A 235,128-nucleotide genomic window follows, 5' to 3' on the forward strand; every position below is an offset into this window, starting at 1 on the left:
CAGTTCTTTGAGTTAGATGATTCTAAATGTGTGTGGGACAGCGCACACTGCCCTGTAGCAGTAGTCTAAGGTAGTGTATGGATCTTGTTGCTACCACTGTTGTCAGTTACAAAGTCATTTAGATGACTAGGTTTTCTTCTCTCCCTAGCAGGATACTTCTTTTTGATAAATCCATAACTGTTAATTAAAGCATCTGTTCTGTGTTACAGCTGCTGTTTGGATAGGAATAGTTCCACAGGCATTTTGGTAGCTGACTCTCAATTAGCGTGCACTTGCCCATTTCAAAAAGAGTACACGACCCCCTCGCGGCTGTACCGTTTTGATGGGCTGATGTCTCATGCTTAATGTCATTTTTCCTTAGCGGGGTTTGGAAATCTCTGCAGGTGAACTCTGTGCCATTGTCCGATCTGATGCATTTTTCATTGCCATATGGGGCAACATCTGCTAGAAATTTCTCTGTTGTTTGCAGTGTATCCGTTTTTGTCTTCAGGAAATACACAAACACTGAGTTTGAATAATCATCAGTGAATGACTGCACATACTTGTACCCATCAATAGATTTAGTGGCCATCAGACCTGCTAAATCTGTGTGTACCATCTGTGAAGGAACCTTTGCTCTGGGATTTCTGTTCCGGGTTTGTGATTTTACCTGGATACACACTTCACATTCCTGGTCAGGTCTATCAGTTTTTCATGTAATTTGCATACCGTTAACACTCTGAAATCTTAGTTTATCTTCATAGTTGCAATGACTTAATATCTCATGCCATGCCTGTACGTCATGACAAGCGTTACATTTATCATTACCCTCAACTTCAGTTTGCAAATAGTATAATTTGCCATACACATGAATGTTTGAATGTTTGGTCTTTGTGGGTCAACATGTCCTGCCCTTGTTTAAAGGTGACTGTTGCTAATGTAGGGGCTGACTTTACTGAGAAAATGTCTTGGGGGTATGATGGAATAAACAGCGCATCTTTCAGGCCTGTATCATCAATCAGCAACATCTCTGCATCCCCTCTCTGTTGGACAATGCCTCTGCACTGGGTACCATCTCCCAGCTCCAGTGTGTCTCAGGTTTGAACGTGTCGTCAAAGCTCTTGAACTTGGCCATGTCGTTAACGATGTGTGAGGTAGCCCCGGTGCCCACCAGCAAGCCTTTTGCCTTAATGCTGTATGCTGACTGCTGCTGCTGGACTTCAATATCTGCGCCCTTGATCCTGAAGACATAATCCGACACTTCTGCTTTGGATCCGTTGCCGCTCTCATCTGCAACCTACCTCAAGCCATCTTATTTGTATTTATGTCTACATGTGGTATCATTGTGTGTGTTGCTCTTGCAATGACATTTTTTGCAGGTGGTAGCCTTTAAGTCGTTCTTATTCATCCTTCTGTTAATGTGGAGACTTTTCCTTTCGAGTCCTGCCGGTGCCACTGAGAAGAGCAAGCAGCATCTAAGTGTACTTTCGGACCACTGAGTATTTGGACTACTTTGAAGAACTCACAGACATATTTCATATACAGCTCTATATTTATACACAATGTTTTATTTTATTTTATTTTATTTTATTGCCAGCTTCTATATTGTTATTTGAAGGACTATTTAGAGATATTCTCTTAACTTTTGCTGAAGACATTACAGTTTTGTTTTTCATGGACTGAGAGATGACTCAATAACTTAAAGGAGGGGTTCTCAAGCTTTTTGGGACCAGGGAATTTTACACTGGGTAAAATTTTCCCAAGGAGCCCCTTGTAAACTTCATGCTGATAAAACTCTAGGTGTTTTGTAATTAGATGCCACTTTGCTGGCTTCATTGCTTCATTTGCTAGCACTTGAAGACACACAACACATTTTGGTTTTCCACCGTCATTCTCGATAAACCCAAACTCCAGGTAACTGTCACTGTCATTTGGCTTTTGCATTTCTTGATCAAGTGGAACGACTTAAATATTTTTCCATTGTGCTAATTAGCTCAACCCTTGATGATGCATATGTATTTACATGTCAGTACATCCGTGGTGCCACTAAGAGTTTTTGCAGACTCCTTTATGGCTCACGGACCCATGAGGGTCCAGGGACCCTAGTTTGAGAGCCACTGACTTAAAGGACACATCCAGATGTCAAAGGATTAAGCAGATATGACTTGTAATACAACATAAGTGGAAGAATTGTGAATGATACACATATCTATTTTTTTCTTTTCGTTTCAATTCTCATTATGAGTTAAAGAGGACAGATGTTCTGATTTTACTTGTATACTTCACATAATGACTCAGTGCGAAGTTTTTGTTATTGTTAGAGTGAGTTAAGTTTCCTTTAAATCCCAAATGCACTTGAAAGGTGATGATGGTGACATTCTAAAGACACTTCTGGAATGTGGTCTGAATGTCTGTCAAAAAATCTGCACAAACACTAATGTCAGAGCAGAACACTGATCAGCTTATTTATACTGGTATTTATTTAAACTACTTAGCTAGCACCATTACACTGAGCTAAAATCATCTTTACTCCAGTTTTTGCTGCTGCTGCTGCTAATAAGTAATGAGGGACTTCTGTATATGTTGATTTCCTCACCTCTGTGGTTGTAAATCCAGCGTGGCAGAGCAGAGAATGAGGCCTCTTTCTCTTCTGCCTTCTCATTGGCTGACCTCCACTCCCGGTCCCTCCGCCCCCAACCCCGTATAACCTCGACCACCCTTCAGTTACAAGTACGAGTTTTGCAACACATTCCTCGCAAACAGTGTTGCAAAAGTATCAGTCAAGACATTTGTGAATATTTTTTTCTGTAACTACGTGTGTAGTGTGTAGAGAAAAATATTTACAGATGGAAATTTCAAAGTACACGTTCACATTTTTTCTACATATTGTTCCTTTTTATTCTACAACTTCTCATATTTTGCAACAATACTTTCATATATTCCCAGCTTCTGTAACCAGTGGGTGCAGTGTGGTCGGCACCAGCTCTGCTGCCCTCTGAAGGTTTCTCCAGCAGCTCAAAAGCACTCACCCTCCACCTGCAGAAGAGTGAACTGTATGTCTTCCTCTGCTGTAACAAACACAGCCCCCCCTCCTACGCCACTGGAAACTTCCACTGCTCCTACACTCCTCTGATGAGCCCAAAACCAGCACAAAATGTACCTCACATCCACACAATAATTCACCTATTGATTGATAAGCAGTTTACTTCAGCACACAGTCAACCAACACAGTCACCACTTGACAAACTGATAATCTCCAAATAACAGTGTCAGCGATATGGGATTTACTCATATAAAAATCATTTTTTTAAAAAAGTATTTTGGACTAAAATGAGTTGAGATATTAAAAAAATGAAATGCATGCCATTGTATGTTTGTATATCCACAATGTAAAGGTTGTTTGTCATAAATCAACACTAATCTTTTTGAGACTGACAATAAAATATCAGCACTGAACTCATTTAAAGCCTGAGTCTTCCTTCTGCAATGCAGTTGAATAACTCCTGAGTCATGGGTATGTAGCCCTTATTGTCTTCCAGGTAAAACAGAGGATCCTTGATGAGAGCAGGGTTAAAACCTTCCTCTGCCAGCTTCACCTTCATCTGCTTAAAGGTGCTAGTCACTACCAATGCATCCTGCCAGAGAATAATGAAATGGTTACTGGATTATTGCTAAAATATATGCAGATAATTCTTTATGTGATCATTCTTTGAACTTTATTTACCTGTATGCGAACGAAGCGTGGTCTCGCGTAGCTGGGCAAGTAGTTTTTGACATGCTGATAAAAAGCTTTGCCATCAAAGTCCATATTTTCTTTTAGTTTCAGTGCTGCCATTCCAATTCTTCCCTCATGTCCTATTCAGTGAAGGTCAAAGTAAAAAGAAGAAAAAACCCCTCAGATTCCTGACATTAATCCCAAAATTCAGAGTTTTTCCTCAGTATGTCAGAAATATGCGATTAATCTCAGAATTCCAAGAAAAAACTTCAGAATTCTGAATTTTTTCTTAGAATTCTGGAAAAAAATATTCATAATATTTATGAGACATACATCACAATAATCTTGGTTAATTGAAAATTATTGCTTTTAGTATCATTATTACCTGGCACCTTCACACCATAAACTTTAGCCTCTTCAATAAAGTCAACTGTGAGCAGGTGGTCAGCCACCTCTGTGGTTGCCACATTTTCTCCTTTCCACCTGTAACAGATATAATACCACAGTGTCCGTAATTCTGAAATGATATATCCCAAACTGAGGGTTTTACTGTTTTTCTACATCTTCTTCTGCTGTAGAAACCTTTCTATAGCTTTCTAGCTATAGAAACACTAGCTTCACAGACAGTGTTACATCTATGTCAGTTTTTAGAGCAGAATAAAGTGTTTCATGTCTGCTTTAAGACAAAAAACACTCTCTGGTACTCCTTGTCCTGACCTTTCACCCGGATTGTCAAATTCATTTAATGTTTCACAGACCTGAAAGTGTCTCCAATGCGGTCTTGAAAGAAGATGAATCCCTCGTCGGTAATCTTTAGAAGGTCGCCACTGTTAAAGTACATGTCGCCCTTCTCGAACACATCTCTTAGCTTCTTCTTGTCTGTCTGCTGCTTATCCTTGGCATAGCCACTGAAGGGTGTTCTTTTTCCAATCTTTGCCACAAGCAGACCAGTTTCTCCTGCGAGTAAAAGTAACAGTATACGTTTAAGTAGTAGCTTAAAAGTCAAGACGGCACCTTAGGAAACAGGCTCACCTCTTGGGACTTCAATACAAAATCCTCTAGAGTCTCTGACTGGCTCCTCTTTTTCTGTGTCAAACCTTATGAGGGCATATTTGCATGCCATCTGAAACAGTTTACAGATAAGAACATTGAAGAGAAAAAGGAGTTAGTCATATCATTTGCATATACTATATAGGCTGTATACACCAGCAAACGTTTGAAAAAAAAAAAAACAAGAAAAAAGGAAACCCACTACAGTCGTGTGAAAAAGAAAATTCACCCACTCTTCACTTCAAAGATTTTATGCATCAAGACCAAATAAAATATATGAATCTGGTTTGGAATAGGTTTTACAATCAAGTAAATACAACGTCAAACAAGTAACAACACACAACATGTTACATTGTCGTTATCTTTTTAACAAAGATTCAGCTAAAATGCAGAAGCAGTGTGTGGAAGAAGGAATTAGCAGACAAGCAGACATTTTTGCAGTTTGCTGGTCTGGAGCATTTAAGTGTTGTGTTAACAGGATGCCAAGGAGGAAAGACATCAGCAGTGATCTTATAGAAGCAATTTTGGCTGCGCATCAGTCTGGGAAGGGTTACAAGGCAACTTCCCAGAAATCTGAAATCCATCATTCTGCAGTAAGAAGATTATTCACAAGTGGCAAAAATTCAAAACAGTTCTCAATCTTCCCAGGAGTGGACGTTTAAGTAAAATCACCTCAAGCTTAGACTTAATGTTTAGAGCAAAAAAAAAAAAAAGTTGGAATGGCCAAGTCAAAATCCAGACCTGAACCTCACTGAAATGCTGTGGTTGGACCCAACAGATCGATGCATAAATGAATGCTCCCAAACCTCAACAACCTTGAATGATGTTATAAAAAAGAGTGGACTAATTATCTTTTTTTTTTCCAATTATGTAACTTTAGAATTGAAAGAGGGTGTGCTTTCTTTTTCACATGGCTGTATCTCCCCATCAACATCTTACTTTGTAGAGAAAATGTTCTCTGCCAACAGCTCCAATTTTCCCACCGTAGTTGAAAAAGCCAACATTCCCTTCAGTTGCTCCGTAGCATTCACGGATACAAATGTTCCCAAATCGCTCCAGGAATTCAACCCAGGTGTCTTCCCTTATTCCGTTTCCTATGGCCAGTCGGACCTTATGATCCTTGTCATTGTCTCTCTAAGAGAAGGCCAAAGGAGAGGTGAGAACATAAACAATGACCATAAGAAACAATGCACCTCACTGAAGCAGGTTGGTAGAACTCATTAAAACAGTTTGAGCTTCTAACACATATCCCAAGATTGTCATTACTAAATTATGACCTTAAACTTGTGTTTACCTTCAGTGTGTTGCAGAGGTAGCGCATAACCTCGCCTATGTACTGGATGACAGTCACATTGTACTTCCTACAGTCATTCCAAAAGTTGGAGGCAGAGAACTTGCTTCTCAAAACAACAGTGGTGCCTAAAAATGGAAAGATACAGAGTTCAGCAAATATGCCGCTTCATGCTAAGAGTTCAGCGTTGTAAACTCTGCAAGGTCAACTTTAGGACTTCAAAGTGCAAACAATAGAATCGGGTGTAGTTTGAGGTCATGTATATGTTGGTTTAACCTGCAATAAATCCAGGGGAAATCTTGATTTGTGGCTTTATTTTTAGGAAATGTTTCATGTATTACCTCTTTCTATAGCTCCATAAAGTCCCAGAAGAAAGCCAGCAGTGTGGTACAGAGGCAGATATATGTAGACAATATCATCTGAGCGCACACCAGCAAATGTCATGCCAAAAGCCCGTATCCAAACCTTCTCGTGGTTAATCACAGCTGCTTTTGGAAGCCCTGTAAGAGCAGATGTAGTACAGTTTTATTGTCATCCTTTTACTCAACCTCTGCATGATAATTATATGAACACAGATTAGAAGTCAAGGCCAGATAAGCCTTTGAGGTTACCTGTGGTTCCTGATGTGTAGATGTACACCGCAGGACTCTTGATGTTAATGCTGGCCCTGAGCTGACGGGACAGGGGCTCGTCTGACTCCATCTGAATTTTGTCAGAGAGGCTTTCGATGCCGTCCACATGACAGTGCTCACGGAGGATAAACACACGGATACCCTGCTGCTTCAAAGTGGGCAGCACCTCCTCTATTGCTCCTTGAAGGTCTGAGAGAGAGGGAGGTAAAAAAAAAAGAGGTGCTGATCAGTCATTACAGGGTTATATACGTAAATGTGTGTTTAATAAACAGACTATCATAAGTTTTGATGGTGAAATTAACAAGATTTACCCATGCAACTTTAGCACTGTCCAACCCTCCCAGTTAAAAAAAATAGTCAGAGATACAAACAGATACTTCTAAATTAATTAGACAATATGATCACATGATATCAAAAACTGAAAGATATTCAGCACGTTTAAAGTTAAGTTCATTAAAACCAACGCCAAAAGCTTACTGCAGTATTTACACAGCTTACCAGCGCCAGCGATCAGGACTTTGGCTTCACAGCAGGAGAAACAGTGCAGCAGGGATTTGGATCTTATGTTGACGTTGAGGAAGGACGCTGTGCATCCCAGCTTGGACAGTGCGAGCCAGATCCATACAAACCACGGCTCGTTGCCCAAGAAGAGGGCTACCGTGTCCCCCTCCTTGAGGTGGGCATGCGTTAACAGAGCCCTGGCCACTTTGTTGCTTTCTCTGTCGGCTTGGCTGTACGTGTAGGAGCTTTCCTCGTAAACTATGAACTTCTTATGCGGATGCTCCGCCACTTTGTCCAGAAAACGATCTAAAATACTGTAAAACTTTTTCTTGATTCTGCTCAAGCGTATACCGACATAAATGGAAAGAAATGTGTAACTTAAATCTTTCAAAAAATAAGGATTCCGGAAGTAAATCATTAAAGGCAAGACTGCCAACGCGGTGCACAAAATATATGCAAGCATTTTTGTTTTTAAAAAAAAAGACGAATATGTCAGACCTGCTGCTGGATCCATACAACCACCTTTCAACGGACTCCAGCTGTTGGATAATTTCTGTTTACGCCTCCTGAACTTTGAACGAGTTTCAGAGTTCGAGGGGTTAAAATGGACCGACATAACCCCCCATTGCCTGCTGAGATTTGTGAGTCTCTTTCTTACGTTTTTCCTTTTTTTTTTTTTCTTTTTTTGGCTGGGGCCATCGGCCCCTCTGGCCAACACCAGTATACGGTAGGGCAAAGTGTCTTGCCCAAGGACACAATGACCAGAACAGAAAGGCCAGGACAGAAAGGCCGGGAATCGAGCCGGCGACCTTCCGGTTACAGGTGCGCTTCCCAACCCCCCGAGCCACGGTTGCCCATATATATATATAGTCCCATAATATTATTCATAATATTATTATTCCATGTCCCTATTGCCAGTCTTGGCAGCCGGGGATCAGTCCGCCAGGGCCCAGTCCGCCAGGGCCTCCGCTCCTGGCCGCCGCCCGGCACACAATGCACCCGACCCCTATGGCGCCTCCTGCTGGTGGTGGGCCTGCGGGAGGATGGGCCCATGTCTCCTCTTCAGGCTGTGCCCGGCCGGGCCCCATGGACTAAGGCCCGGCCACCAGACACTCGCTTTCGGGCACCCTCCCCAGGCCTGGCTCCAGGCGAGGCCCGGTAACCCTATCCCGGGCAGGGTAAACTGTTCCCTCGATGTTCTCTTCATAAGGGTCTTCTGAATTGCTCTTTGTCTGGTCCCTCACCCAGGACCAATTTGCCATGGGAAACCCTACCAGGGGGCAAAAGCCCCCAGACAACATAGCCCCTGGGATCCCTGGGACACACAAACCCCTCCACCACGATAAGGTAGCGATTCACGGAGAGAATCCACCCTATCTCCCTTAGAGATAGGGTGAGAAGTTCAGGCATCCGGGAGAGGCTCAGAGTAGAGCCGCTGCTCCTCCACATCGAAAGGAGCCAGTTGAGGTGGTTCGGGCATCTGACAAGGATGCCTCCTGGGCGCCTCCTGGGTGAGGTGTTCCGGGCATGTCCCACCGGGAGGAGGCCCCGGGGCAGACCCAGGACACGCTGGAGAGATTACATCTCTCGGCTGGCCTGGGAGCGCCTTGGTGTTCCCCCGGATGGAGCTGGAGGAGGTGGCTGGGGAGAGGGAGGTCTGGGCTTCCCTGCTTAGGCTACTGCCCCCGCGATCCGGCCTCGGATAAAGCAGATGAAGATGGATGGATGGATGGATGGACGGATGGATATTATTATTATTTATGCATCTATAATGTGCATATGACTGAAGAAGTCACTTGGATGAGTGACATATAATGTGCATAGATTTTCTGAAGACATGGAAATTGAGTACATACAAACTGTATATTTATTTTTAGAATCACAATGACACTCAGTATACTGACTGAAAAACTGACCACTATTCAGGTTTTTTAATTGTTGTTGTGTGTATTCATTTAAGTGTAGATACTTAGATATCCTGTGTGACAGCAGTCCTACATGGAAACTGATCTACTATTGATGATGCCAAAATTGACTTTATTCCTGAAGTTGGGCTGCAAGCAAAAACAGTTGCATTTAATAAAATTGGATAAACAAAAGATTTAATTTTCTGTAGATTTCTTGTAAAATAAACAAATACAAAGAGCAGAAGCTTTGAAAAAAAAAAAGAAGAAAACAAACATTTTTGACTCATCCTCTTTGTTTTCATCACCCCAGCGCACACACTTTAGGAGCTGCCACTGGAGTCATTTTACATGGGCCAGCACAGCGCAGTGTCCCTGACGTTCTGACCAAAAAGCCCAAATGTAGCCACAGTGAAAATGCCACACACACACACACACACACACACAAATCACCACCGCCAACAACAAAAAAACCTTATAACTGATTTAGTTTATGTACAAAAAATACTCACTTTTCTCCATAGCACTCCATTAAGTGTAAAATAAGTATCGGGAACTTCCATCTTTCATGTATGGATATGTGCTGGTGTTCCTCAAGACTGGCAACCAAAGATATCCCCTCAGGTGTACCTCAAGGATGTTAAATAATTAAAGTTAAAACATTTTTAATGTTAATTTTAGAATAACTTACTATACTTGTGATGGCTGCAGTTACAGCCACACGGTGGTAATATCTACGGAGCATCAGTGTTACAATAGAGGCTTACACAACACTACACTTACATTTTTCTTTCTTTTAATATAGGATTTAATTTACAGGGTAATAAAGAATTGGTTTTGTTTTAGAATTAATTTTCTTATACAATCAAATAATACTGTATTCTAAAATAAGTGTGCACATTTTAGTTTACACTGTTATGTATGTGTGATTTAATCTTTGTTTGTTTGTTTTCTGAGTTACCAGAGCGGCAGCTGCTCCCAGTGCCTTGGTTGATGAGCTAAAAGGTGGAAAGGGGCGGAGCAAGCCTATGTGGAGACCTGCAAATTGGGTCATATCACAATTCTGGATCATGGGGGAAATTGAATTTGTTATGTTAGTTTTAGTTGGGTTTTGTGTGTTCTGCGCCTTTCAATGTTTTTGTTGGCTGACTAGCCACTGTTTAAATTTCCTCTTTGTCTCGTTTAGGTAGGTAGGTTATTTTTTGAGTTAGTAGTATTGTTTGTTGCCAGCTTTTCTGGCAACAAAGAGTTCTGTTACTTTGACCTCTTTTATGAAGATTTTGAATTTTCTGTATAATTTAACCAAGTTTGTTTTAGGGTCAAATAAATAAACTTTTTTTTTTGCACTTTAACCTGTGCCTGCCGTTCCTTCACTGCTCGGTCCATCACAATACTCAAAAGTTAGCAAGGATAACATTTCTCATTTTTAATTTTCATTAAAGTGAATGTACATTGACATAAGTTAAAAACAGTGATGGGAATAACGGCGTTACAAGTAACGGCGTTACTAACGGCGTTACTTTTTTCAGTAACGAGTAATCTAACTAATTACTATTCCTATCGTTACAACGGCGTTACAGTTACTAACAAGGTAACGCGGTCCGTTACTATTTTTCAACAAACAGACGTTGAAGCTGTGTTCAGTTTACCGCATCTTATATCAGTTGCACGGAAGTAGCTGTAAGTAATCTGGACACTACAGCTTTAAGCAGCTGCGCGCTCCCGCGGATGGTAATCACGATCACTGTCTAGCACAACACCTGGAGCTAAGGAGGCAAAACAATCGCATGAGTGCTGCTGTTTGACTGAGGAAGAATAAAGTAGTCGTGGTAAGTCAATCACATGACCACTTAAAGACAAAGCAACAAGGTACCAGTTTTTAAATTGTGTTGATAGGCCACGTAAAACCAGATATGATAAACAATATATACGCGGCGTTTTTTCCTCAATAGTTTCGCCACGTTAGCGCTAGCAAGCACTCTCTGCTTATGAGCAAAAAAACAAAACAAAAAAAAGTTTTAGGAGTGACGGCGAGAGAAAGAGAGAGAGAGAAAGAGAGAGGGAGAGAGAGAGGGAGAGAGAGAAAGAGAGAGAGCAGGAAAAGAGAGAGAGCGAGTTTTGAGATGTGAGATTTGTGACGTTTAGCGTGTTTGGAGTGTGTAGTTAATGTGTTGTCTTGTGTAGTTAGTGTGTAGTGTTGTGGATAGTTTTGTGTTGTGTGTCAGAACAATGAGGCGACTGCTGTCTCCAGGTAGAAACAGGAGTGATACACCTGCTGCTGTCAGACCTGCGGGTATCAGGCTGTGATGTTCTCCTTTATAGTGAACAGAAATTATGTTTTTTGGAGTGGCACAAATAATTTGTGTGGCATCTTATTGAAGAACAGCTGATTGTTCTTTAAATAGTTTGAAATGGTTATTTAAAAAAAAGGGTAAAAGGTAAATGGATGCAAATAACTTTGTTGTTTGCAAAACTTGTGCATAGGATTTTAAAATTGACAATTAATATTTGCATTTGAAGTTATGAAATATGATTCATTAAACATGTTTATGGTTGTTACAGTAAAAATATAACTTTTTCTACTGTGATTTTATGTTTTTTGTCTGATTTTAGATCAATTCTGGTTATACAGTATGTCAAAATGAAAACAGAACTGTAAATTCAGGCACGTGAGGTTGTGCTGAAAAGAATGATACCAAACAAGGCAAAGTAAATAGTTTTTAAAGGTAAAATGTGGAGAGAAAATCAAGAGTAGTAAAAAAATGGCCAATTATACCCTGGACCCCAGGGGGTTAAACGTTCTTTGTTTGTTTTTTTTAAGTAACGCAATAGTTACTTTTCCAAGTAATTAATTACTTTTAGAATATTGTAACTCAGTTACTAACTCAGTTACTTTTTTGAAGTAGTAACTAGTAACTATAATTGAATTACTATTTCAAAGTAACTTGCCCAACACTGGTTAAAAAACAAATATAAGCAAGTGTGATTGCACAGCATGTGTACCCTGGACCGATCATTCAGACAATTAAGCTGGTGACGTTCGTCTGTGAAGTGATGACAGGCTGCTTTCACCCAGCGTCATAGAGTAGCTAGCACTGCCTCCATTTAAGTGAAGAGCAGATTACCTGTATACTGAGCAGGGTCCGAGTGCAGCCAACATTCTCAGCCCCGCCAGGTTAACCCTTTAACAACTTAGCCTTCTGTGTTGACTAAGAACCAAAAGGCTTAATTCCAACGATATTTAGAAGGCAGTAAATTAGTGTTGTTGTTTTTTTTAGTTTTTTTTTTTTGATTACACGTAAACGTTGGAGTGGCGGACCTTAAAGCTCGAGGTCTCAGAATGAGGATCGAAGATGGAGGCTAAATATTGGTAGCGGCAGTATAAATCCTCACGTATGTTGCTGTTGCCATCACGATTTCATTAGTAGCAAGCGAGCTAAGCGCAGGGATGCGCGTGCCTTTTGCGCGGTATAGTGAAGAGGGAAATAAAGGGGGTCAAAGTAGCGCAATCTATCTTTAAAAAATCTAAATGGAACGAATTATCATTTCTTTTCAATTTTAAAATAAAAAGATGCTGTTGTCAACATAGAGGTCATTTAAGTTAAATAATATAATTAAATTAAATTAAATAGTTTAATTCTTCCAAAATATATTTTTAAAAAAAGCATTTTTAGGCATGTTAATAAAATTTATTACTCTCTGCTCTTTAATACCTAAAAAAATCAACTGGCATGGTGTCCAATTGTGTGCCAGAATTGGACATTTTTGTACAACGTCTGGATATTCATGTCAGGGCTCTAGACTAACTATTTGACATGGGCGCACCGGTACGCCTAACTTAAAAAATTTAAGCGTACCGGCACAAAAGTTAGGCGCACTCAAATTTTTCAACCGCTTCGCTTAACACCGCAGTTTTACATGTGCACCTTCTTTGGGGGGGAAGTCCATACAGACAATATTCATTTCTAAATTATTAACTAACAATCTTGTGCTTAAAGTGCTTTGTCAATATTGTAGAAAATGTTAAACTTAATCATCATCTTGGCCTCCTCTGACGACCTGTTTGCTGTTGCATGAAAGGCAGTGGGGAGAGGGGACACTTGGGCAGTGCATTTATTGCAGCATAAAGTGTGTTTTCTGGATACAGTGCTGCTTTATCAGCATTCAAAGATTGATGGCACCGTGTCAGAGCTGGCTATGAATTTCAGACGGATCAGTCCTTAACTTAACACAAAAGTTATCAATAGTTATTTTCATCTTTTCTTATTACCCACAGCTACATCCACTTTTCTCAGGCCTAGGCTGCTCACTAGGGCTGGGTATCATCACTGATTTCTATAATCCATTCGATTCCGGTTCTCAAAGTCCTGATTCGATTCAGTTTAGCCTCAGACAGTCAGAAATATTATAATTCTGATCATTTATCAGTACTGACACTTGTGAGACTTCATCAGAATTGTGAAGATCACAGCAGATGCCTTTGTGTCAAAGTAACTGAGAATAAAACACAGAAAAACATGAAGGAGATTTTCCTGGTCTGGCTTTTTATAGCAGATAACCTTAAAAATATTCTGCAATATTCTGCAATTTTGCATAATTGTAAGAAGTTTAAATTTCTTCAGTATTGAACAGCAGAAATTAGGCTTTCTTGTCGGACGTCATTTACATGAAAAAAGAAAAAGACAGCGCTGTAAACAACGGTAGACTGGTGGGTAATAAACGAATGAATAATCCAGAAAACAGAGATTTGAGACGGGAAACTGTTCTTGAAGTACACACAGGGAGCTGTGTAGGAAGTGTAATTTTTATTGTGGTGGAAGCAAAACAGCAAAAGTCAGAGGGAATTCATGACGACATTGATCAAATGTGAAGCGCAGTTTGCTGCTTCTTTTTGGCTCGGCGAATTTTGGTTGGACAGACAAAACCTGCAGCTCAGAATCAGCGCAAAAAGACGGAAACACAGCGCGGACCCGACGCATCAGAATCGCTAAGCTCCGACAGCGTGTCCGTCTGCGGGCCGTCCGGTGAGAAAGCCGAGAAAGACAAAGCTGATTCTGATGCGTCGGGTCGCACTGTGTTTACGTCTTTGTGTGGAATCCGTTAATGAATTGATATCGCCTTATTAAAGCTACTCACCTCCCTCTTCTACCTGCACTTTCCACTGGACCACGGCCAATCAGAGAGGTCCCGCCCCTGACTATCTCTGATTGGTTTAGTCCACGATAGGGGCATAATGTGTGTCTGTTGTTGACCACATGGAGAGTTGCAGAGATGTTTTTTTGTTACCCAAACAGTTGGTCGCACCGGTGCGACCAAATGTTTTTTTTTTAGTCGCACCACGGAAAAATTTGGTCGCACTCTAGAGCCCTGCATGTATTGACAGGGCTGTAGTTTTTCACTGTTTTACTTTAGAAACATAAATCTTTGCACAGATGATGCTTATATGTTGGTTACTGGATTTCTGGAACCAAATGTGAGCTGAGGCATATTTTTAAAAGGGTTATATGCTGTTCCAGTCACAGTAACTTTGACACAGTAATATCTGCTTTAATATTTACACCTCTGATTAAATTTCCCAAATGTTAGCTTTATTTTGATACCAAGATTGTAAGGACAGAGTTTGTAATTGCAGAGAAATAATCAATTTAATTTGGGCATTACATTTTCGAGCAGGAAGCTCAGAAACACCCTTGGGGCTTAAGAGGTTAAAGCTGTCCAACTATGACTCAACATAGGTTAGTTAGTCAAGCTGTGGAGTGAATTGAAGAACCCGGCACGTTACCAACCCAACTCCCGAGTCATGACTTTTAAACCAATATTTGGTCACAATAACCCAACTTACAAACCTACGGCTTTTACCCAGAAGTTGAGTTATGCACCTTGAATGTTTTGTGTTTGTTTAGCTTTTGAGCCGATGCTGTTCATGATCTTCAAGATGGGAGTCATGATGTGCCCAAATCCGATCACCTTTGCACATAACGCCTGCTGGTGAATGATGCAGTGGTAATGCATATATTTTGGGAACTCTGTGTCACCTTTACAGTGAGCGATGAATCCTGTATGTCAGTCGATAATAGCAGGAGCCCCGTCTGTAGTCACCGATACCAGCTTTTCCAAAAGTACTTTTTTTTCTCTGCGAAAAACGCCTTCACCACCCAGGGGTGGATCTACAGGGGTGGCATGGGGTGGCATGTGCCACCCTAAAATGATCTCTTGCTACTCCTAGTGCCACCCTAGTTTTGCATGTAACAGTGTTGTTTATTAAATCAAGATAGCATTAACACTTTAAGCCTAGTAAAAATTAAAATTGAATATAAATTCAAAAAACTGAAAATATTGCATATATTCAGTTTTTTCGCCCACCACCATTATAAAATGGTTCAGCTCATAGCGCAGACCGGTGTTGTGCCAAAAAGTGATCGCCTGCCAAAAGCTGATTTCCAATGTTTGCTGTGTTTTTTATGTGTACTATCTTTACGTATGTTTGGAAATAGACTTCGGTGAACAGGGTTTAAATTGGGTTATATATAAAATTTTAAAATTACCTGTTTTTCAAATATCTTTATAACTCTGTTTTATTGTACTTACATTATAACCAATCCAGTCCTTTTTGTTCACTTCAAATATGTTTACAGAACTATTGTTACATTTGTTGCAATATCTGCTGTCCTCTTGACCAGATTACTCTTAAAAAATAAATTTTTAATGTCAGTGAGATTTTTTTTAACTGGATAAATAAAGGATATAAAAGTCAGTGCCAAAAATTGATTGCAGCTTCTACCTTGTTACAGGAATGTTGTTTGTGGCTCAAAATGACTTGATATCATTCATGAGGGATACATTTGACATATGTTTCACATAGACCAACAAGTTATTTATGGCAGTTTAAATACAAGCAATCAGTTTTTGGAAAATACCAGAAATCTGTTTTTGGCAGACAATCATTTTTTGGCACAACACCAGCTTTATTTCGTGTTGTTTTAGTAGCAACCGATGCTTTGTCCCAGAGCACATTTTGAACAACACCATGGGCATTTCAGATTTCACACAGGTGGTTGGTTGTTACACTCAGGAAATGGAATGAAGGCGAGTGTTATCAATCCACTGGGGTCAGCGAATGTGCCGCACCTACACATCACATGACCGATTTAGGATGAAATAGCAACAAGCTGCAGCTTGTGATGAAAGTTCTGAATTCAAAATATACACCAGTTTTTACATTTAATGACAGGCCACTAAATATATAGTTATGATAAAAAAAAGTTTGGAATATATATATATATGTGAAAAGGACCATTGTTTTTACTCGCTGAAAAGTCTTCAGCTAATCCAAAATGCTGCAGCAAGAGTCCTGACAGGGACTAGAAAGAGAGAGCATATTTCTCCTGTATTGGCTTCCCTTCATTGGCTTCCTGTTAAATCCAGAATTGAATTCAAAATCCTGCTCCTCACATACAAGGTCTTAAATAATCAGGCCCCATCTTATCTTAATGACCTTGTAGTACCATATCACCCTATTAGAGCACTTCGCTCTCGCTCTGCAGGCCTACTTGCTGTTCCTAGAGTATTTAAAAGTAGAATGGGAGGGAGAGCCTTCAGTTTTCAGGCCCCTCTTCTGTGGAACCAGCTTCCAGTTTGGATTCGGGAGACAGACACTATCTCTATCTGAACTGTATGTCTTCCTCTCTGTAACAAACACAGCCCCCCCTCCTACGCCACTGGAAACTTCCACTGCTCCTAAACTCCTCTGATGAGCCCAAAATGTACCTCACATCCACACAATAATTCACCTATTGATTGATAAGCAGTTTGCTTCAGCACACAGTCAACCAACACAGTCACCTCTTGACAAACTGATAATCTCCAAATAACAGTGTCAGCGATATGGGATTTACTCATATAAAAATCATTTTTTTTTAAAAGTATTTTGGACTAAAATGAGTTGAAATATTAAAAAAATGAAATGCATGCCATTGTATGTTTGTATATCCACAATGTAAAGGTTGTTTGTCATAAATCAACACTAATCTTTTTGAGACTGACAATAAAATATCAGCACTGAACTCATTTAAAGCCTGAGTCTTCCTTGTTCAATGCAGTTGAATATCTCCTGAGTCATGGGTATGTAGCCCTTATTGTCTTCCAGGTAAAACAGAGGATCCTTGATGAGAGCAGGGTTAAAACCTTCCTCTGCCAGCTTCGCCTTCATCTGCTTAAAGGTGCTAGTCACCACCAATGCATCCTGCCAGAGAATAATGAAATGGTTACTGGATTATTGCTAAAATATATGCAGATAATTCTTTATGTGATCATTCTTTGAACTTTATTTACCTGTATGCGAACGAAGCGTGGTCTCGCGTAGCTGGGCAAGTAGTTTTTGACATGCTGATAAAAAGCTTTGCCATCAAAGTCCATATTTTCTTTTAGTTTCAGTGCTGCCATTCCAATTCTTCCCTCATGTCCTATTCAGTGAAGGTCAAAGTAAAAAGAAGAAAAAAACCCTCAGATTCCTGACATTAATCCCAAAATTCAGAGTTTTTCCTCAGTATGTCAGAAATATGCGATTAATCTCAGAATTCCAAGAAAAAAAATCCGAATTCTGAATTTTTTCTTAGAATTCTGGAAAAAAATATTCATAATATTTATGAGACATACATCACAATAATCTTGGTTAATTGAAAATTATTGCTTTTAGTATCATTATTACCTGGCACCTTCACACCATAAACATTAGCCTCTTCAATAAAGTCAACTGTGAGCAGGTGGTCAGCCACCTCTGTGGTTGCCACATTTTCTCCTTTCCACCTGTAACAGATATAATACCACAGTGTCCGTAATTCTGAAATGATATATCCCAAACTGAGGGTTTTACTGTTTTTCTACATCTTCTTCTGCTGTAGAAACCTTTCTATAGCTTTCTAGCTATAGAAACACTAGCTTCACAGACAGTGTTACATCTATGTCAGTTTTTTAGAGCAGAATAAAGTGTTTCATGTCTGCTTTAAGACAAAAAACACTCTCTGGTACTCCTTGTCCTGACCTTTCACCCGGATTGTCAAATTCATTTAATGTTTCACAGACCTGAAAGTGTCTCCAATGCGGTCTTGAAAGAAGATGAATCCCTCGTCGTCAATCTTTACAAGGTCGCCACTGTTAAAGTACATGTCGCCCTTCTCGAACACATCTCTTAGCTTCTTCTTGTCTGTCTGCTGCTTATCCTTGGCATAGCCACTGAAGGGTGTTCTTTTTCCAATCTTTGCCACAAGCAGACCAGTTTCTCCTGCGAGTAAAAGTAACAGTATACGTTTAAGTAGTAGCTTAAAAGTCAAGACGGCACCTTAAGAGACAGGCTCACCTCTTGGGACTTCAATACAAAATCCTCTAGAGCAGGGGTCCCCAATCTCAGTCCACGAGGGCCGGTGTCCCTGCAGGTTTTAGATCTCACCCTGGGCCAACACACCTGAATCACATGATTAGCTCATTACCAGGCCTCTGGAGAACTTCAAGACATGTTGAGGAGGTAATTTATCCATTTAAATCGGCTGTGATGGATCAAGGACACATCTAAAACCTGCAGGGACACCGGCCCTCGTGGACTGAGATTGGGGACCCCTGCTGTAAATAAACGCACTGCTGATACACAGAGCACCGCGCCTGGGTCCTCCTTTCCCCACACCCCCACGGTTTACCCTGCCAAACCGTGACATTTATAGAAATAAACTGTTGCATATTGATATTTATCTGTTCCCTACCTTGTTAAAACATTGTTTATAATTATTGTGACAAATCATTAACACATTTAGTGTCTCTACATACATGAATATAATTAATTATTAATGATAACAAATAGTTAAAAGTAAATTGAGCAAATTTGTTATGTCAGAAGTGTGTATCAAACTGGTCGCCCTTGAAGTAGCTCTTAGTTTCAAAAAGTTTGGTGACCCCTACGCTAACCATATAAGACAACACATTAAATATAGACTCAAAACACGCTAAATGTCACAAATCTATGTAATGACATGTAAATGTGTTAGCCATCCCTCTTTAAACGTCTTCCAACGACTATTTTCGTGTTGGCTCGAAATAGAATATCGCCCTCTGCTGGTATCGCAGCTTACTGCAACTTAATCAAGAATTTTCTTTTTTTCCATAAAAACGGCCTTAAGAGAGACAAAGGGTGACGTCCACACGGTGGAGCAGCGTGTCTATTAGGGGTGCTGGGATGAGGTTGAAAATGTATTACCCTGGGTCCCTGCATTCCTGAATATGGCCGTGTTGTTAACTACAATTAACAAGTTGAATAATATTATGGGACAATATATATATATATACATTAAAAAAAAAATATGTATTTAAAAATTCTATTCCTCTGTTGTTTTTAATACTTTATTACTGCTACATCGAGTTCATGTGACACCTCCCCAGCCAAAAAAAGAAGAAAAAAAGAAGGAAAAACGTAAGAAAGAGACTCACAAATCTCAGCAGGCAATGGGGGGTTATGTCGGTCCATTTTAACCCCTCGAACTCTGAAACTCGTTCAAAGTTCAGGAGGCGTAAACTGAAATGATCCAACAGCTGGAGTCCGTTGAAAGGTGGTTGTATGGATGCAGCAGCAGGTCTGACATATTCGTCTTTTTTTTAAAAAACAAAAATGCTTGCATATATTTTGTGCACCGCGTTGGCAGTCTTGCCTTTAATGATTTACTTCCGGAATCCTTATTTTTTGAAAGATTTAAGGTACACATTTCTTACCATTTATGTCGGTATACGCTTGAGCAGAATCAAGAAAAAGTTTTACAGTATTTTAGATCGTTTTCTGGACAAAGTGGCGGAGCATCCGCATAAGAAGTTCATAGTTTACGAGGAAAGCTCCTACACGTACAGCCAAGCCGACAGAGAAAGCAACAAAGTGGCCAGGGCTCTGTTAACGCATGCCCACCTCAAGGAGGGGGACACGGTAGCCCTCTTCTTGGGCAACGAGCCGTGGTTTGTATGGATCTGGCTCGCACTGTCCAAGCTGGGATGCACAGCGTCCTTCCTCAACGTCAACATAAGATCCAAATCCCTGCTGCACTGTTTCTCCTGCTGTGAAGCCAAAGTCCTGATCGCTGGCGCTGGTAAGCTGTGTAAATACTGCAGAAAGCTTTTGGCGTTGGTTTTAATGAACTTAACTTTAAACGTGCTGAATATCTTTCAGTTTTTGATATCACGCGATCATATTGTCTAATTAATTTAGAAGTATCTGTTTGTATCTCTGACTATTTTTTTAACTGGGAGGGTTGGACAGTGCTAAAGTTGCATGGGTAAATCTTGTTAATTTCACCATCAAAACTTATGATAGTCTGTTTATTAAACACACATTTACGTATATAACCCTGTAATGACTGATCAGCACCTCTTTTCTTTTTACCTCCCTCTCTCTCAGACCTTCAAGGAGCAATAGAGGAGGTGCTGCCCACTTTGAAGCAGCAGGGTATCCGTGTGTTTATCCTCCGTGAGCACTGTCATGTGGACGGCATCGAAAGCCTCTCTGACAAAATTCAGATGGAGTCAGACGAGCCCCTGTCCCGTCAGCTCAGGGCCAGCATTAACATCAAGAGTCCTGCGGTGTACATCTACACATCAGGAACCACAGGTAACCTCAAAGGCTTATCTGGCCTTGACTTCTAATCTGTGTTCATATAATTATCATGCAGAGGTTGAGTAAAAGGATGACAATAAAACTGTACTACATCTGCTCTTACAGGGCTTCCAAAAGCAGCTGTGATTAACCACGAGAGGGTTTGGATGCCAGCTTTTGCCCTGACATTTGCTGGTGTGCGCTCAGACGATATTGTCTACATATATCTGCCTCTGTACCACACTGCTGGCTTTCTTATGGGACTTTGTGGAGCTATAGAAAGAGGTAATACATGAAACATTTCCTAAAAATAAAGCCACAAATCAAGATTTCCCCTGGATTTATTGCAGGTTAAACCAACATACACATGACCTCAAACTACACCCAATTCTGTTGTTTGCACTTTGAAGTCCTAAAGTTGACCTTGCAGAGTTTACAACACTGAACTCTTAGCATGAAGCGGCATATTTGCTGAACTCTGTATCTTTCCATTTTTAGGCAGCACTGTTGTTTTGAGAAGCAAGTTCTCTGCCTCCAACTTTTGGAATGACTGTAGAAAGTACAATGTGACTGTCATCCAGTACATAGGCGAGGTTATGCGCTACCTCTGCAACACACCGAAGGTAAACACAAGTTTAAGGTCATAATTTAGTAATGACAATCTTGGGATATGTGTTAGAAGCTCAAACTGTTTTAATGAGTTCTACCAACCTGCTTCAGTGAGGTGCATTGTTTCTTATGGTCATGGTTTATGTTCTCACCTCTCCTTTGGCCTTCTTTTAGAGAGACAATGACAAGGATCATAAGGTCCGACTGGCCATAGGAAACGGAATAAGGGAAGACACCTGGGTTGAATTCCTGGAGCGATTTGGGAACATTTGTATCCGTGAATGCTACGGAGCAACTGAAGGGAATGTTGGCTTTATCAACTACGGTGGGAAAGTTGGAGCTATGGGCAGAGAACATTTTCTCTACAAAGTAAGATGTTGATGGGGAGATACAGCCATGTGAAAAAGAAAGCACACCCTCTTTCAATTCTAAAGTTACATAATTGGAAAAAAAAAAGATAATTAGTCCACTCTTTTTTATAACATCATTCGAGGTTGTTGAGGTTTGGGAGCATTCATTTATGCATCGATCTGTTGGGTCCAACCACAGCATTTCAGTGAGGTTCAGGTCTGGATTTTGACTTGGCCATTCCAACTTTTTTTTTTTTTTTTGCTCTAAACATTAAGTCTAAGCTTGAGGTGATTTTACTTAAACGTCCACTCCTGGGAAGATTGAGAACTGTTTTGAATTTTTGCCACTTGTGAATAATCTTCTTACTGCAGAATGATGGATTTCAGATTTTTGGGAAGTTGCCTTGTAACCCTTCCCAGACTGATGCGCAGCCAAAATTGCTTCTATAAGATCACTGCTGATGTCTTTCCTCCTTGGCATCCTGTTAACACAACACTTAAATGCTCCAGACCAGCAAACTGCAAAAATGTCTGCTTGTCTGCTAATTCCTTCTTCCACACACTGCTTCTGCATTTTAGCTGAATCTTTGTTAAAAAGATAACGACAATGTAACATGTTGTGTGTTGTTACTTGTCTGACGTTGTATTTACTTGATTGTAAAACCTATTCCAAACCAGATTCATATATTTTATTTGGTCTTGATGCATAAAATCTTTGAAGTGAAGAGTGGGTGAATTTTCTTTTTCACACGACTGTAGTGGGTTTCCTTTTTTCTTGTTTTTTTTTTTTCAAACGTTTGCTGGTGTATACAGCCTATATAGTATATGCAAATGATATGACTAACTCCTTTTTCTCTTCAATGTTCTTATCTGTAAACTGTTTCAGATGGCATGCAAATATGCCCTCATAAGGTTTGACACAGAAAAAGAGGAGCCAGTCAGAGACTCTAGAGGATTTTGTATTGAAGTCCCAAGAGGTGAGCCTGTTTCCTAAGGTGCCGTCTTGACTTTTAAGCTACTACTTAAATGTATACTGTTACTTTTACTCGCAGGAGAAACTGGTCTGCTTGTGGCAAAGATTGGAAAAAGAACACCCTTCAGTGGCTATGCCAAGGATAAGCAGCAGACAGACAAGAAGAAGCTAAGAGATGTGTTCGAGAAGGGCGACATGTACTTTAACAGTGGCGACCTTCTAAAGATTGACGACGAGGGATTCATCTTCTTTCAAGACCGCATTGGAGACACTTTCAGGTCTGTGAAACATATTAAATGAATTTGACAATCCGGGTGAAAGGTCAGGACAAGGAGTACCAGAGAGTGTTTTTTGTCTTAAAGCAGACATGAAACACTTTATTCTGCTCTAAAAACTGACATAGATGTAACACTGTCTGTGAAGCTAGTGTTTCTATAGCTAGAAAGCTATAGAAAGGTTTCTACAGCAGAAGAAGATGTAGAAAAACAGTAAAACCCTCAGTTTGGGATATATCATTTCAGAATTACGGACAATGTGGTATTATATCTGTTACAGGTGGAAAGGAGAAAATGTGGCAACCACAGAGGTGGCTGACCACCTGCTCACAGTTGACTTTATTGAAGAGGCTAATGTTTATGGTGTGAAGGTGCCAGGTAATAATGATACTAAAAGCAATAATTTTCAATTAACCAAGATTATTGTGATGTATGTCTCATAAATATTATGAATATTTTTTTCCAGAATTCTAAGAAAAAATTCAGAATTCGGATTTTTTTTCTTGGAATTCTGAGATTAATCGCATATTTCTGACATACTGAGGAAAAACTCTGAATTTTGGGATTAATGTCAGGAATCTGAGGGTTTTTTTCTTCTTTTTACTTTGACCTTCACTGAACAGGACATGAGGGAAGAATTGGAATGGCAGCACTGAAACTAAAAGAAAATATGGACTTTGATGGCAAAGCTTTTTATCAGCATGTCAAAAACTACTTGCCCAGCTACGCGAGACCACGCTTCGTTCGCATACAGGTAAATAAAGTTCAAAGAATGATCACATAAAGAATTATCTGCATATATTTTAGCAATAATCCAGTAACCATTTCATTATTCTCTGGCAGGATGCATTGGTGGTGACTAGCACCTTTAAGCAGATGAAGGCGAAGCTGGCAGAGGAAGGTTTTAACCCTGCTCTCATCAAGGATCCTCTGTTTTACCTGGAAGACAATAAGGGCTACATACCCATGACTCAGGAGATATTCAACTGCATTGAACAAGGAAGACTCAGGCTTTAAATGAGTTCAGTGCTGATATTTTATTGTCAGTCTCAAAAAGATTAGTGTTGATTTATGACAAACAACCTTTACATTGTGGATATACAAACATACAATGGCATGCATTTCATTTTTTTAATATTTCAACTCATTTTAGTCCAAAATACTTTTTTTTTTTCAAATGATTTTTATATGAGTAAATCCCATATCGCTGACACTGTTATCTGGAGATTATCAGTTTGTCAAGAGGTGACTGTGTTGGTTGACTGTGTGCTGAAGCAAACTGCTTATCAATCAATAGGTGAATTATTGTGTGGATGTGAGGTACATTTTGGGCTCATCAGAGGAGTTTAGGAGCAGTGGAAGTTTCCAGTGGCGTAGGAGGGGGGGCTGTGTTTGTTACAGAGAGGAAGACATACAGTTCAGATAGAGATAGTGTCTGTCTCCTGAATCCAAACTGGAAGCTGGTTCCACAGAAGAGGGGCCTGAAAACTGAAGGCTCTCCCTCCCATTCTACTTTTAAATACTCTAGGAACAGCAAGTAGGCCTGCAGAGCGAGAGCGAAGTGCTCTAATAGGGTGATATGGTACTACAAGGTCATTAAGATAAGATGGGGCCTGATTATTTAAGACCTTGTATGTGAGGAGCAGGATTTTGAATTCAATTCTGGATTTAACAGGAAGCCAATGAAGGGAAGCCAATACAGGAGAAATATGCTCTCTCTTTCTAGTCCCTGTCAGGACTCTTGCTGCAGCATTTTGGATTAGCTGAAGACTTTTCAGCGAGTAAAAACAATGGTCCTTTTCATATATATATATATTCCAAACTTTTTTTTATCATAACTATATATTTAGTGGCCTGTCATTAAATGTAAAAACTGGTGTATATTTTGAATTCAGAACTTTCATCACAAGCTGCAGCTTGTTGCTATTTCATCCTAAATCGGTCATGTGATGTGTAGGTGCGGCACATTCGCTGACCCCAGTGGATTGATAACACTCGCCTTCATTCCATTTCCTGAGTGTAACAACCAACCACCTGTGTGAAATCTGAAATGCCCATGGTGTTGTTCAAAATGTGCTCTGGGACAAAGCATCGGTTGCTACTAAAACAACACGAAATAAAGCTGGTGTTGTGCCAAAAAATGATTGTCTGCCAAAAACAGATTTCTGGTATTTTCCAAAAACTGATTGCTTGTATTTAAACTGCCATAAATAACTTGTTGGTCTATGTGAAACATATGTCAAATGTATCCCTCATGAATGATATCAAGTCATTTTGAGCCACAAACAACATTCCTGTAACAAGGTAGAAGCTGCAATCAATTTTTGGCACTGACTTTTATATCCTTTATTTATCCAGTTAAAAAAAATCTCACTGACATTAAAAATTTATTTTTTAAGAGTAATCTGGTCAAGAGGACAGCAGATATTGCAACAAATGCAACAATAGTTCTGTAAACATATTTGAAGTGAACAAAAAGGACTGGATTGGTTATAATGTAAGTACAATAAAACAGAGTTATAAAGATATTTGAAAAACAGGTAATTTTAAAATTTTATATATAACCCAATTTAAACCCTGTTCACCGAAGTCTATTTCCAAACATACGTAAAGATAGTACACATAAAAAACACAGCAAACATTGGAAATCAGCTTTTGGCAGGCGATCACTTTTTGGCACAACACCGGTCTGCGCTATGAGCTGAACCATTTTATAATGGTGGTGGGCGAAAAAACTGAATATATGCAATATTTTCAGTTTTTTGAATTTATATTCAATTTTAATTTTTGCTAGGCTTAAAGTGTTAATGCTATCTTGATTTAATAAACAACACTGTTACATGCAAAACTAGGGTGGCACTAGGAGTAGCAAGAGATCATTTTAGGGTGGCACATGCCACCCCATGCCACCCCTGTAGATCCGCCCCTGGGTGGTGAAGGCGTTTTTCGCAGAGAAAAAAAGTACTTTTGGAAAAGCTGGTATCGGTGACTACAGACTACAGACTACAGGGCTCCTGCTATTATTGACCGATATACAGGATTCATCGCTCACTGTAAAGGTGACACAGAGTTCCCAAAATATATGCATTACCACTGCATCATTCACCAGCAGGCGTTATGTGCAAAGGTGATCGGATTTGGGCACATCATGACTCCCATCTTGAAGATCATGAACAGCATCGGCTCAAAAGCTAAACAAACACAAAACATTCAAGGTGCATGTACATTCACTTTAATGAAAATTAAAAATGAGAAATGTTATCCTTGCTAACTTTTGAGTATTGTGATGGACCGAGCAGTGAAGGAACGGCAGGCACAGGTTAAAGTGGAAAAAAAAAGTTTTTTTTTATTTGACCCTAAAACAAACTTGGTTAAATTATACAGAAAATTCAAAATCTTCATAAAAGAGGTCAAAGTAACAGAACTCTTTGTTGCCAGAAAAGCTGGCAACAAACAATACTACTAACTCAAAAAATAACCTACCTACCTAAACGAGACAAAGAGGAAACTTAAACAGTGGCTAGTCAGCCAACAAAAACATTGAAAGGCGCAGAACACACAAAACCCAACTAAAACTAACATAACAAATTCAATTTCCCCCATGATCCAGAATTGTGATATGACCCAATTTGCAGGTCTCCACATAGGCTTGCTCCGCCCCTTTCCACCTTTTAGCTCATCAACCAAGGCACTGGGAGCAGCTGCCGCTCTGGTAACTCAGAAAACAAACAAACAAAGATTAAATCACACATACATAACAGTGTAAACTAAAATGTGCACACTTATTTTAGAATACAGTATTATTTGATTGTATAAGAAAATTAATTCTAAAACAAAACCAATTCTTTATTACCCTGTAAATTAAATCCTATATTAAAAGAAAGAAAAATGTAAGTGTAGTGTTGTGTAAGCCTCTATTGTAACACTGATGCTCCGTAGATATTACCACCGTGTGGCTGTAACTGCAGCCATCACAAGTATAGTAAGTTATTCTAAAATTAACATTAAAAATGTTTTAACTTTAATTATTTAACTTTAGAACATCCTTGAGGTACACCTGAGGGGATATCTTTGGTTGCCAGTCTTGAGGAACACCAGCACATATCCATACATGAAAGATGGAAGTTCCCGATACTTATTTTACACTTAATGGAGTGCTATGGAGAAAAGTGAGTATTTTTTGTACATAAACTAAATCAGTTATAAGGTTTTTTTGTTGTTGGCGGTGGTGATTTGTGTGTGTGTGTGTGTGTGTGTGTGTGTGTGTGTGTGTGTGTGTGGCATTTTCACTGTGGCTACATTTGGGCTTTTTGGTCAGAACGTCAGGGACACTGCGCTGTGCTGGCCCATGTAAAATGACTCCAGTGGCAGCTCCTAAAGTGTGTGCGCTGGGGTGATGAAAACAAAGAGGATGAGTCAAAAATGTTTGTTTTCTTCTTTTTTTTTTTCAAAGCTTCTGCTCTTTGTATTTGTTTATTTTACAAGAAATCTACAGAAAATTAAATCTTTTGTTTATCCAATTTTATTAAATGCAACTGTTTTTGCTTGCAGCCCAACTTCAGGAATAAAGTCAATTTTGGCATCATCAATAGTAGATCAGTTTCCATGTAGGACTGCTGTCACACAGGATATCTAAGTATCTACACTTAAATGAATACACACAACAACAATTAAAAAACCTGAATAGTGGTCAGTTTTTCAGTCAGTATACTGAGTGTCATTGTGATTCTAAAAATAAATATACAGTTTGTATGTACTCAATTTCCATGTCTTCAGAAAATCTGGGAGACAATCATTTTTTGGCACAACACCAGCTTTATTTCGTGTTGTTTTAGTAGCAACCAATGCTTTGTCCCAGAGCACATTTTGAACAGCACCATGGGCATTTCAGATTTCACACAGGTGGTTGGTTGTTACACTCAGGAAATGGAATGAAGGCGAGTGTTATCAATCCACTGGGGTCAGCGAATGTGCTGCACCTACACATCACATGACCGATTTAGGATGAAATAGCAACAAGCTGCAGCTTGTGATGAAAGTTCTGAATTCAAAATATACACCAGTTTTTACATTTAATGACAGGCCACTAAATATATAGTTATGATAAAAAAAAGTTTGGAATATATAAATATATGAAAAGGACCATTGTTTTTACAGACGTGTCTAATTTCTGATGAACAGGAGCAATGCACTTAACTTGGAGGAGAGAAAAAAAGCCTCAAAGTGTCATTCCGGTACAAATTTCAGAGCTGGTACTGATACTGTCAATATCTAGATCGATCTGCCCACCCCTATCTACCATTAGGCTGTGGTTGTGATTCTCAGTCAGATCGTACAGTCCACTATGGTGGTAGATTTGCTCCATCTGTGCCTTTGTATTTCTTCAGTATTCTCTCTTTATACTGACTCCAGTTTTTAATTTCATGTACAGAACACAGACACACACCATGTTCACTCACCCGAAGGGTTTACCATTTTAGCCTCGTGTATCTTCCAGCATCCAACCGGTGTTGTGCCTAAAACACCTCGGCCTCACAATTATCTGCAGAACTCAGTACCAACTGAAAGTTCAATGGCCTGCTCATTCTCCACCCACCCACACACACGCACACCAGCATATTCCCTCTCCGCATGTAAGATGAGTCCATTGCATCTCCATGAACAAACTAACACTGTGTTGCCTTTTCCGAGATTCTCAGTTCCTCTCAGAGTTCCTGAAAACAGTGGTTCTATTCTAATGGCGCTCCACCAAATGCAAACTTCCATCCATGATTCATATGGAATACCCAGCTGATGCATAAACAATTTTGAAACCTGGACCAGGTGTAGAAAGTGTAAACATAGTGTACATAAGCATGTTTCACTATGTTATTTAACAATATCTGTCAATTACTGGTCAACCTAATGGCTTTACAGCGAATGCTACTGTCGTAAATCAAAGAAAGGTGTCAGGAGGGCTCCTTGTCTGAACCATGTTACTTTTAGTGTGTGTGGCAGATGGTGGATAACACCTTTGTCAGTATGAAGCCTGTAAAACTCTCGATGACTCTGGCTCGGATTAAAGTAATCAGATTGTCAGATTATAAATGTGACCTTGAGCTTCAGCACAGTGTCCATGAGGACCCATTAGGTTAATGTGTGCAAGTTTGGTTAAATTCTGACCACTAGTTGTGATATTTGTGATTCTTGTGAACTACAAATGGACAGACAGATGTCTCACCACAGCTCGTTTTGCTGGATGAGCTGAAAGCTCGGGACTATCTGATCTCCATGAGTTGCACTCCAGTGCTTCCAAAAGTAACATGAACAGTGGAATAATTATGGTCTTGTTTTTCTGCAATTTTCACACTTGGCAAAGACAGGTAGGTCAAGTGGGTCTTGTCCAGTGGCTGCCAAATAATGAGCTGAAAACATTAACAGAGGATTTATATCAAAGATTTACTTCCTGTGCGGCTCTCCAGCCACCTTCCTTTAACACAGCCAACTGATCATAAAAACATAAAAGCAGATAAGGCAGAAAAAAACATTACACAACAGTTACACAGTAATAAAGCATCAGCTGCTTTTTCACCCATCCTGTCCTTGAAAATGGTACTTCACCATTTTCAGAGAAATGTGCAGAAATGCATGTATGTGTATAGACAACCTCCCTCCTTCCCTCCCCCACATTTAGTCTGGTGCTGATTTTCATGATTTGGTAAACCAATAACACCCATATTGCTTCCACATTCAAAACAGCTTGAGATTAACCAAAATTGCCACAGCAACTCAGGTTTATTGCTCAACATCAGCATTTTGTGGCCGAACGTGAGGAAAACCCAGCATCTGTGGTTCCCACACAGTCAGAAAAGGGAGTAAATTCTAGATGTTGAAGTTAATTTACTGACTGCTGATTTGCTACTCTGTGTTTCAACCACACTGAGTGAAGCTCAGGCAGTGTTTGTCTCCACCTAGTGACTGTTCCACGTCACATGTCACATCTGAAATTTTTGTGGTGAGCAAAATCAGAGCAAGCACAAGCATGAAAACTGCTTCTGGCTTAACTTTAATTCTGAAGAAAGCAATGCACATTTACAGTTACAGACACATTAATATAAAATGCATTAATATCATTCCCCTTAATATATAATTTTGTAAGTATTAAATGATCATGAGGTACTCATCACTTGAAGAAAAGCAAATAATTCTTCTGAAGTACATAAAAAATAAGTATGAAATAAAGTATGCAAACTACACCATCTATCCATAGTGTTTCTTCACCGCAATTGCCGTACCATAACACATGAACACAACACTGAAAAAAGTACATGCATAAACAGAAGTCAGCGTGCGAGTAAATACACATTTATAGCATGACAAACCCCTCCCCTTGTTTAACTCCTGACATGTGAATCGTACACAGAGCCCAACATGCTGCCTTAAAAAAAAATGTGATTTAACCAACTAGAGCATTATTGAAAAGTGTGTGTTTCTTCCCTGAGCTGGAAGTTTATTCATTAAAAATACCAATTACCCCAAAAGTTTGCACATCTGGTGAAAACTGAGAGCCCGCTCATAGTTTTGTGCTTCCTGATATGATGGCATGGTAGATCTGAGCTGTCAGTGGTACGTAGCTCTTGGCATTATCATCAAGGATGTAAAGAGGGTCCTGGATACGTCCTGGATCAAACCCCTCCTCCACTAATTTTACCTTCATCTGTTTGAAAGTCCCAGTTACTTCCACAGCGCTCTACACAGAAAGGAATCACATCAATATTGGATCAATGATAACTCTGTTTCTTTTCAAAAATTAAAACATGCCTGGTGTTTCATCCTAAACGGAAACTGAAAATTAAATTACCTGTATCCTTATAAAGCGAGGACGTGCATATGAGGGCAGGCAGCTGACCACATGGTTGTATATTTTACGTCCATCAAACTGGACTTCTTTCTTCGGAGTGACAGCCGCCATCCCTATCCGCCCCTCATGGCCTACATAGCAAAACAAAGGTGGTGATGATATTCTTATAGAAATCATGGTGAGCTGAAAAAATACAGAGAAAGTAACAATCACCTGGCACTTGGACTCCGTAAACGTTGGCTTCTTTGAGACAATCACAGATCGTCAAGATGTCAGACACCTCGGTCGTGGCAACATTCTCACCTTTCCACCTGTGGGCTCAAACAAGTTCCAACTTCATGTCTGTTGCAGGTCTCTGGTCTACCAGAGGCAAAACTAAAATGTGCAAGTTCATGCATGTAGAAAAAAAAAGTCCTGACAAGTATTGTGAACAAAACTTCTCAACAAGTAAATGTCCTATACAACAATTACTGTACCACTTGTAAATCTGCTGTCAACACAAAACTGCTGTATTACTGTTAACGGTCAGGTTGTGTAATTAAAATAAACACAAAAAAAGAAATCTAGTTTGAAAGAGTGCTGTGTAACAATCACAGGTTGTTTTCACAGCAAAAGACTTTTGATTAAAATACTGAAGAAAATGAAACACATAATCAGGATAATAAATTGTTTCGTTTCAACTTTTTTTCTTTTTAAATAAACAGGTAATTTGCAGCATTCATATTCGTACATACTGTGGGGGGAAATAATTAATCGATGCCATGCTGAATTTGTAAGTTTGCTCTATAACAAAAAACCCCATCAGTCTCTAATCTTTAATGTTAGTTTGAGCTTCATGTAGAGAGACAAAATAGTAACAAAAAAGCAACAAAACAACACATTACATAATAGTTAGAAATTGATTTGCACATCACTGAGTGAACACACTGATTCTATCAATTCCACATACGCCTGATCTCAGCTCATTATATGTGTACAGCACACTTGCCCAGAGAATCAAATTCTTCCATTTAAACCTCTCCACCACCACGAGCAAAACCAAAGAACTGTTAAATGACGTCTTGGACAAGGACATCATTCAGACCTGCACAGAGCTGGAATGGGCTACAAGACCATCGGCAAGACGCTTGGTGAGAAGGTGACAGCTGCTGGTGCGATTATTCAGAAATGGAAGAAACATTAAATGATCATCCGTCGTCCTTGATCTGCAGCACCATGCAAGATTATGCCTTGTGGGATGAGGATGATCCTGAGAAAAATGGAAGATTAACCCAAAACTGCACAGGAGGAGCTTCTTAATGATCTGAAGACATCTGGGAACACAGTCACCAAGAACACCCGTGGAAACACACTGCACCATAATAGACTGACATCCTGCAGTGCCCGCTCAAAGAAGGCACATGTACAGGACCATTGTAAGTTTTCCAGTAAACAATGACTAGATGACTAGGAGAAGGCTTGGGTCAATGTTCTGTGATCAGATAAACCCAATATTGAACTCTTTGGCATGAACTCGACCAGTCGTGTTTGACGGAAGAGAAACGCTGAATATGAGCCAAAGAACACCATCCTCACAGTCAAGCAGGGAAGGTGGATACATTATGCTTTAGGACTGTTTTTCTGCTAAGGGTACAGGATGACTTCAGCACACTGAAGGGCAAATGCACAGGGCCATGTACCATAAAATCCAGATCTCATCATCCAAGAAACATCTCACTGCTGTGGTTGGCAACTAGGGTTACTCCACCAAATGCTAAAGCCCGATTTAGACTTTTGCAGGAAAAGTACATCGTAATTTATGACGTAATCAGAAACCCTCCAAGCTGAAGACTGCAGGTGCACGCCAGGTTACATGGAAGGTTATGGCATTATGACGTAGACTACCTGCTGAAGCATAACTCGGGCATAAGGCATGCTTTGCTTGGGGATGAAATACTTATTCACTTAATGACATGCAAATCAATTTTTACCTTTTACGCAATATTTTTTTTCCTAAATAGTTGCCTGGTATTCTGGTTTCTCCATTAAAATAAAAATACCATAAAAATTAGAAGACTCTTCTTTTTCTCTTTTTTTTTTTTTTTTTTTTTTAAACGAGCCAACTTAACATATTTAGCAAAGAATCAAATAATTATTTCACTCACTGTATCTTGTAATAAAGCCCGTTAGAATTAGGCGTTTTATGCTTTTAACAGTGGAAAGTCAGCCACCTCTTTATGTTTCATCCATTTGTTGAAGTCTCATTTGTATTTGAATAATAAGGCTGATGCATGAGCCGGAAAATCAGTTCTGTAAACAAAAAGAATTTTCCAAATGAAATCACGGTGGGTTCAGTACCTGAACGTGTCACCTACACGATCCTGGAAGTAAATAAAGTTATCTTTGTCGATCCTCATCAGGTCTCCCGTGTTGAAATAAAGATCGCCCTTCTTGAGAACATTGCGAAGTCTCTTCCGCTCAGTTTGTTCTTCGTTCTGCGCGTAGCCAGCAAACGGGGCTAAGTTTGTGATCTTTGACACCAACAGTCCCGGTTCACCTTTAAAAAAGAAAAGTGAAGATGATGCACGTAACTCGCAGAGAGTTTGTGTCCGCTGGGACGGAGTCCAGGCTCCATTGCAGATGGATGGATGGATGGATGTGCCATTCGCATGAAGAACTGCAGTTATTCTTTACCTTTGCGCGACTCAATGCAGAGGCCGTTAGCATCTCGTACTGGCTCATCTCGCTCTGTGTCATACTTAACAAGGGTGTAAGGGAACAGCTTCTACAGGAGGATAATATGAGTTCAATACAATATTAAACCAACATAAAAAGTACTATCTACGCACATAATATCTCTTTTAGCAATAAAGAAAATACTTTAAATAGTTCATAAAATCAAGATAATTTATAACACGTACTAATCTGTCAGGTTTGCTTGCACACTTTTCGAAGATTAATTATTTTAATAGACAATCTGTTAAATATTTAGTAAATCTGAAAACGTTCCATACATATAAGATTAAAGAATGATTGTTGTTGGGGGTTTTTTTACCCGATGAAAAAAGTGGACTCGTCCAATGGCTCCAATTTTCCCCACGTAGTTCAAAAATCCCACATTTCCTTCGGTGGAGGCGTAAAACTCTCGAATCTGAATGTTCCCAAAGCGGTTAAGAAACTCTTTCCATATCTCTGCCCTGATGCCGTTGCCAATGGCCAGTCTTACTTTGTGGTCCTTGTCATTGTCTTTCTGTAGTTTGAAATAAAAAAATAAAGAACGTGAGGCTTTTTGCGAGTGCGGCAGAAATACATAGTGTCCTATTCAAGAAAATTTAAACTATCCATGAGCTTAGTTAATTTGTTTTTAAAGTTGCCATTTCGGGTAAGATAACAACTAGCTGAGAAATGTGTGTATCCATGGGCACTCAGCAAATCGCCATCTCTGGTGATCTTTCGCCCTTAATACAAAAAGATAAATACACCAACTGACTCTAAAACAAAAGAAACTAATCAAAAACATTTTTAAGGGATTTGAGAATAGCAATGAAGACTGCAGACTTTATGAGCACACTGATGTCTTGTATTTAAAAGACATCAGACATCTAATTAGGCCTTTAATTCCTAATCTCTGTAAGTATGTGATAATCCGACTCACAACAAAAATATTTCAGTTGGATTGAACAGTACTCGTCACTTTAAGTACTGTACATGTAATTTCTAAGAAATATCATTTGCTGAAATAAAATTGACCCTTAAATTAGATACAAGAAGATTCGGTATGCAAAGTTACTTGATATGGCCGTCTTAAGTAAAGGCCAGCATCTATTCCTAGAGGTGACCAGATAAAGACAAACCACCTCATCGGGCTCGTGCAGGGTCACGCAGTAAAATGAGACCGCGCCTCATGTGATGCAACTGAATACTCTGAATGGTATACACGACTGTTTACAGTAGTTCTAAATAAATACAAATACATATTGAAAATATCAGAAACACATGCAGTTAGTGGTGATATTTTAAAAAACAGCTTGATTCTTGTTCTGCAGCTCAGAACCCCGCAGATACTGGCGCAGAAACCTGGAACCCGATAGTTGAGATTTAACGATTTCTATTTTGGTAAGCCAGCTGTGCTGAGCTTTGGGAATGTACAGATTTGGAAAGTTATCTCTGACTGAATAGGCCTCAGCAGCAACTTGCTGCAACTAGTTCCCAGTATTCTGCCTCTGCAGCTGTCTTGAAGAGCAAGTTTTACAGTATCTGAGAGAGACAAGGCCTGGTGCTTGTAAGCGTCCCAGCCAGCGACTCCTGCGAGTTTATTTGAGCTGCAGACTCCAGAATCATTACAAATGTGACTTTCAGCAGCAGATAAAAGTTATTGGACCAAATATACATGTTAAAGTACCACATTTCAAACAGCAGCGTGCATAGTTTACTGTATACATGATAAATTCTTCACAACTTAACTACAGTTACATTTATTTATTTATTTTTCAGTTACAGTCCAGGTAAATGCTGTCCAAGAAATTATTATTTTAAAGGCCTTATCTATTCAAGTTTCAACACCCCTGAGTAAGAAGAAGTCCACCTTAAATCCCTGCAATCGGTCAATGTTTGGCCCTGGTACTGCCACTTTCAGCGATCACATTATCAAAACAGTGCTGCAGAAGCTTTTCTACAACACGGGAGAAGCTGGAATACAGTACTATGAAAAAGTCTCGAGTTATCCCCCATTTTTTTATAGTTTGTTTCCAAGAAGCCAGAATTTCTTGTTATTTTTTTAAGTGGTCTTGAGCAATAGTTCTTCAGGCTTTCTGAAGAAATTAATGAAGTTTTTGTTTTTGGACGTTGGCTGCTTTTTCCTACTTATTTTCAGGCCAGTCCTCACACCTGACCATTTTCTTTTTTTTCCCTTTTGTTTGTTTTTCTTTTGGGTTTTTTGTTGACATAGGAATCATTCAAGCATAAAAGGACACCTAACACGACGGATGAAGCAGTCTCATGTCTACACAGAGCAGACAAACAACTTTAACTTCTAACTTTAGGTACTTTGTTGCTCGCAGTCTGTCACAAAAACCACAGTTTGTTCCCATTTATTTAGTTGAACCAAAAAGTGATTCCCAAAGAGCTATTAGCTAAAATCTTGGCATATCTGAGGATGGTGTGCAGTGTGTTCTTAAAAGAAATCTGAGGAAACTTGACAAATGAAGGTCAAAAGAAGAGGTGGCAGGACAAAAACTATGAACAGTATCTGAAAATTATGCCCTTGAGAAACAAGAAAAAATTCCACCAAAAAACCTAACATGGAACCAACCAGTCAAAAGTTTGGACACACCTTCTCATTTAATGGTTTTTCTTTATTTTTACTACTTTCTACATTGTAGATACTTAATGAAGACATCAAATATATGAAGGAAGATATATGGAATTATATAGCAAAGAAATAATTCTCTATACAACTCTAAATATGTCTTATATTTTAGATTCCCTCTGCTTTGTTGACAGCACTGCAAACCTTTGGCCTTCTCTCAATGAGCTTCATGATGTAGTCACCTGAAATGGTTTTCACTTCACAGGTGAGCCTTTTCAGGGTTCATTTGTGGAATTTCTTGCCTTCTTAATGGTGTTGGGCCCATCAGTTGTGTTCTGCAGAAGTCAGGTTGGTACACAGCTGACAGCCCCATTTGACAACTGTTAGAATTCATATTATGGCAAGAACCAATCAGCTTTGTAAAGAGATACGACTGTCCATCAATACTTTGTAGAACTGAAGGTCAGTCAGTCTGGAAAATTGCTGAAACTCTGAATGTGTCCCCAAGTGCAGTTGCAAAAGCCATCAAGCGCTATGACGAAATTGGCTCACATGAGGACCGCCCCAGGAAGGAAGCCCAAGAGTCACCTCTGCTGCTGACCATAAAATCATCCGAGTCACCAGACTCAGAAATTGCAAGTTAACAGGACCTCATCTCTACATCAACTGTTCAGAGGAGACTGTGCGAATCAGGCCTTTATGGTCAAATAGCTGCTAAGAAACCATTACTAAGGAAAAGCAACAAGCAGAAGAGGTTTGTTTGGGCCAAGAAACACAAGTAATGGACATTAGACCAGTGGAAATCTGTGCTTTAGTCTGATGAGTCCAAATTTGAGATCTTTGGTTCCACCTCCCATGTCTTTGTGCAACACAGAAAAGGTGAACAGATGGTATCTACATGCATGGTTCCCCCCCCGTGGAGCATGGATGAGGTGTGATGGTGTGGGGGTGCTTTGCTGGTGACACTGTTGGGAATTCATTCAAATTGAATGAATTCACACTGAACCAGCATGGCTACCACAGCATCCTGCCGCAACATGCCATCTCATCTGGTTTGTGTTTAGTTGGACCATCATTTATTTTTCAACAGAACTATGACCCCAAACACACCTTTAGGCTCTGTAAGGGCTATTTGACCAAGAAGGAGAGAGATGGAGTGGTGCACCAGATGGCCTGGCCTCCACAGTCACCTGACCCAAACCCAGTCAAGATGGTTTGGAGTGAGATGGATTGCAGAGTGAAATGCAAAAGGGCCAACAAGAGCATCTCTGGGAACTCCTTGACTTTTCATTTCAGGTGACTACCTCATGAAGCTCATCGAGAGAATGCCAAAAGTGTGCAAAGCAGTAATCAAAGCAAAAGGTGGCTACTTTGAAGAATCTAAAATATAAAACATGTTCTGAGTTATTTCACACCTTTTTGTTTACTGCGTAATTCCAGATGCGTTCATTCATAGTTTTGATGCCTTCAGTGAGACTCTACAATGTAAATAGTCATGAAAATAAAGAAAAAACATTAAATGAAAAGGTGTGTCCAAACTTTTGACTGGTAGTGTACATCTGACCTTTCACTTGATCCATCTATTGTTCAATGAAGCCTGACCAGAAAGGACTCAGAGTAAAGGTGCCTGACAAGAAGCCATTCTTAACGAAGGTCAGAAGAAGGAAAATTACAAAAGATCTAGACTGAAAATCAGTGGTAACAAGTCTTAATGGAGTGATGAATCCAAATTTTAAATTTTTTATTCAAATCTGTGTGGAGAGGTACACCTATTCAGCAGCACCTAATCACTTTGGTGGCTTGAGACTTTTGCACAGGAAGAAAAAAAATCATCACAAGGACTCTGTCTGTGTCCTAGTTACACAATACTGTCAGTCTTCAAAATGCTTTGACTGCAAACACACTGTTCCACTTAAACAATCCTAATACATTCTAACTGTTACAAGTGGGAGCCTATTAGAATCCTTTACCTTTGGTGCACAACAGAGGTAACGCATCACCTCTCCAATGTACTGGATAACAGTCACGTTGTGTTTCCTGCAGTCATCCCAGAACTGAGAGGCAGAAAACTTCCTCTTCAGGATTATAGTTGATCCTGAAAGACAGAAAAATACATTATTACACTTGAATAAATAAATGCATGCATATGCAAATTCATCTAGAAATGAGAGGCAATTAAATCATTATGGAAATAGTGACTCCATCTAATCCAATAGGATTAAATTCAGTGCCACATAACTGCATGTGCTAAATAACTAAACAGTGACTGCTCGGGGCAGTGCTGAATCTCTCCTAATAAGCGTGCAACGTGGCTGCTTACCCAAACATATAAGAGCTTTGTGAACCTTGGCCTATTTAGAAAAAAAAGGTGTTTTATAGGATCTGCTCAGATTACAGGTTCACAGTGACAAAAGGCTCTTTCACTTGGATTCCACCAGGGTTACAAGAAAGAGAGACGGCGCAGGGTGATCACTTTTATTTTAGCAGAATTGAGTTCACTTGTACTTTTTTTTTAATATATATATTTTTGCTATGTACTCTCAGCTCCCTGAAGATCTGCATGATCTTCAGGGAGCACAGCCGGTGTCTACTTGTGGTTCAAGAGAAATCAACTGCTTGTGATGATGCATTTGTTTTAGCTAATCCATTTGGGATTTGGGTGGTTTATTTAGCTTTACAGCACAAGTAGGAGAATGTTCTTAATCACTTAATCCATGGATTACAACTATAAAATCATCAGACATGGAGACACAGATTCTACTGTGTGTCAGTACCTTATGGCAGCAATGTGAACCTGAATCTGACGAAAAACTGTCCATTAGATTTATGCACTAAATTTGTGTGAAGGCCTACTCTAATTATAAATGAATCCAATCATTTTAGTACAATAAAACCAAGTTTTGCTTCATTTTCTTGATTTTATCGTACAAAATGCCTTACCTGCAACCAGTTTGCTTGCAAACCAATGTGGATTGTTGGACTTGTTTGCATTAAAAACTACTGGCTTACATCTGGAGCCCAAATGCAGTCCACTTTGTGGACTCACAGTTGTACAGGGGTGCAGCCCTTAGTGCAGATTCAACTTCTCTTGCTGTGCTCCAGTTTGAATTTGAATGCACAACAGCTTTTTTTCACTATATTTTTCTTCCCCTGACAGCATAGGAATTTCCTGAGGTCAATTATAGAAGTGACGTTGACCTCTGTACATAGCAGATGTCTCTGTTGTTTGACAAACTCTGAAATGCATGTAACTAAACAGCGCTTGCTATCTCAGTAGAGGATGAACCCAGCTCTCACAAAGTCTTATTTTTAACTCTAAATCACAGCTACTGCTCAGTCACCTCACCTGTCTCAATCGTGCCAATGAACCCAACAGCAAATCCAGCTGTGTGATACAGAGGAAGGTTGAGATAGAAGACATCACTAGATACTACACCGTTTGATGACAACACAGCCAGAGCTGTTAAGATGCGGTTCTGGTTGACCACAGCTGCCTTAGGAAGACCTACAGAGATATAACAAGCCGCAAAGTCTGAAACTGAATGACACTTTTAATGTGATCAAAAGGACAAAGTCCTGCCACGTACCTGTGGTTCCAGAGGTATAAATATAAACTGCAGGACTTTTAAATGTGATGTGTGACCTGAAGGATCGAGGGATGGGGTCATCCGATGCCTCCTCGACTTCATCAGAGAAGCTCTGGATTCCAGGCGTGTCACTGTGTTTGGACATCAGGAGGACAGTGACACCCTGCTCTATCAGGGAGGGCAGCACGTCTTCCACGGCCTCCTTTAGCTCTGGAAAGGCACATAAAGCACATTCATAAGACAAAGCAAGACAAGCAAAGCAGTGTCGTGCAATACTGCAAACTTTGGTATCAATCTGATTCCAAGCAAATACGGGGCCAGTAATCCTGATACCAATACTGATATCAACTTTGAAAAATTTTGAACACATTTTAATGGTTCTAATTTTCACATTAATAAGTTAACACAACAAAATAGACCTTTCAGCTTTCCACGTGTTCTGAAACTGGGTTTTTTTGGAGACCCGGAATGTAAACATGCCTGTTTCTAAAGAATTTCAAGTCAGCTTCTGTTTAAAAGTGTTGTAGGTTACAAATAAAATAGCCATGAATGCCAGCACATTTGAGGTATTTTTTTTTTTTCATTTCACATAATTCAGGGCTGAAGTGGATAGAAACAAAGCATCAATCCTACTGCACTAGTATCGATCAGATACCACTATCAGTACTATTAATATATGAATTGATCTCACCTCTACTGTAAAGCCTTGTTGGAGGCAAGGAAAACCAAGCCAACTCCACAAGTTCAAAGTTACAGCTCGGTTTAATTCAAATCTGTACTGAATACCTGAATATGTGGATTAAAAGATAAAGGGGTGGTTGACACTATTTGAGCTTCTTAAAAAGCAGAAATGTAAAAATAAAATAAAATAAACAGCTTTGAAGCAAGCACATGGAGGCATACCTGCGGCTGCTATCAACACTTTAGCCTTGCTGCAATTAAAGCAGTGCAGCAAAGACTTGGTGCGGATGTTATGATTGAGGAGAGCTACAGGGGAGCCCAGTTTAGCCAAAGCCAGCCAGGTAAACAAGAAGGCAGGTTCGTTCCCCATAAAAAGCGCGACGGTGTCCCCACCTTTATACCCAGCGTGAGACTGTAGCGCGTTTGCAATTTTGTTACTCCTCTTATCCGTGCAAGCGTATGTGTAGCTTTCATTTTCAAACACTATGAACGTCTTGTCTGGATGCGCCTCGGTCTGCTCCAAAAAACGGTCCAAAACAAAGAAGAGAGGTCTCCTTCTGCGCCTCGCTACAAACTTTACCAAAATACGCACTAGATCCCCGAAATACACAATGTCCATCCAGACATAGGGGGAAAAAGTTTTGAGTGCAAACGGTATGATGAGGAGACTTGCTAAAATGATTGAAATATATATTTCCATCGTGATCTCTTTTTTTAAAGCTTGGACAGAAAAATGTGAAGCCCCTGCTGCAAAATGGGGAGTGTTGCAGATGAGGGTTTTGCTGAGTGGGGCGGAGCGTTTGTTTCAAAGAATGCGAAAATTCATAAGAAAAACAAGTACTTGGAATCACATCAGTGAGAGCGGCAGCAGCAGCTACTGTAAGAGACGCCAATGAAACGCGCAAAGTAGGACGTGCTCTCTAGATTGTAGCTGACAGAGCAACTTTTAGAGAACAACAAAGTTTTAGGGGGGGTTCTAACGAGGCATGTGAGGGGTGGCGTGGGTACGTGCTACACAACATAACATCTTGTCTGAATGGGTGTAGAAGTCAAGTTTAAGGTTTGTATCCTGACTGAAGCGTCATCATTAGTCAAAGAGTCAAATAAAATATGCCATTTGTTTATATAGCCTACAGTTTGGTGATTAAACCCGAGTTATCAATTAAGGCTTAAGCGCCATCCATGGAGTCACATGATGAATATACGCCCACCAGCAAATATCTAATCAGCCAATCACGTGGCTTCAATTCAGTGCATTTAGGCAGCTGAAGTTCAAACTCAGCATCAGCATAGAGAAGAAAAGTAATTTAAGTGACTTTGAATGTGGCATGATTGTTGGTGTCAAATAGGCTGATCTGAATATTTCAGAAGTTGCTGATTTACTGAGATTTTCCCATGCAACTGTCAATAGGTTTTACAGACAATAGTTCAAAAAAGATGAACTATCTAATGAGTTCTCTGGCCCAAAATACCTTACCTTGTCAAAGGTCAGAGGAAAATTGCCAGACTGCTTCATGCTGATCAGAAGGCAACAGGAAATCAAACAAACTCGTATTACAACCAAAGTACGCAGAATAATATCTCTGAATGCACAACACATTGAATTTTGAAGCAGATGGGTTACAGCAGCAGAAGCTCACATCGTGTGCCACTCCAGTCAGCTCAGTGACTGGAGTGATGTTCCCTAGTCCGATGAGTGCTGCTGCAGTCAGTTTGTAGGATCAGAATTTAGATTAAATGAAATGAAAATGATGATGTATCTTGCCTGTATCAACAGTTCAGGCTGGTGGTGTTATGGTTTGGGATGTGTTCTTGGCACACTTTGGGCACATTAATACACATCATGGATGTGCAGCTGACAAATCTGCAGCAACTATGTGACGCTATCATGTCAACGTGGATGAGGATATCTGAGGAATGTTTCCAGCACCTTAGTTTATGTCACGAAGAATTAAATTAGCTCTGAAGGCAAAAGGGGGTTCAACCTTTTACTATCAAAATGGACCTAATAAAGTGGCCAGTGAGTATATGAGTGAAAAAATCCTTCTTCTGCTCACAGAATATTGGGTCATTCCATCTCAAATCAACACAGGACTTCTCCTTCACCATCTCTGATTCATGGCGATGTTTGAACATGAATATCTCATGAATATCCAGCTTTTATGCTGGACTGAGCAAATGTCATAGCTGCACCAAAAAACAAAGTATTATATAGTCTAAACCAAAAACTCAAAATTCTGAAGTTTCCAGGTGGTACTCCTATTCTAACTGAAAAAAATACTGTAATTTTGTTAAATATATACGTAAATTTCCCGACAATCCTCCATACTTCAGAAACAATACCAGTATAAATTACTCCTGTATTTGGTTGAACTTCCAGTCCAGGTGACTACATCCTTTTTTATTACAGTCTGTGACAGGAACACTCATTTAATGCTCATTGCTAAAAGAAAACAAGTTTGGGGAACCACTAGTCTAGTCTTTTATAGTTGCTGTATTATTATAAAATTAGGTATATTCCTTATCTGAATCTTTATCTAATGTGTAACCTGATATTTGATACTTTGTTAATCTTTGCCTCTGGTCCTGTGGCCAACATGCTGCATGCTAATGATTGCATATTCATACACAAAAATACTCACACACACGTATATAAAGTTTAAACACGCAGCCCTATGTCGGTCTGTGTTGTAACTGTTGTTGATTTTTCTTTGTTTAGTCTGAGCATTTTGCAAACTGTTGTAAAATTCCTGCAGGTGGCGCTCTTTTCTGTTTTGGCATTCAAATGTCATTCATTGTCATCAGTCTGCTGCTGCTGAAGCCTTTCGCTTCCCAACATCTTGCTTAAGATATAAAAAAATAAAACAGGACTGGGTAGGGAATAACTCTACTTTCCCCCTAACTTCATAAACATCATAAACATTGAAATCACAACTGAATATTAAATAATGTTTACTCTTCTGCTGCTGGCTACTCTTATTTGCTCTATTGTGCAGATTTGTGAACATGTAAAAGATGAGTAAAGATTTTAAGGGAAATGTTTTCATGCCTCAGAAGATGTTAAAAAAATATATTTTTTAATAACTTTTATCACATTTATTTATTTCATTGCCATCTTTAATGATGAAAAGTACCCTACGCCCTAATAACTAATGGAATTTTTGCCTTTTGAAACTTGTTTTCCAAAGTTTTCATGGGCTCATCATCATCATCATCAATCATGGGAGATGAAAAAATGGCAACACATTAGAAACTGCTTACAGTTTGCCTGAACCTCAACCCTCCAGCCGGTTTGACCTCAGAGGATTAAAGTTTGTTTAAATAGGGTATTCAAAATATGTGCCCCAAGATGACTTTCTTGAAGAAGAACTTTGGTAAAACTCAGTCCAGTCATTGTTTGGTCAGATAGTCCGCGGTCGTCTTTTCTTCATAATCATATCAATTTATCTGCCACTAAATCTGCACAGAGAAAATGTGGATGGATATTAGAGAAGGATTGCTACATTTTTAAGGAGTCTGGTAAAGAAACATTTCTGCATACTTTTGGCAACGAAACAATTCAAAGTCCTCTTCTGAGGTTTGTTGAGGTGGGGTGTTTACTGGAGGAGTTCAAAGATATAGACAGTCTGTTTGTGCTGATGATCAAAAGGTACAGTGGAACAGTACGTGCAATAGCAATCAATGTTGGGATTATGTGTGCACGAAGGTACCAAGGTCAGACAGACATCTGACAACCACAAAGGGGTAATGAGGTCAGGGAAAAAGAAAAAGAAATACTTGATTGGTGTGCAATACGCTAGTGTGCAGGCTGGCTCTGTCCAAAGGTACAAAAGCCTACTAAAGATAACCAGCATGCTCCAAAAAGACCACCCTGAGGTTCCTGAGTTTGTACGTGCTAGACTACCTCTCCTTTAAACCATGAGGCAGACTTCAGGGACTCGCTGCACTTTGTACACCAGCTGTGCATTTATCTACTTCTTTCAATGCTTTCCCACACCTTTTTGATAATGAATGCATGAATGGAGCCTGACATACCTATGCATTTCTAATACCTCGTCACAAAATTGTCTTTTTGACTTTTTTAGACTGGTGGATGATGCTGTCGCAAAGGGATAGAGGGGATAGGGGTGGGTGTCTGAAGGCATCATCAGAGCATATCCTTTGAACTTTGGGCATCAGCCAGAGATTTCTTTTTAGAGAGCAAGGTAATATCCAGGGTCACTGAGGTCTCCAGGTTATGAAACTCTTGCGAGCACAGTCCAGGGAAGCATGTGGTGTCCCAGCCAACCTCTGTGAATATGGCCTCTCCTGTTTTCACACTTTTAGGCGCTTTGTGAATGACTGATTGATACTGATCTCAACAGGCATCTTGTACTTTTACTTTTTTTATAGAGCATGCATGACAAACTTAATCCTGTTAGTCGCTAAGAGTAGGACTGCTCTCAAGAGCTGGGAACAATGTACTGGTTTCACTTTGTTTCATTTAAAAATACTTTTCACCATCCATGCTTTTATTTTGTAATGAGAACAATAAGCGGGGTTAAGAGATCTTTAAAAGGAAAAACATTTTAACCCTCGTTTAATAGCTGAATAAAATCTTAAAACAGTGGTGGGCTGCTTGCTTTTATTTGTTTTTAATGCGTTGTGTGCCGAAGCAAAGAAGATGCATCCCTGTGCACTGAAGTACAAAAAATCGTTTTCATTTCATTTTTTAATCATAATAATAATGCTCACACGTGAGAATCTATATTTGTACCGACAACCGGGTTGCAGCAGGTTTGCATCATGCACAAACCCGCTACAAGCCTGCAGTATATTTTTGCCCAATGAAAATAGCGCTTTTCAGATGTTCACGGAAACTTTTAACGGCGCTGGTCCACCTGATAAGAATGTGCTGGCGTAAGGGATTGTGTTTCAGAAACGCGTTTTTCCTCAAGTCACGTTGCCCCACAACATAAAAGCGACCAATGGTCTAAGAGGCACGTAGTCCCACTGCTATAAAGTTGGCTTTGAGCTGAGGCGTCTTCATTCATGAGCACACTGAGAGGTGGATCCTGCGCTGCCGTTTGATTCCACTGACACACTCACTATTACGTTGGACAATGCTGCGAGTAAGATGCCTGAGAGGAGGTAGCAGGGGGGCCGAGGCTGCCCATCTGATCGGAGCAATGGTTGGTATTACGGTGGTTTAATGTCTTCTGTGTCTCTCTCTCTCGCACGCTCGCTCACTCTCTCTTTTCTTTTAAGCGGCGGTTTTGTTATAAAGCACAAAGTCAGTGAAAGTGAATAAATATGATTAAATTTGGCATTTCTCTTCACATCTGCCGCTGCACTTCATTGGTTTGTTCATTTGTTATTTGTCTAATTAACACTAGAAGCGCTGAAGCAGTCATAATGACCCCGTTTGGAGGTGACTGTGTTGCAGAAATGAAGCTGAGGGAAAATGGGAAGATTTTTTTTTTAATCCAGCGCTGTTTGAGCATAAATCGTAATTGCACCAATTATTTCCAAGAAATCTTCCTCCAGTGACTGGCGTGATTTTCTTAACTGCTGACAAAGCTTTTTTTTTTCTGGTTGCCTGAGTGACAGTGAACAGCTGTTTGGCACAGATGCGCTCTCAAACTCAGTGACACTGAAGCTGTTCCCGAGCCAGCGGAGGCCACACTGTAGCGCCTATCTGTGGAGATAAGGCTTCTTAATAAAACGTGTACTTTGGCACCAAACCAATCAACCTCACGGAAGCTTTTTCGCTTTGAAACCCAAGGAGCCTGAATGTGTTATCAGTTAACACACAGATCAGCCGCTTTCTACGTGAGCTGGGGGCATTGAAATAAAAATAAAAATAAACACACCACTAAATAGGAATTTCATGTAGACCGATCTGTTACTGCACATAGTGTAAATATCTACTAAACTGACCCAAAAGGGGAAAAAAAGATCTATTAAATCCAAAGATTTTATGCAAAAGTACATGAAATTTTTGTTCAGCAAAATATATATATAAAAAAAAATCTTATGTGTTTTCACTTCTATCAGCTTGGCCGGGCGGTGAACGGATGGGTGCAGAGGACCCTCCAAAGCACTTCAAGTGCAGCAGCTGCACAGCCACAGCATGTAGTTGAAGAGGAACATGTTACTGAGCCCGTTCAGCAGGAATGCCCAGTCTGCAGCTACAATGAATGGGACCCTCTGGAGGAGGTGATTGTGGGGCGAGCTGAAAATGCCCACGTGCCTCCCTTCACTGTGGAAGTGAAAGTAAGCAATGCTCTCAAAAGATGCTTTGACTCAAAGCATCCTCGTCATTTCTCTCAGCTGTCAGATTAACTCCATGTTGTTATGCTGCAAACCTCTCATCAGGCTAACACATATGAGAAGTACTGGCCCTTCTACCAGAAGTATGGGGGCCGGTCTTTTCCTGCGGACCACTTGAAAAAAGCTGTTGCTGAGATTGAAGAAATGTGCAATATTCTGCGTCACGAGGGCGTCGTCGTGAAGAGGCCAGAACCCCTCGACTGGTCTGTGGAATACAAAACACCAGACTTCACCTCATCAGGTAAAGAGACAGAAAAGTGCACCGGTAATGCTGAGCAGTACACTTTTCATGACTCCTCTCAGTGTATGTGTGACATAAAGGTGTTAATGCATCACACTGCAGCTTATAAATGAGTCTTTGTAAAGTAATTCTCTGCTGTTGACCCTCTTGTAGGAATGTATGCGGCCATGCCCAGAGACATCCTTTTAGTGGTGGGAAACGAGATCATCGAGGCTCCTATGGCGTGGAGGGCTCGTTTCTTTGAGTACCGAGCCTACAGACCTTTAATCAAGGAGTACTTCAGAAAAGGTGCAAAGTGGACCACTGCTCCTAAACCAACAATGGCCGACGATCTGTATGATCAGGTGAGGCCTTAGTTTGGGAGCTGTAACATAGCCAGGTGGTCATTTCTCAAGGCAAGGACTTAAGTCAAAGTTGCATTAACACCTAAACACCTTGTTTATGTTCTTTATAGCACACCTAAGCTCTCTGCATCAACTTTTTTATTACTCTGTACATGATAGCGTGACAGCAGGCTATCCCTATATCTCAAAACGAGTGTAAATTCTTTTTGTGTGTGTCCTTCAGGATTATCCCATCCGCACAGTGGAAGACAGGCACAAATTAGCTGCTCAGGGGAAGTTTGTGACCACGGAGCACGAGCCCTGCTTCGATGCTGCTGACTTTATTCGAGCTGGGACGGACCTCTTTGTTCAGAGGAGCCAGGTATGAAGGATATTTTGCTTATCTTATGACATCCTATGGGTGATATCTTATGCTGAAATGGTAGTCACATCCAAAAAAAAAAACAAAAAAACCCACACACGCATATATAGATCTGTCTTTTATCCACTGCACTTACAGTTAAAAAGAATGTTTCTCTGAATATGAATGTGAAGCTTGGATAAGCCCCTAAAACCTCTCCTTTCACACTGCTTTTTATTCAGGTTACAAACTACATGGGAATTGAGTGGATGCGGCGTCATCTGGCGCCAACCTACAAGGTCCACATAATCTCCTTCAAAGACCCTAACCCCATGCACATTGATGCCACGTTTAACATCATCGGGCCAGGACTCGTGCTGTCAAACCCAGATCGCCCATGTCGCCAGGTACTGAAAGGCAGGAGAGTGCTGTGCTGCCCTCTTCTGGGTACACTTGTACACACCACCACCACAGAGTGGCCCACACTCACCAGTGCTCTTTGTCTTTTCCATCAGGTAGACATGTTCAAGAAGGCTGGCTGGACAGTTGTAAAACCACCAATACCTGTGATTCCTGATGGTGGGTACTCAAGGCAAAAATTATTTTCTTTCACTCACAAAAAAAGATGATATTTTGATTGTTTTTTTTACTGAAAAAACCCCACTCTCTTGCTGAGCAGATCACCCACTGTGGATGTCCTCCAAATGGCTGTCCATGAACGTCCTGATGCTGGATGAGAAGCGTGTCATGGTTGACGCCAATGAAACCACCATTCAGAAAATGTTTGAGAACCTCGGTGAGCCTCTATAAGCACCTTCATCACCTTATTTATTTTTAGATAAACTCAATTTCAGTAAAAAATAAGAAAAAATGCTCCATAACTGTGTGTGTGTTTAAATGCAGGTATCAAGACCATAAAGGTGAACATTCGCCATGCCAACTCCTTGGGTGGTGGCTTCCACTGCTGGACAACCGATGTCCGCCGCCGTGGTACCCTGCAGTCCTACTTTCACTAGCCTTGCCAGAAACAGGCAGTTTTATTGAGCTTTGAATATAAAGCCTCAGTCCGGAATCACTGCAATAATCCATTTTTATTATCAGTCAGTTTTAACCCATCAGTCAACGAAGGCTGAAACTTTCCTAAACAAAAAGGCCATCTTTAAACCTATCTTTTTATAAATGCGTATTCAGGTGTCGCCTGCTGAAACTCAAAGTTTGAATTCTTTAAACTGGCAAAAACAAATGATGGAGAGGAGTAACGAAGACAGGTGGCACCGAAGCCTTTACCGGATTGTGTCTTTATATAGTAAACAAATATTTATGGATTGTTTTGATTTGACATTGCTGCACATCACAGTGCCTTTGCAGACAGCTTTGTTTGGAGACAAATAGAATATACTGGATAATCTCAACAGCAACAAATGAACATCACTTGAATCAGTGATCTCAATAATAACTGCATTTCTGGCCTGGCTGTTGTGAAGTTGAAGTGTTTATGGCCTTTACATCGAACGCCAAAGCTTTGAGGACAAGGTACAATTTGGTATGTGAATGTCATCAGATTAGGGCACAGGAGGAGGGAAGCCTCCTCATGAAACCTTAAAACCACGATCCTACCTTTTTCAAAAAGAAGAAACCAAAACATTTTTTTATTTAAATAAATGTATAAAACTTTTATGTAGGTCATTAAACAATATTGACTTCTTTTTACCGCTTATTATTTTTGTAAAGTTTTCAGTTTATTGAAAGGAGAAAAAAAAGTTCTGTTTATATTTTCCGTATTCTTTATTGGATTTTCCCAACAATTCCCAAATGCATGAAAGTATGTGGTCCATATCAGATTTTGTATACCTTTTTCCTCTGCTGTTTTCTCCTATTGCAAATCTGGGCCAGTTATATGCTAGTAGTCATTCTCACTAAAACTGCTTGGCTGCTTTTTGTGTCTTCAGGATGGAAGATGTTTTCTTGTGAAGATTTCTGTTTTTTGATTCCTTTGCCGCTGACAGGGTGGGATGTAAGGCATTAGCCTGTCTTGATATTTATTGTGAAACAATAAATTAAAGGGACGTTGTGGCTCAGCAGAGGAATGCTAGTGGTGTTTTGTAATGTGCAATGTTAATAAATTAAAGCAAGTTGTGTGACACAGCTGTGATTCTGTATTTGCGTTTCCATCCATCCATCCATCCATCCATCCATCATGAGGGTACAGTCTGTAACAGGGCTATCACAGAGAGCTGGACAACCATTCACTCTCACATTCACACCTACAGCCAGTTTAGATAATAACCAATTAAGATAACTTGAGCATATTTTTGGACTGTGGGAGAAAAAATCCGACGCAGGCACAGGGAGAGCATGCAAACTCCATTTTAATTATACATTATATTTTATTTGATATACCTCCGATTATAAACTGGTGAGTATTGCAGTACTGCATATCTTAATCTTCCGTCCACTGCACCAGTGTCAAGAGCCCATGCTGTAAAAGCTGACTGGCATTTTGGTAATACAAGTTAAAGATGCCTCATTGCAAATAAAAGCTCTGCAAAGAATCTTTTTACACTCCTTGCACTATGGGTCCCTTTTAAAATGTTCACCATGCATTAATGTGTTAGCGGCTTTAATGCCATCAGGGTCCTGAACCATGTTACAAAACACACAAGCAGTTTAAAAAGTGCTTGTGTGTTTTGGGTTGAAACTTTAACCGGTTAGATTCTCAAACATGGTTGGAGCATAAAGTGACTTAAAACTGAAAACTCCCAAAACAAACTTTTAACTCTACAGTAGTTACATGCAGCACTGGAGCACATGCGTACTTTGTTACTGCTGATATCACACATTAGCTTGAGCACAGAGGGCCACTGAGGGTAAAACAAACCCGTGAACCTGGGACCCCTTCATCTGTTTGATAAATGGCACCGCAGTTTCCAGTGCATGTGGCACCACATTTACTGTAACACCTTTATGTCTGTAAACATTAACCAGGCTGATTTGTCAGTGAGTGGAACATTGCTTCATATATTATTATGTAAACCTGACTACTGCCAATAGAAACCGTACACACTACTGTAAAGGAAAAAAACATGATAATATCTGCCTCAGTCATTTATTACTTTAGCTTAATTTAAAAGGCAGAATCTTGGGATATGCGTGAGCATGTTAAATTAACCTTCTAGTTTGTGGACACTGTCTTCTCTTAACTGCAGTTTTGTCTTTTAATATTGCATAAACTTTGTAATTAACTCAATCGTTTCTTTTATTTTTTCTCACTCGGGTTCAGATAAAATGTTTTAAAATGTGTTCACCTCTCCGTGCTCTTCTTATGGGACTGAACAATACTGTTACTGTGTAAGAAGTTTTAGATCTTAGCTAAATGGATACCACTGTATGCAAAGGAGAACAAGTCATGAATTAAATATGTAATGGCCAATTTCAGCAAATGAAATTGTTTTCCTCAGCATGCAAGATATTTAAGGCATTACTTTTACACTGAGAAGATGACATAGAGAGAAAGAACATCAGGTGCTTGGCTCTAACAGCCTGCAGCAGCAGGATCACATTTCCAGGTCGTCATCTGCTGCTCGTGATTAAAACACCCTCACTTTCAATCTAAGTACATTTATTACTCTCGAACTGTTCAGTCTTTGCTTCAGCACGGCATGTTCAGCCTTTTCCATGTCTGCGCTCCTCCCACCTCGTGCAAGATGGCAGGACCACCTCAATCTGAAGTCATTTGATGCTGACCCTTAACACCATTAAAGATCTTCAAGTAATCCGCTTTGATGTTTGGCAGTTGATGTAATTGTGCTGTTAGGAGGATAAATCCTCAATTTCCTCAATCTAGTTAACATCCGCTGTGACTACGTTTGACAACAAAGACAAGACAAAAAACAGTTTGCTTACCATCCACAGACATATCCTGACCATGTCCAGCTTTCTGACTTTACTCATTTGCCAGTCATGTTGGATTCGTAACTGATTCACCTTTGTGTCAATGTGGTTTGGATCAAACTATCGGGCTGGACCTGTGGCGAGACACACACATTTTATAACAGGAGAGGTTTACTTGAAGCCAAGTCACTTCTCTATGCAGCTGCTCAACTGTGTGTTTTTTTTTCTGATCCTATGTAGACCTGTGCAGATGGGCTGCTTGTTTGTACAGCTGCCTAATTGAGCAACAGTGCAGCTGCCACTGCAACTGTCTCCAAACAGGAGAATTGATTGGGATCTTGTAAAGATCAGGCTTCACTGTCTGCAGGAGCACAACACTCACCTCCTCAATTCCTCTTATCTGAGGAAGAGTTTAGGCTCAGAAACATCCGGCCGCTCAGTTTATACTCATCAAATACAAAAAGCAGTGAAAATGTAAGATATCTCAGGAGCATTTTGGGGTTTTTTTTATCCACAGTGGTGCGAACAGTACAAAATATCAGGAATATATGACATATTCTAATGGTTCCCTTCTTGTCCATCAGGATAGATATAAGTATTACACTATTACACCCACATGAAAAGAGACTTTAAAGTAAAATGTGAGAAAAAAAAGTAGTGTTAAATAACACAGGGAGGCAGCAAATCTCATGTCACACATTTAATACAAAAGACTTCACTTGAGTGGTGGTTTAAGTGTCTTGTCTCTGCCGACAGCAGGTTTAACAGGTTAAAGTACATTTTTTTTTGCGTAACTCTTAATGGATGAGAGCATTGCAGAGGTCAGGCTGAGTAAAAAGTAACTTTTTCAGGTGGCCGTGCACGCTAAGGAAAATGCACACACATAGATTTTATGCTTCTAAGGTGCCTGCAGAATGGAGAAAGTCTAAAAAGGTCAAAACTCCAGCAACACGTAGTAGTGGTGTATTGAACAGCCTTATTGTGAAAGCATTTAATCAGGCTCCTCACATGACACATTGCCAGATGAAGACAAGAGGAAAGAGGAAAACCAAAACAACAGCATTGCAAGGAAATCCACTTCTGTGGCAGCCAGCACAGCTTTTTTTTTTCCCAATGTGTTTCCAGCTCTGCAAGGCCCTTATTTGTCTAATGCACAAACCGAGAAGGTTGTTAACCTTGTTAAGAAGGTTGCAGACTCTCCTGTTTTCACCTTTTTACTTAACTTTACCTTCTGCTTTTAACTTTTTCTCATCATTTGATGGCCCAGACACAACCAACCACTAATGCGTGGATGAATGTCTTAATATAGAGAATTATACCTAATTTCACATGTGAATGACAAATGTGACCATGAGAAGCGGAAGCAGGAGCAGCCCTTGGTTGCACAGTCTAAATATAGGCTCAAGGTTGCGCATGAAAAGAAGTCAAAACAATGTCTTAAAGAGCTCGCACCAGTGGCTAACTGGTTGTAAGTACATAAGCATGTTGTTCAGTGAGCCTGATTATGTGTTTCGTCAGGCTGTGTCCATTTTTGGGGGACGTAAATGACGTAAATGAAGTAGGCAGCACGGTGGCACGGTGGTTAGCACTGTTGCCGCACAGGTTCTGAGTTCAATTCCACCATCAGGCCGGGGTCTTTCTGTGTGGAGTTTGCATGTTCTCCCCGTGTTTGCGTGGGTTCCCTCGGGTACTCCGGCTTCCTCCCACCATCCAAAGACATGCAGCTTGTGGGGCTAGGTTAATTGGATAATCCAAATTGCCACTAGGTGTGAATGTGCGAGTGAATGTGAGTGCGAATGGTTGTCTGTCCCTGTGTGTTAGCCCTGCGACAGACTGGCGACCTGTCCAGGGTGTACCACGCTTCTCGTCCTATGACAGCTGAGATAGGCTCCAGCGCCCCCCGCGACCCTGAAAAGGATCAGCGGAAGCGAATGGATGGATGGTAAATGAAGTCCCCCATAATGTAAATCATTAAGCCATGGTTCAGGATGCCAGTTGTGATCGCTCTGCTTTTTCTTTTATATATATATCTTTAATATTTTTTTTCTTTTATGATTCTACAAGTACAACATGTGGAGACAATAAATGATAAAGCAGTTTTCTGAGCATCTGAACATCCTGAGACGCAGCCGCCGAGCTGTCTCAGAATCACCGGAGACATGATGCAGCTGAGCGTTATTCCTCTGCCTTTTTAATTTTATTGCCTGATAATATCCATCCTTTGTTTGGAAACTTGTATGGGTCAAAATTTAATATACACAGACCTATATGTGTAAACTTATGCCAATGTAACATAATAAACATGCATAATTTTGTATTTAGCACTATAGGCATTTTTTTTTTTTTCAAATCTGTAATTGCATGAAACGTTTAATAGTTTACTGACATCAGGAAATAAAAGTCTAACCAGTTTCATTTAAATGCTTATTTTACAGGAGCTGCCAGTAGAGAGCAACAGAGCGCACTTTCCAAATCTCTAGACAACCAAAAGATCCCTAAAAATGTTTCACTTGTGGTAAAAAGTTGGCCAACTGAAATATGTTATCTAAATATTTGGGCTACACTCCCAAAGTGACATAATAACTGGTCTGGAGAGATTCTCACTTCCTATTCTGATTTAATGTCCTAAAAACTAAAATAGTTTGTTAAGAAAACATGAACAAATTAATCATTTTGGCGCCTCCTAGTGGAAGAATCATGGAATAAATCTTTAGAGTGCACCGCACAGCCCTTCAGCAGATTTCAGGCACTTACACAAAGTAATGTCGAGCATGAAATCAGTTGCAGTAAACCCATATGGCCCAAGTGGAGCAATTCTCAGTTCTTTTTTAACATCTTTTACACACTTTACAAAGCCTCCAAAAAGTAACCTCTGCGAGGCTACACTTCCCATTTGAAATGATAAATCTTATGTCATAATAATCAAATTACTGACATGACTGGACAGATATTTTTCATTTTTATTCATTGGTATTCTAGACCAACTTTAAACTTATCTTGAAAGATAAACATAAGTGTCAGACTATGTTTTTAACTTATTTTTTTTAGCTTGTTTTCTTTTGCTTTCAGGAGCCGCCTCTAATATTATGGTGTGTTGTCACTTTAGTGTCGTCACTGTGAGATAAATCATTGCTTGAGGGGCGTGTAAGTATGTAATGCCATTATGAAAACTAATGAAATGAATTATGAAATAAAATTTCACAACAATTTTGCTAGCTGGTCTATTATTCAGAAACTGGTGATTGGTTTACGTGATTATTAACTCTGTGTTATTGTTGTTGTTTTAATTTACTTAATGCATCTTAGTGTCCATCCTTGAATATAACATGGAAATATCATTTTTAAAAAGCTGCAAAATATCAATAAGGTTAGAGTAACGGAGGTTTCCTTGGTGTTACAGTCAGACTCACTGGCCACTTCATTAGGTACACTTGTTCAACTGCTTGTTAATGAAAATATGTAATCAGCCAATCTCTTGGCAGCAAATCAGTTCCCCCAGGCATGCAGAAATGGTCAAGATAACATGCTTAAGTACAAGCCCAGAATCAAAATGAGGAAGAGAGGTTATTTAAGTGACTGAATGTGGCATGGTACAGAAACTGTTGATCTGCTGGGATTTTCCCACACGGCCATCTACACGTCTACACGGTCTGAAAAAGAGAAAATATCCCACGAGCTCTGGAGAAAAATGCCTTGTTGATCCCAGAGGTCAGAGGAGAATGGTAAGACTGTTTTGTGCAGATAGGAACAAGAAAATAAGCAATCGTTACAGTCGAGGTATGCAGAAGAGCATCTCTGAACATGCAGCACCTCAAACCTTGATGGAGAGGGGCTACAGCAGCAGAAGACCACATCAGCCTCTTCTGTCAGCTGAAAACAGTAAACTGAAGCTATGAACTGGACAACTGAAGACTGGAAAAATGTTGCCTGGTCTGATGGGATTGTGGTGGTGGTGTAATGGCGTCGGGGATTGCTGCTTGCCACACCTTGGCCCTGTTAGTAACATATAAGCATTGTTTAAGCGCCATTTTTACTGTATAGCCAGTATTATAGACCACAGTGTACCCATGTTCTGATGGCTGCTTCCAGCAGGATAACACACCATGTCGCCAAGCTCAAATCATCTCAAACTTCTTTCTTAAACATGCCAAGGAGTTCTCTGCGCTCAAACGGCCTCCAAAGTCACCAGATCTCAATCAGCAGCAACCGTGAGATGCTATCATGCCAATGTGGACTAATATTTCTGAGGAATGTTTTCAGCACTTTGTTAAATCTGTGGCATGAAGAATGAAAGCACCTCTGAATCCAAACGGGAGCTGTGGTATTAGCAAGGTGTGCCTAATAAAGTGGCCAGTGAGTGTGCTACCACGCTGAATGGAATCACATGATGTCCAAGCTGAGTTAACTCGACAGATATAAAATGCAAAAAGGAATTTTGCTCCTTGAGCAACGCACAGCCACTGACAACCTCATGACTTTAGCACGTAGACAAAACACGCAGTTTAACAGTGAAGCAAACGTAAACAAATGACAGCCTCACTGTCCTACGATGTCCCGGCTAAAGAATGTGGCAGCACAAAGTACAATGGTGATAACTGAGAGCCAAACATGCATAAATAAGAGAAGTGTAAATAAGGTAAAGTAAACATGTCATCTCTTCATGAATAATGCAGCCACTGTTACTGACAGCTTATAAAGAACTGAGCATGATCTGTCAGCGGATTCATTTATGTGCTCTCATCTGTCAAATCTCTGACATAGATTTATATAACACTTACATTCTTCACATTGCTTTTTTTTCCCTTTTTTTATTGAGGCTGTAAACCATTTGAGGCTGGATTTTGTTTCCGGGCCATGCCTTAAGGAAATTGAGCAAACTCTTATAAATATGTTGCACAAAAAAGCTCCAAAAAGCAATTAATGGTTTTAATATTGAATCTGTGGTAGCGTGTAATACAGCCATGTTCTAGCATTATAGCATTTTGTGGCTCTGTGACAGCTTTTAGCCTGTTGATGCTCACTGTCATCAAAGGCAACACAGACTGAACTATGTTAAAGGGGAACGCTGCCAATTTTACACATAGAGCGCAATTTACTTGTCGTGGGGAGGACTATTATGAGTATGTGTCAGGGCCTTTCCTAAGGCTAAGAAAACACGTGTGAAGCCAAGTTTATCTGAGAGTATTTTTTAATAAAGTCTGTAGTCGGCACACTCAAAGGCACTCAGTTTAAATGATGGGTGTGTATAGGGAAATGTTTCTACTGAAAGGATGCTATTGGTGGTGTATAGGAAACGTTGTTTTCTTCTTATGATGTGCTGCGAGCCCACCAACTTAGCACAACTGCTAATACTTTTATTGTCTGCGTCTTGCTCATTTTCAGCTGAACAGTGTCAGTTCATTGGACTCTGGATACTGCCCTCCTTCTCAGTCTTCACGTGCAACAAATCTCGACTGAAACATTTGTTATTTAGAGCAGCACATCTCGTCTAAATTTAGCTATCCACTTATAAACGCTGCACATAAGTAAACAATGATTTTTTACTTCTTTTTTTTGCAGGCCCTCCGTCTGAAGCAAGAAGTTGTCAGTGGTGATTAAATGCGAAGAAACTAAATATAAAAATGTTTTAGCTTTTGAGGACAGACTAACACACTAACTGGCAGCTCTTCCTCCTCATTCTTCTTCCTCTTTTAGTTATCATTTTCATGCAGATGGCAGAGAGGTTCCTTTAACACTGCTGTAGTAGTTACTAGAAATGGCGAGTATTTGTTCAATCACAGAAGAACGTATACTTGCACTTTCTAAAAGACTTCAGCAAGAGTTTGATGTAAAAGCCGGCATTGAGATATATTATAATTCAATCATCCAGTTACCTGAAAAGTGATTTGTACATGTTCCATATTTATCCATCAGTCCATGTACCCATTTAAGAGAATTTTCGGACATATTTGTGCTGGCAAAACCAGCACAAACTGGACAGTAGGTTGCCTCCAGTTCAAAAAGAAACCAAAGTACAACAAAAGATAAATAAATAAATCTAAACAAACCACAGACTGGAAACGCTGAAAGTCGTCACCAGAAGCACAAAGACGATCAGATAGTTCAAAGGGCAAAAAACGGGACTATGAATACACAAAGGGGTTGATTAGAGAAAAGACACATGTAACAAGGAATGCTGTATGGAAAAACACAAAGGCAGGAAGTAAAACAATATGGACGAAAGATGAGGGAATTTCAAAATAAAAGAGAAAGGCTAAACCTTTAAACTGAGACAAAATGAGTTTAAACATGTGCTATGATAAAACTGAGTTAGAATATGTAAATAATAATAAAAAGGGTGTAAAAAAGTCACTGTATTTCTTAAAATCTGATTGATAATGTTGCTTGACTGTAATTTTTGCAAAATAGAGCAGTCAGCTGTTTGTTCCTTGAAACATGTGGTGAAAAATATAGTGCGGAACATGTGTTTAGAGATTTCTCAACCTATCTTGATGATATGATGAAACAATACTGCTGATCTCTCCCGAAAAAAAGCACCAGATATAGATCAGATAGTACCTCTGCAACATTTTATACTCTGGATTAACAGTAAGGCTGTGTGGATCCTATAAGAAGCCCCTAGCTGCTCATCTCTCTGATTAAGAGCACCCAGCATGCACTGAGGTCTGTTTTTCGGCCAGAACCATACATCTGGGTGACAGCTGTACGTTCAGAGCTGTCTCAAAAGCTGAAGTCAAAGCTTATGACACAAGGCAGACTGTTTACTGTATTATATCATACTCTTACAGTAGCTTCATACCCTTATTCAGTAGCTGAATAATGATTAAAAACATTAAGTATCATGGGCTTATGCTATTACTAGGATTTGTAGGAGCAACATAGGAAAAGGGCTTGTCTGCTAATTGAAAGGTCGATGGTTTGATCCCCAGCTTCTTTAGCCTATGTGTCACAGTATCCTTGGGTAAGATACTGTACCATGAGTTGCCCCCAGTGCATCTGATATCCCTGTTTTAGTGTTAGTTACCAACATTGTAACTGACCAGTGACATTGTCTTAGCACTTGATTAGCATCAGCCAAGAGGTTAGCTAATGCTCTCAAAAAATGATCACTAGCAAACCATCATGGGTAAGCTAAAATTGGCTAACTTGATAAGATAGATAGATAGATAGATAGATAGATAGATAGATAGATATTTTAATAAAGAAAACACATAAATGCTTGCCCCCCCCCCACACACACACACACACACACACACACTGCAAAGTTATGACATCACAACAACATGATTGGTCAGTTGCGATGTTGATCCCGGACCAACATTATTATGATGATGTAGGAACAAAGCCAACACGAGGGCATCAGATACACCATGTCAGCAACATAATTAGGCATAGAAAAAAGCACTTTGGTGAATGAAATGCTCAAATTGAGTAGAAAAAGTCCTACACAAGTACCAGACCATGTTATGGTCATGATATTCTTGTGTCAGGTGCCTTTAAGTACTTGAGTATTTTAAAGTTATTTAATAGAAATATTAAAGAAGGAATACACACAAAGCCTAAGAGACAGGAGAGGGAATGATTTGACAGCCATTAGAAATCTGACTCTTCAGACCAACAGGCACAGTCAATTCAATATATGACCTGTTGGAAATACACATTTCCATGCAGGGCATTGCAATTTTGCTCCTTTTCTGAATTCAGAGGAACTAGGCCACGCTCAGTGGGAGGTTGGGGGGTCACAGGCCCTTTCGCACTACCATGAGGTATTGTTCTCTTTGAGGTTTCAGGATGAAGCAGACATTTGTTTCATTTTTTTGTTTTTGTTTTTTAGTCCCTAAATATACTTTGTGAAGTGCTGCTGAGTTAGTGAAGCTTGCCAAAGAGGTGAGCGAATGAGTTTCACAAAATAAAACAGCTCATCAGGAACAAACTTTGCTGGTAAAATGTACGAATAAAAGAATAAATATAAAAACATATTTGGATTTATTTTTTTAAGCAACACAATAATTTCTTTTAAGTTGTGATTGTTGATCTTACTTACTAATTATTATAAATTACGTGGCACATTGTGTATCATATTAACCAATATTGTAAAAAAAAATCTCCTCATGGTCGTTTAACATTTCATTATCAGCAACAACGTCAGTGTGATAATCTCTCATTACAGACCCTTTAAATGGATTTAGATATGCATTAGTGTGTTTTGCATGTGTTTTCAGACAGATTTGCATAGACTACAACTTTATTATGTGCATTCAAGCGTTTTAATAAAAGTTTTCCTGTGTATTAAAAACTGTAAATGTGTTTTCCCAGATTCAGCAGGGCGAGAGACTCATCCACAGTCACAGTATCTGCGGTTTGCATGTGCTACGTGCTTTGAATAAAGAAATGAAATAAATAAATAAATAAAGGTAAGGCTACCTGCAGCCAGCTCAGCGTTGGTTGGCCAGGGCTCTTTTTTCCTCTTTTCAAAGTTCCCACGGAAAGCAGAGGACCGCCCAGCGGCGGCGAGCGCGCCTCTGATTGGCTGCGCGCAGCTCATTTGCATTAACGTCAGTAAAGGCTGTAGGTCAATCCTTGCGGGTGCTTTTATTGGATGTGCCGCTGTCAAGCAGTGCTGAAGAATTGGAAGGGCAAACGCCAGAAAAGGCAGAGAAAAGACAAACATTAAATCAGCATTATGTAGCTCGATCTTGCCTTACTTCCGCTCTCGACAACCTCAAATAATCCTGCCGTGCCCGATTTCGGATCTGAAACTTGTGGACACGGAGCGGTCTTTTTTTTTTTTTTTTTTTTGGGAAAGATTTTTTTCTCTCTCTCTGTGTGTGTCTCTCTCTCAGAGCGATCGCATTCTCCAGAGGTGGTACCTCACAACATTACTCTCTGACAGCCTTTACATCCTTTTTTTTTCTCTCCCTCCTCCTCCAGAATGACAGAAAATCGCGGAGCCTGCTAACACTCTTTACTGCACCCGGGTTTGGAGCTCTTATATCAGGCGGATCATCCTCAGCCGGCCAGCGGATGCCTGAATGGAGATTGCGAGCCATCCACCAAGATTTCTCCGCGTCCTAAAATTGGTGATTTGGGGCTGATAAATGGAGTGTTGTGTCGGGCAGTATGCTTCACGAAGCTTGTTTGACACCGGAGCCACTGGCCAGAATAACGCTCTGCAGTGTGAATATTTCAGCCTGTTGATGATGAACCGCTCAGGACTGGAGCAAAGTGTCGTGAGAACCGGTTTATGGGCCCGTGTCTTGAGCTGAAGTGGGCAACCGGATTGTTGAAGAGAAGGAGAGGAGAGGAGAGGACAGGGGGAGAGAGAGAGAGAGAGAGAGAGAGAGAGACAAGGCATCATTTTTGATGGCTCCGAGGTGGTGGAGGACGACTACACATGAAACCTTGGCCGCAAAAAATGGATAAAACTATTGCATGAAAGCTGGCCGGGGAGGGGGGAACTGCATGGTGTGTCTTAGGCCTACTTGATAACACTGAAGTTGAAGGGGGGGAGAAAAAAATGAGAAAATGGTGATGTGGTACGAGGAAGGCGAGAAGAGGAGCCGGAGTGAGGGATAATAATAATAAAAAATAAAATAAATCGTCCATGGGGATCTGAGCAGCGGAAGAATAACGGAATCCAAGTTTTCGAGGACAAGACAGCTGCTTTGATTGAAGCTCTCCAATTAACTTCATGTGAAAAACAGAGGGAGGAAATCAGCTTCCTGGTCGGGGGTGGGGGTTAGAAAAATATATTATTCATGCCTTGTGTTAGAGCAATTGCAGAACCGGCTTTGCTGTGGCCTAGATGATATTTACATATATATTTATATATATGTAGCCTATATTTAAACAACAAAAAAAAGTATGAACCTTAGGAGGAAGAGTGGACTTTAAGATTACAAAAAGAGGGCGAATGACACTCTTGTAGCCTCAAAGTAAAGCACTTGCGCAAAAAGGAAAAAAAAAAAAGGCTGAAGTGGGTTGAAGCATGGGCTGTGCTTCAAGTATTCATATCTCTGATAGGGTGGTCTACCACAGTGGAAAAGAGTCCGAGGATTCCCACTCACCCCAGCAGACTAATACCACTCAGCATCAAGGAAATCCTGCCTCTGGACTACCCCTAAAACCCCCTAGCTGCAAGGTGAGGGACTCTACATTCATTTACATTTACACAGACACAGATCCACTATGTGTGTATGTATGTGTGAGAGAGAGTCAGTTGCTTGTGTATATGCATGTCTAAAGCTGTTCAACAAAAAACCTCTGCTCTATAAACTACGGTCTATTTACTTAAAAAAGTTATTGAATAGAAATATTAAAGAAGGAATACACACAAATCCATGGAGACGGGAGAGGAGATGACTCTAAAGCCATTAGAAACCTGACTCTTCAGACCAACAGGCACAGTCACTACAATATATGACCTGTTGGAAAGACATTGCTCATCGCAACTCCCTTCAAACTCTAAATTTCCGTGCTGGACATTGCAATTTTGCTGCCTTTTTTTTTAAATTCAGAGGAAATAGGCCACCCTCAGTGGAAGGTCGTAGGGTCAAAAGCCCTTCGCGCTACCCTGAGGTATTGTTCTCTTTGAGGTTTCAGGATGACGCAAACATTTGTTGCACTCTTTTTGTGTGTGTGTGTGTGTGTGTGTGTGTGTGTGTGTGTGTGTGTGTGTGTGTTTTAGTCCTTAAATATCTACTGTGAAGTGCTGGACTCGACAGATCTAAAAAATCTAAGCGCAAGGCAGCAACATGTGTTGTCAAACGTGTTTCTTTCAGCTGTTTTCAGCTGACTTAGCTCTGGCCTCTGTTTCACCTTTCCACCAGTTATGCTTTTCAGTAGGATGTCCTCTCTTGCGAAATCTTATTGTTGTCTAAACTTCATGCACAAAAACCTACACAAACAGCTATCGGTACCCACTTTGACCGTGCAGAGGGATCTTTGCGCTAGAAGTGGGAAAGTGGGTAATGAGAAGGATGGCGGTAGGATTACACCAGAAAGTCTCTCATCGAAAGTGTTTCATCACTGGCAAAAAAAAAAGTAACAGTCCCATTTGTGTATTGGACCAATAATAATTACACTAAATATAACAAAACAGGCCGTGCCTGCTTCCACTCAGGGACTAAATAGGTGTTTCTAATCAGGATGATTGTTTTTGGCCTTTTTTGTTGTGTAAGAGATTACACATGCACATAACAATTTCTGTTATTCAGATTAAGATGTGTGTTTTGGGGTCAGATAGGTGTAACTATTTGCAGCAAACTGAAACATAAAGATCCATGTTTTTATGTTTTTGTCCTGGTTAAAAGCGTAACCTCGTCAGCATAAAAACCTGAGCAATATAGAATTGGGAGCTGTCATCGTGTCTCTGAAGAGTCCATTGGTGGCACATTTATGATGCAGTCAAAGCTGGGCTGTACTGTATTGTTTTGGTGTAGATCTGCAGGCGTCTGTAAGCACAAAGCATTGGTTTAAAGAAGAAGAAGGTGGGATGTTGTGAATTTAGTAGTGCAGCAGTGTATCTGTGTGTTTATGGGAAAGTGTGCGCTTGTCCGACAGGCCGCGGGCTATCTGAGGGCCTCTGTCAAGCTGAATTTTGTGGCCAAATGTCACCCCAGGATGCAGTGAGAAGTCTGTGTGACAGATGCCCCCACGTCAAAACGCCCACTGTGACTCTGATTGAATTAGTTCCCTGATTGAGTTAGACTAATGGTATACAAATCTTCTTGTGCTGGAAATGGTTAATTCCTGCTCTGTAAGGTGTCATTGCCGAGATCCGCCGCGCATTTTCTGAGCAAGCGGCCGGATTTATTTTTACCGCAATGGACAGAAAAAGTATTTTTATGGTTGCTATTCATTAAGAACCACACGTGCGTTAGCTCGCCATGATGCATCCAAGCCTGGGGAATCCACACCACTTCTGCTTGTTGTAGCTTTTTTTTTTCTTTTTTTTTTAAGGGGGAGGGGGATCTCTTAAAAAAAAAAAAAGACCAATAACAGACACCTGCAGCATTTTGATTTAATAAAGCAGTTTTTCAGGCAATATCATTGAAAAGCACTCATTTCTTGCATTTCATTCAGAAAATATTTGGAAAAATAGACCTAATGAGCGAGAAAACATTTACACTGTAAAGTATATCCCTGTGATGATGAGTGTTTCATATCGTTTCATATGATACAGCCTTGTTTTATTTATTTATTTTTTATAAGTACATTGGATTGACATATAAATCACTACAATTTAATGTCAAATACTTCTTCTGTTTTATTATTATATGTTCTGGGCTTCAGCTTTGAATCACTGTGATTCTGAACAGAACACACACATTCGTGCCCTGAAGGATAATAATATTCTTCCAAATATACACACAACTGGCAGTAAGTACAGCAGTGTACGCATTTAGCTCATTGCAAAACTGTGTTAGGCAAATGTGAAATCTGTGCTGTAACTCTGCTTACTTTTTATACCTACATATGAGTGAGGGAGGCAGGATCAGAACATGTGCAGGCATCTACAGCGTGAGAAGGACCCAATAGAAGTTTGGGAGTGTGATGCGAGTTATTGTCAAGGGTACGTTACCATCTGGGCTGCTCTAGTGATGATAAGGCTCAAGTACAAGGTCCTGTGATAGTAGGCTTTGTGTGTGTGTGTGTGCATGTGTTGGCCTAAACAGAGAGAAAGAGAGACCTTAGCCAAACACAACATCATTTATCTGGCCTTGACTTTTCCAGTCTGATTGCCCCCCACGCAAGGAAATCAAGTAGCCCCCCCCCCCCCCAGAACAGCAAATGTAAAATCAGCTTTACGGTTACCTCTTAGTATGAATGAAAAAGGGCAGTAAAGGGTGCTAAGCTTACAAGTGTGTGGAAAGCAATGCCATCTTGCTTACGGCCTGATTCCAGCCTCTGCGTGCATTAGCATAAGTGGTATCACTCAGGCCATACCTCAGACCCCCCCCCCCCGCCATTTAACCCTCCCATCCCCACGGGCGACGGGGCACACGGGGTTTTCTTTCCTGTCGGCTGAGAAACATTTAACTGCTGCTTATCTGAAACGCCAACCTGATCCGCCGCCGACCTGAGCACACTGTCTGCATTTGTCAGTATTCTCTCCCGCCGTTTCCATGCGAGCTCTCTATGGCCAAGTTTGTGTGTGTTTAGTCTAAGTTGAGAGTCATTGGGTAATTTATTCCAGAGGAGGGCAAAGGCTTCGCATGGTGATGAATTAATCCACTGTGCTTTTTCTGCTGCCTGAGAGGAAAGAGACTGATATGGGCTCCTTCTCTCTGTCTTTCATTTTGGCTATCAGACATGGACCTTTCCTTCTTTTTTTTTTATTATATACCTTTTACTTCTTAGGTGATACTCTTCAAATTCTCTCTAACTGCCTTCATTGCCACAATCGCACACGACTGAACGCACAATAGTTGCTGATCTCCCTCTGAGCAGCCTCAGAAGCGCCTATGTTCAGTTGACTTTAGTATTCACGCTGTTTTCTTTGTCTTTACAGCTGCTGTATGGATCAAATGATGGATTGTGTTTATCCGGGTCTATCAAAGATGTCATGCGTATATGTACAGTGGTCTTTTATAGCCCAGAGCATGGCACTCCCCCCCTGGCGTGCTGCCACAGCTGGCCGTTTGAATCCCACTGGGGCAAAGTTCCTGTGCTATAAAGCATTATTTAAACAAACAAAAACAAAACAAACTCGGTGATCAGTTAGATTTAGAGGTGCTGGTAAATGGGTTTGGTTACATCTGGACAGAGTCGGATGAGCAGTTTCTCTCTGTTTCCAGTCCCTGTGTCAAGATAAGCCAACCAGCCTGTGACCGTAGTTTCACATTTAACTGACAGATATGAAACTGAGCTCTTGGCAGGCGAGGGCGCATACGTATTTCCCCCACATGTCAAGCTAACGTTTCTTTTTCTGCAGTAATTTTTCTTTTAAACTTTGGCATGAAAAAGGAAGATTGCAAGCTTCTTTAATAAGTTTATGTTATCTTTTATTCAAACAAAATGTCAGCTGCAGCGTCCCTGTGTTTCCCTTCCTGTCTGGAGTGCCTGCAAGGGCAGTAAGGGGGCAGCAAGGGGGGGGATTTTTTTTTTTTTTTTTTTTTTGCTATGTCATTTATCTCCACTAGCACATGAGCAGAAGGAGCTCAGAGGAGGCAAGAAGGGGCACATGGCACAACCACAGTCCTCTGGTTGATATATAGGGAGCTCTAGCGCTTATCAACCATGTTTGCATAGCATTAGATATCCAAGAGTTCAGGGCCAAATGTACTACAGTATTCATACATTTTAATTCCCACAACCACTCTGTTCTTGAACATTAAGCAGCTCACAACACTTCATATAGTGTCACCCTGAGTGTTCGCTCCATGAAGAAATTAAATTAAGATAACATGATAAATCTCTTTGTCACCTTAGGTGTAGCTACAGTGGGTCTCTTCATCTCACAGGACTTGCTCACTTGTGGGGTGTATACTGGGTTACGTGTACTCGTGAAACAGACCCTCCCATTGTTTTTTTTTTGTTTGTTTTGTTGTTTTTTTTAAAACTGGTCTTAACAAGCAAGGCCACATTCAAAGCTTGTTCTTCTCCCCCTCCAGGTTTAGAATTTAGTATCATAAGGTCGGCATGTGATAGTTTCATGAGATTACTGAAATGGTATTCTTCCAAAACGAGGAGCTACAAGTGTTTATGTTGCTGCAGCGCTCTCTGTTCGCTTTCAGGAGCTCACAGGAATGTAGATGTGAGTGGGCCTTGGTCCGCTGGTGGCCTTTCATGCTCCTCCTTGATTGCGCCTCGCCCAGCTTCTGGGCTTTCTAAGGTCTGAGCATCTGCACGGGCTATGCAGTCATTCCACTTGTCTCCAAGCATCCAGACTTTTAGGCCTGGCTGGGCTGGAAACAGATTATTTTAGGATAGCTTTGGTCTGTTGACTGTTTAAGTGTCAACTATCACTGCTGTCACTTGTCCTGATGGGTCGATTATATTTATTCGTGGGGATGGAGCAGAATGAGGCGTCATCATTTCTTTTTCACTTCACACTTAACCTTCCAATATTCGTAGTGTAGCGTACCAGAATCCAAGTTATTTGACAATCATTGCGCAGTCAGACATGGGTGTGGGGAAACAAATCGATACAGTATATTTTGTGTGGTAATATCACATTGATACACGTAAATCAAATATAGATATTTATAAAAGAAATTAAAGTACTCTGGGAATACTATGAACAACAGGGCTTATCTTATGTGTCACCATTCTGAGATGTTGTTAGCCGAGCAAATTTTGATCAAATCGGCTCTGTAGAAAAACTATCCAACACTGGAAACACTTAGCTTGACAAAACTACTTCCTAACTCAGAGAAAGTTAACGGTTCGGTCACATGAGTAGAAATGGGACGGCAGCCTGTTTGCATTTACAAAAAAAAATCGGTGACTGTCCGTTTATTGCGTTGAATTGTTTCACATTCCGCAACCGATTGCAACTTTCGGTGGCTAAGTGGTTGTCCGCAGATTGAGGGTGTTGTGCACTCATGACTGCTTTTGAGCCCAAGGCGATTGCTCATCTGCCCTGGTATGAGGCAACCTTTCTGCAAAACAGTTGCAGTCTGACTTGGACTGACTGCAGTCACTCTCAGAGAGATTGTTGAAGGTTTGCAAATAATTGTTGTTTAATTTTTAAATGCAGGCAGGTTTCCAACATGTTGCCATCAGAATGAGTCTTTATCAGTGAGCACAACTAGAAAGGACTTGAGTCAACCGGCTGCTAGCTGGTTGTCTTCTGGATATATTTTTATTGAACAGGAAGGTTGCTGAGCACAAATATGATAGTTCAATGTGAATTTCTGCTAAATTTCTCTATGTAAAGTTTTGTCTATGTAGATGGGCAATAAATGGAAGACTTCTGACCATTTACACTGCAAATCGCCAATTTGACTCCATTCAGTTGCAGACTAATATCCGACTGCTAGCAGACTGACTTTGTCTTATGGCAAAAGTTCCATCAGGATTTAGCGACAATGTTAATATCCTTGGCAATTTCATTTTGCAGCAAAGACAAAAAAAAGCTGAAGTGAAATAATGTTATCTTATTGGATAAAACGGTATGATATTGTCAGTGAAGTATACTCCCACCTATAAATAAAATAGCTGTATACTGAATGCACAAAGTATCTATGCGCTTCCTCACTGAGGCATGGCAGGGCAGGTGAAATAGTTTCTGCAGGTTGCATCGAACGTGAGCCTAATGATTGGAGTGCTGCATTTTAACGTGCAACAGATTTTCAAACAGAAAACCGCTTACAAGGATTTAAAGGACAAGTTTGACACTTTACAAACCTCTAGCAGCACCCTCAAAGGTCACAAATTAACACATTATACGCTGTTTGCTTATTTTATTTGAAACCAGAGGGTCAAACCTGTGAGCTGTGGTTCTGTGGACTGTGTGATGGAGTATTTCTTGGCTCTGATCATTGACACAACTTTACCATTTATTTGAAATGCAACATTTTAACTGTTGAGCTTTAGAGAGGCGGCCAGAAGACAGGCTACTTCTGGCTAGAGCTTGTCTTTATGTTATGTTAGACTAAATAGCTGTTTATGAGGGGACTGATTACAGCCATCAACAGCTAGTCCATAAAGATTCCTTAAAGAATCGCAGAATTAGAAATACTCTTCTATATATTTAAGGTTCTGTGCCGTCTCTCTTCTTGAACCTTAGCTTGTTCTAGTTTATTTGTTGGCTTGGTAGTATTATCACCATTTTCTGCTTTGACCACCTTTTTTTTTTTCTTCATGTGAATGAATATTTAGGATACTACACTACTGTCATGTGTGACCCTCTATATTACACATTAATCTCTTGAAGTCCCACTCCCACACCTATGAGCGATTATGAAAAGCACACAGTGTAAAAACACAGCATCATTGTTCTTCCAAAGGAAAAGTTCACCCGAGTGTCATCAGTCTTGGACAGCGTCCGTGTCCACAGGAGTGAATCTGCTCTGGAATGGAGCCTTTCGTAGTGATTGTGGCCTGATGTAACCACACACAGCACATCATCTTAACAAAGCTAACAGCCATGTTAATAGCAACTGGTTACTGGAGTACTTTGGACATTTTCACGCTTCATCACACCCCTGTCTTCGCTGCCAGAATATACTGAAGAAAGGTTGATTGCAGTACTGCCTGTTGCAAGGTTTCCTTCTGGGGCAGGATATACAAAGCACCAAAAATCGGTAGATTTAGTAATGAATTGTAAACCTGATGGGTATTTTATTGCAAAACCTGGCAACTGATATAAAAATAATTTTACAGAGGCACTGATTTCTTTCTGCTGCCTTTTTTTCACTAAATAATTGTTGAGCTGACTAGATTTAAGGCAAAAAGGCCTTCAGCTTATGGTAAACACACAAGACACTCATTCACCTGCTGTGCACCCCATTAAACTAGCGCTGCTCTCCTCCTCCTTTGTTTAAAGGGACATTAACTATGATGCAGAGCTCTGTGGAGTCTATTCTGTCTTTTGCTCTTGAGATGCACTGTACCCTCAGTTGATATAGCCCTGACAGTGTCGGTGGGGCGGAGTGCAGATGGTGCACGTTGTTTTTGCAGTGTCCATTGCGTGCTTGTAACAACACATGTAGGCTGGTGCAGAAATTCACTCCAACGCCCGACTAACTTTTTGGTTTTTATAGGCAAGTTCAAATCAGCACCCTCTTTTGACTAACTGATCCCGTCAAAGTCTTATTTGATTGTAACAGAGCTGTTGTAATCCAAACCATTCGACCGTGACATGCAAATAAAATTTGTAGCTAAGTTTCAAAAACATGGAGTGAGCCAGTCAGTATTGGTTAGCTCTACCGTAACACCCCCACCCCAGAGAAATTCAAGTCTAGGTTGTGGAAACTTTGATATGTCAAAACTGCCTTTTCTTCCTAAAGGTCAAGATGAATATACCCAAATATTAAAGTAATTTTTCCATTCTGATTCTCCTATCGAGTTGATCTACTTTTGCATGTCAGAGAAAGACACTTTGGCGCAACCTTTGCTGGAACACTTGACAGTGGTTTTAGGCTTCATATTATTTGGCTTTGAGGTGATAAGGTTGATTCAAGATAGACGGTATTACTCCAGGTGCTTACCAGTTTTGGTTTCAGAAAGCGTTTTCCAAAAACAGCGTTTGAAAACAGTCACTGAAACTACCTCTAACACTGCCTGTTGGACGCTTTAGGAGAGTAGAAAATGATTCAGTGGAAACTATGAAAGGACACGCCCTAATAAAAAAGTCATTGATGACAGGGGAGCATGTTTACATGTTTCTAATAGAAGTGACAAAAGTGAAACATTCCTGCGTGACGTTCACGAGAACCCGTGCCATTTATCATACCTGTTGCACCTGCCTGATGACATTCTTTCACAGACTGCCTGTATTACTGTGTGCACTGTAACAAGAACAGCTGCTTATAGTTGTGAAATATTGTTCTTAAATATTCAACAAAGTCAGGAAGGTTGAAGAGCTGCAAGGCTGCCTTTCTACCTTAAGTGGCAACAAGTTGTGTACAAGAAACCAATTTTTGCTTAATGTGTAGGGAAGAATAATCAGTAACATAAAGATAAGAGAGATTTTGTGTTACCTTTTTGAGTGGTTACCTAACAATATTGCGTCACATCACTCGTTACCTACTATCAGTCATCTTGGGTGCGTAGGAAAATGGCAAGCCCTAGAAATACCTGCTAATCGCTAGAAAGAATTTTCTCTGTACACTTGTGTTGTCTTAAACAGCTTCTGTTTAATGATACGATGCATTTACAAATACGTTTTTTTTATTTATTTACCAATAATATTGGATGAGGTGAAATGGGTTTTGTGCAGAGTGCACTTTCAAGATGGAAAAGGGTGCATTAGATGTACTAAATCCTCTCTAAATGTAAATGACATCAAAATAAAATAAACAGCACATATGTTGGAGATTAAATTGCAATCTCCAGTTCTCCATTTAAATCAGCATTGAGTGTATGTGAGTATGAACATTTTAAAATCTTTCCTTTTATAATGTGCTCCTAAAGAAAGCAGTTGAAAAACCTGCTCAGGTTTCAATGATACAAGCAACTGAAAAGTTATGGTTACATGTAGTTATGGTTTTAATTTAAATACCACCAGTGAAATATCTGACATCCACGTGACTTGATTATTCTGAATTTCGAGAAGTAACTAGTTGAAAGTGTTTCCAGTGATGTGGTCATAAAACCATCGGCGTAACTTTGTACTGAACATTGGGGGGGTCAAGATCTCTGCCTAAATAAATAAATAAATAAATAAATAAATAAATAAATCAATCAATCAATCAATCAATCAATCAATCAATCAATCTGGGTAAATTCCCAGATGATTAAACATGCAACTATTTTGCTGGTAATACCTGAAATGAGTAAAGAAAATCAACAGCCTATGTATGCAAGATAATTCATAATTTCATTGGGGGGGTTATATTGGTTGGGTCTGATTATTGGGGGGGTCATAACCCCTCTAACCCCCCTGGAAATTACGCCCCTGCGTAAAACCCAAATAATTTAGACTTTTATTAGGAGTAGAGCTTCTTTTAATGGTCCTTACAGTGGTAATTAAAATGTGCACAAAGGGAAACGTGACTTCTAAAATAATTCAATAACAATATTAGTTTTCTTCAGACAGGAAGTTGCTGTCGGTCTATTTAAACTTTTTTTTCCCCTCTTTGTATTTGCATATTTTCTAAGAGTACACTGGGCCGCATGTCTTTGTGTTTCTTACAAACTCCCTTTAATGTTTCTGTTGGCATGCAGGCATCCTTATTCAGCGTTTCGTGTCTCTGTGTGTATGTTTGTCTGTGATTCCAGTATAGTTTGTGTGCCAAGCCCCAGCTCGTGTCGCTCACTAATCCCTCATGCAACAGTGACATCAGTGGTCCTGTTTTAGCAGGCGAAGAAGACGGAGGGGGGTCCGGTGATTATCTAATGCTCTTCCAGCCATCTGAGGAGCCCAGGAGAACCACTTCTGATATTTTTACTAACATATAAGCTGTTTTGGAGGGCTGGAGTCAGGCAGAGTTACAGATGGAGCAGGAGTGCATGTTTTTCTCATTCTAATCCTCTCTTTAGGCCATGGGGCCGGTGCGGTAATTAAGATTGCACTGTTGGGTATGGATCTGGCACGAAAGTTACTGTACACTAATGATTCCCAATTCTTATTTGTGGTGCCTGTTGTTTGGACTTGTTGTCATGTATTTGGCTGGGCTCAGAAGGAGGAGGGGCTGACTGCTATGGAAAGGTTCCCGATAAGATTACAGCACGCTGTAGTGTCGCTGGACCGGGCAGTGTCCAACTTAGGCAGTCCTTCTGCTTCACTGGCCTTTGGCTTTACCTGGACTGAGAAGGAGGAATAAAAATAACACGCACCTGATCAATAGTTGCACATGGTTCACAGTAAAGATAACACACTGATGACAGGCGCTGTAAGTAGAGGATTTACAGTTGATAAATGATAGTGGGGTGAAAGGAAGAACGTGTAATAAAATTGAGGCGTTATTTAGGAAGAGTAGATGTGAACATAAGGGAAAGTAAAACAGGCCTGCAGTGTAGTTGTACTAGTGTTGAAGTAGGCCACTGGAAGAAGGGGAGGTTTTGGTTGCCCCAGAGCCCTGGATAGCTTAGGATTGACCAGGTCTTACAGGGATTTCATGGTAATCTGGATAAGGACAGAAATACCTTGAAGGTGAACACTGGAGAAAGTGCTCAGCTTCTTGTGGGTCTGTCTTTAATTAATTGTCACGCACTGGTGGTAGATATACAAAAACATAATATTTAATATGTTTGGAAAAAATTAGGAGTTGTGCAGTTTGAAAGAAGCAGTTATTTATGAGGCAGGGAAGGTGTAATCAAATATGCCATTGTGTGAGATATGGAGTTTTACAACCTGAAATATTTCAAGTACTCTCAAGTTTCGTTTTGTTTTGTTTTTTTAAATTATTATTATTATTTTTAAATATCTCCTATATAAATAAATGACCACGTTTACCCTTTGATCTTACACACTTTCTCCTCTTTAGTTTGTCGATGCTGCCTTTAAAGATCAGGACTTAAAGTTGGATTGTGCTTGTGGTTCTGTAGGATCCTAAAAAAAAAACAGATGGTGTGTGGTTATAGTGTGAGCACACTTTGAACATACGTTTATTCGGGCGATTTGAAATGATGGAACATGATTGGAAAATGGACATATTTAGAAAAATCCAGCCACAGGAGATGCATAAAACTGGACCTGTGTTGATGTGATCTGTCTTTGCTGGCATGCAGTAGTGTAGTAAACAGCCATGAGAAGTGTTTCTCTCCAAGTTTCATGAATGCGACTCTTTACTGCTCCTCATACAACCCTCATCACTTGGCCTGACGGCATGAGCTGCTGCTCAGCCAAGCCTCAGTTACTCTCCTTGGCGCTGTGTTGCACAGATCGCATACAAACTTGGGCTGTGATGGATACAGCGACTGCATGCATGCAGGCAGTCCTGGGCACGTCATGAAATGAGGGAATGCAGCATGCACTCTGACTTTGCACAGACACTGTAAATGGCAGACATTGCACTGGACCAGCAGTTCACACAACCCTGGTGGATTCTGGGAAATCTGAAGCATTGCTTGCAATGTGTGGAACACCAGTTAGAAACAGGGACAGGTCACCAAGGATGCAGTAACCTATCCGTTTTCTGCAAACTCTGTATTTTTAAACCACGGACGTCACTCAAAGGCGTTTGGGACTGAATTCCAGGACAAGTTCAGTCTCCTGTGTGTTTCTCAGTGTCTTCCCTCTGTGTGTGTGTGTGTGTGCGTGTCTGTGTGCACATTCCCGTATGCTTGAGTTTCCGCACTATCTGGTGAGGTAGGAGAGATGTCACTGCAGACAGAATAAAGGTCAGGGTGTATTCTGAAAGCACCGCTCGAAAAACAATGAATGTGTGTGCGTGTGTGCGATTAGAAGTTTCAGGTTTTTTGGACAGCACGTGTAAGGACGTGTAAGCAGTAATTCACAACACTGCAGGAAAAGCGTTTCAGGTTTTTAAAACTTGACGTCAAGCAGCATTTTCAGAATTTATTTAGACCAGTCTTTAAATTCATGCCATCACGAATTCCCTCCACAGAGCAAATACTTACCTTTACTTACTGTAAATGTACCAAAGAAATTATCTAGCTGCTGCTAGCTTCCTTAGCTAACACTACAGATCAGGAATAAAAGCTATTCTCACTCTTTCCTGTCAAATTATTCAACTGAATAATTTCACCACTTTTTAACAAGATGGTAACAACGGGGGAAATACTGAAGTGGAAAAAGGTACAAAATTTCGAGTGTTTGAAGGGATGTGAAAAAATCCTGTTTTGTATTGTGATTGCTGCATAACAGAAGTGATGTTCTGACAGATATGATGCTAGATGGCAAATTATTGACATAAAATATGGGGAGAGTGGCCCTAATATGTAGGAGGTGTGCACGGGGGGATGTCATAACACCAGAAATGTAGTCGTTTGTATCAATATCAGTAGAACTACATGACTGTCCCGCCCAAAACAAAGGGACTTATCTCACGTACTTAAACATAAAATGCTTTATTATATATTCCATTATTATTTTACTCCTTTATTATTAAATAGTATTACGATGGACAGGATTAGATCATTTTAAACTGGTGGGGTTTTTTTTTATTTCAAACAAAATAATAACATTTATGGGAAAGTCATTTTAAATAAATGAATAAATTACTAGAATGGTGGTCGCAGACCGTTCATTTGCTGCTAGCATCTTAACTTGTAGAAAATAGTTGATTTCACAACAGCAGTGTCAGCTGTTTCAAACAAAATGGTAACATGTAGGAAGGATAATACTGTCAAACTGAAACTCCTTCACCTTGAATTCTTTGAACAGGTCTGGATGCCGGTCATTCAGGTGCGTCGCTGAATTATGCTTGGTCTGAAAAGCATAATAGTATTGTTTTCAATATTGCTTTTTTGGAAATCGCTAATCAGTCAATTCATCTCCCTTCTTATCAATGAGTCAGGGTGCCATCTTCCACATGTATGCTCCGTTACATTTAAATCGTGAGTCGGATTCAGAGATGGAAGTAACGTCATTCTCAAGCTGACACAGTTCCAGTAGTAAAAACAGAATAGCAAGAAATACAAGATCTATTTTACTCCTAGCTAGGTAGAGCCATTCATCGGTCACTAACAGTCCAACGCAATGGTCATTTCTGTGTATGGCTCATTTCATGAGTCACAAATGCACAGGTTCCAGGTTTTATAGTTTTATAAGCACTGTGACACCCTTGTGACACAGTGTGACGTTTCTAAGTTGGAAATCAAAGCTTGTGCTTCAAATGGAAGGCAGCAGTTGTTTTTCCTTTGCTTGTGGTTATTTAGCATGTAAGGATAGATTAGACCACTTGTAGGCTTAAGCTGCACCCTTAATATCCAGAAGAGTTGCAAACTTGGCTCATATGCTTCCTGTTATACTTGCACTATACGCTGTTATCATAAGTGTCGACTCTGGTGACATCTTTCATTGAGAAATACTGTAATAGATTTGCAGTGATGTGGTGACCATTGTGGATTACTGTCGATTAGACTTGTAGTCAAGGCCGCCTAAACCAAGACCAAGACAATACCAAGACCAGAGGGTATCGAGAACAAGACAAGACCAAAACCAAGACCATGACAGAATGAGTCAAGACCAAAGTCGAGACGAGACCAAGACAAAAAAAGTCTTTAAACTGCAGCCAGATGCTGCTGCGTTTACGGGTGTCAGGCATATTTATGTGTTTTTGCGATGCACTCGCACAGCCCACCTCACCGCTGTCTACTGTCTCACTCACTTACTGAGAGGACAGACGCACGCTCCACTTGACTGTCGCATCTCTCTCACTCTCTGTTTTTCACACAATGATATTATCCTATATCCGCGCATGTGATTGGCCACAATATGGAGGGATTGGAGCATAGCTGAGCCACTGTGTGAGAGCTGAGCAGCGAAAGGAAATTAAGTGAAGAGCCGGCTCTCGCTCAATGGGAGTCGACTCTTCTGATTCACTACAAAGCACTCTCTAAGCACGGCTCTTAGAGCTGATGCTTTTGCGCATGACACATCGAACGTTACATTGTGTGTCATGGATACTGTTGACTCCAAATCTCCCGACCACTATGTCGATCTGAGACAGCAAGACCGAGACAGCGAGACCAATACAAGACCGAGGGATCCGAGACCAAGACAAAACCAAGACCACGTAAAAGGGGTCTCGAGACATCAAACTCTACTGTCGATATTTGGTGACTTGTAGCAATCACGATTCAATAACTGTTGGTGAGGAAAGGCAGTATTCTCTGAGAGAGAATCATTTGAGGGTTTCTCTGGGGTCCTGACCCAAGACACCGGCAGCTTCATTTGGGTTCAGTGGATCAGATCTATCCCTTGAGTGCTTAAAGATCTTGAGAGTTTGGAGGCTGGGTAAAAGTTGTCGTCTACAAGTAGTTGCTAAGTTGTTTTTAGCTCATCTGGCCAAAAAAACAGTGAAGTCATACCTGCCCACAATTCACAAGAACAGCTAATCCCCCTGTTGTATTGATCATCTAATGGGTCCTCACCCAAATTCTGCAAAATTGTGGTTTTGCAGTCCGTGAATTGTGATAGATTGTGGGGCAAATAAGCTGCTACGTCACTGAAGTTCTGGTTTAATGTGGTGCAGATCACTGAGCAGCCACTGGGAAGGCCACTGACATGGAGGGTGCGCTTGGCCTGCAGTAACATTTAGGTTCATGTCAAAGTAACATCCACAACAACCCAAGGATCCAAGATTTCCCAGCAGAACTTTGCATTTTAATGAGAATATCAATGTAATTTACTTGGTCCACCAGTGTTTTTAACATCATGTCATGTTTTTAATTTACATATCTACTCTAAGGGTACAATTCTGTTGTTAGCTTAACCACAAGCTTCTGTAATTTCTCATGTTTTATAATCTTGAATGTAATGGTACTCACACAGTGGTATTCAAACAGTGGCCTTATTTCCAGAACCTTAAGTGATATCTAGGTTTTAAGATTTGTGGAGTCCTTAGGAACTTTTTTTGGAAAGCTCTTTGTGAGTCGCACATAATTTCACAAAGGTGTCTTCGCTATTTTGGATAGTTTGAGACCATCTCTTATCACTTAATATGATTTCAGATTATTTTAGGAAAATAAGATGGTGTAATTAAGATTTTGAAACCGTTTGCAGTTGAAAGAACTACATTTATCTGTTTATGATAACCTATTAAAGTAATTTTTTTTTAAATGGAAAGATGTTTGATAGTTACCCGTTTCTCCAAATAACATGGTTTGACTCGCATTACATCCCACTGTGATGTAAATATGAATCTTTTTTTTTCTCTGTTTTCTTTTATTTCCTGCAAACAGATTTATTCTTTCACCAAGAGCCAATTAATGACTACTACTTATTAGTTGGAGGATGACCTTAAATTGGTTTCAATTCAAAGGTAGGAACAGTGAGAACTATCATTAGTTTCGTAGCTAGGCTAGAGAAGAATTAAAAAAAGAGAGATAAAATATAAATCAGTTAATGTAAAATTTATATTCATTCACTGTGGCAGCTTATTCTGCCCTGTCATGAACACATAACTGAACAATTTGCATAGTAAATGCAAGATGCTTGCATTGTTAATCTCAACATTGCATGTGAGTCACACCGTCATATATCTGAAGAATGGAAAGAAAATTAGTTGAATGTGATTGTTCGTTTCATGTAATGTGTGTGTGTGTGTGTGTGTGTGTGTGTGTGTGTGTACTTTGCTGGACATAGTTTTTGTTTCAGGCGACTGGTCTTTCCTCCGTGTGTGTTCTGCCAGACTGAGAAAGAGACAGAGAGAAATGGAGAGAAAGCATGGATGTTCTGGGACAAACCGATCCACAGTGGCCTAGTTTCCCTCACTCATGCCAGCGACTCAACTAAAGTCTTCTGCCTGGCTGACTGTGGGCTTGGTCACTGTGGATAAAACATGTGGACAGAGCCAGAATACACATGGACGTAGTTATTTTTCAGAAAGAATGGACTGTAATTACATTAGCACATTAGTTGCATTTGTGATTTTATTATTTGTCCTTTTTTTTAAATCTAATTCAGTAGTTATTTTATTACTTTTTGAGCCTAATAAGGCAATGAAGGACCAGATGGATGAATTGAAAAATGAATTGAAAAATTCATTTGTCTTTTATTTGAGATGTAATGTCGGATTAAGCTAGACTGATTTCCAAACTGCTTTCAACGCACAGTTTTATCCCAGAGTGCAAAGGGATGGATCCATGTGCCATAAATAGGGGCGATCGTGGCTCAAGAGTTGGGAGTTCGCCCGCCTTGCTGGTTCGAGTCCCAGCTTGACAGTCTCAGTCATTGTGTCCTTGGGCAAGACACTTCACCCGTTGCCTACTGGTGGTGGTCAGAGGGCCGGTGGCGCCAGTGTCCGGCAGCCTCGCCTCTGTCAGTGCGCCCCAGGGTGGCTGTGGCTACAATGTAGCTTGCCATCACCAGTGTGTGAATGTGTGCGTAAATGGGTGAATGACTGGATGTGTAAAGCGCTTTGGGGTCCTTAGGGACTAGTAAAGCGCTATATAAATACAGGCCATTTACCATAAATAAGTTTATCTGTGGACAGTTTTTATCTGTTAACCTCTGCATGTACAAAAAGTATTTGCCCCCTTCCTAATTTCTATGAAATATATGTCACACTCAACTGTTTCAGATCATACAACACATTTTTTTAGACAATGATAACCTGAGTAAAAATAAAATGCATTTATAAATTTTGATTTAATTTATTAAGGGGGGTGGGCTAACCAAGTTCCCCTGGGCTTACGTGAAAAGTAATCATGCCCATGAATTATGAATTAACTGATTAACCTATAGGAAGTCATCGACTCAGAACAACATCTAAAGAACTTCAAAAGCATATCAGAAAACCCACCTCTGAATGTCTCAATAAAAACAAGTTCTGCAAAGAATAGTGGGACAAAATTCCTCCAACGTGATGTGAAAGACTCACTGCCAGTTATCGGAAACGCTTGATTGCAGTTCTTTCTGCCAATGGCAGAACCACCAGTTATCAGGTTTTGGGGGCAGTTACTTTTTCACACAGGCCCAGGTAGGTTTGGATAAATTTGAAAACATCACTTAAAAATGCATTTTGCATTTACTTGGGTTATATTCGTCTAGCATTAAAATTTGTTTGCTCTGAAATTTTTAAGTGCGACAAACGTGCAAAATGCCAAAAAATTGGGACGGGAGCAATTTTTTTTTTTTTTTTTTTTTCACAGTACTGTAGATGAGGACGCTATGTTTTCAGAAAAATGGAAGAAAGAGTGGAAGTTATAGTCTCATACCAGTACTGAAGGCTTTTGACGAATTTTGAAGATTATATATCATAATTTTCATTTTTTTTCTACACCACAGTGTTGTTCACAGAATTGTTCACTGTTCACTATGTGCCCTACAGTGTGGTGTGTTTCCCAGTTTTCTGAAGTAGTATAGGTGCAGCTTGTTGTGGAAGTTTATTGTTTATGGCTGTGGTTGTGTATTCGGGCTTGTTGTTGTGAGCAATGAATTAATGAGCGATCTGACACTTTTCTGATCTGTCGTTTGTAGTTTGTTCACAAGGCGCCAATTTGGCTACGAACACTCACGCAGTACTCCCCGAGCTGTAGGGAAAATGTAAAAAAGTGCAACACAAGACCGTTTGTCTTCAAAGTAAAGGCTTTTATTTTACAATGTTTTGGTTGCAGCAGAACTTTTACTTTGAAAGCATTTCTCCAATTTTGTACACTCATAAACAATCATAAGGAGGTTTTTGGTGCAGTACCCTCTGCAACTGATTTCAAGCACTCGTCAAACAGCTGGAGATTACACGTTTGGGGTTGCTGACCTGTATTTAGACGTGTGTGACTGATAGGCCTCAGATGTCATATCAGTGGGAACTATATGAATGGATACTGGTAAAGTACACGAATAAGTAAAGCTATTAATTTGCCTAACACGTCAGTCTCAAGAAAGCCTTTGAAATAGTCACAAAATGAGTGAATTTGTGTTCATGGACACCAGTTACACTGTGCTACACACTGAAGGCATTAGGTGAATTTCTCATAAAATTTTATATGACAGCTTGTGAAATAGTGATGAAACTGTATCTATTCATTACTGATAACTAATACGAATTGTACCACTTTTATTTTGACAGAGTAACAAAGTGCGCAGTAGGAAACAGGATGTGGTGATAAATCACTCATTATTTATTTTAGAGACCCTAGTTACCTTAGATTGGTTGACCACCATTCTTAATAAAAGATATGCTGCTGGAATGAAATAAACTAATGTGTTTTACGTTCTTTTCCTTAAGACCAGGCTGGTTGTTATTACATATTTTGTGCATTGGTACTTTACTTAAAGAAATTTAGATTTAGTTCAGCTGAATTTGTTAAAGGCTTTAAATATCGGCTTGGTAGTCGATTCATCTGAGCTTGATATGGTCGCAAGTTTGAAACTCCTCTGTTACTCTTGGTTTCTGGGCAGATCTATAGGCAGTGGCCACACATGAAAGTGAATTATTCTCTTTGAGGTAACACACCCAGCATGGGCAGCTAGCAATACTATCTGAGTGGCTCAGCATGTGGGGAGGTTGATGTGTCAGGCGGTGCCATTTAGCCCATCACTTAGCTCAGTGTGTGTCAGGGTTAGTGTGTCCGACTGTGTGTCTGTCTGGTACATAGTGTGCATCCACACCTGTGGCTGGGACTGCTGCCCTTAATCAGTCCTAATCAAGTACATTGATTCATCTCCATTTGATTCACACTTTTAGACAGGAACATGCACGTACACATACACAAACACACGCATGACACCCCACCAATAGTTGTGAGGCCCAACACTTCTAAGGAAGAAATCTGATCTCATCCTATGTTACTGTGCCATCAGCTAGGCATATCATATTCTACTTAACCTCATGTAGAGAAGTTTTAAAAAGGAATAAACTCCTGAACTGATGAAGTGGTTTGAGGGAGCGGTGAAAAGAAGAGAGAGTGTTAGCTGCATGTTAGCTGGAGAGGGCTTGTCAAAGCGAGGGATCTGGAGATTGTTAGAATATGGAGTAGCCGTTTTTCTAAGAAGTACGAGCAGGGCAGGCATCCCAAGATTCCCTGCATCCTGGTCCCAGCTCTGGGGTGGAGGAAGCTGTTTACTCTTTCTACAGTATCTCTCACTGCTGACGTCGGCGCACCGAACAATGTCATCCAATTTCCTGTTTTTCACTTTAGTGGAAAGCCACTCTCCCAGTGTGTATGGTCTAGTGTGTGTGTGTGTGTGTGTGTGTGTGTGTGTGTGTGTGTGTGTGTGTGTGTGTGTGTGTGTGTGTGTGTGTGTGTGTGTGTGTCTGAGACAGAAGAGCTGGTGGTCTGGAGGAGAGGAGGAGGAGATCTATAGGGCCGGATACACTGGAAGCAGGATATAGGGTCAGAAGCAGCTCCACTACGTAAATACATTAGGTGTATCAAAAGAAAGTGGCAGCGGGACTTGCCTCGTGAAATAGCTAGATTCTTGTAATATTTCAAGATCACAATCATGAGAGGCTCCATGCCAGGCTTCATGCTATGCTCTGGTAGGCACTCGTTGAGATAAGTTGGTGACCTATTAGGGACTACTGGCCAATAGGGTCAGCCATGTGTTACATGTTATGAGACAGATGGTTTATCTAATCATGTGATGGATATTCTGTTTTATATTCATCATGACCACCTACAGGTTCTTTTTGTGTTCCATTATCTTTACAAACATGACAAGAATTGTCTAATGACTAGTTAGCTATGGTAAAACAACAACTTCCTGTGGTTTCACTTTATGTAGTCCATTAAATGCTATTAAATCAGGAAATGTGTAGGTTTTCACATTAAAAGAATCAGTAAATAATATAAAATAAACTGGTTTTGACTATGGACAAATTGTGAATTGACTTAGAAAAAAAAATATAGGTTAGCTAGCCACGCATTTAGATTTAGCTAACAACTAGCTACACCAAAGGCTTCCTAGTTTTCAGCATTCCTAAGACTGAGGGTGTTCAGGTTTTCTAGTTTTTGTCTTTCATTTTGGATAGGTTGACTTAGTCACACAAGCCTAGAGACTAGTTAGTGAGTGGTTGCTAGCTGATGTGGGGTGAAATTGGTCACAGAGAGAATCCCGTACTGAAAAATACCTTGTAATTGCTTTAGTCACTAGCAGATTGCTGTAGCCTCCCGTAGTTTGCAAAGAAGATGCTAAGTTGCTTGCTTACTGGCTAATAGCCGAGCTGAAATAAAACTTAAAAAGACAAACCTTTACGCAAATTGGAAACTAAGAATATTTGTCTTCAAATTAAAAGATGCACCCTTTGGTGCTCAGCGCTACACTAAAAATGTTTCAAAGTCTATGGGAAAATAGCCCTTGGATTTCATCTTCATAAACACATTTGTCATGAGTGTATGGCCTCCGTCGTTTATTTTGTTCAATCCAAGAAAGGAGAGTTATGCAGCATATTTTCATTGGTTAATGAATTGGACTGATAGGTTATTAGCTAATGTGTGCGTGAATCCTCACTCAATACATCAGGTTTCAAAACCCCAGGATGGTAAGGCCAAGTGACGGGGGGGAGGGCATTTTTAGTGCAACCAAGATTGTCACAATAGGTATGATTTTATTTATTTTACCTTTTACCAAGAACCTCAGGAAATGTTTGGCACAAGTTGAGACAGAAAGCCAGTTTTCCATGATTTCTATAGAACTGGAAGTCTTTTAGCAACCACAGCTACAGCCATCTGGTGGTCTTCAGATAAAATATAGGTTTAAGGCACTTATGCTTTGGCATAATTTTTCGGACCCTACTTTTATATACCTATGATCTCAAAGCTTCAAAAACAGAATTTCAGGTGCCAGTGGGTGAAATCATGGTAGCTATCAGAGTAGCTGTCTATGGTTGACAGCTGAACGGCCTGTTAAAAGCAACTCACAGTAGGTGCTTGCGTATACACTGATCTGAAGTCAGTTTGAAAGGATTTGGGTATAAATGGTCACAGTGGTGGGGTGGTTTTTGAAAATTTGTTTTATTCATTGTATATTTTTCTTGCAACGTAGGTTTACCCATAGACCAAAACAAAGAAGAAATCAGGGGTACTGAAGACTGTCTTAAATACTTCTGTAGATGACTGCAGATGCCTAGTAGCTCTCATCTTTGGTCATACTGGCCCAAACAAACAAAAAGGTGTGATATCACACGATATAACTTTCTTTGAAGTGGCCAGCCTGCAAAATGGCCTCTCAGTGAATGAATAAAACAGACGCAGTTCTGTGAATTTTGGTGAATTTTTTTAGGAACTTGTCAAAGTGGGTTAGAGGGCCTGAAGACTCCAAGTTCACCATGTGCCAACTGGTGTGTTGTAATTTGATTTTGCTCATGCTGGTATATCGACATAATGTGACCCGGGCTGAGTGTATCAGATTTTGGCCATGATGTTACTGATCTACATTAATTCAGCGTCTGTACTGAGCTGCTTTAGTCACTGTGTGCTGCTGACTCAGTGTTTGGTACCACTGCGTGCCTGGCTGAAAAATTACTCCAATAACTTTACAGATTGCCATACATACTGAAAATATTGAGGGGTAAGATTTGATCATGGTGCTTAAAACTAAAATAACTGCTTATTTATGTGTTTATTTGGTTGTAGTTTATACTTCAATAAAGCACAAATCGTGACAACTTTCAAGGATAGTTCACTTTGTTTTTGTATTTATGGACAAAAAAAAAGATTACCTATTCTTTAATATAACATCCCGTATTTCATGCTTACCTGGTGTAAATCCTAAATAGAATTTTCTCAGATTACTGCAAAGTAATTACTTATTGGTAATTAAAATGACCCCCCAGCCTTTTTTTTTTTTTTTTTTTTTTAATTCTCTATGGGAGGTATTTTGTCTGGGAAACTGGGAATGTAATTTCTAACATTTGATTATAATGAGAACTTTTTTTATATTAATAAACAATATTTATGTGAAAGAAACACTTGAACCATTCGCTTAGGTTTTGTTTTTTTGTCTAATAACTGTGTCTCTGAATCAGTCAGCAGGAATTTGTATTAAGATTGGTAGAAAGATTTGTAGGGAGATGACATGATAATATCATCATGAAGGCCCCGTGTACACATGCACGTGTGCGCACACACATGCAGGCGCAGACTGCACAGACTCTGACACAAACAAACCCACGGTAGCATATAGGGCGGGACATTGCTTACCTGGGCGCGCACACTGTGTCTGTACTGCCAGGCTGCCTGGCCTACATGCTCACTCACTTCCCCTGTTTTGTTTGCTCCTGGTTGAGGGCCAACATGATGTTTGCGGGATGCAAATGCTTGTCTGAATGATTCATTGCAGTGTGTGCGTTTGTGTACTGTACAGGAGAAGTATGTTGCCCGAAGAGGCTGGCAGACTGGTTCAGCTGTGTGTGTGTGTGTGTGTGTGTGTGTGTGTGTGTGTGTGACAAGGGCTGGCTCTGTGAGTTACACAATCTCAGCTGCAGTTGTATTTGTTGTATTGTTGTCCGTTAAAGACAAGTCTCCCGGGATGGTGAGACTCTGGTGTGTTACTGCTTGTGCTACACCTCAGCTAGCTGGATACTTTATAGCCAAATGCTACACACTAAAGGAGTAGTATATAGTACTGTATGATTTATTGAAATATAGCATATGAAATTTAGTTTGTACAATTCTAATGAGATTGAAAGTCAATATTTGGCATGATCACATTTATTCTTCAACGCAGCCTGAACTCTCTTAGGGAGCTTTCTTGTCATTTCTTTAAGTAGTTGTCAGGAATAGTTCTCCACGCTTTCTGAAGGACATTCAAAGCTCTTCTTTGGATGTTGCCTGCCTTTTGCCTGTCAAGATGATCCCACACTGCTTCAATAATGTTGAGGTCTGGGCTCTGAGGAGGCCAATCCATGACTGATAGTGTTAAATTGTGTTTTTCTATCCAGGTATACTTTTACTGTATTGGCAGTGTTTTAGGGATCAGTGTCATGCTGAAAAGTTAAAATGTTGCCAATCAAAAGCTTTCCATATACTATTGGGTGTTGGATCAAAATATAAATGTTCTTCATTCATAATTCATTCAGTTTTGACAAGATCTCCAACACCACTGATTGAAATGTGGCCTCAAACTATATTTACAGTGTACACTCATGTACTGTTATACCTCTCTCCTGACCTTCTCTATACATGCTGATGACAATTTGAACCAAAAGTTTCTAATGTGGATTCATCACTCCATAAGACCTGTTGGCACTTATTTTCAGTTCAGTTCTTGTGTAATTTGGCATACCTCAGACTTTTCAGACTCCATGTTTCCCTTCCTTGAGAATGGCTTCTTGACAGCCATCCCTCCACTGAGACCATTTCTGATGAGACTTGTCCAGTTTCCCAGTTTCCTCTTTTACGACTACACTACACACCATGTTTTCAGCTAATCGCTCACTTGTTGTTGAAAAATTGTATTTTATGGCTGTCAAATTTTTTTGACAGATTCAACTAAAGGAATGGGAACAAATTATGTATATTCTTTCTAACCTAGGTTGTCTGTTGTGTCTAGACCCAGCACTGCTTTATTGCTTGAGTTAGATGCCTTTTTAATGATTGAATAATTCATAGGCCAGTGTTAAATTGCTTCAAAAAAAAAGCATTCCCCTGAAAATGGTCAGGTACAAAGCCTGGACTGGAAGTAAGTGAAAAAGCTGCCAATGTCCAAAGAAAAACTTTGAAAGACCTTCAGAAAGTCTGGAGAGCTATTGCTCGAGACCACTTAAAAAAAATTACAAGAAAATCTGGCTTCTTGGAAACAAAATGTAAAGAAATGAGGGGTAATTTTTGCACTGTACTGTGTACTTTACACACATCTCAGTGTCATTTACCCAGCTGCAATCGAAATGAGAGAGAAAGTTTTGTTTCATTCTCATGGCAAAATGAAATGATTGAAGCAGAAGATGTTATTTGCATCTCATTTGATCTGGCATGAGGGCAAAGAAATCTAGCAACAGAATAAACTAGATGTTGTTGAGTTAAACCCTTCTAGAAGACCATGGGTTTATGTTTCTATATGACTGTGTAAAAATGTAGCGGGACACTTCTTTATGTGTGCACATACCACATCAGGCTATTTTGCCACCAGATCCTAGTTCATGTGAAAGATCAGATGATCACAGAGCATCACAGAGCTTGTAGCCTTTCTGGTCCCATACTTCTTGTTTGTGGTCAGCTACAACAAACAGCCTAGTGTCATGATGACGTCAGTTTGGCTACAACCCAGGGCTAATCAGCTTCTTTCCCCCCCCCCCTCTTTGTTGTTTCATGGAGCTTTCAGAAGGCTTACAATTTAGCAAGAAGTGATTTACTGCAGCCCAGCGCACTCTGAAATTCCTCTCTGTATTCCTCCTCACATGTGTAGATTGTTTACGGAGAAGAGGAATTCTAGAGGGATGGCGGTCCGCAAGGGGCTTGGTTGCTATGGTTACTAACCCCTGAGCTGGGTTCCATTTAGCAGGAAGGAAGCTAAATTATTTGCAGACAGAAATGAGAAAGCTCATGTAAGGAAAGTGTAATGAGTGAAAAACCTGTCAGTGTGATATTTGCCCTTTTTAAAAAAAAAAAAAAAAAAAAAAAAAAAAAAAAAAGTTCTTTCAAGTCTCCTGTTTAGGAGAAATTGGAAGACTAAATTTCAAACATTTGTTTTAATTCAGTTGGTGGTGAGAGAAGTATGCAGGTATGTAATACCAATTATGTAGAAACACAAGATAAGGTTGTGCAATTTAAAATTGTGCAGTGCAAAAATGAAATGAATGTGTGTGAAACAATAGCCTGGGTTATTTAATGAAGGACTTTTTTTTTTTTCTTTTAAAATGTATCTTGATTATTAATTAATAAAAAATCAAAATTGGTTAAAAGATATAGTGTGAATGTTACAGAGAGTTAGAGTTAGTGTGATATTTCTAGTTGAACAGAAGTAAAATGTAGCATCAACTGAAAATATTACTTGAGAAAATACTTGTTTATATTTCACTGCTGTCTTTAATGAGATGTCAGATGAGTAAATTTTAACATGTTGCCATATCCGTTCTATTTAATAGCTCATACTTAAATACTTTTTAGAAATTTTGTTAATTTCCTTATAAAAATTTTAAACTGATGAGAATGTGGTTCAGAAAAATGAGTTGCTGTTGTTTTGTTTTTTTTAAACAGGCTAAGCTCCTGATTTGTTGTTTTCATATGAAAAAGTATCAGCGAATGATTTTTTTTATTCGTGAGTATAAATATAAGTGAAATCACCATTTAGGATTACTTGCAGTGTATTTCTTTGTCTGTGAATCAATAAAAACAAATGATATTTACATATAGTATGTGATACATTCCTTTGGCATTACAGCAAATTTTTTTTTATCTTGGTTAAATATGCATGGTCAACTTGTAGCAATGAATATAGTTATGTCAGTGCTTTCCTGCAATATTAAGGTCAGAAGAAAAGATAAAGGTGCAACATTTTGCTTAACTTTCTTATTTCTGGGAAATTACTGGGATCTATGGAACCATTTTAAACTGAAAGAAGTGAAAACGTATCAAAGTCATGAAATGCTTTTTTTTTTTTTTCTGATATTCTTCTAATGCCTGTATTCTTTTTGTTATCTTTCAGACCACATTAACAGAGGTGCAATTCGGACCAATGAAGTTATTTAAAGACCCACTTCAGGTATCGTAAAACAATAACTAACGTGACTGACGGTCCTGTGCTTGAGTGTTTGAGGCCTTCCGTGGAACAACACGAGTGCTCCAGGGAAATATTCATGTCCATTCATTAAGAGGCTTTTAGCTAAGTTGTAAAGCCAAACTTGGTGTGACTGCGAATATTTGGTGGAGTTGTTTTTTGCATTTTAGTATTTAAAAACTTTTGCTTGGAGTTTGGTGGAAATTCTTAAAGACACCGCAGCATGTCCCATGCAAAGATTCGAAAAGAGGAGAGACGGGGATTAAAACTGTTAATGGGCGTATTGTGTGCAGTACAGCCCTGGGTTGTCAAGGCAACAAGGCCAAACATTTGTGACGAAGAGCATACCATAATGAACAATGCACATTATGGAACAGCTGCACAGAGGGTCCATGGACCGGTTTCATCGCTGGAGACATTCTCAGATGTTCAGTGGGTCATTATACAGTTCGTGTGCGTTCCTTCGCCATGCGTCGCTGCTGTTGTATAAAACCTCAGAAACATCAAGCTTTTAGTCATTTACGCAGTGTGGTGTGGTCTTTTTGTTTGTTTTTGTTTTTTCAGGGGTTTTGACATTTATTTATTTATTTTATTGTTTTTATTAGATTTTTTTTTAAAATCAGAAATAAGAATTTACTGTTGTTCTACCCAGTAGAACATACACTGATTATGAAAAGAGGATAAATTGAAGTGGCTGCAGAAATGCCTTAAAACTGCATTTTTGCTGCCTTAAAGCTGCATTTTTGCTAGTAGCTAGCAGGGGGCAACTCATCTGGTGCCAAAAAGTCATTGTACAGTTGTATAGAAGGTTTTACAGTCGCATGATGTATATCTGTCCGCCATCTTGGACGTATGACAGTGTAGGATCTCCAGCCACATGGGCCTAGAGACTGATCGTTAACCCCTGATGGCGGACAGCTTGGGAATCTTTTATGTTTGCCAGTTGGCAAAGACCCACCTATGATTGCTTTGGTTGCTAGCATGTTGCTACAATTGCAATAGTTTGCATGGAAGGCACTGATTTGTCTGCAAACACTTGCCAACTACTCTTCAGGCAGTAGTGAAACTGTGAAAAGTGTAACACAAACCTTTGAAACATGTTTGCGGAAGCGCTGAGGCACTATTTTTAATCTGAAGGCAAATATTTCAGGTTTCTATTTTTTGGTACTGATCTGCTAGTGGTTAGCAAATGTTTGCAGACAAGTCTGCATCTTTTATGCAAACTACAGGTGATCACAGAAATCTGCTAACAGCCAAAGCAATAAGATTGAGGTTTTTGGTGCTGCACCTAAGATGCAACTAAGTTTACCTAGCAACATTTAAGGAAACCACTTGCCAACCCGTTGGGGAATACATCATTTTTTCCCCTATAACTGTTGGTTGCAATGACGCCATGCAGGAAATCTCTATAAGAAAGTGCTCAAAAAATGTATTGATGAAATAATGAAATTATATTCTCAGTAAATCATGGCTCTGCATACAAAAGAATACAAGGTTAAGCTATGTATGCTTTAGGGTGTGGCTACTTTCTCATTGACAAGATCACAGAGAGCCTGCATTGTCCCCTGGCTTCTTAGTCAGAGTCACCCTGTGCTTGTCACACCCTCTTTTAAAAGGCCAAAATGGAGATGACAAAGGACTCATGTCGAACCCTCAGACATACCGCATGAATGAAAATAGACATTAGTTGCACAGCTGGGGCATAGCACGTAACATGGTGCATTTTTACAAAAATAAAATTGCAACAAATTCTCATAACAGTGATGGTTTGAAGGTGCTGGATATATTAGAAGTCGTGCATTGTAATGACATATATAAGTGCACAGACTGCTTCATTGTCTGATGCGCTCCGCTGTGACCACAGTAGGAAAGCGAGGTAGAGAGATATCCCCTTCCTGTTTTTGTCACTCACAGCTGATCCTGTCATTCCCTCCTCCTCTCTGCTCCTCCTCTTTTCTCGCGGTCCACAGGATCTGGCCGGGCCCTCTGTTTTCAACAATGATGTTTTCTAGACTGAGTGATCAGACCCTGCCAAACCGCTCACTACCCCCTTCAAACTATTTTTTTTCCCTCTGGATGTCTTTGTCTGTCTGCTACTTTCTCTTGCTGGTACATCTGACTCTTTGGAGCATGAGCAGTGTATCCTGATTTTCAGAATTTTTTTTTTCTTTAAATGTCCTTTGAGATTATAGATTTTATTTTTCCCTGTCAGTTGTAACTGGTTTTGTTATTATAAGCAAGGTATATCTGTCTAGGCCCAGCAAGAATCCCCTAAGTAGACCTTATCGTGGCCTATATTGCCCCGTTCCTCCAGCTCTACAGGAATGTTGACTTTTCTACCAACATCCCAATGTGGAATTCTGATCCAATTCCCTGTGCGTACCGAACATAGCTCTAGGATTCAGAGGTGATGTATTTATGACCCGGACACTTAATGCCGCTTGTAGGAAAAATGCTCACATGAGGAATATGGCTTGGATTAGCAACACCTCTCTCAGACATAAGGACTCGGTGCTTTGAGCCTGAGGCTATGTTTTGCTACTTAAATAATGCCATGCCAATTGTCAGCATGAATCAGAAAGACAACTGTCCAAACAGCCAATCCTCTATCCCCTCATTGTGTGGAAGACAGAGCTTCTACTTTTCTCAGCAAAATCAGGTCTTTGTATCCTAACTCAACCTTACAGGTGTGATGCAAACTTAAAACTGCAGAACAAGCTTTCTTTTCTTTACGTTCACACTGCTCCCTGCCAACAGTTGGAGATGACGTCTGTTTGAGAGGGTGACTCATGAATCTACTCTTAGTGCGGCAGTGCTCTTGGAGGCAGGCCTAAAGCTCTGGTCCAGTATTTGCGCATGTAATGGGGTTATTTGAAAGTATGGTGGCAGAGAGAGAGAGAGCCTATTCTCAGGTTTGACGATAGCAGCAGCAGCTCGTTGGGCCACAGCCTTGGCAGACTGGTGGAGGGGCCCACAGCCAGTCAAGGCCACCTGGATTAATTGTGCTATAGCTCATGGCAGCAGACAAGAAAATCTCATGCATCTGAGTACGAGCTGATCAATCAGGGCCTACCCACTGGAGGCCTGAGGTCACACTGCAGGCTGATTAGAGTGACACACGCAAATGACCACAAATGTGACACTGATGTTTTGACAATTCAGATCCCATATCCCTGTAGCCATTTTTGTTTTGGGCACAGAACTGATAATAAAGGCCCAGGGTACATCATTTGTGATTAATCTAATTTCCTTAATGGAATCACAACTTCGGAATGATTTGCACGGGAGTTCTCCAGGGTTGTGCAATAAATATTTTCAGATTCCTTTTAATAATACAGCCACTCTGTAGTTGTCACACATCCAACCAGTAGAGCATAATTTCATAGACTCACTTTTTTTTAAAAAAAGACTGATTATATGAATCAACAGAATCATTATCACAGTTCTTTAGGCCAGATGTTTGAGTGCCACAGTAGGTTTAGTCCATAGACGTTATATAATGGTATTGTCCTAATTACTCCCTTACTATTTGGATATTTTTACTAGTAAAAAAAAAAACAATAATATTTGAATCCATCATGGCGTCACTCAATGGTTTTTGAAGTTCTATTCCAAAACCTTGAGGGTGGCACCGTGGCTGGCACCACCTTACTTTTAGAGCCATGACTGACAGCCACTTCTCGGTCCTTAATGTTTCGTAAATGTAAGCCACGATGAATTTTACACAGCGGAGATGTTTAATAAGTGTTTGGCACTTTAATGTGGACTTTACCCACCAAAGGTTGCCACTTGCGTGCTTTTGTCTTTGTTGTCCATGCTAGCAAACTGAGTGTAAAATCTGTTTGCATACATAATTTTTTACTTATGAGACTCTTTTAATGTGTTCTTTTTTTACCACTCTTCATTTATTAACTGTGGTAATAATAGATGTCTTTTGTCTATATTACGATATGTGCTTAGCCATGTCTCTTTTGCAGGTACTTTTAGTTTTTGCCAAAGAGGATAGTCAGAGTAATGGCTTCTGCTGGGCATGCGAGAAGGCCAACTTCAGGTGCAGCATGGCGCGAACGCCGGAGTCGGCTCTTGAATGCTTCTTGGAGAAGCATCATGACCTCGTTATCATTGACCACAGACATTCCAGACACTTTGACGCTGAAGCACTATGCCGGTAAGCAAGCTCTCCCATCATCTGTGCCCTGTCCTAGAGTGATGCGGTGTAGTGATCTGCGGCTTTGTTTTGTCCAGTATACCCGCACAGCTCTTTGCAGATGGTCAAGTATCTATTCCTCTTGCCGTTTTGGGGTTTTTTGTTTTTTTTTGTTTTTTAAGCTGGATGTCATTTAACATTATTGGTGATATGAACATTGATACTTTTGAGCTGAGCTATCAGTGATTGACCAGTCAGGAATTGAGTTTGCATTCAAATATCACTACCTCGTAAACTGTGACCATTTGTTTGGGTCATTACTTTCTGAGCCACTGACCCACTACTTATTGCTATTTCAGCAGTTTGTACCCAGTTTCCACTAGCTTCACATCATTTACACCTTTTTTTTATTAACCTTTTCATTGCTTTTTCACAGACTGTTTAGACATGCTTTGTAAATTGTTTTTACGCACTCTAGATCGTAGGACCTTAGAGCGGGATATAAATTAACTTAATCACGCTGTGATTTTTGTTTTAACCAACACAGCTGAAGTGAATTTGTTAGTGGCTGTCATCTAAGGGCTGTGACCGAACAATTATGGAACTACTTTTCATGTGTTACAGTGCATTTGGTACAGCACTGGTGATTATGACTCTGTGTGGGGGTAAATGCTCAGCTCACTTTGGGTTCCCCGGCTACCACTGCATGCTACCTAGTGGAGTCATGTCACTGAGAAATGAGCGGTGACTGCCTATACCACTCTCTATCTTTAGCCTCTGCTCAAACCAAAAACACATTGACAAACATTCATTTGCCCTGCCCAGCGTGTATGTTAACCCTATTCATTTTGGCCGATCCATATGTTCGGTGTACACGGGAACTAAAGGGCCTTTATGACCACTGGCTGGGGAAAACCACAGGCGGATGAGTGGCCCTGTACACTGCATTCTTTCAGAGGCCTCGGCCCGCTCACAGAGCTCCACCAGTGGGCTCTGCCTGCCTGGGAGAATCGGAGCGTGAAAAACTGAAAAATACATTGATTTGATGCCATGGGCTTTTCCACCAGCCTGCTCGCCAGCTAAAAGGCTCCCTCTGTTTACATTCAGGTCAATTAGAGCAGTCAACTCTTCAGAAAACACTGTGATAGTCGCCGTTGTGAAAAGGTATGTAATCTCTTTCTTCCTTTTCGTCGTCTTTTCGTCACTGTATTTTGAAATGATTGAAAATGCTTGGCTTGGAGCAGGTCTGCTGTAACCGTCTGATGTTCTTTAAACAACTTTTTGTCTTGTCGATGTTTCGGTGCTTACACGTGCTCTCCTTTTAAGGCCAGACAGAGAGGAAGCCTCTGTGATGCCACTGATCAATGCTGGCTTTAATAGGGTGAGTGACTTTGTGTTTAAATGTGTGTCTTCTAACGACTGCGTGTGTATTGATGTACTGATGTGTTTTAATCTATCGGTATATAAGGCAGGAGTCCAGATTTGGACTGTTCATGAATTGCAAGTGGGATTTATTTTTTTGCCTTTTACCTGTGTTGCTCTGACTCTCAGAGATATGTGGAAAATGCCAATATGATGGCCTGCTACAATGAGCTGCTACAGTTGGAGCATGGAGAGGTGCGGGCACAGTTCAAATTGAGGTGAGTCACACCGTATCGGTGTGATGTCCTGTGTTGTAGTTAAATACACAGTGCCCTTATTTAAATGCTCGTGCACTGAGAGCAAGGCATCGGAAAGAACACGCTGACTTTCAATCCCAGTTTTAACGCCTGCTACATTTTTCTTAAAAGTTGGTAAATGTTAAGCTACTTTTGCATTTCTCAGCAATAATTCTGGTGCTGTTGTGTCTCTACACAAGGGCTGGCAATGCTATTTTCACAGCTCTAGAACAAAGCCAAGAGGCCATAGAGATCACTTCTGAAGATCAAGTTATTCAGGTGGGCTTTTCATAAACTTTTGCCTCTAGCTCAATTTTTCTCTCTCTCTTTCCCTGAACTTCCCCTCCTGTTTCTTCCTTTCACAATCTCTCCTGTTTAAGATCCTGTTTTCGTTCCTGTCATCTGAATGACCCATAATACTATAGCCTGTGTTCTCATATTTACATATACAGTAGTATGTGTAGTATGTGTAGTATGTGTAGTATGTGCGAAGGTCTCGAGCTACCCCTCATTTGTTTATATTTTGATTCCAAGAATCCAGACTTTTTTAAGTGCTCTTGAGCAGTAATTCTCAAGGGTTTTTGAAAGTTGTGGATACACATACTGGACAACTCAACATCTGAAAAATTGAAATTATGTCTATAGGAACTTTGTTACTAGCAGCCTGTTGTAAAAATAGACAATTTGTTCCAGTTTCTTTAAATTAATCTAAAGATTACGTCATTTGACAGACATATTTGTGCACTAACAAGTTGACTCCCAAAGACCTATAAACCAAAAGTTTGGCTTACCTTGGCATGGTGTGCAATGTTACCTTAGAAAAATTGAGGAAACTCAATAAGTAGAGGAGAAGGAAAGAAGCAGGCTACAGCAGATGGACAGTATCTAAAGGTCATGTCCTTTAGAAAAGGCAAAGACCAAATCTATTTTTCAAGGGGGTATTAATAAGTCATATATAAATAAACATATTATAAATATGATTATAAACGGCCATTCTTAAAGGAGGGAAATGGGAGGGAAAAAAATAGAAATGCCAGTTTAGGCAAGAACTGGACTGAAAATCAGTGTTTATAGAGTGATCAATCAAAATTTGACATTTTTGATCCAATGTCAGTATGGGTGGAGGATGTCAGGAGGTGCAACAGTCTGTGACTACAGCCATTTCAGTCGGTGGTGTTGGGATTCTTGTCAGACTTGCTGGATTTTGTTCCACCGTGCCGTATCATCTGCTATGGTCTGTCACAGTGAATAATGACAATGATGCCAAACACACTACCAGTGTAGTAAAAGCATACCTGGATAGGAAAAACAGAATGGAGCGCTATCAGTCTTGGATTGGTCTCCCCAGAGCCCAGATCTCAACATTGGATCCAAAGGGAGCCAACGTTCAAAGAAGAGCTTGGAATGTCCTTCAAGAAGCCTGTAGAACTATTCCTGAAGACTATTTAAAGAAATGCCAAGAAAGTTTGCCTAAGAGTTCAGATTGTGTTGAAGGATAAAAGGTGGTCATACCAGTTATTGACTTTCAGCCTCATTAGAGCTGTATAAACTCTGTTTTTCCCTTTATATACTGCGTTTCCATGTATGTTTGCACAGGTTTCAATAAATTGCTCCACCTGTTTCACTTTTTCCTGGCAAAATATAAAGGAATTGGGGTTGCTCAAGACTTTTGTATCTTGTATCAGTAGAGGTAGTGGTCTTAACTCATGGTCCATCTTTTAAACAGCAGACAACAGTCTCTTGTTGCCTCTCCTTGACAGTATGTGAATCCTGCCTACGAGTCCATTATGGGCTACCAACAAGGCGAGCTAATAGGGAAGGAAATAATAGAAGTGCCTAAAAGTGAGAAGAATAAGCCTGATCTCCTTGAAACGATAAACTCCTGCATACGCAAAGGAAAGGTAAAGTGCATTTATCAAATCATTTTATCGTTCGCATCTCACATTTCAGGTCATACACATTTTTTTAAATGTAGTTTATTTCATCACAGACTTAATTTCATCAGGTAATATGTGAGGAGCTTTTTTTCTGATTGGTCATACATGTACAGTTTTGGCGTGTCATGTGTGTGCTGTAAGTCTGCACAACCGGTCATCCAGTACCTCCGTTTCATGTGCATAAGAGCAGCGGTTGATGCCTGTGCTGTAATCTCACTACACAGAGAGCGAAGGTCAGTCGCAGACAGGCTAACAGCAGGAAGGGTCTTTTCAAGCTACTAAGGTAGTCTGTAGGGGGGGGTGACATGAAACAAGAGCACTGGACTCCAGGAGCGTGCCCCTTACCCATTAAAGCAAGTGGCTGCCATCTGAAATACACTGACCCCCCTCCTACCTCCCCCCAATCTGCAGCGCAAACACCAACTGAGCTCCACACCTATTTATCGGATGTTTTCAAGTCTTATATTGTCAGTTTTTGTGTTAAATGGTTAAATAATTGGTCACATGACTTATTTTTATGTTTTCCAGGAATGGCAGGGGATTTACTATGCCAAAAAGAAGAATGGAGACAGCATTCAGCAAAATGTGAAGATCACACCTGTAATTGGGCAGGGAGGGTGAGTGAGTGTTTTGGAAATCTCGCTCCTGTAGGCTGATTTAATGTAAATGACCTGTTCAGCAACAGAATGATTACACTGTAATAATTATTCAGTTTAGGTTTCTCTTTTGTGTTAATGTGCTTTTGTCTTTCACAGAAAAATCAGACACTATGTGTCTATCAACAGGCCTTTAAATGATAATAATAAGGTGAGATGTGTTTCTAGTTGTTAATGAAGAATGATGTGAGCTTTTTGCTTTTTCATCATGTTGCTTTTCCACTCTGTCCATGCAGACTGATAAATCCAGTGAACGTGTGCAGGCAGAGTCTCAGACAGGTGAGGTCCATTAAATGCTGACCATATCCTCCATATCCTAAAATTTGTGCCAGAAGTCACGCAAGGTTTGATGATTTGACGGCCAAGCTGCTGGTCATTTTAAAATAAGAATGCATGCAATTGGGAGCTTTGTGAAGTCAGACTTTGGAAATATTTTAGCAAATATATTGCACCATGCCAGCAAAACTCATTGCTTTCTATAATCACAACCCAAACTTTAAACCTGAGATTAACAGAGTGTGCAGTCCTGCTTTATCTAGCTGAGAAATATCTCACGAGGAATGAATTCTGTCTTTTTGTTTACCTTGAAAAGGTCATTCATATTTTCACTTTCTCTCAACTGGACTATTGTTTCTCGTTGTATTGTGGACTGAAGTGTAAGGCCAGTTCACAGCTGCAACCGATATCAAAATGCAGCAGCTTGACTTCTGACAGGCAAACAAAACGGGGATCATATCGTTCCTGTGCTGGCGTCACCAGCTCACTGCGAAAAATTGATTTTGAAAATCTTCCTTCTTGTCTGGGAAGCCTTACAGCTACAAGTAAAAGTTGGTGAACTCTTTGAGATTACTGGAAAGTGCAAGTGACATTTAGCGAACAAACGGGGGAGGGGGGTGATCATGATGAGATCTTTTCTCCTGATAGACTACTGTTGATCCAAAGTAGTTTACATTCCCATCAACAAGGTCCACCATAACACTGGGTGGGATTTTTCTTCATTGCCTTAAAAACACACACTTCTTCTTCTTTCTTTTTCTTTTTTGTTACACTCAATTTTTATTATAATTTACAACCCTGCAATTTATACTTGTCAATGTTCACAAGTTGAACAGATACGGGAACAGCAATGTAGAAGCACAAGTTAAAATTAAAAAAACTACAAAAAGAAAACACAAAACAATACTAGAAAACAAGAGGAAAAAAGAAAAGAAAATAAAGATGTGACAATCTTAGTAGCAATAAATGAACAAAGTGAAGCAAACCTATGCTAGATTATTGAAACAATAAAGCATGTATGGGTCGCCAACGCTCCCTGAACAATTCTCTCTGAATCCGCAGAGCATATGTTATTTTCTCCATCTGATAAATCTTACTTTATCAATCCACATATTATATGAAGGTGGGTCATGATTTAACCATTTAATGGTGATACACTTTAGTGCTGCTGTAAGCAAGATTCTTAAGAGATCCTTTTTATTGTTTCCTGTAAAACCATTTGGTAGTACTCCTAAAATGACTAACTGTTGGTCCTTTGTTAATGGTTTTTTGAAAAACTGTATTGAGAGCTTTAAATATGTCATTCCAAAACACACACTTCTGTAGCATACTTGCATCTGGGAACAGTCCCCAGGAAATGCTCTGTTTATTCCTGTGTGTTTGAGACTCTCACCTACGTTAGAAACTGAAGGGCTGAAGGCTGAGCTCCATGTGGAAGTCAGAACGTGTTGTAGAATGGACTTCCATAACACACTCAATGTCTAAGACTGATATTACTGTAAAACAGCTGTAACGTCTACTGTTGCTTTTCAGTTTTCTTCTAGCAGCATATTTGTTCTGACATAAACTGTATTAGATTTCAATTTCTTGGCTCAATTTTTTTTGTTCCGCTTTTGCAACTTTGCATATTCATCCAAATAAAAAAACAGAAATGCGAGAAACAAAACGAATTTTTTGTTGTTGTTTTGTTTTTTAAAATAGATACAAGTACAGATTTCTTCCTCTAGCCAAAGATCAGTCAGTTAATGAAAGGTGTTTTCTTCTCCCCAGACATACAATCCAGTAAGCACAAAGACCGGAGGAAAGGCTCTCTGGACGTAAGATCCACAACATCTCGAGGGAGCGATGGTGAGCGTGAAAGGAGACAGATGATGGAAACTCTGGGCGTTTCGTGTCAGCTTATGAAACATTCCCTGTTGTCTGTTTACATCAAGTGTTGATTGGATACACACACTAACACGCTAATTAGAAAGTGGTTGGGAAAACTGCTGCCTAACTTGTGCTTGAACTACCCAACTTTCACAGTTTGCTGAAAATAAACATTAGAGGTTGTGATTTTTTTTTTTTTTTTTTTCTTTCTCCTTCTTCCAGGGAGCTCACAGCGAAGGCACTCATCAATGGCTCGTATCCACTCCATGACTATAGAGGCTCCCATCACTAAGGTGGGTACATTTCCTTCCTCATCATCCCTCCCAGCCTCTATCATATGATTAGCACTTTGTTTTGATGTTTTGGATCTCATGACTGAACTCTTGGATTATAGAAATTGCCACGACTGCCATGAGCACTTTTTGAAGAGCTACCAGCACTGAGTGTAGAGGTCACACACACTATGTTTAGTAGACAAGCTGATAAAATACCAGATTTTATGCACAAGACACTAAAGCATGTTGGACGAGAATGACCTGCTGTTTTACTGGTTTATGCAGTTTGCAGGCTGGATAGTCGGAACAGAAAAAGTCCCCAGGGATGGGTCATATGACACACTGCAGTTCCTCTGCTGTATCATTTGACTGTGTAGTCAGTCCCTGTAGGCGTCATCCTCACCAGAATAAAGCGCTGATAGAACTGCGGGTACTGTGTGTGTTTATATGTGTGTGTAAGCGAATTAACTGGAACTTCTGTTCTTGCACATGTTTGCTGACCTCGCCCATAGGTGCCCATTGCTAAAGCCGCCTCAGCCTTCTGAGCAGAAATGAAAACGTCTGTGCTTTTGAGCTCCTATTTAAATACTAATTTACTTAAAGAAACATTTTGATATTGTACTGTTATTAGTTACTGAGCAAGAGCAGGTCATACAGTCATATGAAAAAGAAAGTACAACCTTGACAGAGGGTGTACTATGTATCAGGAGATAAAGAATTATCTGTTCCTCAGCAGGTTTTGAAATTTGGTAAACACAACCCCAGATGGAAAACAAAACGTGACATATTAGACTGTGGCAGTATTTATTTAACAAAAACGAAGCCAAAATGCAGAAGGTTGCATGTCAAAAACAAAACAAAAGAAAACCTACATGCATGCTTACTTCTTACACAGGAAGATTGAAGTCACAGTTTTGGCGGTTTACTGGTCTGGAGCATTCAGGTGTGCCAAAGATGAAAGACATCCGCAGTGATTGTAGAGAAGCAATTGTTGCTGCTGTGACGCTACATTGTGTATTATAGCTAGAGGAGTGCACTGTTAATCTGCGAAACTGATGTTTGTTTGGTTTTTGTTGTTGTTTTGTTTAGTTTTTTTTTTTTTTACAGAGGATACATTTACTTTTTACAAATAAACAAAATTTGTACATTTCCAGTGAGTCATCTAGCTGTATTTGTGACCCTTTTTTCTTTCCAATTTACACGTGTGTATGCCTGAAACTACAAGGGACAGAGCCTTTTTAGTGCGGCCCCAGAGGCTTTGAAATGGCCCAAATAAAGTGATGCTAGTTTAATGTGCATTGTTTGAAACACACTTTTATTGGAGAATTTATGAATATTTTGAAAGAATTTCTTTATTTTATTTGTACTTGGTTCAACGTACATGTCATTTATAACCATCATGGTTACAGGGGGGCTTTTACTTTTCACATCTCCTCCTGTATATACTACATCATAATAATAATAATAATAATAATAATAATAATAATAATAATAATAATAATAATGATGATGATGATGATGATGATGATGATGATGATGATAATATTAATAATATTTCATTACACAGGTAATCAACATCATTAATGCAGCACAGGAAAGCAGTCCTATGCCTGTTGCTGAGGCCTTGGATCGGGTACTGGAGATCCTAAGGACCACTGAGCTCTACTCTCCACAGCTGGGAACCAAGGATGAAGATCCTCACACAAATGACCTTGTAGGCGGGCTGATGACGGTAAGTCGCAGATCCTTTAGAGCACAAAAGTCCTTCAAGTAGTTTGAAACAACCTGTTTCCTCCATCTACCAATGAATCAGTTCCTATATGACGACTCTTGAATAGCCAGGATGCCTGCACTATGAATGCCCGCGATGTGGTAATGTAAATGCACGGCATTTTGGGAACGTCCTTGAATGTGGCCCTCGTATTTTTGCAAATATATCAATTCGTATTTTGGAGGACGGTAAGAGAGCGGGAGGCAAAAAGCGACTCACAGACAGCAATGGTGAAGAACAGAAGTAGAAAGAGTGCCAAGTTGGCAGTCTTGGCAACAACCCCAGAGGAAGTGTTAGATTGTCCTTTGTGCTCCTGTAGGCTGGAGAGGAAAGCCCACCCCACCCTTTCTTTCTCCCCCCGCTCCCTCGCCCTCTCTCGCTCTCTCTCTCTCTCTCGCTCTCTCTCTCTCTCGCTCTGCACACATGAACCTTTTCCTCTCGACTCCACAGGCCTGGAAACATCCTGTTCTTTGGATCCGATGAATAAGCATGGCTTTACTTATACATGTCCACTGCGGAAACACAAAAGCATAGAGGTGTTGGTCCTTCGCCAGAAAGATTTATTCTGCATAGGTGATAAAGCTAATGGAATCCGAAAACCATGAGGCGTCTGTGATTAGAAGATTATTTCTACACAATCGTACTGGTTTATGAGGCGCCTAGCTGAATTTGTGCTTTGCTAAAATGATAGGTGTCCAGTTTGCTACGGTGAACGGGATGCTGGCTCTGAACTTAAACCGCCCAGTGAACATTAAGAGAGGAGCTGTCATCTTTCTGGGTGAAGAAGTCTTAAAATAGCCAGCGTGTAGCAGAGGCAACGCCACCATGAGACAATGCTGGGGTCAAAGATGAGCCAGTCTCCTCTTCCTTTTTCACTTGTGAAGTAAACATTTCACTCTGTGACACACACCCATGGACTCACCAACACCCAGCAGATATATCTAGCATGGGAATGACTGGATGATAGAAGTCTGTAATTTTCATTGCTGGCGAGTTGGAGAAAGAACTTGAAAGTTGATGTTCATAATGTCATGTTTTGTTTTTTTGTTAATTTGGTTATTTTCCATCAATGTGTCGATTGCGGCTCTGTCGGCCGTGCTGACTTTGGCTGACCTGTTAAATTTGAAATATAGGTAAGCAGAGACAGGAGACCAACTATCTGCTACAAAGTGATGGCAACAGGTGAATGGCTTTATATGTAGATAGGGCTCAAGGTGCTATGGCGACTCAGGCTTTGCTTTGAGCTACATGGCTGTCCTGTTAACCAGCAGGGAAAGCCAGCTGATCCGCATTGTGTGCAAAATGTCATGGCAGTCCATTCAAGAGCTATTTATAATATTTGTAAATTACCTTTCAAATTCTTAACACACAGTGTGTTCGGCACAGCTGGTACAAATCACAGTCCTAGCAGAGCCGGATCATTACGCTTCTCACCACGTGTTTGATTATTTGGGTGATGAAGTGTTACCCCACTGATAAGCTCCATTTGCTATCACAGCATGCATCAATGCCCAGAGGAAGACAAATGTCACGATGAAATCATTCGATGCAGATTATCTGACCTGCGAACATAACTTATCACAGTGTTATTTCTTACTCGGTCAGTTCAGAAATTTGTTTCTCTTTTGACTGCGTGTTGGTGTCATTAATAAGCTCAATTTGGCCATGTCATCCCTCTGTCGGCTTAACGTGGCCTTTAAAACGTTGTGTCACCACAGCACAGATGGAAGAACACTCATAAAGGCAGGAACAACAGGTCTATTTCTACATTTGTCATTTTTTTTCTTTCTTTTTTTGCGCTCTCGCGTGAGATGCACTTCCTTACAGAGCTGTTGAGACAAATCCAAAATCCAACCACCTGTTTCTTATTTAAATCACAATAAACACAGGTGATAACTGACGTTCATCTTTTGAATGTGCGTTATTGGGACTGCTGTTTTGGTTTAATGATTTATTGGCTCTTTAACTACCAAATTAAAATGACTCATAGGTTGTGTGTAGACAATATTACATTTTTAATTATTTTTTTAAATTTACTATTGGCATGGAGATTCCTCCTGACTTGTGGCTCATTCATATGCCATTCACGCTGTTTTGTGAAAAACATCTGTGATGGCTGAATCCAGATGTTCAGGCTGATCTGGCACAGATTTCTTTAAAGTCCGAGCTGATGTTTCTGTGTGTGTGTGTTCCAAATGGCTTAATTTTCCAAAGATAACTTTTATATAACATCTAATGCAAGCATAAACTCAAAGCATCTGAAGAGTTTCACTCTCCAGATAATTTTGACGGTACACCGCAGGATTTAATAGAGGTGATGCTGGTGCTCCTGACAATGAGCTGAAGTCTTCATGTGGCTGTTTGAAGAAAGCTGAAGGATGGATTTATTCATTCTGTGCATGCATTTTTTTTTTCAACTGTTTCTCTCTACCTGCAGTCCCTAAAACTCTTTGTTTCTGGTCTACAGGATGGTTTACGCAGGTTGTCGGGAAATGAATACATCTTTTCCACCAAACGTGAGTTTACAAAATGCATACTGCAATTTCGACACAGAGTACAGATTTTTCATTACATTTTCTTTCCAGCTTTGGTGTATATTGTATATTTTGTGTATTTTGTATCTTATATTGTTCAACTGCCTGCATCTTTTTTTTAAAAAACATCCTAGTTCCCTTCCTCCCTTTCCTCTTCATTTGAATTCCTCCTTTGTCGTGTCTTCCTTTTCCTCACAGAGCCCCACCATCTCCCCAGTCACCTGACAACTCCTCTGTCGTTAAACGACATCCCCCCTCGAATCGCCCAGACCATGGAGAATGAGGACTCTTGGGACTTTGACATTTTCAACTTGGAGGCGGCAACCCTGAAACGGTGAGGCTGAACCTGTTTAATGCTGCAGGATTAATTTGTGTGTTTTTTGGGGGGGAAAAATAAAAAGAAGACTCGCGATGACAGCTTGTGTTAAAGTTTCATGTTCAATCATCCCACAGGCCTCTGACCTACTTGGGCCTGAAGATCTTCTCCCGCTTTGGGGTCTGTGAGTTCCTAAACTGCCCTGAAGCCACTTTGCGCTCCTGGCTACAAGTCATTGAAGCGAACTACCACTCGAGTAACTCCTACCACAACTCTACCCATGCAGCTGATGTCCTGCATGCAACGGCCTATTTTCTCTGCAAGGAGAGGGTCAAGGTAAATTAATAATGTTAGTTTTAAAAAGTATATTACAAATTAAGCTAATATTTCCTGATTACTTGTATCATTTAGAATTAAAAACAATGCTCACTTATGGTTTATGTGAATTATCTTAGGTCAGAACCAGATGTTATAGATGGATAAAATAGTTATTTAAAGCTTCAGCAGCCTGCCCTACTTTTGTTTGCAAGAGTTCACCATTTCTGATTTTTGGACCCAGACCTCTACAGTAACTAAATGCTGGAAGGTAACACAGCCAGACACAAGTATCAGCACAGTCTTGGGTGTCACTTGTCCTGTCTGAGTCTACTTTATCCTAAAAAGTCTTGGTTTTGCCCAAGTGTGTCAGTAGCTCAGTAACTGTTGGGTGATGTGCAGTGGCTAAAGCTGCTTACCAAACCGTCTATTTCTGAACTCAGTGGAGTGATCTTTCATTGGCTTACCCCGTAAACTGTGTAGTTATATCACCAGGGTTAATAAATCCCTTGAAATCTGCAGGGTTAGCAGGTTTAAAATCTGTTATGTACTGTTGTATAGTATGCTCTTTAAATGTCTTAAATATACCTCAAATCAAAAGTAGAACAAAGCTTTTTTTTTTTTTAAAAACAAGTGCTTTAAAGACTAAATGATTTTCGGTTTCTGGCTTGCATTAGACATGAAATGTGTATTATCATAAAAGAATACTGTGTGAAAGTCTTGAGCCACTCCTTGTTTCTTTCTGTTTTGCTTCCAAGGAGTCAGACTTTCATGTATTATTATTTTATTACTATTATTTTATTTATATTTTTACAGCGGTCATATTTTACTCCACTTAACACTGACCTTTGAATCAGTCCAGCATAAAAATGCATCTAGCTCAAGCAATGAACCAGCGTTGTGTCCACACGTAACAGACAAGTCAGCAAGCAGCCTGTCACAAAAACAACATTTCTTCCCACTTCTTTAGTCGATTCTATGAAAAATGTCAAAGATAACTCAGTTTGATGGACATATAGCTTTTTCTCACTGACACAATGATTCCCAAAGAACTGTTTGCTGAAACTTGGAATATTTCAGCATGGTGCAGTACATGTTCTTAAGAAATTTGAGGAAATTGGACAAATTGGGGACAAAAGAAGAAATGACAGCCCTAAAACACTATATAGATGAACAGTTTTTGAAAGTCATGTCTTTAGGAAAGAGGAACAAATCCAGCAATGATCTGAGAGATAAATCTGAATCCTCAGCTGATTCATTTCCTGCTCACTGAAGTCTCATCAGAAATGGTCTCAGTGGAAGGGTGGCTGTTAAGAAAGCTTTTCTTAAGGTAGGGAAACTGGGAGAAAATTACACCAGAACTGAAATGAAAATCAGTGACCACAGGTGTTAATAAATGATGAATCCAAGTTGAAAAATTTGGGTTCAAATTGTTGTCGGTGTGTACGGAGGAGGTCAGGAGAGAGGTACAACAATGAGTGTGAGCAGCCATCTATAAAACACGGTGGAGGTTCTCTCATGGTTTGGGGCTGCATCTCAATAAACGTTGTTGGCAATATTAGAAAAATAGAATTATAAACTCAGAAAACGCTGTCAGATCTACTGTGCAAAACCATCTGGAAACATTGGCTTCATTTTTAGCACACTGCCAGTGCAGTAAAAGCAAACCTGGATAGAAGAACGCACAGTGGATCAATATCAGTCATGGATTGGACTCCCCAGACCCCGGATCTCAACATTATTAAAGCAGTGTGGGATCATCTTGACAGAGAACTGAACAAAGATGGAAATGTTTGTTATATAAATGTTATAATAGTAGAAGGTTATACTGTGCCAACTGTTAGTATAGCTTATCATTCACCTGATAACGATTAAGCTATTCAAATGCCAACCTTTAACTTCATTGGCTTCTGCCAACAGCAAAGTCTGGATCCCATTGATGAGGTGGCCGCCCTGATTGCTGCTACCGTGCACGATGTGGACCACCCAGGCCGTACCAACAGCTTCCTTTGCAATGCAGGAAGCGAGCTGGCCATCCTCTATAATGACACAGCTGTACTAGAGAGTCACCATGCCGCACTGGCCTTCCAGATCACCACGAGAGATGATAAGTGCAACATCTTCAAAAACATAGAAAGGTAGGAGATTTATGATGTGGCCATCTGTGCGCTTGCTTTTACTGCCAGTAGCTCTGTAAAACACCACAAGTTCCCCAAACATAAATGTATTAGGTGTCCAGACTTTAAGCTTTTTCCCTAATAACTGAGTTAAGAGGAAGAATTTTTAGGATGTAGCTACATTTGAAGCCTCAAGGCCTAAATTAGTTATCGTTTATACTAGACATCAAGCTGTCTAATCTGCTGTCACTGTGTGCTCAAAGGACTAATATTTACCACACAGCCTTTGCTTGCACAGACTCGGAAAACTGATTACTAAATTTCTATTTTGGGATGAATTATTTATTTCAGTTTAAGTGAATTTGCTGACTTTTGATCAGATAAACCAGGATTCCAGGTATTTTATTTTACGGGTTTTTTTGCACACTCTACAAAATCTTTAGATTTTGCAACGTGTAAGGTCAGGCTCATTTATATTTAACATATGGAAGCACTTTGAGACACGCACATGATCTGAAGTATCATAGGACTTAAGTCTCCATACGCACTGATGAAAGTGATACTGTGTGTTTGTGTGTGCTGACAGCAGCCGGGTAGTAATGTGATTTGAGTCCCAAAACAGAATAGCTCACATTTGCTGGTCCCCTCCAAGGGGGAAGGTGAACAAAGCATTCATTCATGGCCACTGTCACTGTAGTGAAGGGGAAAACTGTTCACACGGGTTTCCAGGCTATTTACCACACTGTCATCTCACTCTCTGTTTTCGCTTCTCCCCGTCTTTCCCTCCCTTACCCACGTGATTCCTGTCCACTCTTTCTCTCAAGGAATGAATATCGAACATTACGACAGGCCATCATTGACATGGTGCTCGCAACTGAGATGACCAAACACTTTGAGCATGTCAACAAGTTTGTCAACAGCATCAACAAACCACTGGCTGCTCTGGAGGAGAATGGGGTGAGAATGAAATTAAACACTCGTAAATGTTTTTAATATAGATTTCACACGTGTGAGGAAATATAATTTTCCCTTTTTCCCCCTAAATAAACCAGAAAATGATACACCAACAAGCAAGCCACGGTGGTTTAAGGGCTTGGGGAGATGATAATACTGGTGTTTGCTGTGGTACAGATGTCTTTGTAGGGGGAGAATTTTGCAACTTGGTACCATCTTTCTCATCCCTGTGTGGAATGCTCAACACAGACATTTAAAAGCTGTATTGCTTTTTTAAGTGTAGGACTTTTAGAGGGCTTGTGCATTTGTGTCTGATGTAAAATGTGATGAAGGTCAGGTTTGGTTAATAAAAGAGTGCCTTGAGGGAAAAACATAATATCGTTTGACTGTAAGACAAAATGCAAAGATCTGGAATAAAATAACTCTGCTAGGGGAAACTAATCTTCTTCTGCAGGTTGGTTTAACATAACTCTCAGTGAATTCAGTCTTGTAACATAAAGTACAACTCATATCATGTGACTTCATGAAGATTGCTGTGCTCATTTACATGGAAGTGTAACTCATAATTAAACGACTGGAAAACTAAACCCTATCAGCTGCCAGGGCTGCACTTTGTAAAGACATATTAGGTTATTCGTGAAGTAGTTCACTTGTAAGGTGCTGTTGATTTTAACTAAAAACATGAATTTGAGTTTATTTTGTGGTAAATGTTTGCTTTTTCTTGTCTTCTTTCTTTATATACAGGGAAACAACGATGAGGAATCTGTCAAAAGCATCTTGACATCCCCCGAGAATCGCATCCTTGTCAAGCGGATGCTGATTAAATGTGCAGACATATCCAATCCATGTAGGCCTCAGGAGCTCTGTATAGAATGGGCTGGACGAATCTCAGAGGAGTATTTTGCACAGGTGATTAGAGGGGGGGAAAAAATAACATAGTGTTGAATGCGTGTGGAAATGGATCCAGCAGGAAGCAGCTGTAATGTGTTTACTGGGATTGATGACTCCTTGCGCTCTTATCTCTGATGCAGACTGACGAGGAGAAGAGACAAGGTCTACCGGTGGTCATGCCTGTGTTTGACAGAAACACTTGTAGCATCCCAAAGTCCCAGATTTCCTTCATAGACTACTTCATTACAGACATGTTTGATGCATGGGACGGTAAGTCTGCACAGCATGACAGAAAAAGTACTTTTATATCTATATTTGTGTCAATTCCTATGCATGCACAGGATCAATATTCGTAGGAGGTTCAGTTATTCGCTGTAATGTGATTAGGTGGCATTTGTCTTTCAGTGTCATAATAAAATTCTCAGTGTTATTAGATCACAGCAAGCATACTCAGTGTTTGGTACCATCAAACATGGCCTTTTGTTGCCTTGTAAAGAAATTAATCCAAAGGCTCATACTGTAGGCAGATACACTATAGATGTTATCAACCTGGTAAGCTTGCTAGTGTTGTCTAGTTTGGATGGAATGGCACGCCCGTAGACTGTTAGGGTGCATCACATGCACATAGATGTCCTAATTAGTCCTAACTCACAAATAAAGTAGTCCTACATTTTCACACAGCCATGTTATGATCAGATAATCATTCAAAAAATGCTGCAAAAGGCACCGAAACCACAAACACAGTTGAGAGGACTAGTTCAGTGACTTAGTGTTAGTGACACAGCTTGCATTGGCTGCTGTACCAGTAGCCGTGTTCTATATCTGCTTGTATAACCAAGACGTTATTCACTTGGGGTGGGCTGTGATGCTTCAATTGTTTAGAACCAGTCTCAAGTGGCAATTAGGTTTGCTCTAAAGTCCAATCGTGCTATTTTCTCCGTGTCAAAGCCGACGGCTGACACACCATTGGGGGGCAGGGGAGGTTATTCATTCTCCATAATGTGTCCCAAACATACAGGGGAGGAAAAAAATATATGGAGTTTATTCCTCACCTTCTGTAATGGTAAATTATTACTTATAAAGTGCTTTTCTAGAAGCCTCTTTCACCCTGTCATACAAGCACTTTTTTTCCCCTCCACCTAAGTGCTTTGTCTAACATTCATGCATACACTCACACTCCAATGCATGCATCAGGGGCAACTTTGAGTTCAGTATTTTGCCCAAGGATACTTCGACGTTCAGAGTGAAGTAGCCGGGGAATCGATCCACCGACCTTCCGACTCGTTTACGACCCACGGTATCTAATTAAAGTTGGCGCCGACATACAACGCTAACTGATTTATCCCCCTGTAATTAGTTAGCATGCATGTGAGTGGAGGGATGACAGCTGAAGAGCCAAAATGGTGGATTACATTAGTATTATGGTTTCATTCTCTTTTCTGTTTTCTCCTGTGTGCCCGTGCACACCCAGACACGCCTGTATTGCAACTGTTGGTTATATGTGGAGAAATGACATGAAACTATAGCGAGGCAGATTCAGTTTATTATGACTCTCATAATAATAATATTAATTTGATCCATCACCTTTATTGGGTATTCGGCCATTGGCACAACCCAAGTGGCCGTCGGAGGAACTGCAGTTTTTGTCACGTTCCGCTGTCTTCATTTTTCAGCACCAGATGCTGCTGCTTGTTTTTATACTGTGACAGTGAGATAGAGATGTTTATTAAATATAAATGTGTCATACTATCTTTGAAACGAAATGTAATCTTTAAGCCTCATCTTGGTTTTTCTTCTCCCCAGCTTTTGCAGACCTCCCCAATCTTATGCAGCACTTGGACAACAACTTCAAGTATTGGAAAGGCTTGGATGAGAGGAAGCTGCACAGCCTGCGACCACCTCCCGAGTAGGTGCTGCAGTGTTTGTGCCCTGGGACTCTGTAATCTGAGGCAGACCTCCTCTCTCTCTCTCTCTTGGCTGGGGGGGGTCTCTCTCCCTGCCAGCCCAGCCAGCCAAGGGGCTTCCTCGCCTTCACTCTCCTGCTTCCGTAGCACACCGAGCGTCCACATGTCCGTCCATACAGAGAACCACAGAAGGACTTCCTTCCTGACAGGCAGTTGCAGCTGTAATGCTGCGGGCTTTACGAGCCTGTCGTACGCGAACTGTGACAAACAGACACAGACACGCAGCATCCTTACGAACTTCTTGTGCCTCTCAGGCAATCGCAGTGTAGCTGGTCAAGTGACATGACTGAAAGAGGGTCGTTACCGGTCTTCTGGCGAAGCACCCGTCCCTCCCCGATCGCCACGTGGGCACTCCTGTCTGCCTGTGAAGTTGCTGTTTGAGTAAAAACTGCTTGTTTACTGAAAAGACTCGATGGAAGCATGGTCTGGATGAAAAAGGTATCTAATTCAAACCAGGCCGTGAAATCACTTTTGACCTCCATTCCTGTGCTCGCAGCAAGGCAGGACTGCTCTTTCAACCCCCTGGAGGTCACACCATGAAAGAACACTCCACTGCTTTTCTTTGTTTTTTTGTTTGTTTGTTTGTTTGTTTCTGTTTTGGGGCAATATTCACACGTGTCCGAGAGAAACCCAACCAAGCTGTCTTAGCAGACATGTGAGAAGAGATGCTTTCTTTATGGGTCGGGGGTGGGGGGATCTTTCTCTTAGGCCACCGCTGAGAGACAAAAACCTCAACATCACAATCGTAGGTATCTAACTGCAGATGATTTGGTGTGTACATTTTTCTTAAGATGTTCCATATTTTCTATATAAAAATTCCTAAATGAATTAGTTGACGAGAACAAAATGAATTTATAAAGAGCGAGAAAAGCCAAAGCTAATGAAGACAAATACTACTATAACTCTCGAAATTTCACAATTATTATTCATATGAAGCATTACCATATTAAACTTTTTTTTTAAATTTTCTTATCAAAAGTACAGTACCAGTTTGAATGAACACTTTTGTATTGCACTGTAAACAATATTAGAAATGTCTACGTCTCAGTGATTTGTCCAGGGATGGGATGTTGCATTGGAGAATAAGCTGTTATTGTTGATCATCAGGAGTTTGCGTGCGTGCGTTGTGTGTGTGTGTGTGCGCGTGCGTGCGTGTGTGGGTGTGTTTTGGTTGTTGCTGCGAGTGCGTGGGTGTATTCATTGTTGCAACAATCCCTTGCTCTTGGTTTAATGCTGTAAACCGCTTGACATTTGACAACAGCAGAAATATGTGAAAACATTTTGGACTTGAAAAATTTTGTCTCCCAGAAATTTTTGTATCTGGTTTATCCTACTGAAAAGACTGCCTTATTTTATACAATATTTATACAGTACATCCCACTGTGCAACTGCAACAGACATCTGGAGTTTTTATTATGACATAGTCAGAAGGTTATGTTCAAGGAAATCTCAATATTTTTATAGACAATGAATTTTACACTGGATTTGCAGCAAAAGAGATCAACCATTATAGCTATCTGAATACTTTTGAATGGGATGGTCACGCAGAGCATGTATACAGAGAACTAAATGGTTAAGAAGGATGTGGATCGCAGAGTTGTCTATCACTGTCTTTAAGCAGTCTCCTGGAGGCCAGCTTGTATTGATTTTCTTTTTTCTTCTTCTTCTTCTTTCTTTTTTTTTTTGCTTTTGTTTTGGATCAAACATCATTCTATTTTGGCCACTTGTCCAACATCCTTCTGCACAGACCCAGGGAACAGCTTTTTGTTCAAGGTTGGATTCAGATTAGGATACTAATATATGTTAAAGATTGTCGCTTATTAAGAATATTTCCTCTTTAAACAGTATATTAAATGCCATAACAGCTAAGCAAATGGTGGTTAACAAGATGCGCTGACCACGATTATCGTTGTTTCTCTCAAATGACAGAAATGTACACGCAATCAGGGGATTTGTTTGTTCCTTCTGATACACATTGGTCTGAAGGCACGGAAAAAAAAAAAATTTAGAAACTATTCAATGAAAAATAAAATAATGTCAATTATATATTTAATGTCTATGATTCAATGCCTTTTCTCTGACTTGCTCATTTATTTCACAGCCTGCAGTAAGACTCTGTCTGCCTCCTCAGGTTATTTCCATTAGTTTATTCTTTTCTTTTGACTTAGTTTAAATAAAAGATTTTCAACATTTTGTGAAGCATCTCAAACTACATGGCAGCCGACTGAGACCCCGTGTGACACACTTCATCACAAAGCCGTTAAAGGATATTTCAGCTGGGTCAGGAACAAGCCAGCTGAGATATAAATGGAGCAATCTCCCCCAGATCCCTGCACGTTTATTGTATAAAATAGTCAAAAAACAAACACATTAAAATGTGACTGAGGCTACTTCCTTTCTGTGGCACTTTCTTTTTAATCTACAAAGGAAAAATAAGACACGAGTAAGATTCCCATTTTCATTTTCTTTTTGATCCTCCCACATATGATTAAAACAAGGCTTTTTAACTCTGGTTCAAAGTACATACTCCTTAATTATTTTTTTTAAGCTGCTTCATTGAGGTATTGGAGAAAGAAGACTCTTGCTGGTTGGTAGGAAATGGAAAATAAACAACAGTCTTCAGTGTTTACATCACTTAGCCGACCCATATATCCACCACAACCTCCTCCCTTCAAGGTTTTGCCTTGCTACAGACAATGTAGTTCAACTTCCAACTTCTTTCCCAGCACATGAGAGTCAATAAGTCACACTGCTGCTGCTAGAGATCCTTGTCAGCTAAATATAAACACGGGTCATTTAAAGTTCATCCTCTTCCTCTTTAACAGAGTGTTACAAACTGTTAATTTCTATAGAAACTGCTCATAACACACACTTAATCCATGCTGTTTGTGTGAACAGGTGAATGTGTGTCGGTTGTTTTTTTTGGGGGGGGGGCTGCATTGAACATAGTCTCCAAGTCCTTAAAGGAAGTGCATGAAGGCAGCCAGTTCTTACTGTGTGTGCCTAAAGTACAGTCATACTAGCTGTCTGTTTAACAAAACTGACCCATATTTAGCCTGTCTGACGGATGTATTTTGCTGGTTACTATATACAGCCAATAAACATGGAGCAGCAGGTACAAGCATGCACACAACAATGACAGGACAGTTTGTGCATGGTAATATTGGGAGCAGAAATATGGCACTAAATTTTCATAATGTCCCACGTGTAGACACAATAAGGTACGCAATGCGAGCAAATGCAGAACTGTACAAAAAGACAAGTTGTATTTGATGCTTTCGACTTGAGATTGCACACAAATGGGAAAATAAGCGCTTTGTGGTTGAGCTGTCGTCGGTTTAAGCTACTAGGGGGAGGAAATTAATTAAACTTTTTAATGTTTTTTTTTTTCTTTTACTTTGTTATTTTAAATCAATAGGCTGAAAAATCTAAGATCACTACTAGCATAACACTACGTAAACCAGGTGAGCCTTCGTTTGTTATGAAGCGTACTGAAAGTGAGAGAGACTCTTCCAGAACATGAGGACAGCTGCGCTTCCGCCAAGTCAGACTTTGCGACAAGTCGTCAGAAGAAATCGCCGGAGCAGGAGAGAAAGCAGACCGATGGCTAACGCCGTGTAGCTTTTGTACTGTATCCGAAAACTAGTATAAATTTACTACCCATTTAGTGGAGTTGTGCTATGTCTTCAGGAATGACGGGGCAAACACCGTGAGTGTCTGTTTAGTTTGTTAGCACTGAGTAGTCGTTACACAAGCTAACGCCACACTGCAGAGTTCACCGAACAGTAAGCTAGTGTTTGTTAGCTTAATCTGCTAGCTGCCAGCACTACCCTGGCCTGTTAGTAAAAGTTAGATTGCAGGGTGTTATTTGACGCTAAAAAATCCAACAACATACATGGATTACTCTGAGTTTATGTGGTCACTGTACACCAAAATTATATTTCGTACAAAACTCGTGAAACAGTATCGTAACTTGATAGCTAGCTAGCTTAGCCCTCGGCGTCTGATAGCTTAGCAATGACTAACGCCGTCTTATTTGCTAATATGATAGCTAACAGCTCTTAGCGTTACCAGAATCCACAGATTTTACACACGAAAGATTGTTAAAACATTGAAATGCACCGGTATGACAGAGATGTCTAGTAACGCGTAATACGATTGGCTAAAGTAAACAGCTATTCACCACGTTTACTGATGTTTGGAATCATCAGTGAAGTGTTGGGCAATTTTCTTGTGATATCACACAATGTATTAGTGTATCTAAACAGATCGTTATAGCACAGACAAAATGTTGTGCCGATACTTTAAATTCCAACGACTAATTTGGACAGTGCTAATATGGGTGCTCATGTAGTATTTCTCAGGCTGTCCTTAGGTTAAAAATATCTAGTCCCCTTTTATTTGATGTCACGGAGTTGTTTTTTGTTTATTTTTATTTTAGGCACATAATAATTATAACTTTATTTGCTTAACACGTGTCAAAACTAAAGTATTTCCCAAGACATTATGGAAAACATTTAGGAAGAAATTAAGATGAAACCGTTTACGTGTAGGAATACTGTCAATAAATAATTTAATAAACTTGGATTGTTATAGGATTTGTTTCTTTTATATTTCTATATTTTCATTTTTATATCTTTTTTTTCAGGTGCCTAACCAGCCGTTGGGATAAGCCAGCCCAGCCTAAACAGAGTGTAGACATACAGCAGCAGAAGAGCAGTGAAAATGCAGCCCACCCTATCTCATTGTCAGGAGTCGTTGCTGGACCGAACAGCACAGTTTCCCAGGCGCCAGAAACGGGAGGAAAATCTCCTCAGGGAGGAGTTGAAATGGCTGCAGCAATGGCTGCTAAAATAAATGCTATGTTGATGGCAAAAGGAAAGCTGTTGACTCCTCCACCGTTACTTGCAAAGGTGTGCAGTTAAAGAGCTGCTGTGAATAACTGTATAATGTATGTTTTTGTGGTTCCTAATGGACCTTAAGTTTTCTGTGTTATGTCATATATTTTAGACTCCTCCAAGTGTACCTGTGCCAGCTGTTACAGAAGAGATGGTGGTCACTGAAGTCGACATAAATGATGTACCACTCAACTGCAGGGACCTTCTTACTAAAGGCAAAACACAGGAGGAGGTTGGTGGAAAGTGACCACAGCAGTGTTGCATTTAACACTTTTTGTCACACTTTAAGAACTTTTAAAGCAAGTTGTCTCTTAAAATATATTTTTTTCTTTTTTTAAAATCTCCCTATACCTTTTTCAGATCCGACAGTTTAGTGGAGCCATCGTTTCAACAAAAGGCCATTACATGACAGAAGCTGAAAAGGAAATAGCAGGAGGGTATGTGTTTCAAGTCTTAATACTTTGTTTCTGCAAAAGTAGAACCCACCCACCCACCCACCCAATTGCATATTGTGTCTTGAGAAAATCTCTACATTAAGTGAGATGACTGAGAACCTTCACAGACACCTCTACATTAAGTATTTACCAGAAGAGTGAAGATCATCTAATAAAAGTAAACAGTTTAGACAAACCTGAATTAATGAGTTTTGCAGTGATAAAGAGGAGTGTAAAATGTTGTCCATGACCAATTTTCTTTCCTTTAGACAAAGACCTTTGTATTTGCACGTTCAGGGAAAGACCCAAGAACAAGTCAACAGTAAGTAGCACATTTTATTTGCTTAATATGCTGAGGCTGACATCATCTAATGTCACAAATGTCACAGTTTGTTACAATTGATGTGGCAGATGCTCAAATATCGGTCACTTTTCTTTGCAATATTAGAGGCTGTAATCAGGATAAAGGAGATCATCTCTGAGGATGTGATGAGGACGTCAGCAGCCTCGGGGGGACAGCAGGTGCCTGTAATTCCCCCGCTCACTCTCTACCCTCAGCCGCCTCGACCTGTCGTTCCTCCTACTGTGCCACGGATGCCCAATACCACTTCAGTGCCAGCCCAGGGTCATCGACCAGCAGCTCCTCATTTAGGGGTAGGCAGATGATTAAAAATAAAGTCAATTTTGTATGAACTCATCACACCCTAAATATCAGTAACTTGATCCTTAATTTAGTTACTTATGTCTCCTTAAGTATTGGACAAAGACAGATAAGCTCTACATTGTAACTAAAGGTTGAAGACTAACGGTGCCTAGTGAGAAACATTCCATAATCAGACAGTAAACTGAGGGACACTCAGTAGTAGGATTGTTTATTTGGGTGTATAACATTGCCACATTACTCAAAATCTAAGATAAAGTTAGGGTTATGAAATATAAAATTAATTATGCAGACTAGGCTATTAGGAGTGGAGGTAAAGAAAGTGAAGCAAGTGGAGACTATGTTGCTTTCACTGATACCTGCCTCCAAAATTAAGGAGCAGAGAGAACGTCCCTGGTCTACAGTGAAAAGCCTTGGATTACTGCATCTGCTTACAAAGCACTTCTGCCTAATGTTAAACAGGATTTCACTAAACAGCCAGAAGGTACATGGTATTAGTAAGGTAACCATTTATTTATTTATTTATTTATCTTCAGAGTTTTGTGCACACAAAGATTTTTGTGGGTCTGGACCAAGCGTTGCCTTCATTCAACGTGAAAGAAAAGGTTGAGGGTCCAGCAGGTTCGTACCTGAGTCACATCCAGACAGAGACGGGAGCTCGAGTCTTCCTCAGAGGAAAAGGTTCTGGCTACATAGAACAAGCATCGAAACGAGAGTCCTTTGAACCTCTTTATGTCTACATCAGGTATGTTCATTCTAATGGGAAGAGTCGTTAAATGACATATACACACATTCAGTATGTGCTGTGTGGTTTCAGTGTTAGAGCCTTGCTTGCAGACGAGTGCTCGTTTGCTGCATGGCTTTTGCTAGTTTTACTAACCTGATGAACACTGCGCATCTGCAGCATATCGTTAGCTTCATAGCATAAGTGCCTAAGTCATTTTCTGGTCAAAGTGACTTAGGCACTTATGCTATGAAGCTAACGATATGCTAAATGGTTCAGGTGTAGGCCAGAGTTGTGTTTCTACAGACCATTGATGTGGGAGACATCCAGATGGCACAGAACTCATCCAAGGAGATTTCTGCTTCTTGAAAAGACAAAACTTTCTGTAGAAACTGCGGAAAAACTGTGTTTTAATGACGTAAATCCTGTAAATTACCTTCGATATTGCTGTTCCAACAGTGTAGCAGATTATTTTTGTTTTTTCTTTGCCAGTGAGTTGAGCTAGCACGTATTAAGCACAAGTTTTAAAGGTTATGGCACAGTGTTGGCTTCACAGTCGGTCTATGTAATGATAATATGTGGCTTTAGTCCTTTACTAAGTCTGCTACATCCTGTTTAACAATGGTCCTTTGTTACAGCCACCCAAATGCAGCTGGATTGGAATCGGCAAAGAAACTCACAGAGAGTCTCCTGGAAACTGTAAGTACACACTGTTATCACTGTAATCGTGTCAGAGGTGATTTATATTGCATGAAAGTCTTACAGGAGGTGTAAGAAGGTGAAGCTACTAAAGTGTATAGTTTTCACTGATACCCACCTCCAAAAGTGAACGTGGTAGTGTGAACCACCTGATCTCCAGAGATAGGTTTTGAGTGCTCTGCACCTACCAACAAAACTTTCTGATGATAGAGCTGCAGTTTTGTCTGGTTCATTACATCATTTTAATTTTTCTTTTATTCTGTAGGTGAGAGCTGAGCATGCACGTATGGTGTCGATATACACAGCCACAGGCTCGACACAGTGTGAGTATTCTTCTTAAGTCTTGTAACTAAACAGGCAAATTCCAACAGGGTGACCAAATGTAAGGTACTGACTAACTTCGTTCTCCTTGTGGTAATTAATCCTCCCGTGACGTCTTTAGTGGCTCAGCAATTGCTTGAAATAGTAGGTCACAGTTGTCAAAACACCCTGTTATTGATCCATGTGATATGTGCTATTAACTCAGGGTTCTATACTTTCATTTCAGCATACGCAGTACATGGATTTCCACCTAATAGCAATTACTCTAGCCAGGGGTCCTGGTATAACTACCCAGCAAATGGGTATGCTGGCGGCTATTCAGCGTATCCAGGAGCCACTGGTTATTGGAGTAAGGCAAATGGTCCCCCAAGTCATTCTAACTTGTCGACAAACCCTCCATCTTCTCAGGCAATGGTTCAGTATCCGGTGTGTCCTAGGAAACCGCATCCCTATCTTGTTCAGGTAATTATAAAAGTCTAAAGCTGCCACTACTTAAAGTTCCCATTTGTTAGTCAGCTGATTTAGAGTGCTACATTTTTAATTGCTTGTTGGAAGAGCCATCAAAAACTGTGACATCATATAGCTAAAACCACTGAATAGATTAATCAGTTTCACTGCAAGTTTACACTAGAAGTGCAATAAGACGTGAAAGTCGTCGAGGTCTTTAGGAGGAGTTTTAGTTCTCTTAAAGTCCTGTGGCAGCATCAATGTGTATGTGTTGGTTTTGCCCTACCCAAGGATCCAAGCAGCAGTGAGACAGTGGAGCCTGAAGGATCTTTAAATACCCCCCCTGACTCAGGAAGTCCCAAGCATCAATTCCAGGAGGGGGCTAAGGATGAAAAGGTTAGCTGAAGAGTAACATCTGTACATATCACTAATAGATAATTCCATCTAATCCATTTTAACGTGACCATTACTCACCGATAAACCTGTCTGAATTGCAGCTGATTAGTCCGTCTGGTTTTAAACAGAGAAGCTTCAGGCATCACTGCTAAACAACCAAAATTGGACAGAATTACACATAATTATAGCTCATGAAATTATTGTATGAAAATACTAGTTTCAGTTAGTTAGTTCAGCATAAATACTGACCGTCTCTTTTGCTGTTTTCTGAGTTAGTTGTTTACCAAGTTACATAAGTGTTTAGGCTGAAAGTTATTGTCTGTAATACAAATGGCCATCAGACTGAGCTAAACAGTGTTTTTTGATCACAGACATAAGTTTCGTCTGCATCACTGTGTTAATTAAAAAAAAAAAATTAATACGGGGAGGGGGTCTGTGATTTCTGCCGTGGTTATTTATGTTTTTGGATTTTCAATGGTGTCAGAAAAATAGGTGATCACAATTGTGCTAATAAAACACCAGCAGTTCTACTCTGCAAGTGCATGATCATTTAGAGCCCATGCTGGGAAAAGTATGTGAATATATGTCCTAACATGTTCCAATTAGGAATCTAATATTAGGTTTTTAAGTGATTACTGTTCAGTAAAGATGCGAAAAGTACAACAGGTTTGTTTTGGGGTGTTTTTGTTTGTTTTTTTAGTTGGATTGCATCTGGCCATAACTTTGATAAAACATGATCTGATTTTCATCTAAGCCAGTGTTCAGTTCAAAAACAAACTTTATTGAAACTGTAGTGCCTATCATCTCCTATTAAAAGCACTTTGGGTTGCAATTTGTAAGCAGATTTCTCTCTAGTTGCTCCCTACTATAGATCTGCCTTTTAAATTCAAATATTTTTAAAAAGAATATTAAAGATTTTAATGCCTTAGTGCATGCAAGAGATCTGTATTATACAGCGGGGGAAATATTTATTTGATCCCCTGCTTGAATTTGTAAGCTGGCTCACTTAGAAAGAAACAGCCTTTGATTTATCTGACGAATTCATTTTAACTACATAATATCAACCAAAAATCCAGAAAAAAACATTTTACATAAAAGTTCTGAAATGATTTGCATGTAGATGAGTGAAATGAGTATTTGATCTCAAAGTGTAACTTGACAGCAGTAAGATGTTTCTTTGTAGTTTGTCACCAGGTTTGCACTGTTGTTTGGTCTTGCTCATGATGGTGGACAGGTTTAAATTGAAGTAACTGGACGGGTTTGCTTCATACACATAAATGAGTTGAATGAGATCAGGAGAAATTATTTGTAATCTCTGTGCTACGCAGCCTATCGGTGGGATCTGGGTGTTAGGGGATAGTCTATAACTTGAAAAATGTGAATTGGGTTTTTTTTTTTCTGGTTTCTCTCCATTACATTGGAACCACCATAAAAATTAGCAATCGTTCATTTCATTGTAAGTGAGCAAACTTGCTGGATCTTGTTGCAGCCTTAGCTGACTATGAAAATAACTTGAAACAAATGGGAAGCTCTGAGTGTCTTCCAAGGTTTTCACATGCTAAAATAATTTTCTTTTGAGACAAGCATTTTCTTTAAAAAGTTTTTAAAAAGCCTTGAATGTTCTGTATTTGTCTTTTTAGCCCTACACCATCTCTCCTGAGGGTCCAGCTCATGAGGAGTCCACCCTTCCTGCACCCAGTGTTGGCGAGGAGAAAGAAGTAGAAAGGTCTGCTCATAGATCATCATTTCCCTTTGTATGTTTTTCGTGAGTCTTGTGTAGCCTAGATATTCATATTTTTCTCTGTTCAGGTTTCTGATGCCTCCCCCGCCACCTCCCTGCGTGGCTCCCGCCGCTGTTGCACGCAAAAGGCCGAGAGATGCCGTGACGGATGATCCAGCGAGTCTGCCCAGCAGCACCGCTTCATTGGGTATGCTGTTCTTTATTTCCTAATACTCTGAGAGCCTGAGTACTCAGATATTTCTTCTGTGGTGTTGTCTGTTACATGAAATGGCATCTCCCCCCCGTGGAGCAATGGGGGAGGAGTGGAGACCTGTGTGAAACCTTCCGCTGGTGAAACTCACTAACATTCTCTTCTTGTATATGTTTTTTTGTCTTTCCCTTGTTTTCTCTCTCAACATGTGTCCCTGGACCTGCCTGTTATGGATGTGTGATCTGCTGCCGTTTCATTTGATATCTTCCCTCCCCCTGGCTGTGGATCAAACGAACTCAAAAACCACCGCTAATATGGGGCTCCTCAATGGGTTTCCTTCTTGTTTTCTTCTCCTGCTTTGTCTCTTCCCCCCCTTCTCTTTTCTCTTGCTCATATCTCCCACCTTTCTTCTACTTTTCTCTCTCTCTCTCTCTCTCTCTCTCTCTCTCTCTCTCTCACTCTCTCTCTCCCTCTCCATTTTTCTTTTTTTCCTTTATTGTGCTCTTGCAGGTGTTCAAGACGAGGTGTCCGAGAAGAAGCCTAAAGTGTTCAGTGATACATCAGGGTTAGTGCCCTACGGAGGGGATTCCTCCGATGAAGAGGAGGAGAGGAGCCGCAGCAGTAAGACAGATAACTCATAACCTCTGCCCCGTCCCATCCCCACTGTCCAGGACATTCATAGACCACATTCAGTAGATCAGCAAGTTTCACAAACTCAAACCGCATTCAAGGAAAAGTCCACCCTTGTATCATACACTGTTCTGGCATGTTACACCACATTTACTACAAAGCCTTTGCACAAAGCGGAGGAGAGTCCTTTTCATTCTTCGGTTTTTCAGAACAGATGCATTTTTAATTTCAGCTCTGTAAGGATCTTGGAGACAGTTCTTTGAAAGTTTGTGTACCTCTTTTACTATTGACACGCCTTTTAGATCAGGTGGCCAAGCTTCAAAGCCCATCGGTCTTTATACAGCAGTCGTAACATGCTTTAAAAAAAGGACACATGTGGAAATAGAGGGGTTTTGTTTTTTTTGGGGGGGGGGGGGGGTGGGTGGGTGGTATTTTTAAATAAATTTTCCAGAATGCCTTTTGATTTTTGTTTTGTTTTGGGGTTTTTTTTAAAATATAACCCCTGACACCAGGCATGTGAACCCGTTGGTTAAGATGAGGATGAGCGTATTCAAACTTTTTGCTGCCTGTGTAGAAAATGTAAATATAGAAGTCTAGATGCGAACTATTTCAGCGTTAGTGTGGATTTATGTTAAAATGTCACACCTCTTTGGGCTACATGTGTGGGTTTTTTATTTTCATTTTATTTTTTTATGAAATAGTGATCTGATTGCAAATTCAAACACATCATTAGTAGCCACTTTATACAGTGTGTGGAAGTATTCTGGGTGGACTTTCCTTCTACATATGTGAATATAGCTGTATTATAATTAAAACATTTTTTTCCCCCTTTATTTCATTTCTTTCTCCAATGCATTTTTTTTGGGGTGGAGGCGCAAAGAAAAAGCAGCTCCTTATTTTCCCTTTGGACTTAAACACTCAAGTCTGCTGCAGTCACAGGTGGTTTAAATATTGTATCTAGTGAAACCTTTTCTTATCTTGGAAAATGGTGTATGCCTGTTCCCATGGAATACTATAATAAAAACATTTGAAAGCAGTGTGTTGTCTTCAGTGAGAAAGTTCAGTTTTTAATAGAGGTTGGCGTTACAAACATCGGTTTTGTTCAATGTCACCGAGCACTTTGGTAAGTATTAAAGACGATAATTGTTTTGTCCTTGTTGCCTGGGTTTTTATTTCTTGTTGATATTAATGATATCAGATGAATGCGTATTCAGGAGCTTCTATGCCGTTGTGCACAGTAAGTGCTCCCGGGTTGTCCAGGCTAAAGCAGGGGTGGACGTAATTTCGGAAGTGACAGTGGAAGGTGTGCAGGTGTTGTTCCAGATTTACGTTAAAGAAAGACAGAGTCCCTCTGTCGTAGTCGAGTGCCACTCCAATCCGCACGGGGTTCACGGTGATCCTCAAGTCAGGACTCCAGCCGTTGTGCAGAAACTCGTATTTGTGCCTAACAAAAAGAGAAGCGTTATTGAGTGTGTCAAAAAGCTATTTTATTCATGCTGTTGATGATTTTCCCGCTCTGTCAGCCATTAGGAAAGCAGATGCTGAATAATGAGCCAACAGCAGGATTTCAAATGGCTGCAGCTTAAAGAAAATGAAAAATGTGCTTGTTAAATTGTGTGTAGGCAGAATCAACAAGAAGATGCCCACAATGGGAGCCATATTCAGGGCTCGTGTGATATGCTGCTGCGAATGACTCGCTAAATGTGATAATTCATCTGTCCTGCTTTGTTCCAAGAAGAGTTGCCATAGAAACTATTATAAAGTAACAGATATTCAGCTGTGGGCTTTTCTCCCTTCAATGGGCTTAGTTTCACACAGAAAAGATGCACTTTTTTTTTTTTTTTTTTTTGCTTAGGAAAGGGAAAATTTCTGAATGCTAAAAATAAAGTCTTGGCCCAGTTTCTGAGAACTGCAATAGTAGGCCCTCAGAGAATCAGCATGTTAATTCTGCTATCAGATTGGTGGAAAAGTCTGCATCTATTAGGTCTGTGTAGTCCTGTGAAAATGTCTGTTTCTTTTCAGGGAAGAAGTATATTTAAAAGAAAATGACTGAGCAGAAAACCAAGGCTACTATAGCACTGGTTTTGAAAACTTTCAGTATAATTAAACAGATTTCTTCAGACGCTGTTCATCTGAGATGATTAAGATGAAACATATGGGGACTTTGTTACAACAATCAGATATGAGTATTTTGCGGTTCAGGGTTGTGCTTTTGTGTATTTGCTAAACAGTCATTCACGGGCATAGTTTACCTATAGGATCCCTGGGATGCAGTTATTTTGGAGGAGTACTAATGTGTATAAAGAGTACTGAGAGGACATCACAGGGTGTTCAGCAGTGAAGCTGATGAAGCCATGAACGAACCCTGGCTGGTACTGACTGCTACCTGGATGGACTCAGGATGTGTCTCATACACCACGAGGTACTGTTGGCCCCAAGGTACGAGTTCCTCTCTGTGTCCTCATAGGCAACTCCGATCCGAAACTCTGTCCCATCGTCCACCTCAACCTCCCAGTAATGCCTGCCTCGCACTGGAATCAGATCCCCAAGGACCGCTACACATCTGTAAAGACACTTACATTTAAACATCTGCAAGTGTATAGAGTCATCTTTACAAGTCAAGGTTCTCATTAATGTTACCTGGTAAAGGTGTTGTCATCTAAGGCCATGGCACTTATGGGAAGTTCTTCATCTCCATAAAAGACCGTGAAGCCGTCTTCAGAGATGGACAGGCAAGGATGGGCAGTGTCCTCCAGGAGATAGAAAAACGTACCTGCACAGGAAAATGGATGTTTGATTGCAAAGACTGTGCCTGAATCCATGTATGTAGTAAGCAGGTATATTTATTTAAGCTACGGCTTAAACACAGGACATCAGATTGATTTAGTCTAATCGTGTAACTTCTGTTTATACAAGGTTAACAATAGATATACATATATGCTCTTTCTGAGTGAAAGGAGTCTCAAACACGATGGGGATGATCACCAAGTAGATGCTTAAAGTTACAAACAGACGTAACTGTTCTGCTTTAAATGATAAGGTCCATACCGCCTATGAGTGAGCCAAAAGCATAATGAAAACGCTGACCCCAGTTGTTTCTCACCTGTAGTGGTGATAGTAATTGGTTCACTCCTGTCACTGGGCCCTCCGATGTTGACCGCTCTCACAGAGATGAGGTAACGTCGTCCTGGCTGCAGCTGGATCAGACACTGACAGGTGGGCACTGCTACAATAGACCTGGGGTTGTAATTGAGACATGAGGGTCATGTGTCTTCCTTTAAATATATAGTAAATGCAGAACAGTGATCACTTTGTGAACTGTATTTTAATGTGTATGGTTACCAAAACACAAATCACTGAAAGATCACCTTGAAATTTAACTTAAACTTAAACTTACATTTATATATACTAATAATTGAAATTTTTCTTCAGTTTAAGTCCACTTTGCAAAAAAAAAAAAAAAAAAAAAATATTATTATAATAAAAACACAGTTTACGGCACAGATAAATGTTTAAAGTGTTCTCCAGAGCGACTGGATAAGGAAAAAAAATGACCCCAAATGTGGGCACAGCACTGCAAGGGCTGAAGCTAAGAATAGATTTTCTAGGACAGAGTGCATCTTGATTCAGCAGCTCTATATCCATGGGACCTCAAAAAACAAAACTTCCCAGGCAAGCACTAGCACCAGCTTGTTTGAAGCAAAAGCCTTATCAAAGGAAAAAGCCAGTGGAGCCTAATATCACGGGGTACTGCGTCTTTGAAGCTCTGCGTTTCAAGCGAAGCGCTTCTATTTTTACCGAGCTATTTTAACTTTAACTCTAGGCGCAGCCTTTTCAAAGTGACAGATTTCAAGGAGAGAGCACGGTTAAATTTTGAGCTTGCCGAATCGGTCTCGTTAAACACCTCTTACTCAGTAATGTTGCTCTCTGTGCCGTCAGCACCCATCTCCCTGAGCTCCACCATGTAGGAGTCTACGGGGTTGGTGTTTCCTGACTCCCAGCGGATCAGAGCAGCCTCTGGACAGCTACTGCACTCCCTCTGCTTAATCACTGGAGGTGATGGCACTAGGGGAGAGAGGATTTAGACTTTTATTCCCACCAACACGCCACTCTGGAGAGATTGCAAAGCTAAGGAAAGTGGCAGAACAATTATTATTTTAAACTGCCACAAGTTTAAGAACCCCTCACGTAGTTGGAGAGTGACATTTGTTACCCGTCATGTATAAGGCCTTCTCGCTGGCTGGGCTGATGCCTGTGGTATTGGTAGCCGTCACCCAGAGCTCGTACTGAGCATTGGGCAGCAAATCTGCAACAGTGCAGTGCGTCTCCTTCAACGTTACCTTGCTCACTTAAACAAAAAACAAAAAAATGAGCACACCTTTAGATCACAATATTTTCAGAAAGATCAGTAGATACAAGTTGAGCAGCAGATGGTGACATTATCATGCAGTGCACATCTGCAGGCAGCATCTCTGGTTTATACCCTGCGGTGTGAAGGCACTGTCTGCTGGTGTGTCCTCCAGCACCGGCCTGTAGTAAAGCTCGTAGTACTCCACCGTGTCATCAGAGAACAAGCTCCAGCACACACGCAGGGATGTCTGAGTGGCAGAGTTGGGCATCTGGGGATTGATTACTGGGGCAGATGGAGCTGGGGGTTGTTTGACAGAGATTCACTGTAAATTCAGCACAGTTATCAAGAAGTCTTTTTAGAGTACAAAAATCTAAATGTTAAGACAGCTCTGTTCTGGTTGAAGCTCAACACTGACACCTCTGTGTGCTTCCTATTATTAGGATTCTCATTTTCAGTGACGCAAGAGACGGCGTGTTCCTAGATTTGTATTTTTCAAGTGACAGAGGAGGTGGCGGAAAGTGAACCAGAGGAGGCGATTTGTAGATTCAGACCTGGAACGACGTTGATCGAGTCCATCATGGTTTTGACATCTGACAGGTCAGCGAGCGGTGTGTTGAATTCAAGACTTGTAGACAGCGTGAGGTCAACCTCATCTTTGGCAAACTCCTCGATTCTAGTGTGGTACAGAACAAAAAAAAAGCCCTGATTTTAAAAAGCGTGCAGTGCGTTATCAGGCTAATGATTACTTACAATGTTCAAAGTTTGACCATAAAATAAATACTTTACGTGCTTTTCATCAAGCATGCAAGCATGTTTTGTACAGTGGATGGAGTTTGGGTCTGTGGGTTGTGCCCATGAATGAACATGAATGATTGAAGTCTGAAGAAATAAGACATATTGTCAGTTTAACAGCATTTGTCGCAAGTCAGCCAACACAACCATATTGAGATGCCATCCCACAGCAGTGTGTGACCAAGCTGGTGACCAGCATGAGGAGGAGGTGCCAGGCTGTTGTGGCTGTGTGTGGATCTTCCACGTGCTACTCAGGGCCCTGTTTGTTAAATGAATAAATTGTTTCTTCAGACTTTAATCATCCAGTGCAATAAACTACACCAAACAAGAGTCAGTGGCAGAATAAGCTGACTGGTATTGGCAGAGGAAATTTGGCAAGTGTTTCAAAGGCGCAACCCACATACTCAACTCTGCTGCTCAGCCCACAAATGCATTTTCCCTAATAAATGTGGCTACATTTAAGGGGAAATAAACAGGCTTTCCGACGTATAAGATTTATTGGCAGGAAGCAACCTTACAAAAAAAAGAATTGTTGACCAAATACAAATTTCCTTACTTTTTGTGCTAAGTTTAGTAAGTGGATCTTCAGCTGGGATTTTAAAATATATAGAGTTAAATAAAATTAGTTTGAAACTAAAGGGAAGACAAATCGCACATGTTATTGATGCTCGGTCTCTTAATATCACACCTGCAGTGTCACACCGTGCAGACTCACTGTGCAGCCTCATGCTTACCTTTTAATTGTGGGCATAACTGTCTGTCAATAAAATCCAAAGAAATCACTTCAATAGCAAAATAAATGAATGAATAAATGCTAATCAATGCTTCATGTCCACAATTGCATTAGCTGGCCATGTTTTATTTATTTATTTATTTTTGGGGCCATCTGCAAATATGATCCAGTGGAATCATTTATCACCTTCAAGAAAAGCCTCTTGTCCTGGCTGCGGTAGACCTCCTGCGCTGTCTCGATGAGCTCCTTGGAGGCATCGAGTGCCCGACCGCAGGCCAGCAGCTGACCGTACAAGGCTTCCAGCTTACTCTTCTTCTCCTCCTCCAACCTTGCCGCGCTCTCATCCTGTCGCTGAGACAGCGTCTGCAGCACATCATTGTAGTGCTGTTCCAAGTGCTGCTCTTGACGGCCAAAATTCTCCTGTACGTGCAATAATATGACAGAGTTAGAGGGTAACACATTTGTTGTACAGGAAAGAACAAAGAAAAATGAAGAATTTGATGTAATAAAATTGGCTTGTGATGACTTTATTACTGTCTATGAGTAAAAAAAGAAAAAAAAGCATCTCTGCATATTCATATTATAATAAAACAGTAAAATTATGTCAAAACAAAGGAGATCAGACTGGACGTTTGAGTAGTACCTCCACTGTAAGGAAGATCTCTTCCAGATGACCAGCAAAGCTCTCCATCTCTGCAACCTTCTCTTGCAGCTGATCGCGAATCAAGATGATCTCCCCCTGAAAGCAGTCATAACACAAGCTTGAGCTCTTTCCGCATTTAATTCAAACCTGCAACACAGACTACGATGAGGGCTAACAGTTAAGAGTTTATGTTGCTGTTTACTATGAGTGTATCTTAATCAGATGTTCCCCTCACTCGGCTATTCATTTTACTCTTCTGTATTGTGCTACCATTCACACTGGCGTTCTCTCAGAGAAGTGATTAAATGCAGTGAGACGACTGTGGCTGAATAGAGGTAGTTAGTTAGTGTCCTCACCTCAGTTTCTCCCTCCTTAAAAGCATCCTCCTCACCATCACTTCCATCTTCTGCTCCAGTGGGAGATGGAGTTGAGCCTACATTGTAGGTCTCCATAGCAGTAGACTCTCTGCTTAACTCCTGGAGCTCGGCTTCCTCTGCAATCACACCCAGCCTGCCTCCTCTGATCTCATACAAGTCCATGATGACAAGGACTCAGGGGAGGACTGAGGCTTAAGTACCCGTTAATGTTCTGAAACTGCATCGGAGGAGAATTTAACAAAGCAGAACTGTTATAGTGAGCAAGCAGCTGATAACAAATTTACCTGGAAAATTAAGGGAGCTGTTTGGTTCTTAAACAACCTTTTCAGGCCAGCAGCAGTATCCGGCAGGACAGCAGTGACAGAAATAGATGGGACTGTGTTTGCTCACATTTCACAGGCATGCCAAACATCTACGCCGGAAGTTCGTTATTCATGAAATAGATTCATTAAACGTGATTGAAAGTCCGCAGAGGTCTGAGATTTGCTGACATTGTAAAGGAACAACAACTAAAAGTAAAATGCTTTAATTTTCAGGAGTTGGAAATCCCCGAACATGTGATTAAAAGGTCAAAGTTAAAGGCAGTACCAGAGACTTATGGTGCATTCAAGGTTCCTCGTAAACTTTAATTCAAGACGCATCAAACGCATTGGATTAGAAATTTCTGCATTGGGACCCGCCTGCTCTTAGTGACCCAGGCTGGGTTTTTCGTGGTTACCATTCTATGTCAAAACAGCGTATTCTTTAAAGGGTAGATATCTGTGTTAGTAAAACCGTTAGCTCATATTGACCGATAACTTCCGGGGCTGTTGAACGCAACTGACGTCAGACAAATGGCGGACGTTGTAAACAGAGCCAGCAGCTTCTCGGGGGCCAGAGTGAAACATCTCTTTTTAAGATGAACAGCATAGAGTGTGAGCGACTAGACAGTCTGGAGGGGTGGGTGGCCGTTAAAAGCAACATATTTGAGGAAGATGAGGCGTTTAAACTGGGCTTCATCGTACAGTGGAACGTCATCGAGTGCAAGTTCGCCGTCACCTGCCACAACCGGACGTTACAGCGGCAGAAGCGCAAATCCGAGCCTGCCGCCGACGACCCTCAGATGAGCTGGGCAGGACTCTTCTCCGTCAGCGATCTGAAGCACGTCCACCAGCAGTTCACCTGCGTGGCCGACGTCCTGGGAGGCTGCTTCCCGGATTTGACGGAGTTTGAAGAGGGTAACATTTGGGACTTGCTTTTCCTGAGTAGGAGATCAGGTCCAGACAATGACGACGAGAGGGACTATGACACCCCGTGTAGGAAACTCGAGAAGTATTTCAGCACCGCTATTGACCTCTGCGGACGGAAGATTGTTCTCGACACCTTGTTCGCACAGGATGACCGAGATGTTGAGGAGTACTTTGAGAATTTACAGGAGTTCAAAAAGAAGAGCTTGCAGGAGGAGATGTCAAGGGCCAAGGGTCACCTGAGACAGGTGAGGCGTAGAGGTGGGCGGATTGATCTAATATCGATACCAGCGCGATAGGCCTGAGACTTTTTCTGTTCCCTAAGTGCAGTATGTTGCCTACTGGATTGTGTTAAATAAATGTGTTTTAGAGGCAGGCACATTTACATTCCAGGTCTCCAGAAAATCAGTTTCCAAACACGTTGTGTTAACTAATTAATGTGGAAAGCAGAAATCACAGTGATTTAGTGGTCATTAAAATGTGTTCAGAATGTGTAAATTAATGATGAATCAATCAGTAATCATGGCACACTGCTCTCCCCTTTGTAATCTACATTTTATAGGGTAAAAGTATTGGCATTGGTATCGGCAACACTGGCCCTGTATCTGCTTGGTGCCCCACCTCTGATAGGAGAAGTCTTACAACACCTTAGATGCACTTAAAAACATGATTCCCTGAAGTATGAGAAAAGACTGCATGCTCTCTAATCCCAAGAAGTTTAAAGGTCTAGTCTGCCATATTAGCACCTCTCAGTTGTGGTGTGGGCCTAAATCAGGTCTACCATGACACAGCAAACCACAGCTGCTGTTCCAGCCAAGGCTCTAGATGTTGCAACAACACCAGCACTGGTCTTTGTTTGCTCTTGTTTGCTGCTTTAACCTGCAACCTGACCCTTTAGCTCTGTTTAGTTTGTTTCACATGCAAATGGAAGTAAAAGCAGTAAAATGACAGCCAATAGACCAATGAGGCATTTGAAGAGCAAAATACGTCAGCTGGACATTGAAGCAGAAATCTAGTTCCATTTGAGATCCACTGGAGATCGCTGGAATGCATGCCTCCAAGCTTATCATGTCCTTTTATCAAAATAATGTGGTCTGAGTTATGGTAGTTGAGTTTTTACATGCCCACACTGTACCTGTTTCCACAGGCATCATGATGTAGCTCGCTGAGCTGAAAATGTGCTTGTTGTGCTGGTTTGTTTCCTTACACAGATGTAAGGTTCTGATCAAGAATTGGTAACAGAAACAATGAGCAAGTGGACCTGTAAGAAAAACTGTTGATGGCACCGCTACAAGTAGATTAAATGTATCAGAATCTGTACTCAGTGTCGGTATTATGTCTACATAAACCACTGTTACGGATCTGCTGTATATGATACCTTTATGAAATCATATCCAGCTTTTGCTTATGCTGTCTCAGATGCAGGCTTGTGTTGCTGTGTTGATTGTTTTTGATATCTAAAGCAAACATGTTCCCTTTGTATGCTGGAAGATGTCAGGGCATAGATAACTCTTGATTTTCCAACTATTTACATATTTTGAATCCAAGCGATTTAACATTTTCTTAACCAAAAAGACGTCTCAGTTCCAAATATTTCATCACTATTTTCATCACTCTCACATAAAATGTTTTTTAAGACCTGAATTTGTTTGACTTCAGTGGTCAACATCGGAGAACCGGGTCCAAGAATCCCTGTGGTGTTCAACCACCAACCTCATCTTGAAGTGTCTTCACAAGTCTACCTTCAGCCCACCCAAGTTGTATTCTGAAAGGCCTAGTTATCGACTCTTATGTTAGCCGGCACGGATTGGATTGGTTCATTCTGAGTATGAAAAGTCATACAGAGCAAAACTAAGCTGTGGGCTCAGGGTAAACCCGGATCATGGTGTTTATGTTTTTTCATCTTCACAGCTGCTACAAAGTCACAGCGGTGCTGACAGGATGGTCGTGCTGCTCAGCATCTATGAGGAAGAAGACGAGGCCTACCAGGACCTGGCGACTGTCGCCACAACTTTCTTCCAGTACCTGCTGCAGCCTTTCAGGGACATGAGAGAGCTGGCCTGCCTTTACAAGATGGACATCCTTGTAAATACACACGTTGTTAGAATGTTGTACACGATAACATGCAGGGGATGCACTTAGTGTTGATATCAGAAAGTTAAGATTTTGATGAAAATGAAAAGGGAGGATTATGGTACATGTTTAATGTAAAGTGTTCTTTGACAGTGGAAAAAATGCTTTAAAGTGTTTTTTTACTATACTGTGCAAAAGTCTTGAGCCAACCCCTCATTTCTTTATATTTTGCTAGGAAAATGTGAAATAGGTGCAGTGATTTATCAAAACAGGCAGGTTAGCACTGTTGCCGCACAGCAAGAAGGTCCTGAGTTCAATTCCACCATCAGCCCGGGGTCTTTCTGTGTGGAGTTTACATGTTCTCCCCATGTTTGCGTGGGTTTCCTTGCGTGGGATAGGTTAATTGATTAATCTAAATTGCCCATAGGTGTGAATGCAGGAGTGAATGTGAGCGCGAATGGTTGTCTGTCTCTGTGTGTTAGAGTGGCGACCTGTCCACTGACACCTGTCCCGCCCTATGACAGCTGGGATAGGCTCCAGCACCCCCCCCGCATTTGTGATTTATCAAAACATATAAACATATCTAAAAATACAGTATGTGAGGCAAAATTGACTTTCAAGCTTGTTAGAATTGTACAAAGTTTAATCAACACAGCCTGAACACTCTCGTAGTTTTTTTAAGTAGCCTTCAGGAATAGTTCTCCAGGCTTCTTGAAGGACATTGAAAACTTTTCTTTGGATGTTGGCTGCCTTTTGTTCTGTTCTCTGTCAAGCTGATCCCGCACTGCTTCAGTAAAGTTCAGGTCCAGGCTCCGGGGAGGCCAGTCTGTGACTGATGGTGTTTTATTATGGTTCTCTATCCAGGTATACTTTTACTGCACTCGCAGTGTGTTTGGGATCATTGTTATGATGAAAAAGGAAGGCGTTGCCAACTAGGCGCTTTCTTGATAACATGGACCAAAATGTGATGGTACTTTTCTGTGTTCATAATTCCATTATTTTTAACACCACCCCTGAATGAAACGTAGCCCCGAACCATGACGGAGCCTCCACCGTGTTTTACAGATGACTGTAAACACTCACCGACAGTGATTTGAACCAAAAATGTCAAATTTGGGTTCATCACTCCATAAGATCTGTTGTCAGTGATTTGTCAGTCTAGTTCTTATGTAATTTGGCACACCTCAGCCTTTTCTTCTTGTTTCCCTTTCTTAAGAATTGCTTCTTTACTTCGTTGACCAGTAGATGGATCAACTAAAACATCACAAGGATCTCTCAGGTCCTGTGTCAGGACTTTCCTGGATGTATTCCTGTTTCTTAAAGACATGACTTCCACATGCTGTTTACCTGCTGTCGACAGATTTTAGACCTGCCACTTCTTTTGTCCTCCACTTACCCAGTCTTTTAAGGACACACTGTACATGATGCTGAGCTGCTGCTAAGTCTTCAGCTAATAGCACAATGAATAAAATGTTTTTTACTAAGTTGTCTCTTCTGTGTAAACACTGGTCCATGCTTCAGTAATTCATGTGTCATTGTTAGGTGTTCTCTAAGTCTGACTCCTTGGAAGCAAAATATAAATAAATGAGAGGTGGCTCTAGACTTTTGCACAGCACTGACCTATATGTCCTTTAGTGATCACATAAAGGTCTTTTTCACTCTTAACTGGTTCATTTGTTATTGCTGAGCCACACACAGCACTCATGAATAGACTGACCTGTTGCATCACTATGTCTAATGTGGTTCTCAAACTCTGTGATGTAGGTGAAAGAACATTATTTTTTTTAAGGGAATTTTTAGCCTTTATTTTGATAGGACCGTAAAGAGTATCAGGAAATTAGGGAGAAAGCAAGGGGAATGAGATGTAAAAAGTAAGCGTGGTGTAGGGAAAATATTTATGTCCACTTAGAGGGAAAAGAGAGGTCAGAATTTGTTTTTACACTCATCCAAATATGAATAAAGCTCCCATGAATGCACAGTTAATACATGCTTCTTATGGACACGTAAGCCCTTGAGTAAAGACCGTTTTGCTTGCTGTGGTTGTCTGCAGAAGTCTTTGGAGTTTGAGGAATTGGGTCCTAAGAGAATTGCAGCTCTGGAAAAGGAGGCGGAGGAGTGGAGAAAGAAAGCAGAGGATGCAGTCGCCTCGATTCAGGACATCACTGTCACCTACTTTGCACAGACTTCAAAGGCTCTGGCTGGTATAAGTCGCTGTGTTTATATCTGTGTGGATGTTTCGGTTAATTATGAAATGTGTGAATGATCAAAACCTCCAAAAAAGATTGTTTTCAGAGGAAATGGTTTTAAAAGAAAAGCCTATATGATTACGCTATGGGATTCATTTCACACTTGTAAGGAAACAATTATAACCTTTATATATACATGACGGCTCCTTGTGCACATTTCCAGGTATGGTGAAACAGATGGAAGAGGATAAGTGTCGTTTTGGACCCGCTGCCTGGGCGTCAGCGGCTCCCAGGCTGGAGAAACTCCGCTTCCTATTGGCCAAAGAAACCCTGCAGCACATGAGAGCCACCGAGATGTGCCTCAGCCGCAAGAAAGACAGCATCAAGGAGAGGGTGCGTGTCCATTTTATCTTTCTTTCTTTCTTTTTTTCATTAGTATCAGCTGCTTTTCCAGTGGTTCTGTAATTACTCAGCACATTCGGTAACATCTCACTAGAGTGTGGCGCAGTTGTAAGGCTTTAGTTATCATTCATGTCTTTATTTCCGTGCCAAGGCCAACGCTGCTTTTGTAGTGGTTGTAAGTCAGTAGAGATGTGACACGGTGCCTACTCACTCTCATGTATCATTCACTTGGTATTCCAGTCTGATGTGAGTCTGTGGCTGCTCTGTTCCTTTTGATCTATTTATAAAGCTTCTCTGAAAACATAGAGAATCCCCTCAATACACCCCCATCCCAAACACAAAAAACCCCCCTGCATGCATGAATAAGTGAGTGTGTCTGGGTGCATATATGCATGCTCAAAATGTGCCAGCTACACACAAATGTGTGACTGCACCGGGAGGATGTTTCTCATGTCAGGATCACAGCATTTTTGGGATGGTACGGCACCGGATCACTTGCTGCTTCACGGGGGTCATGCTGTGCGTTTGAGCTCTTGAAAAGAGCAAAGAGAACAACCGCAACACCTTTACCTTCACACGGCTGCATTCCCATCCCATTAAGCTTTTTAAATAATAAAAGAAAAAGTCAGGTTTGAGGACGCTGGCGTCATCTGTCACTGTGAAATCAACCCCAGCCTTTACATCTGCAGCTGTGTGCGAGTGTTCGTAACGAGATCAGCGAGCTACACCTACGCAAACTCTTGCGCTGGTGGCAACAGAGCTCGGTGACTCTTTAGAGCGTGCCAGCGTGCCTGCGGATATCCCAGATGTTTGCGCGAGTGTACCGCTTCAGTCTCTGTGGCAGCTGTGTCATATTGCAGCAGTGTGTGTATTTGTGTTCGACATAATTAAGAGCATTTTAAGGCTGTCTTTTGAATGCAAAAGCTCATGCACATGCTGCAGGTAGCTGCTGGTTTCAGCTCATTTCATCACAGCATGAAAGCTTGCAGAGATTAAACTGTCTTCAGATAGGCTGTCCATCACAAATGCTTTATTCTTTTTTATGCCAGATTTATCTTCTGGGTGTGTGTGTGTGTGTGTGTGTGTGGGGGGTGGGGGGGGGGGGGGGGGGGGGGGTTGCCAGTAGCGTGGCTGAAAGCAAAGCCCATTTTGATCATAATGTTCAATGACAAATAGCGAGCTGTCAAAAAGTAGCACTTGCCTCACAAAGTATTCACTGTATGCATACAAACGACTGATGTTTTTTTTGTTTTTTTTCCACAAACGACCGTTATGATCCTTTTAAAGGGGCTGATGTAACATTTTTCTGTCGTTGCCTTGCAGCTGGAGAACCTCTCTGTGAGAGCCCAAGGCCAGAGGGCCGATTTAAGGTCTGCGTTTGAGGACGGCCAGAAGCAGGACACTGTGGACCAGCTGGAACTGCAGTTCTACGAAACCCAGCTAGAACTCTACGACGCCAAGTTTGAAATCCTGAAAAATGAAGAGCAGCTCCTGGTGGCTCAGATAGACACCCTGAGACGACAGATTAAAGGTATCCTCAGATTTACATAGCTGTGCTGTACAGCACATTTATTTTGGGTATGTATACACGTGTTGTGCAAAAGTCTTGAGCCTCCATGGAGCCAGACTTTCTTGTTTTTGAAGCAGTCTTGAGCAATAGTTCCCCAGGCTTTCTGAAGGTCTTTTAACCTCCTAGGACCTGGCGTCCACATATGTGGACATCACATTTTGGGTCATCTAGACCAAAATACTAAATTTTGCTCTACAAGGGCCTGATATCCACTCACAAGGACTTTATACTGCCACTGTACTATCGAAATTTTAAACAAATATATTCATATGTGGATGTAATTTTTCTCAGAAACAAAAAACAGGTCAAAAGAAAAATTTTTACATTCATCGGGTCCCAATATGCCCAAATATCAAAGAGAAATTAAAAATGCATGCCATGGAAGAGTTCGGGTCTTAGGAGGTTAAAGGTTTTCTTTGGTTATTGGCTGTTTTTCACTCATTTTCAGTCCAGTCCTTGTACCCGATCATTTTCAGAACTTTTTGTGTTTGTTTCTTTGTTTGCCTGCTAAGCCACTTAATTTTCTGAATGAATAATTCAATAATAATGAATAATTCCATCTTTAAAAAGGCACCTGATAAATGGTCTGATTCTTATATAGTACTTGTCTACTCTCCCCGAGCGCTCAAAGAGCTTTATACGACATGTCTCATTGAACCTTTAAGTGAGATTTAAAGGTCCTCGAGGATATTCCATAGATTTTAGATGGAAGTATACTAATGCTAATAATGGCCTTTTGTTTTAAAAGCTCCACATTAAATACTAGCTTTACCAGCTGTGCAATTTTCCTCCAACTTCCTGAAAATGTTGCAAACCTCGTTGGTATTTTTCCTTATTTCATTTGGTGAACTGGCCCTTAAAAGCCATTTGTTTTCATGCATGAAGTGTTTATGATCGTCTTTTATTGTGTGTCTCTAATATTTCTCAATATTCTAAACGCATCTTACGATATATCCCAACACTACAATTCTCACAGCGCTGATTCAGCACCCTTCAGACTCTGTGTTAGTTATGATTAAAATGACACATTACACAATGCCCCCCTCCCTGCTGCATTATAATGTGTTGGATTGTCAGCCAGTGTGTTGTGGACAAGAGGTGCCTTCTGGGAAATGCTGTATTTTGTTCGTGTAAATATTTCTCTAATTGTTCCTCGCGGGAGGTGGCATGTTTGCTTCCAAGGTGCATGTGTGTGCATCTTGCCATCTGTGTCTGTGGTGACTGTGGCTGCGGGCATATTTACCTTTACAGCTCTCAGGTGTAGTTTCCTAGCTAAGAAGCAGCAGCGCGCCCTCTGCTATTTGTTATTGGTGAAAAAAAAAGTTGGAGGACTGAGGAAGATGTGATGTTCTGCAAATAAGGAGAAAGCTACTGCAATGCAAATAATGTAATTAGTGCAGTTGCCAAGGAGACCCAGAATGTTTCATAAGCAGCTGAGGAGATGCTTGTATAATTTAGCAGTAGTTTTACCAACATTAAGCAGCTTACTCTTAATCAGATGTAAGTTTACCATCTAAACAGGAAGTAAACAGGTTTCTTAACTGCATGTAAGCTGCATAACTACAGTTGGCACAAAAGTAACCCTGGCACTACCTGTGACAACTTCCTGTGCTGCTCGTGAGCAGTGGGCATGACACTGGTTAAGTTATGCTGTCTGATGGGACGCGACAGCTGACGTACGGCTCGAGAGGATGCCATATAAACAGAAGACATGTAGGAGTGACAGGGCTGCGTTTATGTTTCAGAGCTGAAGGAGGAGGTGGTGTACTATGATGTGTGCGAGGATCCCGAGGAGCTGCAGAGCATGGTCCACACAGGTATTCATCAAGCAGACCCTCCAGCTGTCAGTCAGCTCAAAAGACGCCTACAGACCCTGGAAACCAAGAGGGGCAACATCTGTGCCCGCCGAGCTTACCTGCGTAACAAAAAGGTGTGTGTGAGTGCTGCTGACTTGAAATCATTTCATATTCTTTGGTCCTTTAAAAAAAAAAAAAAAAAAAAGTTGTATTTTTCAAGCATTTTGGGGGTTTTTGTCCAAGGAAAAATGTATTGATCCTTCAAAAGCACATCTCCGCCTGCCTCGTGTCCCCAAATGCTGAGTTTTTAAAATGTTTTTACTACATTGGTTTATTTTTAGCTGACATAGTAATTGAAGCACTTGGCATGTTTTCCTCTTTTTGTTGGCTGCTTGCTTATTTGATAAAAAAAAAAAGTATTACTCAGAGCAAAAAAATGGCAAAGGCAGCCTGGTTAAAGACTCTCGATAGTTACTTCCAGTAATCCACAGGTAGGGAATGCAGTTAAAAAAAAAAAACAAGGACATTGGAAAATTACAAATAAAGGCCTCCTAATAAAATCCGGATGTGTTGCAGTTGCATTTTCTCAAAGTTTTTTAACTGTTTGCTCAGACAGTCGCTAATTTCTGACAGCCTAAAATGTATTTTCAAGCGATTAAGTAATATGTTTTGTGTCTCTCTTTAGGATCAGTGCACGGATGCACATGAGCAGAAGCACCTGGCGGCAAAACAGAGCTCCATAGTCTTCAACCAGCATCACCAGGTCCACCTGGTAAGTGAGCCGGGTTGATGGAGCCGCAAATGAAAGCCGCTGTTTCTCTCCTGTGCCTCTCAGTGTCTCCCTCTGTTGTCTGCAGAAACGAGAGAAGAAGAAGGAGGAGGAGCAGAGGAGGAAAGAGTGGGTGGACAAGGAGCGGGAGAAGACTCTGAGCCGATTACGATCCTTCAGAGAGGTCAGGCGCTCTCACTCGTTCTGCACTGCCTTCGCCTGCAGCTCTCTCCGAGTTAATAAAACCCAGGGGGATGCTGCATCGTACCCTCTTAATGCAATAGTTCACCTCAAAAATAAAAGCTCAGTTATTAGCCACTCGACCCCTCGCATCGGAGGAAGTCCTGATGACAGCGCGCTGTGGACGGGCTTGTTAGTAATGAGCTGTCTTACACCAGAGCTTCAAACTGTGCGTGGACGACTGCTCTCTGTTGGCTTATAACTTCAGTGACCCAGTGACATTTTCAGTGTGACAGTCAGACTCTGTTTTAACTTTAAATACAAATATAACTAATGACATTTCCATCAGCTTCTCCTTTACAGTGTGCTGATTGCTAAAAAAGACTTAGACCCTACCTTAAAGTAGCATGTTAGCAATGCCATTGTCAACACCTAATCAAGAACGGCATTAGTATTCAGCTGAAGTAACCTCAGTGCTGCTAGAATAGCTACGAGCCCAGGAAGAGAGCCCTGCATCAGTAATAATGACTGGGTAATGATGATGACTACATCATTTGGCGGCACAGTGGTGCAGTGGTTGGCGTTGCGTCGCCTCACAGCGAGAAAAAAGCAGAGCGGGCGATTAAGGATTCAAACCTCCCGGGGTTATCCGTCTTCATCCAGCAGTCCAAAGACATGCATGTTAGATTAACTGATGATTCTAAATCGGTAGATGCAGCGCTCATGTGCACAGGATGAAGTGCTGCATGAATATGTATGAAAAAGAAGATGGAGGCTTGTAGTTTAAAGCACTTTGAGTGGTCAGAAACTACAAGAAATCATTCCATTAATTCATGTGTCTGAATGAATGGTCCTGCTTATTTAAGACAAAACATTAACGCTCTCTTGGTATTTTTTTTTTTAATGCCTCCGTAGTGTAGTGGTTAACAAATGTGCATGGTTAGCAAAAGGTTGCTGGCTCAGTTCCAGGTGGAGACTCAAATCCCATTTGTGGTTGCGTCAGGGCATCATGGCAACAAGACGTAGCAATGATGTTGGATCTCGGTGGTCAAAGGTCACTACGAAACAAGTTTTTGGCCCCAGGAAATTCTCTCTCTGCAACACACACAGAAAGTCCAACACTGTGATGTCGTGCCACCTGCACGAAAATACACCCACAAGATTTCAGGCAGCTGATTCATGTGTTTAAAATCACTCCCTTGTGTCCTCTTGTTCATGAGCGTCTACATGCTCTGCTCACTATTGACAGTATATCTGTATATTCCATAGTGAGCAGGAAAATCAAAACAATTATTAAGCATTTCAGTCGAAACTGGTGCTTTTTAAGCCAGTAGCCTTTGTACTGAGTAGCCTTTGTGGTGAGACTATTTTGTTTAAACCAGGGGTGTCATCATAAGGCCCGAGGGCCAGAATCGTCCTGCCAAAGACTGCAATGTGGCCCATTGGACAGCTTTGGAAAATATGAAAGAGAGCTAACTAATAAACTAATAAAGACCTCCACCGTAGCCATTTATACAGACACTAAGGTAAATAAGAAATAGATGAATCTATCTGCTAAGAAAATCTGTAATTAAAAAAAAAAAACATTCAGTCAATTAACAAAAAATGTTATAATCACAGGACAGTTTGCACTAACAGATGAGTTTGACATCCCTGATTTAAACGATCAGCTTTTACATCCGTGTTTAACTGTGCGGGGCTTTGATGCACATCTGTCATCACTTTTTTTAATCTCATGTAGTCGCTGTGCCTGTTTAAAACAAAACATTAATGCATGAGCTTCAGCTAATGATGTTTTTTTTTCTTCTTTTTTTTCCAGAGGCGACCGGGCCAGTACATCCTGAAAGCGCCCCAGTCCAGGCCTTCGCCGTCTTCTCCAGAAAGCCTGTGCCCCTCGCAGCCGATGTCCATCATCAGCCTCAGCCCCGCTCCCGCTTCTGAAGGACCCCCTCCCTCCATCCGACCCGCACCAAGGCGCAAGAAACCAGCCAAAAAGCAGCAGCTGAAAGACATCCCTGTCCAAATCTACGCTGCGCCGCCTCCTCCCACGGCCATCCCACCTCCCCCAACAGCCCCACCCCCTCCTCCTCCTCCTCCGCCACCACCACCACCACCTCCGCCACTGCTGCCTCCCCCCGAGTGTCGCCCTCATCAGAGGATGCCCCGATGCCTCTGAGTGACAAAGAGGGCCCTCCTTTTCCAGCCAAGAACACGCTCAAACAAAATATAGGTGAGGGTGAAATACGTGCAGTATCGTTCAGATCTTCATGTCCAACAAAACCAATGAAGAATAAAAGAATGGAGCAGGATACGTGATTTTTGTTTGGCTGCTGGGAAGGTTGTGTGTGTGTGTGTGTGTGTGTGTGTGTGTGTGTGTGTGTGTCTGCACATAGTGTTCTGTCCTAAATTCCCAACTTCTCCCACAGGGGCAGAGGAGGCATTTTACCTTCAGTAGTGGTCCTGCTTATGTACGCTCTCTGCTCCAGGGAGACAGTAACGTCCAGCAGAGCTTCATTTTTATGAGCTCATGTGAAATGGAGCACATTCAAAGAAAACTGTTTCAATAATGTTTCATACAGCGGGCTAAGAACTGGGAAGAACCAGCTCATCAGCAGTGTAGCTTCTTCTTCTTCTTCACTTGAATACTTTTTCTCCTTTAACTTTGGTATTTTTGTAGGAACCATGGACGAAGTGTTGGCTTCACTACAGCGTGGACAGATTAAGCTTCGAAAGGTCCCCGCGGCCAGCACGCCGAGCCCCACTGGGGATGCAAGGAGCAGTCTGATGTCTGCCATCCGACAGGGAGTCACCCTGAAGAAGGTGAGATGTTGATCGGTTAGCTTACTGCAGAACGATTGCATCACCGCATGTGTCACTTGGTAAAAATATGATGACATTTCCCGAACAGAAAAGTCACACTGAGTGATTTAGACAGCTCGTAACCATTACATAGAAAGCCAGTGCTCTCTGGATAAACTAAGTTGGTTATTCACCTGTGGAAAAATAGCCAGTGTGGCTCAGTTTGTGTCAACCCCCCCCTCCAAAAAAAACCCCCTTCCAAATGTCAAATATCAGTCCTTACTAAAGAATTAATCTGCATGTGAAAATGCTACCTAACAAATGCACAATTTATTTGTGTTTGTGTAATCTGCGATCATCGGTGTTTAGGTAAATGTGACACGTTTTAAGGAGTTTCATTTTCACTAAGGACCATCGGTAGTTTTGCTGAGCTGTTTGCTGTGGACGCGGATCACATGAATTAAACCTTGTTTGTTCTCAGTGTACAATATTTGTTTTCACTGACCGACTATTAATGGCGAGGAACACATTCATGAGGTAGTTAAGCTATAGGAGCTGTCACAAAAAGCCGTTCACATCCTAATTTTTTAAAGAAGGAGACATGCTGTATGGAAACTTCACGAGTGCACTCTTGTGCACAGCAAACAGCTCCCCCATGTGGATTCGTTTTTAGTGCAGCAAAGGAGTGAATTATTGAACAGTGCTAATAAATTTAAAATGGGGTATTTTGCTTCTAATTTTAAACAAATGGTCGATGAAGCTGTTCACAGGTTGTGCGTGTAAATTCCTTTTTTATTTTATGAGAATGCAGACGTCTCCTTTACAAGCCCAGAATGTTGATTCTGTGGATGTGGACGATGTTACCCAAGTGACCTCTTCAGCCAGCGCTTCAACCACCGCAAACCCTACAATGCAGATCAACAGAATCAGCTTTCACAAGTATACATCGTGGCTCAAGAGTTGGGAGTTCGCCTTGTAATCGGAAGGTTGCCGGTTCGAGCCCCGGCTTCGACAGTCTCGGTCATTGTGTCCTTGGGCAAGACACTTCACCCGTTGCCTACTGGTGGTGGTCAGAGGGCCCGGTGGGTCCGGCAGCCTCGCCTCTGTCAGTGCGCCCCAGGGTGGCTGTGGCTACAATGTAGCTTGCCATCACCAGTGTGTGAATGTGTGTGTGAATGGGTGGATGACTGGTTGTGTAAAGCGCTTTGGGGTCCTTAGGGACTAGTAAAAGCGCTGTACAAATACAGGCCATTTTACATGCAACATACTTTAGGCTCTTCCCTTATTTCCCGAGGAGCCACCACAGCGGATGGAGCCACATATTTGATTTGGCACAGATTTGACACCACACGCCCTTCCTGATGCAATCCTTCCATTTATCCAGGCTTGGGTCCAGCACAGGGAGTACACTCGCTTGTGACCCCCTGAGGCTGGATCTGTGTCTCCTTCTGGTCTCGACCCAGGGATCTTTCACATATTAGACAAATGTGCTAAACTGCTGCACCATGGAGCCACAGTTATGCATATGTAAAAACTTATGTTATAACAGACTAGAATACATTTAGCTGTTCTAGTTCCAGGGTCGGGTGTTATCCCAACAGGGTCATTGCTATGTAGCTCTCTACTATAATGTTAGTACTGATTACAGATTTCACAGCAGGCGGTAACTTAAAATGTGAACTGTATTTCTTTGCCGTTGCATAGGTGGTTCCTGCACGAGGAGAAGTCCCGAGCGGCGGAGACAACGAGCTTGAGCGCAGCATCAAGGCCGCCATGATGAGGATGAAGAAGGTAGCGGCTGATTCGGACGAGGACGACAGAGGGGACGAAGAGGGACGCAGTGCAGACTGGGATAGCTGAGAATGCGTGCGCACTCGCGCCGATGAAGCTGCTGTCTTACGTTAGCCCCGCTCCGTCTTCCTCACAGTTACGAGCTTCAGCTCATCGTTGCCAATTTTCCATCCGAAAACAAGAAAAAAAAAGCTGCTTCTTTGACAAGAACAGGATTACGCCTCCTCAGACTTCAACGTTGCAGTTTGTTGAAGTTGTTGCACATTTAATCCCTTTTGTGTGTGTATGTGCGTGTGCTTTTGTTTTGTTTTTAAAGTAGCCCTGAAACGGTGTAATACATCCAACACTGCAACTAACCAGCGAGCGGCAGAATCAGGACTTAGTCTCCTCTAAAACACTTTCCAATTTTCAGAAATCCCAGTGAGAGCGAATGAGCCGCTTTGTTTTTAACGCTCCTCTAATGATTGAATTTCTCCCAAATCTGTGCCCGAAGGCCTTTTGTGACAGTGTCACACAGCAGGGGGGGGAGTGGGGTGGGAGTGGGGTGGGAGCTTGTGCTGCGGGCGGTGAAGACAACACTACGCAAATTGTCGTTTCGCTCGCACCGCCCGGTCTGATCTCATCATTTTGAATGTAATTAAATTTGAACAATTGTTTATTTAACCTAACCCCAGTAAGGCTACAGCCACGCGAAGGCAGCGCTGTTAATTATTCACAGCCTGCGTGTCTGAAGTCTTTGTCGTTGTTTGCGTTGCAGGCCGTCTCACGCTGACCGCTATTTTCCCCTTCTCGTGTCAGAATTTTGGGAACGCTTTAGGATTAATCAAAGGGCACTTTCGAAATGAAATACAGAGACAAATTGAGAATATTAGGCTTTAATTTAACTAATGGATTAAAAAAAAGTTCCGTAATTAATTACACATCCCAATCTGTAATCACTGTGTGATCTAAAGAAAAGGAAAAAGGGGGAAAGGTTCCTGTTGATTAAGGCAAAATGACCTTTCAACCTGTGACAGCGCATTGCTTTAGTTTGGGGGTTTTTCCCTCCTCAATCTTTACAAGTGTTCCTTACCTGAACCTGTCAAACAGTTAAACTGTGTGATAGCAGCATTAAATGCTTTACAGGATGAATTTATTTCTAGTTTTATGAGTTAATGATGTTTGAGACAGATACCTGCACTGCTGTGTTTTAATAATAAACTAAGAGACATCAGGTCGTCATCGAACGTTGGCGTTCCTTTTTTCCCCCCTCACTTTCATTCACATACATTCATCTGAGCTCTTTGCCACTTGCTTTGCTCACGCTGTCCCCCGATCTCCAAAGGGTTACCTGTGCCCGGGCCCTCGTTCTTTAAAAAAGTCACATCAGACCTGCACCGGTGAACCCCCGGCGAGTGGGCTTTGGTGGATGAAGCCCACAGCGATGAGTCACAAAGTAATATCCATCCTGGCAGCCCTCGCTCTCACACATCTGTCTCCTGCAGTGACAGCTCAGACATCCCCAGCCAGCTGTGATTGAGTTTATTCAGCTCTGTGTACTTAAGAGAAGCGGCCGTTTTTGCGGCGCTGCTGTCAGTCTCTGTGTGCAATCTGTTGGCAACATCCACGCGATTCAGGTGGAAGACGGGTCACGCACCTCGGGGTGGGAGGGAAGGCGCACACGGGGGTATTTAGACGAACACCTCCATCCAGCATAAACAGAAATTTCAGCAGCCTGTTACTATGGCAACAAGAAGTGTCAGCGGTAGTGGCCTGCAGTGCCATATCGCTCTCTTGCTCTCTCTCTCGCTCACATGTACAGAGCAGCATAGTCTCTTAATGATGTTTCACCAACTCGCCCACTCGTCACCAGTCACACAATGAGAGCTGAGAGTCAGACAGCGATGAACAGCAGAGAGAACGAGAGGCCGTTTCTGCTCTACCAGTATCGATCGGCAGTGAGGCTGAAAGTTGAGCAGAAGTACATTTTTTTTTTCACCTTTCACCTTTATTTATTTTTTTAAATTGGTATTTAAGCCCTAATTGTGTGTAATGAGATCCAGAGTTGAAACTTTAAAGCAGTGCTGACATTTAGCAGATCATTATCAGTATGCGTGTCAGATATATGGTCATAATGGCAAAAATAATCAAAATGGTGACCTGCTGGTGGCGCCAGACAAAAAGACAGAAGGGTGACTTAGGTTCATCCTAAAGTGGTCATGAATACCTGCCCAGATTTCCTAATTTCATGGCGGTCCATTGAGTAGTTTGTTACTCTGGCTGACAGTGTTCAGGTGTTCAGTAAGGCTGCAAACAGTCTGGGAACCCATCTGTTGACCTCGAGGACATTCATGTGTATTCATGTGACAATAATTAAAAAAAAATAAAAATAATAATGGTTCATAAAATTAGTAAAACAGTTAAAAATGTTCACCACACCATTTTTTTTGGTTTAACTTAAGATACATTCACTGGCCACTTTGTTAGGCACACCTGTTCAAATGCTCATTATTACAAATACTGTATCTAATTGGCCAGTCGCATGGTTCAAAGCCATGGCTCAAAGCCTTTAGACATCCAGACATGGCCAGGACAGCCTGGTGAAGTTCACACTGAGCCTCAGAATGAAGAAGAAAGTGACTTTGAAAGTAGCACTCTTGTTCGGCCATCTCTCGGGTTTACAGAGGATGGTGTGAAAAAAAGACAAAGTGCTGAAATCATGAGCGACAGTTCCCTTGGCGAAAATGCCTCATTGATGTCCGAGGTTGGAGGAGAATGGACAGACTGCTTTGAGCTAATAGGAAAGCAGCAGGACCTCAAATAAACACTCACCACTACGCAGAAGAGCTTCTCTGAGTGCACAAGACATCAAAGCTTGAAGCAGATGAGCTACAGCAGCTGAAGACCACAATGGGTGCAACAACCACCAGCTGAGAACAGAAACTGAGGCTACAATTCACACAGGGTCACTAAAACTGGATGACAGGAAATGGAAAAAAAAAAAAAAGTTGCTTGGTCCGATGAGTGTCGATTTCTGCAGCAGAATTCACATGGAGCCCCAATTTAACAAATGCTGCCTCGTATCAGTGGGTCAGGCTGGTGCTGTAAATCCCTCAGTACCAGATAAGCATTGTGTACCCATCTTCTGATGGCTACTTCTAGCAGCATAATGTGCCACATCAACAAGCACAAATCATCTCAAACTGTTTTTTTGAACAAAACAATGAGTTTACTGTGCCCGAATGGCCTCCAAAGTCACCAGATCTTGCTCCAGTAGAGCACCGTTGGGATGTTGTGGAACATTATGGATGTGCAGCCGACAAATCTGCGCAACTGTGTGATGGTGTCAACTCAATATGCAGCAAAATATCTGAGGAATGTTTCCAGTACCTTGTTGAATCTGTTCCATGAAGAATGAAGTCCGTTTTGAAGGTCCAACCTGGTACTAGGAAAGTGCATTGAATAACGTGTCTGTGCTGTTAACTATCATTTACAGTGTTTCCACAGCTGTCTGAACTTTACTAAACTCAGAACCAAAAACAATTCTAAAAATGAGGAGTCTCCACATTAGAGTCACTCATTTAAATAATTTCACTGTATGTTGTTATTCAGTTGTAAGAGTTTTCTCTTTTTTGAATCACTCTAGATCAAATGTCTTTGGATTCTGCACTGTTGGCTGCACAAAAGACAACTTTTCAAAACGTCACAGATTGGACTTCTTTTTCCTTTTATACTTCATATAATAAACAAAGTGATTCATCAAAATAGAGTAATTTGCAGTGAAAATCATAGCTGCAGTCCTACAGCAGTTAATTTCCAATTGACTGAATTAATTGGTCAATTATCCCATCATTTGGTGCTTAAACTGTGTATTGATTAATTTTCCCCTTGTAAACCAGCTGATCTCTGAAGGTGAAAACAAATTAGACTCTAAGAGGGAATCCAGTTTCCAAGGGTCTGTTTTTTTGTTTTTTTAAATCAACCAAGTAAAACTGGTACATCCCTCAGTCCATCATTCACACAGTTATTTACACAAGAAAAATAAAAGTCAGTAGGATTAAGTTGCCAAGGCAACGTGTCCTCTGATCCACTACTGCAGTTATTTTCTCTGAGCTCAGAGGATGTTTAAGGTGTTTTCCATCAGTCCTCAAACCAGCTTTTATCTTTATGTGCTTTATTTGTTCTAACCTCAGAAATTGATACATCATTGACTGATTGAATCCCACCTCATCTGCTTTGCTTATGCGTGGATTACAGCTATATTTAGTGGTATGTAAATCGTGCGGTGGCGGAGCTTCTGTGCTTGACGGGTTTCAGCTCTGGCACTGTAGGTTCATTCCACCTCCTCTGTGCTTCTCGTCCAGAAAAAATGCCTCAAGACTTTTAAAATGTCAGGCAGCGTGTTTGTAAGCTTTTTTTTTTTTTTAAGTTTCCTACACAGAACCCACAGCACTAATATGCAGCTAAGTAGGTATTAGGGAAACCTCCCATCCTCTCTCTGTGGAGCCCTTTCCAAAAATGTATCCCCCTACAGAAAAGACACTAACTCAGCAGTGTAATTAAACTAAATTTTACCAATTGTCAGTTCTATTGTACAATATTGAACAGGAATCACAAAAGTGCACAAGAGGCATCGGTTCAAAAGGAAGGATCATACATTGTGTAATCCAGATTCAGGTGAGTTACAAACAGGAGGGCAAAACAGAAAGAGAAAAAAGCAGAAAAAAAAAAATCCCTTCATTCGATATCTCAACTTTAAGACAAGATCAAAACAGTGATGAAAAATAAAGACTTAGTATTACAGAGTAAATATGTCACTACAACATGTGCCTTTGATTTCAAATGGAGCAAGTTTCGACATGGACTTCCTCGAAGCAGCTGTGGCGCCATCCTGAAAACCTGACTTCTTTAATAGGTTATCGTACACCCGTGGACACACTAGGTTAAGGTTGATTTACTTCTTACGTTCTAGAAACGCTAGTTGTAGAGAGGCACCAAAAATAAATAAATGCATAAAACATCCCCCCCTTGCAAAAAACGAAACAAAACAAAATTTTGACAGGTTTTTAGTGAAAAGCCCCATGCCATCTAAAGTGAAGTACACTTTCACATCATCCACCCATCGAGCAGCACCGAGTCCCCTCACCCAAAAATAACCACCACCATAACAAAAACCGAGTGTGTAGGAAGCACATCGAGAGCCTCTGAGACGTCTTTGTTCTGCAAATGAGCAATACTACTGCGCGCACACACAAAGTCCTTTAAACACTACACTCATGGCTATACGGGGTTCCCAATATTATTCTGGATGTTCTGGAAGGAAAGCTCCCGGGAAAAGTAAGTGTTTTCCTTCTTTAATCCAATCAAAAAAGTGTTTACATAAAAGAGTTGATAAAGTCAGCTGAAGGCTCTTATTTTTATTTTATTTATTTATTTTTAAACGTGGCTTTCATCATTTACGCTTCTCATCTCATTAAAGTCCTCGGGGTGTGCATGCTTGTCTCCGTTTTCATCTGAGTTTATTAGCAAGAATTTTAATGTATCTTCAGGTTTTCTCAACAAAAAAGAAAAAAAAAAAGAAAAAAAGAAAGTTGTTATTATGGTGATGGTCATGGATTGGCCAGTTCTCCTCACCAGGTAGGTTTAAGCTCACCTGGAGGCACTTTGTGTCACGGCCATTTATCACATATGTGCATATAATCTAATAAGTACAAACTGTCTTCGAACACACCTGAGATAGAAGAGAGGCAACAGCGAGGACAGCCTGTACAAAGATTTCATCTCTAATTCTCGAGCGGGACACAAAGATTAACACCAATTATTACTTGAGTGATGCTGAGCAGCATTGTCTCTGTTGTTCGTTTTAGCCCTTTAAGTCCCCTCTTCTACTCTAAGCTCAGACTTCCTTGTGCAGAAGTGCTGCCTTCAGGAAAAAAAAACAAAACAGAAGAAAGACAGATGGACAGAATCTAAGAACCCACCACCGGCTTTTTAAACCTGTTTTCCCCCACAGAAACGGTTAAGTAAGCTCAAAGTGTGACTCTTGATTTAGTTTTGCAATGCCAGCACACGAAATCGAGCCATTTGGTGGAGTGCACTGGCCTTCCTCCCTCCTTTTAGTCTGCCAGTCTCTCTCTCCCTCTCTCAAAAACATCTCTTTCTCACAAGGTAGTGTTTATTAGAAGCCAAAGCTGAATTGTCTGTGTGGACGTCACCTTGGGGGAATAGGTGCCACACAGTTTCTGCCCTGTAGTGAATCCTTCGTACCTGACCTCCGACCCTTTTAGCTCAGTGCTACTTTTCCTCAGTTATCAGCACCCAGCTTAGAGAGCCCCTGCCTGAACTCTTGCAGCTCATCTAGCTTTCCATCTAGAACATTCATCAACTTCTTCAGCTCGATCTTCATGTTTCCTTGCTTTTGTCGGCTGTCGTTTATGTCCAGTTGAAGACCCTCTATTCTCCCCTCCAGCTCCTTGTTTCTTGTCTCTGCAGCCTGTGAAAAGATGTCGGGGAAAACATTAACATTAATGTTAACATTTGATGTATCAGAACAGCTGGTTTGTTGTGTGTGTTTGAGCAGAAATGAGCAAGAGCTTTTCACTTGCAGTAACAAACAAAAGCCTTCCCATGTTACATGTGCAGGTACAGTTACACAAAGAAAGAGATCCACTTGCTGTAGGTTGGGACAAAGTGATGGGAAAACATATTTATGTGAAAGACACGTGTTTGCATGTGTGAATGGGACATGAAAGTGAATCTTTCAGACTAACAGGCAACACGAGTGACACATTAATAATGCTGAAGATAGCAATGAAGGGAGGGGTTTAAAATAGGAGTGCTAAAAGGGTGTTGCGCCTGCATGACTATGTTCCAGCTGACTCCTGAAACCTGATCTCCATGAGGGCTGTCATCTTTAAATAGAGGGCAGCCGTAACCACAAACACAGGGGTAGAATAGGTAGACTTATTTAAATTGTTTTTTTTAAAGCATAAACTCTGCACCAGCAAAGAGAATTTTTTTACAGCATTTCTGTCTAAATGGAGTCAGCTTCAGCTTTAGGCTCCATAGATGGACAAAAGGTATTGGAGAAACCCCATCGTCTATGCCTCTTCTCAGTTTGGATAACTGGTTAGATAAACTCCGGTTTGAGCCATTTTTGTTGTCTTTCACCCAGCTGGCTGCTGCAGAGACAAACCATGCCGTCGAGCGTTGTAAAGCACAAGAACTTCAGGCATGCCACTGTTGGTTTTATTCATCACTCCATGCCCAGATTGAAATGGCAGCACATGCACTGACAGCTTGGACGATAAAAATCCCGATCTGAGTCAGTCAGCACAGGGCGACATGAGCGTCAGTATCAATGCAGCTCATGTCAGACTTGGCACTAACAGGACACACGGTGATCCAAAGAGCCTGGCTCTTCTGGTTCTACAGAAAGTCTGATATTATTCAGCGAGGAGTCAGCTTTGAAGAACAGGTGCCCTTTGTTACAAAGAAGACGTGAGGTTTCTCACAGGCACAACCCACACACCTACAGAAATGTTATAAGAGCTGATCATTAAAGCTTTGAGCAGAGCCCTCAAACTACTTCAGCTGTTTTTATAGCAAAAACAGATCAAATCTGCACCAGCAGGAAACTAATAAGCTGTGACAGAGACATATCTCTGTTCCACTGAAGAGGAAAAAAAAAAGAAAAAGAACCCTTTTCAAAGAGGCAATAATCCTCTCTGCGTTGTACTGGGGACAGACCTTTATTATTAGATACAGTAACGACGACAATGTGCGTTAGTGAGACACGTGATAGGAATGTTGTGTCACCAGCCCTCAGGCAGAATGATGAATAGCAACTCTTATTGTCTACCTCCATCTGAAAGCGCTGCTTACGCCTCAGAGCCTGAGTGTTAGCTCGCTGTGATAGCCATCGTGTCCTCACGTGTGTGTTAGGTCTAGACAGCTCTCAGCCTGGTCTCTGTACTCTGCAGTAAATCACACCTGAGGGGGGGGTAAAAAGTAGGGCTTGTGCCGGGTGCTTTTGAACGTACCTGCAGTTTCGAAGTGATGCTCTCACACTCCGACATGAGCTGAGGGATTATCTCTGCCTGCTTCCTCAAGTTCTCCAGCTCCTGGGAATAATGTTAATAATAAAAAATGTAAAATCCAGCGATTCCGATGTCAGATTGTTCCTAAGACCCTGACTAAGTTATTTAGCTAAAGGACCTTTGAAATTTAAAATAAATCATTCTTAATTGCTTTTTTGTATAAAAGTATGTAGATGGATTGATAAGAACAGCACCCAGATAAAATAGGACATCTAAGCCAGTAATTAACTGCTTGCCAAAAAAAACGAAGGAAAAAAAAAAAAGTGTGATGCCCAGCACTAACCCTGGAACATAATTACAGTTATGATTTTATGTCAGTGCTAATTAAGGTGCACCATCCTTTGTAAATAAGCCAACTACAAAAAGTGAAAAAAGGTCAAAGTGATACAAAGAAGGCAAAAAGGACATCAAGATCAAGAGATAGCCTTGTGATCATGCCTCTGTGTCCTTCTCAGGTAAACATCTCAGTTATTGCTCTGAAAACCTCCTCCCTGCTTTAAGCAAAACACTATGCGGCTTCACGGCATCTGTTACCGCTTCGAGCACATCTTCGCCAAGTAATAATTGCTCGAGTCTTTGTAGTTACCTGCAGCGGCTTTGTTCTGTTAGTTCACCGCTGGCCAGCACAGGGGTCACCACAGTCAACTCTTAATAATTCATAGGCACACTTTTAAATTTGAGGAGATGAGGATGTGGATTTCTAGACAGGGAGGGGGTGAGTCACTGTGCAGGTGAGCCTCTATGGGCCGCCTGCGGCAGCAATGTTGTGCACACAAGGAGACTTTCTCTGCAGACCCCATGCTCGGTGTTCACAGCGTTATCGAGGATACACAAGAAAGGCAAAGCCGGAGCTCCCAAAGGACGCCATTCTTTGCTCATCATCTTTCAAATTCAGCTCCATCTCTTTGAACTACTTCCCTTCCTCTTGTTGTGTAAAATATATACCGCCTTCGAAGGAATGATTTATACGTTCTATTAATACTCTGGCCGCCATGTGGTAAACTAGAATATCCCAGACACTCTTTACCTCAGGCGATCTGAATGGGACTTCACACAGTAAAGCTGTTATTGCCACTGAATTGAAAGAGAGGGCATTGAAGATATATTGCACTACATGAGACAGATGCACAGATGACCCCAAACCAGAAGCATATATAAGAACAACTGCAAAGTATATAAAAATGTATACATATCCTACTTATGGTTTTCACACGTGGCTGATTGCGTCTCCCTTTCTTGGCGTCGACAGGGAGACGCAGTCACTGCTGAAAAGGGCAGCGAGACTCTCAGATTGGCAGAAGTCAGTCCTAATTTGTCTGCGGTCAGAAAACGGCATTTAACCAGCAATAAGCAAAGGTTAAAATGCCGCGTGGTCGCACAGAGTTCACCCTCATTAGAAAGAACAGCGCCATTAGGCCGCGCTGAGCCGACAGTCAGCTAGTTTGGATTACGGATGATTAATGGAGGAGACACAAGGTGATTTCTTTCAGGTTTGAATAGAGTGGATTAATTTTTAATTTTTTTAACAGTACAAAAAAACCCCCCAAAACAGTTTGATCAATCAAATTGAGACAAAGGGGCAATATAAAGAGCTGTCTTGGATTAAAATAAACACACACACAAAAAAAGAAAAGATCAATCCATGCAAAACCCTTAGTCCCACAGCACAATCTAACATTTTGTTATTGAAGCCTAATCACTTCCTCGGGGAAAAAAGTGGCACTGGAAGTAGTTTGTAAAACAAACTCTCCATTGCAGCTCTGCAGACCGACCATTGTGATGCAAGTCTCACCTGCTCCTTCTCCTGTAGCTCAGCCTCCAGCTCCTTTACCCTAACAGTCAGCTGGGCGTTTTTCTGCCTCTCCTGATTGGCTTCATTGCACTGGGCTTCTAGTTCAGCAATCTAAAACGCAGAATGGGGGGAAAAAAAAGTTAAAAGAAAAATTTGGCAGTTTTTTTTAAGCTAATCAGATTGGTTTTTTTTTAACATATTCCTCCTTGTTAAGCAGAAACCTGGATTTGTTGTAGAGTATAATAGCAATTTGAAAATTGATACCAACAATTAAAAAAGAAAGGGTTAGAGAATAACACTGTTACCATACCAGCCCAGCTGCAGGAACAGCCCACATTGATTATGAAACTAAAATGATTCTATTTTTAGCAGACTGAGACTCTGCAGGCAACACAGAAGCTAATGAAATGTACAGTACCTACAGTGTTTTGCTCTGTACAGATTTTGACCAAACCCGTGGCAGAGAACTCTGTGTGTGCAGTTTGTGATAGAGTTCTCTTCTTTTAAAGCAGCGGAAACGGTTTATCAAACCTGTCACTTTTTCCTCGATCAATGGGCTTGTCTACATTATTCAACTTCCCCGTAGGAGTGCATGAGTGTATTACCTTTTTCCTGAGCGTGTCACTCTCCTCCTTGCAGGCACTAAGCTGTTTCTTCCAGCTCTCTACATTAGCTGAAGACTCCTGCAGTGCATCCACCAGCCTGGCATTATTTTCTCTTAAAGTCTGAAGCTCTGTTTCCCACTTCTTGGCGTTGGTGTTGCTGTCAGACAGGAGCGACAGAAAGAGATCCAGCAGGAGAGTTATTAATGGAAGTAAAATTTCAGCCACTCCGTTTTGAAAAGCTTGTGAGTGCCAACACGGCACATATTTCTACAATCTCCTTCCAGACACATCTATTTAATTAGTATTGCTGCACATTACGCTGTCGAGAGATGTTTAGACCACAATAAAAAAGAAAAAAAAAATGAAGCTAGAAGTGGGGAAAATTCCCCCCAAAATCCAATGAACTGTGGCACCAGCATGTGATTTGTTATCCTTTCATATCACAGGGGGTGCATTCCTGTCTTATCAATAAGGATGGGGAGATATGTGATGTATATTTAGTATGCATCACTGTTCCCACTTCCTTATGCATGGCTGGGTTGAAGTGTTTTGCTCTATCATCAAATGTGGACAGACTGGCATCGCAGCATTCTGCAGTCCTCTGCTGTTTCACTGCTGTGACACTCTCCAACAAAAACAAAATCCAACAGTTCTGTGAATGCACGAGAAAATGCCCACACAGAGACAATTTTACATCCAGAAGCTGGAGATATTTTGATGCTTTTATATGAAGTGAAGCGTTTCCTTCAGCAACTGTTTCATATCAGTGTTGTATTAAATTCTCAATTATGACTTTTTGATTTTGCAAGTTTGTTTATTAAGATAATTCCTGGAAAGAGCTCTGCAATCAAAATTTGGACTTTATTAGTTTACCAAAGGAATTTTAATAAGTTAACTGGTCAAGATAACCTCAGATTCTTTAGATATACAAAGGGAGCACTGTAGAGTGACATTTATGCAGTGTGGTTGTTGTTTTCAGCCGGTGCTTTGGAAAAAAAAAAAAAAAAAGGAAGTAAAGAAAAAAAAACATTAAAAAGAAACAAAACAAGTCTGAAAATAATAATCCCAGGGCATGCATTTGCTTTAACTTTTTATAATTATTACAGTTTCATCTCAACGATTTAGCATAAGTACAAACATGTGTTACAATGTTTGTACTTATGGCACCGCTATAGCTCAGCTGGTTAGGCAGGTTAAGCAGGAAAGGCTGCAGTGGCCTCCATGTAATTAGTACCAACTTGCAGTGACTTTTTCAACTTTGTCACTTTCTAGGGAAATTAATGAGAACTACAAGTTCTGTAAATGAATTGTTATCCACACCACTCATGCAAATGTTAATGTAGTTCTTACTTTTTTAGGGGTCTGTTGCTGCCAGTGAAAATTTGCAATCCCCTCCACGCCACCCTCACATCTGGATCAAATAAATCCACTATGATATGGGATTTTATTTTATTATTATTTTTCTCCTCCCTATTTCCTCACTGTGGTTTTAATTGACTCTGATGGCCCGGCGTCATTTTAATCCCATCTGGAATCACATCTGGCGTTTCATACAATTACCAATTTGTACACTCTGCATCTGGATTATAAAGGCCAAATAACCAAACGGTGGAGTGGAGGAGCATCACTCTTTAGATTATATGGTTTCTGAGCCCTTTTAGAGTCATTACTGCTTTAAGTAACAGCAATAAAATAAAGAGAGAGAGAACATACGAGCACAGTTTAGTTTAATAAGCATGAGTGTGATCAAGAGCTGATATGATCTGCATTGGGTTTACACACTTGCATGCTTGTAATATAATAGTGTATATGTTTAAAATAATAAATACTGAGCAAGCTGTTCGATTGGACGAGTGTCATACCATGATTATGCAGTACCTGTCTCACTGAAGTGTGTCCAATCTGCTTATTTTACATTCAAACAGCCAGATTTCAAACACCTGTTTGGTTTCTGTTTGATGCCACAGGAAAAGTTTATACAGCACTTGCATCAGCAGCAGCAGCTGCAGGCCAAGCAGTGTGTGAATTTTTATTACTTTTTATTTATTTGGTTGTGATGAGACAGTTGCAGAGAAGTAAAACCAGTTATAAAGTATGTGTTTTAGTTGGTTTGCGTCATCACACAGTACGAAAGTTCTTGTTTGAACCAGCTGTTCCCATTTCAATTCTTCTATTTTTATTCTTTTAAAAAACTAAAAAAAAGAAAATTGTCGGAAAATTTGTTTTCATTTGGTGAATACAAATTTAAATATGAGCACTTTGATGCAGCCTGAGACGTGAATCTTCAGACTGATATTTAGTAGATTTAAAACTGGATTTAATTACATATGAATTTCACATTAAAGCAGTTCTTCTGATGAAATAAAACCTTACCTCTGCTCTACTGCACTCTTGAGACGTTCATTCTCACTCTGTAGGAGAGCAGCCTCCGGACCGACGTGAGAGATTTTCTCATCATCTGTCCCGTTAATGCTGGATGCCTGGTTGGTTGAGGGTGTATCACGACCAGACTCCGACTGAGAAATTGAGGGAAACTTGTGTTTCAAAGCAGGTTTAAGGAGGCCTGTGGTTAAGACGCAGCCATCTAAAAGGGTCTCATGGGTTAAACAGAAATCCATCTCAAAAATCCTGCTCTCACTATGAAAAAGGGCCCTAGGCTTCTTTTGCCAAAACACCCTGAAGACGTCAGCTATGACAGCGAAGGGTTGAGGGTAAATGCTTGCCAGTATCTATCATGTCATATGGGCCAGAAGCTTTGTGTGCTTCAGGGCTGATCCTTAGCACCTGGAGTCAGGGCGAGTAGAAAGCAGGCATGTTCGTTGTGGGTGACTGTGGCATGAACCACTAACGTAATGATAGCATTTCAGATTTGAATCATTTATGTAGATCTGAGCAAATTTACTGTCACTGTTTATAGCTTCCTTATCCTCCGAGTTACTGTTGTGCCTGCAAGGTAGTAAGGACGATCTTTGACCTCTTATTCATGACGGCTCACACTATTCCACGATTGAGTTCCGTTGTAATATTTAAACACAAGATTCATTAATATTTGAACATATTTACATACATAATTATGCCAGAAGCCATTTCTAAACACAGAAAGTGTATCATTTGGTGTTTGTGAAATTATTTCTCACTTTCTCTGTGGCCCTGTAAGCTTTCTGGAAGCCAACACACTGACTGTAGCTGAAACGAGTGGAAAGCCGAGGAGATGAAATGAATCAGACTTTCAGACAGCACAGAGATATTATTTACCTGGGAGTGATTACTCAACGTCTCCACCTTCTCTTGAGATTTGTCTCTTGCTAGCTTAGCCTGTTCTTTTACCTCCTGGAACTTCTCAGCAAACTGAAAGTACAAGAAGAGATGTCAGGAAGCTGTGGTTATTAGTGGCAAGGTTCATTTTTAAACATTATCTAAGGATGGTGAGGACTAATAATAATAATAATAATAATAATAATAATAATAATAATAATGATGATACAACAACAACTACAATAACAGTAATAATAAAGAAGCTAACTGTTTAAAACAAACCACAGATTCAGTTTAAGCGCTTCAACCTCCAAAGCATGATCCCCTCTTGAAAACAGTTAAGAGCCCCTGATCATAATGTCAGAGAGGCTGATCGTTAGAATAAGGGCTCAGCAGGTTAACTATACAACATTTTAAATTGATTCTGGATTTTACTTTAAACCAGCAAAGAGAATCAACGAAAGGGGAAATGAGCCATCCATCAGTTTTATGAAGGCTCTGCTACAAAAACCTCTCACCTTTGTGAGCTGCTGCTCTGAAGCGAAGCCCAGTCCAAACACGGTGTTGGCCCTGCTGTCGGCCCACTGGCCAAACTTCTGTGATGTCTTGGTGAACGTCATGTTGGGCGTGATTGTGCTGTTGATGATGACCTGTTGGGAAATAACACATAGATTTTCTAAGCCTATAAGAGACCATAGTGTTATCAATGCAAAGTACAGTTAGTCATGTGTAATCCTCCAGCATAGCTCTCAGGTCTTTCTGACACTCCTCATAAAAATAACTGATGTTGGATTTCAGCAGTACAGAGGTTGGAAAATTGTGCGTCTCATTCAGCCAAGACATATTACAGAAGCTGTTCCAGCAGCTGCATTCACATAATAAATAGGCCCACCAATTTAATAAAGGACAATCCTCTATTGCAGCTCCATTCACACCAGACTACACCTGTAATATGCTGACGGCTGTATGCCAGTGCCCACACACGGCATATTTATTATTTCTTTTAAAGTGATCCAATCATATAAAAAGCAGATTTATAAGCATGTCTCTGAAATATAAAGCAGTTACGTGTTCACAGAAAAAAAATACTCATCTTTACTATTGTTAAACCAGATGGCATACAAGGTTTCCACATTTATAATTTAGGATGCTGAATAGCAAACACTTTGTCAACCCAGAGTTTTAAAGTTTCAACATTGTCGTGTGAATCAAACGTACCATTTTTAATACACTCTAATAACCTGTGTGGGACATTCATGTGTTCCCTTAGTGTTTAACGTTGCAACTGAAGATGGATTTGCACCTTTGATTCAGCAGAGATTTCACATAGGATGACCTTCCTGATGCAACACTCTCATTTATCCAGGATTAATTATCCTAAAGCTTATTAACATCAGGTTTGGTTAAGGATTTATCATACACCAGCAATCAGGTTGAGCTATTTGCAAACGTCTTTATTGCATATTCAGCTCCATGCAAAAGACCTCCACTACTTTGTGATACTGAGTTAAATAAAATAGTTGCAGACTGCTGCCTCTCTCAGCTCACTTGTTTTATTCCCCGATTACAAATAAAGTTTTGTTCACTAAATAATTTACATGCAAATGTAAAAAGCACACACAAATGGAAAAACACTGGCTGCTGACCCGCTAACCTCTAAGCAGTTGAAGTACAGTCTCTATATTTGCCATGGTATCCATTCACCTGTTGTAGCCACGCCGCAACTCAGATGCCAGAAAACATCTGCTGCAGTCTAAAATTGTAACGGGTGCATGTGTCAGTGAAGGAAGCAACACGTGTCTAAACACCATGTCAGCCTACTTCACCCATTTGAATACTGCATCACAGTTCATATAGACAGCTCTGATCCTCTGTGATGCTAGGTGTGCGTGTAAACACAAGCAGCTTTGATTTATTGCTGCATGCACACAAACCCAGTCTCACTACAGAGATATAACAGAACTTAAAACCAGCACACGCAAATTATCCCGACAATTAAGAAACAATAGAAGACAGTCTAATGGCAGAGCAGCCCTTGTTTCATAGCAACATGGCTCTGAACACAGGATCTGAGGATTTAAACTGCTGACAGACTCGTGTCCCATTCTACGCCCCCACTGTCTCCCTCTCCATCTTTTCAGTGGCTGAGGTGTTAAAACTCTTTGCACCACATCATTACTGGACACAGCGAGCCAAAAAGCAGAGGAGCCTGAGCGGAATAAGGATCATTAGTACGCAATTAATGTTTGTCCTCTATTTAGATCAATGCTAATGGCACCTAGGGAGAAAGATCACTACAGGTGAACAAAAAAAAAAGAAAAGAAAAAAAAGACGACCATCAGGCATCAGAGCTAAAGATTACAACTGCAATCTTTGATGCAGGCATCATTCCCACATCAAGGGTTTATAAGGAGACTGGCAATTTACCAAGGCACTGCTAATCTGATCTTAAAAATCATCACTCTTTCAGAGGCTTCTTCAAAACAAAGGTGACCCAATTTCCCCTGAAGTGGAACCTGGGTAAAGCCTGAACAACACTCCCACGTCTCATCTCTAGCAGTGAAGTGAATATTTAACAGGGCTCATAACGCTGGCTCAAAGAGAAGTGTTAAGATAAGATGAAACTTTAATGATCATTGTAGAAAAAGTGGAATGCTGCTGTGGAATAAAGCGAAAAAAGGAAGGAGTTAGGTAAACACACAGTAAATGTCTGCAACCAGCGGCTCAACAGCCAGAGTATAAAATGTGAATTTCCTTTAGAATAATAATCCTGGCATACAGTACCCTGAAATTAGTCATCATAAATTGTCATTCAGACAATTGAAATTCACATTTCTTCTCTTTTTTTATCTCGTGTGTGATGAATGCTTTCAGATCATTCTCAAAATAATTAGGAGAAATTCTTTTTTTGTTGTTTTTTTAAGAGGTAGAAAAAAAAAATGTCACTGAATTGAATTTTATTAAACAAAAACATAATGCAATATAACTCTTGATATAAGATCTGAAACACGGCATGACGACTTTTACACCACTGAAGCTACACACAAAGACCTGAACGCTCAGTCAGTGCTTCTCAAACATTTTACTCCCTGCTAAGTTTTCTTAAAAAATTCATTACCATAAAATTATTTCATAATTAAATGTACTTCAAACTTCTTATTGTAGCTTTGTTTACACATATGAGCATTATGCTGTCAGTCAAAACTCTCACTTTTACAAAATACAACAAATATCCTGCAAAGTGTTTTAACTGTCTGTTCATTTTTCCTTTTAGGATTCTAAAATGAAAATGGATGAATGATTAAGTCCAAACATTATAGCATGTATGTAACACTATACACTTTATTAGGTACACCTGTACCTATTCACGCTCACAAGTGAGCAACTTAGGGCATTTAGGCATGTGGACTCTTAAATTACGAGTGAGCGTCAGTTCTCTGGGTGAAAATGTCAATGCTAGAAGTCAAAGGAGAATGGCTAGACTGCTTTGAGGTGAAGACAATATCAACAACCACTTGTTATAATCAAGGTATGCAAAAGAACATCTGTGAAAGTACAACAAATCGACCCTTGAAGCAGATGGGCTACAGACTACACCGGATACCACTACTGTCAGCCAAGAACAGGAAACTGAGGCTATAATTTGCTTGGCCTCACCAAAGTTTGACAATAGAAGACCGATAAATGTCACCTAATCTGATGAGTCTTGACTTCTGCTTCAATGTTCAGATGGTAGGGTGAGAATTTGGTGTAAACATGAAAGCCATCCTGCCTTGGTTCAGGTTGCTGGTGGTGGTGTAATTGTGTGGTGACATATCAACAGACCTTAAACCCATTGAGAACTTTTTGGCTGTCCTGGAACAGGAGATTATCATCACCTGCAGCCTAGGAATATGCAGCAATTGCATGACGCTAGCATGTCAATTACAAACCAAAATCTCTGATGAATGTTTCTAGCACCTTGTTGAATCTATGCAGCAAAGAACTGAGGCATTTCTGAAGGCTACATACCTGTAACTAAATACCTACTGAAGTAAAAGTATCTGCAGAGAAAGGCCCAGACATTGCATTTACAGTATCATCTGTAATGTAACATAAGGGATACTGAGTTACCCCCACGGGACCTGTGACTGTATGTTTGGCACGCATGTGTAAACGACCCAGTGAGCAAGCCAATGAGAGAGTGGGAGGGTGTGACGGAGGAAAGGGAGGGGGTGCAGAGTGACGCTGGCAGCTGTGTGGATGGTGAGCTGGGCTGTGGATCAAGTGGCACAGGAGGCACAGAGTGAAGCTCGGCAAGCTAATGGCCTGAGGGTCAGCTAGAAACTCAGAGACAGCCAGGAGGTTATAAGGGAAAGCTTCCTCGGCCGATTAGGTGTCTGCAGAGTGCACAGAATCTGCAGAGTCAGTGATTCGGATAGGAAATGTAGAACATAAGAGATCAGTTATCAAGCTCCAAATACCAGACGACTTTTTCATGGTTGGAAAGAAAAAAAAAAAAAAAAAAAAAAAAAAAAAATACCAGCTGAAGTTATCTACTGATAATTAGGACCAAGAGGAAGGAATCTTTTTTTCTTAAAAGGACATACAAAAAAATAAATAAATAAAAATCTGAATTATGGTGACAAATGGGCAGTGAGGATAGTCATTATGATGCTGTGGTATAACTGAAACACAGCCAATGAAAGGCGAGACAAAGTCTGCCGTGTCCTGTCATTAAACCAGAAAGCAAAGTGGAAAAATTGCGATTGCTCATCAGGCAGAGGTGTGATGCAGATGAAGAAATGTTCAGTATTTCTGTATGTCTGCCAACTGCTTTAATGTCCTGATGCATTTCATCTCACCATATATTAAGAACTGCAAAAGAACACTGTTCCTCGGTGGCGATGACGCAAGTTTGGTTACCCAACACCACTTTTAACTCAACTTAGCATAATGTATTTTTTACAGTTTTTGTGTGCATTATATTTGTTTTGTACATCTGCTGATGTTTATGACACATTTTTTGCAGAAAGTTGAATTAATCAATCCGCTAGTTCAACATCCCGAGTGTAGCTTTTGATCTCTGAGAAAGCCAAGACCTTCACAAGGTCTTTGCAGACCTATAAATCCAGGTGTTGCCTGAATAGAGGGTGTATTTGTACCTTGAGTCACAATAAATACAACATTTCTGTGTATTTATGCTTCAAGCCTTGACAGTCGTCTGATGAAGTGCAGCTTTTTCACTGGCAAAAGTTCAAATGCGTGCTCTTAGATTTATTTATTTTTTGATATTTCCTGTCCTCGTTTGTTTCCCCTGTTGAAAGAGTCACTGATCTGCAGCGTTGTTTACAATACAGAATTTGCTGATGCTGGGGCTTCAGACTATAAAAGGTTGGTGCAACTGTGTCATAATCCTTATGGATAATTGTGCTGGGACTGATAACAGCCCAGTGCATTCGCTCTGATGACAGCTGGGCATACAGCACAATATCCAATCGACTAGCTTGACGTACCAGACACTGAAAGGTGGAGTGTGCATGTCCCCTAGATCCCCAGGTTTATCGGGGAGGGTGTTAGTTTTTTGTTTTCTTGTTCTTGGATGGAAACAAACATTTATGGCTCACAACTTAAAAAAAAGTAAAATAAAAAAAATACTTAGTGTACTCTTTATGAGCAGATTGATGATAACAGGAAAACTTGACTTTTTGATAGTTTGATACAAACTATGCTGTTTAGGCAAGACCATAACAACTTTACAAAGAATAACTAAACCTGATCATCTTGTTTATGTTCCAGCACATTTAACCCTTATTTTTCAACTTTCAAAAACAACATGTCACTGGTAGCACTGCACCAAGAATACTTAGCACTTAATAAAATAATTATTTTAGAACCTTCAGGTTTTGGAAATTTCCTTTTTACTCCTTTCTTCCCTGGTATGGCCAAAGCAGCTGAATGCCAACATTTCCCAGCACATTAATGAGCTCTGGTTAGGTAGCAGAATATATATTTGTTTGACAGTTTTGTATTTGACAGTCAAAAGTGACGATTGACAGGAACAGCAAAGAGAAAGGAGGATATGCCATGCAACACAGATTGCCCTGGCTTAACAGACATTGTAATAAGCAGACAAAGTGAATGAATACAATGAAATGACTAAATTACACAAGGTGTAAAATAGTAAAAAATAGTCCCTAAAATATGCATTTGATGAATAAAAAGCTCATTTGAATTCTTATTACTGGCGGAGACATGTCTTTTAGCTTACAAGCCAAGCTCATAAGCTCATGAGCTTTAACGTTAGTGCTAGAAATTGGCTGTGGCAAAAAAAGAAAAAGATACTTAATGAAGTGTCAGAAAGATAAATCTAAAAAGAGCTGAGTGTTTTAGGCATTACCTCACAAAGTTATCATACTGGGAATTATTTATAAAGTACAGCAAGATGTGTCCTCACTGTGTTGTCACAGCACTTGGTACATCGCCGCATGAGAAGCACAATGCAGGCTGAGCGACAGTCAAAAGTGCTGATACGCTCCTCTACTTGCCATATCATCATCAGCCAGTTGCCCAGACATCATAGGTGGATGAATACAAGCTGACGGTCTGTCATAGTTAGTGCGTGCAACAGCACAGACCATTCTTCTAGACAGACCTGTCTCCCTTGCAGCAACTGTGCAAACTAGAAACTATATTTAACATCTATTTGACATGACTCAACGTTTCTTCGCTTTTGGTTACTTTGCTCATATCGACATCACTTTGACTCACTTAAATTAAATGGATAGGAGGATAAAATTAAAATCAGCAGGAGTCTGCTCCTTTTAAATTGAGATAACATTTGAGAAATTCCTTTTCCCCATACCTCACATACAGCAGTTCCCTGCAGAGATTTTATGACACATAATGTTCTGTTAAGGTTACAGAGGAGGGAGGAGGAGGACAACAACAAAGATGACAGGAGAGGGAGAGAAGAGAGAGAGCACTCAGGGCCTTGAGGAAATAGAGGACAAAATATTGATGCTTTTAGACATGAATAAATAATAGTCCCGTTATCTTTCTCACAAATGAAACAGACATGAAGTAGTAGATATAGTTTATCTTTAGTAATCTATTGTCAGCTGTTGTCATCCCTGCAGATCCATAAGTGCTGGCTGATGACATAACACATTAAAGTCTTGCCTCTGTAGCTGTAGGAAGAAAGCTTTGAAAGCTTTGAAGCTAGCAGAGCTTGACTCAACAATGCTTTGCTGGAGAAGAGAACCGATGCTTCTTTTACTTAAAATTGTGCTGTAAGGCTTAAACTGCCCAGAAAAGTGAGTTAAAATTCTAAGAATGAACACAAGCTCTTTACAGTAGAGCCAGATGGTCAAAAAACATACAAAAAGAAAAAACAAGAACAACAAAAAAAACACATGCTTTGCACTTGTTTGTTACTTTTAAGAAGACAGCAGGACATGCTTGCTGTGCAAAAAACTCAACACCGATACGCCGACTTCCTGTGAGAAAGCCACTCATCGGCTGCTGGTAATCTTAACTCCTCAATCCTTTCACCGAAACAGAGAAGTGAAACTATTAGGCCATCAACCAATCCAAACATCTGTCAACACATCCACCCTAAAGTGGCTCTGCAGGTAAACTGTGTGATTTAAGACTCTGAAATGTGGTTGCCTAACAGCGTCAACAGAGGAATATCGCTGTCCTGAGGCTCCTCTAGCTTTCTACACAGACAGAAAACTGATCGCCATGGAAACGCATAATGTACTTTTTCAGCAAGCAGAGGAAGACTGTGTGAATATGGGATGTAGACAAATTCAAGTGGTGTCCATCATCACTTGTATTATTTAATCTCAGCACCATGCTCACAACTACAAGAAAATCACTATAACACAACCAAAAAGTTGACACTGTCCCCCTGCAGTGTGGCCAGTTTTTAAAAACTCTACCACCCTCAGAGTATGACGACTGTTGGCTTTTTGTTGATGACATGAAATTACAGATAATTGAGTTTAATTGTGACTCAACAGGTCGGCAGCTCTTTGATACTCTTGTTAATCTATTAGAGGGGAAGCTTGCTAATATGATACAGTCTCTGATTTCAACTTACATGGCAGTTATTCAAGTTAATGTTATGATGTACACATATTTGTTTTGCAAAGCTCCATGTCTGGAAACAGTTTAACTAGGCAGCAGATCATAAGCAAGCAGAGAAATCATCAATGTGTGTCCAATATTCATATTTTTATGTGCTGTGTGTGCTTTTAAATACATTAAATAGATGGAAACAGCTGGCAAAGCAAAAATGCAGAGCTCACACTTTTGTTCCCTCCCTTAATTTGACAGTCAACACCAGCATGTTTATTTTATGAACTGTAACACTGTATTAATTTTAAAAATATTTTATTAGATGTATGTTTATACAGTTAAAGGAAAGTACAACTATTTAATGGGCAATTCTGAATTTTAAGGTCTCCAGTTAACATTCCTATGACAAGTATATACAGTTTAAACTGTAACAATACCAAATGCAGCGACAGTATAGAAAGTCCATTTCAATGTAGTCTATTTATTATATTTAAACTACAGCAAACCTTTACATGACCTCTCTTCCACAGGCTCAAAAGCACTTGGACAAACTAAAATAACTTTTGAAAGTCTTCAACATGGTGATGAAAATCCTTTGCAGTCAATGATTGCCTGAAGTCTAGAACCCATGCTCGTCACCACATGCTGTGTATGTGCTCTGCCAGGCCTCGACTCTCACTTGTTTGTGGGTCTCTCTGCATTCAGTTTTGTCTTCAGTAACTCCAAAGTGTGGTTTGATGGTTTGAGATCAGGTGACCAACGTGCACATTGAAAAATATCAAATTTCTTTCCCTTGAGAAACTCTTGGGTTGCTTTCACTGTATGCTTTGGGCCATTATCCATGTGCACTGTGAAGCACCGTGGGATCAGTTTTGATCTGAGCAGAGAGTATAGCCATGAGTTCATCCTGCTACTTCTATCAGCAGTCGGATAATTAATAAATACTGCTGAACCAGTTCCACTGGCAGCCATACATGCCCATACTATAACAGTGTGTTTGACAGAATAAGTGTTGTGCTTCAGATCATGTTTCTCTCCTTACCTCATAGATTTCCCTTCCTATCATTCAGGTACAGGTTAAACGTGTCTTCATCTGTCTAAAGATTTTTATTTCAGAATTACGCCAACTCGTTTAGAGATCTTCCAGCGAGGTCAAATCTGGCTTCTTTCAGTTGCATCAACAACTCTCACATAGACAGTTCCAGTGAACTGAATGCAAGTTCAATACTTGAATCAACTCCAGAATGCTTAATTTGTCATGGAATAAATGGTGAACAAGCCTGACAAGACATGAAACAACTTGTCAGAAAACTGTTACTTTTGAAACTCTGAAAATGGGGGACTGTGCATAAAATGACTCTAATTACTGAACAGCTAATGCAATGGTTTTGTCAAACCCCTTTTTTAAGCTAAAAGTCTGTATTTCAATCACATCTTGATCATTAAAATCCACCGTGGTGATGCACAGAGACAAACCTAGAAAAACTGTCACTGTCCGACACTTATGGACCTAACTGCAGGTGTCAGCCAGTACAGTTAGATGGTTATTTCAGCTTAGCACTACATTAGTAGTTTTCCCTACAAAGATGAAATTTGACCTCAAGCCTCCTGTTACTAGGGCTGCTCCCAGTTATTAGCCTTTCAAGGTGTAAAGAGTTAATGATACAACACTTCTAACTGCTAAATATTGTGACCACAAATAGAGCTGATCTCATCTTTTTAATTTGTCATTTTGCAATAATTTAATATTAAATTATCCAGACAAACGCACAGGAGTGCGGGAAACCTTAAACATTGCCATGTTGGACTAACACTGATCAGTGAGAGCAGCAAATGTAATACTGACATGCTTGGCAGCACCTTTTGTTCAATACTATTAAGTGTTTCTCTCGTTCCTTGTCTCCCGAGGGCAGTTATTGATATTGATATTGTTACACAAAGATACAGAATATACACACACATACCTTGGATCCATCCACACTGATAATGCGGTAGCTGTTACGCGTGCTGTCATAAAAATAGGAGACAGTGACAGCCTGCTTGCTGGCAGGAACCCAGTTCTTCTTGGTAGTTGGGTCGATTTGGAAGACATGGGCCCTGGTGGTGTAGATCGGCTGCTCCCTGAAGAGCAGAAGACAGAGCAGAGGGACGATATTAGAGGGGGATTGAGATAAGACACAACATGTAACTACAGCTCAAGATAACATCCACTGATAAACGAGCCAAATCTCTCTCACACACACACAACACACACAAACAGAGGTACAGGGTGAATAAAATCTTTATCACATAAAGTCTGCAGAGACCGTGTGCTTTGTGTTCAGAAATGCAGAGTCCTGAGAGTCTTAGTGTGGACAGGCAGGTGATAATGTAACACAAACCCTTAATTCTCATGGCAACCCAAAGCCATTAGCACATTAACACCCCCCCTTCCCTCTCATAGGTGTCAGTAACACACTAGATGTTTGGACTGTGCACTTTGGTGTGTTTAGAGAAAGATTTTTCTAGTGCACCACAGTCAGATAATTGACTTTTCTCACACCAGCTGCCTACTACTGGATGCAATGTTAATCTAACCAAGTGATCACGTTGTCAAAACAGAAGTTTTACACTAATCATGCACAGTGCTAATGGCAACATGTCACTCTGATAATGCACATAATGCTTGCCCATTTTCTTAGTATGTTATTATCATGTCACATTTGAAATTACCCACATCCAAAAGCAGTTTTTGTTTTGTTGAACAGTTTATATATTGCACAGCACAAGGCACTGAATTAAGCATCAGTTGGATTAATTCCTAATTATGATTTTGCATACATTTGCCATCATCATGAGTCATCTTTTATAATCAAAGAAAACTGCTTTGTATTACTTCGCTTAGCTCGAATGGTAGCACGTTATCCATAAAACACCAATATTAAACCTGTAATAAAACTAATGGGGATTCTCGGGATTTATCGGCAAACGATTGTACTGGGAAACATCGGTAAAATGGATTCCACTCATCACGGGAATTAGGAAGTAGATAAAAGCTCTGCTGAGCCCGTCTCTGACTCATCTCAGTGTCCACTTTTAGAAAGTATTCACAAGCTGATTCAAGTTAAGCTTTTGTCCAGCCCAGTTTTACTGCCACGTTGCTGTCATTATACTCAAGCAGTTCTCTCTCCATTTCCAATCTCTTACAGCCTCATTATAGTTTAATCATTTTTAAGTGAAAAGCTGAAACCACACTTGACTTAAAAAAAAGGTATAAAACCCAAGTCAGCAATAAATGTGATGGAGAAAAGTTCAAAATCATGTCATCTGTCCGTGAGAGTGAAGTAATCTGCCTCTTAGCCATGAGCTGCACACCGCCCTTGTGATTCAGAAGAGCATCAGCACGAGGATGAAGGAGCAGGATCAAGGCGCCTGTTAAACTTGAATGACCACAGACTAAATACAAAGTGTGAATGCTCCTCCTCTCAATGACATCCACAGACACACCTTTATGATTCCGATGACAGTCCTGCTGTTACCTGGAAACACGCCTGTATAAACACATACCATAGCCTGACTCAGTAAGACAAGAAGAGGATTTTCAGCTTTCACAGCTTTCAACAGAGGAGAAAAAGAAGAGAAAAAAAACCCTAACCTTTTGCAAATAATTTAAACCCCACGCTGAAATAAAAACAATACAAAGAAAACACATGAAATGAAACCAAGATTATCATGTTAAAAAAAAAAATGCTCATTTTGATTTGTATGAATTTCAGAAAAATTGGAACAGAGCTGACAAAGGACTGAAGAAGTTGTTTGATACTTTCAAAGAACAAAAAAGGAAAAAAAGAAACTTTAAAAAAAATGTGTACACTATTAAAACAAACAAAAACAAAAAAACTTCTATTTGTAGACTGCAAAAAATCAGAAACTGTCATTTAAATGTTCATCTATTACTTTTTGGTGTAGTATGAATGACCCAGAGGTTTTTAAATCAGTACGGTAAGATGTAAAAATGTAAAAACTTAAAAACCAGTTAAAAGTCCAAAATATACGCCCCTTTTCACATTTTCCAAAGTCTTTGGTGGGCCAATTCTGGGCCCCAGGCCGTATGTTTGACACGCCCCGATTTAGAGAATGCAGAGAAAATCAACACTGAGTGATCTTCAGGTGACACTGTATTACAACAGACATGACTCTGTAAATCAATTAAATTTCAAGCCATTGTGATCGCTGGGTTCAGCAAAAAGAACACATCGGTATCTACTACACTATTACACATTTTCTTGTGGTTACAAATAAATAAATAAATAAATAAATAAATATAAAAAACAACCCCCATCTGAAAGCAGACCATTCATTTTTAGTGTTTCAAGGCAACTATGCAGAAACCTAAGACTGAAAGAGCACTGCCGCTAGAAGCAAAAAAGTAATAAAAAAAAAAACAGTCGGCCTTCTCTTTAATGATAGTGCTTTAAAAGGACTGGGCTCAGGAGGGTTAAAATTTCCACTGGAGGTTCTCATTTCAAAAGGCAAGTGCAGGTGGTTGAAATGCTCCTCTATAACGTTCCAAGAGTGAGGAATAATTAAGTGGAGTGGCTGAGATGAGAGGGATCATAGGACACCTGAAGAACTTAATAATGGATACAAGCTGAAGAATGTGGGGAGACGGATTCGAAGTACTTGTTGGAAATCAAAATGTGAAGTAAAAAGGACTTTCAGAGACAGAATATAGATTAGAAAGATGCCACTGCTTGGTACAAATAACTTGACTGTTGTCAGTGCTTTGTTATTCTGATTGCAGTATATTTTAGTAGCTTGTTCTGAGCACATACTGATCATTTTGTTATCCTTTCTTTAATTCCAAGGGCCCTCCAACCACATCTGACACCAAAAGTGCTTCTGTCCCACAAGGCACAGTCAAATGCATTGTGAAAACTGTGCCTTCACAGAGCAGTGAAATGCAATGAACGGTGCAAACATGCATAACACACTCCTGAACAATCCTTCCTCAAAGGCATGCAACACATTGCACATGGTTATAGACACAGAAAGTGACATAAGTAATTGTGTCAAGAAGGGGAAAAAAGCCTCTGGGAAAAAAACAAAAACAAATCTACAGCTGATCATTAGTGGTATGAAAGTGGTGTTCTTGTGACTGTCGCTTTAGGAAAATAAAGAAAATGTTGGATGCAGCCCCCCCTCAGTGCTGACATCGGGGAGTAAGTGGGCTTTCACATGCTGTTCAGCCATCTGAAGAGCACTTCAGTGGAAGCATATTGATGCCTTGAGTAGTGAGCTACAGTACAAGCACAGCACAGTGCAGTTCATTCCCACGTTCTGGAAAACAGGGAGAATAAAATGTTTGCTGGTATATAAGCTACATGTATTTTGCTGCGGTCCATAGTGTGTCGGACCCACACATTTACACAAGCCCATATTGTAGATTCTAGTCTTTCATTTTGGATTTCACCTTCAATTCTCCATCTAAAGCCAAGACCTGGCTAAAATGCACCAAACGCTGAACTCTAATGACTGCAACTATACTAAAAGAACCCTTTTGAGTCAGAAATTTGGATGCTGTGATGTATGAACAGCCCTCAAGGATGATCTGTTATGTTACATTATATCTTAAGCCAACATCAAACTCCAGGGCAGAAAAATTAAGTTGTAATTTCCTCAAATGGGCACTTCAGGATACCTCTAAAAGCCACTCCACCCCCACAGAATCCCAGGTTAAAATACTCAACTTTACAGCCGAAACGTGTCTCTTCAGGCTGTCCGTTTTTTGTCTCTATAGCAAATCCACCTGTTTGTGACCACTGCACAGAGTGAATTTATTTTTAAAAACACATCAGTTTAAATTGTGTTGAGGCTTGGTGGCACTGGCAGCATTGAGTCACAGGTGGATTTCTCTTAATCAGTATCAGGTAGTAAAAGACAAAAAGGAGTCAGCTGTTAAGTTTTTCTGGTTAGTAGATTTCATATCTTGTTATTTGCTAACTTAAATTAGCATGTCCTCTTAATATCAAAATGAGTAGAGTTGAATCCAGCCAACCCGTCTAGCTAGCCAGCAATAGCATTAGCTCACCCAAACACAGTCATGGCCAGTTTCCATTTCCATCTTATAAGCCTCATTCTGTCCTCTGATAATTACTGATGATTTAATGATAATTTTATTCTCTGTAAAATCCCAAATGTGCTTCTAAAACATTGTTTACATATCACTTATCTGCCTCCACAAAATCTTATCACTTGGACTTGGACTTTTATGGCACTTTTCTACTCTGAGCACTCAAAGCACTTTTTATTACAAGCTGCATTCACCCAATCACACGTTCATTCAAACAAGGACTTTGTCTAGCATTCACAATCTTATGGATGCATCAGGGGAAACTTAAATTCACTATCTTGCCCAAACCAAACTGGAGCAGCTGGGGATTGAACCACCACAGCAACAGAACCACACAATTTTTTCTACTGCATTATATTTTCTTTGTTATAACCCTTTTTACCGTTTCATTACATTCATTTTCTTGGGCTGGTATCTTCCTTCTACAAAATGCCTGAAACATATGTAATGATTCTGAGCTAGATACACTGGTACAGCTGCTGTAATGTGATGCCAACAAATCTATTTTGAACATTTTAAGCACGGGGATGTGCTTAGGAAAATTAATCTAAATCAAAATCATCTGAGAGTATATTTTAAAAAAAAATTTAAAAATCTGAACAAACAATTTTTTGCATGCTGAGAAGCGTACACATGTTTCATGAACAGAGTACAGATGGTCTCTTTGTTGTTGCAAAGCTTCACTGCAACGGGCAAAGTGACATGTCTCGTGGACCTTCAGTACAGAAATACTTTAATGCACTGTTATGAGTTGCCGGTGAAAATAATGTCAGACAGACAAGCTGGCAGGCAGCACATATTCATGAGCTAATAAAGCTTTTACTTCCATTGGGATTATGGTTCTCACAGAAATGAAAGCCTAATAAATTCACTGTCCCCTTTAAGCCTAATCTCTGTCTTCATCTGCTTTGGGAACAACAAAACCCATTATACAGATCACTGTTGTCGCTTTACATAGCCACACGCGCTGACCTTTGCAGTGCCAGTGTCTCGAGCCAGCTCAGACTGGCAAAGGAAGGAGGAGTGAAAGGCCGCTGCCAAACACATGGATGCACTCATACAACTGTTTAATGGATTTGACTGATCTGCTTTTCTCAGATAAAAAGCATTAGGTTGATTGATTTTGCTAGATATAAAAAAAAAAAATAAAGGAGAGAAGAAGAAAAAAGACGACAACGTTTGGGACTCTACGACCGCTGAATACTTTGTCCCGCTGCCTGTCAGGTGTTCTCTGTCCCCATCTGGTGCTTTGAATAATTTACAGGTGTGTGTGTTTCTATGTGGGGGGAGCAGGTCTGAGTTAGACTGCACCGTCTATGCTTAGATACACCTACACACGCACCTCAGGACTGTACACACTGATAACACAGCAATCGTGTTTGTTGTGTACCAGCAAAAAGATTTAAAGTGAGCCGACAGACAGATCCATCTACTCAGAGTACCTCACCTATAAATACATGCTTTTTTAACCCTTTCACACATAGTGGTCACTACAGTAGACAGCTATTCAAATGCTGTTTTCTTGTATCAGCCTTTCACAATGTCATTGTTGATGGTATACTTGCACATAAACCACTACATTGGACACTGATGTGTCACTCCATACCCTGCCACCCACTCCAAAGGTGATGTTGTCCACCTAAGTGGACAAGTAAAAAAAAAAAAAACTCTTTGAAAAGTACATGTTTAAAAAAAATGAAGTTCGAAAATCTTTTTTTCATGCCTAAAGATGAAAAAAAATACTTAAGAAAAAAAGCCTGATTGAGGTTGTCATAATTCATGCATAAATGGTTAAAACAAATCTTGCCTTGAGAGTAATAACTCACAAAAAGTTATGATAACTCAGGTAGGTAGCGATTAGTCTAACACCATACACAGCTAAGAAGGATTATGATGCAGCTTAAAGAAGACATTTTAAGATGATACAGGATGGCATGGTGTTCTGAGAGGAAGTGTGAATAAACAGCCGACAGCTTCTATCCTTGAACAGGAGCCTGGGTTGGTGATTTTAATGCAAGTGCTTGCAGTCACGTTGCACTTGTGTGCTGCTACATCTGTGCAGATCAGGCATGTTTTTCTTTCAGTAACAAAGACAAACAGCTTTGTCCAGATTCCTGAGTATAGGAATCCACTCCGGGCTTACCCCACCCCCAGACAAACTTTGCTCATCGAGCTCTCGGTCTGATAGAGGATTTGGAAATCTGAGGTTAAACACTAAAGCATTTAACGTCACTCAAACAGGCTTTGAAGCTGGTTTAACAGAAATCTGCTGCGTCAGCAGCTTCAGCTATGCGAACTGCATTCTTTACATCCCTACGGAAAGTTAATGCGTCTCACTAAACACAAGGAAGCTCGTATGACTGCAGTAAACCTGTGTGACAGTTTAACCTCACAAGGTGGTAATGTTTGAAAATTAAATGTGGAGCCAAGGGGGGTTATGTAAAAACATATTTGTGTAATTTCTGTCATCTTAAAGAAAGAAAACTTGATCACTTGCGACAGTAAGGCCCGACTCTTTAGAAAGTTCGGTGTAATTTTTTCTAGCCTGCAGTATTGTTACAAAGGTGTCAGATCGCTCACTAAATAGGTTAGAGAGATGGCATCGCCACACGCTATCTGGGTTTGTACCACGTCTGGGGCATTAAATGTGCAAGAGATGAATAAAGTAGTCACTTTTACATGGGTGCAATTCCAGAAGCATAACAATATGTTTGAGAATAGTAACCTATAATATAAGATAACCTCTTTAGTCTCTTTGCCAGTGAGACTTCATGTTTCCTTCCCTTTGAATCCTCTAGAGACTGGACCACATTACTGTCAGCTGCCTGATGTGGACACAAACTGTGCAACCATCTCACTAACAAAAAGAAAAATCCAACATTAGGAACTCTTTTTTTGGGTCTTTTACTCAATTATTTTTTTATTCCTTTAGAGACAATTTCACCACAGTGAAAGTTTTCTTGATGAAACGGGCACTAAAGCAGGACAATCAGCAGGCTACCCCAGTTACTTAAGCTCATTATATCACTCATAGAGTATGTATAAAGTGCTGTCCCTGTCCCTATGTGGTCTGAAGAAAAATACACATATATATATATATATATATATATATATATATATATATATATATATATATATATATATATATATATATATATATATATATATATATATATATATATATATATATATATATATATATATATATATATATATATATATATATATATATATATATATATATATATGCAGATTTCTCTGCCTGCTCGAAGAACTTTAGTGACAAATGGGGCATTATTCACTTGTCAAATATCCACAGTGAAGTTGCAGAAACACTCACTTGGAGCAGTTATCCTTCCTCGCTTTCTCTGCTGGTGCTGTCAGTAGCATACCACATTACAAGTTGCTTTAGAGTGCAGCACAGTAACAAAAGGAACAAAACTGTGTCACAAGGTGTACTGCTCAAATTTACAACATGAATATGGAAAATTAGAAACAAATGTATTAATTTGCTAAGCATAAAACACTAGAAATCATCAACTTGGATTCTCATTATCCTTTTTTTGCATGTTAGGTGAGCACAGCTGAGGCTTTGTCTTATATTTTATCTGCGAGTCCTGATGGAGAGCGGCATCGCCTTATTAGCGAGAGCGGCATGTTGTCTGTGTGAATGAGCAAAGTAGGCAGCGGAGGAAATTCTCTCTGGATTCATTACTACTAAACCACCTGGGCTTTCCCTGCAACAAACACGCTGCTCAACTAATGATGTCAAGAGGTCAAAGGAGGCCACTGTATGTATATACTGTATGCAATAACAGACTTCAAGGTCTCCGCTGAGTGAGGCAAATAATGGATTTAATAGTTAGCAGAGAACTACAGCTCTATATTATGCTTTCATTTTCTTTCTCCTGACATTTACAAAACAGGAGCACGGTGTCTCAGCTTAAAACCACTCACATTAAGTCACTGTTAAAGGTTATTTTATGGCATCTCTTCTGCACTACACTATCCAGTGCAGGAAGAACCAACCGTTAGGAGGGAAGGGCAAAATAAGCCCAAATTCAACACTACTGCTCATAAACTAATTACAATCATTTCTATTTTACTAAAAAAAAAAAATTCCAGTATTACCAGAATTCCCAATCTCTATAAGGCTATAGTAAAAATTAGATATTCATGAGACATACTATTTAACTCCTGTGCCTACTGTAACTCAGTACGGCAATATGGTATCCACAATTAGGCATACAACGTTTGATGCTCTGTGAGGCAATTATCCAAACATACATCAAGATATTTGTGCAACTGAAGAGGAGTAAAAGCTGCTGTTATGTTACTTGGTTTGTTTACTAGCATTAAAATCAGTTAATTACAGTAGCTCTCTTGCTTTAATACACAGTCCACCTTTGTCAGGGAAATCAGTTTAGTCCACCTATTCAATAGAAGTATCTTAATTGGATCCATGCTATCGACGATTGAGGATCTCAAGACAAAACACTGTTGTTAATATTTTGTCCCACTCCTTACATAGATCATGATCAGGCTCTGAGGGCCAAAACATTAAAACATTAGTAATCGGGTTTTTTCTCATTTTTGGAAATCGGAAAACAGCTGGAAAAATACTAAAATAATCTTTACATATTGCTATAATACAGGATACTTTCATTTTGTAGAAAACATTCAGTCTTAGGCACGACTGTGGTAAACTTTCATTTTACCAATGACCTTCATAATCAATGCCAGGTCTGGCATCATTGAGTGTCCCATGCAACACAGGCAGCAGGCCAGAATCAAACAAGCCACCACAGCAGGTCTCCCTCCACCACACTGAGGCGGCAGGACACAGACCCCAACGTAATGTGAGCGCTCCAAGGAAAAGGAAGTGAGGAAGTCTCCACAGAAGCACAGCATGGCAGCAGATGGCCTCCTAGGCTTCAACCATCTGGTGATGAGTCGTCCAATCCGCCATCAGCCTGTCCCCTTTCATTTACACATGATTCTTTAACAGTAAGACCTGCTGCTATTCCCCGACTGCACCTCTACAGCCATCCCCTCCAGCCTTCGGACACAGATGGAGAACATAACCTCAGATTAAGCTTACAGTCCACTCTCCTGTCAGGGCAGCCAAAGGACCCACTGCCACGTCACATGTCACAGAGCCTAATCAATGAGTGTTAAACCTTTATATGCCATTCTCTGGCCAGCCAGGAGATTATCATCTATCCCTGTGTTAGGCCTGCTCCCAGCATGGCTTACTTTAAATAGCAATATGCTGATTGCATTGCTGTCTGTGTGGCTGCCTATTCAGTAGGGGCTTTCAGGCAATCTAAGCTTTATGTTGGAATAATTCCAGAGATGCAGCCCTTAAGCTGCAAAACTGTACTTAGAAACAGAATTATCATTGCTTTCTTTCCCAGTGCTACCGTCTGAATTTCCTCCCCCTCTCCAATTCACCAGTCTTTAATTACATAGGCTTGATTTATTCTTTTTTAGGACATGCTGCACACATACAATGCTACAATTTGGACCAATATGTAACAGTATATACTCAATAAATCATGTGGAAATGGCATGGACAATAAAAAGTGTCTCAGGGTCAAGAGGGTATTGATAGATCATTTGCTCAAAGAAATATGGTAATAAAGGGACACGTAAAGATAGATATCGAGGGTGTTAATGTGTGTGTTGTCTGACTTATAGTTAATCTATAACTCCATTTAGGAGGCAGGAGCTTCAGGGACAAAGGCACCTAAATACCTACCCCACACACACACACACACACACACACACACACACACACACACACACACGACAAATGATCTACAGCTCCCTCCACCAAACACACAGACTTATTCTTATCTGTTGATTTGCTGCTTCGTGCAAAACACATTACATCATTAGCAGGTGTGCTCAGGTTGTAATATATAAACTGGAGAATTAGCAAAACATCTGCTAATTATTGGAAGGCGAACAAAAAAATTCCCCTTCCCTTTCTTTAATTTAGTCCAGTTACTTCAAGGTTTAAGATGTGATAGGCATTGTTTTTTGTGTCTTGTTTTACACAAACACACAAAAAAACCCGCAGATTCATCAGTAATCTCCATCATTCAGTTGCAGCCCTATAAACAAATGCACTTGCAGAAATGTAATGAGCAACATTGATTAAGGCATTTCTTAAGGAGAAAGTTTCTGGTTTCAGTTCTCACATTTGATTCGCTATTATTATTGGATATTTTCTTTGCCTTCTATGAGAGTAAATTTCATTAGTTGTGATTTGGACTCCTGGTCAGACAATCTAACACATTCACAACATGCTGATTCAATCACTGCTGTAATAGCTGCTGATTCAAATGCATCAAAGCAACAACACTGAATCAGAAGTGTAGGAGATTGGATTTATCAGCCTTCCATAGTTTTGATTTTTTTTTTACTGCTGATCAGGTATTGCGAAAAGGAATTTTAAGATTTTTTTTTTTTTTATACAAGCAACATTTGATTACCCCGAAACTAATTGGAATGACAAAGGCAGCCAATGTAGTTTCAAGGAAGTCCTGTGGGATGAAATTTCATAGAAGCCATTTGTTCCCTCCTTCTTAAAAAGGTATTTAGCTGACAAGTGACACCACTGCTTAGCACTGAGTGAAAGTAGAAAAGAAAAAGGGAACTTTTTCTGTGCCTGTGAGTAGGTGGGAACTCCTGCTTTGGCCTGGCTGCCATGCTTGTCACAGGTCCGCTGCATGGGTCAGTTTCATGACACAACACAGCTGAGTCCTTTGAAACCGGCTGGGTGAGTACACCAAACTGGCGAAAGGAAGTCAGGACTGTTGAACTGGTTTCTTACGCATTAAAATACTGAGGAAAAGCAAGCACTTTGGTATGGGGTGGTACTCATTACATAATTGAACATTTATGCAGCTAGTGATTCACGCCTCACATCATAGTTTCCATAAATCCAAGTTTTGTGTGTTACAAGTAGAAGAATTCCTAAAATAAATAAATGAATAAATAAATGATCTAGAATTAGGTTTAGGTCTGAAAAGTTTTCCCTTTTTTGTGTGAAATTAAATACATTCCAGCTGCTTGGAAAGCAAAGACAGGAATATATGTAGATGTGAAGAAAGAGGGAGAGATGGTGATTGCGTAACTGTGGCAGTGAGCCACAGAATCAACATTCACACCACAGTATGGAGGCAAAATACTGTACGGTACCATGTAAAACTACTGTGGGAGTACACGCCACTACCTCCAGTACTGTGGACAACACACATACGTACAAATACACACTCCCACAAGTACCACCATCTCTCCTCATTAGTGGGCAGTGTTGACTCTGACACCTCCATATGATAACCCTCTCCAAACCATATTCCTATCCTGAAGAAAAGGAAGAAGCAGAGCACTCAAGAATGAATCCTTTTGAAATTCTGCTCATAAATAAAACATAAATCCATAATTATAAATATGGCATCAACCCCCACTCCCCCACCACACACAAACGCACATACACACACATAACATCTGAATAGTCTCACTGACAGTCCACCAAGAGTCACCTCATTAATTTCCCCACATTGCAACACAATCTGGCAATAAAACAGAGGTGATCTTCTCACAACCTGGCGCTTGAGAACAGCGATATTTAGAATTAAATGTATTTGAGGGCTGACAGGTGAAACGGGCAGCTCTGGGGGCATATTTGCCGTCTTTTCGCCGCACAAACACATTTTTAGTCAGCGCAGGTGTCATGAGAGGCGCTCTGAAGGGCAGCGCTTTCTGGATTACTCACCCCATTGCCGCGGACTTGAGGAACAACTCCTTCTTTTTTTCTTTAATCTGAAGGTTATGTATTGGCTGGGTTGAGAGGAAAAATAATGTTTCAAAAGCGCAGTCCGTAGATGATTAGCGGTCCAAAGAGTTCATAACCCCGTGTGCCAGCTCCGAACAAGTCCTCTTGCCGCTGAGAGACAGCTGAGATATGAGAGAGAGAGAGAGAGCAGTTCTTCGCAAACTCGACTCACCGGGCTGTCAAGCTCATTCTCACAGAAGCCTGTTCAATTCAGGAAGTTTTTTCCTCCTCTCCTCCTTTGTTTTTCCTGTTCAGATGGGCGGGTGTGAATCCCACCTTGGCGTGGCTTCTCCCTCGCCGCCTTCAAACAATCGGCGGTGGTGAGTTAAGTTAATGTTTGCATTTCGCTGCTCTGCGCTGAGCTGAGCTGAGCTTCTTCCTCCACAACGGGGCTGTTTCATATCAACGGCAGCAGCAGCGACACGGGGTGGCTTCCACCTGCTTTCTCCTTTCAGCCACCCACTGTTTCCTAAACCTGTCATATCTGTGGTGGCGTCTGCGGTTTTAGATGGACTTTCAGGCCAGACTGGTGCTTCTTTTTTAGTCATAAACAAAAATAATAATAATTTTCAGTTAAACCCGACGGTTTTTTAAATAAAAAAATCTGATGCACTTACATGTTTCCATTCACTGTGCTGGCTTCCACCAGTTTGCCCTTTCTCACAAATTAAGCGGAATAACTGTTCAAGGAAACTTCGCTACACCACTTATTAGCATCTAATTGTGTCAATTAATAGCTCTTGAATCTTTTCATAATGATTGTTGGGCTTTTTTCTTCTATCCCGTTACTGCCAGGTAACATTCATTAATCTCTGGCAGGTGCGCGCGCTCCCAGAACCGTTAAAATTTGTAGAGGTTTGTTCCGGGGGGGAAGGATTTCAGCGATGTACAACACTGAAATTTCAGAAGTGGAAAGTGTCGCTAAAGCTAACGACGTACTTGTCACATTAAGGTATTTTTTAAAAGCCAGAGATGTAACTGTTTTTAATCTAGGTTTATCTTTCGTTGTTTATGTGTTGGATAACTACTATTACTGTCCAGAATAGTTATCTTATTGGGAACACGCGGTTTAGCAAGACCAAGAGGGAATATAAACACGACGCCGCGATAGCAGCTTTTCTGTGTTATTAAGTATTTCAATAATTTGTGTGCTCACAGAATGACCGAAACTGCGGAAACCCAGCAGAACTACGAGGAGATGTTCGCAGACAGGTTCTCCTCGGAGGATCAGGAGTACCAGGAGTATCTAAACCGTCCTGCAGACCGCCCTCCCATCGTGGAGGACTGGAGGGGTCGTGGGGGAGGAAACCAGAGGGGCAGAGATAACAGGTAGGGTTCCTTGTTGATTTCACTTTGTCATTGCGAAACTGCTAACGATTGAGAGAAGTGATAATGATAGGAACACCGCTGTAATGTAGCTGATAAGCGTTAGAAAATATTAAGGAGAATTCCCCTAACCATCGTGTAGCTGGGATATCAGTAAGGAATGAGAGATTTTGTTTAGGTGCTCTGAACTAGTAAAAAAGAATGCAAAATACTTATCATTAAGTAAGGCAGTTTTCCACTGAAAAATGACAGCAAGATAGTCAGAGGGGTGAAACTATCCTTAAAGATCAGTATTCCACTATGCCATTGATCTGGACAGTGTACTATGAAGTACGTTCGAGATACCGCTGATATATTTTGAAAGGCATGGCACTGGCAGCATCTACCCAGTCGCAAGCCCCCCCAACCAACCACACATGACTCCAATGATCTGTGTGACTTTGAACCAACACAGACACATCTATTCTGCCCTTCACCCAGGACCAGTTTGCCACTTGGAGCAAATTACTTGAGACAGCACACAAACTCCTCCCCTGTTATAAGGTGGCGATTTGTGGAGTGGTGGAAAAGAGCTTCCTCCATCCTGAGAGAGAGGATGAAAGCTCGGTCATTCAGGTGGTGCTCAGAATAAAGCAGCTACTTTCACACATATCAAAAGGAGCCAGTTTTGGTGATTCAACCATCTGACTAGTTTCCCTCCCAGATGAGGTGTTTAGAGCATGTCCTACAGAGGAGTTATCAGGGCCAACCCAGGACAAGTAATTTCTTTAGTCATTTCTAAGACTTTGTCTCTCAGCTGGCTTGGGAACACCTCGGTGTCGCAGCACAAGGGCTGGAGGAGGTGACTAAAAAAGGGAGGTCTGGGCATATCTGTTTAAACTCCTCCAGGAACCACGAAAGAATGCTGATGAAAATGAGGACTGTGTAAGTTGTAAGTCTGCTGTAACAAAGACATCTGATGGATTACAATTGTTATGCAATGAAATTAATGTAGTGTCTGTAAGATGGTTTTAGTTTTGTTTGTAATTCAGATGCAAGCTTTGTCTGTGAGCAAATTTGATGTAAGGTTCATAAATGTGTTGTGTGACCCCATTAATAATTGTGTAATGAAATTCTCCAATATTTGCAGAAAATGGCACAAAAAAATTCAAGGAATAAGGCTAGATCTCAAAATCTGTGTTTGTTATGCTCTTAAGAAAACTTGGACCCAATACAGTCTGCCCACAGAGGTCAGAGGGATCTTCCAGGAATGTTGACGCTATTTTCCAGAGAACTGATTAATCCATAGGTGGTAATTTTGGACCTGTTAATATCTAATCTGGAGCATAGCCTGCAGGTTAGGTTGGCAGAATAAGTTGCCATGGTGATGTACCCCAGTAAGCAGTGAACTGCCTTCATAAAACTGAAATCCCAGCATTAACACTGAAGTTTCTGGAGGAGTTTCCTGGTATTTTACCCTCTTGTAAATGAGAAATCTATTTTTAAATTGTGATGAGAGATTAGAGAAACCCAGTGAGCACGACTCACAATACCATAGTAGTTTATAAGGACAACTTAAGCTAATGTCTATCAATCACTGCCTGTTGTTTGTTAATTTTATGTCATCATCAAGGTACCATGACCGTGGTCACAGAGGACGTGGATGGGGAGGAGACCGCGGTTGGAGACGAGATGATCGTGGACAGCAACATTGGCGAGACAGAGACCGAGACAGAGAGCGAGACCGAGACAGAGAGCGAGACCGAGACAGAGAGCGAGACCGAGACAGGCACTGGGGTCATGGAAGTGGGTCTTATTCAGGTCGGCCAAGCTCCAACCAGGGATACAACTTCTCCCATCAGAGACCACATCATGATCGCTGTTGATCTCTCAGGTGTTCCAAGCGTTTAAAGTATTTGTAATCTTTCAGCTCACATTGTAGTACTATATGCAGGAGTGTGCAACTAATGTTTCTTCCAGTGATTCAAGATGCATATATAAGCCAGGATGAGCAATGTATAAACTAAAAAGTCTTTTGTGTTTATCATTTTATTTTTGATGCACTGATTTTTACTCTCCAAATTAAAATTCCTGGCAGGTAAATGGGACTGTGTAAAGCTGCTGCTTTTCTTTTGGATTTCCACTTAGCTTTTTTCTTTTTTTCCCCTCCTTCGTCATACCTAACCACAGTAATGTTTTCCCATGTTATTTCACACTGCTCAGCTCTGTTGTCATATTTGGATATCTTAACAGGAGATAGCTTTGCAGTGGAGCTCACACTGCAAATGACTGTTTCTCTCGGGTTTGTGGGCTGCTGTATAATTTCATTAGCACATTATTGCTCTGAAATTTCACAGGAGCATTGTTTTGTTTATTTTCTGCTACTGTTTTATATGCTTTGGTATAAAATTGTGTGGTACAGTGTTGTAACAAACACTAAACCTGAATTTGTGGACAAAACGGCATCAGTTTTCTGTGTCAGAATGTTATGCAAGGACATGTAGACATAAGAACTAATCTGCTGTCAATAAACTTGTACCATTTTTCTTTAAATAAGATATTTCTGGGTTTTGTTTTGTTTTTTTTAGTTATATAGTTTTTTTTTTTTTGTTTTGTTTTTTTTTTTAATTCTTTCTTTCATTTAGTCTCACTAAGCTGATTCAAGTTGTAGCACCAAAGGATCACTGTCCTTGTATTACATAGCATATAAATAGTAGTTTTGTATGATGTGTGTATACACACACACACACACACACACACACACACACACACACACACACACACACACACACACACACACACACCTCTCCTACTGGTCTACCGTTTGGGTTTTTTTTTTTTTTTTGTTTGTTTTTTTTTTAAATTAAAAATTATGCAGTTTAATGTCTCCTTGCATTCTGAAATGAAAGCATAGTACAAATAAGCAACTGAAGATTAAAAAAAAAAATAATGGAATCAACTTAGACCTAAATGTATTTTAAACTTTTGACTCATCAAAGTAGCCACCTTTGACAGATATAACAGCTGAACACACCCGTGGCATTCTTTCTACAACAGAAATCAAATATTCTTCAGAAAGTTCTTCCCATATCTTTTGCAGACGTTCCCATAAATGTGTGGCACTTATAGGTTGCTTTGCTTTCGCTCTTCTGTCCAGTTCATCCCAAACCAGCTCAATGGGGTTTAAGTCTGGAGACTGTACTGGTCACAGTCGCAGAATGCTGTGGTAGCCGTTTTGGTTCTCAATCTCTACAAGTGACTGACCCTAGATCCAGAAAAACAGCCTCAGACCATCACACTTCCTCCATATTTGACAGTTGATGTCAAACACTTTTATTTTTCAGTTTTGGGTGACCTTTTCTTTAACCTCTGGGAGTTCACCACTTACCTTTGTACCATTTCAAGCTATTCACTGGACTTGAATGACTTGAATTGCAATAAATAACTGGAAAAATTGGGGTGTTCTAAAACTTTTGACCAGTAGTGTACATTCACCAGACACTTTATTATGGTTGTGTGTAAAAATCACAGTAGATCAGCACTTTCTGAAATACTCACGCCAGCCCCATTGTGATGCTTATTTTGAACTTCAGCAGATTATCTTGACCGTGCCTAAATGCACTGATGAGTGTTTTTATAGAGCAATAAAATCTTTTTATCAGTTCTGAAACAAATGAGCACTAAACACTAAATAAGCTGAACCTTACTGCAAAATTCATCAATAAGTGGTCCAGGCTTATATCTTTATTGTATTCCAACACATTTCAGAATAAACCAATCAGTATTTTCCAGGTATTTTGATTTTGGGACTACGCTGCTATTGAGTTGGCTTTATTTTTGATTTACATTTTGATTGGCTGCGACAAATACTGAATCTTAGCTCAGATAAAAGCTCTCCTGAAATTTCCTTAACTCTTCTTCAAATGGATCAACAAATTCTCTCATAGAAGTTATAATTATGAATGCTTCACCCCACAGGCTCAGAAACTCTTCACCAGATTTAATGTCGGAGTACTGGATGACACATTAAACCAGATGGCCTGAACAACTGTGGAGGGGGGGAAAAGCAGCATTCATAGCTCAGAAGAAGCTAAACACCAATAGTTCATATTGTGAAAGAGCATCTAAAATATTAATGTGCATTATTAATGCATTCTTGCTACATGCATCATTGGCTATGGCGTATGTAGCTCATTGCCTAAAGATGTCAGCACTTGTGTTTCCCAGTGCATTCACTGCAGATCCCAGTTCAGGGACAAAGAGCAACTTTGGACACATTAGCCGTCTATCCAGCGAAGCAGCAAGCAAACCGCCGCACTGTTTCATCGCTGCCTAGATGCAGTTCTGTGCTTTCTATTTATGGACCTGGTAAAGACAGGGTTAACAGTTCATTTGGACTTCAGCAGTGCAATCAGCTGTGATGATAAGCGAGGGAGGGAGGAAGGAGGTTAGGCCGTAAGTGCGTGGGGGATGTGCTGAAACTGGCACACTGGAGAACGCTGCCATCACCACTGTAATCAGTTTAGATTAGAGAGTTGTCACCCGAGACTGCTGTGTCTTCACAGCACAGCGATGTCTTGTGCAGAGTAGTTCAGTAAGTAAAGTAGGGGTTTATTTGCAGAGAAATATCTAAAAATTCTAGACTTGTGTTTACGTGGCACGGGGAAGGAGTGTAGATATTCCCATCTTTCACGGTCAGTTCACTGTCTTTGTTATCAGTGCTTTGGCAAATCATAAAAGTATAATCTGAGGAGAGTTTACATATTAGGGTCAACAGATTTATATGCAATATTATAAACAGAAACCCAACACATCACCACCCAGCAAGCACTTGGGAAACAGTGGGCAGTAAGAAACTTCAGTCATAACTAAATTCAGGCTGGGCGGCCGGCTGTCTTGACCATTTGGGGTGAGCGGAGAGAGAAAGGATGGGCGCTGAAAAACAATAAACACTGAGCAGATTGGTGGTGCCAGTAAACAAAAGATCAGGAACACAGCTCCAGAGCCAGACGCACGGGCTCTGGAAAGAGAGAGGACAATGCAAAAACTATCCAAAACTGTCTAAGGTTAATGACCTGCAATAGTTGTGAATAAAATGAATTTACACTGAACGAGAAGAGAGCAAAGCCGAGCTGACAGGTGCACTGTGGGAGGTCCCACAAAAGAAGGGCCTATAGCATCATAAAGAAAGGATTTTTCAGGTTTTCATTAAAAAGGAAACTTTTGAGCCTACTCTTGAAAAAACAGGTGGTGTATGTCTTCTGAACTCAAACTGGGAACTGATTCCTCGGGAGAAGAGCCTGATAGCTGAAGGATCTGCCTCCCAGTCTACTGGAAACCAACAAGTCAAGTGCTGTGCTGAGACAACAGAGTACTCTAAAATTTTATGATAGTGATTAGTCATTAAGAGCTTTATACAGTATTTTATGTTCCAGTCAGTGAAGGTAAACTACTGTGGAAAAGGTTTAAGCCACCCCTCATTTCTTTATATTCTACTAGAAAATTATAGAAAATTAGGATACATGCAATCATACATGAAAACACAGTATATATGACAAAAACGTTATATTGAATTAGATGCAATATTATAAAGAGAAACCCACCCACATCACCACTCAGCAAACACTTGGCAAACAGTGGGCAGTATGAAACTTCAGGCAAAACTAAATTCAGGCAGCAGCCGGCTCCCTTGACCATTTGGGAAGGTCGAAACAGAGTTTTTACAGTTTCAATAATCTTGAAAGAGTGTTAAAGCATGGGTGTCAAACATAAGGCCCAGTTGCCAGAATCGGTCCTCCAGAGACTCCAATTTGGCCCACTGTACAGCTTTGAAAATGAAAGGAGCATACAACACATATAGCTCATTAATTGATGTACTTTTTAAACTGGTACTACTGAAGTTTACTATGGTCACAGTGAACAAACATTTCCCAATGTGTCAAGTTATTACAAGAGTAAGCTAAAGTCATATTTCTTATGGTTTTCCCCCGCTAATAGCATGACTCTGTGGATGGCATTGTTGGCAAAGACTCTTTAAGGACCCATACAGTGTTGTTCACTCTGTCATCAGTCTCGTAGGATATAGAGGATATATCCTACAGAATTTGGTGTTTTCCCCTGACCTTTCCTTCTCTAGCACTAATGATAGTTTTTGCTTTTGATGGATTGTCAAAAAAAGTGGGTCTTCGTGCTCGAATCCTGCTTTGAATATGTTTAGCTTACATAGTACAGAATTTGGTGCTGATATTAACACATCACATCAGAAGGACTGCCTGTCAGATTGAGATGAACTGACATCCCCTTTGAAATCCTCAGAAACTAGACTCTACATAAAGTTCACACAGCTAGAAAGATTAATCCAAAGGTCAGCATGTTAATCCGGTCCTTTGTGTGACACAGAGTGTTGACTGTACTGTCCCTTAGCCTACACATTCATTGCACTCATCTCTAAATGCAGCATAAAGCATTTGGTTAAGCAGTTTTTGCCACATTAAGAAAATAAATGTGCTGCTCACTGTTATTTCTTTGACTACCAGGTGGCGACCTTTTGAATCCCCCTAAAATCAATCCCGTCACATTTTAATTCCAATTAATACCCTGGTAATGCATGATGAGACTTGGAGATGTAAGAAAAGGAAAACAATAGAGAGAGCCACAGAGAGGGACCAAGAAGAGTATGCCCTCGGTGTGGTCTGCCGGGCTGTCAGGCTTCATGTGGCCTGTTTGTGACGATGCAATGTGACAGCAATGGAGACAGTGCGCTGGGGGCCATGTCCTTGATGATGAACTCATCCACTACAATCATCACTCTGCCCCCCCTCCTCTTGGAAGAGCATACACACATACGCTTGTGCGCACAATACACTACAGCCTCCCCGGAAACACACACAAACACGCAGGATCCCCCAGCCCCCGGAGCACTCGACGACCTACATCTGGTGTTGGAGAGTGCAGGGGCTAAGGTTGGTCTGGGCCAGCCAGCCCCCAGCAGACAGTGCAGAGTGTTCGTGTAGAGAGTGGCGTGTGTAAATGGCAAAGCGCTCGTGCTCTGCCCTTTTTTTGTCGAAATGAATGCCTCCAGCCTTCAAACAATGCTTTACACAAGTGTACCTTGTGCGCACGAGCACACGTGCAGCCAGCAGCCACGTGATCATATATGCACTTAATTAACAATTAAGAATAGGTCGCACAAAGTGAGGTTTGAATGCACCCTAGTCCTTTGCTCATCCGAATGCACACTCTGTAACTTAATGATGCAGCTGCCCAGGTCATCCATGTGAAGACAGTGGACTGTGGTGCAGAGGAGTGCTTGTTAGTCTGATTATATCAGGTGGTATTCTAGTGGGACACATACACAGCTCTAGGAATGCTTGGTGGAAGAAGCATTCAGACCTGATCCTTTACTAACTAACTGTGCTGCTGTTTTATTGTCTTTTATTTCACCTGGTGAGAGATGTATTCAGTGGTGGATCTGAAACATAACAAGAAGCAGCTTTGGTGCCACTTTTTGCAAGCAACTATAAGCCAAAAAGCTTTCTCATGAATTAAAAGCTGGCTCAGTTATTAACAAATTCAGCATACGGTATGTAGTAGAAAGGCCAACTTGTAAATTCTCATGTTATAAATAAAATGCAGGTGATGAAAATTCAATGTATTTCTTCTACCATGGGAATACAGGCAGAAATGGCTTTCCTCTTGTTACCAAAGATGGCTCCATCTTCCAAAACCTTAGATGCTCCACTCAGTCCATCTGTGTCTCCATCATGCAAACCAGGGATTGGCCGAGGGACAGGCTGACACACAGAACTACACCGAAAGCCTTTTCAATGCAGTAAGGATGCTGGTTTGTGAGTGATGTTTATCAAAAATGCAACATCTGAGCCATCTGTTTTTCTTTTCTCATTCGGGGTAAGGACATTCTCAGATTCAGCAGTGTGTGAAATGGGAACGATTTTCCCTCATTCTTCAACCTGCTCTGTGCTTACTGCCGGCTAGGCTGCAATTAGACTTCAGGATGACAACCATCAGCGTCCTACAGAGCAGCACATCGAACCACTGCTGAAAATTTACATTGTTGAATATTAATAAAAGTCACATTCAAGAGGGAAAGGTGCAGGTTTTCTGTGAATAGAGAAAACGTCCCTTTGTTTGAAACAAGTCGCCCAAACAGGTAAATGTAAGAAATTTGCCTTTGTTTATCCTTTTCCTGATTGATTGTTAATGAAATGCTGATAAAATGAGTCAAAATTTTAAAAGTGCATGGTAGAAATGCACAGTTATAAATAAATAAATATGGATTTATTTTATTGAGCTACTTCAGTCTCTGATTCTTGGTGTTGTGCATGCTGCTGCACTCCATCATTTAGCTCCTTAATTAAAAGGGTGCCATCTTTATTCTTATGAGTGACACTCTTAATTTTCCTCCACTGTTGAATATGCAAAGGGAAAAAACTTAACATAAAACTTCAAGAAAAATCTGACAAACGCCTGCTTATGCTATGATGCAGTCGACAAGTCTGAAATGTAGACATGAATGGTGGAGATGCCAGAATGAATTTGTGAAATTGAGAGTTTTGTGTACATTTTTTGCTTTCAGTAGTTACTGTTGGAACTAACTGATTTTTTTTTAGCACCACAAGTGAAGGCACATGCCTATGACAGTTTTTTTTTCTTCCACTTTCATTGATAAGTCAAACATTTGGGTTAATAGCTCCAAAATTTGTAAGGTACCCTCTAAATGATATAAATTAAAGTTACGGTTTGGGTTGGTCTGGGACTTACAAACTCGAATTGCTGAGAAAAAAAATCTGCAAAAATAAATAAAATGGTTTTTAAAAAGTTAAATTTTGAGATAATAACCAAAAATATTTGAATTACAAATAGCAAAAATTTTTTTTTATCTATTTCTGTTAAGTTAAAAAAAAAAAACACCCCCTATAATGTAAATTTAAAAATAAATGAAATGTTGATTTCAGTTTTTATAACAGTTTTTATATAAAAAATTATAAACTGGGCTGTGTGTCATTTAGTTTTCTCCTTTCCTCTTCAGCATCCGTCTATCAGGAGTGCACAGCCTGATTGCTCTACTGTCACTCTAATCACACAGCCATGTATTCTCCATCAAATTCAGACTTCTTTAAAACTTGCACTGCATACAGTATAATAGAATATGAAGTGAGAGGCATCGCAGTTTAGCAGAATCAGTTCAGTGATGCTCACCATGCAGTCATATACATGTATATATATATATATCTGATAATTAATTATCCAACTGTCTCACAACACTGGAATACAGATTACATAACTCCCACCAGCTGGACAAGTAGGTGAACACAAACACACACACACTCACACACTATCCATCCTGCCTGCAGGTTAAGTCGTGATGGACACACAAACACACACACACACACACACACACACACATACACAGAAAGCTGCATCTTGTACCAGAACACGGTACATTCAGTGTACCTTCACTGAGGATGTGTCATCCCGTTTGACGATATTTAAATAAATGTAGGTGCTAAGATGCAGTACACTGACAAACAAGGATAGGCTGCACACACAATAAAGCTAAAATCCAGGATGAGTGACTGAGTGGGGAACTGGACTGACCCAGGTAACATTTTAGGATCAGCATCTAAATGTAGCCTTAAAAATGACTTCGTGTGGTTTCAGGTAATCAACACAATCGTCAAGACGCAATAGGAGTAAACAAATCGCTGAACTGAATTTCCTGCAGGGAAATCCAAAAAGATCCTGGGGAGTATTGCCACAAATGTGAAAACAAAGGTGTGTAAAACCTTTTGTATTTTGTGTGTAGAGAAAGCTGCGTGAAGTCTGTGAAATTGGCTCAACTGATGGAGTCTAAAAATTGCCTGGTGTAACACTTATCACACTCAGCTTTTGACCAAAAGAAAAACACAATATTTCAGGTTTGCCTGAATCACTTCTAACGCTGATCTGATTTTTGCTGTTGCTTCTTTGCGTCTTCAGATAAAAAGGGAGCGCGTGCATCCTTTTGGTGTGTTGCATTACCACATATACATCCTGGTACATCATGTAAATGATTTTTATAGTGCGTATAGCAAGTATACCAAGAACACAAATACACACTGTAACCGCAGACACATCATACACATATGATACATGTCTTTGGCAAACACGAAAATGTGTTTTCATAAAAATGCTAAAAACCAGAAAAGAGAGTAAAGACCTTGCTTCACTTCACTTCCTTCACAACAGAAGAACCACATGCAGGTAATACAACCTGTTCATATGTCAGCATCATTTATGTGAGAGTTTTGCTGCACAACATTTTTGCAGCCACACTAATTAGAGGAACCATTTTTAGGCAGAGTACTAAAAGTGGGGGTCTTGATTATAAGCGTGCTTCAGCACCACATAAACCATTTAGTCCTGTACAGTCATGTGTCACTTGTTGTCAAAAAACAGCAGAGGGAAAAATCCCCTCCTGTCATCAGTGTTCATGTTCAGGCTCACGCCGTGAAAGACGGCCCATTCATCTGCCATCTAACCAGCCTCACACCACCCACACACCTAGAAAGACAAGCGCACACATCAGAGAAACCACAAATCCCTGTCATGGATTTGTAATCTAATAAGTGCAAGAAATTATCCTTGTGACTGAGTTATTCCCAATAAGCTCCACATTTGCCTGTTTGTGTCGGTGGCAGACGTAACAGGAAGCCTTTATTAAGTTCTTCGAAGACTTTAAAACATTTTTTTAACAAAGTACAGGTAAAAATTAGAAGACTGGTAGTACTGTGGACTACTTGTCCTCCTGGTTCTTGAGTGTTTTGTGTCGTGGGTGGTGAAAAAGAAAAAAAAAAGCTGCCTCAAACTGATTTTCTTGGTTCTTTCTCTTATGAGGGCCGTCTAAGTGGGCAGGCAGCAGGAGAAGCTCTCAGGTCCCGGTGACTCACCTGACAGCCTTCGTGGATCACTCTCCTCGTCAAAGCCCACTCACAGCCGTCTAAAGTGGCCTTGTTTGCACCGCCTGTTTCAGATGAATGTGCAGATTATGCAATTTAAGAGCACTTCATCTTTTGAGCTGTAGACGCAGCTTTCAGAGGACAGCCTTCTTCTTTTCACTGGCAGAGTAAGAACAGAACAGAGCACATCCAGCAAAGAATAATTGGGCATTATTGAGATGTGCGTCAGGATTAAGGACGACACTGTAACCACGGCGCCGATTGCTTCCCTTGATCGTCTCACAACCCCCTCCTCTAATCTGTTTTGTAGTATCTGAATGCATGTAGAGGATCTGGCATCACCTAGTGACACAAAGAGGAATGATATAAACTGTACATAAATATTTACCACAGTGTTTGAAACAGGACAAAAAAAAAAAAAAAAAATCAGACTTTTTAAGCCATATTAAAAAAAAAATCCCATTTATTTCTCCATAAAACTGGAACGTTTATTTTGTTGTTGCTGTTTTTTTTTCCTTCTTTTTTTTTTCTTTCATTGTAACTCTAAGCAAACATGAAGTCATAAATAACAGCATGTACCACTGGCAAAGTTACACAACATACACACACGGAGCGTGATTACAAGGCCAAAACAAAGTACTTGAACAGACACATGTTGAATACATGATAAACAGTGCACAATAAAAAAAATAAACAAATGTAAATATTGTACTTAGGATAAATGCATCAGCAAAACAGATTGTAGCCGTCTGCAGTCTGACGTGTAGCTCAGATTCACATGTTAACACACAGACAGCTCTCAGGCCTGTCTCCAGGGATGTGTCTGTATTTAGATCATTCATAGCCGATGATACACTTTATCCCCCGAAAAGCTTTTCTTTTTTTTGACAACAGAGCTGTGATTTTTCCACAACTCAGGCTGTTTCCACATTGCTGATCATGCCTGTACACCAACATTGTATAGACAAATACCCACATACAGCACAGGTGCACACACCCACCCACACACACACACCCACCCACCCACACACACACACACTCCTTATTCCATGGGCTCGTGAGGCACTAAGTACAGTCCAGTCTTCCCAGCAGTCTGAGGTCTCCTTGTTTCAGTGTACCTGAATGACACTGCAGCGAGTTCAGCTGTAGTAGATGATTTCTGGTATCTGCCCGTCCTCCACGGATGTGCCGTTGTTATTTCCAGGTGAGCTAAAAAAGAAAAACGTTGTCTTGGCCCCCGATGCCAATTCCTGGGTCACTTTCTTTAACCCTTTAGTGCCGTAATGCGAATCGGGGCCCTGAGTTATAAAATTAAAAAGACAGACGTTAAATTGAGCTAATGTTCAATCATTCCTTCAATTCAGTTTTCAAATACAGCGACCTCGGACTGACCTTTAAGGTGGCGCACGCAGTGTAGCTGACGTTGGGTAGAATTTCCACAGGCTCTTTGAACATCACTCGGAACGTGTTTGCTGTGCCATCACAGCTGAAACCTGTCTCGTTCTGTCCCAGTGTGATGCGTTTGTCGCTCTCTATGATCTACGGAGGAACAGGAGAAGGTCTTCACTGAAGGTACAACAACAAAATCAACTTTTTACACAGCTGGCAGTATCAGTGTCACATCTGTTTACTGGTGGATTTCTGTAGCTATAACAAATGTGGAAGACCCCTGAACTAAACTGTTACACAGCACATATTCAACTATGTCTCTTCTTACTGGGGACTAAAGTTAACAGGCACAGAGACCAGCCTGTGACCGCTAAACTGCTGAATTCAGTCGTCGATCGTTTAGGCCTGTGTGACTGGGGCTTCAGTTTAGTTTAGATGAGCAGCAGCGATAGGAGGGATCACATGCATAAAGGGCCCCTGGCTATACTTTGAACTGCAGGGATGATGCAAATCTTGGACCTTTACATCACAGATTCTAATCAGAACATCTACCAAGCACTGTAAGATCCTGGGCTGTTCACTGGTGTGCAGAAGCTTCTGTTAGTTTTTAACAAATGCAGGGAACTGAACGAGTCAGCTGGCATTTGATGGCACATTTTTAGTAAAATAACTGAAAGGCAAACACGTGTCAGGGCTTGGTGTTTGACAGAGATAAAAGGTCAGCTACTGAACACTGGCTTTTAGCAATCGCACATAGATACGTGATCAGTATCTTCAGCCATGTTTTATTTTAAAGCTTTTGTTCAAGCAGGAAACAGAGAAAACCGTCATATAAAGAGGAATTATAAAATACACAATAAAAGAGAGTGAGTTTACCATAAAGCAGATCTAGACAGCACACCCTTTTTTGGTATCTTTATTGCATATTTTGGAAAGGATATTACTACTGGTTTCTGTGTTCAGATTTCTAATTTTCCTACTTACCAGTATTTTTTTTTAACATTATTTCTGCTTTTTTCATAAATGCAATGTTTTTACTTTTATTGCCAATGTGTGAGCGGACTGTAACGTTACTTAAAAAATAAGATCTTTTCCAGCTCTGGGTTACCTCCAGCAGCCTGTGCAGTAACCTTAATGTGAGGGACTGAGATGAGTTGTCCGCTCCTTAACGTCTTGCCTTTGTCTCTTTCTTCCATTCCTCTACAGCACCAACACTGAGCAATACTAGCTAAATTTAGATTGGAAATGGAGTCCACTAATTTCTAATGTATGCTTTCCTTCTTGCTAATGGTACTGCTAGCAAAATCTGATGTGACTAGAAACACTAGCTGGCTAGATTGACTCTACAGCTAAGAGGATTAATAACAGTAACTAATTTATTATGTGTGTATAATATAAAACGATGCTGACTTTAGCCTGTAATTATAGAATAAAAGCTCTGATGCATAAATAACAGGAATAAATAACAGGAACACCCAAGAGCAATGTCAGGGTTCAGTTAGCTAACTATAAGTATTACATTGGCATAGAGAACTGAGGCATACAGATTATACACTGGTGTCTCACTTGCTTTTACACTGAAGAACATTATTCTGAAATTGTCCCACAATTTGTAGATTTGCAGTTTTTTGCAGAAAGGTGAAACCCCTGCCTCTCGTGTTACTGAACTCTTTCTTTTCAATTCTTTTTTCCCTTGTCCCAATTTTTTTGAGGCACGTTGCTGCCCACAAATTCAGAAGGAGCTGATGTTTTTCCATTCAGTGGTAAAATGTCTTATTTTAAATGTGTGACATGTTTTCTGTGAATAAATTATGTGTTTATAAGATTTGCAAATCGCTGAACTCTGTTTTTGTATACATTTCACTCTCCATCCCAACTTTTTTGGACATGACACACAGTAAACAAAGCTGCAGGACAGTCTTATGTATATCTAATCACACTCACTTCTACTAAAAAGTTATAAACCCACTGATCAGCAGTATAAGTATTTTTTCTTGAACCTCATTATGTCTCCGTGCCAGAAGTTACCTGTATGTTGACCTGATAGTCAGTGGGTCCATGTATGGAACCATATAAGCCAAAGCCCACTATGGATATTCTTCTGTTAACATTGAATCTGTAGAGATAGAGAGAGGGAGAGATGGAAAGAAAATTAGAAAAATCAATTGTTAATATATATTTATTTTTTTTAATTAAAAACCATCAACCCTCCGCTCACCTGATCCTGTCGCTGGTACCACTGTACCCCCATCGACTCTCAACCTGCTGGAATCTATTAATGCTGCACTCCTCCCCCCTGAGGCAGCAGCGAGGCCTGTCGATGTAGTCGACCCGCGGTTTGGGGTTTACTGTAAAGTGTAAAAACAGATTTACCACCTCCCGATCGAACAATATTCCAGACTGGGCAGGCCCTGTTGCACAAGAAAGAATATCAAACTGGTTTCTGTGGTTTGAGGTGTACATCAGGAACATGATGGTTATGCTTAGTGATGGCTGAAATCGAAGAGTTTTGCAAACATCGCAGCATTGCAAATAAACTCATATTTCTGTGATCCACTTACCGGCAGCAAACTCCTCAACAGTCATGAGCGGGAAGCGGATGAGCGGGAGGGCTTTCCCCAGAACCTTCTGTTTGTTCTCCGCGGTCAGAGGAAGCTGTTGCCTGTAACACTCGGCCTCCGCCCAGCGGACCACCGCTCCAAACAGACGGTTCTCCCTGATGCTTAGTGTGTCTCTTTCAAGCACCGCGCAAAGAGTGTCTACACATGTAAATACACAAAAGTCTTAATATTTAGCAACTCACATGCAAACCGTGTACAAGAAAACACCTGATCATGAACGCTCACATACCAAGGTCAATATCTGTAAATCCCTCTGCATTTATTGCATCTGCGGTGCTTTTGTCGATGGTGTCTAAGCAGAGACTGGCGAGCTGAGGCTCATCAAATAACCTGGCCTGTAACGAGACCACAAAAGTATCCGTGTAAGTGTCGATTCTGGTCATTTATCTTGAACGCACCAAAGGAGGGTATTGAATTTACCCCAAACACGTTAGAACAAGCAAAAACAAAATTGAAAGTTTAATGCAAACACTAAAACAATCTGAGTTGGGTTGAACCTCATAATGTTAATAAATAAATCTGGCAAACCACCACTGCTAATAAAGAAAACACTGCTCAAAATATGGCTGCTTTAGCTGATTTACAGTATTGTTTATAGTTTTGTTCTAGGTGTTGCTGAGACTTTTTCTACCCCCCAATCAGATTCAGTAGCAGCCTGAGGGCACAGCAGCCAGCCACAGAACAGAATGCTGAACCCAAACAAACGGCAGCATAAACCAAAAATAGAACAGCTAATATCGTAAAAGTCCAGCCATCGATGGCTGGGAGGTGGTCTGGTGCTGACACACACACACACACACTTTAAAAAAAATACAGTTTATCTCTAACTGTAAGAGCTGCTGTTGAACAGATGGTAAGGGCAATGCCAGATTTTCATTTGATTTTTTTTTAACATATTGCCTGGAAAATCTATTAAAAAAACAAAACACAGCTGATATTAAAACCCTATTCATGCCCACCATTAAAGAAATCTGACTCTTTGTAGACGACATAACTCTGACTATTCATATCTAGTGCCATCGAGGAAAGATAATTCAAAACCAAGCAAGTTAACTATGCAGAATTAAAAAGAATATTTCAACATTAAAAATTTGACAAACCAAAAGTACAATCCAGGCCATCTGGATCTCTCGGTTTTAGCGTAAAGGATGCACTATAGTTGAGGAGGGTGAAAGTAACCTGAGTGAGAAGCATAAATGCGTTGTCAGCTCTGAGGTGTTTGGTGAGGAACTCCACGCAGTGCCCCTCCAGAGCAGGGACTGCATACTTCTTAGCAGTGTACAGAGTCGTCATCACCGTCTCTGGACCAATGTGGACCTCGTCAGAATAGAGGAACCTGTAGAGAGGAAACAGGCACCAGAACGAAGGGAACAATTACATTTTCATAGTTATTCTACGTAAATTCTGAAAATTTGTAGGCCATGCTAAGTTGTAGGTGTCTCAACATTTTGAGTTATTAAATAAACCTCTGTATAATTTACGGCTCTGGTGGTACCTTTCCAGATGTGCAAATTGCCAATTCCATAGTAAATAAGGCACACCCAAACCATCAGTGATGCTGGCTTTTTAGCTTAACTAAACTGAAGGGTTTGATTTTGAGATAATAACCCCAAATTTTGATTTAGCTGTGCCTGAGTTGTTTTTTTTTCTAATGGCAGGAACAAGTTCATACAAACCTCACTACTCATTTGGCATAAACTGAAATCATCCTCTAGCTAATCACAACAGTTCTTTACTCATTATTAGCTTGAATCACCAGACACCCTGAGATACGATACTATCACAATATTTCCCTCATGATTTGCTATAATTGCGATTTTTACCATTTTGCAACAAGCTGAGTATTGCAATAACATATACAGTTATTTATGACCTTTTTTAAGCACAAAATATGTCCTCAAAGTATCAGTTTTATCCAATAACAAAGTTATGTGTTTCAGTTATTTTTCTGTTGCAAAATGAGATTGTCAAGCATAACAACAATGTCACTAAAATCCACCATCAGTGTTGACATAAGATGGAGTGGGTGGGCTATCAGTCTGCGATTGAATGGGGTCAAGTTGGCAATTATATACCTTGTCATGCTGAGTGTGTCCATCATTTGTGGTGATGGTTTTTTCAGTTGAGCCCATTTATTGTAAGTTTGCTTGGCTAGCATTATTTTTCCTGCACCACCATCCTAAATCAGAATTCTAATTTAGGATGGTGGTGTAGGAGATGAGCCCTCTTCTTAGTAGAGTAGTATTACAGGGTGTTTTCATGTACTTATTATTTATCTGTTTATTTTCATTCATCTAATAAAATATCGATATTTGGTGTCCCTGCGTCGATACAATATCGTGAAACTGAACTGTATCAATATACCCTCCCCCACCCACCCCTTCTAATTATTAGTTTCTTAGCAGTTCGTATTTGAGTTTTTACCTTTCAAATTGCTTAATTAAAAAAAAAGGTCTGAAGGTCACTTTGCTGTGAGACCTCTAAAATAAGGTAGTTAAATTAATAAGTGATAAACTGTTTTATAATAGAGTACATTCGAGCGAGGTTTTGTATTTTTCATTAGGCCTATAATTGGTTACCTTCTTTGTATCAACAACAGCTCAGAACGTAAACTTTATATAAGCGCCTTGACTTTGATTAACTTCTAAATGCTGTTTTTAATGTTTATGTACACTTAGATCATGAGGTATGCATATTGGTTTTTAACCACCTGGAAATAGTGTGGTACTAGGTGGTCTCGAATACAGGCAGGGCATGGGGTTCACCTGTCCTACCTGAGCAGCGCGAGGAAGGCGGCCGGCTCCACATCAGGCAGCTCGATTTCAGCAGAGGTCGTGGCCATCCCTCCGTTAAACATGGCATCAAAAACGGCACTGCCAGCGGCCAGGACGAACTTATGGGCCGGTATCCTCTGGGCCTGTCTGCCTTTCCCGACTATGAACCTGACGTCGCTGAGAAGCTCGTTGTTGAAAAGGAAGGCGAAGCGCTCCTTTAGGGACCTCTTCGTCGCCTGCCAGTTGTACATGGGCTCCCGGTGAAGGCCGAGGACGGGCGGGGAGCCGGACGGGGTAGGAGCGGAGGCTGGGACGTTGGAGAGCGCTGCTGGTGCTCCGCAATGAGCCGAGTTGGATGCTGCCTCCTGACCGTCATGGTTTGACGGCAATCCGCCACCACTGCTCCCGGTCGCCATAACGACACACTGTTTTTAAGTGTACTTCCACAGAAACGGCCTCGTTATTGACACGCAGACACGCACTCGCCGTAATGTTTTTGTCGTTATTCATTTACGTGGTATCCATCGCAGGGGACGCCATCACTCATCACTAGCTACCTGCTAGCTTCAGAGTCTCCGGAAGTGGCGTAGGTATACTTCCTCCAAAACACATTTTTTTTTTATCCTGAAACTTTATTGTTCACTTCCAGATGGAAAAAAACGAACAAAGAAAAAGCTTGAACAGTGTCTTAACATACATATTTTTTTTTATCTGTGTGACCGTTTTGGGCACAATACAATCGGCAAATATGTTAAATAGAATACAATTAAAATAATAAAATGCTAAATAAAAGCAGCATTTATACATTCAAACGTGGGAGAACGTGTGAGCAAGAGGCACTACACTTTATTTTTTTAATTTTTTAAATATTTTTTGATCATTATGCAATTGGTGCATTAATTTAAGCTTAAAAATGTAAACAAATAAATAAATAGATGTGTAATTTATAAAAACAAATAATAAGCCGTCAAAAACTGAATTATAAAGGTCAGGCATCAAATGTAAACGTTTTATCAGATATTAAGCTTTTAACACATTTGTAATACTTGTTCTATATGCATGGTAACAGTGTTGCAAATCGGTGCTACGATTAGTGTTTTCCCAGTTGACCGCTGGGTGTCAGTTTCTCTTCGTTAAACAAACAAACAAACAAACCCCCTTTTTTTCGCAGATGGTAAAATATATATTTTTGTTAAGCACAATGAACCAGCCCGAGAAAATACATCTTAATTTTTTATTTTTTTAAATATTTTTTTTTTTATATAAAGTTGTGGCGTCCCTGTCCTATTTTGTTATTTTGTAAAAAATTTAGTATTTTTCACGGACTATCACTTAAATTCATTTGCACAGCCCCTATATATATTATTTTACTATTCCCTCCAGCTTAGTATTTGGATGTATAGAATAATATGAATGAATGAAAAAATCGCCACTTCCATCAAATCAGAGATAAAAGAGAGCAAAAAATGGTTTCAGAAAGAAGAAGAAGAGAAAGACACGAGAATTGTTAATTTACGACATTAAGATCTGATGAAAGACTTTCTTTTGACGTTTCTTCTCCAGGTGAGGGCCCGCCTCCACCATCTGAAAGCTGAAGCTCCTTTGGCTACAGTGCATGTGTAGGTAAACAGAGAAAGAGAGCGAGAGGAGAGCAGACAGACAGACCAGACAAGATTGAGCATGCACGCAGGGGCTGAGCTCAAAGTTTTTTTTTCGGCAACACTCTGACTTTCCTCCCATCCAAGCAAAGCATGAACATTTTCTGCGGCTCATTCATTTAAAAATTTCAGTTCTCGCTCAGACAAATCGCTCATAGTCGGTGCGCAATGAGCGCGTCTGTGGGAACGGGAGTGTTCCTGCTCTCCCTGATGTCTATCCCCATCTGCTATTTATTCAATTCTCTCATTTACAGCAACAGGTACGTGGAATCTGGTTCACATATTTTAAATGTTGGACTTCCGGCTTACACCACCAGTAGCGAGGAGTAACTGCACTAATCTGAGAATGATTTATCATGTGTTTTTTTAAAGATGTTCTCTATTTCATGCAGTGCTGAAGCTTTCTTCTTCGCTTGGTGCACAACAGTTCTTATTCTGGCCATTTCAGCTCGTTTTATACTTAAAAAGAAGGCTCCAGTAGATCCACTTTTCTATGGTAGGATTTCTCAAATGCAAGTTCTCTTGTTTTGACCAACAGTGAGCGAGCACCATTACAGATCAAAGCTCGAGCTGCGACTCATATTCTGCATGTTGCACATATAAAAACCTGTTGCAGTATTTAAAAAGCTGTGATATTCAAAGCAGCATGTAATGTTTGCAAGTTATCTTGTCTTTAATTAGAAATTAATGTATCAAATATGTATCTGTGAAGTGTATGCAGTGCATGCATTCCTCAGTGTGGTGAATCTGATCATTGGACTGGAGCAAGACAACATCATTGATGGATTTGTGACATTTTACCTCAAAGAGGCAAGTGTTGCTTTGTTGCGTCCAGATTATGAATGCCCCCACTTCCTCACAGTTTGACTGATAAATCTACACCGTGTTTCAGGCAGATCCACATATCAACACAGCACATGGGCACATGATATCCTACTGGGATGGCTGCGTGCACTATCTCATGTATCTGCTCATGATTGCTGCAATAACTTGGGGGTAAGTCCTGTATTGTTTCCAAGGTTATTCACCACAGCTGCATCACTAAGTAAGGAAAATATTTGCCACTTAATCCAATCCATATTATACTGCTTGATAAGATAAGCTTGATAATGTATTTATATACCTAATTCTTTGAAACTACAATATGATCATCTGGCTTTGTTACATGGTTTGGGCAGGGACAATTACAGAGCTATTGGACTCTACTGGGTAGGATCTTTTCTCATGCGTGCAATGGTCTACATTCTTGGGAATGCTGTGGGTAAGTACACTAAAAATAATGGGATGCTTTTAGATGGCTTGTGTAGGGTAGCCCACATCACCCTACCCACCCACACATACACACCCACACACACACACACACACACACAAAACTTTCAGATCCCGTTTGCTTACAGGGATTTAAACTAGATCATATCTGCTTCTGTTCCCACATGGAATTAATGGGCTCCCCCCCCCCCTCATTTTTTCCCAGGGAAGTATGGGACCCACGTTGGCCCTCTCTTCGTCCTCCATATGTTGTACATCTCAATGTCGGTGTGGGCTTGCTTCCGGATCTTTAGTCAGCCTTCTACACGGGACGTTGAGTTAACAGTAAGAACCTGACCGCCGCCCCTCTCAGAGAGAAAACACCTACTTTTATTGTCTGTGGTGTCTGTGAGATGATTCTGATGAGTAATTACCACCACAGAAACAGTGCAAGAAAAATGTATGGGCACATTTCTCAGAATCAGAATCATACTTTTATTGTCATCGACACCAAATGACACATTCATCAAAAGTGTTTGCAAGTTCCTATGTTCACAATATTCCATCGTTCCCGTGAGTAATAATTCAAAGCCATGCTTTATTTAATGCTGTAATGAATGAGGGGTAAAAACTGTCTGTTTTATTGTTCATATTTCTGAACAGTATGGCATGTATAATCATCAGATTTGTATATTTTTAAACTGGAAGAGCCTTTCTTGGTAAAGTACAATATGTTATTACTGTGTTTTGTTTTATATCATTGAGGTGAATTTTTTCTTCAGCAAAGACTGATGCGTTTTGAGCTGATAAGTCGCTTTACATAAAGAACTGAGGGATAAAGACATAAAATAAAGTAAAGGAAGTGTTTGTCATCATGCTTTTAGTTGAGCTACAGAGCATTGTTATGTGGTTATGTCAACAACAATTACAGTACAGTACATTATAAGTTAGGCAACTATGTCTGTGATAGTGGATATATCTAAACATAACTGATGCCCATTTATTGGTGACATTTCTTTCTGAAACTGCAATACTTACAGTAGCCTCTGTAAAATAACTGCGATCTACCTTATATACACAGAAACATCCAGTAAGGGTTAAAGTGTCTTATCTGCTGGAAACACATCCATACTTTGCATCTGCAAATGTTGTGTTCTCAGGACATCGAGGAGGCTCAGAGGGCAGGCTTGCGCCGCAGACCTGTGGACTTGGTATTCATCATCTACCTCATTCCAGCGCTGGCTTTCTGTGTGTTCAGAGGCCTGGTAAGAAAAAGGGGATCGGCTTGCCCAGCATGCACACAACTGTAGATTACTTTCTTAGCGTTGGGTGTCTCTCACATATCAAACTGTTATGTTATGTGTTCGAGGTTGTTCTTGACTGTTCCAGCAAATGGTGCCAAGACTACACACAACAGTATGAGCCATACCTCAAAGACCCTTCAGCCTACCCTAAAGTACAGGTAATACGGTGCAGTAAACGCACCAAAAACGTCACTCTAATGCTGTAATATTAAGCCACACATCTAAAGCAGTAAACTGTGTCACTGTTTGTCAGATGCTGGTGAGCATGCTGTATTCTGGGCCCTACTACATCATTACTCTGTATGGGCTGTTGGTCCCAGGATGTGACTGGATGCCAGACCTGACTCTTGTACACTCGGGAGCATTGGCACAGGTACTGTTGATCACTGTATACACCGAGGGGTCCCAGGTATGATTTACATTAGACGCCTAACATCTCTAACTTGTTCTGAATATCTGGAAACCAAATGAGTAAGTGATGAAAGAGTTTCCAGGCTTTAAAAACGAAGGTCAACTCTGTGAAAGAGTCGTTTGCAGTCTTTTGTTTTCCCACATGACATCATAGTTCCAGGTAGATTATGTAACGTTACACAGAGACTGAGAGCCGGCTCCTGGCCAGTTCGGTAAACTTTCTCCTCTGTAGTGATTGCAAGTTGGTCTTTGTTTAGCGTACTCTTCAGAGCTGACAGACACCAGTGGCTCTATTTACATCTAAAGATGGAAAGTGAAGAGTTGTGGGAGTGGCTATGGCGCTGATCTCATCTCCACTGCACAATGCAGCCATTGTGTTTGAGCTGCAGGCTGGCACGTCACTCATCGGCAGGATAAGGGCAGAAGCTGACTTCAGACCAAGAGGAATGGTGGTATTGGTGGTATTCACTTAAATGTCAGCTGTTCAGCCAGGATATAAATAGGAAGGTTGATCCTCTGGCAGCCTTGGTTGCTATGAAACATGTCATGTGTCAGCAGCTTTCTATGAAAAGGTAAATGACAGAAGTGTATTAGATTGAAAATCATATGAGGATCAGTGGTGGTGCCAGAATGCAGGCATCGTCAGTCCAGTAAAGGAATAATTCACTCTAAAACAGCTGTTACTTTGTTTTTGCCTGTTTCAAATGGGTTTCCTGTGTAAGCCCTTATTGGTCTGTTATTGTAGATAGATCATTGCATCCAGCAAGAATATGTGGGCTTCAGCATCACAGGATTTCCTATAAGATTTATGACTTTGGAATGGTGTTTAATTTACTGATACATGATAATAAGACAGTAATGTGCCCAGATGGTCTCACTATACCAGATAACTGGGGTTATGTGGGACTTGATACATTTAAAATAAAGGAAACAATAATTGTGGGAAAGCATTTTTTTATGTAGGTTGATTCTAACAGGAAAAACAAAACAACAACTAAAAACCTGTGCTAACCACAGTTATGTTAGTTTTTTTTATTTTCTAATCTGTTTTGATTTTTTTGTATTCAGTTTAGTTTCAGTTAGGATGTTTTCGCTATATTCTTATTTTATTTTTGTTAGTTTTCCAAGTTCACAAAGCAATTTCAGTTAGTTTTATTTTTTTATTTATTTTTTATTTCAGTTAACTAACATGTTTTTCCATATCTACCTTTAGTTTTAGTTTAGTTTTATTTAACTATATTAACCTTGGTGTTGACATCTAAGTCTATTCATTTTTAGACTTAGATGTTAACTACTTCCAGTAGTTAAATTACAAAAAAAGGGGGAAAAAAGACAATCATAAGCTCAAAATGTTCTTAAATATGTACAAAATATTTAAGATCAAGATACACTGTATGGACAAAAGTATTGGGCAGCACCTTTTAGTCACTGAATTCAGGTGTTTCGTTCAGTAATGGGCTGTGCAGCCACTCTTTATAAACATTTGTGTAAGAATGGGTCCTTCTAAACAGCTCACTGAATTTGAGTGTGCTGCTGTAATAGGATGCCACCACTGAGGCAAGTCAGTGTCTGAAATTTCTTCCCTCCTAAATGTTTCAGCATCAGCTGTAAGTGTTTTTTTTTTTTTTTTTGCAAAGTAGAAAGTTTGCGAACCACAGGAGCTCAGCTAACCAGTGCCAGTTACAGCCTATCTGATGCCTCAGCAGGGTCAGAGCACTGAGGCACATAGTGGATAAACGTCACCAACACTCTGCTGATTGATTAACTGCAGTTAAAAACCTCCTCTGTCATTAACATCAGTATGAAAATTGTCTGAGCAGCTGCATCCCAGCGTCAGATAGTGTTGTAAAGTACTCTGTCACTGGACTCTGGAGCAGTGGAGACACAGAGGAACTGAATACAATAGCTACTTTATTGTCATTCAGAACACACACACTCACCAGTTAGTGTACAGTAAAAAAAAATTTTGGTGCACTCACTCGCCACTGGACAAAAATATAAAATATAAAAAAGAATCTAAGATGGAAGAATATAAAAAAAATGGCTATATACGTATAATAGTAAAAGAAAAACTGTACAGGATCTTAGATGAATAAACATATTGTGCTGCTCTGAGTTTTAGAAGGTACCTTTTGCATCTATGGGTTGCTTTGGGATATTGAAAGTTCAATAGTGTGATGTTCTGTGGAGTGATGACCAAAAGCGTCATCTGCCTGACTGCACTGGGCCAACTGCGGAGTTTGGTGGAGGAGGGATAATGCTTTGGGGCTTGTGTTTCTGGCCTGTACACTTTACTTCCAGTGGAGGGGACTCTTAAAGCTTCAGCTTACAAAGACATTTTTGACTATTAACAGTTTAGGGAAAGGCCTTTTTCTTTCCCAACATCTCTGTGCACCATGCCATAAAGCAAGGCCCATGAAGGTTTGGTCAGATGAGTAGAGTGGAAGAACTTGACTTGACACAGCCCTGACCTTAACCCCATTTACCACCTTTGGGATCAACTAGAATGGAGGTTGTGAGCCGACCTCTGTCGTCCATCATCAGTGTCAGGCCTTGCAAATGCTCTTCTGGGTGAAAGGGCATATATTTCCAAAGGCACCGTTCAAAATCTTGTAGAAAGCCAGAAGAGTGGAAGCTATAGCTGCAAACAGGGACCAACTCCATTGTAATGCGTATGAATTTACAGTGGGATGTCAAACAAGCTCCTGCAGATGTAATATATAGGTGACTTAACATTTTTGTCCATGTAGTGTGTATATAAGAATCTTGGTGAACATACCAGCTGTGAAGCACATGCTTATTATCCCTCTCTGCTGCGTTTCACAGGCCCAGTTCTCCCACATCGGTGCATCTCTTCACACACGGACACCGTTTTCATACAGAGTACCTGTTGACAGCCAGCCTGTCTTCTTGCTGGTCAATGTGTTGTACATGCTGGTGCCTCAGGCTCTGTGCTACCGCTGCTGCACACAGCCTGCCTTCTTCCTCAGGACAGCGCCAGAGAAGAAAAATGAATGACAGACTGTCGGGGGGGACAGAGAGAGTGCCACAGATGCCACAGATGCCTAAAATAAAGAACTTGCAAATTCCTGCTGTGTTTGCAGTTATTAGCGGCTGCTATTTTAGAGAGGAAACTGCCACCTGTAAACTTCATGGGGCTATGTGGAGGTGCTAGAAATGAAGAAAAATGGAAATTGTGCCATCTACTGTTTTTGATCTGCTGCTTTTTATTGAAAATCTCTGTGTGTAAAGCAGCAGCATCCACATAAGGCACACACAATGTTACACTGCAGGCAATGGTGCGTTAGAGTTGTGTAACAGATTCATATGACTCACAAAAATCATTGTTTGGTATAAAAACAAAACTGTCGTTTGTTGCTGAGATTTCTGCGCAGTGCCTTCTGTGTCTGTGCCTTTCACAGCATTTATCAGCAAATAGCAATTTTTTTAAATTTCTTTTAACTTTTAGTTTTTTTTATTCAGTGTGGTTTCAGTCAGTTTGCAGAGTGGGTTCCCTTGATTCAGTTTAGTTTTAATTGTCTGAAAATGATTAGTTTAAGTTTAGTTTTTAGTAGTTTCCTTGTTAGTCTTAGGTTTTTTTTAATGACTTTTTAATTATTATTGTATGTCAGGGGCAAAATTTAGGAAAATCCTTACAGCTAATGCAATGAAATCTGTAACAAACTAGCAAATACCAAAATTAAGGATATTTTCTATTTATTTTTTTCTTTTCCAAGTTCACAAAATCATTTAATTTCATTTTTTTGGTCTAGTTTTTATTTTTATTGTAGTTAACTAAATTTTTTTTGGTTTGTTTTTTACATCTACTTCTAATTCATAATAATAACCTTGTTGAGAAATAAATAATTATTACCTCAAGAGGAAAGATTAGTGGACACTACCGAGCTTTACTTAGACTGTGCATCGTTTAAAAACACTTTACACTCTAGTGCCAGCAGAACATTTTAGTGTGTCTATAATATACAATGTAAATCATTTTTGCTCTAGGTTCAGTGATTTCACTGATTATATTCTCTAAAAGAAGGAGCTCACAAGCACTGTCTCCCTGCATTAAACAGCTACTTTTAGGCGCTCTCTAGCCCTCATACAATCCTGCATTCATCTTAATGGGATTAATTGTGATCAAGAAAAGCATAGCACTGAAATGAAATAATAGTTATGGAAAAAATAATAGCCCCTGTACTGCCATTGCACCACCTCTTTATTTCATCCGTTGCGTCTTTTATAACCCTCTTGTGTGCTATATGCTGTGTTATTATATTTGGCCTGTATTTTGTTATTTGTTAATCCAGATGCTCTATCAAATGATCTCTGATGATAGTTAATAAAGTTGTAGACAGACTTTTTTGCACACAGACTTTAGACTTTAAAATTTATATTACTGAATGTATAGCAGACCTTTTATTCCTTTTTAAAAATCTATTTTTTTAGTTTAAACCAGAGGGGAGTTTTGTTTTCAGTATTAAGTAAGAAGGGGGAGAAGTTGTGAGTGGAGAAAGTGGGGTTAGCCCCCAGTTCCACAGGATAGCCATAGCACCATGGTTTATTCTTAGACCAAAAACTAATTTAAGGATTTAGGAAAACAGAAGAGCAAAAGCTAATTCAGCATTTTCTAAGGTGGTAGAGGAGAGATGAAGACTCAGAAGCACAGTTAAGTTTAGATAACTGAATGAGGGGTTTTCTGTGCACACGGCAGAATTTATAGCTATGGTATGGGTGCTGCAGTGGGTGGAGGAGGTCAGGTTGTGGAAATTGCACATGTGAAGAGATGGAAACTGTTAAGCATGTTTTGATGAACTGCTCCAGCTATTTTATTGAGACAAATATTATGAACATTAAGACTTTTCCCCTAAAATCAGTAATCGATTTGAATCCTTAGGAATTTATAAAGTTTTTTATCTAAAGTTCTGCACCCAAATGGACTACACATAAGGATTTAATCCTTGATGTACATTTAGGAAGTACCTGAGGAGGGCAGCAATACGCCTGCGTTGCGTCCTGCCTGCCGGAAATCCACAAAGAAGAAGATAAAGAAGGCAAAACAGCTCCGCATGTAGCTAACATTTGCAATAAACATGTTTTTAGTTGTACCTCTAACCTGACAAATTATTCCACGTCAGAAATATTTCGTATAAGCAGAGAAGATTTTCTCTAATTTTTCTAATTACATGCTGGCGAGAACAAACAACGCGGGCAGAATTACACTGGGTAGCTAACGTTAGCCAAAGAAGCTAACCAGCTGGCTCCCGTTAGCTGCAATGGCAGCGTCCACTCCAGTGATTTCTGCTCCTGTATTAAGGTCTGTGTTTCTTTGTAGGTCTTTTGAACGTGTTTATTGGTCAAACTAATGATTTTGAGACACGTAGACAACTGTGGCATCTGCATGCCTTTAAAGTGTTGTTAAATAAACGCAATAATCGTACAAATTTAGCCTTAGGTTAGATACATTTTTATGAGTCTGGTGGTACTAAAGAAACCGATTTAAATGCCTGAGCCTTTTCTTTGCAGATAGTGAGATCTTTTAGTATTGGGAAAGGTAGAGGGTGGTGTAATATGGCTAACTTAAGCAATTGGCACATGAAGTCTGTCTTCTTCAGAAGCACCAGTGATGGGAAGAGTTCAGTGATCATTATGTTTGACAGGGCACAGGGTCTGCTGTGAACACCGACTTTTATTCTTTAAGGTGCACTCTCTTGCAAGAGCTGTGCAAGCCCCGGGATAACATGGCTTAGTCTCCCATCTACCTTTTGCTCCTCTTTTGTGATTATTGTTTTCAATCTCTTTCACTTCAGTCAGAAGCAACGCAAGGCTGCTCTGAGGAAAGAGAGGAGGAAACGGAAACGCCAAGCTCTCGCCCATGCCAGAGAACATGGTATGTGATAAATGTATAAGTCCAGGTTGTGTTGTTCTCATTTGTCTAGTTGCAGTTGTTAAGCAGATTCTCAACCACCTTTTCTCTGTTACAGATTTAAAAAATGGAGCAAGTCCTACTCCCGGAGAAGAAGACGAAGTAAATGAAGACGGTGAGGATGATGATGTTGCAGAGGAAGAAAGGTAGGGCCATACTGACACTGCTCTGAAGCTGCTCATTCATTGATACCGGCGCAGAACGTTTTGCTGCACATGCTGGATGTGTTTGATTTTGTGTTTATTTACCTTTAGACAGCATCTTCATGAAGAGTGGCTGGAAAGAGAGCGGATTGCCCAAGAGGAATTCAGGCTGCGGTTGGAGAAGGAGGAAACAGCAAGGAAAAGAAAAGAGGAGGAGGAGGTATAGGGATGGGAACTGACAGGAATTTAACGTTACTTATTCCATTATCAATATCAATTAGAGAATAAAATATAGTACAGATGTAGTTAAAAGTATATGAGAGAACCTCTGAGCCAGTCTTGCTTTGGCAGTCCTCGTCAACTAAATGTTAATACGAGATGGAGATTATTCATACATTATGGCGCTAACATTATTACAATCAACAGGACCTGAAGGAGTTTTACGTTGCTTGTGCTGTGCTGTCAGCTTCCCCTCGAGAGTCATCACCGTCGCTAAGCAGCGTATCAAAGACGTTACAGTCGTGCAAATGAACTGTGTGGTCAAATGTTTGAGCATGTTGGAGGCATTTCTCCCCTTTGTTATGATCAAAGCTTTGCACGTGTTGCAATTGTCTCTAGTGCCGTTTTTTTTGTGGGGGGGGGTTCCCATTCCTAACGAGGTAACTGACCACTACTGCCTCATAGTAAGCTTGTACAATTCAAGAAATGTAATAATTAAAGCCACGTTGACAGCACAGTTAGTTAACAGATGTTCTTGGTTCCTTACTGGTGTAGAGGTTAGATGATTCAGGAGTTTACAGCGAACAAACAACATGACTGTTTTATAATGACTTAGAGAGGATTAGAAAGATCATTATAAAAATACTCTGTGTTTTGTTTTCCTATTTTCAGCAGTTCCCATTGACCCACCAAAGCCTCAAAGAATGCGTTGTAATAAGAGCTATTTCCTGTTTAACAGAAGCCTGATCTTGCTTGTTTCATTCAGTGCATTATTCTGGTGAACATGAGCAGTTTAGTCTAGCTCAGTCCAGCGCACAGCATCCTGCTGCTGTAAATATTGACTGGATACCCCAACAGATCCATTGTTCTGTTTGAGTAATGGCTTTTAAAAACTGCAGTTCAGATCAGAATTTTACTGAGTATTTTTAATTATTTAAATTTAAAACCATATTATATTTCATTTCGCTTTTGTATGGGATAAAAACCCAGTACAGCTGACTGGATAAAGGCAGTCCAGGCATGATGGCCATACCAGCTTGATTTAAAAGAGCTGCGTTTGTGGTGAAATGTTTAAAAAAAAGAAGAAATTCATGGCACCAAAATGAATGGAAATGACAGCACAGTGGAATCAGTGGGAATGATTTGCAATAAAAATTCCAAATAACTGTCTTTATGTCTTTTTGTGTCTGTAGCGGATGATAAAGGAGGAATGGGAAGCGCAGCAGAGGCGAGAACAAGAAGAAAAAGAGCAGAAGCAGCAGGAGAAGCGAGACAGAGAGGTGATATGGGCTCCAGGAGGATAGAAACAAAAAAGACATATATATCCTCTTCTGCATAATCTTGAGGTTAAGCTAATGAACCAGTTTAATGTCTTACCCGCTGATTGTTTCTTTTGTAACATGTTTGTGCAACTTTTCCTTGACTGAACCATTTTACTCCTTAACTGAGATACACTCAAAGAGAAAAACCTCAGCTCTCACAACAAGGATGTATCTTTTATATTGTGTGAAAGCTATGAAATCGCTTCACTAGTGTTGAAAGGATACCTCCCATTAACAGCTTTTTTTGTGCCTCTCAGTCTCTGTGAATGTGGTCTTAACCCACAGAAAACAGATATGCTGCAGTTGTATTGACTTCTTCACATTTTCACCAGCCGTGTCTTTACACCATTTGTAGGAGGCTGTTCAGAAAATGTTGGATGAAGCTGAAAATCAGGTATTCACACACACAAACACAAGTAAAAATTGTCTGTCTTAGCCACAGACCCCCCCAAAGTATCATATGGTACATATATATGTCTTTTAATGGGACTTAACTTGAATCAGTTAAATAAAGTTCAGTTAAATGTCATACACTAACAGTGGAAATTCTCCCAAACCATCATGACTTCAGAAATAAACTTTCTGCACCCTGAAAATAAATGAGACACAGAATGATAGTAACTCATTTCCAGTATATAGTATTTTGTATATGTGTCTGCAGATTAATAATAATAATAATAATAATAATAATGATAATAACTTTATTTATAAAGCACCTTCAAGCAAAGTGCTGTACAACTGATGGCAATACAGATAAGAGACACAGTACAAGTTAAGAACAGAAATAAAAAGGAGAGATTAAGAACAAAATAAAAAGAAGAAAACATTTAAAACCTAAAAGCCATAGAGTTAAGACATGTAAGATAAGGTAAACAAGTCTTAGCAGTAAGACTTGTAGTTACTTCTCAGGAAATGGAAAATATATTTCTTTATAAAAAAAATTGCTTTTCTATCCAATCACCCGGGAGTGTGAACATTTTTTCTTTTCCTGTTTAACCGAATAGATTTGGAACAGACTTGGTTTAATGACAAAATATTATTTTAATATTGTTAAATGTTAGTATTTGTATTGGCAGTGTACAAATAAAAGCTTTAGGCCTTGTTTTTCAGCCTGCTCTTTACCCTTCAATGTTTTAAAACTTAGCCAGATACTTTCATTTGAGCCTACTGTTCATTTTGATGATTTTTGATGGGCTTTTCTGTCGCAGGTTGGCCTTAGATTTTACTCAAAGTGGTATTTAGAAGCTCTGAAGTTTTTAATTTCACTTGTTTATATCTAGAGACACATTTAAATTCTTTCAATTCAGTTTACTGTAACTAGTGTCACTGCACTTTGGTGTCATTGCAAACATCTCTAAATCTAATAAAAGACTGAAAACTAAGACAGTTTATATATTGCTCATGGCCTGTCTTACAGCTGGAAAATGGTGGCCCGTGGATGAACCCTGAGGCTCCTGTGACAGTGAGCTCTGAGAACTTTGGAACAGAGCGTGACGTAGCCAACTGTCCGTTCTTCCTCAAGACTGGAGCGTGTCGATTTGGAGACAGGTACTGATGGGTTTTGGTTTCTTCTGACTTGTTAATAATAATAATGATTATAATAATAATAATAATAATACATTTCTTTTTAGGTGTATTTCAAAACACTCAAGGTCACCTCACCCAGAAGAGTTAAGAACAATAAGAAAAAATCCTATAAAATCAAAAGCGAAGTTACAATAGTTTAAAGATCCTTGAGAACAGAGGATTTATGTGAGAAGTGGAAGGCAATCAGAGTGAATAAACTAGTTTAAAAAGGTGTGTTTTGAGATGCCACTGATATGCCCTTGAAAAGAAAGCGTCCTGGCAAGGATGACCCCCAGACTCTTGACCTGAGGCGAGGGAGAAACTAAGGAGTTGTCAACAGGGAATGAATAGCTGTTACGTTTAGACAGTGAGAAGAACCTCTGTTTTATCACTGTAATTTGAGAAGGTTGCAGTAGAACCAGGATTTAATTTCCTGGAGGCAAACACAGAGGGCAGTGAGTGGGAGGTGCTGGTAGTTTGGCATGTGGGTAGAGCTGGGTGTCATCAGGATAACAATGGAAACTGATTTATGGAAGATTTGACCAAGAGGAAGGAGATGATTTCAAAAGAAAAGGCGGCCCAGGACAGATACCTGGGAGACTCCAGTAATAACTGGAAATTGATGGAGTTGAATGAACAGAGTGCGGCTGGAGAGATAACATTTAAACCAGTTTAAGAGTGTGTCAGTGATTTCAATAGAAGCTAGTCTGTCAAGAAGAATGTTATTTTAGGTTAAATTACATGTTGACACTAAAGAGGCCTTTCCCCACATATTTGAATGTCTTCTCTCTATGAATCCAGATGTTCTCGGAAACATACGTATCCTACAACCAGTCCAACGCTGATGATCCGCGGAATGTTTAGAACATTCGGTATGGAAGAGTCGCGCCGTGATGACTATGACATCGATGCTTGTTTGGAGCACAGCGAGGAGGAGATGCAGGAGTCCTTCCTCGAGTTCTACCACGATGTTCTGCCAGAGTTCAAGAGTGTCGGCAAAGTGTTGCAGTTTAAGGTGAGATGACATCAAGAAGCTTTCCTACCGTCATCCTGTCTGTTGTAAAACAGACTCATAAAAACATTTATTTGATTTCACCTATTCCTCTCCTCTAATAGGTCAGCTGTAACTATGAACCACACCTGAGAGGAAACGTTTATGTTCAGTTTGACACGTAAGCAGTCACTCAGCCACTTCCCGTCTCTTTGCAATTGAAGTAACACTTCAGAGAAAACATATCATTCTTTGAATCGTTGTCTCTCCAGAGAGGAGCAATGCAAAGAGGCCTTCATCAAATTCAATGGGAGGTGGTATGCAGGCCGGCAGCTTCACTGTGAGATATCACCTGTTACACGGTGGAAGAATGCCATATGTGGTGAGCTACTTTTTCATGCTGACGACATGCACAGTTTCACTTGAAGACATTCCCACAGTGTTTAGCTTGTTTGTTTTTCTTCTCAGGATTGTTTGACAGACACAGGTGCCCTAAAGGGAAGCACTGCAACTTTCTGCATGTATTTCGAAACCCTGGGAATGAATTCTGGGAGGCTGACAGGGACCTGCACATGTCCCCTGACCGCAGCGTCAGGGGCAGTCACAGAGACGGGTGGTATTCGAGCCGATCATGGAGGCAGCGTCATTACAGCAGGAGCCCGGTGAGATCGGAGAGATCTGAAAGGAGACGAGACGAAGACAGGCGAAGGAGCAGGAGCAGAGAGAGGAGGCCGTCTCACCAGAACAGAGAGGACACACGGTCGTCCAGATCCAGACACAGTGACAGGTGGAAAGACAGGCGAAGGAGCAGGAGCAGAGGCAGGTCAAGGAGCAGGAGCAGAGGCAGGTCAAGGAGCAGGAGCAGAGGCAGGTCAAGGAGCAGGAGCAGAGACGACGAGCAAGACAGGCGGAGAAACAGAAGTAGAGACAGAGAGAAGGAACATAGAGGTAGAGATCAAGAGAGAGACGGTAGAGGCACGAATGACGACGCTCACATGGGAACGAGAGAAAAGTCGAGAAGTAGAGAAAGAAGCCCCAGGTCACCAGATAAAAGTAAGAAAAAGTGTAATGATGACAGCAGCACACATCGTCGCCACAAACACTCCAAAAAGAGCAAGAAGAAGAGCAAGAAGAAGCACAAGAAGAAAAGCCATTTGCCTGAAGAGACAGCTTCATCTGGAGAGTCAGAAAAAGAGGAGTCAGGGGAGGAGACGGTGGAAAATTTTTCAACATCAAGTCCTGGTGGAGAGAGAAATGAGATGGAGCGAACGCAGAAAAACAGTGACACAGATGATTGCTGACGGCAACAATGGCTTTAGTTCAGAGCTGGAAAGAGAATAGTCCGAGGAAATTTGAGGCGACCTCACTTAAAATATGCTTTTTTTTTTGTAGTGCACACATTTAAAAATCTACAAATCAGATTTTCTTAAAAATAACTTTTAGAAATTAGTGCACACTGCGATACATCTCTGCCTTACAGATTTGGATTTTATATGAATAAAAAGGGATACATTGCAGTTTGTGAGTCCTGAGATCACTGTATTCTGATGAGTTAATCCAGTTTAAAATGCAATGATTTTAATGTAGTCAACATTGGCACTTGTCAACACCTTTGTACATATGTGAATATTTTCAAAATGCTCATTGTGGCACTACATGTTGTTACGTAAAAATATAAAAACAAAGAAAACCCTTTGCTTTTTGAATACATTTATTTTTAATATCTTTCAAATATAAGAAAAATGTGTTGGCAGTGTTTAATACAAAAACTGATTTCTTTTGCACAAATCAAAGTTTAATAATACGAGTGTTCAATGACAACAGTTTTGATCTTGATAAGGAAAAAAAAGAAAAGAAAAAGACTTTCATACAGTTTGAGATGAGAAACTATAAGTTGTTTCCTTGCACATGACAATGATATACCTGATATCTGCAGTTCATGTTTTTACGTTCCCACTCCATGAAGAAAGTCATGATCGACATGTCTGGGTGGACTGGAATAATTCCATAATACTGGTTTAAAGTAGCCAAATAATTCCCACATCCAGTGACATCAACCTGCAGTTATAAATCCCTTTTTTCTGCTGTTTTAGCCTCCTATAGACACCACTGAGAAGGTAAAACACAGTGTTCTTTGGTCATATGTTAGTCTTTAAGAGTAAGCCAAAGCTATATAATACACAAAATAGTGGTTTTATTTGGGTCACTATCCTAACCTAATTCAGCACTAAGGGAGGAACTGGACCTAAGATATACTTTCAGAGGCTTCAGTGTTTTTTTTTTGTTTTTTTTTGTAAGGACAATAAGTCGATGGTCAAAAAGACTACAGAAATACAGTATAGCAAACGTGACACCAGTTACACAGAAACCACCCACATATAGCAAACAATTAGTCTGAAAATGTGAATATGAAATAATTCATTTGAAGAGAATCACACAAAGTAAACCTGTATTAAGCGTTAACACAGACACAATGATTATTAAATGTTTGATTTTAGTTATTGGGTTCAGTTTAGGCATGAATAAGTGATTGTAACAGTGTCTGTGGTTCCCTTAACAGCACTGGCCCCAGCTGGTGGCTTTCATGCATTACCATTACATATGAGCATGCAACATAGGAACACTGGTTGCTTGTTCACTCATTCAGTCCAACCCTTGTACCTGAACATTTTCAGATCAATGTGGGTTTTTTTTACTTGTTAAGCCACTTAACACTGACTGTGAGCCAATCAGGCATAAAAAGGTATCATGGGATGAACCAGCATCATCTCTACACGTAACAAAAAACTATGCAAAGGACCAATTTCAAATGATATCTTTAAGCAATAGGAGCCTGTAACCCCACCCGCAAAAAACCCCCCACCATTTGTCCCCATTTCTTCAGTTGAATCTCAAAAATGTCAGAAATAACAGTCTGAAGTACAGAAAACTGCATTTTTGCAGCAACAAGTCAATTCCCAAAGAGCTGTTATCTTGGCGTGGTGTGCAGTGGAGCCTTAAAACTGAGCTTTAAATGTCCTTTCAGAACTATTCCTCAACACTAGTTTCTTACAAAGCTGGTTTAAGAGAGTTCAGGCTGCAGACTAAAGACGATCAGACCAAACAGAATTTTTCAGGCTGTATTTCCACATATGTTTTTACGTGTTTCAATAAACCACTGCACCCATATTCAATTTTCCTAGCAAAGCATAAAGAAATGAGGGGTAGTTCAAGATTTTTTGCACAGTGCTGTATTTTCATGATTCTTTGCTATGTGATGGTAAAACATGAGAAGCACCAGCTGCAGACACAACACCTTAACAAGCACTTGAGGCCAAACATGTACAGCTCTGCAGTGGGTGATGATGGATTATCTAATGATGCTGGAGTTCATGTCGGTGCTACATTGTTCTCTGTGGAGTTTTAAGTTAAGGGAGTGAAGTACGCTGAGTGCTGCTGAACACAGTGAGGGAGCTTGCACATAGGGAACACATCAGAACCACAGTTGGCACTACACTGAAAGGACAATACAGGATAGTACAGTACAGAATAATACAGTACATAGATGGTGATTACACACACACACACACACACACAACACTGACACGGTAAACAGGAGAGGACTTGGTCGACACACGGAGGTGAGAATCAAACAAGGCAGAAACACGTTGATCTATGTCAGCCCAATTTCTTCTAAAACGCTCCGTGGTGCCTCAGCCTCCTGCAGAAGAAGACAGACAAGTGTTCTTTAAAGCTGTTATGTCAGGTTCTTTAAGTACTCCTTACAAAACATAATTAATTGTGCATGAGTCATAATTGCTAGCTGCTGAATCTGAGATTGGAACAGAGGGGGCTTTACAGTGAGTTACAGGCATGCACAGCCAGTCCTTTTACAACAATAGTGCTGCATGCTTTGCTATAAATAAATCACAGAGCACTGAATCTGTCCACTCGAAACAGCCACCTAGGCAGAACGTTCTTTAGTGCACTGGCACAAGAAATAGAAAGAGGTATTAATCAAGTCCTGCAGCCCAAGAATAAACATGATAGCAGGTGCAAGGTGGAGAAAACCAGCCTTCTGTGTGGAGCAACACTTGAATTCTTGAGTAAAATTAATTCTATTTCCACAAAGTCAGTGCTCCAGCAACCAACAGAAAGTTATTCTGAATTTTCGCAAATGTAATAATTTTGAAAGGATTTATATCCGTTTTTGTTTCAGCTTAGCAAATGTGAACAACTGCTAGCTTTCCTTGTCTTACTTTGCAGTAAAGATAACACCTTTATATCTTTGAAGAAAACAAACCCCCCCCCACAAACAAAAAAAAAAAAACCAAAAGACACACACACACACACACACACACACACACACACACACACACACACACACGATTGGTTTATCAACACTTTGTTATTGCAACCCCCTGTTCATAGTTACAGGTCAAATGGATTTATCTGCTGAAGAAGAACTGAGTGTACCTCCTGCAGCAGGTCAGCCTGCTCGATGGCCTTCAGCACATTCTTCTTGGATGTTTCCTGGGCCTCTCCGCCCAGCAGGAACTCATCCAGAATGAAGTAAGCCTTCTCAAAGTTGAAGATGATATCCAGCTCGCACACCTGAGAGTCCACAAAACAACAAATCAGATCAGAGGAGACACTGTCCCTACTAAAAATTCTTGCAGTAACATTTTAACAGATTTCCCCTTCTGATACCATCAATCAGCATATTATGTGCATGATGTTGACAAGACTTACGCTGCCAAAATATTTGTCCAGCAGCTCCACGTATCTGTGGATGATCTCGAGTGTGATCAGCTCATTATCCTGATCCTCAACGGCACAGCAGAAATACAGGCTTGCATATCTAGTACACGAAGAAAGAAGATATGGAAAACATCAATATTTGTGACATCAGCAGTATTAAGTAATGCATTATGACTGATAAGTGTATATTTGGTAATAAAATTCAGTCACAAAGAAAGAAAGAAAAAAAAAAAAAAAAGCATAGACACTAAGCTAAAATGTCTAATGTCTGGTCCAGACTGTGATAGAGCATGCAGTGATATCACAACCCAGCAAGTATCTGCAGGGCATTTAAAAACAGTCAGGAAGTTAATGCTGAGATAATACACTCACAATCTTTTCTTTTGGTACACCTGTTCAAATGCTCCGTCATGCAAATATCTGATCAGACAATCACATGTTATGAATACAACACATTTAGGCCTGCATGTGTGTATAATACTGCACTATCATCTGGCTGAACTGTTTGTTTGTTTTGCCTTGATAAAGTGGACATTTACATTACTTAGCAGTCATATGTTCATGACAAATCAGGCAATCTCCCCATTAACTCTGTCCTCCATTTTTTGGCAGTTATTATTTGAAAAGGAGGTGTTTTGGCTTCCATGACACACCAGAAGGTGAGCTCTAGATGCCAGAAATCTCAGTGCCTGACAAAATAATCACTGAATCACCAGCTCCCATTAACCACCCCAACAAACCACCTCAGATTTACAAGTGATGCAACGAACCAAACGTTAACACATCCTACTGATAAGATCATACCCTGACCTAAAGAAATTACACAACAGTCGGAATGAAGCTTATCTGGGCCATTTACAGGTTAAACATAAATGCCTGAAGTCAACGATCCTCTTCCTATTGGTTTTTGAAGGTTTAAACCACACCACAGTCATCATGAATTCAGGAACTGAAACTATGCAGTTCTCTTCCTTATAAACTTCTGTTGTCATGTGACCAGTGTTTTATACAAGTTAAAACACCTCTCCATGAGCCAACTCCGTCTGCTGCTGAGATGCAAACTGAAACAATGAAAAAAAACTAGTATGTGCACCTGGAAATGGGCACTTCACCAGTACCAACCCTTATTATATTGCTAGCAAGGAGGGACAGCCATTCAGGAGCCATCAGATGAGAGTCATTTTGGCCTGACATGAACAGTACACTTGATCAGCTATGATATAGTGAGCAGGAACGAGCTGACAGGCCTCTCAGAGTCCACATATCAGGCACCACTGTTTCACCCTGGAAGAACTGTCCCCATCCCACATGTGCCAATATGGACATCTCTTGGCAAAGCACTCAATCCTGACTTCCCTAATGAATTGCTATTTCAGTTTATGTAAGTCACAAATATTTTTTCACACCGAATTTACTTTTTTTTCCTGTTTATTTAAGTCAAAACTTGTAGTGCACGGATTACCGCTTCAAAATATGGCAACAGGTAGTCTGGTGCTGCTTGAGGCAGCAGGGGAGAAGCGAGAGGGAGTCTAATTAACACAGGTGATTAATGTTGTGAATTACTCTCTCTCCTTTAGGTGTAGTGTGTTGGAATCCACAACCTAAGGGAAGAAGAACTGGAAGGGAGTGGGAGTTTGCTCCCACCAGTTGGGCATTTAGAGGACCACACATCTTGCTTTAGTTCCTCTCACTACTCTCCTCCCTCCTGAGGAGAACCAACGACTGGCAGACTAAAAAACAAAATCCCAATAAATAATTTTTTTGACCATTTCTCAACTCAAGTGAACCAATACAAGTTATTTTGTAGAAAACAAAGGTTGGTGCTAATAAGCATTACTTAATCTTTAAGAGCAATATTGTGCTGTTGGATTTGAGGATCTGATCTAATCTTACCTACTGCACCAAAAGCTGAGCGCAAATACCACCTGTGATAGAAAGGGAGAGCGTGCAGCGATATCACAACCCAGTATTTAAACTTGCATTATACACCTACCTTTTGTACACAATCTTCAGGTCTCGCCACTCCAAGAAGCTGCACATTTTGGGCTTCCTGGCCAGTATGGTCTGGACCAGATCCCTGGAGATCTTCTTTCTCTCCTTGTCTGACAGAGGAACATACCACTTCTGCAGCCGCAGCTTTCCCTGCCGGCTGAACAGCAGCATGAACTGCATCTGCGGGAGGAAGTCCAGTTATCCAAGAGTGAGATAAAGCCAAACTGAAGGAGTCATTTGAAGATGAGAGAGAAAGATGAGAAATTAAAATAGCTAGAGGAGGGGGTGCAATCAGCAAGCGTGTGGCAACTACTGAATAACACGTTGGCATGGTATGAAACTTTGAATCACCCAGTTTACTTAGTCACAACAATAAGGAGAGACGTCCAAACAGGAAATACACGCATTCTTGACAATGATAACACGACCGCCTGGTCGCCCGTTAAGAATGTGTCCAACTTGAAATATTTTACGTTGAAGAGGTTTTAGTACAAAGTTGCATTAGCTAATATCAGCTAATCTTAATTAATGGCCACATAATAACATCAACAACGCGTCTCGTGTCATTTGCGCCCCCTCCTGCGAAGGGTTATCTAGCTAAAGCATGCACAAGAAGTAAACACCACTCTTTACCTTCGACCAAAACGTGAAGATAGTCACTTGGATGACTGCTAACTTCACTATGTCCCAGCGAAATACACAAACAAACCGAGTGAAGAAGGTGCTTCTGTGTATCTGCGGTTTAGCCCCTCACCCAGCTTGATGCTAAACTAGCTAGCGGATAGTGGTCGATGGTAGGTAGCGATTGAGACGGCTGCACTGTGATTGGTTTAAAAAGCCACAGCTCTGGAATTTGATTGGATTAAAGATTCCGTTATTCGTTACGTTATTCCAAGGAAACAGCAATGGCTGCCTGTGGGTGTAAAGTTACCACTCTGTCAAATTTACTTCTTCTTGTTCAGTAAAGAGCGTATATTAATCCAAGTAACTGGTTTCACGATATATATATATCAGAATCAGAATCAGAAGACTTTATTTATCCCCAAGGGACAATTAACATACAACAGAGCAGCATAACGTTGAAGGACAATAAGAACAGGCAATAAGAGTGATATATATATATATATATATATAGGGAGAGAGAGAGAGAGAGAGAGAGAGTTGCGGTCAGGTGTAATTTTTAAATTTTGATGATTTCTTTGAAATGTTCCTTTTCCAGGGTTGAATGATTGTACAGCGTACATCTTTAATTACTTTGAAAAAAACTAGAACTGGTGCACAAGTTTGAATTTATTTTGAATTTCTGAATTTCCACAGGGTGGAAAGTACACATACAGGTTCACATACACACTTACACCCCCACTAATATCTGGTTAACCATTTGCCAGTTGCAGCTTGACCAGATGCGTTTGGTTGCCATCAACAAGCTTCAACAATGCTGCATAATTTTGGCTCGATATTTGACCACTCTTCTCGGCTGAAATAGTGGAGTTAATTTAAATTGGTTGGTTTCCTGTCACGGATCCAGCTTTTAAGCATAGTCCACAAATTTTCAAAAGGACTGAAGTCAAAGCTTTGGGAAGCAATGTTCCCTCTAAGCTGCGCACGTGCGCAATTGCGCACTGTTGGCACGGTCTCTGCGCAGAGAAAATCTGCGTTGCGCACACAAAAAAAATTCTAACCTGAATTGAAATTAAAGTAAATATGTGCCGAGACCGGTGTTTTAGCTAGCAAAGCGTGGCTGATGTGGAGTGAAGCCACGTTAATGACAACGTGTACAACCATTGGAGATGTGAGCAGGACAGACGGAACAATTGACGGAAAAAGTGTGGACTGAATACTATCGTTGTTTATATTTACTGCGGGAAGAAAGGGTAAAAACGGCGTTTTATAAGGAAAACGCTCGAAAGCACTCTCCGCCTGTGAGCAAAGACGAAACCAAAACACCCCACACCCTTTCCCATTGGTCGCAAAATGTACCATGTCGACCAACCAAAACATGGCATTTAGTTGTTAAGAAACGGGGGGAAGTTTTAGGAGTGACGGCGGTGTTTTGAGATGTGAGAGATTTGCGACGTTTAGCGCAAATCTTGTGTAGTTAGTGTGTGGTGTAGTCAATAGTTTTGTTGTGTGTGTCAGAACAATGAGGCGACTGCTGAATGTTACAGGTGTTACAGGAGTGATACATCTCCTGTTGTCAGGCCTGCCGGTATCAGGCTGTTGTTCTCCTTTATCTGATAGTGGACAGAAATTAATTTTTGGAGTGGCACAAATAATTTGTGTGGCATCAGATTTGATGCAGAACAGCTGATTGTTCTGTAAGTATTTTGAAATGTTTGTTTAAAAAACCGCCTTGGCAGCATTTTTAGGTAAACAGCTGCAAAAAAAACTTGTTTGCAAAACTCAGTCACTTTTTTGAAGAAGTAACTATATAATTAATTGCCCAACATTGGTCATTATATACTGTATTTTGCAGACAGAGAGTTACAGGACTCTCTCACAGACCACAGACTCATAATACAAGTCAGAGTTTTATTTAAAAAAAAAAAAAAAGAAGAAAGAAAGAAAGTTGTGTTTTCAAAATTGGAGTTCAAGTTATTTTTACTTCCAATAGTGTTAATATACTACACAGGTCATGAACAAGATTTTTTTTTTTTAAACTTTCATTGTAACTGGGCTAAAGCAGTTAATTAAAAGTAGTCTAACAGAAATGTAAATGCTGTAATTTTATTTTATTTTTTTAATTTTAATTTTAATAAACCATGTAACTTGGATGGATTCAATGCTGGCGAGACCACAGTGCACACGTCTAATGTCGCTCACAGTGATCCAAAGGATCGCTCAGGGAGTTTGTGTGTTCGCTCAGACACATGAAAAATTAGAGGGAACATTGTTGGGAAGACCGCTCTAGAAGCTTAATGTTAGCTTGCATTATTCATTTCAAAACCAGTTTTTATGTGTGTTTGGGTAATTGTCCTGTTGGAATACCCAGTTGTGTCTAGCTGTTGATTTCACTATCTGTGACCACATCCTCATTTTAGTTTTGACAGCATTTCTAATAGATAATGGAAGATGGCTTGAGCATGAATTGAGGCTGCAGTTTGGGGAACTGTTTTGCCTCAGAGGGAACTGGTGGTGGCTCCTGAGCCAGGCAGATCCCCATGTACTAATGACAAGTATATAAATTGAAAAAGGAAGGGAGGGTCAGGCACACAAAATGCAGCTTGTAGTGTCTGGGGGCCATATTTAGCAGAGAACCAGAAGGGAGGTGTATGGAGATGTGGTCCCAGTCCTGAAATTCAGATAAATTTATCTCTAATTGAGGTGAAGTTGACAAAGTTGGAAGTAGTCCTTCTTCTTCATTATTCCAAAATAGCTTCAGAGTATGATGCTACCACCACCATGCTTGACAGTTGGAGCAGTTTTCTGTAAAACATGTTCGAAAGGGGTTCAAATCCATCATCTGTCTCGGCCTTTCTATGTGGCATTTGTATGTTGTCCTGGTGTTTGCGTGAGTTCTGGGTACTCTGGCTTGCAAATTAGTGGCTTAAGTTGATAGGTTAATCTAAATTGCCTACAGGTGTTATGTGTGTGTGTGTGAATGGTCTTCTGTCTCTGTGTATCAGATGGGTGAGCTGTCCAGGGTGTACCCCACCTTGCCTTGTGGCAGATGGGATAGACTCTAGCCCCCCAGAAAATCCAAAATAATTCTGAGCTTGTGCACCCAATTCCTGTTTTTTCTTCTTCTTTTTTTTTTTTAACAACCATTAGAGACATACGCTGAGCAATCATTCCTGGAAAAACAACTTTTTATGATTTGAAGAAATCATAAAAAGCCTCAAATTACCATGACATCTTTTGACCACATATTTTATGCATTTAACTATGTATATTTAAATTAAATGCTACTTTTAACTGTTCTTTACTTTCTCTGATTTTGAAATCAAGATATACTGGAGATACATTTACTTGAGTACTGGACTAAAATACTGAATCTGCACTACAGTACTGTAATATAGACCTGGTATACATAAATAATAAACAACAAGGGAAGTTTATGTCTATTTGTTTTTTTTTCTGCTGGTATATTTTTCTCAGATTATACGTAAAAAGTAGTCTAAATACTGTCAACATTTACACAATACACCAACTGTATATTCTTTACAGTGATGATGACTTTAATGGCAAAGAACAATGCATGAATTACATTTTAAGTAATGTGCAAAAGTACAGTTCTGTGGTACTCAACGAGTGTTTTCATTTAATGCTGCTTTAAAATCGAGGGAAATAAAGGGAAACTCTAGCTGAATGCATTTAATAGCTAGATACTTTAAACTATTTACTTTTTGTATATAAAATATAAACCCCCAAAAACCCAACAGTACATGTAACTAGAAAAATTTGCATTTCCTGCGAAAATGCAGTGTGGATGCTGGAACGCTGAAGCTGTCAGCTGAAACTAGCTGAAAAAGCTGAAAAGTTGCAGAAATTGTAAAAACTTTGCAGAAGCAAAGGAACTTTGCTAAAATGTAGTGACTTAGCAGAACTGCAATATCTTAGAGGAAACATAATGCTTGGCAGAAATACAATAGCATAGCAGAACTTAGCAGAAATATTGTAACTTACCAGAAACACGATAACTTCTCAAAAATACAAGAATTTAGGAGAAATTGTATAAGATAACAGAAAGAATATATTTAGCCAGACATTCTTAAACATTACAGAAATACTATGATTTAGAAAAACAGTACAACATAGCAGAAATGCTGTGATTTACCAGAGACACTGTAATATACTATGAATATTTTTATTTTATATGAATACTATGTTTTAACAAAAATACTCCAGTTTAGCACAAATATTATAACATAGCAGAAATACTATTCTATAGCAGAAATGCTATATTTAGAAAGAAAAATATAATACAGTAGAAATACTATGATTTAGCAGAAATCCTACAATATAGCTTAATAACAATGATTTAGAAGAGATACTATGATTGAGCAGAATAGTAATAACTTAAGTGAAAATATTGGAAAGGTAAAATGACAAGCTGAATAAAAAGGAACATGGTTAAGTTCGCTGAAAACTATTTGTTATTCACCTGTGAAAAAATAAAACAAAAATACATTTAGAAGAAAAACAAATAAGAACAGTCAACAGATACATAAGAAATCAAATATAGATACACAAATGTACAGAGAGAGACACACAGGCAGGGTCTATGCCAGTCAACCAGTCTGAATATATTACATTTTTATCCAACCATGAGATGCTACCCTAAAAAGGTTCTTTCTGTGTATCTCTCTCTGTCTCTCTCTCTCTCTCTCTCACACACACACACACACACACACACAGACACACACACACACACACACACACACACACGCAGCAGCAGCAGCAGCAGCAGCAAGTGAACAGGGGCTGTTAACAGCATGTTTCTAGGTCAGTCTTGCAAGCCTGGGAGCTGCTAAATTTGAATCCACCAATCAGAGAGGCTGTGTGCTTTTTCCCGCCAAAACTGGTGCACCAAGTGCAGGCTTTTACACATGCAGCACAGAGAGAGACAGGATTTTTGCAGTCTATTTCTCATAGTGAGAATTCCCCTCAAACAAACAGCCATGAATTTCTAACCGTAGGGGCTAAAACAGTCATTCTTAGACCATTTTATTCAGAAGACATAGGGGAATCTTGAAATGCTGACCACTGAAAATAAAAATATGAAATATTAGAGATATATGACATAGAGAATTGGTTGGCTTAGAAGCCATGAAGGTCCCAATATGCAAATCTGAATGTGCCAGGCCTCAGATATGATTGGTTGTCTTAGAAGCCATATAAAAAGCAGTAAAACTGTACTATGATTTGGTAGAAAAACTATAATTAATCAAAAATACTATATTTGGCAGAAATACTATTTTTTAGCAGAAACACTATATTTAGCACAAATCTTATGAAATAGCAGAAATAGTATGATTTAGCAGAAATGCTATATTTAGCACAAATACTGAAAAGCAGCAGAAATGCTATGACTTAGCACAATAGTAATAACTTAAATAGAAAAATTGGAAAAGCAAAATGGACAGCTGAAAAAATCCTGAACATGCTAAGGGTCTCTCAAATGTAATTGTGAAATGAAAAAAAAATCAGCAAAAAAAAGTATAACAGTCACACAATCACAAATATGGAAACATATGGAAACACACATGCACAGAGAGACACACACAGGATCAAATTCAGTCAACCAGTCTAAATATATTGAATTTAAATGACAGACAGACAGACAGACAGACAGCAGCATCAGAAAGTGAACAGGGGCTGTTAACAGCATGTTTCTAGGTCAGTCAAACAGCTGTGAGCTTCTCAATTTGAATCCACCAATCAGAGAGGCTGTGTGCTTTTTCCCGCCAAAACTGGTTCACTAAGTGCAGGCTTTTACACATGCAGCACAGAGAGAGACAGGATTTTTGCAGTCTATTTCTCATAGTGAGAATTCCCCTCAAACAAACAGCCATAAATTTCTAACCGTAGGGGCTAAAACAGTCATTCTTAGACCATTTTATTCAGAAGACATAGGGGAATCTTGAAATGCTGACCATTTAAAATAAAAATATGAAATATTAGAGATATATGACATAGATGATTGGTGGGCTTAGAAGCCACGAAGGTCCCAATATGCAAATTTAAATGTGCCAGGACTCAGATATGATTGGCTGGCTGGGAAGCCATGAAGGTCCCAATATGCAAATTTGAATGTGCCAGGACTCAGATATGATTGGCTGGCTGGGAAGCCATGAAGGCAACAATATGCAAATTTGAATGTGCCAGGACTCAGATATGATTGGCTGGCTGGGAAGCCATGAATGCCCCAATATGCAAATTTAAATGTGCCAGGACTCAGATATGATTGGCTGGCTGAGAAGCCATGGAGGTCCCAATATGCAAATTTGAATGTGCCAGGACTCAGATATGATTGGCTGGCTGGGAAGCCGTCCAGGTCCTGATATGTAAATTTGAATATTAGGACTGACTCCCTGGGGACCTGGCAGAAATATATAGAAATACAATGATTACCAAGAAATACTGCATTTAGTAGAAATACTATGTTTTAGCACAAATACTATAAAATGGCAGAAATACTATAATTAAGCAGAAATATTATATTAAGTACAAATCCTATGAAATAGCAGAAATAGTATGATTTAGCACAAATGCTGTATTTAGCACAAATCTTATAAAATAGCAGAAATAGTATGATTTAGCAGAAATGCTGTATTTAGCACAAATACTGAAAAGCAGCACAAATGCTATGACTTAGCACAATAGTAATAACTTAAATAGAAAAATTGGAAAAGCAAAATGGACAGCTGCAAAAAGTCCCACAAGCACAGAGAGACACACACAGGATCAAATTCAGTCAACCAGTCTAAATATATTGAATTTAAATCATACAATAAGATGCTCCCATAAAAACTCTCTCTCGCCCTCTCTCTCTCTCTCTCTCTCTCTGTCTCTCTCACACACACACACACACACACACACACACACACACAGGGAGAGAAAATCAAGTTTCTAGGTCAGTCAAGCAGCCTGGGAGCTGCTAAATTTGAATCCACCAATCAGAGAGGCTGTGTACTTTTTCCCGCCAAAACAGGTGCAGCCGTTTTTACACACACAGAGCACAGAGACAGGATTTCTGCAGTGAATTTCTCATAGTGAGGATTCCTCTCAAACAAATGGCCATAATTTCCTAACCGTAGGGGCTAGAACGGTCATTCTTACACCGTTTTGTTCAGAAGAGATCGGGGAATCTTAAAGTGTTGACAATTTATCATTAAAATATGAATTATTAAAGATATTTGACTTCTAATGCACCATAACTGAGTAGAGGCAAGCGAAAACTGCCTTGACTTGCCCTCAAACAACGCTTTCTAACTCTAAATCTATGTGGAGTATCGATATCATTCTTTCACCGTAAGAGACAGCAGGCTTTGGTGAACAGTCATGGAAATTTTCAGGTCTCTGTGGAAATCCATCAAAAAGATATGATGAGAGAAAAAAGTGCCTCATTTCCAGAGTTTGAAATCTGAAGAAATCTGAGCGAGGGACAAATTTCCTACCCTCAAACAAACCCAATTCATGGCCAAATGGTAATAGATGAGAAAAAAATTCTTGAATTGTGAGCGTCAGGAGTGTCTGAAGATATATTGGCACAAGCCTCATGTCTTAACTTCGCTTCGTTCGGGAGATATGACGATTCGAAAATGCCTCTCATTACAGAAATCAAGCGGTGATTTTAAACGAACTCTCCATTGACTTTCTATGGGGATTTTTGAGACTTTGTGTTGCTCTGAGGAGATTTGCCAAAATTCTGTAAATCCCACAACAATGATAGTGCCATTTTCTGACAGCCAGCAAAAATACCTACGTTTTGATGTATAATTTGTGGAAGTTAAGTGAAAATTGAGCGAGTAGCAAGAAGTTGTTCGGACATAAAGAGAAAATTGCGAAAGGTACAGTGGCTCACACAGAACCAACTGCATAGCAACCATAACAACACATGTATTTTGTGAAAAATCACAAAGATGAAACTCAAAACTTAAAGAGGGATAAGATGAAAACAGTAACAGATATGAAAAAGCTGAATCAGACAGGAATAGCCCAATAATTTGAGAACATTTTAAAGTTTGAATGGTAGTTCTACGTGAAAGTAGGAAAAAGTAGTTAAGTTTCAAAAACAAGCAAGTTTTAGCAGAATTGCGGAAGTTTCCCATTCATTTCAATGGGACAAATTAAAGGAAAAAAACGTAATATTTTAAAAAGTATAAGAGTATAAAATACCAAAAGTCATAGCCGGAAAGAGCAGAAATAGCAAAATATTGTGAAATTCTCTCGCCCTCTCTCTCTCTCTCTCTCTCTCTGTCTCTCTCACACACACACACACACACACACACACACACACACAGGGAGAGAAAATCAAGTTTCTAGGTCAGTCAAGCAGCCTGGGAGCTGCTAAATTTGAATCCACCAATCAGAGAGGCTGTGTACTTTTTCCCGCCAAAACAGGTGCAGCCGTTTTTACACACACAGAGCACAGAGACAGGATTTCTGCAGTGAATTTCTCATAGTGAGGATTCCTCTCAAACAAATGGCCATAATTTCCTAACCGTAGGGGCTAGAACGGTCATTCTTACACCGTTTTGTTCAGAAGAGATCGGGGAATCTTAAAGTGTTGACAATTTATCATTAAAATATGAATTATTAAAGATATTTGACTTCTAATGCACCATAACTGAGTAGAGGCAAGCGAAAACTGCCTTGACTTGCCCTCAAACAACGCTTTCTAACTCTAAATCTATGTGGAGTATCGATATCATTCTTTCACCGTAAGAGACAGCAGGCTTTGGTGAACAGTCATGGAAATTTTCAGGTCTCTGTGGAAATCCATCAAAAAGATATGATGAGAGAAAAAAGTGCCTCATTTCCAGAGTTTGAAATCTGAAGAAATCTGAGCGAGGGACAAATTTCCTACCCTCAAACAAACCCAATTCATGGCCAAATGGTAATAGATGAGAAAAAAATTCTTGAATTGTGAGCGTCAGGAGTGTCTGAAGATATATTGGCACAAGCCTCATGTCTTAACTTCGCTTCGTTCGGGAGATATGACGATTCGAAAATGCCTCTCATTACAGAAATCAAGCGGTGATTTTAAACGAACTCTCCATTGACTTTCTATGGGGATTTTTGAGACTTTGTGTTGCTCTGAGGAGATTTGCCAAAATTCTGTAAATCCCACAACAATGATAGTGCCATTTTCTGACAGCCAGCAAAAATACCTACGTTTTGATGTATAATTTGTGGAAGTTAAGTGAAAATTGAGCGAGTAGCAAGAAGTTGTTCGGACATAAAGAGAAAATTGCGAAAGGTACAGTGGCTCACACAGAACCAACTGCATAGCAACCATAACAACACATGTATTTTGTGAAAAATCACAAAGATGAAACTCAAAACTTAAAGAGGGATAAGATGAAAACAGTAACAGATATGAAAAAGCTGAATCAGACAGGAATAGCCCAATAATTTGAGAACATTTTAAAGTTTGAATGGTAGTTCTACGTGAAAGTAGGAAAAAGTAGTTAAGTTTCAAAAACAAGCAAGTTTTAGCAGAATTGCGGAAGTTTCCCATTCATTTCAATGGGACAAATTAAAGGAAAAAAACGTAATATTTTAAAAAGTATAAGAGTATAAAATACCAAAAGTCATAGCCGGAAAGAGCAGAAATAGCAAAATATTGTGAAATTTGAACGGTGAAAATAGCACAAAAATTGTGGAACTAGTTAAAGGCCAAAAAACGTACGGAAGCAACTTGAAGATGAAGAATAATAAAGAACTAGAAAGCGAAAATTTCAGAAGAAATTTTATGTGTGCCTATGCCGCTGCTAATCACTGTAGTTTGCCATTCATATGGCTACAGAGAGCAAAACTCAGAAGAGCAGCCATTCTCCACCATGAACTATGGTAAAAACAAACACCGCTCACGCTTCACAGATGACAGCTTACAGTTTTGTGTAAAGATGAAGTTACTTTGTACAGCGCCGATTTGCAGACGCTGTGCACACAGGTTCATGAGCAGAAGTCCCATTGTACCACGGCAGACCCGACAATGTTTGCATGAACACACTTTGAAGCATTACATTATAGACCACTTTTCACACATGCATTCACTTTTTGTTTTTTGTTATTTTTACACAGTGTTCTGAATTATGAACAATGGTCTACAGCCAATCCTGTGTATTATTATACAAACTTTGGTTGTGAGATTCAGATAACTATTTAATAAAAGCTAAATATTTTATATGAGAGTAAGAAAGAAAAGTATATCTTTGTGTCCACCTTTCTCTGTTAATGCCCTAGCTCCCCCCCCCCTAAAAGCTTTGCTAGATCCGCCCCTGCAGTTACCAGCTGTCAGCTACACAAAAAAGGAGCTTGGTCTTTGTCTCTCAGAAACAACTCATAACTTCCCTTCAACTCATTCATGTCACCTAAAGTGTAAACCTGTTTCTCCATCACCAGTTCAGCTCTGATGATTCAGTAAGGACATCTCCTGATTTCATCTTCATGCTCCAGCAAACATCAGCTGATACTAGAAATTAAAATCAAAAGAATTCTAACAACAGCTGATCAAGCTTAAACGTGCTGCTGTTGTTTAGCGCGATAAATAAGAGCGAACAGCCGATCATTGATCAGTTTCATGATTGACGTTTCAACACGCAAGAGAATGACAGGGGAGGCTTCGTAACGACAGAATAAATCATAATGTTTTCTCTGAATGTGGGACGATTCCGTTTGTACGGCACGGCAACTCTATGAACTAACCCTAATGAATAAAATAAAGTCCAACGTCAGTAACTTAGTACGCACACAGCTGTATATAAACTCCCGTGGCATTACGATTGTAAAAGGTCAACGAAAATAAATTACACCTAAACTCGGTTTATATCTGACCCAAATAGAGAGCGACCGGGTGCTGACACGAGTTTCACCCGCCTCAATATAAGCCAAGCCTGGGTGCTTTTTCACGAAGGGTTGCTAGCGGCGCGAGCTAACTATGCTAGCGGCGCTAGCTAGCTAGCCGGCTATCAGCAACACATAAGAGAACTGCTGCTAAATAAACTACACCTAAACTCGGTTTATATCTGACCCAAATAGAGAGCGACCGGGTGCTGACACGAGTTTCACCCGCCTCAATATAAGCCAAGCCTGGGTGCTTTTTCACGAAGGGTTGCTAGCGGCGCGAGCTAACTATGCTAGCGGCGCTAGCTAGCTAGCCGGCTATCAGTAACACATAAGAGAACTGCTGCTAAATAAACTACACCTAAACTCTGTTTATATCTGACCCAAATAGAGTGCAGTTCATAACTTCTTACCTGAAATTCAGTTCACCTCACGCTCCTGCCTTCGCTTTCCCTGATCCATGATTGACCACCGCGTTAGCAATCGCCTGCCCGGCCTCATATGTCTCGTTGGCGGCATGTCCTTTCTGTCACACACCGGTGGGTAGCTGCCCTCTGTTGTAGCTCCACCACCAAACAACTCAGTTATTTTTTCCACATCCAGCTGTAACTCCGATTCTATGCGAGCATTTGCGAGAGACCAGGGAGGTGAAACGACAGAGAGAGTCCCCTCGCTATCCATTTGCAGCCAAGTGCGGCAGCTAGCTAGGTAGCCAGCTAGGTAGCCGGCTAGCTGTCAGGCAGGACCGACGTAGTCAGAGCACTGTCGCTAAATATGGGATGTCTTGATAAAACAAGCAGATATTTGAAGTTTACACACCTACATTCTCGCCTGAAAATATCTTAAAAGCTTATTTTGTGACCTAGAAACACGAATAAAAGACATATAAAACGAAGTGGTGGCCGCCATTGTTCACTCTGTAGAGGCGTGCTATGAATTGTGGGATATTGAGTTTTCCACCAAGCATTACCGTAACTTTTGAATGATTTGCGCAACCTTAAAAATTCCAAGGGCTCCTGAAAGCAGCGACGCTGTGCGCACCGTTGAAATTGTCATCATTACGGTAATCCAAATAAGGGTACACAGGCTGTACCACTCCCGGCATACCACTAGAGAGAGCCAAGACACCACAAATGAAGTCTGTTTATTTGGCGCCAAAAGATGAATTGGCCTAAATTTGCACTAAAATATTAATATTTAAAAAACTATAAAAGTTATAAACACCAAAAGTCATAACATAATAGTCCAGCTCCAGCCGCACAAAATGATCTAACATATGTAACCCTAATGTCAAAACTGTTTGGCAGAGGAGCGCGGGAAAATTTTCACTAAAATATTAATATTTAAAAAACTATAAAATTCATAAACACCAAAAGTCATAGCACACCATTCCAGATCCGGCCGCACAAAATGAGGTAACATATATGAAGCTTGTCTCAAAACTGCGAGGCGAGATTCGCTGCAAAATTTCAGGCGGAAACTGGAGAATAATAATAATAATAATAACTAGAAAGCGAAAATTTCAGAAGAAATTTTATGTGTGCCTATGCCGCTGCTAATCTGTGTAGTTTTCCATTCATACGGCTACAGACAGCAAAACTCAGAAGAGCAGCCATTCTCCACCATGAATTATGGTAAAAACAAACACCGCTCGCGCCTCACAGATGACAGCTTACAGTTTTGGGTAAAGATGAGGTCACTTTGTACAGCCCCGATTTGCAGACGCTGTGCACACAGGTTCATAAGCAGAAGTCCCTCTGTACCACGGCAGACCCCGACAATGTTTGCACGAACACACTTTGAACCAGTACGTTATGGACCACTTTTCACACATGGTTGGTGTACCCTCCCAGCCAGCTGTAGCTTTTCAACTCACAGCCCGACACACACCCAAAAAACAGCCGAGAGAGCACAGACTACGCCCGAGAGGTGTGATTGCAGATGCCCCTCAGGTGGGTCCACCTCCCCTGCAGCGGCACTGCAGACCACGCCCCGCCACACATATCAAACACGTAAAATAAATATTTATGCACTTTTGCATTCACTTTTTGTTTTTTGTTATTTTTACACAGTGTTCTGAATGATGAACAATGGTCTACAGCCAATCTTGTGTATTATTATACAAACTTTGGTTGTAAGATTCAGATAACTATTTAATAAAAGCTAAATATTTTATACAGGGAGTGCAGAATTATTAGGCAAATGAGTATTTTGTCCACATCATCCCCTTCATGCATGTTGTCTTACTCCAAGCTGTATAGGCTCGAAAGCCTACTACCAATTAAGCATATTAGGTGATGTGCATCTCTGTAATGAGAAGGGGTATGGTCTAATGACATCAACACCCTATATCAGGTGTGCATAATTATTAGGCAACTTCCTTTCCTTTGGCAAAATGGGTCAAAAGAAGGACTTGACAGGCTCAGAAAAGTCAAAAATAGTGAGATATCTTGCAGAGGGATGCAGCAGTCTTAAAATTGCAAAGCTTCTGAAGCGTGATCATCGGACAATCAAGCGTTTCATTCAAAATAGTCAACAGGGTCGCAAGAAGCGTGTGGAAAAACCAAGGCGCAAAATAACTGCCCATGAACTGAGAAAAGTCAAGCGTGCAGCTGCCAAGATGCCACTTGCCACCAGTTTGGCCATATTTCAGAGCTGCAACATCACTGGAGTGCCCAAAAGCACAAGGTGTGCAATACTCAGAGACATGGCCAAGGTAAGAAAGGCTGAAAGACCACCACCACTGAACAAGACACACAAGCTGAAACGTCAAGACTGGGCCAAGAAATATCTCAAGACTGATTTTTCTAAGGTTTTATGGACTGATGAAATGAGAGTGAGTCTTGATGGGCCAGATGGATGGGCCCGTGGCTGGATTGGTAAAGGGCAGAGAGCTCCAGTCCCACTCAGACGCCAGCAAGGTGGAGGTGGAGTACTGGTTTGGGCTGGTATCATCAAAGGTGAGCTTGTGGGGCCTTTTCGGGTTGAGGATGGCGTCAAGCTCAACTCCCAGTCCTACTGCAAGTTTCTGGAAGACACCTTCTTCAAGCAGTGGTACAGGAAGAAGTCTGCATCCTTCAAGAAAACATGATTTTCATGCAGGACAATGCTCCATCACACGCGTCCAAGTACTCCACAGCGTGGCTGGCAAGAAAGGGTATAAAAGAAGAAAAACTAATGACATGGCCTCCTTGTTCACCTGATCTGAACCCCATTGAGAACCTGTGGTCCATCATCAAATGTGAGATTTACAAGGAGGGAAAACAGTACACCTCTCTGAACAGTGTCTGGGAGGCTGTGGTTGCTGCTGCACGCAATGTTGATGGTGAACAGATCAAAACACTGACAGAATCCATGGATGGCAGGCTTTTGAGTGTCCTTGCAAAGAAAGGTGGCTATATTGGTCGCTGATTTGTTTTTGTTTTGTTTTGAATGTCAGAAATGTATATTTGTGAATGTGGAGATGTTATATTGGTTTCACTGGTAAAAATAAATAATTGAAATGGGTATATATTTGTTTTTTGTTAAGTTGCCTAATAATTATGCACAGTAATAGTCACCTGCACACACAGATATCCCCTAAAATAGCTAAAACTAAAAACTACTTCCAAAACTTTCAGCTTTGATATTAATGAGTTTTTTGGGTTCATTGAGAACATGGTTGTTGTTCAATAATAAAATTATTCCTCAAAAATACAACTTGCCTAATAATTCTGCACTCCCTGTATGAGAGTAAGAAAGAAAAGTATATCTTTGTGTCCACCTTTCTCTGTTAATGCCCTACCTGGCCCCTGGCAAAAGCTTTGCTAGATCCGCCCCTGCACAGTTACCAGCTGTCAGCTACACAAAAAAATGAGCTTGGTGTTTGTCTCAGAAACAGTTCATAACTTCCCTTCAACTCATTCATGTCACCTAAGGGTAAACCTGTTTCTCCATCACCTGTTCAGCTCTGATGATTCAGTAAGGATATCTGGTTTGGAACAGCCGTTTTTACAGCTGTGGCTGCAGCAAACATCAGCTGATACTAGAAATTAAAAGCAAATGAATTCTAACAACAGCTGATCAAGCTTAAACGTGCTGCTGTTGTTTAGCGCGATAAACAAACAAGAGAGAAAAGCCGATCATTGATCAGTTTCATGACTGAAGTTTCAACAGGCGAGAGAATGACAGGGGAGGCTTCGTAACGACAGAATAAATCGTAATATTTTCTCTGAATGTGGCACGATTCCGTTTGTACGGCAACTCTACGAACTAACCATTATGAATAAAATAAAGTCCAACGTCAGTAACTTAGCGCGCACACAGCTGTATATAAACTCCCGTCGTGCTAGCTAGCACGCAGTACGATTGTAAAAAGTCAGCACAACGAAAATAAACTACACCTAAACTCTGTTTATATCTGACCCAAATAGAGTGCAGTTCATAACTTCTTACCTGAAATTCAGTTCACCTCACGCTCCTGCCTTCGCTTTCCCTGATCCATGATTGACCACCGCGTTAGCAATCGCCTGCCCGGCCTCATATGTCTCGTTGGCGGCATGTCCTTTCTGTCACACACCGGTGGATCGCTGCCCTCTGTTGTAGCTCCACCACCAAACAACTCAGTTATTTTTTCCACATCGACCAGCATCATCGGCCCATATAAACGAAAAATAAGTCCAGCTAAGACACAGACCCTTGCCGAGCGATCGGGCGATTAAACAAATTTTAGCCACCTCACTATCAGCCAAGCCTGGGTGGTTTTTCACGAAGGGTCGCTAGCCGCGCTAGCTAGCTAAGCTAGCGCGCTAGCTAGCTAGCCAGCCGGCTATCAGCAACACGTAAGAGAACTGTTGCTAAATAAACTACACCTAAACTCGGTTTATATCTGACCCAAATAGAGTGCAGGTCATAACTTCTTACCTGAAATTCAGTTCACCTCACGCTCCTGCCTTCGGCAACTTTCCTTGATCCACGATTGACCTCCGCGTTAGCAAACACCGGACGATCGGCGGTAGCCTCACCGCCTTGTATGTCTCGTTCGCGGCATGTCCTTTCTGTCACACACCGGTGGATAGCTGCCCTCTGTTGTAGCTCCACCACCAAACAACTCAGTTATTTTTCCACATCGACCAGCATCATCGCCCATATAAACGAAAATAAGTCCAGCTAAGACACAGACCCTTGCCGAGCGATCAGGCGATTAAAGAAATTTTAGCCACCTCACTGTCAGCCAAGCCTGGGTGGTTTTTCACGAAGGGGCGCTAGCTAGCTAAGCTAGCGGCGCTAGCTAGCTAGCCGGCTATCAGCAACACTTAAGAGAATTGTCGCTAATATGGGATGTCTTGATAAAACGAGCAGATATTTGAAGTTTACACACCTACATTCTCGCCTGAAAATATCTTAAAAGTGTATTTTGTGACCTAGAAACACGAATAAAAGACATATAAAACGAAGTGGTGTCCGCCATTGTTTAACTCGGC

At 40.4% G+C, this 235,128-nt stretch overlaps 15 protein-coding genes and 1 long non-coding RNA gene across 34 annotated transcripts; 9 read left to right on the top strand and 7 right to left on the bottom strand.

Moving 5' to 3' along the window:
• Positions 1-2,846: 2,846 nt before the first annotated feature.
• Positions 2,847-19,691, bottom strand: LOC109201153 (very long-chain acyl-CoA synthetase). Of its 3 annotated transcripts, XR_003220868.1 has the most exons (6): positions 18,428-18,532; positions 18,154-18,352; positions 17,780-17,877; positions 17,404-17,534; positions 16,840-17,314; positions 2,847-3,139 (listed from the first exon to the last, which is right to left on the bottom strand). XR_003220868.1 is itself a non-coding variant. In XM_025908921.1 (5 exons), exons 2-5 carry the CDS (start codon positions 18,234-18,236, stop codon positions 17,141-17,143), a joined length of 486 nt encoding a protein of 161 aa, XP_025764706.1. In that variant the 5' UTR covers positions 18,237-18,352; positions 19,546-19,691; the 3' UTR covers positions 16,612-17,140. The 3 variants fall into 3 exon arrangements, 2 of the variants coding, with proteins under 2 accessions (XP_025764706.1, XP_019212256.1); XM_025908921.1 differs by lacking the exons at positions 2,847-3,139; positions 18,428-18,532 and adding an exon at positions 19,546-19,691 and having other exon boundaries at positions 16,612-17,314; XM_019356711.2 differs by lacking the exon at positions 2,847-3,139 and having other exon boundaries at positions 16,612-17,314.
• Positions 3,166-7,807, bottom strand: LOC109201949 (very long-chain acyl-CoA synthetase). The gene is made up of 10 exons (XM_019358025.2): positions 7,166-7,807; positions 6,647-6,856; positions 6,377-6,535; positions 6,039-6,163; positions 5,684-5,878; positions 4,727-4,817; positions 4,453-4,651; positions 4,080-4,177; positions 3,704-3,834; positions 3,166-3,614 (listed from the first exon to the last, which is right to left on the bottom strand). The coding sequence occupies exons 1-10, from the start codon at positions 7,782-7,784 to the stop codon at positions 3,441-3,443; spliced, it is 2,001 nt and encodes a 666-aa protein (XP_019213570.1). The 5' UTR covers positions 7,785-7,807; the 3' UTR covers positions 3,166-3,440.
• A 32-nt stretch (positions 19,692-19,723) lies between the features above and the next one.
• LOC102079190 (very long-chain acyl-CoA synthetase) lies at positions 19,724-24,313 on the top strand. Its single transcript, XM_019356703.2, has 10 exons — positions 19,724-20,189; positions 20,498-20,707; positions 20,819-20,977; positions 21,191-21,315; positions 21,476-21,670; positions 22,538-22,628; positions 22,704-22,902; positions 23,180-23,277; positions 23,523-23,653; positions 23,743-24,313. The coding sequence occupies exons 1-10, from the start codon at positions 19,724-19,726 to the stop codon at positions 23,914-23,916; spliced, it is 1,848 nt and encodes a 615-aa protein (XP_019212248.1). The 3' UTR covers positions 23,917-24,313.
• Positions 24,314-25,209: 896 nt separating this feature from the next.
• LOC112847363 (uncharacterized) lies at positions 25,210-30,080 on the top strand. Its single transcript, XR_003220879.1, has 2 exons — positions 25,210-26,611; positions 26,951-30,080. It is a non-coding gene; the product is annotated as an uncharacterized LOC112847363 (long non-coding RNA).
• LOC100710099 (very long-chain acyl-CoA synthetase) lies at positions 30,045-41,049 on the bottom strand. The gene is made up of 10 exons (XM_003458192.5): positions 40,517-41,049; positions 39,614-39,823; positions 39,373-39,531; positions 37,997-38,121; positions 33,774-33,968; positions 33,413-33,503; positions 33,077-33,275; positions 30,953-31,050; positions 30,740-30,870; positions 30,045-30,628 (listed from the first exon to the last, which is right to left on the bottom strand). The coding sequence occupies exons 1-10, from the start codon at positions 40,992-40,994 to the stop codon at positions 30,452-30,454; spliced, it is 1,863 nt and encodes a 620-aa protein (XP_003458240.2). The 5' UTR covers positions 40,995-41,049; the 3' UTR covers positions 30,045-30,451.
• A 4,221-nt stretch (positions 41,050-45,270) lies between these two features.
• gatm (glycine amidinotransferase (L-arginine:glycine amidinotransferase)) lies at positions 45,271-49,676 on the top strand. Its single transcript, XM_003458201.5, has 9 exons — positions 45,271-45,465; positions 46,331-46,549; positions 46,652-46,847; positions 47,001-47,191; positions 47,415-47,552; positions 47,774-47,938; positions 48,047-48,110; positions 48,211-48,327; positions 48,435-49,676. Exons 1-9 carry the CDS (start codon positions 45,397-45,399, stop codon positions 48,545-48,547), a joined length of 1,272 nt encoding a protein of 423 aa, XP_003458249.1. The 5' UTR covers positions 45,271-45,396; the 3' UTR covers positions 48,548-49,676.
• Positions 49,677-59,994: 10,318 nt separating this feature from the next.
• pde8a (phosphodiesterase 8A) lies at positions 59,995-111,194 on the top strand. 3 transcript variants are annotated; one of them, XM_003458202.5, is made up of 22 exons: positions 59,995-61,563; positions 87,250-87,306; positions 91,299-91,489; positions 92,576-92,632; positions 92,795-92,849; positions 93,020-93,108; positions 93,327-93,405; positions 94,887-95,027; positions 95,592-95,680; positions 95,819-95,870; positions 95,956-95,998; positions 97,766-97,843; positions 98,087-98,157; positions 99,707-99,871; positions 102,378-102,426; positions 102,643-102,778; positions 102,898-103,096; positions 104,996-105,213; positions 106,017-106,149; positions 106,891-107,055; positions 107,178-107,307; positions 108,841-111,194. In XM_003458202.5, exons 1-22 carry the CDS (start codon positions 61,411-61,413, stop codon positions 108,945-108,947), a joined length of 2,457 nt encoding a protein of 818 aa, XP_003458250.1. In that variant the 5' UTR covers positions 59,995-61,410; the 3' UTR covers positions 108,948-111,194. The 3 variants fall into 3 exon arrangements, with proteins under 3 accessions (XP_003458250.1, XP_019212271.1, XP_019212273.1); XM_019356726.2 differs by lacking the exons at positions 59,995-61,563; positions 87,250-87,306 and adding an exon at positions 90,917-91,024; XM_019356728.2 differs by lacking the exons at positions 59,995-61,563; positions 87,250-87,306 and adding an exon at positions 91,037-91,102.
• Positions 111,195-112,509: 1,315 nt separating this feature from the next.
• LOC102083186 (KH homology domain-containing protein 4) lies at positions 112,510-121,178 on the top strand. Its single transcript, XM_019356750.2, has 14 exons — positions 112,510-112,710; positions 113,650-113,914; positions 114,012-114,131; positions 114,260-114,336; positions 114,603-114,655; positions 114,782-114,987; positions 115,531-115,739; positions 116,357-116,417; positions 116,683-116,740; positions 116,965-117,200; positions 117,477-117,581; positions 119,222-119,307; positions 119,391-119,509; positions 120,023-121,178. The coding sequence occupies exons 1-14, from the start codon at positions 112,682-112,684 to the stop codon at positions 120,151-120,153; spliced, it is 1,755 nt and encodes a 584-aa protein (XP_019212295.1). The 5' UTR covers positions 112,510-112,681; the 3' UTR covers positions 120,154-121,178.
• fsd2 (fibronectin type III and SPRY domain containing 2) lies at positions 120,768-127,629 on the bottom strand. 5 transcript variants are annotated; one of them, XM_005463185.4, is made up of 13 exons: positions 127,360-127,629; positions 127,018-127,255; positions 126,662-126,757; positions 126,205-126,438; positions 126,020-126,042; positions 125,045-125,166; positions 124,626-124,790; positions 124,356-124,490; positions 124,054-124,207; positions 123,246-123,379; positions 122,783-122,915; positions 122,529-122,705; positions 120,768-121,586 (listed from the first exon to the last, which is right to left on the bottom strand). In XM_005463185.4, the coding sequence occupies exons 2-13, from the start codon at positions 127,198-127,200 to the stop codon at positions 121,337-121,339; spliced, it is 1,806 nt and encodes a 601-aa protein (XP_005463242.1). In that variant the 5' UTR covers positions 127,201-127,255; positions 127,360-127,629; the 3' UTR covers positions 120,768-121,336. The 5 variants fall into 5 exon arrangements, with proteins under 5 accessions (XP_005463242.1, XP_003458251.1, XP_005463244.1 ...); XM_003458203.5 differs by having other exon boundaries at positions 127,018-127,223; positions 127,323-127,629; XM_005463187.4 differs by having other exon boundaries at positions 127,018-127,229; positions 127,323-127,629.
• A 181-nt stretch (positions 127,630-127,810) lies between these two features.
• On the top strand, positions 127,811-143,051 carry whamm (WASP homolog associated with actin, golgi membranes and microtubules). Its single transcript, XM_025909049.1, has 14 exons — positions 127,811-128,512; positions 129,924-130,060; positions 130,121-130,133; positions 130,176-130,349; positions 132,388-132,538; positions 132,747-132,916; positions 134,249-134,456; positions 136,241-136,425; positions 136,977-137,063; positions 137,149-137,244; positions 139,060-139,408; positions 139,727-139,733; positions 139,820-140,060; positions 141,744-143,051. The coding sequence occupies exons 1-14, from the start codon at positions 127,937-127,939 to the stop codon at positions 141,897-141,899; spliced, it is 2,550 nt and encodes an 849-aa protein (XP_025764834.1). The 5' UTR covers positions 127,811-127,936; the 3' UTR covers positions 141,900-143,051.
• Positions 143,052-146,446: 3,395 nt separating this feature from the next.
• homer2 (homer scaffold protein 2) lies at positions 146,447-178,366 on the bottom strand. 3 transcript variants are annotated; one of them, XM_003458193.5, is made up of 9 exons: positions 178,200-178,366; positions 165,589-165,745; positions 156,079-156,210; positions 155,561-155,653; positions 154,679-154,821; positions 152,306-152,462; positions 151,701-151,811; positions 149,852-149,932; positions 146,447-148,302 (listed from the first exon to the last, which is right to left on the bottom strand). In XM_003458193.5, coding segments are annotated over exons 1-9 (1,065 nt in total). In that variant the 5' UTR covers positions 178,202-178,366; the 3' UTR covers positions 146,447-148,113. The 3 variants fall into 3 exon arrangements, with proteins under 3 accessions (XP_003458241.1, XP_005463239.1, XP_005463240.1); XM_005463182.4 differs by lacking the exon at positions 178,200-178,366 and adding an exon at positions 177,755-177,875; XM_005463183.4 differs by lacking the exon at positions 178,200-178,366 and adding an exon at positions 177,523-177,656.
• ramac (RNA guanine-7 methyltransferase activating subunit) lies at positions 177,763-181,445 on the top strand. Of its 2 annotated transcripts, none has more exons than XM_005463181.3 (3): positions 177,763-177,902; positions 178,741-178,911; positions 180,521-181,445. In XM_005463181.3, exons 2-3 carry the CDS (start codon positions 178,742-178,744, stop codon positions 180,771-180,773), a joined length of 423 nt encoding a protein of 140 aa, XP_005463238.1. In that variant the 5' UTR covers positions 177,763-177,902; position 178,741; the 3' UTR covers positions 180,774-181,445. The 2 variants fall into 2 exon arrangements, with proteins under 2 accessions (XP_005463238.1, XP_003458253.1); XM_003458205.4 differs by lacking the exon at positions 177,763-177,902 and adding an exon at positions 178,408-178,534.
• Positions 181,446-190,375: 8,930 nt separating this feature from the next.
• LOC100691225 (BTB/POZ domain-containing protein 1) lies at positions 190,376-197,198 on the bottom strand. 2 transcript variants are annotated; one of them, XM_003458206.5, is made up of 8 exons: positions 196,630-197,198; positions 195,035-195,191; positions 194,085-194,190; positions 193,796-193,993; positions 193,453-193,645; positions 193,263-193,350; positions 191,238-191,384; positions 190,376-191,143 (listed from the first exon to the last, which is right to left on the bottom strand). In XM_003458206.5, exons 1-8 carry the CDS (start codon positions 197,043-197,045, stop codon positions 190,985-190,987), a joined length of 1,464 nt encoding a protein of 487 aa, XP_003458254.1. In that variant the 5' UTR covers positions 197,046-197,198; the 3' UTR covers positions 190,376-190,984. The 2 variants fall into 2 exon arrangements, with proteins under 2 accessions (XP_003458254.1, XP_013121546.1); XM_013266092.3 differs by having other exon boundaries at positions 193,453-193,582; positions 196,630-197,197.
• LOC100691495 (transmembrane 6 superfamily member 1) lies at positions 197,084-205,613 on the top strand. 5 transcript variants are annotated; one of them, XM_013266093.3, is made up of 11 exons: positions 197,084-197,219; positions 198,193-198,547; positions 198,680-198,783; positions 199,000-199,097; positions 199,180-199,283; positions 199,466-199,548; positions 199,762-199,880; positions 200,696-200,800; positions 200,905-200,997; positions 201,093-201,212; positions 204,077-205,294. In XM_013266093.3, the coding sequence occupies exons 2-11, from the start codon at positions 198,456-198,458 to the stop codon at positions 204,266-204,268; spliced, it is 1,110 nt and encodes a 369-aa protein (XP_013121547.1). In that variant the 5' UTR covers positions 197,084-197,219; positions 198,193-198,455; the 3' UTR covers positions 204,269-205,294. The 5 variants fall into 5 exon arrangements, with proteins under 5 accessions (XP_013121547.1, XP_005463246.1, XP_005463245.1 ...); XM_005463189.3 differs by having other exon boundaries at positions 197,086-197,215; positions 198,660-198,783; XM_005463188.3 differs by having other exon boundaries at positions 197,086-197,215.
• Positions 205,614-206,256: 643 nt separating this feature from the next.
• Positions 206,257-214,542, top strand: zrsr2 (zinc finger (CCCH type), RNA-binding motif and serine/arginine rich 2). 3 transcript variants are annotated; one of them, XM_019356798.2, is made up of 12 exons: positions 206,257-206,570; positions 207,064-207,143; positions 207,238-207,325; positions 207,434-207,542; positions 208,735-208,821; positions 209,219-209,257; positions 210,281-210,411; positions 211,231-211,444; positions 211,546-211,601; positions 211,693-211,802; positions 211,889-212,263; positions 212,312-214,542. In XM_019356798.2, the coding sequence occupies exons 1-12, from the start codon at positions 206,530-206,532 to the stop codon at positions 212,719-212,721; spliced, it is 1,740 nt and encodes a 579-aa protein (XP_019212343.1). In that variant the 5' UTR covers positions 206,257-206,529; the 3' UTR covers positions 212,722-214,542. The 3 variants fall into 3 exon arrangements, with proteins under 3 accessions (XP_019212343.1, XP_005463249.1, XP_003458256.1); XM_005463192.4 differs by having other exon boundaries at positions 211,889-212,243; positions 212,292-214,542; XM_003458208.5 differs by having other exon boundaries at positions 206,258-206,570; positions 211,889-214,542.
• Positions 213,194-218,950, bottom strand: ap1s2 (adaptor related protein complex 1 subunit sigma 2). The gene is made up of 5 exons (XM_003458194.5): positions 218,786-218,950; positions 218,154-218,332; positions 216,152-216,260; positions 215,876-216,013; positions 213,194-215,120 (listed from the first exon to the last, which is right to left on the bottom strand). Exons 2-5 carry the CDS (start codon positions 218,330-218,332, stop codon positions 215,073-215,075), a joined length of 474 nt encoding a protein of 157 aa, XP_003458242.1. The 5' UTR covers positions 218,786-218,950; the 3' UTR covers positions 213,194-215,072.
• Positions 218,951-235,128: the final 16,178 nt, after the last annotated feature.

Source organism: Oreochromis niloticus, linkage group LG1 (assembly GCF_001858045.2).
Source record: "Oreochromis niloticus isolate F11D_XX linkage group LG1, O_niloticus_UMD_NMBU, whole genome shotgun sequence".
Classification (NCBI taxonomy): Eukaryota; Metazoa; Chordata; class Actinopteri; order Cichliformes; family Cichlidae; genus Oreochromis; species Oreochromis niloticus.

Bases quoted from the DNA above. Each gene is read 5' to 3' on its own strand.
- pde8a (XM_003458202.5), top strand. From the start codon at position 61,411: ATGGGCTGTGCTTCAAGTATTCATATCTCTGATAGGGTGGTCTACCAC. The intron at 93,406-94,886 runs GTGGGCTTTTCA...TCTCCTTGACAG, and splicing joins CTGAAGATCAAGTTATTCAG to TATGTGAATCCTGCCTACGA. The intron at 102,779-102,897 runs GTGAGGCTGAAC...ATCATCCCACAG, and splicing joins GAGGCGGCAACCCTGAAACG to GCCTCTGACCTACTTGGGCC.
- LOC102083186 (XM_019356750.2), top strand. From the start codon at position 112,682: ATGTCTTCAGGAATGACGGGGCAAACACC. The intron at 114,132-114,259 runs GTTGGTGGAAAG...TACCTTTTTCAG, and splicing joins AAGGCAAAACACAGGAGGAG to ATCCGACAGTTTAGTGGAGC. The intron at 114,988-115,530 runs GTAGGCAGATGA...ATTTATCTTCAG, and splicing joins CAGCAGCTCCTCATTTAGGG to AGTTTTGTGCACACAAAGAT.
- LOC102079190 (XM_019356703.2), top strand. From the start codon at position 19,724: ATGCTTGCATATATTTTGTGCACCGCGTTGGCAGTCTTGCCTTTAATG. The intron at 20,978-21,190 runs GTAATACATGAA...TTCCATTTTTAG, and splicing joins TTGTGGAGCTATAGAAAGAG to GCAGCACTGTTGTTTTGAGA. The intron at 23,654-23,742 runs GTAAATAAAGTT...ATTCTCTGGCAG, and splicing joins CACGCTTCGTTCGCATACAG to GATGCATTGGTGGTGACTAG.
- LOC100710099 (XM_003458192.5), bottom strand. From the start codon at position 40,994: ATGGAAATATATATTTCAATCATTTTAGCAAGTCTCCTCATCATACCG. The intron at 30,871-30,952 runs GTGATTGTTACT...TTTGCTATGTAG, and splicing joins TTACGGAGTCCAAGTGCCAG to GCCATGAGGGGCGGATAGGG. The intron at 30,629-30,739 runs GTAATTTAATTT...CTTTCTGTGTAG, and splicing joins CTCGCTTTATAAGGATACAG to AGCGCTGTGGAAGTAACTGG.
- fsd2 (XM_005463185.4), bottom strand. From the start codon at position 127,200: ATGGACTTGTATGAGATCAGAGGAGGCAGGCTGGGTGTGATTGCAGAG. The intron at 124,208-124,355 runs GTAACAAATGTC...TCTCTCCCCTAG, and splicing joins GAAGGCCTTATACATGACGG to TGCCATCACCTCCAGTGATT. The intron at 122,706-122,782 runs GTAACATTAATG...GTGTCTTTACAG, and splicing joins GATGACAACACCTTTACCAG to ATGTGTAGCGGTCCTTGGGG.
- ap1s2 (XM_003458194.5), bottom strand. From the start codon at position 218,332: ATGCAGTTCATGCTGCTGTTCAGCCGGCAGGGAAAGCTGCGGCTGCAG. The intron at 216,261-218,153 runs GTAGGTGTATAA...TTCGTGTACTAG, and splicing joins CTGAAGATTGTGTACAAAAG to ATATGCAAGCCTGTATTTCT. The intron at 215,121-215,875 runs GTACACTCAGTT...CTTCTTCTGCAG, and splicing joins AGGCTGACCTGCTGCAGGAG to GAGGCTGAGGCACCACGGAG.
- whamm (XM_025909049.1), top strand. From the start codon at position 127,937: ATGAACAGCATAGAGTGTGAGCGACTAGACAGTCTGGAGGGGTGGGTG. The intron at 134,457-136,240 runs GTATCCTCAGAT...TTTATGTTTCAG, and splicing joins CCTGAGACGACAGATTAAAG to AGCTGAAGGAGGAGGTGGTG. The intron at 136,426-136,976 runs GTGTGTGTGAGT...GTCTCTCTTTAG, and splicing joins CTTACCTGCGTAACAAAAAG to GATCAGTGCACGGATGCACA.
- zrsr2 (XM_003458208.5), top strand. From the start codon at position 206,530: ATGGCAGCGTCCACTCCAGTGATTTCTGCTCCTGTATTAAG. The intron at 206,571-207,063 runs GTCTGTGTTTCT...CTTTCACTTCAG, and splicing joins ATTTCTGCTCCTGTATTAAG to TCAGAAGCAACGCAAGGCTG. The intron at 209,258-210,280 runs GTATTCACACAC...CCTGTCTTACAG, and splicing joins TGGATGAAGCTGAAAATCAG to CTGGAAAATGGTGGCCCGTG.
- ramac (XM_003458205.4), top strand. From the start codon at position 178,467: ATGTACAACACTGAAATTTCAGAAGTGGAAAGTGTCGCTAAAGCTAAC. The intron at 178,535-178,740 runs GTATTTTTTAAA...GTGTGCTCACAG, and splicing joins GACGTACTTGTCACATTAAG to AATGACCGAAACTGCGGAAA. The intron at 178,912-180,520 runs GTAGGGTTCCTT...GTCATCATCAAG, and splicing joins CAGAGGGGCAGAGATAACAG to GTACCATGACCGTGGTCACA.
- LOC109201153 (XM_025908921.1), bottom strand. From the start codon at position 18,236: ATGTACTTTAACAGTGGCGACCTTGTAAAGATTGACGACGAGGGATTC. The intron at 17,878-18,153 runs GTCTGTGAAACA...TATCTGTTACAG, and splicing joins CGCATTGGAGACACTTTCAG to GTGGAAAGGAGAAAATGTGG. The intron at 17,315-17,403 runs GTAAATAAAGTT...ATTCTCTGGCAG, and splicing joins CACGCTTCGTTCGCATACAG to GATGCATTGGTGGTGACTAG.
- gatm (XM_003458201.5), top strand. From the start codon at position 45,397: ATGCTGCGAGTAAGATGCCTGAGAGGAGGTAGCAGGGGGGCCGAGGCT. The intron at 45,466-46,330 runs GTTGGTATTACG...CACTTCTATCAG, and splicing joins CCCATCTGATCGGAGCAATG to CTTGGCCGGGCGGTGAACGG. The intron at 48,111-48,210 runs GTGGGTACTCAA...CTTGCTGAGCAG, and splicing joins AATACCTGTGATTCCTGATG to ATCACCCACTGTGGATGTCC.
- LOC109201949 (XM_019358025.2), bottom strand. From the start codon at position 7,784: ATGTCGGTCCATTTTAACCCCTCGAACTCTGAAACTCGTTCAAAGTTC. The intron at 4,818-5,683 runs GTAAGATGTTGA...AAACTGTTTCAG, and splicing joins GAGAACATTTTCTCTACAAA to ATGGCATGCAAATATGCCCT. The intron at 3,615-3,703 runs GTAAATAAAGTT...ATTCTCTGGCAG, and splicing joins CACGCTTCGTTCGCATACAG to GATGCATTGGTAGTGACTAG.
- LOC100691225 (XM_003458206.5), bottom strand. From the start codon at position 197,045: ATGGCGACCGGGAGCAGTGGTGGCGGATTGCCGTCAAACCATGACGGT. The intron at 194,191-195,034 runs GTTACTTTCACC...GTCTCGTTACAG, and splicing joins CATTTATGCTTCTCACTCAG to GCCAGGTTATTTGATGAGCC. The intron at 193,994-194,084 runs GTATGTGAGCGT...TTACATGTGTAG, and splicing joins ATTTACAGATATTGACCTTG to ACACTCTTTGCGCGGTGCTT.
- homer2 (XM_005463182.4), bottom strand. The intron at 155,654-156,078 runs GTGAGAGGTTTT...TTGTACTTTCAG, and splicing joins CAGAGCAGCAGCTCACAAAG to TTTGCTGAGAAGTTCCAGGA. The intron at 154,822-155,560 runs GTAAATAATATC...TCAATTTCTCAG, and splicing joins CGTTGAGTAATCACTCCCAG to TCGGAGTCTGGTCGTGATAC.
- LOC100691495 (XM_013266093.3), top strand. From the start codon at position 198,456: ATGAGCGCGTCTGTGGGAACGGGAGTGTTCCTGCTCTCCCTGATGTCT. The intron at 199,549-199,761 runs GTAAGTACACTA...ATTTTTTCCCAG, and splicing joins CATTCTTGGGAATGCTGTGG to GGAAGTATGGGACCCACGTT. The intron at 200,801-200,904 runs GTAAGAAAAAGG...TATGTGTTCGAG, and splicing joins TCTGTGTGTTCAGAGGCCTG to GTTGTTCTTGACTGTTCCAG.